The sequence below is a fragment of the Pecten maximus genome, chromosome 15 (genome assembly GCF_902652985.1).
Source record: "Pecten maximus chromosome 15, xPecMax1.1, whole genome shotgun sequence".
NCBI lineage: Eukaryota > Metazoa > Mollusca > Bivalvia > Pectinida > Pectinidae > Pecten > Pecten maximus.
This window is the reverse complement of record NC_047029.1, coordinates 27,121,161-27,391,269: the sequence shown is the minus strand read 5'-3', so window position 1 is coordinate 27,391,269 and position 270,109 is coordinate 27,121,161. Positions and strand designations below refer to the sequence as shown.

At 35.8% G+C, this 270,109-nt stretch overlaps 13 protein-coding genes and 1 non-coding gene across 25 annotated transcripts; 4 read left to right on the top strand and 10 right to left on the bottom strand.

The window, feature by feature from the left end:
• Window positions 1–36,612: 36,612 nt before the first annotated feature.
• LOC117344405 (melanocortin receptor 5-like) lies at window positions 36,613–40,337 on the bottom strand. Its single transcript, XM_033907148.1, has one exon. The coding sequence runs from the start codon at window positions 39,504–39,506 to the stop codon at window positions 38,217–38,219; it is 1,290 nt and encodes a 429-aa protein (XP_033763039.1). The 5' UTR covers window positions 39,507–40,337; the 3' UTR covers window positions 36,613–38,216.
• Window positions 40,338–46,380: 6,043 nt separating this feature from the next.
• LOC117344300 (polypeptide N-acetylgalactosaminyltransferase 1-like) lies at window positions 46,381–60,756 on the bottom strand. The gene is made up of 12 exons (XM_033907005.1): window positions 60,592–60,756; window positions 57,468–58,505; window positions 55,547–55,700; window positions 53,849–54,015; window positions 52,965–53,129; window positions 51,561–51,771; window positions 50,627–50,744; window positions 49,711–49,899; window positions 48,843–48,971; window positions 47,715–47,810; window positions 47,088–47,216; window positions 46,381–46,598 (listed from the first exon to the last, which is right to left on the bottom strand). Exons 2-12 carry the CDS (start codon window positions 57,871–57,873, stop codon window positions 46,407–46,409), a joined length of 1,956 nt encoding a protein of 651 aa, XP_033762896.1. The 5' UTR covers window positions 57,874–58,505; window positions 60,592–60,756; the 3' UTR covers window positions 46,381–46,406.
• Window positions 60,757–69,363: 8,607 nt separating this feature from the next.
• LOC117343089 (general transcription and DNA repair factor IIH helicase subunit XPB-like) lies at window positions 69,364–92,039 on the bottom strand. Of its 2 annotated transcripts, none has more exons than XM_033905380.1 (21): window positions 91,858–92,039; window positions 90,282–90,368; window positions 89,678–89,799; window positions 89,037–89,117; window positions 88,462–88,617; window positions 87,911–87,985; window positions 87,381–87,503; window positions 86,565–86,779; window positions 83,833–83,904; window positions 83,082–83,188; window positions 81,808–81,911; window positions 81,536–81,608; window positions 81,211–81,330; window positions 77,138–77,340; window positions 76,775–76,840; window positions 76,342–76,478; window positions 75,742–75,838; window positions 75,393–75,510; window positions 74,286–74,434; window positions 70,685–70,801; window positions 69,364–70,246 (listed from the first exon to the last, which is right to left on the bottom strand). In XM_033905380.1, the coding sequence occupies exons 1-21, from the start codon at window positions 91,883–91,885 to the stop codon at window positions 70,124–70,126; spliced, it is 2,373 nt and encodes a 790-aa protein (XP_033761271.1). In that variant the 5' UTR covers window positions 91,886–92,039; the 3' UTR covers window positions 69,364–70,123. The 2 variants fall into 2 exon arrangements, with proteins under 2 accessions (XP_033761271.1, XP_033761272.1); XM_033905381.1 differs by lacking the exons at window positions 81,211–81,330; window positions 81,536–81,608 and adding exons at window positions 77,666–77,785; window positions 77,991–78,063.
• A 281-nt stretch (window positions 92,040–92,320) lies between these two features.
• LOC117343088 (UPF0565 protein C2orf69 homolog) lies at window positions 92,321–94,290 on the top strand. The gene is made up of 2 exons (XM_033905379.1): window positions 92,321–92,589; window positions 93,118–94,290. Exons 1-2 carry the CDS (start codon window positions 92,371–92,373, stop codon window positions 93,823–93,825), a joined length of 927 nt encoding a protein of 308 aa, XP_033761270.1. The 5' UTR covers window positions 92,321–92,370; the 3' UTR covers window positions 93,826–94,290.
• A 1,729-nt stretch (window positions 94,291–96,019) lies between these two features.
• Trnat-agu lies at window positions 96,020–96,091 on the bottom strand. The gene has a single exon. It is a non-coding gene; the product is annotated as a tRNA-Thr (tRNA).
• Window positions 96,092–99,119: 3,028 nt separating this feature from the next.
• On the top strand, window positions 99,120–100,196 carry LOC117343352 (glycoprotein 3-alpha-L-fucosyltransferase A-like). The gene has a single exon (XM_033905693.1). It carries the CDS (start codon window positions 99,120–99,122, stop codon window positions 100,194–100,196), a length of 1,077 nt encoding a protein of 358 aa, XP_033761584.1.
• Window positions 100,197–106,553: 6,357 nt separating this feature from the next.
• LOC117343087 lies at window positions 106,554–112,104 on the bottom strand. 4 transcript variants are annotated; one of them, XM_033905376.1, is made up of 5 exons: window positions 111,971–112,104; window positions 110,399–110,749; window positions 109,485–109,562; window positions 108,537–108,623; window positions 106,554–107,603 (listed from the first exon to the last, which is right to left on the bottom strand). In XM_033905376.1, exons 2-5 carry the CDS (start codon window positions 110,736–110,738, stop codon window positions 107,035–107,037), a joined length of 1,074 nt encoding a protein of 357 aa, XP_033761267.1. In that variant the 5' UTR covers window positions 110,739–110,749; window positions 111,971–112,104; the 3' UTR covers window positions 106,554–107,034. The 4 variants fall into 4 exon arrangements, with proteins under 4 accessions (XP_033761267.1, XP_033761266.1, XP_033761268.1 ...); XM_033905375.1 differs by lacking the exon at window positions 111,971–112,104 and adding an exon at window positions 111,764–111,877; XM_033905377.1 differs by lacking the exon at window positions 111,971–112,104 and adding an exon at window positions 111,755–111,857.
• A 6,747-nt stretch (window positions 112,105–118,851) lies between these two features.
• On the bottom strand, window positions 118,852–121,842 carry LOC117343351. The gene has a single exon (XM_033905692.1). The coding sequence runs from the start codon at window positions 121,840–121,842 to the stop codon at window positions 118,852–118,854; it is 2,991 nt and encodes a 996-aa protein (XP_033761583.1).
• A 12,330-nt stretch (window positions 121,843–134,172) lies between these two features.
• Window positions 134,173–166,508, bottom strand: LOC117343149 (zinc finger MYND domain-containing protein 11-like). 5 transcript variants are annotated; one of them, XM_033905468.1, is made up of 15 exons: window positions 165,002–165,029; window positions 160,543–160,851; window positions 160,133–160,276; window positions 159,754–159,765; window positions 151,103–151,183; window positions 149,037–149,220; window positions 148,470–148,531; window positions 146,905–146,982; window positions 145,907–146,025; window positions 145,420–145,493; window positions 144,703–144,959; window positions 144,294–144,395; window positions 143,534–143,770; window positions 142,401–142,586; window positions 134,173–140,784 (listed from the first exon to the last, which is right to left on the bottom strand). In XM_033905468.1, exons 1-15 carry the CDS (start codon window positions 165,002–165,004, stop codon window positions 140,662–140,664), a joined length of 1,971 nt encoding a protein of 656 aa, XP_033761359.1. In that variant the 5' UTR covers window positions 165,005–165,029; the 3' UTR covers window positions 134,173–140,661. The 5 variants fall into 5 exon arrangements, with proteins under 5 accessions (XP_033761359.1, XP_033761362.1, XP_033761364.1 ...); XM_033905471.1 differs by lacking the exon at window positions 165,002–165,029 and adding an exon at window positions 166,388–166,508 and having other exon boundaries at window positions 140,582–140,784; XM_033905473.1 differs by lacking the exon at window positions 165,002–165,029 and adding an exon at window positions 166,388–166,492 and having other exon boundaries at window positions 140,582–140,784; window positions 160,543–160,847.
• Window positions 166,509–166,563: 55 nt separating this feature from the next.
• Window positions 166,564–199,790, top strand: LOC117343548 (formimidoyltransferase-cyclodeaminase-like). Of its 3 annotated transcripts, none has more exons than XM_033905944.1 (14): window positions 166,564–166,749; window positions 175,385–175,568; window positions 176,332–176,460; window positions 176,867–176,955; window positions 177,240–177,419; window positions 178,171–178,176; window positions 184,262–184,399; window positions 185,177–185,370; window positions 187,268–187,394; window positions 188,024–188,185; window positions 188,735–188,778; window positions 192,357–192,495; window positions 194,222–194,317; window positions 195,701–199,790. In XM_033905944.1, the coding sequence occupies exons 1-14, from the start codon at window positions 166,696–166,698 to the stop codon at window positions 195,785–195,787; spliced, it is 1,629 nt and encodes a 542-aa protein (XP_033761835.1). In that variant the 5' UTR covers window positions 166,564–166,695; the 3' UTR covers window positions 195,788–199,790. The 3 variants fall into 3 exon arrangements, with proteins under 3 accessions (XP_033761835.1, XP_033761834.1, XP_033761836.1); XM_033905943.1 differs by lacking the exon at window positions 178,171–178,176 and adding an exon at window positions 177,861–177,890; XM_033905945.1 differs by lacking the exon at window positions 178,171–178,176.
• A 1,417-nt stretch (window positions 199,791–201,207) lies between these two features.
• LOC117343853 (ATP-binding cassette sub-family B member 6, mitochondrial-like) lies at window positions 201,208–228,288 on the bottom strand. Its single transcript, XM_033906391.1, has 19 exons — window positions 227,938–228,288; window positions 223,935–224,465; window positions 223,156–223,288; window positions 221,797–221,989; window positions 220,495–220,617; window positions 220,191–220,293; window positions 219,522–219,611; window positions 218,954–219,075; window positions 218,637–218,746; window positions 217,751–217,816; window positions 216,902–217,116; window positions 215,029–215,092; window positions 214,482–214,567; window positions 208,376–208,433; window positions 208,011–208,115; window positions 205,799–205,973; window positions 205,422–205,534; window positions 204,615–204,778; window positions 201,208–202,997 (listed from the first exon to the last, which is right to left on the bottom strand). The coding sequence occupies exons 2-19, from the start codon at window positions 224,432–224,434 to the stop codon at window positions 202,859–202,861; spliced, it is 2,559 nt and encodes an 852-aa protein (XP_033762282.1). The 5' UTR covers window positions 224,435–224,465; window positions 227,938–228,288; the 3' UTR covers window positions 201,208–202,858.
• A 3,090-nt stretch (window positions 228,289–231,378) lies between these two features.
• On the bottom strand, window positions 231,379–234,328 carry LOC117344308 (60S ribosomal protein L37a). The gene is made up of 4 exons (XM_033907018.1): window positions 234,234–234,328; window positions 233,280–233,408; window positions 232,363–232,445; window positions 231,379–231,474 (listed from the first exon to the last, which is right to left on the bottom strand). The coding sequence occupies exons 1-4, from the start codon at window positions 234,303–234,305 to the stop codon at window positions 231,411–231,413; spliced, it is 348 nt and encodes a 115-aa protein (XP_033762909.1). The 5' UTR covers window positions 234,306–234,328; the 3' UTR covers window positions 231,379–231,410.
• A 166-nt stretch (window positions 234,329–234,494) lies between these two features.
• On the top strand, window positions 234,495–241,140 carry LOC117343573 (zinc finger protein 622-like). 2 transcript variants are annotated; one of them, XM_033905998.1, is made up of 8 exons: window positions 234,495–234,558; window positions 235,220–235,396; window positions 236,117–236,459; window positions 237,178–237,360; window positions 237,870–238,032; window positions 239,083–239,243; window positions 239,779–239,913; window positions 240,270–241,140. In XM_033905998.1, the coding sequence occupies exons 1-8, from the start codon at window positions 234,502–234,504 to the stop codon at window positions 240,395–240,397; spliced, it is 1,347 nt and encodes a 448-aa protein (XP_033761889.1). In that variant the 5' UTR covers window positions 234,495–234,501; the 3' UTR covers window positions 240,398–241,140. The 2 variants fall into 2 exon arrangements, with proteins under 2 accessions (XP_033761889.1, XP_033761888.1); XM_033905997.1 differs by having other exon boundaries at window positions 236,096–236,459.
• A 78-nt stretch (window positions 241,141–241,218) lies between these two features.
• On the bottom strand, window positions 241,219–262,498 carry LOC117343572 (SWI/SNF-related matrix-associated actin-dependent regulator of chromatin subfamily A-like protein 1). Its single transcript, XM_033905996.1, has 16 exons — window positions 262,372–262,498; window positions 255,355–256,044; window positions 254,693–254,743; window positions 254,147–254,330; window positions 253,452–253,764; window positions 252,637–252,702; window positions 249,648–249,785; window positions 249,292–249,371; window positions 247,947–248,079; window positions 247,354–247,424; window positions 246,908–247,007; window positions 245,440–245,625; window positions 244,102–244,202; window positions 243,566–243,653; window positions 242,685–242,862; window positions 241,219–242,139 (listed from the first exon to the last, which is right to left on the bottom strand). Exons 2-16 carry the CDS (start codon window positions 256,028–256,030, stop codon window positions 241,943–241,945), a joined length of 2,562 nt encoding a protein of 853 aa, XP_033761887.1. The 5' UTR covers window positions 256,031–256,044; window positions 262,372–262,498; the 3' UTR covers window positions 241,219–241,942.
• Window positions 262,499–270,109: the final 7,611 nt, after the last annotated feature.

Sequence of the window (270,109 nt, the reverse complement as noted above, 5' to 3'; positions counted from 1 at the left end):
CGGTTAATCTTGCTTGATAGAAGTTAATACAATGTTATTCTACGACTCAAGCTATTAATTGATGCAAAAGGTTTCAGCAATGATAACGCATCTATTCAGGAACATATATATCACCTCGACACAGAATTAACAACGCAATAAAAATCCAAAATCTGATAAAACTGGTGGTAGAATGATTTCACATAATGTACATTTTTATCACATGTATTAGTCTGCGTCATTAACGTAGGTAATGTCCTCAAATGGAGTACATGTGTAAATAGGACATTAGTTTCAATACGTATTTGAAAACATTAACATAAATGAAATTCTGCCATATAAAAACTGTTGGCCTACATCAAGATATTAATAACTTTTGAGTTTTAACTGTAGTTTTGTCCTTTTTCGAAATTTTCCAATTCGAGTGTGAGATTAAGCTTAAATATAAATGTTTATAATTCTTAATCTTATGCCTCCGAGCAGTATATGTTGACAATTAAAAAATACTTATATGTAAGTGAATCTCTAATCCACGGCTGAAACGGATTTGTTATTTGAATCCAATCGTCAAAATGTCAATAAAAAGAAACATAATTTAAACCTAAAAAACTGAATCCCCAATCCGCTGCTGGCAGCGGATTCGTTATTCGATATCCCGAATCACATATAATAAGAAAAATACTTATATGTAAGTGAATCTCTAATCCACGGCTGAAACGGATTTGTTATTTGAATCCAATCGTCAAAATGTCAATAAAAAGAAACATAATTTAAACCTAAAAAACTGAATCCCCAATCCGCTGCTGGCAGCGGATTCGTTATTCGAATCCCCAATAACGAATAACGAATCCGCTGCTAACTTCAGCCCGCTGACAATTTATTGTACGTAATATCGAATGTTAATATCGCTCTAGTGAGGTAACACCTAAAAGGATGTCACAGACGCAATGAAGTGTATAGGACAATAACTCCGTCCATTACAAACACGAGATAATTAGTGTCCGTCTAGAGTTTTGTTTTCGAGTCGTGGTCTGGTCCCTGTAGTTTTCCTCCTGTCCTATTACAAGCTTTAAACAAATCTGATTTGTGTCCGATCAATTGAATATAATTATAAATTGTGTACCGGTTAATTAGCTTGTAATAATAATGACTAGAACACTGACAGGTCTGCAAGGGCCCCAATGTGTGGCAAAAATCATCAAAATCCCAGTTAGATTGAGGTTTGACGTTTGGACATTATACATACATGTGCAATCATGTGACTCGTCTCCATCCACCTTCATATTTGCTAAGCTAACGGAAATGAACTGGTATCAATCTCGTTTGTCAGTTTTGGTTGGTTTGACTTAAATACCTGCCCAACTAAGAGTCAAGGACATAGTCTGAGATCCACTTTGTCCTTAAGCTTTGGACCCAGATGACCTTGACATTTGACGATTTCGTGTATAATTTGTTTAATAATGTCTTTTCAAAATGTTCATCAGTAAAAAAAAATATCTTGACTTATGACCCAGCCACGTTGACCTTTGATCTAGTGACCTTGAGCCAGTTTGTTTCAATTCTGAACGACATTGCTTTATAGTGTCATAACAAAATGTGCATCACTCAAAATCTGACCTTTCGCCTTAGACATAGCGACCTTGATCTCTGACCTGACGACCTTGACCTTGGATCAATTGATGCACCCATTTTAATAGAAATGTAATTAAAGAGTTATGAAAGTCAGAAGCAATGATCCGTAACAAGCTGTCCGTTGATCCCATTTTTAGCTCACCTGGTCCGAAGGACCAAGGTGAGCTTATGCCATACCGTTGCGTCCGTCGTCCGTCGTCCGTCGTCCGTCGTCGTCCGTCCGTCCGGCGTCCGTCCGTCCGTCTGTCGTCCGGCGTCCGTCCGTCAACAATTGACTTCTTCTTCATAACCACACATCAGAATTTGACCAAATTTGGTCAGAAGCATCCCTATGGGTAGGGGACTCAGAATTGTACAAATGATGGGGCTGACCCCCTGGGGGCCTCTGGGGCGGGGCCAAAAGGGGTCATTTTTGCGCTATTGATATAAACGACTTCTTCTCTGAAACCAAGCAATGGCTATCACTCATATTTGCCTGGTAGCATCACTATGAGGTTGGGATTCAAAATTGTACAAATGATGGGGCTGACCCCCCAGGGGCCTGAGGGGCGGGGCCAAATGTGGTCAATCTGGCTATATTGATATAAACGACTTCTTCTCTGAAACCAAGCAATGGCTATCACTCATATTTGCCTGGTAGCATCACTATGGGGTGGGGATTCAAAATTGTACAAATGATGGGGCTGACCCCCCAGGGGCCTGAGGGGCGGGGCCAAATGTGGTCAATCTGGCTATATTGATATAAACGACTTCTTCTCTGAAACCAAGCAATGACTATCGCTCATATTTGCCTGGTAGCATCACTATGGGGTTGGGATTTAAAATTGTACAAATGATGGGACTGACCCCCCAAGGTACTGAGGGGCGGGGCCAAATGTGGTCTATCGGGCTATATTCATATAATTGACTTCTTCTCTGGAACCAAACAATGGGTATCTCTCATATTTTACTGGTAGCATCACCTTGGGGTAGGAATTTGAAATTGTACAAATGATGGGGCTGACCCCCTGGGGTCTGAGGGGCGGGGCCAAAAGGGGTCAGTTTTACAGAATTGATATAAACGACTTCTGCTCTGAAACTAAGCAATGGATATCACTCATATTTACCTGGTAGCATCCCTATGGAGTGGGGATTCAAAACTGTACAAATGGTGGGGCTGACCCCCAAGGGGTCTGAGGGGCGGGGCCAAAAGGGGTCAATTTGGCTCTCTTAATATAAATGACTTCTTCTCTGAAACCAAGCGATGGATATCGCTCATATTTGCCTGGTAGCATCACTATGGGGTGGGGATTAAAAATTGTACAAATGATGGAGCTGACCCCCTCCCGGGGGCCTTAGGGGCGGGGCCAAATGTGGTCAATTGGGCTATATTGATATTAGTGACTTCTTCTCTGAAACCAAGCAACGGATATCACTCACATTTGTGTGGTAGCATCCCTATGGGGTTGTGCCAAAAGTTAATTTTATTTCATGGATTAATGCATTTTTTGACATCAAATCCTTACGTACCAATATAAAATGCCTATGATATATTGACATAGCAATACCAGTGACAAATATACTTAATCATTCTTGTTTCATATCTCATGAAATCCAGGTGAGCGATACAGGCCCTCTGGGCCTCTTGTATTGAAAACCAATTAAAGTTCTTGCTGCAATAAAATAAATTACAACACGCCTTAGTCGTACACTCTATCTAAAATCAATTGAAAATAATCGTTTTACCCAAAATTAAAACCAAATAACACTTCCTTTGAAAGTTTTTAATGGGTACAGGGTGATAACCTGGTAAAATAAAACAGGATTCAGTCTATATTGGTTATGAGATACCCAATTAGTAATTTTAGTTTCGTTATCAAACATTGACTAATTCATTTAACGTTATGCTCATAAACCCGCTGGAGCAAGTTAATCCATTTTAATCATCTTGGATGAAAAATAAGGTGTAAGGAAAGTTAAAGTTTTAAATGGTGTTTTTATGTGGTTAAAGCAAAGCTTAATCAAGCATAATAAAGCACTTTTTGAACGTCTTTTTCTCAATAACCAAGTGTAGCATGCTGGGGTGAATTCTATTCAAATCACAGGCGTAAAATATTCTAACATTTTACAACGACTTCTTCTCGATAACCAAGAGACCTAGAGACCTGATATTCACTATATAGCATGGTGAGGTAAAAGACTACCAATATATGACCTTGGCCTACATTCAATGTCACAGGGGTCAAATACGCTTATATATCTTAAGGTTACATGGTCCTCTAAGTTAAATGGGCATAGCTAGGGATCAAGCGTAACCTACACAAACATATCCTTGTGTTCTTCTCGGGAAGTGGCAATAATGAGGATTGTATATAGACTGACGGACCATCTAAATTGGTCTGATTTGGAAAATAAAATGACCGACAGGATGATTTTGGCAGTTTAAGATTGTTATCTCTATTTCCAGAGAAGTGCTAGAAGGATTATGTAGGTCCTCCTTGGTTCCTGGTAGTGTCCATTCAACTTTGAGTCTGATTGAGAAAACAAAATGGCCAGCACCTGGTTGTGCCCACTCAACTTTGAGTCTTATCGAGAAAACAAAATGGCCGATACCTGGTTGTGCCCACTCTACTTTGAGTCTGATCGAGAAAACAAAATGGCCGACAGGCGGTCGTATCGAATTTTAAGACTATAAGTATAACACGAACACACTTCGAGCTCCCAAAACACAGACATACACTACACACATACATTTCGCACACATTGGATACCGTCCTTAAGTGACGTAGCTGGTGTTAGGACGTTAAACAATGTAAATTAAATCCAACCAAATTTGAATCACTACTTGAGCGTGCTCAGTTTTGAGACTGATAGGGAATATGAAGTTTACAGTTGAAATTTGTTATAGCTATTTTTCTTTTTTCTTAGATTATTCGTTGGTTTCATCATGATGTAGGTTATCTTTTTTCTCCAATTAAGAGGCCAACCCCGAGGATGATCCGAAGGGGGGGGGGGGGGGGGGGGGGGGGGGGGGGGGTGGTCTTGTACAGAAAAGATCAGTCTTCCATAGAACCAATAAAGATATTTCAATGGCGGGCCCCAAAACACCTTTGGAATCTCTTGCTATAGACTGAAGCTGCTATTTCACAACAGATCTTAAGGGTTATTTAAATGTACTTCGTAAGTTCTTTCTCTCTTTTGTATTTCATTTTCAATTTACAAATTGTAGGGACTGATCAGAAGACAAAAAGTACATGCAGCCATATTTTATGATTACTAGTTGGGTGACACCTGAAGGATGTCACAGAAAGAATGAAGCGTAGTGAGGGGCGATAACTCTGTTTCAGCAGTTTTCATAAAAAAATCGCTCAATATCTAAATTTCAACCAATGAGAAGACTGTGTTAAAGGTTGGGCTGCGGGGCCGAGTGGTTAAGGTGTCCCAACATTTTATCACTAGCTGTCCATCTCAGGGATGCGAGTTCGAAACCGACGTGGGGCAGTTACCTGGTACTGACCGTAGGTCAGTGGTTTTCCTCCGGGTACTCCAGCTTTCCTCCACCACCAAAACCAACACGTCCTTACAAATATTGTAAATGACCCTGGCTTTTAATAGGACGTTAAACAAAAATAAGTAAAACTGTCTTATTGCCAAGGAAATGAAACCCATAAAGTTGAATTTGCTGTCCCATAATACCCCTATTTCATTGAAATCGGACAATATCTAAATTTGGACCAATCAGAGGCCAGGAAATGGCGACCATTTTGGTAAAATGTGAAAATGAGGTGACCAGAGGGACCGGTGTCCCATGATGTACCTACATATCAAATTTCATCAAAATTGGACAATATCTTATTTTGGACCAATCAGAGGCTGGGAAATAGCAGTCATTCTGTTTAAAAAAAGTTAAAGTGAGGTTACAAGAGTAACCGGTGTCCAATGATGTACCTATATACTGTACCAAATTTCATTGCAATCAGACAATATCTAAATTTGGACAAATTTCCTCGAAAAAGATAGGATTAACTCTTTCAGATAGGAATATCCAAGATTTTATGGGAATTGGCTCGCCCCAATATTAATCTTGGAGAAAATTGTTAATAAATCACACTTGCACGAGGAAAATCCCATTTTTGTATGAATTCCCCAGTGGAACACAATGATACAAATGAGAGAAGGAAAATTGTTTGTTTGTTTGACATAGCCATTTCTTTAAATTGATATTTCGAGACTTTCCCCATAGTTTAAAGTCAGTATCAGTGTCTTTGTCAGTGGTCCGTGTCGAGCAAATTGGGAGATTACCAGGTATCTATTTTTTTTATTCGAAAATTTTGCAACTTCTTCAGTAGTGTTGGGAATCACTAATAAGTTCATGATCAATCATCATCATATCGATAATTGATCGATCATGAATAGAACTTTAGGGAAATATCTACAAAAGCATTAATATGAATTGTACATTATAATTACCCAGGTAATTTTATATCAAGAACAGGTGAGCAAGTTATCTCCCTTTTTCTATCACAGATGAAAATTAGGTAATTAGCAAGTTTTAAATTGTCTTATGTGAATTTGAACAATAATTCATGTAAAGGAAGCTTAACCATGCATAATAAAACATGTTTTTATTTTTAAATACCTTTTTTCAACCTTTTATCAGGTAGCAGTGTACACCAGTTTGCCAAGTTTCTGAAAATTAAGTGGCAATTATCTCTTACTCTTATATATATTTGCTTTGTTAGCTTTGTTTATCACCCTTTGAATAGCCAGCTGAGTCAGTTTGAGGCAGGGTCTCCTTGTAGAAGTTAGTGACTACCTCTGAACAACATGCAGGAGACCTGTCTGTCCACATGCCATCCAGGAAATGGTGCAATAATTTATGAAAATGAAGCTTACCAAGCAAAATAAATAATATTTTCTTTTCAAATAAATGATTTAAACTTCTTGTAAGGTAGCAGTGTAGACCAGCTTGTCCGGTTTCTGAAAAATAAGTAGCATCTTTAAGTCTGAGGCTGGGTCTCCTTGTAGTAGTTGGTGACTACCTGACTGAACAACATATAAGAGGCCCATTGCATGCCATCCAGAGCAATAAGGGTAAAATGGTTCTGCCCAAAGACACAACCACGACAGCACATACCGGCCTGATTGTCAGCTTCCCTTTTCTTCTGCAGGATAACTGTTCAAACTTTTCTATACTTCTTCTATATATATAATACTAATAAACTTTGTGTATTTGGTTTAACGTCCTATTAACAGCCAAGTTCATTTGAGGACGTGCCAGGTTTAGAGGTGGAGGAAAGCCGGAGTACCAGGAGAAACACTACCGGCCTACGATCAGTACCAGTTAACTTCCCCACGTAGGTTTCGAACTAGCAACCCAGAGGTGGAGGGCTAGTGATAAAGTGTCATGACATATCTTAACCACTCGGCCCCTCAATAATAAATAATTAATAAACTATCTTACAGTAAAAATTGTGGAAAATTTGTTTCTTAATATCTAAATGGCTTGAAATTGAGAGAATAGTTCTACTAAATGAAATGAAAACCATATTTCATACAAAGTCTCAAAAACATTTTAATGAAGTTTTTTTTTAAGTAGAACATAGAGGGTAATTACTTGCGGTCTAAGGCTTGCAATTACAGTAACTGTTTAAAACTTTTTAATTCTTATTTGTCACAGTTGCTATTGTAAAAGATGTGATAATTAAAGAAAATGGTGTCATCCCAATATCAAAATATTTGATATTGAGAGACTAGTTCTACAATATGAAATTAAAATCAGATTTTATGTAAAGTTTCAAAATTCTGAATTTGTTTCTTCAGTAGAATATAGAGGGAAATTAAGTGCGGTCTTTGGCCAACAATTTAGAACACCCCTCCTAATGTAAATATATGCATATGGTGGTGTTGGCCTAAAAAAAGAAACATATAAACTATTTACATGTACACTAGTCCTTGTGTTACAGTATTTTACCTGTGTGGAGATGACATTATGAAGAAGACTATTTTGTAGAATGGTTATAAATTAAAATCCTGGTCATTGTTTGAATTTGTCGAATAATTTTCTATAATACCTTTATATAATTAAAGTTTAGATTCAAAAGATTTTACTAATTGCTACCTGTGTGCAGATGAAATTTGGGAGAAAAACTATTTTGTAAAATAGTGATAACAAAATATTGGTAATTCTTTAATTTTGACAAGTAGTTTTCTATAATATCTTTTGTAATAAGTTGAAACAGATTAAAAATTCAAAAGATAAAACAAAAATACAACATGGTCCCACACCCTAAATTAGTTAATTAAATTAATGTGATATAACAATTGACATAATTTTAGTAAAATTTTGTCAGAACAGGTTTCTCGCACATGGTTTTCTTTGGCACATGTACATGTAAGCAAAGAGTTGAAATATGTTGATATGGAATTGATAATAAAGCAACTTATAGATATTTGAAAATTGACTAATTCATGAAATTTCAAAGTCAACTATTTTGTAAAATTGTGATAGCTAAAACCTGGTAGCTCTTTGATTTTGTCAAATAATTTTCCATCTTATACTTTTTTTTGTAATAAGTTAAGAAATTAATTTAATTTTAAAAGATAAAAAAAAAAAATGCATGACACCCAAAGCAACATAATTTTACTTAATGCAACATAATAATTGACAATATTTTAGCTTAAATTTGTCAGAACAGCTTTCTTGCATATTGTTTTCTTTGGTGCATAAAAGTGAAGGGTTTAAACATATTTGAAAACTTATTTCATATATTTATTAATGCAAAAGATGATATAATTTGACACTGTCCTAAGAACCATCTCAATAAAGGGCAGGTCAGAGACTTTAATTTCAAAATTTAAAGCATTAGAATATAAATATTTCATTAGAAATTTGAAAAAAAAACTTCTATTACTGAAAAAGAATTGTTCAATATACCAGAGACATATATACATGTCTCTGAATATACTGCTAGTGTGTACTGAAGTACGTGTACAGTAGTTCCTTGAAAGTTCGTGTCATCGTAAGCTAATATGTATGAGATATGATTCTCGAAACGTCGTTGCTCCTCAACATAAACAAATATCAGCTGATCAAGACATCAAAGCATCAACTAACGACACAGTAATTTCATTAAACAAACAAACAATAAAAATTAAATATTACATATTTAAACGTCGCCTGTCTCTAAAACGTTAATGAACACGTAACATTTACACTAGGCCTACTGCCAGTACTGGAAGCCTACGACTCGGTAGGCTACGAGTTTAGATTTGTTATCGAAAAGAATTGAACGCTGGTCTGGGTTGACGATGAATACTGATCCTGGAAAGCAACAAATATGGTCATAGTAGAACAACTATAATCTCCAATGTCACTTTTAATATGACATAATATTAAAAAGTCCTGGTCCTGACGGGAAAATGTAATACAACTCACTTAGAATGCAGCTGAAGCCTGGGGTTAAACGAGTAAGCGGCGTGAAGTCCCCGGTGTTGTTCCATCCGGAACTTCTCGGAGAATCATTTCAGGGATAATACCCGATGAGTTCAGGATGGCGTTATCTATAGTTGTCCTTTATATATGCGGTCAAGCCGACCAAACCAAGTGTGTTAATAATTTCTATTAAATATAAACTTCATACGTCAATTTTAACGGACCTGTTGATGTTAATGCAGGCTTTAAAACACATCATCAAGATGACTCGCGCAAAACAAATATAAAACCAGTTGATTCGTAATGAATGTAATGCTGATAACTATGTATGCCGATCCGGTCCATCTGTTCTACCGTGCTAAACGGAAAGGAAACACCCGGTCTTGCGTCATCAAAACAGGCAGGAAAATACCCCAGTCGAATGGAAAAATACTGAGAAGGTCGAAAAAATAGGCCATTTTCAAAACAATCTTGTAACCGTTCTGCTAAAGATATCGAAAAACTAAACAGACTGTTTTCTTCAGGAAACATTTATCTCTTTGTATGTGCATTGTATATATCTCTGGATTTTTTTCTGAATTTTGAGGGCGATTTAAACAGAACCTCTTAGTCAAAGTGACGATTTTGGCATGTTTGACCCAAAATATCTCATAAATACGAATTTCCACAGGGATACCAGATACATCCAGACCTAGATCGAGCCGAGTTTTACAATGGTTCAACAGCCCATCAAAATTGTATGTGCCATTTTTTTCCGCTCCCAAATCGCTACAATAGCCGGCAAAAATCGCGAATTAGCTCATACTATCATTACGTTCCGTAAGGAACGATAACTCTAATGAGTTATCGCCCCTCACTACACTTCATTCTTTATTGATAGCACAGATTGTGAGTGAAGTATAGAAATGTGCGAACTTAGATTGAACCAATCAACATCATTCAATGGGTGACGCCAAGATCTTTCAAGGATTGGCCGGGGCTCGATTCCCTAGTAGGACGTGGAAAGGCGTGGCGTCACCTGCCCGACCACGTGGTTTTCCCCGGTTACATTCCTCCCACAATATACTTCTCGCGTACTTCCATCCGGGCTAACAAGCGTGATTAATATCACGTAAAATAATATTTACATTTAATTAGAAATTTTGGGAAATTTTCCGAATACATTTGAAGCTGAGAAACAGCGTATACTTTCCTGAAAGAACATAGTTTTTTTTCAGTTATTGCTCCCAACGAACTAGCCAGAGTTTCCTCTGGCCCTGATACCAGATATGGTGTCATGGCCAGAGGAAAATCGGGCTACCAACGTACTAAAGCAAACATGTTTTTATGCCATATCACTGAATTCATGTAAACACGTCAAAGATGCCATACCTGTCGATCTCTATTAGATCATTACTCTCCAAGTGAAAACAACACATTAATAGCATCCAAAAATAACCAACCCTAAACAAATACGCACAAACACATTATTTATGTCGTTAGGTGTAATATATAGATATACACTTAACTGGGGTCATCTTGTTTACATCTAATTTACTTGTATATGACAGACAACCGAACGAGAAAGACAAATTCTCCTGGATACTAATATGTATAAAACAGGTAGTATTTATATGATTCAAACATGGGAATGACTTCCGCAGGAGGAAGAAACATTCTCCCAATGCGAATAATACAAAAATGAGAATGAATTCCGTAGGAGGTAAAACAAATCTCCCAATGTGAATATGTAGGAAACAGATAGTATTTACTGGATACACAAATAGGGATGACTTCCGCGGGGGGTAGAAAAAAATCTCTCAAGGCGAAATGTAAGAAACACTTTTATCTAGCACAAAAATGGGGATGACCAACGATTGATTTAGGGAATTTGTAGGAAACATTTAGCATTTACATATGTGTATCAGATACAAAGGGGGTCTAACGAATGAGCTGGATATATCCTCCCAGGGCGACAGCAAATACACGGTTGATCTGGAACAAGGTGCTAAATGTAGCGTATACTCAGAGGAACTGTTTAAAGAATCACTGCTTTGTTGTATAGAATGCATTTAATATATTTTTAATTTGGCAAACAAGTGATTTCAATTTGAAAAAAATTAAAGAACCACTGCAGAGTTGAAAAGAACGCATTTAATAGATTTTTTTCTTTGGAAAGCAAGTTATTTCAATAAAAAAAACATCACTACAGAGCCGAATAGAATGCATTTAACATATTTTTATTTTGGCAAGCAAATTATTTTAATTAGAAAATTTAGAGAATCATTGCAGAGGTGAATAGAATGCATTTAATATACAATGTATTTTTATTTTGGCAAGCAAATTATTTTAATTAGAAAATTTAGAGAATCATTGCAGAGGTGAATAGAATGCAAATAACAAATGACAATTATAAAGCATAGAATCAATTATCGTACTTTGTGCTGATACTAACCTATAGACAATAGCGGATATATACTAGGAAAACCTACGGGTATATCTATATCATAACGGGTTAAATAATGATTAACTAACCTAACAATATTTTTTAGTGCCGATGAAAAGTCGAAAATGGAACCTCGTTGAAAACTGACCCGGGGTCGGTTTTCAACGTTGAATATTGACCCTGAATGCCGTTGGAAAGTGAACCATCAGCGCATTCTTTACTCCGACCCGTGAAATATGGACCCCGTTAAAAACTGACCCCATTGTGTCATCCAGCTCGACACACGACATTCAACATTGAGAAATAGATGTTGTGTAGCGCGTCGTACGAAATATGACATCCAGATTTTGAATGTTGTGTAGCACGACATACGATATTCAGATTTTGAATGTAAGGTAGATTCATCTGAATGTAATCACTGGCCAACGCGAATGTAATCAACGCGGGAACTTTTGAATGCCGTGTAGCTCGACAAACGACACATCGTATTTTGTGACTATGGGGGACATAAATGGCCACAACAATGGGGTCCTTTCTGATATGTCAGTGTTCTAGTTACATTTCGTGAAATATCTCTCGACATTTTTCAATTTGTTTATGTTAATTAAATATTCGTTTTGTGCTGTTGGTGCCAGTCTTTTTTTTGTGACGAGTTGTGTTACGATATTGGTGGTAGAGCATCTTTAAATTCATAATTTTATTCTATTTGTTTATTTGTTTATTTGTTTATTTTCAATGTATTTATATGTTTAGTTTCATTTGGTAGACTAATCTCTGTGTGCGTTTCCATCAGGTGATGTCTACCCATAACAAGCAAAACCGAACCTGAAGTAAATTTTCCCAAGAAGATCCAAATCCTTTTAAAGACAATTTTCCAGGCGTATTAGTGTTTGATGGTGATTTCCCAATAAAAATACGACAATTCTTCTAAAGTGCAATACAATCCAACAGACGAAAAACAGAAAGAAGAATGAGCATACATACATAGTTGTATGTGTTAGTTGCGGCAAATAGGCAAGTTTCGGGACAATGAAAGAGAAAGAGAGGCAATTTCGCTTTTCTTTCACTAGGAATACAAAAGTAATGGTACAACAATCTTTGATGAAGTAAACCTATGAAGCATGCAAACTTTGCAGTGGATTGTAACAAAAACACAAGGTATTTACACTTTTCAATAGAAATTTAGAGTTAGATAAACAGGAATTCATCTGTATTATTCCGTGACGGGTGGTGACTACTGACCGAGAAATTAACAAAATTGCGCGAGGTGCATGTTGATAAAGACCATGTGAACGTGTAATGGTCGACATCTTGATCCCATTGAGAAACATTCTATTTCTGTGTGCGGTATGAAGTCAGACATGTTCGAGATGTTTGTTGATATACGTAGTGGTTCCGTTATCACCACCCTAGTCCTAATTTTGAGAATATGACTTCACCCAGACTTAACTTAAATTTGAATGGCGGGTGTCGTGGCGGGTAAATTTGTATGGCGGGTGTCGTGGTGGGTAAATTTGTATGGCGGGTGTCATGGCGGGTAAATTTGTATGGCGGGTGTCATGGCGGGTAAATTTGTGTGGCGGGTGTCATGGCGGGTACATTTGTGTGGCGGGTGTCATGGCGGGTGTCATCGATGAAGTATAGGACGCTTACTCTCCCCGATAACCTGGTCTTAATCACCTTGTACTTTTACAAGAGTCCATATGTAAATCCTTATTTTTGTTCATATTTTGCACTCGTTCTATTGGTATTGAGTTGGAATTGTGGTTTCGTTAAAGTGTCAGCAGTCTACATTGTTTGTGTATCATACAGCTGTTTAACTCACTGTAGGACTCGTCAGCTATACTAAGGGCCCGAAATGTTGACAACTAGGGAGGCGACGGAAAAAAGCTAAAGCTAGTCCGAACAAAATGTAAAAAACTGGATAGCGAGATGCCATTACCATATAACACACATAGTTAAAGGCAAAAACACATTAAATTTTCTATACAAATTATATTATAGTACTGTGTTTACTGTTTTTTAAATCCACTGCTACCGACAAACAGTTCGACAGAAGTAGCTACTATACTTTATGTCCATGTGTGTGCTCGCTATAAGATATGTTTGCGTGTTTAGTTGAGTACGAGATCTTGATAAATAAATAATAGCCCTCAATCATGAAGGCATATTTACGAGGACCCACGACCGCAACCATGGCAATATTCCACATTTTTAAAGGTTTTTGGACAAAAAAAAAATCTTGAAAATTACCAAACCTTAATCATGCACCAGAGAAAGTTATCGCTATAATTATCATGCCATTACCTAAACCCTGGCAATATTCCATATGTATAAATGTTATGGGACGATGATATTTATAACTTACAAAAATAAAGCGTGATTCACGTGTTAGAGCAATTCATTGTTATATGTATCATGCCACTTTCAGTTAATTTTCTCTGGGCAAACATCACATAATGTGCAATAAGTAATTTGATTGACGCAATAGTAAAACGCATAAACTATACAACATTAGAATGAAATACTCATTTTTTGCGTAGCGAGCGTTTTGTGGTATAATCGTGAAATTTATATTACATAAAATGCATAATTAATGTCAAGATCTACATTTACAATGATAGTCTTAATCCGTCTTATTTGTACTTTCATATCAATGTGATTTATTGTATCCATCATGTTTTGGATAAAAAGATCAATACGCACTTCTGACTTAATGATTATGTATCAAGAAGAAATATGAACGCCATAATATGTCATGCATAACTATATATGATGACTAGTAATGAATTTCCTCAATTTCACACCTATTTGTATCAAGTTTTTTAACTAAAGACACACGAGATATGATAATACCTTGCAATACAAATTGAGAGTTAGAGTAGGACCAACTATGAATTGATCTGTATCATTCGTCCTTCCACGACTCGTCAATGATACTAGGGAATCATATACATGTTTCGTCCTTCTAGGACTCGTCAGTGATGTTAGGGACTTCATGAACATATTTCGTTCTTCCACGACTTGTCGGTGATGTTAGGGACAGGACACGTCAGTGATACTAGTGACATCATAAACATTTTCGTCTTTCAAGGACTCGTCAGTGATACTAGAACTAGTCAGTGTCGAAAATTTGCCCATTCGTGTCATTTTTCGGGAAAAAAATGTAATATAGTCGCATGAACGAAATAAACTTTAAGTTATACGAACACGATTAACATCCGTACGGAAAAATTGAAGGAACGAGTAAAAAGTCGTACGAACGAGTTAAAAAGTCGTACGAACGAGTTAAAAAGTCGTACGAACGAGTTAAAAAGTCATATGAACGAGATAAAAAGCCGCACGGACGAGTTAAAAAGTCGTACGAACGAGTTCAAAAGTCGTACGAACGAGTTCAAAAGTCGTACGAACGCGTTCAAAAGTCGTACGAACGAGTTCAAAAGTCGTATGAACGAGTTCAAAAGTCGTACGAACGAGTTCAAAAGTCATATGAACGAGATAAAAAGCCGCACGGACGAAATAAAAGTTGTACAAACGAGATAAAAAGTTGTACGAACTAGACATGGTTGTATGTTTAGTCATACATGTATAATTATGTTGTTTACACGTCAGTGTGAAAAGATGCACTGTGTAAGACCTAGAAAGGAATTAATGAATTAAGCCACTTTTCATGATGACACGTTTGCGAGGACAATGACCCATGCCTTCAACCCTGACGTCAAAAGAAAAAGTTAATCAAGTCGTTGTCGTTGATAAAGTGAAGAAACAAAATATCATTTTTTTCATGTAGCAAGTGATTTGTAGGCACTATGATTTAAATCTGAACTTAATATTATCATACTGGAAACAATAAATGTCAAAATCTACCTTGATGACAATATGCATACTTTATTCGACCCACGCCACCACAATAAGGTGATTTATTGTATCCAGGAAGTCCAAGGATATGAAGATCGATAGATATCAGTATTAGGTGAATTTCAACAAGCTTACATAATAAGTATTGAATAGAAATAAGAGTGCTACAATGCAAAAACATGTATATAACTCCATAGAGCACGCAGGTGAGCAACGTACTTAGGTGTTTCCTCAAAACAGCGTCTTTACAACAATTTCAACGAGCCAAACCAGAGTATTATTGTCCCTGACTAATCCGGTGGAAATCAACTTCAGTATTCATTCCTTCGTTAATAAAAGCATGTTCAAATGCAAAAGCACATTTGATATTTCTATGGAAAGATAATTATAGAAAATGCTTTTGCTTCGTTAAATAATCAAATTTTGCAAACAAAATGTCCTAGTATACGTATTTATAACATTTTTACCAATGAAATATCAAAAATTATTCATTCTATAAAAGTGATATTTTTCACTAGTGAAAAATATCATATTTATCACTAGTGAAAAATATCACTTTTGCTGATTTGACCAATCAAATTAATGATTAGAAAATACCCAAATAATTGACCAATCAGAAAGCCTGACATATATATCTGCATATGCACAGGGGGAACTACATTTTTTGTTTACAAATTATAGCTGTAGGCCTAGTTAGCATACGGGGTAGGGTTTTCGTTGATAAAATATGTAATAAACAGAATATCTAACAGTGTCTTCAGTAATACCAAATATATTTCACTCGTGTGGCTAATATTTAGATATTTTTTTAGTGCAAGGATTGGAAGACACCAGTAAACTCCATTATAATTGTACTAGAGTTCTGATATTTGGTTTCAGGGTTTGTCTTTGACTTTTGATGTCAAATCTAATATTACGTTTTTGGGTGCATGTTATGAATGGCATCAGTAAACTCATTTTGTAGCCACACAAAGTAACCTATAACACAGGCCACAATGACCCTTCCAAACGTACTTTATTGATTATCTCTTTGACCTTTGACCGTTACAAGTAAACATACAATTGTGGTCAAATTGGTTCGTGGGCAAGTTCTACTGTTTCTCTAACATACATTTTAAATGAAGGGTCTATTCTACCTCAGGATAGCGGATCCTGGTATGGAAAATAGAGATAACGCATTCTAATCCTTCCACAAACACAACTGTCAAAGTGGACACTCATGGAAACAAAGGGAAGAAAATACAGTTAGGCGTTTTTCATCTGAATTCAATCATTTTTGAACCAGAAAATCAAATTTTATATAAATATAAAATGTTGTTATATTAATATGAATACGGATACCATGTTTAATGAGGTCCAGATGTGTGATATTAGATCTATCGATGTTGAAATCAATCCCATATGCTGAAGGAAAGGGTTGATTATTTAAGGTACAGATGATATAATACAATTGACCATATTGTGATTTTAGATCGCAGTTTATGTACATGTTCATTATATTACAATTATTGCGTCAGTTCCGCTATTGCTAGAACACAAACAAAGGTAACAATTCACGTTAGCGAAGTAAGGACCGTTCATTAAAATCTCATTTGTTTTGGTTCGGCGTGTGTTTAATTTGAAATAACTGATTTCCATGGAAACCAATATTATTTCTAAACAAGAAATATCTTTAAAAAAGATAAACGGCATAGTTTTAATGCTGGTGGTTATAATGTAAAACTACTGGTGAAATAAGTTAACGAACTACATTGTAATTAATAAATGCGCAGTTTCAGCACGGATAACAAAATTATATCAGTTTGAATCATTTTTGGTGATAATAAGACTGCAAATGTGTCATTTGAATAGATGCATCCACTTATTCAGCTTGCATTCAACTTAAAAGGGACATCACGGTAAAAACGTTGCAATTTTCACTGAATATACGCGTTTTGTTCCTTTCCAGTTATGTTTCTGTGCTGTCCCAATGTTCACAGTCAATCCCTATGTCTAGCTTGACCACTCGATTTAGTTGGGAATCCCCCTCTAAATTTAGCGCGGAAATTATCTTTAAATCATTACGTGACTGTTTTGAAATCGTGGCAGCACAAACACACGATAGTTTACAAGGCGATATATATTCCATCTGGGTTAGTTGGATAACGATATTATACAGTGGTTTAAATGTTAAATAACACGTTCTGTATATATTACGGCACACATATTTATGTGTAAATAAGTGTAAACATTGTTCATATAGTATAGTGACAGTAGCGATGTACTGGTACAGACTGTATAAATATTACCGAGTTTGTGGAACTATTACAGAGTTTGTGGAAATCTTATCGAGTTTGTGGAAATCTTACCGAGTTTGTGTAAATATTACCGAGATTGTCATGACCTACTATCAAACAATCAAGCAGAATACGAGCGGCGTCCGTATTACTGCTGTTTTCATGTTTGAACTGTTACAGTCTATTGTACTGCTTCCCAAGTTTAATTCTAGGATTGTGTTTGACCCATTTTCCTATTATTCTCTTCATTGCGGAAGCTGTTATCGTTTTCAACCGCAGTCGATTCACATTGGAAGCCATTTTTGTTTCCATGTGTTTTAGTTTGTTGTGCGCATGCGTTTATCGTATATGTCACAAATTTTTTGCATATTCAGATTGTTTGATAACCTTTTAATAATTGATAATTGATGTTTGTATGTACATAGGCCTACATCATCGAATTCGAATGGTTATTGTTCAGAAGGTTATTTTTTTTAAAGATATACCCAATAATATGATAAAATATACAAAATAAATATTGGTTTACCGTGAGGTCCCTTTAACTTTGTTTCGTTTTTAACTGTATATCTGCATTTTGCATTAACCGCTACATTGACCAATCACATACTTCATCTTGACCAGAACGCCACCTGTCGCGTCATATCCGGGGCCAAAACAAAATTAGACGGCTATGCCGAACAATAAAGTGAAAAAATCGCTACATGAAATCGAGATATAACAATTAATGCAACTTGCACCAATATATTATTTCCTTGTACTATACATTATTAAGTTGGACCTGCTCAGTTCTTATTAATGCACATACTGATTCCGTTGGGACTTTTCATTTTAGAAAAGGACTTAACCCGGTTTTGACCTATATTAAGATAACGGTAGTCGTCGATGAAGCAGAGACGCTAACCCTTTCGGAATTCCTGGTGTTATTATCCTTATACTACCTTTGTCTCTAAACCAATGTATATATTTTGTTCTTTTTTTCTCCTCGTTTGATCGATTTTGAGGGTTATTATGTCAGTATTCTCTGTGCGCCTTGATAATAACTTGACATGTTTTTTCGTTTAACAAAAAAACTATAATTTTTGCTTCAAACTTGGGTAAAACTGCAAAAAAAATAACCATATCTCAACAGTATCATATTTTATGTAGAGTGTAATCTTTCGTTGAAATAAGAATATTTCGAAAATGCTTTGAGAGTATGCTATAATCATGATTTTCATTAAATCACGTCGTCCCGACCACTTTTTCATGCCTGCGACATAAGGACAGGCATTATAGGTCTCCGATCAAAACTTTCATAATGTTGAACAGAAAATCTCATCATTTCGATTCAGTTTATTAAAAAAATTATTTATTTTCTAACAGATTTTACGTCCGCTGCTACGGCCGTACGGCCTTTCAGGTGGCAAGTTCGATTAAGCCTCTGATTATGATATTTACAGTATTGATGAGTCTCGAACGACATTATAGCGAACAAGAAAGTGGGTTTTAAAAGTCAAGATAATAATGTCATGATTAATGACATTTTGTAATTCAAACTGTAAAAATCCGTTCTCAACGTCCTGTTTGTAAGTTACCTAAGTTGTAAGCTCCCACCATTAATTGATTGCTTTTAATTATAATTTATTAAAATGCATCATTTAATTAAACCACAAATAGAGATTCTAAATTTGTCATTAAGAGTTTCGATAGCCTGGAGAAAACGTAAACGTACGCATATTAGCTCAACAAGTATTTTTGAAATGTTATTTTAATCGTGACCCATGAAGATTTTAATTTCTATACGTCCTCTGCTTGAAATAAAATTTCGAAAACAATATTTCAAATGACATTTGATGAAAACTTGTGACACCAAGTTCACCAAGTACAATGTTATAACTGTTTTGCTGTTGATACATATATAGTGCATAACTGTTTATCGGGCTAATATGTCGTGGTTGTCTCGGTCGGACCTAAGAACACATTTTCGCGCAACGAAACCATGTAAGAATTTTGCAAAGAACACTTATCTGTATATGTATTTTAGCGCTATATTCAATGACCGCATATATTACCAACTGTCCAGTAACTGGCTGGTCATAGTGCAAATCAATGGTAATAACTTTATAACAATGCACATTGAACATTTAAGATATTGTTGAAGCGGACATTTAATGAATACTTAATGCAAGGAGCAATTCTAACTCTGCCTGGTAATACTGTTAATCGATCTTTAAGATCTTAAGATCTTTAAATATATTAAAAACAACAGAATATCGACACTGATATAACCGTATTTCAAACTCTAGATCAATAAAACAAGACCATAAGACAAATTAATATTTGCCAGGATACCAATGAAATATAACAAGGTAAATAAGACCAGGTGGTACGGAATGGAAAGCGTCCTTTGCTTCATCAACCCTAAAAAATGAGAACTAGGGTGAATTAATTTTAAAGCAAATCCATATTCAGTCGAACTGTGTTATCTCGAAGTAAAAAAAGCGAGATAACTTGATTCAATGCACCCGAGATTTTTCTTCGCGTATAGCAGGGTCTTCGAGTTATCAAAGTTCCAGATAACAAGATTTGACTGTATCTCTTAAATGTAATGGTGCATTATGACTAATTTTAGCATGACCAGTGAAATCGAATATATTCAAGGGTCTCAAATTTGGTGGACTGATGACATCCACGAAGTCCATTAGTAGAATTCATGTCTTCATTACAATATTCTACTTATTCGAGGACATATGAATGCGTGGATTTTAAGTATCCTCAAAAATACATCAATCACGAAAATTAATTATTTCTCAACTCGTTTCCATTACGTAAATTGTAGAGGAAATACGTTACTTTAATATGTGTTGATCAACTGATAAAATGCTTCTATGTTTTAATATCTATGCAAATTTTACGAGTTTGAAGATTTACTACAACTAAATATAGGATTATTTATTCTACATACGTCTTTGCATTTAGATTAGGCTATTTACAACGGGCTATATAATAAATCTCTTTCATCCATCTTTATGCACATTGTACATCTGTGCAGTTTCTAGCTTTTTGAATATATGTACATTACAGTAAGTAATGCTTTCAATGCGAAGAGCTTTTTAATTAAACTGCATATATATCTATTGTTACGCGTGTATGAACAGGAATTCAGCTTTCCCCCATTTTAATTGGATTGATCATTCTCGATAAGAGGAGAAATATAAACTTAACCTTCGTTTCAGTCACGTAGGAAATGTCACCGAGAAGGACGAGAAGGATTTCGAATGTACTTTATCATTCTACTTACACTGACTGATGATGAGACAAAGATAAATTAATTCACAGATTATTCTGAGTGTAAGGCTTTCATAAGTATCTGTACAATCCAAAAGTGAACAGTGTATTGAAGAAATTATAAAAAAGAATATTTATACAAAAAAAATATGAATGAATGAATTCGAAGGTACACATATTTTACATATACAATGTACTAATTTTGAGTTCATCGCTGAATATGTTGATCTTGGTATCTCATGTTGATATTATGTATTCTACATCCATCAAATAATATGTGAAAATAATGACTTTATGAGTTCTGTTGGCTGTAATGGTTGACGACTGTCACAAGTATGCTAAGTCTACCTGTGCACAAGGCTTTACGACTGAGAAATACACGTCGTAGGTGTCGCTTGTAGGTCAGGGCATTCTTTATTGTTATGTTAGTGTCTGACATCGCTGACCCTTCAGCACTGACCAACATGTATCATACTTTGGACAGCTGATGCTAAATTCAACGTGATTTTAACAAAGGAGCAGAAAAAAAACACCAATCAGATCAAAATAAAACACTAATAAAACAACCGATACAAAGATTTCTTTATCCCTATGAAAGTGAAGCTTTCGAATGTTCAATTGCAAAACTATTAAAATCAAGAGAAGTACAAAATTGTTGAGAAAGAAGGAAACTCTTTTTGCTGTCTTCTCTACAAAGAAAATGACCTACATGTCCAAAACAATCGGAAATTTAACATCCATTTCATACTCATTCTTTATTTTTGGCTGAAATTCGGGAAATATACCTGATCTATCTGTGTCGTGTAACAAAGAAAATCAATATTCAAACCATGCGTGTTAAGGTCATACATGATATGACAGCCAAATTGAGGACAGCAGGACTGTCTCCTTATATACATCCTCCCTCGCGTTATGCAAAGTTACAAATTCAAATTTACATTGAATAGGAAAATCGATCCATAGTACTTGTATCTGACAGACACTGATTTCCTTGCCACTTTGGTTGGTATGTAACGTTAGGAAAACTATAGTTATCTACCTATCTACCTATCAACACACATTGAGCAATTTAACATTGATTTCACTGAAGGGCATCGAACATGTATGATATATATGTTTGTGCTACGGCAGCATATACTTCGAATCTCACAAACAAAATGGCATACACAATATAGAAATATATCTAATTAACACCAACAAATTTCACCCACGGTATAATAATATATTTAACTAGATTTGATCAAGATCAAAACACGGGATTTCCATCCAGAAAATGATCGTAGACATGTTATCATTCTGACGAACGCTTTTGTACGATTTACCTACGTTTTCTCTTCGTTTTCCTTCTCCAAACGGTCATTTGATTTTGAACCGTGTCTTTGATCATAAAAATCGATGGTCAGTCAAAGATTTGCATACCTTTTGTAGCCAGTCATTCATGCTATAGATGTGCCAATTATCAAGTCTGTAGGATCAGAGTATCGAAAGAAAAACATTTCAAGTGTAATTTGAGCATAATATTTAATTTTGGCGGTAAATAGTTTTCCAAAGTGCTTTTTCTGAGATATATTTGATGATTTGACCTTGAAACGTTGCAAACAACTCCAAAGGAATGTTCTTTTTCATATATGGTGAAAATAAACCGTTTTAAAGTCAATTTGAAACTTTCAATTTTTTTTTATCATTTATCATCTTTGTATCATGCACTGTGTATACTGTGCAGTGTTTCGTGTATTCCGTACCATGTATCATATACTGTGTATACTGTACCGTTTTTCCTGTATTCCGTACCATGTATCGTGTACTGTTTATACTGTGCAGTGTTTTGCGTATTCCCTACCATGTATCATGTACTGTGTATACAGTGGCGTGTTTCGTGTATCCCATACCATGTATCATGTACTGTGTATACTGTACCGTGTTTCGTGTATTCCGTACCGTGTATCGTGTACTGTGTATACTGTACCGTGTTTCGTGTATTCCGTACCATGTATCGTGTACTGTGTATACTGTACCGTGTTTCGTGTATTCCGTACCGTGTATCGTGTACTGTGTATACTGAACCGTGTTTCCTGTATTCCGTACCGTGTATCGTGTTCTGTGTATACTGTACCGTGTTTCCTGTATTCCGTACCATGTATCGTGTACTGTGTATACTGTACCGTGTTTCGTGTATTCCGTACCATGTATCGTGTACTGTTTATACTGTGCAGTGTTTTGCGTATTCCCTACCATGTATCATGTACTGTGTATACAGTGCCGTGTTTCGTGTATTCCGTACCATGTATCGTGTACTATGTATACTGTGCTGTGTTTTACGTATCTCGTACCTTGTATTGTGTTTGCTGTACCCTGTATCCCATACTATGTATCATGTACTGTGTACAATGTGCAATGTTTCGTGTATATACTGTGTATACTGTACCGTGTTTCGTGTATTCCGTACCATGTATCGTGTACTGTGTATACTGTGCAGTGTTTCGTGTATTCCGTACCATGTATCGTGTACTGTGTATACTGTACCGTGTTTCGTGTATTCCGTACCGTGTATCGTGTTCTGTGTATACTGTACCGTTTTTCGCGTATTCCGTACCATGTATCGTGTACTGTGTATACTGTACCGTGTTTCGTGTATTCCGTACCATGTATCGTGTACTGTGTATACTGTACCGTGTTTCGTGTATTCCGTACCATGTATCGTGTATCTGTGTATACTGTACCGTGTTTCCTGTATTCCGTACCATGTATCGTGTACTGTGTATACTGTACCGTGTTTCGTGTATTCCGTACCATGTATCGTGTACTGTGTATACTGTACCGTGTTTCGTGTATTCCGTACCATGTATCGTGTACTGTGTATACTGTACCGTGTTTCGTGTATTCCGTACCATGTATCATTGTACTGTGTATACTGTACCGTGTTTCGTGTATTCCGTACCATGTATCGTGTACTGTGTATACTGTACCGTGTTTCGTGTATTCCGTACCATGTATCGTGTACTGTGTATACTGTACCGTGTTTCCTGTATTCCGTACCATGTATCGTGTACTGTGTATACTGTACCGTGTTTCGTGTATTCCGTACCATGTATCGTGTACTGTGTATACTGTACCGTGTTTCCTGTATTCCGTACCATGTATCGTGTACTGTGTATACTGTACCGTGTTTCGTGTATTCCGTACCATGTATCGTGTACTGTGTATACTGTACCGTGTTTCGTGTATTCCGTACCATGTATCGTGTACTGTGTATACTGTACCGTGTTTCGTGTATTCCGTACCATGTATCATGTACTGTGTATACTGTACCGTGTTTCGCGTATTCCGTACCATGTATCGTGTACTGTGTATACTGTACCGTGTTTCGTGTATTCCGTACCATGTATCGTGTACTGTGTATACTGTGCAGTGTTTTGCGTATTCCCTACCATGTATCATGTACTGTGTATATAGTGCCGTGTTTCGTGTATTCCGTACAATGTATCGTGTACTATGTATACTGTGCTGTGTTTTACGTATCTCGTACCTTGTATTGTGTTTGCTGTACCCTGTATCCCATACTATGTATCATGTACTGTGTACAATGTGCAATGTTTCGTGTATATACTGTGTATACTGTACCGTGTTTCGTGTATTCCGTACCATGTATCGTGTACTGTGTATACTGTACCGTGTTTCGTGTATTCCGTACCATGTATCGTGTACTGTGTATACTGTGCAGTGTTTCGTGTATTCCGTACCATGTATCGTGTACAGTGTATACTGTACCGTGTTTCGTGTATTCCGTACCATGTATCGTGTATTGTGTATACTGTACCGTGTTTCCTGTATTCCGTACCATGTATCGTGTACTGTGTATACTGTACCGTGTTTCGTGTATTTCGTACCATGTATCGTGTACTGTGTATACTGTGCCGTGTTTCGTGTATTCCGTACCGTGTATCGTGTTCTGTGTATACTGTACCGTGTTTCCTGTATTCCGTACCATGTATCATGTACTGTGTATACTGTACCGTTTTTCGCGTATTCCGTACCATGTATCGTGTACTGTGTATACTGTACCGTGTTTCGTGTATTCCGTACCATGTATCGTGTACTATGTATACTGTACCGTGTTTCGTGTATTCCGTACCATATATCGTGTACTGTGTATACTGTACCGTGTTTCGTGTATTCCGTACCATGTATCGTGTACTGTGTATACTGTACCGTGTTTCGTGTATTCCGTACCATGTATCGTGTACTGTGTATACTGTACCGTGTTTCGTGTATTCCGTACCATGTATCGTGTACTGTGTATACTGTACCGTGTTTCGTGTATTCCGTACCATGTATCGTGTTCTGTGTATACTGTGCAGTGTTTTGCGTATTCCCTACCATGTATCATGTACTGTGTATACTGTGCCGTGTTTCGTGTATTCCGTACAATGTATCGTGTACTATGTATACTGTGCTGTGTTTTTACGTATCTCGTACCTTGTATTGTGTTTGCTGTACCCTGTATCCCATACTATGTATCATGTACTGTGTACAATGTGCAATGTTTCGTGTATATACTGTGTATACTGTACCGTGTTTCGTGTATTCCGTACCATGTATCGTGTACTGTGTATACTGTACAGTGTTTCGTGTATTCCGTACCATGTATCATGTACTGTGTATACTGTACCGTGTTTCCTGTATTCCGTACCATGTATCGTGTACTGTGTATACTGTACCGTGTTTCGCGTATTCCGTACCATGTATCGTGTACTGTGTATACTGTACCGTGTTTCGTGTATTCCGTACCGTGTATCGTGTTCTGTGTATACTGTACCGTGTTTCGTGTATTCCGTACCATATATCGTGTTCTGTGTATACTGTACCGTGTTTCCTGTATTCTGTACCATGTATCATGTACTGTGTATACTGTACCGTTTTTGCGTATTTCGTACCATGTATCGTGTACTGTGTATACTGTACCGTGTTTCGTGTATTCCGTACCATGTATCGTGTACTGTGTATACTGTACCGTGTTTCGTGTATTCCGTACCATGTATCGTGTACTGTGTATACTGTACCGTGTTTCGTGTATTCCGTACCATGTATCGTGTACTGTGTATACTGTACCGTGTTTCGTGTATTCCGTACCATGTATCGTGTACTGTGTATACTGTACCGTGTTTCCTGTATTCCGTACCATGTATCGTGTATAGTGTATACTGTACCATGTGTCGTATATTCCGTACCATGTATCGTGTACCACGTATACTGTACCCTGTTTCGTGTATTCCGTACCAAGTATCATGTACTGTGTATACTGTACCGTGTTTCGTGTATTCCGTACCATGTATCGTGTACTATGTATACTGTGCTGTGTTTTTCGTATCTCGTACCTTGTATTGTGTTTGCTGTACCCTGTATCCCATACTATGTATCATGTACTGTGTACAATGTGCAATGTTTCGTGTATATACTGTGTATACTGTTCCGTGTTTCGTGTATTCCGTACCATATATCGTGTACTGTGTATACTGTTCCGTGTTTCGTGTATTCCGTACCATGTATCATTTACTGTGTATACTGTACCGTGTTTCCTGTATTCCGTACCATGTATCGTGTACTGTGTATACTGTACCGTGTTTCGTGTATTCCGTACCATGTATCGTGTACTGTGTATACTGTACCGTTTTTGTCGTATTCGTACCATGTATCGTGTACTGTGTATTACTGTACCGTGTTTCAGTGTATTCCGACCATGTATCGTGTTACTGTGTATACTGTACCGTGTTTCGTGTATTCCGTACCATGTATCGTGTACTGTGTATACTGTACCGTGTTTCTTGTATTCCGTACCATGTATCGTGGTACTGTGTATACTGTACAGTGTTTCGTATTCCGTACCATGTATCGTGTATAGTGTATACTGTACATGTGTCGTATATTCCGTACCATGTATCGTGTACCGACGTATACTGTACCCTGTTTCGTTATTCCGTACCACGTATCATGTACTGTGTATACTGTACCTGTGTTTCGTGTATCCGTACCTGTATCGTGTATCTTTTTTTTTTACCATGTACCTGTCTTGGGTTTTTTCCGTTTTTGCGTATTTCTCCTTATCTTACTGGTAATTTTCCGTGTTTGTGATTCCCTACCTGTATGGTAAAGGGATACGTCCGTGTTTTGGGATTTTACCTTATGTTTGGGCTGTATTTTAAAATTTTTTTCGTTTCTTTTTTTTGTTATATTTTTTTTTTCCCGGGTTTTTTTCCTTTAACTGTACGTTCGGTTTCCCCTTTGGTTTTTTTTTCCTGTTCGGTTTTTTACTTTGGAGTTTTTTTCCCTACCTTCTGTATGTGTATATGGGCGTTTTTTTTTCGTAAGACGTGTACTTTTGTAAAGGGTGTTTTTTTACCCAATTCTTTGTTTTTTTTTGTTTCCCCTCCCCTTTTTGTTCGTTTAAAAAAACCCCGTTTTTTTTTTTTATTTTGGGGGATACTGTCGTGTTTCGGTATTCCCTACCAGTACGTTATGTGATCTGTACCGTGTTTTCGGGATTCCCCAGTGTATCGTGTTCTGTGTATACTGTGCAGTGTTTCGCGTATTCCCTACCATGTATCATGTACTGTGTATACTGTGCCGTGTTTCGTGTATTCCGTACAATGTATCGTGTACTATGTATACTGTACCGTGTTTCCTGTATTCTGTAACATGTATCATGTACTCTGTATACTGTACCGTTTTTTGCGTATTTCGTACCATGTAATTCATGTCCATGTGTACTTACTGTACCTGTTTTCCTGTATTCCTGTACCATGTATCGTGTACTGTGTATACTGTACCGTGTTTCGGTATTCGTACCATGTATCGTGTACTGTGTATACTGTACCGTGTTTTCGTGTATTCCGTACCATGTATCGTGTACTGTGTATACTGTACCGTGTTTCGTGTATTCCGTACCATGTATCGTGTACTGTGTATACTGTACCGTGTTTCTGGTATTCCGTACCATGTATCGTGTACTGTGTATACTGTACCGTGTTTCGTGTATTCCGTACCATGTATCGTGTACTGTGTATACTGTACCGTGTTTCCTGTATTCCGTACCATGTATCGTGTACTGTGTATACTGTACCGTGTTTCGTGTATTCCGTACCATGTATCGTGTACTGTGTATACTGTACCGTGTTTCGTGTATTCCGTACCATGTATCGTGTACTGTGTATACTGTACCGTGTTTCGTGTATTCCGTACCATGTATCGTGTACTGTGTATACTGTACCGTGTTTCGTGTATTCCGTACCATGTATCGTGTACTGTGTATACTGTACCGTGTTTCGTGTATTCCGTACCATGTATCGTGTACTGTGTATACTGTACCGTGTTTCCTGTATTTCGTACCATGTATCGTGTACTGTGTATACTGTACCGTGTTTCGTGTATTCCGTACCATGTATCGTGTACTGTGTATACTGTACCGTGTTTCGTGTATTCCGTACCATGTATCGTGTACTGTGTATACTGTACCGTGTTTCGTGTATTCCGTACCATGTATCGTGTACTGTGTATACTGTACCGTGTTTCGTGTATTCCGTACCATGTATCGTGTACTGTGTTATTCCGTGTTTTGTATTCCTACATGTATTCTGTTACTGTGTTTTTAGTCCGTTTTTGGTATTCCGGAATGTTCTTTCATGTATACTGTGCTGTTTTTTCTATCTGTACCTGTAGTGTTTCTGTACCTGTTTACATTATCTGTACTGTGTACCATGTTGCAATGTTTTTCGTGTATATAGGGGTATACTGTTTCCGTGTTTCGTGTATTCCGTACCATGTTTCGTGTATGTTTTATACTGTACCCTTGTTTCCTGTATTCCGTACCATGTATCTGTATGTGTATATGTCCGTTGTCTGTATTCCGTACCTTTTTCGTGTTCGTGTATACTGTACCTGTTTTTGTTATTCCCTACCATGTATCTACTGTGTATACTGCCTTTTTTTTTGGTATTCGACCATGTATCGTGTTACTGGGGTATACTGTACCGTGTTTTTGTGTATTCCCGTACCGTGTATCGTGTTTCTGTGTAACTGTACCCTGTTTCGTGTATTCCGTACCTGTATCGTGTACTGTGTATACTGTTCCGTGTTTCTGTATTCCGTACCATGTAAACGTTACTGTGTATACTGTACCGGGGTTTCGCTGTATTCGTACCATGTATCGTGTACGTGTTATTATTTTTCCGTTTCGACCATGTTCTGTACTGTTATCGTCTGTTTCGTGTATTCCTACCATGTATGTTTCTGTAACTTACGTGTTTTCGTGTATTTCCCTACCATGTATCGTGTACTTGTATACTGTCCGTGTTTTCGTGTATTCCTACCTGTATCTGTTCTGTGTATACGTACGTGTTCGTGTATTCCGTACCATGTATCCCTGTACTTGTATACTGCGTTTTTTCGTATTTTCCCTACCTTTATTGGTTTTGTCGACCCCCTGTATCCTACATGTACTTCATTATGTAATTGGTTTTTACTTGGTTATATTGTTCGTACCGTGTTTCTGTAATTCCGTACCTGTATATTACTGTGTATACTGTACCGTGTTTCCTGTATTCCGTACCATGTATCATGTACTGTGTATACTCTACCGTTTTTCGCGTATTTCGTACCATGTATCGTGTACTGTGTATACTGTACCGTGTTTCGTGTATTCCGTACCATGTATCGTGTACAGTGTATACTGTACCGTGTTTCGTGTATTCCGTACCATGTATCGTGTACAGTGTATACTGTACCGTGTTTCGTGTATTCCGTATCATGTATCGTGTACTGTGTATACTGTACCGTGTTTCGTGTATTCCATACCGTGTATCGTGTTCTGTGTATACTGTACCGTGTTTCCCGTATTCTGTACCATGTATCATGTACTGTGTATACTGTACCGTTTTTGCGTATTTCGTACCATGTATCGTGTACTGTGTATACTGTACCGTGTTTCGTGTATTCCGTACCATGTATCGTGTACAGTGTATACTGTACCGTGTTTCGTGTATTCCGTACCATGTATCGTGTATTGTGTATACTGTACCGTGTTTTCTGTATTCCGTACCATGTATCGTGTACTGTGTATACTGAACCGTGTTTCCTGTATTCCGTACCATGTATCGTGTATAGTGTATACTGTACCATGTGTCGTATATTCCGTACCATGTATCGTGTACCACGTATACTGTACCCTGTTTCGTGTATTCCGTACCATGTATCATGTACTGTGTATACTGTGCAGTGTTTTGCGTATTCCCTACCATGTATCGTGTACTGTGTATACTGTACCGTGTTTCGTGTATTCCGTACCATGTATCGTGTACTATGTATACTGTGCTGTGTTTTTCGTATCTCGTACCTTGTATTGTGTTTGCTGTACCCTGTATCCCATACTATGTATCATGTACTGTGTACAATGTTCAATGTTTCGTGTATATACTGTGTATACTGTACCGTGTTTCGTGTATTCCGTACCATGTACCATGTACTGTGTATACTGTACCGTTTTTCGCGTATTTCGTACCATGTATGGTGTACTGTGTATACTGTACCGTGTTTCGTGTATTCCGTACCATGTATCGTGTACTGTGTATACTGTACTGTGTTTCGTGTATTCCGTACCATGTATCGTGTACTGTGTATACTGTACCGTGTTTCCTGTATTCCCTACCATGTATCATGTACTGTGTATATAGTGCCGTGTTTTGTGTATTCCGTACAATGTATCGTGTACTATGTATACTGTGCTGTGTTTTACGTATCTCGTACCTTGTATTGTGTTTGCTGTACCCTGTATCCCATACTATGTATCATGTACTGTGTACAATGTGCAATGTTTCGTGTATATACTGTGTATACTGTACCGTGTTTCGTGTATTCCGTACCATGTATCGTGTACTGTGTATACTGTACCGTGTTTCCTGTATTCCGTACCATGTATCGTGTATAGTGTATACTGTACCATGTGTCGTATATTCCATACCGTGTATCGTGTTCTGTGTATACTGTACCGTGTTTCCTGTATTCTGTACCATGTATCATGTACTGTGTATACTGTACCGTTTTTTGCGTATTTCGTACCATGTATCGTGTACTGTGTATACTGTACCGTGTTTCGTGTATTCCGTACCGTGTATCGTGTTCTGTGTATACTGTACCGTGTTTCGTGTATTCCGTACCATGTATCGTGTACTGTGTGTACTGTACCGTGTTTCCTGTATTCCGTACCATGTATCGTGTACTGTGTATACTGTACCGTGTTTCCTGTATTCCATACCGTGTATCGTGTTCTGTGTATACTGTACCGTGTTTCCTGTATTCTGTAACATGTATCATGTACTGTGTATACTGTACCGTTTTTTGCGTATTTCGTACCATGTATCGTGTACAGTGTATCCTGTACCATGTTTCGTATATTCCGTACCATGTATCGTGTACCACGTATACTGTACCGTGTTTCCTGTATTCCGTACCATGTATCGTGTACTGTGTATACTGTACCGTTTTTTGCGTATTTCGTACCATGTATCGTGTACAGTGTATCCTGTACCGTGTTTCGTGTATTCCGTACCATGTATCGTGTACTGTGTATACTGTACCGTGTTTCCTGTATTCTGTAACATGTATCATGTACTGTGTATACTGTACCGTGTTTCGTGTATTCCGTACCATGTATCATTTACTGTGTATACTGTACCGTGTTTCGTGTATTCCGTACCATGGATCATTTACTGTGTATACTGTACGTGTTTCGTGTATTCCGTACCATGGATCATTTACTGTGTATACTGTACCGTGTTTCCGTATCCGTACCTTGTATTGTGTCAGTGTAACTGTACCGTGTTTCATGTATTCCGTACCATGTATCGTGTACTGTGTATACTGTACCGTGTTTCGTGTATTCCGTACCGTGTATCGTGTACTGTGTATACTGTACCGTGTTTCCTGTATTCCGTACCATGTATCGTGTACTGTGTATACTGTACCGTGTTTCGTGTATTCCGTACCGTGTATTGTGTACAGTGTATACTGTACCGTGTTTCCTGTATTCCGTACCCTGTATCGTGTACTGTGTATACTGTACCGTGTTTCGTGTATTCCGTACCATGTATCGTGTACTGTGTATACTGTACCGTGTTTCCTGTATTCCGTACCATGTATCGTGTATAGTGTATACTGTACCATGTGTCGTATATTCCATACCGTGTATCGTGTTCTGTGTATACTGTACCGTGTTTCCTGTATTCTGTACCATGTATCATGTACTGTGTATACTGTACCGTTTTTTGCGTATTTCGTACCATGTATCGTGTACTGTGTATACTGTACCGTGTTTCGTGTATTCCGTACCGTGTATCGTGTTCTGTGTATACTGTACCGTGTTTCGTGTATTCCGTACCATGTATCGTGTACTGTGTATATTGTACCGTGTTTCGCGTATTCCGTACCATGTATCGTGTACTGTGTATACTGTACCGTGTTTCCTGTATTCCGTACCATGTATCGTGTACAGTGTATACTGTACCATGTGTCGTATATTCCGTACCATGTATCGTGTACCACGTATACTGTACCCTGTTTCGTGTATTCCGTACCATGTATCATGTACTGTGTATACTGTGCAGTGTTTTGCGTATTCCCTACCATGTATCGTGTACTGTGTATATTGTACCGTGTTTCGTGTATTCCGTACCATGTATCGTGTACTATGTATACTGTGCTGTGTTTTTCGTATCTCGTACCTTGTATTGTGTTTGCTGTACCCTGTATCCCATACTATGTATTATGTACTGTGTATACTGTACCGTGTTTCGTGTATTCCGTACCGTGTATCGTGTACTGTGTATACTGTACCGTGTTTCGTGTATTCCGTACCATGTATCGTGTACTGTGTATACTGTACCGTGTTTCGGGTATTCCGTACCATATATCGTGTACTGTGTATACTGTACCGTGTTTCCTGTATTCCGTACCGTGTATTGTGTACAGTGTATACTGTACCGTGTTTCCTGTATTCCGTACCATGTATCGTGTACTGTGTATACTGTACCGTGTTTCGTGTATTCCGTACCGTGTATTGTGTACAGTGTATACTGTACCGTGTTTCCTGTATTCCGTACCCTGTATCGTGTACTGTGTATACTGTACCGTGTTTCCTGTATTCCGTACCATATATCGTGTACTGTGTATACTGTACCGTGTTTCCTGTATTCCGTATCATGTATCGTGTACTGTGTATACTATACCGTGTTTCGTATATGCCGTACCGTGTGTTGTGTACAATGTATACTGTACCATGTGTCGTATATTCCGTACAATGTATCGTATACTGTACCGTGTTTCGTGTATTCCGTACCATGTATCATGTGCTGTGTACACTGTGCAGTGTTTTGCGTATTCCCTACCATGTATCATGTACTGTGTATACTGTGCCGTGTTTCGTATATGCCGTACCATTTATCGTGTACACTGTGCCATGTTTCGTGTATTCCGTATCATGTATTGTGTATACCGTATCGTGCCAGCGGCGCATGCTGTAAATGTCAGAGCAATGAAAACATTTGAAATGCATTTTCCCCCCCAAAGTGTTGTATCTTCGTTATTTTTCAAGTTTGGGCCTTGAAACGTTGCAAACATCTTCCAAAACTTGTTTTCTTTCATATATGATCAAAATGAACCATTTTTATTAGAATTTGAAATTTTCGATTTTTGGTCATATGACCTCTGTGACCTTAAACAAAGGTCAAGGCCAATTAAAAGTAATGGAATTTGTAGGCATGCGTATATGCTATCACTGTGCCAAATATCAAATCTGTATGTGTAAAGATATAGGAGAAGAGGGGAAATAAGTGCATTTTTGGGACAAATTTGAATTTTTGGTGCAGGTAGGGCGTAAGAATTGTACCTGCTGCCCCCATTGCATGATCGTAAGAGGCGACTAAATTCGGGATCTTATCTTTTCTCTTCTTTCTGAAGAACTTTCTTCTTCCTAATGTCTCCCTTGATAATGCCTCACTTTTGGCCTTTAGTTGAGCGTTCGCCCCTGTGAGGAAGGTTTTGGGTTCTGTCCCCTAGCCGAGACATACCAGAGTCTTTAAAAATGGTAGTTGCTACTCCTGCTTAGCGCTCAGCATATTTGGAGTGGGACGACTGGTTCGCCCGTTGTCAGTATAATGTGACCGGGTGGGGTGTGCTGCTGGGTGTCTTCGGCAGTATGCTTCAGTGAGGTAGCACTATAAATCGGCAAAAGTTCCGGCCTATCACAAGGAGACTTAACACGAACATACCGCAGCCTCCCAAAACACACATACGCACTCACCACACGCATACATGTCGCACGCACGGGAGGCCGTCCTTAAATGACCTTAGCTGTTAATAGGACGTTAAACAAAATAAACCAAACCAAACCAAAGGGAAAACGAACATTTTTCAAAGTGCCATTCCTACGTCATTTTTTATCGCACGACCATAAAACTTGCACAGTTCGTATTCATTAATCATGTACTTCGCAATGCAATTAAAAAAATAAATTATTTCGAATTTTAAAATTTTGACCTCGATTTGACCTCGTTCTGGGACCTTGACCTTGACATTTTTTCTGATAACATGCACTGATTGTTTAAGGAAAAAAACTTACAGACAAAGAACCTGATTCAAAATTAAAAAAAATTATTTTAATTTTTTGGATTATTTGACCTTGAATAAGGGTCGAGGTCAATGAAAAGTAACTTCTTTTGTAGCCACTCTTACGTTCTATAGTTGTGCTAAATATCAGATCTGTATGGGTTTAAAGTGCCCTATCTCCGTCATTTTTTATCCGATGATCAAAAAAAATTTCACATTCCGTCTCAGTGCATCATACTCTTTCATTTACGATGGAAAAAGTTCTCAGATCGAGAATTTTTTTTTCGACATTTTCTTTAACCCATACCGAGGTCATTACCTTGACATATTCTCTGATAAGATGGCATAGAGAAAAGTTAGCTCCGTAAATTATCTGCATGACACACTGAACCCGAACGTAATAGAACGATCCCTTATGAAGTTATGGGCGTTCAAAAAACGTTCAAAAAAGTTCTATTTATAGATCTGAGACCTTGACCTTTGAACTTATGAACATAAAATTGTTACGGATCATCAGCTTGATGTTCTCTATCATGTACTAAAACATGAACGTTCTATCTGTTTTGTTTTTGCGAGAGATTGCTCACAAAAAAAGTGTTAAGGATAATAATAATAATAATAATAATAATAAGAAGAAGAAGAATAAGAAGAAAAAACATAACAATAACAATAGTGATTTCCATCCGAAATGGAAATCCCTAATTAACACCAACAAATGTCACCCACGGTATCAAAATATATCTAATTAACATGAAGAAATGTCACTCATGGTATAGAAATATATCTAATTAACACCAACAAATGTCACCCACGGTATAAAAATATATTTAATTAACACCAACAAATTTCACCCACGGTATAGAGATATATCTAATTAACACCAACAAATGTCACTCATGGTATAGAAATATATCTAATTAACACCAACAAATGTCACTCATGGTATAAAAATATATCTAATTAACATCAAGAAATGTCACCCATGGTATAAAAATAAATCGAATTAACACCAAGAAATGTCACCGACGATTATGAGATATATTAAAAGTTCAAACTAACCCATAGTTAAAAGTTAAATTAAATGCTCAAACTTGGGAGGACGGTAATAGTATTTTTATTATCACATATGCAGCCATTTCATGTTTTCAATCAATCTAAACGTTTTGTCTTTTTTACTATTTGTCAGAGGTGTAACATCTGTAAGCAGGCTTGCCGAAGTTCTGAAACTGGCTTGATGGGTATGTATAAGATATCGAGACTATTTATACTAATGGTATGGTTCCTTATCTTACCGCTGGTGATTCTGTACTGTGATATATTACAACAATTGTTGGACAAATCTGCATTGAGATGGAATATCATTAATATATTATCATTATATGAATGTAAAAAAATCTTTAAATCAAGTATTCAATTGTAATATTTAAAGATCTGCAACATAAATCAGTTCACTTGTCAATAACAGTGCAATTAATTCACCAGGTCGAATTAAATAGCATTTATAATTACAATTCATTTTAAAATTCAGAAATTTATGTAAGCGTATAGAACATAAAGTGCAACGAATGATACTCTGTTTTATCCGCCCATCTTACCTTCGTTGACTTAGTGTGATTTGTATAGTTGAACATTGTATTATTCAACTATATACATATTTGATTCTAAACATTTTATGATACTCATTACATGGTAATAGCCAAAGATTAAGAATACAAAGTACATTAAACGTATGCCTTTTAGACACGTGCGCATTATTGTTGATAACAAATATAACTCTAAATTGTATTCATCAAAAGGAAAATCAATGATCAAAGAAATCATTATGTGAATATAAATCACTCCATCTTTCCTTTTTTTCACGATGTGGATTCTCTGCATTAATTTTGTTACTTTAAAATATATATAACAACATATAGCATGTTATGAATAATTGATCTGTTGTACATGTGGCTGTATTGTTACCAGATGATATTCATATTTATGCTGCGAGAAATAACACTTTTTTGTATTCGATCACGCGATGTGCAAAGTTGGTTAATCAATGAAAAGAAGAAGAAAAACATTGAAGAAAAGTGCAAATAAATTTATTTCTTATAAACTTAATATTTTGTTTTATCTAACAAAGCAATATATACACAAAGGGGTCATCAAAAACTTTTACAGTAATGTAAACGTATATATTTTAGTACATAACCAAACTTAAACAGATAATTTGAATTTTGAATTGGTGCACTCAGAATTCTTGATGCTATTGAAAACAATGTATAGAAACTGAAAATAGCGCAACAGTTTAGCGGCATGCCTCCACTGCAAAAAAAAAAAAAAAATCGCTAAATATGTACGTTTACATTATTCAACATACTAGCAACATGATGTACTGTTATATATTTCTGTCTGTGGGACATAACCATTTGTGTTGACTATATAAGATTGTCTGGAGCGTTATGCGACCAACCCAAGAAAGCTAAATTATATATATGCGTGGCTATAACGAAATTATGTCATCTTTGACCTTGACTAGTTTTATTTCCATGTCTTGTAATCTGGCTTTTCATTTCACATTTTATTGAATTAATTCAATGGGTATTGGGTAACAGGCTAATGCCTATATAATTCCTCTCCCTAATTATCGTTGATATCTAATCTCCCACTTCCGGGATCCCTAAAAATAACACCTTTTACATGTCGTTCCAAATTTAACCAATTGATGCTTGGCCTTGTATTTTTATGAAATATTTTGCGTTTTTTCCTGCAGAATTTTTTTCCCGTCTGGGGATTGTTTATCGTTCATGTCTTTAGAGCCCATTTTCGGGTTACATATACGTACATGGTGAACAGTACCAGGGCCAATGTAGAGCTTTTCAGGACTGATATATTTAAAGTAACAAGGGGTCGAATTTGGGGGTTTTCGGGCCTGGTATATTTAGCATGATAAACTATGTGGATAACATTCTTGGGGTATTCTGACCTTGAACGATAAGCATGGCAAACACTGTGGGGTCGTATTTCAGGCTTTTCGGCCCCGGAAAATATACCTTGGTAAACAATTTGGGATCAAATTCGGGGATATTTAGGTCTGGTATATTTAGCACGATGAACAACATGGGATCACATTTGGGGGTTTTGGGACTTTTAGAAAGCACTTTGAAGTCAAGTTTGGGGGTTTCGGGATTTGTCTATTTACATAATTAGCACTTTGAGGTCAAATATAAGGATTTTTGGGACTTATAATTTTATACAGTAAACAATGTGAGGTCAAATGGTGGGGTTCTTGATAATATAATATTTACATATCAATTTGTTTATTGTCGGGACTCAGATTTCAGTAGTAATTACTTATCATCAAGTTTACTTAATGACTGTCTTTGTCCTAGATTTAAGCTCATAAAAGGCACTTAAGGTATCAAAGTGGATGTATTTTACAATAAACGAATGAAACATTTATGCTGTTTATACCTTCATTAATATTGAAAATCTGTATCAGATGTATATATTAACATGAATTAGGAAAATATCTCATCAAATTTATCAACTGAGTTTCCTAAAATCAAAATAGGGGTTACATTGCATTACATTAGGGGTTAAAGTTCAGAGATAGTATAATGACTAGTCGCTTCATGGATCAATGTTGATAAATGGATAATGGAAAGTGTCAATCAGGGAGTTTTCTTAAACTGGTGATTTCACGAACGGATTTAAATGTTCATACTTAATTCTAAAGTCTGTTTTCTGCCTGGAATTCACTATTGATTAGTAACCTTGTTCCAGATGCTGATGGAGTTGTCCTCATTTCTATATCACGGTCCTGCTCAAAACTGTCTGAGATAGGCTCACAAACCTCATCAGTGTCCTCACCTTCCATTTCCACAATGGAAGATTTTATTTTCATGCTCCGACCGTCCAGGTAAGTGTTCTGCCACTCCTCTTTGATCTTAGTCGCGTAACACTTAAAACAGCGAGATAAAAGTCGATAGTAGCCCATTTGTACATCCCGCAGACGCACCGCATAAATTATCGGGTCACACACACAATTCAACAATAATAACGCGTAGAGGTACTTGTTTGCGCGCAGTAATGTTACAAATAACTTTTGTACCATCTGCCGATTCACTTGTATTTGAATCACCATGACAATTTGAAAAATGCAAGTAGGAAGCCAACAGATAATAAATGTGCCAATGATGAGTAGCGTTGTTATCTGTGACTTCTTGTTGTGGAAGCTGTCTTTTTGTAATGGTGTTAATCTGTTATGGATAGCCTTTACTTCACAGTAGATTCGAAGGTAGATGAAAACGATTGATACAAGACAGATGAAGGTGGTTATCATTATGAGGTATTCTCCGTGAAAATCGTTGTACATGATCACCTCACAATAGTTCAGATAACGTGCACGATCTTTGGATGAACCAAGGCCTGTTAGAAAGTTACAGAACCCGCCAATAAAGGCAAGACTCCACAAGAAGGCGATGATGATGTTACACTTGATTCGGCTCAGAATGGTGTTGTAGTATAGTGGTTGTAACACTGCAACATAATGGTCTATAGCCATGGCAAGAAGGTTTAGGAGGGAAATCAGATGAGCCATTGTGTTTAGTCCGTTGATCAAGGCAAACATACATGAGGATGTTAGCCTTTCATTGGGCTTCATCAGGGGAGGTAATTGTGCAGAGTTAAATACTTTGTTCAGTACGTGAACAAAGACGCTTAATGTAATAAGAATGTCAGACAAGGCTAGACTGATGATGAGCTTTGAATGTGTTGTAAATCCACGTGGAATATTCGCTGTTGCACATATGGATAATGTGTTCACCAACAGAGCTAAAAAACTCAGTACCAATATTAGAATTGTCTCGGGCTGTGACAGGATCACCTCAGCTCGCTCGTGTAAGTTTTGAGGCTGGAGATTCGTCAAAGACGTCGCATTGATAACACGAGAGAATTGTCTGAGTAAGCTTAGATCGGTGGAATTCAAAAAAGAAAACAACTGTTGGGCAGTTATATTCATGCTGACAATATTTCATGACAAGATTACATTATCACTTCCATCCTTCTGGTGACGTGTGCAAACATTGCATTAAACTTTGGAGATAAAAGTTATTAACTGATAAGTAATTAACTAAATAGTGTTAAATAAAGATACCTGGTGATGCCTTTGAAGTGTCACACGTACAGATGAATTGCGCAATTCATCACAATTATAGCTGTGCTGCATCCATCCATCCATCTTTCTTTCCAATTCGTAATAACCACCTGTTCCACGGTAGATTCTATTTATCACATATCACTGAAGTTACTTCCAGATATTTATGAGAGCCATATCATGTTATCCAGTTATCTTAAAGAAAAAATTCAAAATATCCAAACATGTAGTAGTATCCAGATGAACTATAAAAATAATTCGCAATATCAGCACATGTCGTAATATCCAAATATATTATGGAAACAATTCGTAATATCGAAACATGTTTCAATATCTTGAGATAGACATAGTGACATCTAAACTGTCGAAATATCAAGATGCAGCAATTTAATATCCTGGTGTATTATGAAACCAATTCGTGGTATCCAAAAGTATCAAAATATCCATGTATATTAAAGAAATATGACGTAATATCCAAACGTATTATTGAGCTGTCATAGCACTGACACTTGACTATGATAAGTGAGCACCGTAATTATGAAATGAAGTTGTTTTTAAAGAAGATTACATTAATAATCCAGCAGCATGACTTTAGTCACCTTACGTATTTTCCGTTGCAAAAACTGCATATTCCAGTACTGAATCATGTATACATATATAAATTGTAAGGATATCAACGATTATCAACTGGTATGAACTTGGATAGAAACCCTTCTGACCTTCTTTTGAACTGTTCCTAAGAAATTGGACCAGTCTATAGTTGTACAAAACATTCTATATATAACATTAAGAGAGAAATGTGTATTTGACGTCACACACGGTTTACAGGTGACACGATAAATCAGTTAAGTGGCTATATAAAGCCATTCTCAAACCCAGAGGCTTTTTTTCTCGAAAAAACTTCAGAATGACACTTGTAGGATATTAACTTGTGTATGAATATTTGTGATATAGATAAAAAATAGTTTTCTGTATGAAAATGGCGTGTAAATATGACATGTCATCACTAGAATCACCTCTCTGTCGATGACAGGCCCATCATTTACCTGTCTACATATAGATCGAGTCACCTGGTGCTGACATTGTCGATTAATACCTTCTCCAGTACACCAGTCCGGACTCCTGTCATCAGTTAAAATCTATTTTCATGACAAGGCCCGACCAACCTCGTCCAGTTATAACGACTTGCAGTGCACTGGCTCAGGACCTCTGTATTCTTTCAAACAAGTTTCAGTTCACTGTTGCATGAACCAAACAAGTTTCAGTTCACTGTAGCATGACACCAATGTTTATAGCAAGATTTATTTACCTTTTATAGGAAATTGTATATATATAGCACGAACAAATTTGTCAATAAGTAGTTTTTATGCTTATTTATTTATAACACGAACGAATCTGTCAATAAGTAGTTTTTGTGCTAATTTAGATAAGGTGTTTTGGTTATATAAATATTTATAACACGAATGAATCTGTCAATCAGTAGTTTTTGTGCTAATTTATATAGGTTGTTTTGGGTAGAGTATGGGACTCCGCGTTGTATTAGCTATGGGGCCTGATAGGAGAAATACGGGGAAAGAAAATGTTTACAATCCTTTTCTTTCTTTTACAAAATGTTGGACAAAACTGATTGAATGTGAAACGTTGTATAAATGCCTGGTCTGGATCCGGTTTACTTTGACACAAATGGAGTAAAGTTCATCAATGTTAACTTCTTGTTTTTTATGCGGATAAAGGTATTTGGACCAAATTTGATCAAAACATCCTTGGTTAAGGGACCCGATATGTTTGAACCGATGTCTGGCTAATTTAGGAGCAGGTGAACTAAGAATAAAAAAGTGATTTGGAATATTTAAAGTTCAGTGTTTCTTTAAAAAGAGAATAGTGACGTGAAAGCTGAAATATCAAGATGGGCAAGCAATGTCCTCGGGTAACATAATTCGCATTGAATTAATTAAACTTGAAAAACGAATGCTGTATACAGAATGAGTTTTTTATTTCTCCGAATCCTGAGTAACATTAATTGCTTTGATTGAGAACACTTTGTCGTGATTGGTTAAACATCAAGTTGTAAAATCAATGTCCTCGGGGTTTCTTGCTTTTTATTTTAACGACTACTTAAAGTACATCCAATGCTCCTCATAAACAATTATTTTTCTGCATCAAATTAATCCCTGTAAGATATACCGGCGACTTGGAGTGAACGCTAATGGCACACGCAGTTAGTTATACCGGCGACTGGGAGTGGCTCTTACATTAGTTATACCGGCGACTAGGAGTAAACGCTACGTTAATTATACCGGCGACTAGGAGTAAACGCTACGTTAATTATACCGGCGACTAGGATTGAACGCTACATTAGTTATACCGGCGACTTGGAGTAAACGCTACGTTAATTATACCGGCGACTAGGAGTAAACGCTACATTAGTTATACCGGCGACTAGGAGTAAACGCCACATTAGTTATACCGGCGACTAGGAATAAACGCTACGTTAATTATACCGGCGACTAGGAGTAAACGCTACGTTAATTATACCGGCGACTAGGAGTAAACGCTACGTTAATTATACCGGCGACTAGGAGTAAACGCTACATTAGTTATACCGGCGACTAGGAGTAAACGCCACATTAGTTATACCGGCGACTAGGAATAAACGCTACGTTAATTATACCCGCGACTAGGAGTGAACGCTACATTAGTTATACCGGCGACGTAAAGCGAACGCTACATTAATTATACCGACGACTAGGAGTGAACGCTATAATAGTTATAGCGGGATCTAGGAGTGAACTGGTGGCTAGGAAGTGGCTAGGAGTGATCGCTACATAGGTTTACCGGAGGTGAACGAAACAACGGTTTGGTGTTTTATACCAATAGTTTTCCTTATGCGACAATAATATTGTATCTATTTGTAAATTCACAAAAATGTCGACCGTTTCAAAATAAAAATAAAAGATTTGAATTTCAGTCTCAATTCTAACACGATTCGTTTGCAACGCGTGTTTTGATTGGTTGCGGACCGACTTCTAATCAGCGATAGAACCATGACATATCGTGTTAAGCTACGCCCCGTTTCTAATCAAAACAATATGGCGTCAAGTTCGACTCGTAGCGAAATTCAACACTCTGCACCATTTATGATTGATGACCCGTGATATCGGAATCGAAAGTGAAGAAATCGAATAGAATGAATTAACTTAATAAATTTAACAAAAATCGTTAACTTCATTCTGACCGTCATTTATTGATTGAAACGTTCATTTCGTCCGTGTGTAAGCATCTAAGGTCAAGTAAAATCCGAAATGAAATGGAACAAGTGCACATAACTTCACATAACGGTTGAGCCTGTAGAAACACATCAACCCTGACTTTGTTAAAATGCACATGTCGTTAAGCATGCTGCGTAAATCCAAATATGTCTTTAAATCTTCGGAAACAGGACTTTCACAACAATCCAAATACCCCGCTTCGTTAACATACTGACCGAGCTCTCGCCAGTATGGGCGTGGCCAATGGACCGACTTTGATAGCTTCTCTCTGATTGGTCAATCCGCCACAGTATGACACGTCACTAGGGGAGGTCACAGAGTACTTAACAGCGTACTTGTAGCGCTGTAAAACAATGTTTCTAAATATATGCGATAGTAAACGTGTTAGAATGGGGATAGTACGTTGTTTTTCGTGGCTATACTGGCGATTAGAATATGAAATTTGGTTTAAACTCTCGACCTATCGGTCTCGAGTTCAAACCAAATTTCATGTTCTAATCGCCAGTATAGCCACGAAAAACAACTTACTATCCCCTAATTATCACTTGGAATTTTACAGATAGTTAATAGCAAGTACATTCATAACATCTGAATGATTTCCTACATTTTGCCCAAAGCAAATGCCATTCAAATTTTGTAAATATATATACTGCTGAAATGAAAATAAAGTGAGCATAAGAAATAAGAATAATATCATGTCATATGTCTTCTGGTTTCGTATCTCAATAAAACGTACTATTGGTCTCATTTTATTGCGCATCAATGAAGGTTGAATGTTATGGATATTTGTGTCGTTGTGATGGCTTGTTTACAAAAACAACAGCTGAAACAGTGAATACATTGTATATCATTAACATACTTTTTGCAGCGTTTAGGTAAAGACAACATTAAAAAAGAAAATGTCAATGTATTTTAATGAAAATCGATGCAGTTAATCACACATGCAGATTTATGTAACAGTATTACACACATTCATTAATACAAATTTACATTAAATCGACAGCCATTTTTCATTTCAAAATATTTCATCAAAACACAAATATCGCGTAGAAAGTTGGCAACAGGCCATGTCTATACACACCATCTCCCTACGATGAGTGTGTTTTTTTCGACACACAATGTTTCTACAAGGGAATGTTTTTAAAACCTTTGATAATCATATTTGAAGATTGTTTTTATGTTTAGAGTAACCAGACAATATCATTATATCTAATAAAGAAATACAGCAATAATACACACGACAGCGAGAGAAACCGAGGCGAAACATACATGTCCTTGTTTTTGTACGCTTTGATAGAACTGAATGCAAAGTACATCCAACTCTTCACGGTAGATATATTTTGGTAAAAAATGACAATTTTACTCTTAGTTAGTTCAAAAAGGATTGTCCATTTCAAAACTCAACATCCTAAAACACGCACTGTATGGTTGGTAATAATCGTGGGTGATTCAATTTTGCTTTTTCGCGGTTATCAAATACCCAGCAAATATTTTTAGTGTTTACTTCAGAATTTTTACATGCGGGACTGCGCGAAATTTAATACTCGCGAACTAGGGACAGTCAGTAAATATTAGCCTCGCTAATTAATCTGATGTATTCTAAAGTCGCACGTGAACGGTATTAATCACCACGTGACTGTAGTTTATTTTCCTCCCTACCCTTTGGGTTCGTCTTCATTATACATTAGTGTTACTCACATGTAGTAAAATAACCTAAGCAACTGTATGATAAAGTTTTTTTTCATTGTTCTTTGCAGTTTATTTTCAATTTGACTCTGCTGTATCTATCTCTCAATATGTTTTAATGGTGCTAATACAATGTGTGTCTTTTGTAACATCATTTGAAATTGAAAGTGGTAGACACTGTTGATGAAATTTTAAAATGGTCCTCGAGGTTTATCAGAACCTGCTTGTCATGTCTGAATTCATTTGAATGGTGACACGAGTTAACTAAATAAATATAAGCTTCATGGTGTTTGAGAAGTCGGTTGAATGGAATAAGACAGACGGGCGATGGGAGCCGTAGTATCAAATAAGCTAACTAGGTAAACTGATTTAAATGCACAAATAAACAAGTGTCACAACAGTTAGTTAAGTTACATATACAGTATACATTATTTCTTGTCATACTGATATCAAACGATGAATCCGGCAACAATTGTATAATGTAATATGGCTTTGATGAGTCACAGTTGTCTATAAAAACGTCAACTACACAGATGCATATTACCAACAAAATAAATGTACTAAGACGTCACAAAAAAATAGATAAATAATTAAATCAAATAAATAATCAATTATGAAACAAGTCATACTAATAGAAAATATCATTCGTATGTTGATCAATATGGATTTCGAATTGGAGAATTGGCAGGATATATTTCATATAATCTGAAATATATTTAGTCAAGTTAAACACAATGGACAATCAACATAAGAATAAGTAAACACGTAATAAAAATCCATTGAGGATTTATGTTTGTTGGGGAAAATAAGGCACTAGAATTTGACAGAAAAATAGTCACAGGCCATTTAGGATTTGATGAAACCATCAATGATATGGTTCTTTCTCTTTTCATGAGAACTTTATAATTCTATTGGCTGTAACGGTCAGACTTGCTGGTTCTACATTGCAATTATCTTTTCTTTGGTGCTACTTCTACGATGTACAATCAAGGTATTACAAATCTCGACGTGATCAAGACCGTTATGGTACAGCACTATCCACAGTGTTAATCGTGAATGATGTGAAGAATATTTCTCTAATACTTCTGTTTAGACAAATGAATTTCATCCATATGCTTTTTATCCTGCAACTGCCACCGCATTGTCGGAATACACCCACCGTATATATTTTTGCTGTATACGGCAGTGACAACTGTATTTTGGAATCTTAGCACGTGCGTCAATTCGACTGATCTACTTCAAAGTGAAACAACATGTAAAAGGCGAACATATTTCTGTCATTTTTGACACCGTTTCACTTCAAAACGATTATTTTTGATGATTATTTTTGTATAGTTGCAGGATAAATAGAATACATGGTCAGTGTCTTTAAATATAAGCTGTATTTTGGCTTGGGACAGAAAGACAAAAGTGGCTCGCCAAGGCTCGCCACTTTTGTCTTTCTTTACCCTCGCCAAAATACAGCTTATATTTTAAGACACTGACCATGTATTCTCTATATACATTTAAGCATTGATGTCATTTTTTTTAGTTTCATAAGGGTAGCGGATTCTTACAAAAGTGTTTTTTTCATACCTCTATGAAACTAAAACATAATTGACATCAACGCTTATAATTAATTTTTGAAATTGATTTTTAAATCAAAGCATGTTTTATATACAATTTAACTGATCTTATAAGGGTTTATTTTTCACAAATCAATACGCAGTGTCATTGGCCGTATTGTGGCGTCACATTTTTCGCGCCATTTGCGGAGGTATGAAAAAAATCTCAACCAATCTGCATTCTGCGTAAAAGAATAGAAATTTAATTATAATTGTATGAATTTGTTTCCGACACCAGTTCCTGCATATGACATTTTCCCGGAAATGAGATCTTTCAGATTTCTAGTCCATGTCCACTTCTGAGTTCTTGAAGATGAACAAGGGTTTAACTGTATTTTCTGCTTTCCTTCCGTCAAATCAAGACAGAGATTTTTTCCTCTTAATACTAGATGGGCATCCTGAAGTAAAAATATATAAGGCAAATTACATCGGAGGTATGGTGCACCTCAAACAAGCTAGTGATCATGTGAACAACTAATGTCGACTGTATATCTCTGGTGCTAGTAATTAGGACCAAACTGGCAATCGAATTGGCCAAGTCCTTATCGCATTTAATCAAGCATGAAGGAAAAAAATGTTAATAACTCTTCCGGGATTTTCACGAAAACCGGCGGAAAACGACGTTTTTAGTTTAGGGGAAAACGCTACCATATAACATTCGGCAAAAATGGCACTCAAACATGGCCTAGCTCCTAGGGTTATTTTAACATTGGTATCAGGTTTGAAGAAAATCTATAAATAACTGTCATAATAATCCAAACAAATAAAATCTTCGAACACTACATTTTCTCATTATACTCTAGCGCCCACTACTTTCTTCACAATAATGTTGAGATTATAACCTTGATGCAGGATTCTACATTTAATTCCGAGATTTGGATACTCACTTCTGTATAGTCCCACAATTGTAAAGGTGTTTCAAAACAGGTGTTCCACGTGACCAGATTCCCCGTCTCTCTCACAACCAGGCAATTTTTATTCATTTTTACATTGCCATTTTGGTAATACCGAAAGTACTGCAAAAGTAAAAGTCGTGTATGTATATCACATACTGTATAGTAACATTCTCGGAGGATTCAACCTCGCCGAAACAAGACAAACACCGCGCGGCTACCTATTATCAATTTTCTTTTTTACAACCCATGCTATGTTTGGTCACCCCTTGGTCTTTCCTGTCTTCCTCTCTCTTTTTGACATGTGACCCCCTCTCAGACATCAAACCCAATAAAACACAAAGCTATGTGTCCAATGACAAGACAGTACAAAGGTTCAGGCTAAAGTGAGGAATTTATTTCGATCTACCACAGTCATCAGTACTGTTCGCTACGGGTTGTGATCTGATAAGAGCAAGCTTTAATCGGACCTCACCTTGGGCTATATCATCATCAGGTAAAACTGGGATGACTTTTACAGTTGACAAACAACCCTTATATGCAACAGATGTTAATTTTGTACATTTATCTTCATGTTTGTTATTTTGTGTAAACTATCAGTCCAGTTTTTATGTCGCTTACCTGGTTTCCACCAAGTCCGTGACACTGTTGTGCCCTGGGAAATGTAGGCGTCACACCCATAGTATCCATACACCGGTCATAAGCTACATTACGGATCTGGAGGATAAACAGTGTACCACCGACAAGTTTAAATAACAATGATTTGATTAAGAACTAGGAATGACGTACGTAATGTATCTTTTTTCATACTTCAAACTCATATAACCTTGGTAAATACTAGCGGCTAGAGAGAAATTCTCTTTTGCTCGATCAGTTGAGCGTAAGACTAGAAATCCTGATGTACCGCGTTCGATCCCTAGCGAAAACAGAGATTTGGATTTGAAAACCATGCGCTCTGGTACACTTGTATTTAATGTTATAAAATCACTCACTGTAATTGACATACTATTGACATTAGCATATCTAGTAGACATACAATAAGAGCTAAATCATCGACACGTCAGCGAGGGCTTCACAAATGGTCCATCTCTAAACTTGAGCTAAACCCGTGTGCTACATCCGCTTAATATGTAAAACTGTTTTAAGAGCAGTTTTTTATCAATTATACAACATATGTGTATTCTTAACTTGATTTGCAGTAGTAGACTATTCCACTTTCTATTTTCAGTTGTGCAAATTATGCTGATTGAAGACTTTTTACAGCTTTCGGAAGAAATGTATTCGCGTATTCAAGATTACTATTGCTAGTATCGGCATCGAAGAGGCCGTGTTAATAATGATTTTCCCGTGGAACTTTCATCGCTGTTTATCATGGCCGAGTCGTACTTAGTGACGTTGTACGTTCAGGTGTTATAAGAGCAGCTCCGCGTTCAATTATTCCTGAAAATCTAGTGATGTTTTCGAGCAACTGCCAACATTTGGTTGTCTTTGGAGACTATGCCAAATAAGGGCTGATTAAGTAAAGATACTAGAAAGTGTCATGCCAAGATGCTAATGAAAAGTATTCTGCAGTCTAGTGCCCATGATATATCTAGACTCAAAAGTTTACTCGAATTATCTACGAACCAAAGATAATCTCTTTAAGTCAAAACCTCATCAAGAAACAACAGCCACTTAAAAGGCAACCAATAGTTGGAACGTATGCCTGAAACTTTTTGTTCACAACACAAAAGATAATATTCCACTCACCTCCCCAGAATAAAGAACAGCTTCCGGAATTTTCGCCTCTGGGTAGACATTTTGAATATACCAGGAGAAAGGTTTACATTGCAGTCTTTGCCTTAAAGCCTTCCGTTCTGACACGTCGCCGAAGTTACCCTAAAGATAGAAAGAATACGGTTTGTTGATAATGTACTGGGTATGTCCGACTAGGACAAGTTGTGCGCATGAAAAATGGCTTAGGATATTTAATAACTAAGACAATAGGATAAAAAGAATGATTTGTACGAAAACAACAAAGAATAATGACATAATAACGAAAGTATAATTCAAACTCAAAATCGATTGAACGATGGCAAAATACAAACAAAATAAAGATTTGTATGGAGACTCATGATAAATAAGACCAGGTGCTACGGAAGAGTTAGCGTCGTATGTTTCTTTGACAATAGCTGATATACAAAGGTCAAATCAAGGACGTAATGTCAAATGAGAGATAAAAGTGGTGACAACAGAACATTGGGCATACCAACAAGCATGAAACACGTATGACATCACATCGCATAAAGAATTAAAATATTTTCAAATAAGATCATGGTGTAGACCATAAAACGAATGTTTCTGTTTAGGCTCATGGTTTTCACAGCTTTTACTCTTGATTTACAGACACTGTTGGCCCTTAACATCACTGGAGAAATATAAAAGGAAGAAAGAGCGATCTGATGCAGATTTATATTCAAGATTCGATATATGCTCTGACTATAGATGGGACAATATCCTTTCCCTATTTTGATTCTATATATCCCTATTCCTACCAACTTTCAGTTTTCAAATTATTTGATATTCACAATAAACAAACTACTAAAACTGGTGCTACTAAATTATTTGTGTCACGTACCAGTCTGTACTGCATCTCCTCATAAAAATGGAACCTATGTTCGTCCAGCCACACCTCCGCCACCCGTAAAGTATTCTTCTTTAGGATCACCTGAGGGTCTCTACCCCAACTGTACGGGCTCTTATACCTGAACACGTGCGCCACGTGCGAGCAAGGATGTAGCTCTATAGAGCCGCCACAAGTCCATAGCTACGAAGAGATGTACTATCAATGTGTTAATGAGTACAAGTATAATTATATAGGGCCATTAAAGGAGTTATCACAATTAAGGTAAAAAATCGGATACGACGTCATGGCGGCCATTTTTTTTTTCTTCACGGAGTCAATTTCATCACTTTAACACTTTAGTCGCTTGTAAAATCACATTGTACAGTTGTATAAATTTAATTTTTGCTTGTCCTTTAAAATATACACGGACCATTCAATACCATACTTGCATTCAGTATTACTCGTATCAGAGTCAAGTAAAACAACATTGTATATATATTGTTATTTCGAAACCTCTCTTTTTACTCATTTTACTCATGCAGATGATAAATGCAGATGTCGTGAATGTCCTTGTGGCCACATTATTGATGACAGATGATGGTAGAGCTGTGTAATAATTTGTCTGGGAAGGCAACGAATCATATCATTTAAGACATGGCACGATTTATTAAACATTTATTCATTTCTTATAAGTATAAACAAATCTAGTGGTAATGATTAATTTAACTTCAGACTTCTAACATTAGTTCGTGTATTCCCAGTAACAGTGACTAAGACCGCTGACGTCAGCAAATTGGTGGTTGTTTGACGTCATCGATTCTGTGGTCGCCTGACGACATTCCCTTTGACATTCCCTTTGACATTCCCTTTACAAGACATCTCATATATAATTGTAGTGAAAATTAAAGATAGATAATTGAAAACTCACCCGAATAGACATCTCCACATTCTCAGCACCCCAAATCTCCATACCAGCATCATATAACCCTATGTGCTCGAAATATGCCTTAGAAATAGCAAATATACCGCCAGCCATTGTAGGGGATCTGCAGTCAAAGAGTACAGTCCATTGTATATTTATTCAACATGATATAATATCGACATTTTATATTTGACAAATTATGAACATTATGAACACATAGTTTATGCTACTTTCTCACATAGGTGCCGCGATAGCTCTGTCGGTTAGAGCGTCATTCACGTTTCCTCGGGCGAAGATCCGAGGTGCGCGGTTCAACGCTCCCTACCAGTGCCGGGTTGTGTTTCTCGGGAAGCTAAGAAACTGATCAGTCTGTGATGCCGTGGTTGTGTCCTTGGGCAAGACACTTAACCCTAATTGCTGTGGATGGCATGCGATGGGCCATCCATATGTTGTTAAATGAGGTAGTCACCAACTACTACAAGGAGACTCCGCCTTAAAATGACCCTGACCGTTCATTGGGCTATAAACCCGGGAAACAAACAAACACACAAAAACAACTTCCTCACAAAAATATCGATAAAAGTGCACTCCCCGTATGAAAATTCATCTATTAACACAACAAAATGTTAAAAGCGTCCTAAACAATGGTCGCCAACAAGAACGACCTTAACGTAATAAATATTGAGATGGAGAAGGATACAATTCTCTGTGTAATTAATAACATCACTTCGAATTTAAACGTTAAAAAGAGAATGTTTAACTATTTGAGAGGCGTGGTATGTATCTTTTGGTTTTATATAAAACTAAACAACAGATTATTCCATTTTTCAATCAGTCCTAATCATTCTTTGTAGGAGACGAAGCGTCCTCAAGACCTCATAAACTTACTACATAATACCAACCAGGGGTATATTTGTATCCGGTTCTTCTAGGTACTCACCTGTATGGGTCGGTGGGGGAAGTCCGCCGCTTTTTTTCCCGCTCAGGAATTCTGTCCCAGTGGAATGAAAGATTTTCAAGATGGAGAATCCCAATGTCGCGAGCCTGATTTTGGTCCACCCCGAACGCATGGAGTCCAATGGAGTTTATAACAGGAGTAACTGCTCGAGTCTGATTCTCTGCTATTCTCGTTAATAGAGGTTCGAGCCAACCTTTGATTGGAGGAAAAATTCGACAAAATTAATTGCATAGACAGGTGTTTTTTTTCTTATTCATGTATTTTTCTTTTTATCACATTACTAAGATAGTTGTTTATTTTTAATTCTGACAAACACCAAGACTTATAATATATGTTATATAAGCGTATTACACTTGATGCCGAAATCCGAAAATAATGGGGCAGATGTTAATATGGATTGAATAGATTTTTTTAATTTTCATTGCGGCTATGAATACCAGTAGCTAGCTACATATCCTCCGAGGCGCGCGGTACCGCGCGCCTCGGAGGATATGTAGCTAGCTACTGGTATTCATAGCCGCAATGAAAATTAAAAAAATCTATTCAATTCATATATTTACATAACCTTGATTTAAAAACTGTATATCGAAAAAAACGAGAAATTTTATTAAAAGAAAAATTTGTCATGTATACGACGAAACGCCAAATTATTAGAACAGCCGGGAGATCCCGCCTATGCACCATCGTTTACCGTGTCCTTCCGCTCCGCAGTTTGCAGTAGTTTATTTATTTATTTTTTGCTTGTTATTTAAAACAAAGAGACATGAAATAACATCGAATACAATAATTTGTGTAAATTAGATTTAATTTATGTAAATAGATTAGAAAGAAAACATAATTTACGGAAATGAAACGAGGACTATTTTTCAAGCGTATTGATATTTTTCTGATGTTATGTGTGGAAAATCAGCACGAGAGACAATGTTTTCATACGGTTTTCATAGTGTATTCATGATCATATGATTGTTGTTTTCACTTGGTATGTTCATATCAGCAAACCACATTAGGAATGTAAATATATGAAAATGACTTTTAATTTCATATGAGCACGAGTATTAAGAAGCTTCTTTTGCTATACTTTTTTATCACATAACTCAGAAAACTGAGTGTAATCGAACGGAGAAAACCATTTGTTGTACGATTCACAATTCATGACGTCACGTCACCGTCCGTATTTTGACGTCACAATCAATATCTGAATGGCATTCACTGAATAACAGGCCGACTATTTGATATGATATAAAAAAATGAAAATTGGTACAGAAAAAGGAAACAAAAACAGTGAGGTGAGAATCAGAAATAAAAGACAATATGGTACAACATAACCGGAAACTTTCCTGATCAGCTAGATCCCAACACACGTCACAACCGCCGTGGTTAACTTACCGTGAAAGCATTCACAATGTGAGTCTAAAAATGTGAGAACATCTCCTGTCGCTACCGAGTAGCCTAATAAGCGGGCCCGAATCAGACCCTCTCTCTTTTTTGTTCGCACGATTTTGACGATTTTTAATTTGGCCATATAATCCTCCAGTGGTTTTTGTAATTCATCTGTAAATATATTAAAATCCAAAGTCTTAAATGTTGAGGGAAATAAAGCACAACGAAAAGACATGAAAACAACATAGATTAAAGCTAAAAGTTTTCGCTCCTTATGGTTGAAAATTAAAACATAGTTTTAACACTTAGATAACATGCATTTCCTTCAACCAATATATAAAATCATTTGTAATAATGGAAATCGAGCTTAGTTTTCAATTAAATTAATTTCCTTGGGCATCTGATTTCGTGGATTATTGGTACCCCCAAAATTCACTAATAGCATTCAAATTTCGCGTGAAATCTAAGCAGTTCATACATAATCAAAACCGCACAATATTACTGGAGCTAAGTTTGCTAAAGAATTCCCAATAAATAAATTGACAATGTTCCTGAACTGATTACCAATAAAATGTAGTAAGACAAAAAAATACTTAGATGATAATGCAACATCATTAATTTTAGAGGTCGTAAAAACTCGAGATAAGTTTGCTAAAGAATTTCCAATGAATGAATTGACAATGCTCCTGAATTCATTATCCATAAAATGTGGTAAGGCGAAAAATATTAGACGATACTGCAAAATCATTAATTTTCGAGCTAGTAAATTTTGGTTTATCCAATTAGTTCACTTAACTACGAATTGATATAACCACAAAATTTGGGCTCCGCTGAAACGTTTGATTTTAAGGTAGATTATCTTTATGACATTGTCAAATGCTCATTCTTACCAGAAGATGAAAAGTCGTCGACAAGAATAATGTCCTTGATCAGATTTAACGGAGATCGGTCCATGATACTCCAAACTGTCCGTAAAAGAACGGACCACGCCTCGTTATGGAAACAGATGATAATGCTTGTACTTGGCAGTGGTTTGTCATAAACCACATCTTTGCAACTGAAATAAACACAGGCACAAGCTTACATTAAACTCTTTATCTAAAATTTCAAGTCGAGATTAATTGCAATGGAAATGATCGGTTTCACTGGATGTCAAATTCGATAAAACAATAAACGTGTTAAATTTATCGTAATTTCCTATATATTGCCAGTAGACTAATCGAATTTTTTTCATGAAACGTCATTTTTGGAAATGTCATTTACGGACAATCTGACGGAGTCCAATGGAATCTATGGGATACTCTACGTAAATTGTTGCGGATAATACGTTGTTTACACACAGATGTAAGACATAAATGTTGACTGCTAAAGGTAATACAATAGATTAAAGATACAGCATCCGAACACTTTACGAACTTAAAATAAAAGTATATAAATATATAGGGATTGGATTTCACTTTTATGTTAACCATGCTTTTATGGAGCAATTCCTCTAAGAATATATTCTAAAGGGGCGCGCTAGCGCCCCATTTAGAATATATTCTTAGAGGAATTGCTCCATAAAAGCATGGTTAACATAAAAGTGAAATCCAATCCCTATATTTACACTTACGGATGTTGTTTCTATAAGTCTTTGTGATTACAATAGTTTTTCCTTGTAAATAAAAAAAGAATCATATAAAAGTCGGACACAGTGGGAGGAGTCAATTATTAGAACAGCCAATGGTGACGCTTCACAACAAATTGAGACTTTTTTTCCGCGGTAAAAAATAGTTCTGTTTTTTATTATGATATTAACATAAATAAAAAAAAACATTTTGATAGATTATCATATTTAATATTGTCAAACATGTTAGATTTCAAATAAAAAATAGCCCTTTGTAACTTAAATTGTAAATGTAAACAAAGCCATGTGCTTGGCGAAAGTAGTTCACGTACCCTGTCATATTTTCATACGCAAGTTCAAAGGTCAATGTTTCCATGCAAGAATGGTAAACAAATCGGTCTGGTATTGTTATATAGTGACAAAACTTTGCAAGTGTAAATATATGGATATAACTTTCGTATAAGCCGCAGGCAATCTGCCGATGCGGGTTACCTGAAATTTATTTACCAAAATGCTTCAAAACGTTTGTTTTTCTTTCTTTTTTTTCCCTTTTTTTTCTCTTTTTTTTCTTTTTTGGTTTTATCTAACATCCTTCTCTCTTTTTTCTTTCTTTTTTTCCTTCTTTTTTTTGTTTTTTTAATACGAAAGAAATTATACGAAGACTTGAAAAAGAGTTTAGCTCTGGACCGGTAAGTGTCGTTCGGATTACCGATGACTACCACGTAAATATGTCATATCTTATGTCAGCCTCTCAAAATGAGAACCAGTATGACAACAAAGGAACTACCAAAGAGCATCGAACAAGTCTAATTTCACAATAGAAATTCCCACTGAGAACACGATGTTTGCCATTTTAATTTTAGACATTGCACGCGGTCTCCGTGAAATTGAGATTAATGAATTCTGCTCTTCATATAGTAAATGTATCTAAATATACAAATAATTTGTTATTGTCATAGTCAGGCTAGTAACATTTCCGTACCTTTGTAATCTTTTATCCGGAAGCCGCCGCCTCACGGATATCATGTCGCTTACGTATTTACTAAACTGATGGTCCTCGAACATCTCTTCATATTTATCTTTCTCAGCTGGAGGTAAATTCTTTTTTTCGATTACATAGGAGTATCCCATTTCACCTGTTTAAAAGAAAATATATATAAAGACCCAAACTTTCCGTGATCTATATGTAGTATAATAAGTAAAAAGTTTTTTTATGAATACTTTCTTCCTACAAAACGACTTGTCTGATGCAAAAATGTAAAATGCTTATATTTGCACAAAGATTATAAATTGAAGCAGTTTATTTCTAAAGTTAATGATGCGGTTTCCCATTAAAGCTGTTTTGATATGATAATACTGACAAGACTATCAATGCACATCGCATCAGATAAAATTCTAATTTTTGTCAAACATTTACATGATCCTGATTAAATGAAGCTCTTCCAGGTAAAAAACACACAAAACAGCTTTTGTAGTATAAAAACAGACTGAAAATATCTGACGGTAATCTGTGAAGTGTAAATTTAACTACGAACAGTAAGTTTATGATGCCCCGTTTGATAAATCAGCTTGGTGTATATATATATACATTTCTAAATGATAATAATATATGCAGTATAAATTTGCATTTACTTTAGTAGATATTATTAAAGTTGATTTATATTCCCAAGCTAGCTAGTATCAGAATATTAATCTATACATGTATATAGCCATTTATTGTAACCAGAAAGTGTGTTTGATGCATGCTTTATATGCCTTTTATAACACGTGTGGTTTTGTATTGTGTATTTATGTATACATTGTGTATATAAGTAATTTGTATATTGTCAACCCGACAAATGTCATGATTTATAACTCAATAATATTCCCAATACTCGACTAGATCACCATGGCCAGTTACTACGATATTCACGTAAAAAATATATCCAGTTTTCAGGGAAACGACTCTCAATTTGAATTCGGGATCAAAAAAAATCAAAAAAATACATTGATTTGTTTTCACTGTCCTAATCGTAATAAGGGAGATATTGGCGACTGTTTTCCGTCATTATCGTATTAATGATAATTACCTACCGATTTTAAACATACAAAAATCAAGTTTCTTTCGTGTAATATCAAAGGTCAAAGGTCAAAAGAAATTTCACACGTTTTTTTTCTTTACAAATTATATAGTTATACCAATTAAAACAGACAAGTATATTGTTATATCAATTAAAACAGACCGTATATAGTTATATCAATTAAAACAGACTGGTATATAGTTATATCAATTAAAACAGACAAGTATATAGTTATATCCGTTAAAACAGACTGGTATATGGTTATATCAATTAAAACAGACAGGTAAATAGTTATATCAATTAATCACACTATCAGTATTTTTTGTACTGAAGTGTGTTGATATCGTAGATCCTATTCGTTTAACCACATGAAAACCGTTAATATAAGACCTCAGTTGCTAACATTTATTGTCAATTCCATTCTGAGAACATCATACATAAAAATACGCCAAGATCATCGTGAACACGTATTCTGGCCATTATACTCAAAAAGGTAAAATGCTAAGAATGTACTCATATGCTTAAGAGAAAGAAAGACTAAACTATCATATTAATACCATGTTTTTAATGAACTACTCGCTGCAATGATATAAATATTCAATATTTCGGACTAGTGTAAACCTATTTATGTTGGCAAACTCTAATAATAGATTATTACAGAATTTACACATATTATTGTAATGATGAATTGGCACAACCACAGTGCCTATTGTAGATAAAAAATCATACAAACCATTATTAGTGAATAATCATTAAGTGAATGGCTTTCAACACGAAAGTCGCCAAAATCATAAAACAACCAAAATAGGTACGGATGCAGTATAACATTTATAAATATCCTACCTGGGGCGCCTGGTGCTGCTCGTGGTTCTATAGAGTCAAAATCTAAGCCCAGGGGGTTGACAAACGTCGGTTTTTTATTCTTCTTCCCTAGATTTACTGGGTTCCCCACATTGACGTCCTTGATAACGTTCTGGATCTGTTTTAAAACCATATCCATCGGATTTACCTCCTCCGCCATCTTGATTGCATTTTCCTGTAGCTGTTCCTGCTGTTGCTGTTCTATAAGTTCTTGCTCATTTTTCTGGTCTTCCCCTGACTGTTTAATCAGTATTTGTTCTTTGATTTTAGGTTCCTGTTTCTGTTCTTTCTCCTGATCATATTGTTGTTCCTTTACTTCTGGTTTCTGTGGACCCTCAGGAACTTTGTTATTGTTGATTTCTGGAACTTCCGGTTTATCAGCCGCCATGTTTTCTTTTCCAACCACTCGTTCTTCCTCTTGGTCATGTTTTGTCTTGTCACTTTTCGTATCCTCGTCGATGTTGGCTTTGTCAACGTCAGGTGGATCTACTTGGACAGCATTTTTTAATTTCTGAATAAACTGCGATTTCTTTCTTGGAAGCTGATTCACTATATCATTATTGAGAGGCTACTTTTTATTTTTGTTAATATTTCCTACAATTAATTTGTGATCTTTTGTTTTATCTGTGTTCATTGTCAGATTTTTCATTTCATTATATTTATTTTCATGTTTAATTTTTAATTGATTTTTATTATCGGGATATATATTAGATTCTTTGCCCAAAATGGTCCCTAAGTTATGTATTTCATCAAGACGATCAAATTCCTGGTTATATTCTCGAAGTCTGCGAGATTTCATCAGTTCCTCGTGGTACATAACAATTAGTATTGTTATTGAAAACCAGACAAAGGAAACAACGACTACTGTGCCCAAAACAGTTTTCTGGTACATCCTTCCCCCCATGTCACGTGCTTAGTGTGTCACTTCCGGTAAATTGTCGTTTCAAAGCCAATCTTCTGATCTGGTCATTTCTTCAAGACTTCAGGGATTGCTGTTTATATTTGAAATATGCATTTTTCCTGCAAACAAGATGAAAATAAAATTAAAGTTAAATGAATCTTGATATAAACGGTAAGATAGAAGGAGCCATTTCACAATCGCTGTGGTTGCAATCCTTTGAAAGTATCTATACCTTATCTCTTACTCAAATTTAGTCATTATTTAAGTGTATATATTATACCTATAATATTTATTCTTATTTCCCGTACTGAGAAAAAGCATGGTCTTTCTTAGACGTCATAGACGACAGATTATCGAAAAATATAGGAATGAATAGTTTTCTTCAAAGAATAACCGTCTTTTGTTCTAAGTACTTGTGAAATTGTACATTAAAAATTCACATTGAAACAAGGTAGGGCATGTGAACCCTTGGAATTTACATAAACCTTAAGAAAGCTCGAATATCAAGATCAAATATCATACTATTTTTATTCTTACACCTTTTTATTCAATAATTGAATTATCAAACCTACACAAACCAAGAAGAAACCAAGTCCAAAAATAAAACTGCTTCAAGAAAATAAGACAAATGTCATGACAAATGGCCTGCTTCTTCAAATTAACCAAGGACGAATTCTAGGACAAAATGGCATGTTTCTTCGAACTAACCAAGGTCGAATGTCAAGACTAAATGGCATGCTTCTTCGAACAAACCAAGGACAACTGTCAAGACAAAATGATATGATACTTCAAATTAACCAGGGACGAAATATTATTATCCTTCAAGCTTAACAAAAATGAAAGTCACGGCCAAATACCATTGTTTAATCTAAACTAAGGACGAATGTAAAGACCAAAATCATACTCTATAAACCTAGACGAAGCCCAAATGTCAATACCAAACATCAGTTTCCCTCACCTAACCAAGGACGAATCACAAGACCAAACACATTTTTTCAGCTAACCAAGGAAGAATAACAATACCAAATACCTTTTTGCAGCTATCCAAAGACGAATTATAAGACCACATACCTTTTTCCAGCTAACCTAGGACGATATTTAAGACCAAATACATTTTTCAGCCCGCCAAAGACGAATTACAAGACCGAATACATTTGTTCAGCTAACTAAGGACAGATTACAATACCAAATACCCTTTTTTCAGCTAACCAAGGACGAATTACAAGACCAAATACCCCCTTTTTTTAGCCAACAAAGGACGAATTTCAAGACCAAATAAAGTTTTCTTTCAAACTAACCGATAGAAAATAACAAGAGTAACATAACTAAGGCAACAAGAAGACAATAATTTTGCTCTGCAAGGTCTTGTTCAATCACAAATATGCTTGTGCTTAATCGATATGCTTTTATTATGAAACGTGATGTGCACATGTATACTATAATCAATGATTTAGTAAAGACGGAGGCACCACGTGCTACAGTCTGTGTATGTGTATTAAAATGACTGGACGGACTTGTGGATCAATTGTATGAGTAATGGAGCATCTGTTTGATTATCTGTGGACTTGGACACATGTGTGTGATCCTGGTAATCGTCTATAAAACACAATGTCGAGATGAAGAACCCCGGGTTATACCTTATAGATCTGTGTGGTCTTAGTAGCAGGTTTGTTTAGCAAATTTGTAATTTCACAAAAATATCACAGGAACCGTCAAAGGTTTCACTAGTTTACAACACGTACTAATTATACAGCTCATTTGAATGAAAACGGTAACGCAAATAACATACTTATATAACAATGTACAAACTGAATGAAATATTCACTACATACATTTGTATATATATACAAATATATTTATACTGTCGCTCAAATCATTTGAAGTTATACAGTAGCTTGTAGCAGTGGTTAAGTACAGGACCCACAGGGTTTACACGGTTTTTGTATCCACTTAGCGTACGTTTGAATATGTACGTGATGTATTAAGCTTTAATAAATAACAAAATATTCTGAGAGATCTAACTGAAAAAAAATACCATAATCCAAATCCAGACAAAATACATCAAACATACAATTAGCACAAAGTTTTTAATTTGTATACAAAGTATATATATAACAATATGTATTCATAATACTTCTAATGGTAATTAAAATTTAATCATTAAAAAATATTGTTAATTTCAAAATGGTAAAGTAGCAGAATTACCTTATATATTTTTTCGGACAATCCAAACTTCAGAATACCTCGCTAGTGGTTATTTGTTCTCCATCAGAAATCATCGACCGGAAGTGACACGTGCAAACCGGGACATCCGCCATGCTTCAAAATGGCGCACGAGTTATCTGAGAGATTAATCTGTGATCAATGGCAGGCGACAGATTGAGAATAGTTGATAAGGAATCAATGAAAAAATAAAGAATGAAATTGTCAATAATACGCTAACTTCTCTCGTTTTTCTGCTGGTTTGTTCAAAACGTTAGATATGTTAAAATGCGTTTGATATGCCTAGATGTTTCAATTTTGTCCTTAAAATTCAGAAGAAATTATTTAAAATGTATATTGTTTGTTTTCAAATATAATAAATCTCATCTAAATAGATCGTTTGGGTTGAGAACAAATACATACACGGTATCTATAATAACCGAGAGAAACGTGCCTTTATTGACAATAAATACCGCTCGTTAAATATATTGTAGCATGCGTTTCCCCGACTCTAATGATCCCTAACGTGGTTTGTATAAATATTGTTTGATTTAAATTGATACCGATATCGATACATTTAGATGTTCTACCTAGATAATGGCCATAGCCGCGGGGGGACGGGACACGTTCACTCACAAATGTACATGGAATATCACCGTCGTGTGTTGCCCTAGGGATTCAAGCTTCTAGTTAAATGGTGCGAAAAATGACAAAAGAAAGGTAAATTTAGGCACGCTGTCCTTATTTGAAAGTTACCTATTACTGAAGAAATAAAAACAATTAATTTACTGAATAGTACGGAAACCTATCATAGTAGGGACATTTAGAAATGGTAAACAATATTTTTATTTCGTTAAAACGCGTTAACTATCTCGTTATAACAAGATAATTACACGAAATCCCAATGTCATCACTGCGCTCATTTTTACCAAATTTTAATCTAGCCCGGCCCCGAAAGCGTCCGAAAGTGTGATAAATTCACTAAGAAAGGTCCAAATACACGTAGACTGTAACAAATTATCATGTCCCTGTGCTATTTACAGGGGAATAGGAGGCAATAGACCAATGGAAGACTTTTAACTTTCGAATTCCAAAGAGACAGCTGAAGCAAGCATGTGAAAAAAAAACATTCGTGATGTGTGATATGTGGGTACAGACAGGCTACAGAATCCAGCAGCTTAGTTTAGGGGTATCTAAACAGCAAATCCAGCAAAAACGGTGATATTTTACAAGCCTATAAATTCCTACTATAGTGCAATTTAACAGAAGTAACTTGATAACCTTTAGAGGGTATTATGGCAAACCATTGGACTTGCTGTTGACCTGTAATTTGTTAAGCTGTTTGTAAATTTCAATACAACATACGAAAATGCATGTTTCATGGGGACAATTGTATGGCATATATTGTACAAACTAGCCATGTCGTTTTCTCACAAGTGTCTAAAGTACAAATTATGAGCATTGGTTTGACCAGATTTTACTTTATTATATTATAAACACTGCTTTTGTTTTGACCTTGAAATGCAAATGGCGGTCGTGAATGATCACACAAATAAAAGGAGGTATTTAAAGCATCAAAAATGCTCTTATTAGACAGTACAAAGGACTCTAGAAATGGCAAGACGGTTTTTAGAAGAAAAAAAATGTTCAACTGCAGTTGAGTTTGGGGTAAAATATATGGCGCGGAAAGGATGTCATAATTAAATATTTTTGCGTAGGCAAAATAAAATATTGCCTAGGCAAAATTATTTCTGCCTAGGCAAAAAATCGAATATTGCTTAGGCAAAAATATCTCAGCCTAGGCAATATTCGATTTATGCCTAGGCAAAAATATTTAATTATGACATCCTTCTCGCGCCATAAAAATATGCCTATTTCTGAAAAAGGCCATAACCTCACAGTTTAACAGTTTGACTTTTAAAGGTCCTTCTTACTATGAACAGATGTCTTAAAAGTATGATATAGGAGAATTTGTATTGATTGAAATAATATTATTCACAGACGCCATTTGCATTTCAAGATCAAAACAAAATAATCCATTTATACGTACATTACGTAAAATCCTGTCAAACAAATACTCCTACCCTGTGCTATAGACTCTTGTGAGCATAACAGCTGGGCTATTTTTCCGGTGTGATCATTTGCTTGACTTTGAATTATTCCACAAAGTAACTATAAAGAAGAAACTGATAGCATCTACGGCTATTGTAAGAAACTACATGTCTGAACAAACATTTTGGTATACTACATGACTATTTTTGTGCAAATCTTTAGATATTTATTCGTGTTTGAAGTTCTACATTATTCTGCTATATAGATGACCCTTAAAGAGTGTTCAGTGTTCAGACCACTGGATATACAAATATCCGGAGCCAGGCTCGAGTTACACAAAGCACGTGTAATGACAGACCTTGGTTTTGGTGGGGAACATGAGATCGTCACCAGTATCGATCTCTTCGTCAATGGATTCTATGATTGTGATCTGTAAGTCATTTACAAAATTAAATTAAGATTTTAAATAAAAATTATTATTTCAGTTTTTAATCAAAATATACCTTACGTTTTAATTGGATAACATTTAATTTGATAACACGTATGTATATGAACTGTCACGACGGAGTAGTAACGCCACACTCAGGTATAGAAAACATGGCAGAGCAAGGGAATACTCTTATCTCACTCTTATCGTCCAGAATATTCTAGAATATAGATCATCTCCTGTAAGTCGTAAGACTGTAAAAAGAGCACCAGAAGGGCCTGTATCGCTCACATGGATATCGCCATGATTATGGCCAATACTCTACATCTCGACAGAAGAAAGATTTCAAAGATTTTCTATATTTTCTTTACTGGTTCCCACTGGACCCCTGGATGGCCGGATATACAGTTTGTACACAATTGGTTCCCCTTCACCAAGGGATCCTTCAGACCAGATTTGGTCAAAATATTACTTTCTGACATTAAAAGTAGATATTGTTCTTCCCAGCATGCTTGTTCTTTAATATCATGACCCACTGCTCTATGGTTATTGAGAAGAAGAAATTTAATATTATACACATTTGTACCTGTTGACCTAGTAAGTAGATCAAGGTCATTAATTTCGAACTTAGGCCTCTTCTTTGTTGGGATGTTTTTATATTTGAACATACTTGACCCCTGTGACTCTGAAAGTAGGTCAATGTCATAAATTTCAACAAACATTGTAGCCCTTTATCCCAACATGCTAATTGTACAAGATCATGACCCTTGACTCCTTGGTTATCGAGTTATTAAGTGTTTTTTTTTTCTTAAATTGAACACATTTGATCCCTCTGATATTGCGAATAGGTCAAGGTCACTAATTTGAATATTTTAACACATTAAATCCATGAGACATTGAAAGTAGGTCATGGTAATTCATTTGAACAAACTTGGTAGCCTTTCATCCTTCCAGTATCATAGCCCTATGCCTTTTAATAATTAACAAAACGTTGTTATTTTAAGATTTTAAGATTTGACATACTAGTATATGACCTTCAAAGTAAGTTAAGGTCCCACATTTGAACAAATTCGGTCGCTCTTTATCCCAGCATTCTAATGACCCTGGGCCTCCACTCTCCAGGGTATTGAGAGGAAGAAAATGTATTTTTTTTACAGACGGATGGTTGGATGGTAAAGGACAAAAGGCTATTAGAATAGGTCCACCGTGTGCAGCCTCACAATTGGGGATGTGGTATTTTGGGATATGGGGTGTCGGCACCGACGCGGCAGGGTGACCAGCAAGGGAAGCAAAATTACTCATATCTTTTTCTAAACGTAACTATTTTACTTCAAATGATGTGCGCGGGTTGAGGGAATGTTTCGGTGACTTACCTGTCTAAATTATTTAGTGCAGTTCCCTGCTGAATGTGCAAACACTCGTGGACAGTGTCAATACCTATGCTGAATTCGCTATGCATGCAAAATATATCTTCAAATATATCTGTATTACATGTTTGCAGAATAGGATTTCCGCATCTTAGGAAGTAATTATACATGTTAATGACGCCTTTAAGTGGTAAAATATTATTTGTATCCAGAAGAATCAGTGAGGGTACTGGGGTTACGGTTTTGGAAAGCAATGTGGTTTCGACATGATACATGTAAAAAAAACAAAGTGAAACGGTTCGGTGGAATGAGTTAATTTTATTTACGGCCATTAGGTCATGCATGACCTTGAAAAATGATGCAAGCCTTGCGTCTTTTCTTCTTTATCATATCTCCAACACTAGAGCATTCTCGGTTTTGCCGATCTCACGAGAGTCTCGTTCTTTATAAGCTATCTTATATATTATATTATATTATATATTATATACGATATCTTATATACTTTATACGGTATCTCATAAAGAAAAGTGTATAAGATGTCACAAGTAGACTGTGCTTTGTCTGATTGTAAACTTTCTATCCAGGTGTTGACTTTATCATTTACTCCAAAGTATCTAAGCTCGAGACAGAGTAGAGAATGATTCACTCTGTCAAACGCCTTAGAGATGATCTCAATTATCAGAAACCGTGTTGGGGTGGGTACAGGATGCTATGGTTGTCAGTTGGATACTATAATGTACTCTAGGATTTTACAGAAAACAAAGGTTAATGGCATTGGCCTATAATTTTCAGGACTGTACTAAGGACCTGTTTTTTTTTTATATATATAATTGACACATAATACGCTAACTTCCTAAATATTTGATGAAATTGATTTTAAGTATGTTTCCGTCACTAGGCTATAGTTTAGCCCCCATCCTGTTTTTTCTTCCCAAATTGCAATATAGACATCTGGAGTTTGACATGAAACAACGTGAAATCCCATTACTCTCCTTAACCGTAACCATACCAACATTGATTTTTCGCCATAAAAATAACACTTTACTACCTAAAAACGACATTAACATAAAACCATTACTTGAATTATATCGCGCAACTCTAAATTACTTTCTAAGATGCGGAAATCCTATTCTACAAACATGTAATACAGATACATATATTTGAAGAAAATGTTCGCATGCATAGCGAATTCAGCATAGTATTGACACTGCCCACGAGTGTTTGCACCTTCAGCAGGGAATTGCACTAAATATTTTAGACAGTTCAGCCACTGAAACATTCCTTCAACCCGTGTAGATCATTTTAAGTAAAATAGATTTGTTTATAAACAGATGCGAGTAATTTTGCTTGCCTTGTCGGTCCCCTTGACGCTTCGGTGCCGACTCCCCATATCTCACAATACCGCATCCCCAATTGTGAGGCTGCACACGGCGAGGTCATTTGAGTCTTTGTCTCAGGTGACCTAAACAAGAGACCCAATAGGCCTGCAGCCATCACCCGGTATTCACTTCTTTGAGGAGTCTCTGCCTTCCAGTTAATAGAAAAGACTTTATTCTACGGGTTTTAGTTCATAAGAAGAAATCCTTTCAGATTTTTTTTTTTTTTTACAAATTTGACATGTGATCTTGAATTTATGTCAAGGTTATTTCTTTTTGTGTCAACTAGGAAATTTCTTTTCAAAAACATTATTGCATGTCATCTAAGGAACCTTCATGCCGAATGGCATGACTCTAGGCCTTTTAAATCAAAAGAAGAAATTGTTTTAATAAATTTGACCCTTGTGCCCTTCAATATGGGCCAAGGTAATTTCTTTTTTAAACTTTGCGGGGTTCTGTTGCAGGAACCTACCAGGCAGATAGCATAAAGGACTTTTGATTTATAAGAAGAAGTCATTTAAAGAAAAAAGTTGACGCCAGACAGATGCCATACAAAAGACACCGCACCATGACGTAGGCGAGCTAAAACCCTAAAACAGTATATTCATTTAGTGCCACTTTGATGATTGATTATGTTAAAAGCTGGTATGGTGGTCTGTAAAAAATTGAAGGTTACCCAGAACAAAGTTTTAAGTATTATTTTCAAAGCTTCATCGCAGAAAAAAAAAATCGTGATTTTCTTTATTTAACAAGAGCTGTGGTAAAAAAAAGCATAGCTCGTCTCGCAAATTTTCGTCAATAAATAATAAAACTAGATCTTTATAATTATTATTTATTTTGCATATTGGATAAACAATATTTAGATTGTGTACTTGACGGAATTCAAATGTCAAATATTAGCACCCAAGTACAATTATAAAGTGATGTGCCAATGCCTTTCAACACTTGCTCCAAAATGTTAATATTGGAAAACCAACGCCGCCGCTGCCGCCGCCGACACCGCCGCCGGGTGACAACATTAGCTCTTCTTCGAAGAGACGATCTACAAATTTATTTTCCTGGTATGCAGTAATGCATGTCTCGGATACAAACTTTGTTAATGGTGACCTCCGATATGATTATACAACATAATTGATGTCAAGATGATGTATCAGTCTTGTAATAGACCTACCTATTTGGAAAATTAAGATTGATGAAACGTCATTACTTTGATATAAATAGACCTGTTATGTATTGGGCCCGTGATAACTCCATATATTACTTCACCTCAGTTGAAGGTCAGAGGTGTGTAGTTCAACGCTTCCAACTCGTGTCTGTTTGAGAAACAGGCCAGTCTGTTATCGTGGTTGTGTCCTTGGGCAAGACACTTTACCCTGATTGCTCTGAATGGCAAGTCACCAACTACTACAAGGAGACCCCGCCTCAACACGACCGTTGCTGTTCATAGGGCAATAAACACGGCAAACAATTAAATTTTTTTTAACTGAATAAGCACTTTAATAAAAAAAATTTAATAAAGTAGCCTGAAATTGCCCCTAAATCAGTGGATAATTCTATTATTTCAATGCCAAAACCTCATCTCTATCAAACTATCTTTTCTATAATTTACCAATCCATGACCTTGTGTTAATACAATAAAACTGTCTCACTGTTTATAAAATAGCAGTTCCCCTTCACCTAAGGATCCTTCAGTAAAAAGATTTTAAAGAAATATTTCCCCCATTCTCTGTTGGGTCTTGGCGGAACAGTCCCAGCATTTATACCAAATTGGTTCCCCATTCACTGAAGGATGCTTCCGACCAAATTCTACGGACTTGTTCATGACTAGCGACATTTTTTTAGAAAAAGTTGACAGTCAGAAGACTTACGTACATCCTGCCATGACAAAAGCTAACCGGCCCTTTGGGCCACATAAGCTAAACTCGGACAGTGTGGTAACATAATGGTAAAACTGATGGTATATGACTATGTATGAATCTTTAAAGGATTTTGTTTTGTTTATTTATTTGTTGGGTTCACTGCCCTGTGAACAGCGAAAGTCATTTTGAGGCGAGTTTCCTTTATAGTAGCTGGTGGCTACCTCAACATAAAGAAATGTATAATACTAGTATTAGCAGTATAATGAATATTGTAGTTGTGTATTTCAAGGATACAAGATATTGTATATTGACATATTGGACTCTAATCTTTGTTACCATACACACTAGCAAAAGTGTCTTAAAGGAACAAGGCTCCCATGGGCCATAAGGGTCAATCGAGTTCCGCTTATTGTTACATTGTTGTGAAAATGGCACAAATTATCATGCAACATAGCAAAAAAAAAAACAAAAACAAAAACTGAAAGTTTATCCATGCCTTCATTTTACTGTCTATAGAAGAACTATGTCGTTGTTATTTCATGGGGCTTAATGACGACTCAGCCCAACCATCTTAGTTCACCGGTATAAAATTTTGTGAAACCATGCCTTGTAATCATTCAGCAGTGAACACTTCTATACATCAGTTAGCATATATAAATATTCCCCAAGTATTTATTTTATATATTAAATAACCGTGGATACAGCAAAACTAAATTTCCTTCAAATATCGCCACCTACACATTATAAGGAATTCAGTGATTTAAAAAAACTTTTTTGTATCAAAGATTTTTATTCATTTATCATACAAATCTTTTTCTGACACATTCAAACAATATCGACCATTACCATACTGAGGAGTATGTTATTCATCCTTATAACTTCCATATCATATATGGCATAGCACACATGCACAACGAACAAAATATCATCAATTTCACATACAATTTTTTAATGTGACTTAACGAGATTATTGCCAAATCTGTCCAACACTGAGTAGACAGGAAACATGAAATTTAAAAGTGGTAGCGGGATAAATTTGCCAAAATGTAATCTTATCATATCTATCCTGTAAAAAGCCCAGGGAACCAACTCAAATTTGGACTCAAAAAAGAGGATGCTTATTGCAGGACAATGAATTAATATTTTTATTGAACTACAAAGGACATGTGAGGTCTTACTCCCGGGCATGTGCATTTTTCCTGATAGATAAAGAGGTTGTTCCAGTTAAAGGATACAAAAAGTAGATCAACATGAATATGACATATAGGGAATTTTTGAAAAGTGATATATGGCACAATCTTATCCTTAAAATAAAATATCAAAATTTTATCAGAAAAATGATCTATTTAATCTTAACAGGTGACCTGTATTGGGCCTCATCCTACAGCTCCCCTGGGTTTCACCCATTTGACTTGGCTTAAACATATTTTACTCATTACTCTCAGAGATATCTCTTTGTCAAGGTAAGGTAACTGAACACAATACAGGGGCGATTCCCTTGATAGTGAATTGGTACTTCGTAGCAAATAACATGCGGGCAAGGTACTGGAGCAGGCTATCTACAGACTTCAGATTTAAAAAGCTATTATTTTGGCTTATGGGGGCAATCTACAGAATCCTTTCATGACCTACTTTCGCTTTCATGACCTAATTTCGCTTTCATGGCCTACTTGCACTTTTACTAACCTACTTACCCTTTTTTTTTTTAAATATCAAAATTTTATCAGAAAAATGATCTATTTAATCTTAACTTATATACATTGGTACAAAAACACTTACACATTTCTTCAAAGACTTTCTGTTTAAACACCTCTACAGCATACATAATCCAAGTTAGGTTTGTGATAACTGAATGACTGAAGTATATCAGCCATATTTTCCCCCAAATAATCCCCCTCACCTGCGCAACAGTTCAGAAAATCTAGGACTTCTTATTTGTGAACCATTTAAGCTTAGGGCTAATCCAGAATTAGCTATGTGGGGTGGGAGGTATGGACATCAGGGTTATTCCAGAATTATCTGTAGGAAGGGTGGGAGGTACCGACATTAGGGCTAGTCCAGAATCATTTGTAGGAGGGGTGGGAGGTACGGACATAAGGGCTGGTCCAAAATTATTTAAAGGAAGGGTAGGAGGTCGGACATTAGGGCTATTCCAGAATTATCTGTAGGAGGGGTGGGCGGACCTCGTATGGGTGGTGGGGTAAAGCCCAATTTTTCTAGCAATCTTTATACGAAAAATGATGGGGTCTCTGAATAAGATGCCTCCCACCCCTCCCATACAGATGGCTTATTTTTGGGTGGGGGCTAATTTACATACAAATATGGTAATATAATTTGATATGGTATCCTCCAACTCTGTGAAAAAAGCACTTCTTGAAAATCTAGTTCCACTGGAATCATTTCCACAATTGTCCTTAAAACAGAAACGTTTCAAGTATTCCGTATAGATTGGATCTATTTTGTCCGGAACTTTTTAAACAGCGGGTGAAGGTTCTGTCCCTTCCTGTTTCTGTATTCCATATACACAGCATCATCAGCACCGGACATAGAACTCATGCTGCCTGCCTTTCTCGCCATCTACAATATCAAAACAGAAGATATGGATATAGATTGATCAAATCAAGATTTTAAAACCAGTATCTTAGATACCATCTTTTAACATAATATTATGACAAATGGTAGTTTTGTCTAAGATTATGAAATGAGACTATAATAACTTGTCAAGCTAATAAGGAAAACAAAATGTCTGACCTCCATAACTTTGATGTTTCGCCTGATAAAATTGACGTCTTATGTCATGTTTTATTCTAAACATTGCTTAAGATCAATTAAGAATATCCAATCAAAATATTCAAAAGTGAGGATAAACATAATTTGACCTCTGTGACTTTAACCTTTAGCCCCATGTTGACCTGGCGAATGTCAGTGTAATTTCCTGTTGGATTTTGACCTATACCTATCTGATAAAATTAAATTGGACAATGGGAAGTAACTCTGGTAGATCAAAGACTGTACCTGAGGTCTAATCCCGTCCCCAGCTCCCTGCTCCTCCTCGGCATCCTGTTCTGTAGCTGCCAACACTTTCTGTAACAGCTGCATCTGTTCATCTTTGGTCCGATAAGCCAAGTTCTCCTGAAGGCAGAATTACAGGATAAGTACAAGTATATCTTCTAGGAACACAATCAGGGAGCTCGGCAATTTCTAGTCAAATCAATCGGGGAAATGTCCATAAAATAATTTCCACTGGGGGCACAAATAGGGTAGATGAACATGGGTTTGAAAGGGGGAACAAAGACTGAGCAAAAGAAATGTCTATCTCGATCAGGCAACGCAGAAGCATTCACATTACAGATGTCTTTAGGACTTCTGAATAGAAATGCATTCTTTGTTGAGCTATATGATCGTTATTGATCAGCTCCAAATGTTTGACAATTCACGTTTCTGTACCTCTATCCCTGAAGAGCTCTTTACATATCAGTGCAGGAGTGGGAATGTATATATAAGTCAATCCATGGAGTTAGAAAAAGTAGCCGTTGGAGAGAAATTCTTCTTATGACACACTGGGAGGAAATATGGTCTTCATAGGTAGGTTTTTGTTATAAACAAATTCCTCTCAGACACACTGGGAGAAAATATACATATGGTCTTCATAGGAAGGTTTTGTTTCAAACAAATTCCTCTCGGACACACTGGGAGAAAATATACATATGGTCTTCATAGGAAGGTTTTGTTTCAAACAAATTCCTCTTGGACACATCACTACTGCATACCCAAGCCCTTAAAACGGCCATTAAAAAACCCATTAAAATTTCCCATCATAAAACCATCAATCATGCTATTAATTTTGTACCTTTAATTGCTATTAATTGAAAAATTTTAATACAAGTTTGATAGTCTTTAAATGTGACAGTTTTCAATTTTAATGATCATCAAAGGGTTGAAACAAATCAATTAGTTCATGGTACTTAATACATTTTAATGGCTATTAACAAAACATTTATAATGATCATTAATTATTTTAATAATGGCTTTTAATTTAACATTAATGACTATTAAAGGTACAAAATTAATGGGTCTGAAAAATAAAAATAAAATTTAAATGCATTTTAAGGATTTTAATGGTTTGACAAAAACATTAATAGTCATTAACTCTTATCACTACTGTCAAATTGCCCATTACAAACCCATTAAAGTTTTCACTAAGTAATTGCCATTACAATGTAATAGGGCCATCAATAATTAGTTTTCAATGTAATGGGCATCAAACCTTATGGTGTAATGGGCATTAAACATTTTGGTGTAATGTAATGGCCATTAGGTTTGGAGCAAAACCATTTTTGTAATGCCCATTAACGGTGTCATTACTTTCTGAAGTGTACTCTGTAATGGCCATTACATTTCGTCAGAAAAGGTGTAATGGCCATTAAAGGTGTACAAAACTAAAAGACCATTACAAGAAAATACACTTTAATGGCCATAATTTTTACAAATATAATGACCATTACTTTTAAAGTACAAAAACTGTTTAAAGATCAACACAATGGTAATGGCCATTACGTTTTTACAAACAAAAGTGTAATGGCCATTATATATATACAGGTATACAAAATTAATGGACCTACATGTGACCATTACATTAGACGCATTCAGAAAATTTAGAAAATGCATTTTACCACTTAATTTCATCAAAGTTCATCATGAACTGTATCACTATGCATGTTTGACAATATCGTTGTACATGTAGTCCTTCCATTAAAAATTGCATTCAAAGTGATCCATCATTTGTTTCAAATTGATAACTGCTTCAAAAATGGATATTCACAGTACACAATCATGTGGACCCAAAATCCTTTTAATATTCTTCAGATACATGTAAGAGTGATTTATGTTCATTATTGCATTAATTCTCAATATACATATGATGTGTGTTTGTACAATTTGGTTGAATAGGCAATACAATTTAAGAAATGCCAAAGCTGTTTGAATATAATGTACACTATGTAAATTTAGGTCACATGCATGGTGATTGGTTTTAAGTTAATTCTTACCTATAAACAGGTTGACATACTTCTAGAGTTGAATATTTCATTTCCTGGTAGTCTTGTATTAATCATGAACCAGGTATTAAAGATAGATACTTCCCTTCATTTGTAAAATAACATGTTGTTCATATGTGTGAGAAAAGCCTCATGGCTGCCATGTATTGGAACTCTCCTGCTTGAAGTTATTGGGCGGGAAAAATTTGGCGGGAAATTTGAAGTTTTTTTATTGTGAAGGGGTTTAGTAAGCCTGTACAGTTTCCTTATTCTTCTTTAAGCCAACAACAAAATTGTAATATAGACATGGAATTCAACAATAACAATATAATGAAAAATAAGATTATACTGAAATAATACATTAATTTAAGGTCAACAATTCATGGTAGTATATTAAACATTGTCATATATATTACAATATGATGTGATGATATTTGTAATATTTGTAATGGCCATTACAAGAAAAAAAATGTTACTTATGAGGAATTGCACATCGGAATAACAAATGTAATGGCATTACATAAAGGTACCATTAAGTAATGGCTATTGCATTATGACCATAATTTGTTATGGTCATTAAATGGAAAATGTAATGGGCATTACATGAAGGTACCAATAAGTAATGGCCATTGCATTGTGATCATAATTTGTTATGGCCATTAAATGGAAAATATAATGGGCATTACATGAAGGTACCAATAAGTAATGGTCATTGCATTGTGATCATAATTTGTTATGGCCATTAAATGGAAAATATAATGGGCATTACATGAAGGTACTTGTCAATAAGTAATGGCCATTGCATTGTGATCATAATTTGTTATGGCCATTAAATGGAAAATGTAATGGGCATTACATGAAGTTACCAATAAATAATTGCCATTACATTGTGATCATAATTTGTTGTGGCCATTAAATGGAAAATGTTATGGGAGTACATAAAATCCACAGTTAGTAATGGCCATAACATTATGATGACTCCACTCTAATGGCCATTACAAACAGAATGAAGGCCATTAAGAAAAATACAAAACATGAAGTAATGGCCATTATTTTGTTAATGACCATTACAAAGAAAATATTAATAGGAAAGTAATTGAAATTTATAAAAATAATGCCCATTACATTACTTAACTCCAGGTTTGTCCCAAAAATGGAAACGAGAAATAATGGCCAATTTTAATGGAATCAGTGTTTTTAATGGTTTTGTAATGGGTTTGTAATAGATTTGTAATGACTTTGCTGGGCAGTAGTGACACTGGGAGAAAATATACATATGATCTTCATAGGCAGGTTTTTGTTTTAAACAAATTCCTCTCAAGACACACTGGGAGAAAATATACATATGGTTTTCATAGGCAGGTTATTGTTTTAAACAAATTCCTCTCAGACACATTAAGAGAAAATATACATATGACCGTAGACAGGTTTTCGATTTATACAAATTCCTCTTTAGACACACTAGGAGGAAATTTGAATAACAATGTGGATTTTTTTCTGAAACAAGCAGCACCAAAAGAGACAAATTAGACTGGACATTACAAAGCTAGAGATGATTTTAACAATTTTTTTTAACACACCTCCTCCAGACCAGCAAATCTTGTGATGACCTTGTAGCTGTAACCTTGGTTGACGAGGAACCTCTGACGCTTCAGTGAGTAATGTACCTCCATAGTATCCTGTGTGACCAGTGAGTAGAAGAAGGCATTGTATTCCTCGGCAACTGCACCTACAACCAACAAGAATCCCCAAAGACCTGATCAATCATCTGAATGAATCTCCTTACAGCTGCATTATGTATGCACCTCTGATTTCCTGAGGGTGGTCAGGTGTTGCAGTGGTAACACACACATGCCTTTGAACAAGTCAGACTGGGTTAGATTCCCCCGATCGATATGTGACCCTAAGAGGAGTTCTATTCAGTCTACTCTGGTGTCCTCCCATAATACGACCCTCACTCACTTCCATCTGGGCCAGCAAGAGTGATTATGACAAGTTGATATAACTTGTTTCACAATTTTTGTAAAATGAATAGTTTTTAGTTCTGATTAAGGCCTTTTTCACCATGATCCTAAAACATGTATGAAGCTACAATGAAAACTGTATATAATACAAGGATGGAAGTGTAAGGGTCATTTTTAAGCAACTTTTTAAATCTGTATTGGATAATTAGATCCCTAATTAGTACTCATCCCAGCAAAAAAAATATCATATCCCTTTTGTTCTCAGTGATTGCCTTTTGGCCCATCCTCCAGTCCCCTCTGGAGTCAGCAACTTGATTCTAATCCCCTCCCTGTAAGGCTAATTTGAGCTAAGCATGCTCAAAATTCAAAGTTTAACATGAGAAAGGTGAAAGAGACAGGAAATACACTTGGTGACCTGTATTGGGCCTCATCCTCATTTTACTCATTACTCTCCGAGATATCTCTTTGTCAAGGTAAGGTAACTGAACACAATACAGGGGGGATTCCCTTGATAGTGAATTGGTACTTCGTAGCAAATAACATGCGGGCAAGGTACTGGAGCAGGCTATCTACAGACTTCAGATTTAAAAAGCTATTATTTTGGCTTATGCGGGCAATCTACAGAATCCTTTCATGACCTAATTTCGCTTTCATGGCCTCCTTACTCTTTCATGACCTACTTACGTTTTCATGGCTTACTTGCACTTTTACGAATCTACTTACCCTTTTTTGCCCTGAGAATCCTGCCCAATCTCTGGGCCTCCTGTCTCCGACTCCCACCGTGGGCTGATATTTGAATAAGGACATTGGCCTCAGGCAAATCGAATGATGTGTCTGCAACCTGAAAATAAAGTATTTCAAATATCATTGTTTCTCTTTCATATCCTGCCCTCATTTCATCAAATTTGAGTTCTAAGTGTGGTTTTTGCTAACAAGTCAGAATTCTCTATTTTTTCTGTATGCTTATCCCTTTCAAAGGAAATAAATATTTTACTCCCTGATCTGAAACTTCTTTGCTGTAATACTGGTTGGGCTTTAGACTGTGTTACGATACAGACGTAAGTGTTTTTACCTTTGACACAAAGATGGTGTTGACTTTCGGATTGTGTTGAAAGTTCTGCAGGATCTGCATCCGTTCCCCCTGTGATGTAGGCCCATACAGGTACGGTCTGTACAGATACAACACCTTCATTTTAATACAGTGTTGATAACAATTAAACAATTCTTAATTGTGATTATGAATCACATATGTTTTCCAAAAAGTGAAATGAGCCAGAAATATAAACTATGAGTATTATGTATACATCTTTTCACACCTAGTATTGGAGCAAGATTTCTTCAATAAAAACACTTTTCTTCCAATACTCCAAGTACACTCAACTACTGAAGGGTTGTCAGATTGTCTTTATTGTCAACATGAATTCAGTCCGTGTGGTCTGTGTTTATTGGAAGATATGCTTTAAAAGTTTAAAAGTTATTCCTGAAAGAAGATTGTATTTAAACAATGATAACACCAAGAACCTGTTTTAATCAATGTCTTCCACTTTTTCATGGAGAGAAATTAAACAATCACTTGTTGATCAATGACAGGAATCCTCAACACAGTTTTCAATCTGTGTATGGTGAAGATAATATATTTCCAAATAAAACAGGGACGTATTCAACCACTTACTTGTTTAGTCTTATGGCATAGTTTTTCAGTGCAAACACGTTGTCGGAGAACACAATGATTTTATCATTACGGCGTTCATGGTAGCGAATAAGAAACTGACAGGACCGGAACTTGTTAGGATTCATAATCGCAAGCAACTGTAATTAGAGTCAGTAAACATATAAACTGATTTATAACATCAGATTTACTTTTCAATATATTTTGAGAAAATTTCCTGTAAAGAACCACAAAAACCTTCCTAAATTCATCCCTACTCTGATGACAAAACCAAAGTCTCACTATCATTTTGATACCCTTTCTTGAGCACAAAATTTCGGACTAAACTGTAGATTTTTTAAAATGAAATACATTTGTATATTGTCTTCACTTATAAAATTTATTTTTTCTTGCCTCAACAAGTAGTTGAATCTGTCAATTAATGGGCATTACTTACCATTTTCTTCATTGATTTTGTGTTTAAGTATTCTCTGTAAAACTCGGGGGTCATAGGGCACCAAACCTTCAATTAATCAAAAGTAAATTAAGCTGAATCATTATTCACTGTCATTAATAGGTTATATAAGCTAAATCTGGTTGGTAGTTTGTTTTGAAATGCTCCGAACAAGACAATTTGATGAATTAAACTAATTTACCAGAAGTGAAATTATATGCCAAGAATACACAGATGATAAATTTGTTGTTAGGTGAACTCATACCTAAGGCATGAAGTTCCAGTGAGAAGTAGGAGATAGACAAGGATGGCAACAACTCTGGACTATAGTCCTTCCCTCCCCCCCTGTTCCCATGGAAACCATACCTCTGCACACTGCACCCTGGCAATGAAGCCTTTGTTTTGTAGCTCCATCCAATTTGCCTCGTAAAGTTTTGGTCCTATCAGGAAGTTAAGGTCGGCAATCTTGTCGTCTTCTCGGACCAGTGTAGCGGTTAGTCCAAGTTTACAGTGGGCATTTACAATTGTCAACACCCTTCTGAACATCTTAGCAGGTATAGTTTGTACTTCTGTAAAACACAAAATTCCAACTTTGATGCAGTTTTATTGATTCTTCAGTGTATACTGAATTTATTACCTAATATAATTTGTGACTTGTGTGCCTTCTGTACAGTCCATTGAAAAACATGTAAAAATAATTTCGACTAATTCAAATATATATATATTTTATTCATGTACTCCCAATTAAGGCTCCACTATGAAGTTTAGCATCTAACCCCCTAAGTCCCCACTTCTGAATCTTGATTTATTACAAAACTTCCATATAGTCTAAGACAACAAGTCCCTATTCCTATGAGTTTAGGGGAGAAATATTTTGCTCTAAAGTTACCATACCATCTAGGACCATGAGTCCCCATTCTTGACTCTGCATCCACTCCATCACTTTCTCAGCCTCCCAGGATCGCTTCTGGCTATGTGCTAACATAGAGTAGGTACTGATGCAGATGGAACAGCCTGGCAACCACAAAATATATACAAAGTCATAGTTAACATTAAAATAGTTCAAATGTATTACTTATATACTTCCATCCTTTATCAAGAGATGACCACTTCTAGTGAATGGATTGACTGAACTGTACGCTTATTTTATTAAATTGTGTAGTATGATTATGTTTTAACTTCAAACCAATAGGTTTGTCCTCAATATGTGGTAACTTACCGATAGGTTTGTCTTTAGCATCTGAGGTGAATCTACAGATTATACTGTCATCTGCTGATGACCACATTTTAAACTGAAAGAAAATTAAGCAATATCATACCAGTGTATCACTTGATTTAAGACAATACAACTTTTAGTGCATTTTTTTTTCGTGTTTCAAATTTTCTTTGGATAAAAATGAAGAGTTGTTTCCCTTGACAGGTGTATTTCCTTTCATGTAAATCCCACAGGTGCTTGCATAGAAAATGAGAATTAAAAAAAAAAAGATATCAGTGGTATGTGTACTGTGTAATACAGAAGGCCGGAAACTCCGCCACGAGCGAAACGGCACCCCATCTCACTTCAATCGACTAAAAAACACATTTATTCAAACTGACACGGTGCACACTATATGCCACCGTAATCAGGAAACATTCATCTTTAAACTACCGTGTCACTCAATACGAATTGTTACATCCAAAACACAATAATCCGTGAAAACATCGCCGAATTCCTCACTCAGAACGCCATTTTTCAAACGGCTCCCTCAGCCTGTCCAGATTCTTCATTTACATACGGGGTTGAAAGGTCATGCGATTATATAATCGACTGTCACCAGGTGCACTTTTTGGGGTCATCTCGGCATACTTTATTTTACAGGTGCATGCACAGGACGTCTTTTGCGATATCACGGACTGATAAGATTAAATGTTTTAATGCCATGCAGTGATGGGATCGTCCTTTCCTTTTCTTCAACTGCATCATTTCAGTAGTTGTTGAACTTCGTTTTCAATCAAAAATATTTCATATAACGGTGCTCAATAACTTGTTCAAGACAGGGCCGTGACATTATACGTATACCATGAACAAGCAGTATCAGTTGAAATTTTTCGAAGTTAAAATTTGGATGGGGTAATAGCTGATAGTTGTTTGATATTTTGATTTTTTTTATTGTACTTGCCATCTATTTAGGGCTATGCCTATCTTCAATTTTAAAAAAATGGACCCCTACATGACTAGTTAAAAATATATAGACCACACACAATACCGGTAAGAATAAGAGGTTGTTCTGGGTATTCTGGCGTTAGCCCTAAAATACTATAAAAGTCTGGTGTTGACACAAAATAACCACTACTGCCCCTCAAGTATTCTCTTTTCTTTCTCATTTCAATTCAGTTTCATAATTCTGTAAGCACTTCAGCCAGCTTGATTATTATTAGAGTAGCGTTTGATGCTTACACACTCCATTAATCAGGTAATTCATCAATAACTTAAATTTTATATATGCGAGCGATGTAAAGTGGAATAAATGGATAATGAGTATTACAAAGAACACATTTTACAATGCGTTAAACTCTTTGACATTGTCACTGGCGGATTTTAAAGCCCCCCCCCCCTAAAATTGTCAAAGTAAGGGTATCTTAAAAAACGAATTCCCGTATCAATCAGCGAAATAATAATATAAAATCGTTAAAAAACATCTCAAATATACTTGTTTTTATAAAACACACCAGGTATGATTCTATCGTAAAATACACTAGAATGCAGGATTTTGCATTTACCTGCTATTTTTTTTCAGGGGGAGTACCCGCGGACACCCCCCCCCCCCCCCACACCCCCCTTTACTTTCGCACGCCCCCTTATTGAAAATCCTGTGTCCGCCCCTGATTGTAGACACTAAGGGGCAAACTGATATCGAGTGTATTAAAATCGAAATCAAGTAAGAAAGTAATTCTGTTTCGAAAATTTGAATAAAAAGGGGTTTAAAACAAAATGACTGATGGAACTCCTCCTCAATATTTCGATAATCATACAGTGATAGATCTATAGGCAAGTCCCGAGTCTTGATTGAACTCATAAAATTTGGATTGAACTCGAAGAACTTCTGGCAAACATTAAATCTAACATTGTGGAAAATGAAAATAAATTGATGATGGATCATCGATCACAACGTACAAATCGTTTGGCAGGTCTGAAGTATGATTTTCGTATTTGACGACGACATGATATTTGTAAAATGTGCAGAAATAAATGAACAGGTCTGAAGTAAGTAGTGTTGGTACACATGTATACGTTCCGGTAACCTGATGACACTCTTGTTCGTGATTCACTTTTCTTTTTGTTCGTCCAGATTTCAGTAAACTGACAAAATTAAATCTATAAATAAGCATTTTGTTCTACCTTTGTGACAAAAGTATGCGAATCCATTTCCCATTTATCTTTTTTTTTTTTTTTTTTTTTTAATTTTCAAGTATAAAATGTCTAGGCCTACTACGTGAATGTGATTGCAGAATAGGCATTCTTGACTTCGTTTCTCCTGTGTACTGTCATTTACGGTGCATGGTACTCTCACGTTCAAAATGATAAATAATTTATGATTATAAATCATCATTCTTTGACAAAACTCTTCAAATAATCGTAAATTAGACAAAACTCTTCAGCGATCCGAAGCGTTTTCCAGACAAAATCCATGCGGAGATGACCCCAAAAGTGCACCTGGCGGCAGCCGATTATACAATAACATGACCTTTCAACTTCGTATGTAAATGAAGAATCTGGACAGGTTGAGGGAGCCGTTTGAAAAATGGCGTTCAGAGCGAGGAATTCGGCGATGTTTCCACGGATTTTTGTGTTTTGGATGTAACAATCCGTATTGAGTGACACGGTAGGTTAAAGATGAATGTTTCCTGATGACGGTAGTATATAGTATGCACCGTGTCAGTTTGAATAAATGTGTTTTTTAGTCGATTGAAGTGAGATGGGGTGCCGTTTCGCTCGTGGCGGAGTTTCCGGCCTTGAGCTTAACAGATTACACATACCATCGTCAAATAAAAAAAATTTGAAAATCACATTTTCTATGCAAGCGCCTGTGGTAAAACACCCTTCTGAACATCTTAGCAGGTATAGTTTGTACTTCTGTAAAACACAAAATTCCAACTTTGATGCAGTTTTATTGATTCTTCAGTGTATACTGAATTTATTACCTAATATAATTTGTGACTTGTGTGCCTTCTGTACAGTCCATTGAAAAACATGTAAAAATAATTTCGACTAATTCAAATATATATATATTTTATTCATGTACTCCCAATTAAGGCTCCACTATGAAGTTTAGCATCTAACCCCCTAAGTCCCCACTTCTGAATCTTGATTTATTACAAAACTTCCATATAGTCTAAGACAACAAGTCCCTATTCCTATGAGTTTTGGGGAGAAATAGTTTGCTCTAAAGTTACCATACCATCTAGGACCATGAGTCCCCATTCTTGACTCTGCATCCACTCCATCACTTTCTCAGCCTCCCAGGATCGCTTCTGGCTATGTGCTAACATAGAGTAGGTACTGATGCAGATGGAACAGCCTGGCAACCACAAAATATATACAAAGTCATAGTTAACATTAAAATAGTTCAAATGTATTACTTATATACTTCCATCCTTTATCAAGAGATGACCACTTCTAGTGAATGGATTGACTGAACTGTACACTTATTTTATTAAATTGTGTAGTATGATTATGTTTTAACTTCAAACCAATAGGTTTGTCCTCAATATGTGGTAACTTACCGATAGGTTTGTCTTTAGCATCTGAGGTGAACCTACAGATTATACTGTCATCTGCTGATGACCACATTTTAAACTGAAAGAAAATTAAGCAATATCATACCAGTGTATCACTTGATTTAAGACAATACAACTTTTAGTGCATTTTTTTTTCGTGTTTCAAATTTTTTTTGGATAAAAATGAAGAGTTGTTTCCCTTGACAGGTGCATTTCCTTTCACGTAAATCCGACTCCACATCAAATTTCCTGGTAAATAGTATAAACAAGATACTCACCTGTGAGCGCCACTGTTCTACAGCTACACCTGATGTGGCCAGACACAGGCATCTCTTTCTAATCGTACACGCAGCTGTCACACCCACAAGGGTCTTACCCGCACCTACAGAGTATAAAAATGACAGAATTACACTCATTTTATTATTAGATTATGGCAAGTTCTGCCAGTAAAAAAAGACTCTCAGAAATTGTTCATTTATTTGGTAAACAACCCAATTCCACTTTTCAGCAATTACAAGACAAAGTTCCCTCTTCTAGCATTTACAGACAAAGTTCCCGCTTTCAGCCTTTACAGGACAAAGTTTCCTTTTTCCACTTTTACAGATGTATCGTTCAGTGATGAGAGCTTTATCAGATGAATTGGTCAGTGATGAGAGTTTTATCAGATGAATTGGTCAGTGATGAAAGCTTTATCAGATGAATCAGTCAGTGATGAGAGTTTTATCAGATGAATTGGTCAGTGATGAGTGTTTTATCAGATGAATTGGTCAGTGATGAGAGTTTTATCAGATGAATTGGTCAGTGATGAGAGTTTTATCGGATGAATTGGTCAGTGATGAGAGTTTTATCAGATGAATTGGTAAGTGATGAGAGTTTTATCAGATGAATCAGTCAGTGATGAGAGTTTTATCGGATGAATTGGTCAGTGATGAGAGTTTTATCAGATGAATCAGTCAGTGATGAGAGTTTTATCAGATGAATTGGTCAGTGATGAGAATTTTATCTAATGAATCGGTCAGTGATGAGAGTTTTATCGGATGAATTGGTCAGTGATGAGAGTTTTATCAAATGAATTGGTCAGTGATGAGAGTTTCATCAGATGAATTGGTCAGTGATGAGAGTTCTATCAAATGAATTGGTCAGTGATGAGAGTTTTATCAGATGAATTGGTCAGTGATGAGAGTTCTATCAGAAGAATTGGTCAGTGATGAGAGTTTTATCAGATGAATTGGTCAGTGATGAGAGTTTTATCAGATGAATTGGTCAGCGATGAGAGTTTAACCAGATGAATTGGTCAGTGATGAGAGTTTAACCAGATGAATTGGTCAGTGATGAGAATTTTATCGGATGAATTGGTCAGTGATGAAAGCTTTATCAGATGAATTGGTCAGTGATGAGAGTTTTATCAGATGAATTGGTCAGTGATGAGAGTTTAACAAGATGAATTGGTCAGTGATGAGAGCTTTATCAGATGAATCAGTCAGTGATGAGAGTTTTATCTAATGAATTGGTCAGTGATGAGAGTTTTATCGGATTTAAGAGTTGTTCTTACCACACGGAAGGACAATAACTCCAGAGCGAGCTCGGCCGTTTCCAAACATCTTCCTGAGACTTTTCTCTTGATAGGGCCGTAACACTGTGGATGGTTTAAGGTCCATGCTGAAATCACAAATAAGATCATATGAAATCTGCAATAATTACATAATATTTCTGTATTAAACTGGATGTGAAATTATATGCCAAGAATATAATTTTTTTTTTTAAATGTAGGTCACAGGTCAAAATGTAAATCAGCATGGCTGACACTGTCATCTACAGAAGATGAACTCATGCACCAAGTATGGAAATCCAGTATCATGTTGTGTAGGAGATAGAGTCTGGACATTATATAAAGTGAAGGATGGAAGGACGGACACAGTGCAAAGCAAAACTGTAATGTCCCCCTCGCCAAGCAAAATGTACTTCATCGTGGCTAGAAAATTTGATCATTTTAAATCACATACACTTGTGGACATTACATCAGTACATTTATAATATACAATTATTACCTTTTGATAAAGTCAATCAATAGAGGATATCTAACAATGTCTTCAGTAATACCAAATATATTTCACGAGTTGGGTTAATATTTTGATTTTTTTCAAGAGTGCAAAGCACGAGTGAAATATATCAAAATATTAAGCCTCACAAGTGATAAACAGCATTACTGTATTTTTGAAGTTATAAAAAAACATTAGTAGCATATCTATGACCAGATCTAATATTCAAGAGTTTCAGAACTATATTACTGAACTACCACTTACTTGATATCAGCATTGTGTGTGTCATTCTTGAAGTCATACTCTGCCAGAAGGGGATACTCCAGCTCTATACACCTGTTAAAATTAAATAGCAGATATAATCAGTTTCCCTGTCTAGGTTAAATGGTGGTCATGTTCTGTATTAACAATATTAATAACAGTAGTCTGGTATATTCTGAACAAATTTAAAAATAATGATGAGTTCTGCAGTGAGCTGTATGGCCTCAATACTGCCTGTCTTCAGGGTTTACTTAAAACAATTCAATCCATGCACATAATAAGCCCTTGATTTCTTTTTTAGGAGATAATTGATTACAATACCAAATATGGTAACGCTGCTACAACTGTGACACTAAATATGCTAGCGTTGCTACATCTGTGACACTAAATATGCTAGCGTTGCTACATCTGTGACACTAAATATGCTAACGTTGCTACATCTGTGACACTAAATATGCTAGCGTTGCTACATCTGTGACACTAAATATGCTAACGTTGCTACATCTGTGACACTAAATATGCTAGCGTTGCTACATCTGTGACACTAAATATGCTAGCGTTGCTACATCTGTGACACTAAATATGCTAGCGTTGCTACATCTGTGACACTAAATATGCTAACGTTGCTACATCTGTGACACTAAATATGCTAGCGTTGCTACATCTGTGACACTAAATATGCTAACGTTGCTACATCTGTGACACTAAATATGCTAGCGTTGCTACATCTGTGACACTAAATATGCTAGCGTTGCTACATCTGTGACACTAAATATGCTAGCGTTGCTACATCTGTGACACTAAATATGCTAACGTTGCTACATCTGTGACACTACATATGCTTGTGTTGCTACATCTGTGACACTAAATATGCTAGTGTTGCTACATCTGTGACACTAAATATGCTAATGTTGCTACATCTGTGACACTAAATATGCTAGCGTTGCTACATCTGTGACACTAAATATGCTAGCGTTGCTACATCTGTGACACTAAATATGCTAGCGTTGCTACATCTGTGACACTAAATATGCTAGCATTGCTACATCTGTGACACTAAATATGCTAGCGTTGCTACGTCTGTGACACTAAATATGCTAGCGTTGCTACATCTGTGACACTAAATATGCTAGCGTTGCTACGTCTGTGACACTAAATATGCTAGCGTTGCTACATCTGTGACACTAAATATGCTAGCGTTGCTACAACTGTGACACTAAATATGCTAGCGTTGCTACATCTGTGACACTAAATATGCCAATGTTGCTACATCTGTGACACTAAATATGCTAGCGTTGCTACATCTGTGACACTAAATATGCTAACGTTGCTACATCTGTGACACTAAATATGCTAGCGTTGCTACATCTGTGACACTAAATATGCCAATGTTGCTACATCTGTGACACTAAATATGCTAGCGTTGCTACATCTGTGACACTAAATATGCTAACGTTGCTACAACTGTGACACTAAATTTGCTAGCGTTGCTACAACTGTGACACTAAATATGCTAACGTTGCTACAACTGTGACACTAAATATGCTAACGTTGCTACAACTGTGACACTAAATTTGCTAGCGTTGCTACATCTGTGACACTAAATATGCTAACGTTGCTACAACTGTGACACTAAATATGCTAGCGTTGCTACATCTGTGACACTAAATATGCTAGCGTTGCTACGTCTGTGACACTAAATATGCTAGCGTTGCTACATCTGTGACACTAAATATGCTAGCGTTGCTACATCTGTGACACTAAATATGCTAGCGTTGCTACAACTGTGACACTAAATATGCTAACGTTGCTACATCTGTGACACTAAATATGCTAGCATTGCTACATCTGTGACACTAAATATGCTAACGTTGCTACATCTGTGACACTAAATATGCTAATGTTGCTACATCTGTGACACTAAATATGCTAGCGTTGCTACATCTGTGACACTAAATATGCTAACGTTGCTACATCTGTGACACTAAATATGCTAATGTTGCTACATCTGTGACACTAAATATGCTAGCATTGCTACAACTGTGACACTAAATATGCTAGCATTGCTACAACTGTGACACTAAATATGCTAACGTTGCTACATCTGTGACACTAAATATGCTAGCGTTGCTACATCTGTGACACTAAATATGCTAGCATTGCTACAACTGTGACACTAAATATGCTAACGTTGCTACAACTGTGACACTAAATATGCTAGCGTTGCTACATCTGTGACACTAAATATGCTAGCGTTGCTACATCTGTGACACTAAATATGCTAACGTTGCTACATCTATTTTAAAGAGTAAAAATGATCTATATTTATCTATTCATAAAACAAGAATACACTGTTGTACATTTTTACACAATACAAAAACTTACATTACACTATTACCTACCACCCTCCAAAAATTACATTACACTATTACCTACCACCCTCCAAAAATTACATTACACTATTACTATACCCTTCAAAAGTTTGAGCTTCTCTTTTGATTTTACAATTTAAATTGAATAAACAGGTACATGTAGTTACATCCTGAGGTACTCTATTTGGTACGGAATGTTTGGTCTAACAAGCAATGATCATAGAACATGAGGTGTGGATTAGTTATATTTTCATATCATAAAATCTATTTTTAGGCATTTTTTTTTATATGTATACGCTGTCAGTAAATACATATGACCTTTTCCATAGTAAGGGCTAGACTACACCTGTGAAATACGAATACCTCTTTTGTATTTCTTCAATATTTTCCTGTTTAACCTCAAATGATACTGTTTTCATGTCTTCAAAGTCATCATCTTCATCCTTGTCAATCTTGTCATAGTAATCGAAGATGTCATTAGGTACAGCAGGCTGTTCGGTTTCCTCTCCTCCCTCCCCTGATGGACCTGGTGTGGGATCTGCTGATGAAACTGCAGCTCCATTTAAAGGTTTGTTCAACTGAAAAAAAACATAATGTTATCATGGGCTCACAAAGACACACCAAAACAACAACATCAATTAATACATAAATCTGTTCAGGAGTTCAGGAAAATATCTTGTACACAACCTTTTTTTATTTTGAAAGTGTTGAAGTGTGACTTTTGACCTTTAGCCTTGACTGATGGTGGCATCTTATGGTGTAAATATTTACATCTCTCCAGGGGTTCATTTGGTTTTGTTTGGTTTATTTTATTTATTGTCGTATTAACAGCCAGGGTCATTTGAAGATGTGCCAGGTTTTGGAAGTGGAGGAAATCCGGAGTACCTGGAGAAAAACCACCAACCTATGGTCAGTACTAGGCAACTGCCCAAAGTCGGGTTTGAACCTGCGACCCAGAGTTGGAGGGCTAGTGAAAGTGTGGGGACAACTTAACCACTCGGCCACTATGGCCCTTACAGGGGTTCAATACCTATCTTATATATTGTACAAACTTTGCTCGAATACATGCACACATGCAGCTACAAATATTCTTATGATCTTTGAGTGTGGACACAAACATATCCATGGTATGACAATTTGTCGAAGAAGGAATTCAGGAGATATATGTTAATGTTTTACCTGAAGTGCTGACTTGGAGGATACCTGGCCCTCGACCAGGTCACCCGAAGGTTCCTGTTGATTTTCATCTCTTAAACGACACTCCTGGATGACAGGGTCCTTCAGGAGCTTCTGTATAACATCCTGTCACCAATACAATGGTATAAAGGTCAACAAAGAATTAAGAAGTTATAAACAGGTTTTTTTTGTTGTATTTTTGTAAAATATAGTCAGCAGTAACTAATTACATGGGATGTCACTGATTGGACAGACATTAAATCTGGCAGTCAATGGCTATCACACATATTACACAAGTGATTCTGAAATATATATGTGATCTCAAAAATTGATTCTAATAAGATTTCTAGCAAACAATGATTCAGTGAGTTTCATGAAACAAAGGAAAGATTTGAGATCATATAATAATATTTTAGAATTAAATAATGTATAAAATGTGGTACAAATATAAAAAGGAAAGCTCAGCCAGCTTTGCATCTGTTCATAAATGAAATACTTTTGACCGAAATTTTCCCAAACAAAGATTTACTTACCGGATGTTGACTTTCCACATAGTAGCGGTTGTGTTTCAGCACAAGCTTCACTTTACCATAACTCAGGGTACACAACTGGAATAAACAAATCATTTCGATACAAGTCGTCAGACATCATTCCTTTCTTAGCCAGGTTTAACATATTTTGAGCTTGTAAATGTAACAGGTGGCTACCTCACAGAACAATATTTAGCAGATGCAACACAAGCAGAAGGATTTATACTCATCTAAAAACAAAGACTAATTTTGTTTTTGTGACATCATCAAATTCATAATGCCACATACATATATATGGGATATTAAAATTTACACAAGTACATTTAGGGGATAATCGTACTGTGTTTTGGAATTTGTGACGAATTACTTTTACTGAGATTAAACTGTCACAAATTGTGTTTTACTGGTGACACACAGCTTTATATTTGAAAAAAAAGTCATTAATGGACATTCCAATACGTGTTGTGTGTATAAACATCTTTATGGCTAAAAGTAAAGTTACCAAGTCGTAAAAAATGTTTTCCTTGTTCAACATGCCTTTTCCACACACTGACCTTTATGAATTCCTCTATACCAGAGGGGAGAGTTGTTTTGCTAAGGCGCCGGAGATATTCGATGATATCCTTTGTCTCTAATCCGACAGATACTGCGGCATACAGAGAGTATGGCGTGAGCTTATATTCGTGGATATTTAGAGGTCGGCAAACAGGCTGTGAGGGAAAATGAGAAAAACATTTTTGAAATACATATACATGTACATGTGTATATAAAAAAAGTTTTATATTGATTATTAAATACTTAGGTGCCATGGATATTTTAGATATAACTTTCCTTTACTTCTCTAAGTGAAAATATATGCATACCTGTCAAGAGGCCACAACTAGGAAATTTTGGTCATTTCAATTATTATTGTTTGTTGCTTTAACCTATAACCTTGTAAGCAACTCAGTCATACGGATAAGCGAAAATAACAGATTTCATTTTCAAAAGTCTCTTATCAGCATCCCAAACTTGCACTGGATACTTTACTGAAACTATCCTGATGGAAGCTCTAGTCCAAATCTGGAGTCTTGGCAGGTTAAGTATATAATTACTGTGGACTTTTTTAAAGAATAATTCAATATCTTACCTCAGATATGGCAATCAGGAAGTCATGTGCATGTTTATACACAGGAGAGAAAGACTCCAGAAAAATGTGTCCATTTGGGCCCTGAAAATAGGAACCTATCTTAATTATTTTGAAAAAAAAAAAAATACAAAAAAACGAAATACGTGATTTTCAAGAGCATTTTTTTCACGGCTGCTTTTTGATAGGAATCTTACTTGACATTTTTTTAAGCAGGCATTGCTGTCAAATATGCCTAAGTAATTTTGCAGTTAGGATTGTGTCTCACAATGCAATGTGGGAAAGTACAGATGTAGGGACATGGTGTGGCAAGGGTCAATTTACATCCCTGATGTAGTTTACAAAATGATAAAGATCGAAAATATATTATATCAATTAAATAAATACAAGGTTCAATTATTTACATTTACCATCTACACAATTTAACACCAAATCCATTTACCATCTACACAATTTAACAACAAATCCATTTAATACAATATTCTTGAACCAGATTTTATGTCAGTCAAAGTACATTTAATAGAAAAAGTAACTATTCAGAAGAAAATACATCACTTAAAATATATTGAAGTACCTAATAGTATATGTTTAAAATATGACAGATACCTGAACAATTGTACTAAAATTCTGTTTTAAATGCTTACCACCCAAAGAGGTCTTGATCCATGATCCAACTTGAGGTCAAGCATTGGGCGGTAGTCTTTTGCCCCAAATTCATCCTCTTTGGTTTCTTCTGTAATGTTTTGTGTGGCTGCCTTAGGGATCCCTTAAAACAGCAACATAATCACATACACATCTCATTCGGTTAACTACCTGGGTATTCAAACAGGAAATAGTTTATAAAGTTAAATCAAATGCTATCATCAGATCCCGAGGGTTTACCACTGGTAAAGGTGAACTAGGAACTTGGATTAAGCTGGGAATTACCATTCTAACAATTTCCTGGTTAAAGGCCAAAAGTGAATCCATCCATAGCTGTAATTCAGGTCAGTTTTATTTTTCTATTTAACTCTTTTTATATAAAAGTAAACTATTTTTCCCACCTACACAATGTGCTGAACAAAGTACAAAGTCATCTATACAACAAGGCCTTAGGGAATATTCTTTTTCTACATAGGAAAGAAGACTTTCCAATATTACAAGAATGATACAAGTATAACTTAAAGTACAGCTTATTGTTATCGTCCTAAGAAATTCGGATGTTTCAGATAGTCAATTCCTGTTGGAATGTATTATCAAAACTTCAACCTTTGTCAGCATCCTTGACATCCTCTTCTTCTTCTTCAACATATTCTGCCTGCTCAAGCCTTGCTCTTTTACTGGCTCTTCGTTCCTCTAAAAAAAATGAAAATAAAAAATTCACAAATTGCACAATATATTAGAAAACAAAAGACCTTGGGACATGCTTCAGAGCAAATATAGTTTGAGTATGATCAATCAATCAGGAAGGTATGGTAAACACCAAAATTATTAAGAGATGCAGTATTTATCAAGAGTTCTTTCTTCCTTACACTTTGTGAAGCCAATCCATAAGTACCAGAATCTGATCTGTGTAATATCACATGTTTTAGCATTGTTCTCTAAATTTACCTTTATTGTGACTATTTCAATGCTAGAGCTATACCACTATGGCCCATGTTCATTCCCTATGTACATTTTTGCTTCTCATTTCAGGGTTTTACTATAGTATATATCTGTCAGGTCATTAACCTATTTCTCCCTATGGCACACATGCCTCACTTCATATAAAATGTGTGTTCAAGGTATTATTAGAAGAATTCTGATTGTCTGAGCATGACATCAATGGCTGTTTACATTTGCATTTGTAAATGTATATATGCAATAGTCAGATTTGATAGGCTTGCTATGTGCTATCTAATATCTGGCCAAATGATTACCATAATCTTGTACAGATTATAAATTAGTTACTATTAAGTAGCGGGAAAACACATGACACTTTTGAATACTTTCCAAAAGTGTCAAATGCTTTTCCACTACAACAGTAGCTAATATTACAATTACAATTGAACTAAAAGCAGAGGATTTTTTTTTTAATTTCTTACAGTCAGAATAAAATCTTTGTATAATATAGTTATGCTTGCTATATATTGCTGAAGTAAACCATATGCATTTTAACATTGACGTCTTACAAAAGATTTGGTTCTGAACTATCAATATAAACCTGTCTGTCAGCTACAAACTGTAACATCCCAGGCAACTGTTAAATAATCTTTTCTCTGTCAATGGACTTATCTGGAGCATATATATATGTACAAGTTCAAGGAATAGTAGTGTGCCGTCAGCCGAGATCAAACCCACGACCCTCGGCTCACTGGTCAGCCGCTCTACCTACTGAGCTAAAGGGAAATTCCCCCTTGCCCGAAGCTAGTAGATGACCATACAACTATGTACAGTATTTACAATTAAAACCCGGCCTGCTACACTAATCATTCCTTCAAACGTATTCACCCCCGAACACACCAACCCAGGTTCTATCTCCAAGGAAACCTCTTGCTTTCACTTGGAGTAGTCTGTGGCACCAATGGCCCAAAGCTAGAAGGCGACCATACAACTATGTACAGTGTTTACAATTAAAACCCGGCCTGCTACATATATACGAATGCAACAGACCATCAACTACAAAGTGTATTTCACATCACAACTTCCCGACCAATGTCAAATTATTTTTTCTCTGTGTGTTGAGTTATCAGCGGCATTTATAACAAACAGTCCTTAGGAAAAGTAAATTGTGATAATTTCCTGTACCGTTCACTGAATTTTTTTTTATAAAATTGGATATATTCAATATCGGTAGGAATAGCACCTTTATCCCTTTTGTCTTTCTTCCCCATTTCAAGTTGCAGTATGTAATGTTGTTTTTTATGTCTTATGATACATGGAAAAGAACCATGTTTCGCTATCAAAAGTTCCCTCGTGCATTCCGTAACTGCCGTTATTTCACAGTCTTATCTGCAACATCTCCCTACAAATTTCGTCGAATCTCCCTCAAGCAGACGCTTACTCAGTATGTTGCATACTCAGACTACAAGAGTCTTTTTGAACAAGACTAATAAATTGATATTTTACGACATCATCTGTATAATTGTAAAAACATATTTTGAAACTCTCTAATGGATCTGATGTAGAGAATAATTGATAATGACACAAATGGATGTAATTTTTAATCCCATATCAGAATAGTACAATTTATCTCATATAAACCAGTTGTTATGACGGAAGCACGTGTAGTATTAAAATTCGCATGCGCACTACATAAACTTTTATTTCCGGCATCAGTATGTAAACAAACTCATGATCATTGCCACCCCCAGTGTATATGCTGTCATTTCTTTTGATTGTATTAACTGATGCTGCTAACGCGGTTGTAGTTAATGGTTTGCGACGAATGACATCAACCATGGCAACAAAACAGCGCCAATGCCAACGACTGATTGGGGTGCAAGGTTCCCGGAACAAATTGAACGACGTGGTGGTCGCTGGACGATCTGTCAAAACAGCCAAGCAGCATATCATTTACTTCGGAGGAGATGTCCAGGTACGGCAGATTAAACAAAACATATCTCTGGAGTGTCATGCTGTTGGCTTCAGTTGTCTGTCAAAGCTGCATACCGTACTAGTTTCTCGACCTTGTCAAGACATCAGACTTTGACATTCTGATAATATTCATGTTGTAGATGTACATGTAGGCATACTGATGTATAGGGCCCTATATAACAGAAATCTATCACGGTGTCTGTCAGATTTTCAAAGTTTAGTGTCAGGGCCAGGTGAACCATGGGCTAAACAACAAAGTACTGTACATGCACATTGTATAGGATATAATTTTAAATTCGTCATTGAGAATAAAAGACACATATTATAAGCCCTTTGCTCTTGATAACTTGTGACAGACCACCCATATGTTATTCAGTGAGGTAGCCACCAACTACTACAAGGAGACTAAATGTCCCTGGCTGTTCATGGTTTGTTCAACCCATGTGCAGACAAACCTTCATGTTACTCCCATATACAATGTAGTTTAATTTAATTAAGTTTCAATAACAGTCTTTTCTTTATTTTACAGGACTATGAAGAGAAAATGCATGTATGTAACACTGAATATATACAGTGGAATCTTGAGAGCACTGCAGAGTTGCTCTCTCAACGATTTCCTGAAGGAATGATAATGGTTGTGAAACCCAAAACTATGTACTTAAACACATTTAGTGTATTTTCAAACTTTGTTGATTTCTCTGAATCTGGATCTGTGCCTACACACAGAGAGGAATGGGGTGGACTCTCCAATTTAGTGAAACTCCATGCAAGCATACTAGACCAACTTCATTCCGGCATTCAGGATTCAAGCAATTCTTGTGATGAAGATGTCTGTGACCCAAAAGTTGATATTATCTTGATTGGATTTAGTAAAGGGTGTGTTGTCCTTAACCAGTTTGTATATGAGCTGTTCTTGGCAGACATTGAGGAGAATGTAAAACTCTTTCTGGAGAAAGTGAAGTCAATGTATTGGTTGGATGGAGGGCACAATGGGGAAAGCAATACTTGGGTCACTGACAGAGTCTTACTTAAACAGCTAGCTTCTCACAAGTTTGAACTGTTTTCACATGTCACTCCATACCAAGTAATGGATCCGATGAGGGCGTGGCTTGGCGAGGAACAGGCCACTTTTGTGAAGGAGTTGAAAGAATTAGGTGCAAACATAAATCATTTTGAACATCATTTTGATAAAAAGCCTTCTATTGAGAACCATTTTGATGTTTTGAAGCAGTTTTAAATTGCTCAATGTGTATATCAATGCAAACTGATTGAATACTACTCATCAGTATGTCATATCAGATATATAATAATTATGATTATATGTAATTTTATTGCTCAGATTGAAAGTCATTAATTATGATGAAGTTTAAATGATTACAGTGTGATATTGGTACGTATACTGTTATGTTAGATTGTGTATCAAAAGAGACTAGTGACTTTTCCTTGTTGTGATTTGTAATTTCTGTTGGAATTAAGACATTTGACTTCATTGAGGAATGTTATGTATTTTATGCTTCATTATGAAAATATTTACCTTTATGTATTTTTTGTTTGTGATTTAATTTGTTTAGTGATTGAAACAATTTGCAACAAAACAAAAAAAAATCCACTGATTTTCTGTTTTTTATGAACCTTTTACTTTTACCATATTGATTTTTAATAAACATAAAATGTTTACTGGGTAACATATTTAATTAAAATGTTATAAGCTGTAATAGTTGTCTTTATATTTATCATTAACAAGGCCCAATGGGCCTGTATTGCTCACCTGGTATTCATTTGTTTGACGATTCTCTACCTTTCATTTAGTCAAAAGAACTATATTCTAGGACTTTCAGGTAATCAAAAGAAGTCCTTCATATGTTTGAAAAATTTGACATCTGTGACCTTGATGATATGGTTCCAGGTTATTTCTTTATTGCAAAATTTGTGGGGCTCCATCATAGGATTATATCAACCAGATATCATGATTCTTTGCCTTTTGGTTAACCAGAAGAAGTTGTTTAAAGGTTTAAAGGAATTTGACCCCTGTAACCTTGATTGTGGGTAAGGTCATTGTTTTCACTAACTTTAGTTGGTCCCCATTTAAAGAACTGACAGTCTTGCTTATTGTGAAGAAGTGGTTTACAGGTTTTAAGAAATTTGACCCCTTTGACCTTGAATATGAGGTCTAAGATCAATTAATCTGGAATTTTTTTCAAATCATATCTAAGGAACATATCTACCAAACATGATGACTCTAAGACTCTTTGTTAGTGAGAAGATGTTTAAAGGAATTTGACCCCTGTGACCTTGGATATGGGTCAAGGTCATTTTTCACAAACTTTGTTTCATCCAGGGAAACCTATCAGCAAACTCTCGGTTAGTGAGAAGACGTCGTTTGAAGGTAAAACTTGACACCGGACCAACGACAAACAATGGACGACAGACAACAGAAATGATTCTGAGATGGTCCTCACCAAGTGTTGTTATTTTTGGAGTTGGTCTGGTATGGTAAATCATATTAAGATCATTTTAGGACTATTTCACAATTAAGCGGATATCGTCGTAAGCTACATGCATGTCACAACAACATCAGAGGGAACCGAACCCAGAGAAAATATACCACTTTATACATATTCTTATATGTCCTACACTAACTTAATAGAAATTTCACACCAGCCAGAGCCTGAAAACTGAAGATGAACTCTAAAATATATTGCCCTCATTTAATATAAATACAAAGAGTTACGCAGCTTGAGTAGACAAATACATGTATACATCTACTAAGGGCAAACAAGCTTACGTCACAGTGGGGCATCCATCATCCAATTTTCCTGCGTCAGTGTTTTCCTTTGACCATATATATGTCTTACAAAAGACAACATGGCGTTACCATGATATCCAGTCCAGTTTATTCAAATAAACAACCTTGATCTGCTTTCAAGGCCACATAGGGGTCAAACGTGTTAAAATCTTTTTGGAAAGAATTCTATAAATATCCAAGGGATCCATATAAGTCATGATGTTGAACCAGTTGTATGGTATTGGAAAGATCGTTAAGATTGTTCAAATTAATGAATTCAACACACTTTGATGGTAACAAGCATCAAACACATGACCATGTTTTTATCCAAAAGGACTAGATTTATGATGACCATGACACACATTTCAATCACATGTAGTAGGAGTGGGAAAATGCACGGCCAGACCGGGGTTGGAACCCGGGACCTCCGAACACTAGCCGGATGCTCTACCGATTGAGCTACCTGGTCGCCGACGATCGACCCGGTCCAGTTCCGCTACACTCTTCCCTCCCTTTTTTTAAAGTCTTCGACCCGAAGACTTCACAACTCACAACCCAGGTTCGGGTATCCCCTTGTCAAGTATTCACCTTACTTGAAACAAGGTTTGGCCACAGGCACCAAATGTAGTAGGAGTGGAAAAATGCACGGCCAGACCGGGGTTCGAACCCGGGACCTCCGAACACTAGCCGGATGCTCTACCGATTGAGCTACCTGGCCGCCGACGATCGACCCGGTCCAGTTCCGCTACACAAAATTTCTTTCCGAATAACAAAATAAAAAGAGGTTTAGACCCATAATATCACATCATTAGCATACTTCAGTGATACTGTGAAAAGTGGCTATATAGATTTGTCCAGATAAAATACATTGACATACTTTCAATGTCGCATATCAAATATCAAATATGTGACTCAAATTCAAATGTCAAATATTTTAAATCTTTTCCCGATGGTAACCAAGTGTAGAGACAGGATACTTGATACTTGACCAGTAGAATAATAGAATGAAGAACTTAACGAAGTTGTTGAAATAAATGACCTAGACTCGCGTTCACGGTGACGGAGATACCCCCCCCCCCCCCCCCCCCCCCCCAAATAACCATTGGCCATTGGTCACGATAATGGGCCTGTAGCTAGCTGGACCGAAACCGAATTTTGTTCAAGTGAATTATCTTTACTAGATCTGTTCTCAAAGTCATGGGGATATAACATCATGATCTCATTTCTGAATAACCAAGAGGCCAGGGTTGTGATCTTAGCGAGGGGCATACTGGGATGAACTATCAAACTCAAAAGTTTTAAAACCTTCAAACAACATCTGAATAGCAAAAGTAAGAAAAAAAGAAAGATTATTTAATACCATCCTGGACCGAAGGACTATCAAGTTTGTTCACCTGAATGACATTGACAGACTTTAAAGGTAACGGAAGTCAAATGTGTTGAAATATTAAGAACCCTCCTCTGGGTACTTAATTAAAACCTGCAATTTCATTGTTTAAGGCTTGTAGCATACTTAGATAAATGACAAGTTTGCTAAAACGAATTAACTTGCATTTAACTTGTCCTACTTTCAATATCTCAGGTGTCAAATGTGTTAAAATCTGTAAACGTTTTCCTTGTAGAGGCACACATGAAGCATACATGCATAAAACATTATAGAAATTGTCCCAGTTTATATCCGACTGTACACGTATAGGCCTGACCAAATCATATCCCTTACAGAAAGCTTTGTTTAAAGTCACTAACAATAGAGTTATCTAAAGTAATGATGTTTTTAATTAGTCTATAGTCGCGCGCGGTTCGTCGGACACGCACAATACATGCGTGACGACAGCATGATTAAGACACATGCACAGTGTACTTTGTATAATGTTTAAACAGTACCAGTTGTGAGTTTTCGACCTCGACTGTAAATTGTTATACGTGTGTTATATATATATTTATATGATCTATTCCCGTGTGTGAAGTTCTGGGACGTGTTAAGATGCTCTGAGAAGTGTAGTGTTATTTTGTCGGATTGCACGAATTTAGGGAGATTGCTGTAGCCTAACCGAATCACTTCAATGGAACCAAACTTCACAACACTCGTATGGAACTCGCCGTAACAGAATGACAACGGTAAAGTCAGAATTCACTTCAATGGAACCAAACTTCACAACACTCGTATGGAACTCGCCGTAACAGAATGACAACGGTAAAGTCAGAATTTATTGTTTGACATTATAATTTATTTCACAGCATATAATTTATATTTTTTGCATCCCGAAAATATTTCCGGGTCTTTCATGAATGCAATGTGTTGTTTTCAAATGTTTGTCACCGTTAAGACCCAATAAGCTCACGAAGTTACATTTATGTAATCTTTTATACAAGGGTTATTTAATAAATTCTGTCAGTATAGTTTCATAAATCAAAAACATTGATTTGCAGCTCCTATTGCACCAGGCAAAGATCTGTAAAAGAAACCACAGGGACAAAGGTCTGGTCAGTTTGGTGGGCGGTTTGGACTACTTTCTCTTGTTTAAGAAAACGCATGTACAATACAATTCAAAGAGTAGAGGAGCCACAAAGACAGCTTAAGAGACATTATTATTGATATCATAAAAAATGATTTAAAAAAGTATTTGAAAACTTAGTTTAAAAGCACACGTATATTCTTGAAATATTGTACAGTATCCATTGCGATGAAGCAATGTCTTGAATAAGTTGTACTTTGTTTTAGAGGGTTTAAGATCACAATGCAAACGCTTGATATCTTCATATGGATGATCCATGAGGAATTAAGTCTTTTTTTTCTAATTTTCTAACAAAGATTTGGTTTGTATGAGGGCGCGGTGTGTACTGTCTGCTCTATTGCTAACCATACGAGCTATCAGTTTAACGACCATTCTTCGCAACCAATGACTTCCCAACAGCGATATTAGTTTTTTGATGCTGAAATAATTGACTTGTCTGGCCGAGATCCTCTTTCATGTAAATGTTACTATTCTTAGATTTACTTTCCCCATCTGTAAAAAGGTTTCAAAGAGACAACAGAAGTGTACTGTACAACTCTACATGTATTCGTTTTGGATTTGTGTAAATAAAAGCTAGATTTAATATATTTGTTGGTGCGTACCGGTTATTTCAAATTTAGTCTCACCCTTCATTTAAACGTTGAAAATAATGTAAATGGACAGTCATGCATACCCTTCATCAACGCCTAACTTGATATATGCACGCTGACACTTGCAGTTATCATAATGTCTTTGCGGTGTGTCAAGGTGCCGTGCTATTACATCATCTGTTCTTGTTAATGGTGAACAGGTACTTGTGGACCAGAAAGTGATTTTTCATTTAATACGATGAGTAAGAAGAGAATACATAGTTTTCACATTCAGATGCTGGATTTTGAAAGTTTATAAGATTTACAATCCACCGTAGTAGGCTCATGGCCTTATATGTATGACTTTTAAAGCAGCTACATAGTTTGTCAATTTGATTAACTTTTGAAATTCAGCATCTATAATCCAATATATGCAGTTCCACATACTCATATGTTACGCTATGTACTTTTTCAGCAAACCAGTACAAAACAGCTTTTGAGGGGATGCTACATCCTGTTGATGGCAACTGTCATTGTGATGACGTATACAGTTTACAACGTACGACAATCCATGGACTCGCACATTGATGTGGGAATTAGACCTATCAAAGTCGAAAACGAGACTCGACACAAAAGCGGATGTACCACGTGTAGGGATACGATGACTGGAACTCCTGCTCCAGGCATGCACACAACCCCTAAATTAATTCTGTTCTATAACCCTCTACATTGGTGGAACGATTGGATGGAGGGTAAAACGGACAGCGATGATGTGTTCCAAGGCTGTTCTGTAAAGAACTGTATCATTACCAAGGATGTGTCAAAATTAAATGCAAGTGATGCAGTATTCTTCAACATGCATACATTACCCAATATACCGAAAAAGCGAAGGGGACAGGTCTGGGTTTTCTCAGAGTTCGAAGCACCTGCTAATTTCGCAGACAGAGACGTCCTCGATAAGTTCAATGGGGCAATTAACTGGACATTTACATACAGACGGGATTCCGACTTTCATATTCCACACGGACGATTTATTAAAAGATCGAAAGACAGTGAAATGAATGACGATGATATGATGTCAAAACTTTCGGGGAAACTGCGGAGCAAAGTCGCGGTCGGTTTTATCAGTCATTGTGAGACGCATGCAAAACGTATGGAGTTTCTTCAAGAAATGAAAAAGAGTGGCGTCCATATTGATGTTTATGGGAAATGTGGCGATCGGCAGTGTTACGGTAAAAACAGACACAAGACTTCCTGGAATATCACTCAAAACCATAAGAACAAATGCTTCTCAGCAACTGTTCCCACTTACAAATTTTATATGTCATTGGAAAATGCCCTCTGTCGTGATTACGTCACAGAGAAATCACTTAACATGGTTCTGCGTCATTACATTGTGCCTGTGGTTCGAGATGGCGCTAATCGTTCGCTGTATCACCCACCAGGCTCGACAGTTGAAACAAAGAACTTCCGGTCAGCATTGCATCTAGGGATATTTTTATCCGGTTTAAATTCAAATAAGTCTGCATATCAGAATTATTTTAAATGGAGGAAGTATTTTTCTACAGAGGGAATATTGAACAGTTGGAACGAAGGTATTTGTGACTTATGTCAGCGTCTTCACAACGAGTCAAAATACCGCCGTGTTTATAGTGATATAGCTTCATGGTATATTAATCCAGGTAACCAACCCGCTTGTTACAAACCAAAAGACTTGTATAAAAAGTCTTATGGTTAACAAATGTCTATGGTGGCCGGTTAGGAACCATGAGGAAACCTCGCATTCGCTCTCCCTTCACCTCGCTCTGGATGTCGACAAAAGTTCAGGGGATAGAGGTTGCCACCATCGATGCCTTGTAGCATCGAATTTGTCATATTTATGATATCAACCCTAAGTTTCAGCAATGTTCATCAAGGATATACGACATGGTCAGGAAATAATGAACCTATTGACAGTATTGTTACGAGTTTGCTTTGTTGGAAAAACATAGCGCCCTGTGTCATTCCATGCCAATTTTCTCGATATCCAGAAAACATGCAGTTTTTCAAAAAGCGATTATTTCAAAATAAGGACGAAAACATGACACAATTCTCTGTAAATGTTTAGAGGTAACAGGGAGAGTCCTATTTTAGTTGAGAAACTTTAACTGCAAGTAAGTATTTTAATTTTGGGGGCATTTTTTTTTTATTTTACCAAAATAACATTTATTTTGCCATGAATCAAATCATATAACATTTCTTGCAATGATAGATTACTATCAATATTAGACTATGGAAGAATAAAACAATTTGTTTATCATGAATATAAAGATAATACAGCACATTTTTGTCGTTTTTTTTCTTCTTATCGCATACAATTGAGTTATCTCCCTTCTAAAGTTCGTCGCGTCTGTCAATACACCCAATATACAGGCACTCGCCTTGACTGTCAATTCAACCCAAACTCACCCAATATACAGGCACTCGCCTCGTCTGTCAATTCACCCCAAATTCACCCAATATACAGGCACTCGCCTCGTCTGTCAATTCACCCAATATACAGGCACTCGCCTCGTCTGTCAATTCACCCAATATACAGGCACTCGACTCGTCTGTCAATACATCCAATATACAGATGGCACTCGACTTGTCTGTCAATACACCTAATGAACAGACACTCGCCTCGTCTGTCAATACACCCAATATACAGATAAAACTCACCTCGTCTGTCAATACACTCAATATACAGATGGCACTCGCCTCGTCTGTCAATACACCCAATATACAGACACTCGTCTCGTCTGTCAATACACCAAATATCCAATGGAAACTCGCCTCGTCTGTCAATACACCCAATATACAGACACTCGTCTCGTCTGTCAATACACCAAATATCCAATGGAAACTCGCCTCGTCTGTCAATACACCCAATATACAGACACTCACCTCGTCTGTCAATTCACCCAATATACAGACACTCACCTCGTCTGTCAATACACTCAATATACAGATGGCACTCGCCTCGTCTGTCAATACACCTAATGAACAGACACTCGCCTCGTCTGTCAATACACCCAATATACAGATAAAACTCACCTCGTCTGTCAATACACTCAATATACAGATGGCACTCGCCTCGTCTGTCAATACACCCAATATACAGACACTCGTCTCGTCTGTCAATACACCAAATATCCAATGGAAACTCGCCTCGTCTGTCAGTACACCCAATATACAGGCACTCGCCTCGTCTGTCAATACACTCAATATACAGATGACACTCGGCTTGTTTGTCAGTACACCCAATATACAGGCACTCACCTCGTCTGTCAATACACCCAATATACAGGCACTCACCTCGTCTGTCAATACACCCAATATACAGACACTCGTCTCGTCTGTCAATACACCAAATGTCCATTGGAAACTCGCCTCGTCTGTCAATACACCCAATATACAGACACTCGCCTCGTCTGTCAATACACCCAATATACAGATGACAATCGGCTTGTTTGTCAGTACACCCAATATACAGGCACTCACCTCGTCTGTCAATACACCAAATGTCCATTGGAAACTCGCCTCGTCTGTCAATACACCCAATATACAGACACTCGCCTCGTCTGTCAATACACCCAATATACAGGCACTCACCTCGTCTGTCAATACACCCAATATACAGATGACAATCGGCTTGTTTGTCAGTACACCCAATATACAGGCACTCACCTCGTCTGTCAATACACCCAATATACAGGCACTCACCTCGTCTGTCAATACACCCAATATACAGATGACAATCGGCTTGTTTGTCAATACACCCAATATACAGGCACTCACCTGGTCTGTCAATACACCCAATATACAGACACTCGTCTCGTCTGTCAATACACCAAACATCCAATGGAAACTCGCCTCGTCTGTCAATACACCCAATATACAGACACTCGCCTCGTCTGTCAATACACCCAATATACAGGCACTCACCTCGTCTGTCAATACACCCAATATACAGATGACACTCGGCTTGTTTGTCAGTACAGTCATGTGTGTGATGCTAAGTGTTGTCCTTAACTTATATTTACATTTTGATGGCAAATCCACAATATAAACTAAGTTAAAAGATTTGCAGTCTATGTGAGCATAATTGACACCAAAAACGTGACATCAATCCGTGCTGCGCATGGATATATTCACCCACCGGAACTACATTTGTACTTGTAACTAATTAACGTGAACAATCAAATGGCTCTATGAAAAAAAAGCCTAGGACTACGTTGTTTTTTTTATGTTAATTGAAAAGTATCAAAAAGAAATTTAATACAATATTGTTACAAATATAATAAAAAAGAATTGAACAGACTGTGTTTTTTTATGGTATTATTTCAATGCAATTTTTTGTTTGCCAAACTGCACATAACAAATGAATTTTGCAAAAATAGGCTGTTCCAATTGTCGAACCCCATTGACGAAGTCGCTGAATATTGGCATTTTTTATGCTAACCCAATTTCAATTTTCAAAAATAACAAAAAAACATGCCGAGAATGTAAATATAAGCATTAAACTGCTTATTTGTTGGTGTTTATGGTCAATATAGATGCCAGTGTGTGCTAGTGCACAATATAACGTTCGTTTGCAAAGCTCTGGCATCTATATCGATCATCAACACCAAATCAAAGTACTGGAAGTACTGTAAACGAACATTATTGTTTAATGCAAAATCAGTAATCTTCTAAGTTTAAAGTCGATAAATTTACTGATATTGGTTTAGGAATTAATTGCAAATTATTTGAAATGTTTGCAGCTGTTCTGATATGATTGAACACATGCATATTTCTGTAAGGTCCTGATTGAAATTGGAAGTTTATTGATCTATCTTGGATGGATGAAAATAAAATATGTCTTCTTTCTTTCGGGAAGCCATCATCAGTTATAATACAGCCAGGACTCTGTGACCTTATTGATGCCAACTTCTAATATGCACTAAATTTAGGCTAGTTCCATCGTTAGTTTAGCATATTTCAACTTAATATGATGAAACACACATAAAGAACTACTGAAAACCAAAACCAGAGCTGCTAATCAAGGCCCGGATTAGGAATGTATCCTATTGAAACTGTACTCAAGCATGTATGGTACTTCCAAACAAAAAACTTGACTCCTTTTGTTCAGGAATCATTTGATGTTAATAAATCTTTATATGAGAAGATATACTTCTGGTATAATTACAGCATTGTACACAATGTGATAAAGAATAACAACCATATAAAGACTATCTTCATCAAATAATTCAGCAAACAGGAAAAGAAAACTTCAAGCCTCATTTTCAACTTCAAACTGATAAAGGTTACAGTCCATTCGATGGGATGACACATTCCCTATTTATTGTCCCTTTCCAATGTTGACCATCCAATCATAGTGAACCACACACAGTTCAGCAATGTAACTGCACAAATCACATCCTTTATGTGGAGAGAACAGTTTTCGGGGTGTTATAAGATTACATAACTGTATGCAAATTTGTGAATCATTCCATATCTATATCTATATATATATACCGTTCGTGTATATATTTACACATATCAAAATTGGAATGACACAGGAGATTTGCAAGTTTAAGTTCACCATCAGTCATGGGAGGTTTACGTAAAATGTTATATTTACCGGGGTAATTAGTAATTTTGATTATATATTTATCAAGCTCTATTCTGTACTTTCTACCAGTGCTTATATTAGAGAATGGACACAATTATATGTTCTCCAATGTCAAAATTAATCATATGTAAAATATTAGGGGTTTATTTGACCGAGACGTATTTAAAATGTTTGTAATCATTCGCCATTCGAGGCCTGATTGCCGTCATATTTGAATTACCAAAATGGACCTGAAAGCAATATTTTAAAAAAGAGAATGATCTGTGACTTGAATATTTCATAAAAAATAATTTAATACATCGTTTATTCACTTCATTCAGATCTTCAGACACCACATAATTTGTGAAGTCATATATAGAAATATATGAACCATTTTGTTATTGATTAATAGTTCACACAAGTAAGCACTAGATGTAAGCAGTAAGTATATGTACCGCTATCTACTGGCATGACTTTGAGTACAGTAGACTACACTCGCTTTGTGGATATTGACAGGATAACATATATTTACATACTAATTCAATTTTAGAATTGTAACTGAAATCTTGTAACAGCATGGCACAAATAGTCATCTGAACATTTGTTGTATATTGAAAAAATATTTAAGGTAAATATTAACTCATTTGCTTGACTTAAATTTTCAGTTTATCAATTCATCGATTACTCTGTGTTTGAAGTATGGTGTAGTGAGAATTTCAAGTCTTGATTATGACTTGATGAAAATTCTAAATTAACAAATTATTAAAATGAATTTGTTTGAAAAATTTCCACAGCAATATTATATAGAGTATCAATCACAATATATCAGAAGTTATCAAACTACAGATAACAATTAACGAATGAATATCAAATTAAGTGAATATCACAAATATTTTTGCATTTGTTTTTAGATAATCCGGATTTCCGTCTTTAAAAAAAATACCTAGTAGACGTAGTGCATAGTAAACGTAGCCATGTAACAGCTGATTTTTAATCAGATATAACTTAACATGAACTTAACACCGTCACAGAAGTTCGTCGCAATCGAAAATTTGGTCGTGAATTCGGTATTTTGCAAATTATTTCAAAATACTTTCAGGTAAAAGAAAACAAAAATTCTCGTAAAAATATCGATTTTGGGTCGACTATCGGCCATTTCGGTAATTCAACTCCAACGACAATCGGGCCGCGATTCGCAAATGAATAATTAATTTAAAATTCGGTCAAATAAACCTCTAATATTTTATATATGATACAATCAGGCATTGCAGAACATAGATTTTGGTCAATCCTCTGAAAATAATGCCAATTTATATTATAATTAAGCCCGATTTTTCTTCGTTTCGGTATTTCCAGGTCTGCTTCACGTGTGGTCCGTTTCAGTAAATATTCTCGTCTTTGCCGAAATAAAAACAAGCTATATAATTGTTCATTTTAAACATGACAACAACTGCCAACCACACGTATCCAAAAATGTTATTGTTGATATCATCTGAATATTGCCGTAGTTATCTGTCACTTCGATTGTAAACCCCATGCCAAAGTGAAGGAAGAATCGACCAATCAAATTGGTTTATTTTTGATTTCCGTAAATCTTGCAGTTACCTCCCTTACAACAGTAAATACGTTCCAAGTATCGCCTACAACAAGCAATCTCGTGCACATAGCAAGATATTATCATTTGCATTTGATTTATTGGGTCATTTTCGTCAAAGGAAAATGGTATATGGAAATCGATGACAATTTTAACGCTATGACCAGTCACCCTGACCACAAATGCCACCTAATTGTAAGCCTATACATATGTACAGTTCTTTCTCGCAAATATGTACAGTAACTACAGTATAGTATGATACAATGTATCGTCTCGTATGCCGTCATTGATATATTTCTTTCTCTAAATTATAGAAATACACACCTAGTTGATAATGATGTAACATTCTAGAATATATATATTACACATTTAAGTAAATCGCGGACAAATTTGCAGACCTATGCTATAATGTCAGCCGTTTTGGAAAGAACACAGAAGAGCAAAACTTTCTAAACATCCGGAGACGAATGCGCCTGCGCAATAGTTGTTTACATAAATATATTGACCTGGACCGGAGTTATTCGCAAAGTTCATGTTCATTTAGTCTTCTCATTTCGCTAGCGTTATGCATTTCTCAAATCGTATGCATCTTGAAAACACCTACTGAATACATTTCAACCTTTTCGGTAAAACTACTATATAAAACGAAGATGTTTTTGCAAGTAAATTATTTGAAGCGTAAGGCAATGGGGGCAGCCATATTTCATTGAAACAGACAGTAGATGGCGTATTGGTGAATGTGGCTACCATATATGGTTATATTTCTCAGTCCAGTTCTTGATCACAATAACCGAACATTAATGTTCGTTTAAAAAACCAGTTTGATCTTTAAATAAACAACAAATCTGGTTTAACTCTTTGGGCTTTGATACAGGAAAAAACCTGGAAAATATAAACTTATTTTTATTAATAAGATCACAAAACATATAAAAATAATCGAAATGGACAGTTACACTTGATGACCACAGCCAGGTGCGTAGCTGCCTGTACACAAGTACGCAGGTGAATCCACTTAATTTTTCATAAAAAAAATTGTTTACTGGGGGAAAAGCCAAACCATCGACTTTGCTTGAACTCCATTTTAATAGTTTCAAAACTTCAAAATTTTCCAAAACTTTCGGACTCAAAGCATACGGCACTCCTGAATCCACTTAAGCAAGGCCCAGCTATGCCCCTGACAGGTAATTAATTAATAACACTGCCTTTATATATTTGTGATTTCATTACTGATTCCACCCATTAATGACTTTGGATGATGCCAAAACTTGTATAAAGGCAAAGTATTTCTTATTCTATAAAATCTTTACCCCAAGCCCCCACGTAAGTACAAGAAAATGAGCTATCAGCATTAAAATGATTGTGTTGCTTTCAAGATGAACTCCATCTCTGAACCAACAAATCAATTATATCTCTGCGGTTTTTATAATGAAGGCCATCACATAGCTGCTGCCGTGTTTGTAGAAGTGTTGATTTGAGACATTTCAGAAGAACGTCCCTTGCTTGAGCCTTTATTTCATCCTTATTATATTTTGAGGCATGTATTTCGCTTTCATTGATTCGGAAGTATCTTGCCAGCGATGGATATTGTGCTCCTATTTCGTTGGACACTTTCAATAAGTCCAATTCAGTCAGAGTTTTGTTTGGGTGTGGAATGCTATTGCTTTGAAACCGGTACATTGCTGGTTGTGGCATTGGGTCTTCCAATATGTCTGCTCTCTCCGCAAACGTTAATGCCTGGTGCAAGTCCTCTACTTTGTCCATATTGTTTTTTCTGCTCCGAAACCATTCCCATAACATGTGAAAGCACTTTTCATGAACGGTATTATTATCTTTTTCAATCCGTTTCTGTTGATCCGATGAGATTGAAAGATGAGTTGCAACAGTGCTTATTTCATCATGAATTTTTTCCGACAACCAATCCAGATAGAATTGCCAATCTGAAACAGACCAATCAAACCATTGTATCAACTGTAATATGTATTTTTCATTATTGTTTTAAAAAAATGTCTATTGCTACTACAAATATACTAGATAAGTGCTACTAGTGAACTAAATGTCCCCGAGGCTAGCCACTACCCTTTATGCCAAGTTCATATCCTGATAAATAGAAGCATCAGTTCAGAATAAACATGGTTATTCATATTCTTTCAAGATGACCCAATGTCCAAAGAAATGAATTGACTGGATTATAATCAAGGTAAGTTAATTAGTCGAGGTTCATTTTGATTGCCTTAACTCATCCTCAGGATTGCCATTTGGTCCGTAGCATCAACTGCTGTATGCATTTGGCAAACCTTGACAGCGGTGCCCTACATCTAACCTCTCCAACGGAACACCTGGTAGATTCACTGCGGTCATCTATTTGACAAAACCACTATAAGTAGCATCTTATCATTGGCGAACTTATTCCATACTGTGGCGTTCGTCGTCTGCCTGTCATCGTCATATGACTTTGACATCTTTTAATCGGGCGAGGTGTTCCGAACATTAGAACATTGGCGTTTATCATATTGTTTTTTTTAAGTCGAGTTCTGACGCCAGGTAACCTTAGTCATAGTGTTAATCAGAGGCAACAAAAATATTACTGTGGCAAATTTGCTCTGATTGTGAAAATTACAGCATCAGAACCCAGGTGTCTCCGTCTGGTTAGTATTTTATAGAGAAAAGAGTTAAGCCCCTAAAAATATATAACTATCGTAGAATAGGGGGCGGGGCTAGTAATTTTATGATCTAAAAGTAATAACCATATATAGATGCCTCTGTTCAGGAATACCTAGATGCATATTATGACTTACTACATTGGATAGGCCAAGTATAATACTTCAATTATACTGCAGAGGTAAAGTAAGATATCTTATATTTATACACACCTCTCTCAGTTCTGAGATTTTGATCTGTGGCCTCAACAACTTGCATATCGTCCTCCTCCTGGCTCCCATGGTACGTGCTGGCACCTTCTGTATGGGGAAATATCATGAAGCGATATTACTGGCAACTGTTCATACTAGACAGAATGTATGTATAATTCTGTAACGATCCCAGGCCCCTATTACTACAGACAATACAATATTCTACTTATATAAATCAAATTTTAAATATGGTAGATTGTCCTTATATAGGGTTGTGACAATGCAAAACAAAAACAATAGGATTCTGAATTTTTTCACAGGGTGAGGGTCATATATAAATACTAATGTATACCATAAATTAATTCATATTACAATCTGTTTAACTACATGGCCCCTGTTTCATCAATATTCCTTACTTAGAATAATACCAAGCCATCGAAAAGCATTACAGAATTCAAGTTCACTATTCAAGATTTTGTCTTAAACAATGCTTTCCTATAGGAAATTTGCTAAATTTCAGTTAAGAAAATGATGAAACCTGGGACAATGTGGTTAGATGTTAAATGTATTTCTTTTTAAATTAGTTCTAATGCATATTAAAATGCAGAATGGATTTGATACATTCTTTGAAAATAAAACATTTATTGACCCAGTTTGTTTCATTTTATTAACCAAATTATCACATGACCACCCTTCCTGATGTTTGTGGTCCCTTTCGTTACTTCGTTACCTTAATTCCCTTTCATGTTACAGACGTTTGGAAACTAAAATACATACTTGTACATGTACACGATTATACTGAACACATCGTTGAAGACACTGACACATATAATTTTTCAAATATCTGATATAACATCAAGACTTTGCAAAAATAACAGTTTTATTTTGCTTCAAAGTTGGGTCAAAATTCAACATAACAAATTTTATATTGTCAACAATTCACAACAGCTTCAATAACATTATACCAACCTGTATCTGGTCTGTCAGGTTGATGATAGGTTTGCATATCAGCTCCTGATCGGATCCTCTTGTAAAACCTTGCTTGGTCTGTAAGGGAAAGATGATATTCAGTTAATACTTTAGTGACACCACAGGTCCCTATTACTATAGAATTATACTCTAGTGACATCACAGGTATCTGTTACTATAGAATTATACTCTAGTGACATCACAGGTCCCTATTACTATAGAATTATACTCTATTGACATCACAGGTCCCTATTACTATAGAATTATACTCAAGTGACATCACAGGTCCCTGTTACTATAGAATTATACTCTAGTGACATCACAGGTATCTGTTACTATAGAATTATACTCTAGTGACATCACAGGTCCCTGTTACTATAGATTTATACTCTAGTGACATCACAGGTATCTGTTACTATAGAATTATACTCTAGTGACATCACAGGTCCCTGTTACTATAGAATTATACTCTAGTGACATCACAGGTCCCTATTACTATATAATTATACTCTAGTGACATCACAGGTCCCTATTACCATAGAATTATACTTAAGTAATATCACAGGCCCCTGAAACTATTATATATTACTGTAATACACAATTACACCCAAGTAATAGCACAGGACCCTGTTACTTTAAGCAATAATATACTTATAGAAATATATACGGTACTGGTAACTCAAGTCTGGTTCTATATGATGAGAATATTATTCAATACAAGGTTTTATCATGAATTATCAGGACTGAATTCCTGAGCCATATGGCAAATTTGACTCAGACAATATCTAGGTTTTAAGGTTTAATGAATTATTACTAAATCAAGTGATTGATCCAAGTAAAGGAACTGGCTAAACTAGATTAAATATATAGAAGTTAACAGGATAATCACGCTATACGAGAAATATCTATGTTACCTGTCCTTTCATGTGCAGTGGGATTCCCTCTTGTTCCTGTTATGGCGGCCATTTTCTCTGTATATTTTTTGACCATTGTCCTCATTTGTTTGTTAACTTTTTCTAGTTTGTCAGTTAATGGCCCATATTGTCCATACTGAATTGTTTCGTACTTCATAAGACAGTCAATGAGGTTAGGCATGTCATCAATACTACTTAAGTCCTTGGGAGTAAAAGGAATTCCATTAAACAAGTATTTTAGCCGATAAACGGCGCCGCTATCCATTTCATTGTCAAGTTTATAGACCATTTCATTGTGTAATTCAATGATTTCTGTGGGGACATTCCAGCTATATGCCATTACGTAATCACCTGCAAAAGAAAAATCAACATGTTTCCCAATAAAGGCGACCACACTTACAAGAGTTAGTCTAAGAGGTTTCTAATGTTTTATCAACCTTTTAAAAATCTGATAGGGGCCAACTACTAAGGAGGAGTAGTCAACCAATATTTATTAGATTTTTAAAATGACGATAAAACATCAGAAACCTTCGGATTAACGAGTATTTGCTGCCCTAGCGAAGTTTAAGCTGTTACTCAACGATACTTAATTGGTTTACAACGTGCACGTGTAACAGGGTCAAAACCTACATGTAACATGCAAATGTACCTATAATACACCAAATGGGTAAATATAACTTTTGTTACTAAAAATCACTTTGAAGTCCACTTTGAAAAAATCAAAGCCACATTAATTTCTTTGTTAAACATCATACAAATGCAAAAAATAAAATGCGCATGGTAAAGTACCACAAATTGATGCAACATACAATATACTTCCGGTAGTACAGTACATGTAGCATAAGCTTTCAGCAAACATTTTTAATCAAAATATTTTGTACTTTGTCATAAATCATGCACCTTTTAATAACATATTTCAAGCGATATTGGGTATTTTTAGTAACAAATCCGTACTGTACTCCATCTGGTGTATAGAGGATAGATACCATTGTTGCCCCAATCTACCCCAACCTGTGCAAGGAACGACAACTCTAGGTACAATTATTTTTTCGACAAAATGAAACCCATTCTGTTCATACTATATACTGAACATCGGAAGGGTGTCTTTTTACTCGAATGTTGATCAGGACTCATAAATCGTCTAAATATATATACACTAATTACCTATAAAAGCCTACATACAGACATACATGTACAATTTTTGTATGATACAGACTTCCACAGACATTGCATGTCTAAGGTCCTGTGCGATTGTTTCAATATTTGTCCTAAACGGTCAATACCAACCAGTGATGTATTGTGTAAAATACATCATCAAACTCATAATACATATATACAACGGAACGCATTTCCTACATTACCAACATTGTATGTTTCTCTTCATGCTACTTCCTGTCTGAGGTCATACACACAACTATGTACACATATGCCTACAACAATGTACAAGTGTCGGTGCCCGGACTTAGGACTTTGTAATAATTTATATGGGTAGCATTTAAACATTTTAGCAGGCGTAAATGTATACATTGATAATATCAACGGTATCATAGCTCAACATATACACATACTTACTTCATTACCGTGTGCACATGTGCAAGTGAAGTCACGTGAGTACGTGGTTTTAGCTAGAAGTTACCACGTGACGGTTTTATCTGGCGTCTACTTCTATATAGGGTAGGGTCCACTCTCTTCTCCACATCGTCAGCTGAAAGGCAGTAAGGCCGTAATAGCGGACGTAAAACCTATAAATAAAAAAACTCTTCTCCACTCATCATTGATAGGGTAGGCGTAAATGCTACTAAACAGTGCCAGGTTAGGACTCATTCGGACTCGGGGAGTCGTCTCAAAATTACCCATAAGTTCTCCAACCGACCCCCTTCTCTTCTTTCCCACTCTCTCCTTTCACTCCATACTGTACCCACTCTACTCAATTTCCTATCTGTTCTCGTCAGCTGAAAGGCCGTAAGGCCGTAATAGCGGACGTAAAACCCATAAATAAATAAATAAATAAATAAAGTAAATTAAATTAAATTAGCCCCTACTCCTACTATATCGGCTAATATATCTATTTTTCTATTAATACTAACCAGATGTAGACGCCAGCTGTAGTCCGATTCACAATTTGTAACTCGCGTCTTAAATTTTATCAGCAGACACTTACATAAATTCCCATCCAACAAATTATAATTACAATGTACAGCAATATGGATCTTGGGCTGACTATTTCAAATAGAGAACAATATCAAGGTTTTGACTTTATGATATACGGGTATACATATTTAATTACCTATATATATATATTCGTAATGTAACCAGAGACATACAAAAATAATGTATATTAATATTAGTATATAGGTCTCTGATGTAACTAATTAATGTCACAGGGGCACGGTTTCAAGATGTTGAGTAACATTTATATGTGACATCATGCAGTGTATACATTCTAAAACCATATGTAACCTCGATATTTTAAGGTTTCAGAATGTCATATGAATACTTAATCTATATTGTGGTTGTTATTAATAGCCTATACTAGCCCGAGTTTCCCCTGGCCAGACATATATTGTGTCAGGGCCAGAGGAAACATATGCATTCTAACACGCAATGTAGCTCAAAATTCCGAAACCGAGCCCCTGTGATTGATACGTCACACACATATATATATAGGTCTTTATATAAATTATAGATTACGTTATAACAGTGTCATATGGATCAACGAATTCGTATGTGGTGAAATATTTTCATTAAAATTAGATCAATATGGATTAATTAAGAATTCTTTGCTAAACACACTAACACTTCAATCGGTGAAATCATAATATAAAATTCATAAATCATGATGGCTAATATCATCTTCGGAATTCAATGGTAACATTATTGAATAGTTATCATACAGATAGCAAGTGTATCATTGTATACTGTATACTGTCAACGTTCTTATTTGGCGGACTTACAATTTTAGCGCAAAACCGCGAATTCTATTCGATCCTGGAACAGTATCCGTTTATCATATCATATATATATAGAAAAAAATACATGGTTATAGTGTCTAAAAATATCAACTGTATTTTGGTGAGGGTAAATAAGGACTGTTATCTTTCTGTCGCGAGCCAAAATACACCTATATTTTTAAGATATTGGCCATGTATTCTATTTATCCTGCAACAGTCATGATCAGCATCCGACATGCTATATCTTACCATAAAGTAACTCTATAGAAGAAACTGTTAGCATATTGGTGAGTTTAAGAAACTACATGTCCAAACAAACATTTCGGTATTTTACATGACTATTGTTGTGCAATTTTGTAGATATTTATTAGTGTTTGAAATCCAACATTATTCTCTTATAAATAACCACTAATTGCCTTTTTGAAGGTAATTGGTTAATAGGCCCCCCTAGTCGAGACCAACCTAAGTCTAAAGATACTATAGTCTCCACCGAGAAAGAGTATGTATGCTCGATTGGAAGCAAGAACATTCTGTTATACATTTTTATGCCATACCATACGGATGTTTGATATTATTTTAAAATCATTTTTTTCATACTTTCTGATTGGCTGAAATAGTGTCGCATGGTTCCCGATAAAGAAGTCATTTTGAGAAATGACAAACAATTTTGATCATTAGAATATTGAATTATCTAATAATTATTGTACTTGATACATTTTTATGCATTAGTTTACATTTGATTGTGTTGTGTTTAAGAGATATATAATTAGATACAGTCTACCCTAGTTATATCGCCACATTTCATCCACGGCAGTTATGGCGGTATATCGAGGGTGGAGATAACATTTGGTTTGGTTTGGTTTGATTTTGTTTAACGTCCTATTAACAGCCAGTGTCATTTAAGGACGTGCCAGGTTTTGGAGGTGGAGGAAAGCCGGAGTACCAGGAGAAAAACCATCGGCCTACGGTCAGTACCTGGCAACTGCCCCACGTAGGTTTCGAACTCGCAACCCAGAGATGGAGGGCTAGTGATAAAGTGTCGGGACACCTTAACCACTCGGCCCCGGGCGAGAGCATCGAATTATGAAAATTACAACCACGAAATTGCATAGAAGTTTGCATTACCAACGTTTTATTAAATAGAAGCTGAATAATAGTTAATATTGTCACTATTTCTAGAAATAGTCATTGCTCTGCTTTTGCCGCATGCAGTAGTATAAAAGTGAGGGTTCTGGCGCAGTACCTCCCCTATATAATCCTTACCACCTCCCTGGCACCCCCCTAGTGGCACCCCCCTTGGCAGGGGAGTACCGATGACGTCACAAATGGAGGGTTATACAGTGCATAAAATGACCTTCAGGGGGGTACCGATGATGTAACGGAGGGTCACGCCGGGGGGGGGGGGGGGGGGGGGTCATTGATGACGTGTTGGGGTTTTCCAATCTATTTCGACTGATTGCATCACGGTATGAAATAAACGAATCATGTTTTGACATGTCGTAACCAGGTCACATAATCCGTGTAATACGGTGAGACATATTTTTAAGTTATTCACCAACTTATAAATATATACAGTTTTAGTACTTGAGCTTCTTAATGGATACACCAGTTAATTCAATAAGTCGAGCTATTTTTATACATATACATGACCTATAGCTAGGGTATATTGTGTTTAAACGCCGATTTAGATCCATTCTCACACTACAATAAATACAATATCTTAAGTCAAAATAATAACAAAATTTGACTTTCAAATGTCCACGACAAATGGTAATAATGAGATTTTAAATTTTACAAAGTTCTTTAAACCAGATCGCAGTCGAATATTTGCCGAGTACAAAGTTATCTATTACAGCTGTGTGAATGTTTACATACAAACGTTGTGTATACGCTTCAATAACGTACAATCGAGAAACAGTGATCACCAGTAAATGTAAACTTTGTATGCACGATTCGAGACAAGACTTAGGAAAGAAAGTAATCGAGAAACACATTATCAATGTCTTTATTACAAACCTATAAAACCCTACACATTTTAACACTGATATATCCATGGAAGCTTAGATTATGTCGGTTACAAATGGCGAACAGGTTAAATATTTAAAGCGCCCCCTAGGACTATTACTGCGTACGTGTCTATACATTTAATACACCTTATACAGTATCGGTCTATACAGTCGAGCGGTTTTGAGCAAAACGTCCCTAGTTCGACTCTCGCCCAAAAACAGTCAGAAACGTAATGTTAAAATTTACTGATTTTTCGGTGTCTAACATACTCGAGAGACGTTAAAAATACGTCCAATCGCTTCAAAAACAAACGAAAAATGAAATAAAATGGACAAAATAAATTTACTAAAATTCGATTAACCAATCAAATTACCCGGTTACTATTGAAGGTGTAAGAGGGTATAAATACAAGTGCGAAATGACCAAAAAGTCATTCTTAGGCTGCCACTTGGAGGGGTAAGTCAGAAGAAAGTAATACAGCAAATACAAGACACATGGACAGTATACTCTGTACGGAACGAAAAGGTAAGTTTCAGTCCAATTATACAAAATTTAATGATGATAATATATCGTCTGAGGTGTTTGTCACACATGAATTAGGTGTACTGGATTAGGGCGATGTCACAAGTCCACAACGGAAAGAGGGCGTTTTAAAGTGACATGTCCCCGCGATATCCGGGAACATCTTTCCGACCAATAATTCATGTGGGCCCTCGGGTGATGCTCCGTTTCTGGTGACAGAAGCGTTGATGTTCTTCGTACAAACACCATAGGGCTTCGGTCCTTTAGTCAGTTCATAGCTACTAAAACACGTCTGCTTGTTTCAAAATCTATGATACATCTGAGATAAAAACACTAATCATATTTCTCAAAATTTGCATCAACCAATCATATGAAGGGAGTGACGTCATTGACAAGAAAGGTTATAAATACAGACGTGAAACCGACTTAACTTCATTCTGCAGCAGATGACTAGAGGAGAGCACATCACTAAAAATTGCTCTGTTATTTTGTAGAAACAATGGAAAAAAGAAAGGCGACCGACCAAGAAGATGTTGTTATTAAGAAGGGAAAATTTTCGTGTCCAAAGTGTGATAAAACTTTCGAACACAACAAGACTCTTACGAGACATATTTCGCAGCACGGAGATACTAAATGGAGATGTGATGTGTGTAACAAAGAGTTCGGGAGGAAAGATCGGCTGACAAGGCATAAAAAGATACACGGGAAACCACTTCAAATATGCTGCGGGAAAGCATTCTGGAGAACTGACAAATATCGCGAACATTTAAATCGCCATAATCAGAGAGGTGGAGGAATAGATGAAAATGTAAACGAGGATAACGTTTCGACGATTCCAGACACTACTCTACAACCAGTTAACAATGACGAACACACAGATACTGAAGATTGCACTGAGGAAGCTATCGGTGGTACCTTCAAAGTAATAACCATCTCTGCTGAAGGTCAAGGCAAATTAGACACTACGACCTTCATACAGCAACAATACAGCAACATAAAGAAGAGACTCGAGAAAGCTATTATTCGCGGAGGTGTGAAATGGTATTTATCTATACAAGTCCAACTTTCAAAACCGAAAGGAGAGACAGTGGAGCGAGTGAAACCCCATTTCCGTGGAAAGTGTCAAATAACTTTAAAGACATCAGACATAGATGAAGGTATGAAGGAATCTATCCGGAAAATGCAAAACTCCTTCATTGAATACCAGCGACAGGGAAGTAACTGGACACTAGACAAAGTGATTCAAATTCAGATACACTTTGCCAGATATAGACCTCTCAAAGGATCCAGTTATATACCCCTACCTATCAAGCTCAGGTCAAAGCATGCTATCATCAACGTTCAAAACGAAGACAAAAAGTGTTGAGAATTGGACAATTCCATGATGTGCACGTGTATATAAGGGACGCTAACAACGAACTGGCATCATTCTTAAAGGGTGAAGTGACGGTCTCGTTACTACTGAGGAAGCTACCATTTCACTAGATAATCATGATGGGTTCACGATACGTATCAGATCCTGGAGTATGGAGTTCATTTTATAAGAACATGATAAATGGAAAATTCGATCCTGCAAGATATAGAGGAAACCAAACTGGTGGAGGTATTGTCTGCTCGGTTGGAGTGTCAGCCTCAAAATGAGCCTTAGTTTGATATCTTTGTCCTTTTAAAGACTGTACAGAAAATATGTCACTGCGCATGCGTAACGATTCTGGAGTGGATGGCTTCAAATCGACGAGAAGATATCCGTATGGTTTACTGGTAGCCTGTTTGAAATGCATCATCAGATGTTGTACATTTTCGGGATACATCTGTCTTGCAAGAGTCATGACCTGCTGTTTGTCGATAGGATTGTTGAACAAAACCAAATAATGGCAATTCCTCCTCTGTGTTGGATCTTTGTTGTAGTATAGGTTTTGATTGATGGCAATGACAGACAGGTTTCTATGGTGGCTCCCTTCCGTAAATAATTCGTTAATACGAGGGTCCTTGCTCGCTGACGACATGAGATCGTCCAATATCACCAAGTTTTTAACACTGGGATTTATGAAAGAATCTTGATCTAAATCCAAAGGAATCCCTTGGATGAACTCTACTGAAGGGTAGACTGTTGCTTTGATGACGTCATAAAGTGGTTGCCACCTTTTATACAGCCATATAATACGCTGTGGTGGTGGTGATACCTTTACTATACAATTTTGAAGCAGTGTTTTGACAAAATAAGTCTTTCCGCACGAGGTTGGTCCGGAAACAGTTGCAGTGAATGGATGTTTAAATACCAACTCTTGCTGCTGCTGTTGTTGTTGTTGTTGCTGCTGCTGCTGTTGTTGTTGCTGCTGCTGCTGCTGCTGCTGCTGCTGGGTAAATTTATGATGTGCTAGCTGTACAAAACCATCTTTATTGGATAGATCGTCCTGCTGCTGCGGCTGCTGCGGCTGCTGCTGCTGCTGCTGGTTAAATCCATTGCGTGTTGGCTGAAGCAAGCTCTCTCTATTGGGAATCTCCTGTTGTTGTGGCGGCGGCGGCGGCGGCGGCGGCTGCTGAGGAATAAAATTCTCCGAATGCTTATGTCTGATGTGACGTTTTAAATCATGTGGCCAGATATATTCACTAAAACAAATACGGCACTGGTGCTTCATGTCGATGTGTTCTCGTCGGTGTTCAGGTATGAAATGACAAAGTTTTAGATTTCAGGTCTTTTTATACTCTATGTAGCAATGCATTATGGGTAAAAATAAATCGACCATTGGTAACATTCAATATTTTATAGTCCCTGTCAATAAGACAGTACACAAGTCAGGGACCCATCTTGTGTCTGACTGTACATAGAGCCTACTCTAAAATGGACAATATTATTTATTTACACTACTGAGAGTCATCTACCACCAGCATAGTGGTACTCGAGTGATCTGTGTCGATTGTACACCCTTTTCCACTAAGCAGGGTCCTGAAATGAGACCTTTCTAGGATAGTTCACTCTCCTGATATTCTCCAGTGTCCGTACGCGTAGCTAGTGATCCCATCGTCTAGCAGATACCGTTTGTCGTCAAATGGCGATAGACCCCGTTTGGTCATGGATATGTTGTAAAGTTGATGTTTATAGCTTCTAATCTGATTCATGTGTGACATGATTACTTTCCTGTCGAGAAGACATTCCTTGTAATGCTCGAAACGAGTGTGGTTTTCTATAACATACTTTTTGATACCTTTTGCCTTCTTCGATTCTACGTGAGTCATTACTTCTGTACCATCTTTTTCTGTCATGGTGTTGTATGTGTAGGAATACATTTTAGCCTTGAGTCCAACAAAAGCGTGAATCGCATTTCCATGAGTTTCGTCCTTCATTTTTCCCAGTGTTTTTTTGTTTTTCAAGCTATAGAGGGGATGAGTTTTGTTATAGTCCGAGGTGTCAAATAAATGCCTGTCTTCTAGCATGTCTTTGTAGATGTCCTCAGTTCGGATGAGGTAGGCTAGAGAGTCGGTGTCTGTAAAAAGTAGAGTTGCTTTCGGTCCAAATTTCTGCTTGATGTAATTGTAATGAACATCATACATCAGAGTTTTGGAGATGTCTAAAATGCTGAACCCGACGTAAATTGGTCGATTCAGATACAACTTCGACTTAAGCATGTGGACACCGACTAAATCGTCAGAGAAAATTCTGAACTCGTGGAATGTTGGTTTGCATGTTAATTTTACAGCCTTCTTCTCACTATTGACTAGTTTGACATCCATTCTTTTTCTTAAGTTCTCCATGGTCTTGCCAAACACGCTGTTGTTCATCAATTTATAGAAATCTTTCTCGAAATTGTTACGAGATTGTTTTCTTTTCTCTGTGTTGTAATCTATATAAGTCTTCAACCATGGTGTCTGCTCGAAGGTCAACACTCTATGAACTTTTGTGAGCTTCATTCCAAGTGAGAGGTATTGTTTCAAATTTCTGTAGTGTACTACATACTTTTCCTTGTTTTTGAGGTTGGGTACTAGTTTTTGTGCGGAATTGTAATGGTCTAAACAGTCATGTGGATTTCCACAATCCGCAAGATCCCGCCATAAGGTCTTGCTGTAGTTAGACAACTCGTCTTTCATCACGTTCATTCGTTCTGGAGCCAAGGGGTATTCATTATGGATGTCGTGCAGTTCTGGAGGGTACTCCAGATCCACTTCCAATATGTATCCTCCTGTCGCATCATTGGGAACTGTCGTGATATCGAGCATATCCTTTTCGTTGTCGTTAAGCCAGGCGAAGCCATGAGTTGGCAAGTATTGAGACATGGCCCAGCCATACAAATTGTTTGCATCTAAGTAAGTGATGTATTCTGTTGGTTTCATTGGGTCATATCCTGGAACGTAGGGATTGTTAGCCTCAGCAAATCGGTGACTAATCATGGATATCCCTCCCCTCAAGCCTTCCTCTATGAACAAGTGCTGGTCGATGTCGGTAAGCAGTTCGAGTCTGACATTTGTCATTTTTAGAGCTGCTTGCCATGCGAGACCGGGAGCGGTGTAAAAATGAGCTGCATCGAGGCCATAGGATTCCATACATAGATCTCGAAAGTTTTCGAATACATCGGCGAGACCTAGAACATCTGTCAAGACGTATATGTCAGAATATTCGCCGAGATTTTGTATGCCGAAAGCCTTCCAGACTTTGCAAGCGTGGTGGTACTTTTCATCCGACACATCATCCTTCGTCAGACTGCTGCGAAAAGCTTCCTTTGGAGGGAGACTAGTCTCCCGAAACCTGTGGGGGCCATCGAAGTAGTCGTAGGGGTACACTTGCTTTTGAAGGAGGAGTTTGATTTTCTCGTCACCAAAATGTTGCATCATGTGTGAGAACTTGTCCTTACCCTCCACAGATAGATTTCCTACTAGTTTTTCAAGTGACGTTCCCATAAATTGATAGCTGTCGATGAAGTCCATACAACCCATGGAAAATGATATGTACTTCTCCATGTTATTTGGTATACATTTGATCTCTTTATCAGACACCTTTCCAATGGCCTGCATGATGAGATGGGAATCATAACCTCTCAGATTGTGAAAGACGACCGGTATGCGTCCCGTAAACTTGTAGTTTATGTTGCACTCATTGTGGGCTGCGCCCCTGAATTTGCCAGTCACATGACAATGATCCCGCACCCTGTCATCCCCTAGCTCCTTTCCACAAATATGACAGTAAACTGCATTATTGAATGACTGCCAATCTTTCCCTGTCATTACCATCTGTTCTACATTTTTGAATTTTTGTTCGATTTCTTCTTGTTCCCTCAACATACATTCTACGAAATGCTCCGCCACATCAGGTCCTCTATAGATTACAGGGGTTTTGGATGTCTCCTGTGTGAGACCAACGATTTTATAGGCAAAACTCGAAGGAACGTGGTGTGTAGTCTTTTCCGTGTGTGATTTATTTGGGTCAACCTCGCATCCGTGTATGGGCACTTGAAATGACTCGAAGTCTGCATAGATGATGTAAGGGACCTTTAATTGTTTTCTCACATCCTTATAAAACAACCACTTATCTTCCTCTGTGGGTAATTTCACCTTTTGTGTTCCGTGCTCGCGACAATAAGAAATATGATCGTTGAGAATTCGTTGCTTGGTGAACCCTTGAAGACAATACATGCAGTGGAAATAGCGGTTTTTATGCGTGTGTTGATCACTCAGAAGTCGGTCTACTTTCCTAATCCAGCAGTAGTGAGACTTACGTCCATCCGATATCAGTAGTAAATCTACGTGCCGATCAAATCTTCGCTTTGTCACGTGGATTGGGAATAACGAACCCTTTTCGTATCCCAAAACGTTGATGCTGATCTTGTTTCCTGTCTCGAACGTACTGACGTCGGCTACTTTGACAGGAAAAGTAATGCCCGTAAAATCTAGTTCATCTTGGTGTTCGATGTATTTAGTTACCCGCTGAGAATCTTTCTTGGCAGGATGTAATGCTGCTAATACAGACCACATGAAACACTTTTTGTCTTCGTTTTGAACGTTGATGATAGCATGCTTTGACCTGAGCTTGATAGGTAGGGGTATATAACTGGATCCTTTGAGAGGTCTATATCTGGCAAAGTGTATCTGAATTTGAATCACTTTGTCTAGTGCCAGTTACTTCCCTGTCGCTGGTATTCAATGAAGGAGTTTTGCATTTTCCGGATAGATTCCTTCATACCTTCATCTATGTCTGATGTCTTTAAAGTTATTTGACACTTTCCACGGAAATGGGGTTTCACTCGCTCCACTGTCTCTCCTTTCGGTTTTGAAAGTTGGACTTGTATAGATAAATACCATTTCACACCTCCGCGAATAATAGCTTTCTCGAGTCTCTTCTTTATGTTGCTGTATTGTTGCTGTATGAAGGTCGTAGTGTCTAATTTGCCTTGACCTTCAGCAGAGATGGTTATTACTTTGAAGGTACCACCGATAGCTTCCTCAGTGCAATCTTCAGTATCTGTGTGTTCGTCATTGTTAACTGGTTGTAGAGTATACTGGGAGACACGAATGTACTAGTTTTTTCATATTTTCTACTAATTCTGAAATTTTCACCAATTTTACCATAAAAGATCTAATTTAACCCAACCCAGTCCATTTTTTCAGCAACGTATCTAATTATGAATTTTCATGGCTAATTTTCGACGGTCAAAGCTAGTTCTGTGAATCATATCCAATTTAACATGACCACCGTCTAATTCTATCGAGCTATCTAGAAATCATGAACTTTACACTATTTATTTCATGACTATCTAAAAGTTTCCCCGACAGTCTAGAAATGTCCGACAGGGTCTATTTTGTTCTCCACTGACGCTAATTCTGCTCCTCGAATCTAGTATTGACGGAGCAATCCAGTTTTCGTGAAAATCGCCTAATATTAAACATCATGACGAATATTGCGAGATTCGCCTCGGGCGGTTCTGTCGCGCGGCAATACCAGCACTGCCAGCCGTAGACTACTTTACCTGGACAGCAGCCATCCGTGACCATCGAGTCCCGCGGCTAGCCTCGACTTGGGAGCGCTCAGCCGTGAAGCGGTCCTACCATAATCACCTATACTTACGATGTCGGTACCGACTCAAATGATACAGACGATTCGTTCTTCCACAATTAACAATATTATCGGAAATAAATACACTACATTTAACTAAATTTCATACGTCTAATTTAAAAATTCGTATAATGACAGGAAGGTGGTATAATATATATATAAAGGAGATTTTTGCAATGAAAGTATTGGAGACGAGTTCCATCATCTATTTATGTTAAAGTGTACCCTGAACGAAAAACGATAATCAAATGTGTTATTCTTTGTAACCACCAAAGAAGAATGTCGAAAACCGCATCAAAATCGGTTGGCCGAGTGCCGAGATATCGCACATCGAAGTACGCGATTTGCACCTGTCGATCGACTGCTAATCAGCGTATCGGTCAGTCACGCTGATTTGGAACTCTTCAGTCTATGACGTCACAGGTTGAACAGAGTGACTGGTATGGTGGCCAGTAGCATAGAGGACAGTGTGAACAGTATCAGTACAAATATGTTCGAATACGATCTGGACATGAGATTTGAGGTTGTTGAATTTGGCGAATATTGCCGACGAGAAGTCGGAATCCAACAATATAAGTTTGAGTTAAAAAAAAAAATAATAACATAGTGAAATTGACTCTGAAAATGACCGCTTGGTTTACACAGACTGGTGTAATAATCGGTCAATCACCAATAAATGTATATTAGTTATGTGTTTACCATTTCTTACTCGTTACCAAAGAAAGCAACACAGCATCAACAAATTAAACTAAAATAATGTGCCATTTCATTCGCAAATTAATATTCAAATAAACATACCAACAATACAACAGTTCTGGATACTCTGGTTTGTGAGAAAAGACGAACACACGTACAGTAAATTCAAGCGTTATATTCTATGCAAAACCCGCTTTAGTCATGAAGGACACTTAATTTAGAAAGTAATATATTATAATCATCATGATCTACCATATACTAAATCTCTCTCCCGTATGAATACCAGTGTTAAAGTCTACAACAAACTTCTACATATACAGATTTTATCCCTTATTTTACATGTCATGGTCTCAGGGATCAAGGACGATTAAATGCTTGAGAAAGACATAATTTATATACGATCGTTGTCAGTGAAATTATATAAAAGTGATTCGCAACAATTATAATATAATTGATACTTTCTGTACAGGTATAAAGCATAGGTACTTATTAAAACCATTATTTTAGCTCCGTTTTTAATGATAAAACACAAACAATTTATTTCATCGTGACTAATCATAATTAATACTAAAATTTATAAACTCGTAATGATTTTCGTGTATGATTTTTTTTCCCTCCAAATTTTATGTATTTTTTTGCTTTTATTTTTGTAATTGTGTCATTATTATGAAGTGATCGAGACCCTGGTGGTTTTGCTTTCAATTCGTGTCGCAAGTCATATCTTCACTTAAAAAAGGACTTTTAAAAGATGTATAAACATGTTCGGAGAATTACGAATTCTCAAGTTTGAATTGGTTAGTATACTGCTAAACAATTACCAGGTGTGAAATTACGGTCCACAAGCTCATCACACCTGGCACTGCACCACAGGTGTCCGTGATTTCTGGTGTTCTAATCAGCACACGCCGTGAGTTCACGCGTTTGGTTTCTGTGCACTTCAAAGGAGTTCCGAAAACATGGTTTTACAGGTTGTTTGTACATAAATTGAGCTTGAATTTTATTAAGAATTGCGTTTATACTATAGGGAATACATTTTGTTGAAATCAAACACATTATTTTTGGAATTCAGTGAGTTTCGTTTTCTATACAAACGAATAAAAAATCATATCTCAAACGTTTGTCTATAGAATAATTAACCTAAATTACCTCATTCATATATGTACCCATGATGTTGAAATTTACTCTATGAATCTTGTCTGGGAGTTACTGAGCTTTCATGGACACGTTTTATCAATTGCGGACAATTACCCAAAAATCACAAATAACGGTATAATTTCTGTTTTGGCTAATAAAAAAACCCCAAAATGATCAGCATTTATTTCACATCTTGAATGAATTGCATTTTAAACTTGTGTTACTAGAAGTATTATAACCGAAATCAATACTGGTACATGTGTATGTAACAAACCTGTCATGCCCCCATAATAAAGGCTATATGATGTAAGTCATTATAAACGGCCGGTTATTCAAATGTCATACATGTTACAACGACCCGTTAAAATAAAAAAAATATGAATAAAATATTTTAATATAAATGTTATATACGACCTGTTATAATAGAAAATAGGTAAGATGATACACGCTGTATTTGGCCCGTTATAATAGAAAATTAGTAAGATGTTACATGTTGTGTATGGCTCGTTATGAGAGAAAATTAGTGAGATGCTACATGTTATATATGGCACCGTTTAAAAAGAAAGTTATATGTCCCTGGTTTCGGTAGCACTTGTTATTAACTAATTCACAAATATAACTCAGAGAGTTTATTCAGCACTTTCCTTTTTTTTTTGTCTTATTCGCATTAATTACAGGCACGTGTTCACGTTTGTTTCTATATATTTCCTATATGGCGGCTCCGATCGTGTTCAACCTGTGACGTCACAGGTCAGAGGTCACCAAAACGAGGTATTCGGCTTTGGGCTTCAGGTGTGTTTTCGAGAAAAATCACAATTACTCGGAAATGGGTCGGCCGATTTTGATGCGGTTTTCTGCATTCTTGTTTATTAATCAATACCAATAACATATTAAAATGTAATTTTTCATTCAGGGTACACTTTAACATATTGAAATGAAAATTATTCGTTCAAAATGCATCCCACAGTATTACTGTATTAACCCAAGTATTCATAAAATGAGAGGTCTAATATCTATATGTCATACATGCAATTACTGAGGGTTTATGTCCCTGTTGTAAACCTATATTATATTACCTAGCAGGAGCTTGATTATCAAAAGGAGAACGATTAAGGAATGAGCATGAAAGGACAATGATAAGATGAAGGAGCGTGCAAACGTAGTTAGTTTGTTCTAGGCAGATATTATGTTATTGTGTGTAAATCAAATATTTTTGTTAGACATAAATTCATTTTTGTATAATTATCTGTATTCCTTTCACTTTCTCTCTTTAGTCTTCCTTTCTAATTTGTCAATCGTAAAATTAATGTAAATGTCCATTGTTTGTGTCACATTGTTGTAAAAATGTTTGGAGGAGGGGGCTTTAATAAGTTGTATAACTTCTGCCCAATCCTCATGCCTACATTTGAAGCAATAAAAATATGTTTTTAAAAAAAAACACCTATATTTGCTTGTATATTTAGGTAAATTACATTTTTACTTTATACATGATTCCAACAAGGAATATGTAAGAAAACATATTTAAATATCTTGCATTTCTATAGCAAGTTTGCCTAAATTGTCTTATTATTTAGAAACAGAACTAATGGAATCCCTATGATGTCGCACACATCGCTCGGCGACTCTCATCAGGCAGAACGTTTATCATTTGTTGACCATTCAGTGTACAGTGGACCCGCGATAATCCGGACGCCGATAGTCCGGAAAACTCGCAGTCCGGACGGAAATGCACGGGAACGGATTTCCGTAACGTTATTTGTACTCACCAGTCAGGAAATTCGGATTCCTATTCTGGAAGCCCATTTTGGGAACGGAACGTACTTTTCATTAGTAAATTTCCCGCAATAATCCGGACGATTTTTTCACCACGAGGAGAAAAAATGTCGGAGCAAGTCACACGTGTCGACAGCTGTACACAGACTATTGCTTGACACTGTGCGTAGTCATAGCGACCGCTGCCAGGTCATAGCCCCGGGTGTTTACCTGTGTTACAAAGTGTAACTTTTGTTTTTATAACGGTACATTACTTTTTCTCTACGACCTTTTTAAACTTTACAGTATTAAAGGATTTTATAGTATAGCCTGGTCTTGCTTTTATGAACTTGACGTACAATATCTATTATAGTTATTTTACAGACGGCAACTTTTATAGGAACACATATTGCTATTTCGTAATTAGCAAGAATTTACGCACAAACATACAGTACGTGATACCATAATTAATCAATCTCAAATACATGTAATAAATTTATGATCGGTAATTAACATCATGAACACTTGTATTGGGTAAACACGGATATCGGCTTTGTAACACCGTTACGTGAAACGACGACTCATTGAAAGATGCACGTTATTAATTACATACACATTTACGTATTAAGCAGTGATCACAAGAACTGGGTTGATTACACACAAATTAGTCAATAGTCGTATGATACTTAATTAAGCGTCACATTGTTAAGTTAATACGGGTTTAATAATTATCGGACTTCTTCGGTAGTTCTCGCTGGTGTAGCGTACTTTTAGATACATAGCTTGGGGTTTCTGGTACGTAAAAATCATAAAAAAACATGGACTGATGGTAAGTTGTAAAATCCGGGTCTTTTATTTAAGGTATTTAACGTTTGTAATTTCTACTTGTTTGTGAACCTCCGGGACGTGACACATGTGTGGTGTTTGTAGGACACATATGCCCGCTATAAATAAAACAACTTTCACTTTACATGTTCTTTTAAAAACAAAGTTTATTTTTTACTTTCTACAAAAGAAATCAAAAATCATATCAGAAACATAAGTATATTTATTGTTAAAAAGTCTGACAATTAGACGTGTTTATGAAACGTCCCGGATTGTATGTAATCAAGGGAGATAACTCTTACACGACAATTTTTTTGACCTGGTAGACGAAATTCGGCAGTCCGGAAAACTCGTAATCCGGACGGTTTGGACTGGGAACGAAGGTGTTCGGATTATCGAGGGTCCACTGTACATCACAAGTTTGAATACAAACGTTTGATTCACGGTATCGGAGACATATGACATATCTGACGGTATTATAAAGATGAACGTGTTTTTGATAATATCAATATAATTGTGCATGTACATTTTTGTATGTGTATATGTATTTAGTGAAAATATTCTATTGTTCTGTGTAGGGGGGGGGGGGGGGGGGATCATATGTATAAATATGTGTAGGTTATTTTCGAATCCCATGAGATCCAAATTGTACATAATATGTATATATCTAACCCGTACTCCACTTTGTGTTTGTATTTCTGTTATATATACCAATACAGCTGACCCGCTAAATCTGGACGCCGATAGTCCGTAAAACTCACAATCCCGACGGAAATGTCGGGGAACGAATTTCCGTAACGTTATATTTGTACTCACAAGTCCGGAAGTTCTGATTCCGAATCCGGAGCTCCATATCGGAAACGAAATGTTAGTTAAGTAAAATTCCAGCAGTAATCCGGACGTTTTTCTCATCACATAGATAAAAAGTCTGAGTTGGTCACCCGTGTCGACAGGTGAACAGGTAGTAGATCGCGGTCGCTTGACACACAGAGTAGTCATAGCAACCGCTGCGAGATCTTAGCCCCCGGCATTAACCCGTACAATTTAGTTTTTGTAACGGTACCTTGGTTTTCTATACAGCGATCGAATCAATTAAAGGATTATAGACCGGTCTTTTTTTGTTTAAAATGTTTATTCAATTCAATCCTTACGACTTATAAGCATGCTGAAAATGACAGAATACAATTCTTTATCTTCACTATTTTTAAAATGCAATTTAACGAAAGATAGACAGCATCAATATACAATGTAATGACGATACAGATGTTATGACATTTCTGAGCGGTAATATCGAATGAATGAGTGGTGTGTGGAGTATACAATAGTGTAGTCATATTGCAAACATAGAAACTGATAAGAGTGAAAACAAAAACAGCTAATTCAGGCGATATCTAGAACGTGCTGTAAAACACAATTTCAAATTCTCTGATATCAATATATGTTATTCCGAAGTTAGCACGTACGAATCCATAAAGCTATATAGGATTATCACTGATCATATATAAGGAAAGAATATCTTTAATAACACGAAACGTTTTATCAAATTTCAAATTCTTTATTGACTTTAGGCCATACGGCCCATAAGTACATATTATAAACATATTATTATTATCAGGTGTTTCACAAATTGAATTAAAAACATCGGCTTGGAACGACGACGCTTTGCTGATAATACTACTGATAAACCGTAAGGTTTAAAGTAATAAATGAATTGAATTGAATTGAAAGATTTTATTATATAACACAGTTGTTTTCTTTATGTCAAACGTAAGACATGATAGTTCAACACATCTTTTTTTTTTTTTTTTTTACAAATCTTCTATTTCATGTTTGATTCATAATGACTATACTGGTCACACTATACACAACAAAATATGCACAGAGAAGTCGGTTTCAACATGTTACATGAAATGCATACATATTATACCCTCGGCGTCATTATAAATGTATGGATAATAAAAAACAGTTCAATATTCAGTAAGAAACATCTATAGAATATCGGAGACACTATATAGGATTTATAGTTTAGTTGTTTTTCTATATCTCATCAGAGACTTGTATATCACAAGTCTCTAATCTCATCGATGTGATACATACAGTTTCAAATTTTCTTATTAGTAAGCTTGTATATATTAGAGCTCGGATAGTGTAACCCATTGCTAATTACAATATTCCTCTATATTTAACCAGGGACGTATATAGTGGATATATAGGTCTCTGATGCAGGCATCTGTTCCAAAGAAGATGTACTTAGAGGTTCGGCAAATAACAAAAATGTTGATACCCGACAATAAACGTAAAAGATAACGTTTGTACCTTCGAAGTCTTATATTGTAGGACTAATATACTTGTCATGTTAAATACAGAACCAGCTTATAGTTCATCCCAAAAAGGGGGCGGGGATTTACCTGTGCTCTCGCCTAAGGCAGGAAGCCAACCAGCAGGTTCAATTTAGAAATGCCCCAGGCCTTGTAATCAACAACTGTCCAGGTGTCCTTGTGAAGTGGATGACAAGAGGTTTTCGATACAATATTCTTTCTTTTATTAATACAATACAATACAAAATATTTTATTAACGTGTCACGTGTCAATATTACAGATATATAAAATACAGTAGAAGTCATAAAAACTTTACAAGTTGCATTAAAATTATATTCACATCCAGACTTATGAGACACAATATAGTAAAAAGTTCTGTTAAATATAGGTAAAACAGGATCTTCTGCGATACATCAGATAGAGTGAAGAAGCTAAAATAGGCTGAAGATCATCACTTGTCATAAGATAATGAAATTGTTCATATGGGTTTAATTCTAAAAAGTTTGGACAATAATTGCTTGCTTCACTAAATAAAATTCGCCTAATATCTGAATAAAACTCACAGTCAATTAAAAAATGGCGCTCGTCTTCTACTAATCCTGACTGACATAAAATACATTTCCTCTCATGTAATGCTAAGGGAGGACGAGAATACCGGCCTGTCTCTATTTTCAATTTCAAATTACCACAACGGAACTTGGCTAACGTTTGCCTATGCTTAAAATTTACAACAGTATATATATATGATTCTGGGGTAAAAACAGATTTAAACGTACGGTAAGTACGCAACTTAATCGTTTATTGATACAAAATTTGCCTCAATTGAATAACAATAAATATGTAATCGTCGTATTGTGAATGTAATACTTTTATTTTTTCAGGTGTCTTATGATATTGATGTACATGCAGCACATTTAATGAAAATTTAACTGGAACAATCTGCAAAAAAAGTGAATGTATCGTATGTGATATCAGAAATATAGATATACATCATGTGATATACATAATGTATGTATCTTATCGTGTATGTATCGCATATTTATAGCTTGAACACTTAATTCGAGTTGGTACCGACACCGTATAGGTGATTATGGTAGGACCGCTTCACGGCTGAGCGCTCCCAAGTCGAGGCTAGCCGCGGGACTCGATGGTCACGGATGGCTGCTGTCCAGGTAAAGTAGTCTACGGCTGGCAGTGCTGGTATTGCCGCGCGACAGAACCGCCCGAGGCGAATCTCGCAATATTCGTCATGATGTTTAATATTAGGCGATTTTCACGAAAACTGGATTGCTCCGTCAATATTAGATTCGAGGAGCAGAATTAGCGTCAGTGGAGAACAAAATAGACCCTGTCGGACATTTCTAGACTGTCGGGGAAACTTTTAGATAGTCATGAAATAAATAGTGTAAAGTTCATGATTTCTAGATAGCTCGATAGAATTAGACGGTGGTCATGTTAAATTGGATATGATTCACAGAACTAGCTTTGACCGTCGAAAATTAGCCATGAAAATTCATAATTAGATACGATGCTGAAAAAATGGACTGGGTTGGGTTAAATTAGATCTTTTTTGGTAAAATTGGTGAAAATTTCAGAATTAGTAGAAAATATGAAAAAACTAGTACATTCGTGTCTCCCAGTGGTAGTGTCTGGAATCGTCGAAACGTTATCCTCGTTTACATTTTCATCTATTCCTCCACCTCTCTGATTATGGCGATTTAAATGTTCGCGATATTTGTCAGTTCTCCAGAATGCTTTCCCGCAGCATATTTGAAGTGGTTTCCCGTGTATCTTTTTATGCCTTGTCAGCCGATCTTTCCTCCCGAACTCTTTGTTACACACATCACATCTCCATTTAGTATCTCCGTGCTGCGAAATATGTCTCGTAAGAGTCTTGTTGTGTTCGAAAGTTTTATCACACTTTGGACACGAAAATTTTCCCTTCTTAATAACAACATCTTCTTGGTCGGTCGCCTTTCTTTTTTCCATTGTTTCTACAAAATAACAGAGCAATTTCCGTACGCGTAGCTAGTGATCCCATCGTCTAGCAGATACCGTTTGTCGTCAAATGGCGATAGACCCCGTTTGGTCATGGATATGTTGTAAAGTTGATGTTTATAGCTTCTAATCTGATTCATGTGTGACATGATTACTTTCCTGTCGAGAAGACATTCCTTGTAATGCTCGAAACGAGTGTGGTTTTCTATAACATACTTTTTGATACCTTTTGCCTTCTTCGATTCTACGTGAGTCATTACTTTTCTTTGTAAGGATGGATGTGGGATGGCTCTCCGACCTACATTCATTCAATCGCGACGGGGAAAATAAAATGTTGTACTTATGAGGTGTCTTGTTATCTTATATAATGTTGTAGAAGTCTGACCGCGATACAATCGGTCGAAATAGATTGGAAAACCCCAACACGTCATCAATGACCCCCCCCCCCCCCCCTGATGGGGAGGGGGGGCGGCGTGACCCTCCGTTACATCATCGGTACCCCCCTGATGGTCATTTTATAGTGGGTGCCACTAGGGGGGGTGCCAGGGAGGTGGTAAGGATTATATAGGGGAGGTACTGCGCCAGAACCCTCACTTTTATACTACTGCATGCCATCCGTTATGATCTGTCGAACTTTATCCGAAAATATTCGGCAGTGGCCAACTCCCACTCAGTAGTTTTATCTGAAGTTTCTAGAAACCTTACAACGATTTCCATGGCGGCTTTGGCCTCAGTCGCAGTGGGATGGGCAGGTAGTGGTTCATTGTCGTCTTAAACAGTTTCTATCATTACATATGCATTAATTACATTGAAAACCAAAACAAGCATTTGATAATAAAATTATTATAGCCTTTTGATTTCGGTGAACACATGATTTTTTTTAAACAGATACATATCAACCTCGGAGAGGAATTCAAAGCGAAGAAAAAGAAAAGTGGTCAAATAACTCTCTCTACAATTAAGGTAGGCGATATTCAGGGTTAACATCCTTCAAACTAAGGCTGTCCTATTCGACTGGAGACTTGCGTGCTCCTGTAAAAAAACTCCATCTTTATGCCATACCAAGCTGATTCACATTTTGTTCTCTCTCTCTGTAATTTTGCTGTGCTTGTATTCTTGGCATTCCTAAAACTGGTGAGAACTTTTGTCCACAAATGTCGTAACCATGCTGTAGATTGCGTGTTTTAATGACAGTGCTCAAAATATAGAATTATGGAATTCATCAAATCTAGATTTTGGCATTTCTTTCCACACGTTTCTCTCGCTAGTCCCTTAGCACCACTGACAAGTTCTAGAAGGACGAAACAGCTGTATGATGTTGCTAACATCACTGACGAGTCCTAGAATGTCGAAATAGCTGTATGATGTCCCTTATATCACTGACGAGGCCTAGAAAAACGAAATAGCTGTATGGTGTCCCTTATATCACTGACAATGCCAAGAAAAACGAAATAGCTGTATTATGTTCCTAATATCGTTGACGAGGCCTAGAAGAACGAAACAGCTGTATGACGTCTCTAACATCACTGACGAGTCAAGTCACAGAACGAAACAGTTGTACGATGCCCCTAGGAACGAAACAGCTGTATGATGTCCCTAACATCACTGGCGAGTCAATTCATAGAATTATGGAACAGCTGCATGACGTCCCTAATATCACTGACAGTGTGTATTAATGTGCGAGTATTTCAAAGACTCAATGGAATGTGTGCCTCGAGTGTAATACATTGTACTGCAGATTGACTAAATGTTTTCACCTGACCTGGAGACATTTTGTAGATTATCGTGGATTCAAAGTTTTTTTTGAAATAAATGCCGACACTACTTTGTTCTATTATTTTATTTCACATTACATTGTCTTTTCCCGATCGTCCCCTTCCCCTGTTCTATCAAAAACAAAAATTGTCTAGAACTTTTTTGTAAGAGTTATTTCCCTTGACTTAGATCTTGCCTATTATCACCTTTCTTGTTGGCGCCCTCAATTCAACATTTATTAATGGACTTCATTGACGATACATTGAAAAGCTCGTAAAAGAGCACTCTCGGGTGATGATTATGGGAATAACTGCCCTTTACTATGTTTACCTATCAACATTTTTAGCACTCTCGATTCAACATTTGATGTGATGTAACCAAATGCTCTACCAATTTCTGGTTAGTGCTCCGATTTCAATATTTCTGGGTGGATAATAACCAAATTTATATGGAAGGTGTATACATTATAATGACACATCTTAATCAGGTTACTCTTCACTTAGTTTGATTTCCTATCAACTTCTTGTAAACTGCTAATACCAGTTAATTTCCTTTATTTTATTGCTTACAAACCAACAGTAGTAGGTCATGATGTGTTGGCTCTGGTTTCAATTCATTAATTTATCTCTATTTTTTGCTTCAATCCTATGGACAATTTAAGGAATTCCTTAATGAAACCGAAATCTGCTCTCATACTGAAATATCAGTCCAGGGACACCTGCAATATGCAAATATTGATTCAAATACCATGAAAGACGAAGATCAAACTCATCTTACATTATGTTAAATCAATTTAATTCCAAGATTTACACCAGCATAATTCATAAAATTCTGAATAATATCATACAAGTAACATAAAGAATTCAGCATAAATGTTATTTTTGCATCTTTGCATATATTCAAATTAAAAAATATCTTACTTAAATTTTTGTCCTTTTCATTACATCAATGCATGATATTTTCTTGTTCATTACAAAAAAAACAAAAAAAAATTAATAAATTGATATCATAGTCATATATACATATACTGCTTCTATTTACGATAGCAAGCTAGAGGAACTAGAAATATAAAATAACAACTCGGACATAAACCAAAATCAAGCTTAGATTTCAATATATCAATCAACTTTTTCAGGGATGATGATGATGATAATTGATATAAGCATACCAAATTTATTTCCAGGAAAATGTTATACTATAACACTTTAATAGTTTTCTTTTTAGCAAGTCTCTGGAATGATTACAATGCACCGTAGGGAGCCAGAAGGCTGTTATTCTGAATGTTTTAATCTTCAGTATTACTGGAATACTGGATGTTTTTATAACTTACTAGTGTTTGATTTTTTATACATGTACAACATAAAATATTCTTATCAAATCAAAGAACATTTGCGCATATATATTAAAAACTATTTTTAAATAAAATATTGTGAAACCTATCTACTGTAAGACTTAATTCATATAATTGTCCACATGATTTGAATGACTTCTCTTGCCCTTATACTCATTACAATATCATTAGTGTTCTACAACATCATGCACAGATGCTGACTTTTTTTTCGTTATTCAAAAAATTATTTTTCAATTTCAAATGACATAGCTACAAAAGCAAGCCAATTAAAATAAATTTGGTAGTGACATACATGTTATTTTTGTAATATGCACCTTCTGTCCATGATAAAATCCATGAATTTTAAAAGAAACAATTATCACCAGAGTCCCAACATTGACAAATTATAGTTTTCACTAATTTGAGAGACCTTTAAATAACTGATAAATGACAGCAAAGATATAAATCAATTAGAAAAGCTAAAATCTCACTGGCGATAGCAATATTGCAGCAATAAGCCCATACTGTGTGATAAGTTAACTGTCATTATCAATAGGATTTAAAATTATAACGGAATCCCATTTGGAAAATATGGCACATTTATAGTCACAGGTACATTATAGGGGACATTATACTCCCTTGCTAATCTACCAGCCAGACTTATTACAAGTGACCGGCCAGACTTATCACAAGTGACCTGTCAGACTTATTACAAGTGACCTGCCAGACTTATTACATGTGACCTGCCAGATTTATTACATGTGACCAGCCAGACTTATGACAAGTGACCTGCCAGACTTATCACATGTGACCAGCCAGACTTATTACAAGTGACCTACCAGACTTATCACATGTGGCCGGCCAGACTTATCACATGTGACCGGCCAGACTTATCACATGTGACCTGCCAGACTTATTACAAGTGACCTGCCAGGCTTATCACATGTGACCAGCCAGACTTATCACAAGTGACCTGCCAGACGTATTACAAGTGACCGGCCAGACTTATTACAAGTGACCTACCAGACTTATTACAAGTGACCGGCCAGACTTATCACATCTTACCGGCCAGACTTATCAAATGTGACCAGCCAGACTTATTACAAGTGCCCGGCCAGACTTATGACAAGTGACCGGCCAGACTTATCACATGTGACCAGCCAGACTTATGACAAGTGACCTGCCAGACTTATTACAAGTGACCTGCCAGACTTATTACAAGCGACCTGCCAGACTTATCACATGTGACCAGCCAGACTTATGACAAGTGACCTGCCAGACTTATCACATGTGACCAGCCAGACTTATTACAAGTGACCTACCAGACTTATCACATGTGGCCGGCCAGACTTATCACATGTGACCAGCCAGACTTATCACATATGACCAGCCAGACTTATTACAAGTGACCGGCCAGACTTATCACATCTTACCGGCCAGGCTTATTACAAGAGACCTACCAGACTTATTACATGTGGCCGGCCAGGCTTATTACAAGTGACCTGCCAGACTTATTACAAGTGACAGGCCAGACTTACATCAAGTTACCCGACAGACTTATTACAAGTGACCTCTAACACAGATGTAATATTTATAGCTGTTTAAGAAGCAAATATCTAAAATACACGATTTTACAAGAGCAAATTTAACTTTTGAATGGAAAATTCAACAATGTAAAATAAATAAAATATCTCTATTATCCAAACACAGGATGTCACTTTTACTCCATTCTAAAAAATGTTATTAAATACAGCGCAATAAACTTTTGACAAGTACTATGAAACAATTTAATATTAAAATATATTCACTTAAACATCATTTTAAGCTTATTGTTGGCTTGTCAGAATATGAAAAAGAGAAATGAAGTAACAAAGAATGAGAACTTAAAAAAAAAGAAAACTTAACAGAACACAGGGTAACTAAACGTCAATAAAACGTCCGATGTAACCACAATCAAATCTAATATCATCTCCATAGCTACTTCCTTTACACACGATATTTACTATTACTGTTACCCAGAAGTTATGAATTATTTCTGGTTTAAAGACAGAGCTTTATTTTAAATATAGCATTTCTTAATACATGTCTTAAACGTGATTTTCAGGAACACTTCATAATTTCAAAGATAAAAGTATTTTCGAATTTGATTATTCTGAAATCTTCATAAATTCTTACATCAGATTTGAGCCTAAACCAAGCAGCTGCATTAAGTTGTCATAGAAAGACATTATATTCTGTTTAAACAGACCATTATGTTAAAATTGTAATGACTGAATATTGTTCTGAAAATATTAAATCAAGATAAAACCTTACAACCCTTGAATTTGACAGTGTTTCTCTATCCTACTCCACACACAAACAAAATATATGCTCTTATTTTAAGCTTGCAGCCCAACTGAATGGGATTATATAAAAATCATTAAGAAAGCTTGATAAGATTGCTTGAAATAACATGTTAAAACTATTTCTATGCATAAACACAATTTGTTATCAATTAAAAAAAAAAAAAATAGATAGTGGGCACCCATTAAAACTATACAATGGGGTAATTTGAAAGTTATTTTTACCGTGAGAATAAGAGCTGATGAATATTTTTCAATCACCAACATGCAATCTCTGAGCATTTGATGGCAATCTATTTTCTCCTGTAGTAGTTGTTACTAAATAAGTTCAAATACATGTATCACCAACATATGGTCGATAACTGCTCATAAAATTTACAAAGTATATGGCTATTTCATTATATGATTTTTTCATTGGAGTTTTAAAACCTATGAATATGAAATTACCAAAATTTGAAGGAAAGCTTAGAAAGATACATCTCAGCAATGCAAAAGGATTAAACTCGGTGTTCCCTGAAATTTTTGGTTGTTAATGTGTCACTTCTAGAAGGAAATTACAACTGTTTAAATATACATGTACACTGCACTCTCCACCAATATTAGTTCATTTTTTTCTTTTAAAGGGTCAACTTCTCATGTGTAAACAATTTAGAAAATTAAAGGCTAAGTATTCAGTATTTGCTCGGAGTCGCATCGGGAATTGAAATTGAACTAGTCTAAGAACACATCACTTAATTTTGTGAACAACACAGGATCTGGTCTGTCTCTTTAACAGTATAACACGACAGAAGCACATAGTCAAATTAATCTGGTTTTGAAATGAATGTTAGCTACCATAGTGTTTGTAACAAGGCATTGCCTCACAACATAATGTGTATCTGGGTAGATGAATGATGAATTCTATAATATGGTTAAAAAATCTTGGTGACTAGATCTGGTTCATCTTCATTATCAACACCGGCAGCATTAAACTAAACGAAAAACAATGCTCAACATCAGTTTTTATATATATATCTATATATTTAATATACCTATAATAATCACACTCATGAAAAAAGTATCAATATCATGTACACACACAACAGGTGATTTCCCTATGGGCCAGTGAATGAAAGAGCATAACATATATACTTTAACACTGACAATGATATTTACTGATAAATTTAAAAATATGAAATAAAATTTATCAAAATTTACACTTAGCTCATAAAATATACAAAGGTGATACTACACTCTAGTTCTGACACGAAATTTGGTTTCCAAAATTTATGAATTTATGAATGATATATCATATTTCAACAAATGTTACCTCTTTTTTATAACTTCACAAAGTTGTTCAAGGAAAATAAAAGAAAACCTTATTGAAACCACAGCCTGTTCTAAAAATCATTTCATATGCATGCCTTGTAAAAATGTTTAGTTCTTTGTAGTTACTGGTATCTAATGAAAGACTTTTTACAGTGAATTAATAAATACACAAATTATGCATTATGGACCGAGAAATATTTTGTGTAAACCATTCAATTTTTTTGGTGTGTTTTCCTGACATAACAGAGGTTATAATTGCAAAAATCACGTATCTTATGTCACAATCTCAAAAAAATTAAATACCAAATCAAGAGTTAAAACAGAAAGTAGAATTATTTTTACAAATATTGTATATATATATACTACAGATGAGATGATTTGCCTGGCTTTACAAACATATACATATACAACTACAGCAGAACCTCTTTAATATGGACATTTTTGGATTCCCAACAAATTTCCAGAAATTACAAATATTGAATTCCAATTAAAAAAAAACACCAAACAATGATTATTTGTCACTCGGACCATTTGAAAGAAAAGCTTGGGAGTCCAGAATCACAAGGTTCCATTGTAGTAGTGTAGGTAACAAATAATTATAAATATTTACACATGACTGATGATGCATCACATACTTGGCCCCTAAATCTAAATATCCTAACACCTCTATGGCCAGGACATTCTTTTTTTAAACATAAAAGACTTAAAATTATGTGTAATTGATTCCTACCCTTTACTTCAAAATGACTTGATGTATTCAGAACACCTGGAATCATACTAGCAGAAAATGGCCTCAGATATTTAGCTAATAGCATAGGATGATATTTCTAAACATTAAAGATACAGTTTTGAAAATGTATCATTTACATGGTAGATTAATTTAAACATGATGCACTCCTTTAGCAATAATCTTCCATTTCCAGAATGACCATCTTTCCCAATAGAAATACATACACAGTTCCCTAGGGACTATTCCAGTAAGATATATAACCAGCAGGAGAAATCAGAAGCAAGGAAATTCTATGAATGGTGGATGCTGGGTAAATGTAGCTGGTCACATGCTACTGTTTGATTTAAATAACTTCTCTCAGTAGTTTCTGTTTGACCAACTTTGTGTGCTTCCATTGGGTAAATATTTTTTTAATATAATATAATATTATATTATAGTATATTATTTCTGATTTTTAATGATTAATCAAAGTGTGCTTCCATTGGGTAAATATTTAACTGGAATTGATCTAAAACCATTATTTATGCCAAACATCTTGTTAAGTTATGCAGGATATACATTCTCAATCAAGTATCAAATACAGCTATTTCTCAGATATTCTTTATAAAGCATTTTTCACAAGTCTGTCACAATCTCAGAATTTTTTATCTTTTTTTTATATATGACAGTGGCATTTTCTCTTTTAGAATTTATGACCAGAAATAGATGTTGTTCAGATTAACGAGATTCGGCCATAGAAAACTATCACAGGAACATGGGCAAATACTTGAAACATAATGAAGCATATGTCAGATCTATAAAACAAATCCTGAATTATTTTGCGATGAACTACAAACAGAAATACATGATATGTTGACTGTTTATTCCATAATGTTATTTGTTTTAGTTTTTTTTTCAATGATAAATCCTGAAAAAAAACTCCAAACAGGAACATTATAAAAAACAGCAGGTCTCAATTTAATGGTACTACAAAAATCTATAATGAGGATGAAAATGATATAACAAATGACTTTGTTGAAAAAGACTGAGACAAAGTGATAAATCTGGTACTTCAAGTACATGTTTTTCTATTATCTAATTTCACAATGAAAACTCATCACTGATGGCTAGTTTCTACTAAAAATAAACAAATCACTTAAGATTTCTTATACAGATATGCATGGCAAATTTGTGTCTTGTCAATTACATTATTAACAGTCAGAATTAATTCTACTATATTAATAATAACTTTAATTGTGATGCAGGAGGGGAGAGTCTGATAAATTATCTAAAAAACTCGCAAATTGACCGGCAATTCTAAATGTGTGAATTCAATGAGAGAAATACTTCACTATATCAACTTTTTGTGGAAAAAAAAAATATATGTATATATATAATTTTCTTTATGAGAAAGAGACAGTTCAATATTTGTTACTATCTCCCAGTTAGTGATAATTTATAATGTCCTGAGATGACCCTGATGTCAGGAGTGAGGATGGCCGTGATGAGTGATGACCGTAGCATGTGATGACTGTACATGTGGAGGTTTTTAGGCCTTAGATGATGGAGTGTGTCAACGTTTCCGTCGACAGACTCGCTTGTGTTCTTTGTGCCAATGGTCTTGTTGACATTTAACACTACAGTAGGACGTATTCCAGCAACAGTGGTACATGGCCTCCTCTTCACAGTTATAACACTGAAAATATACAGCAAATACATGTCACAATGCAAATATACAGCAAATATATGTCACACTGTAAATATACAGCAAATACATGTCACACTGTAAATATACAGCAAATACATGTCACACTGTAAATATACAGCAAATACATGTCACACTGTAAATATACAGCAAATATATGTCACACTGTAAATATACAGCAAATACATGTCACACTGCAAATATACAGCAAATATTGTCACACTGTAAATATACAGCAAATATATGTCACACTGTAAATATACAGCAAATACATGTCACACTGTAAATATACAGCAAGTACATGTCACAATGCAAATATATAGCAAATATATGTCATACTGCATATAAATAGTAAATATATGTCACACTGCATATAAATAGTAAATATATGTCACACTGCATATAAATAGTATACAGTGGATCCTCCGAGTTTCGTCTACCAGGTCTAAAATATTGTCGTGTAAGAGTTATCACCCTTGACTATATACAATGTGGGACGTTTAAATGACATACTTCCATTTCATAAACACGTCTATTTAGCAGTCTTTTTAAATAATAAATATGCTTATGTTTCTGATATGATTTTTGTTTTGTTTTATTTTGTAGAAACTAAAAAATAAACAATATTTTAATATTTTTTGTTACACGTAATGGTGTTACAAGCCGATACCTTTTTTACCAAATACAAATGTAACCGAACCCCCTTAGTGTTCAAAGTGGTAATGATGTTAATTACCGATCATAAATTTATTACATGTATTTGAGATTGATAAATTATCGTATCACGTACTGTATGTTAGTGCAAGAATTCTTGCAAACTATGAAATAGCAATATGTGTTCCTTTTAAAGTTGCCGTATGTAAAACAACTATAATGGATATTGTATGTCAAGTTGATAAAATCAAGACCAGTCTATACTGTGCTTAAAATCCTTTAATAATGTAGCATTTAGGTCGTAAAGAAAAGCAATGTACTGTTATAAAAACAGAGCTACATTGCAACACCGGTAAACACCCGGGGCTATGACCTGGCAGCGGTCGCTATGACTACACACAGTGTCAAGTGATAGTCTGTACAGCTGTCGACACGGGTGACTTGCCCCAATATTTTCCCCTCCATGTGGTGAAAAAAATTGTCTGGATTATTGCGGGAAATTTACTAATGAAAAGTATGTTACGTTCCCTAAATGGGGTTCCAGAATCGGAATCCGAATTTCCGGACTGGTGAGTACAAATAATGTTACGGAAATCTGTTCCTGTGCATTTCCGCCCGGACTGCGAGATTTCCGGACTATCGGCGTCCAGATTATTGCGGGTCCACTGTATGTCACACCGCAAATATACAGCAAATATCTGGTATACGTCACACTGCAAATATACACCAAATATGGTGCACTGCAAATGTACACGAAATGTATGTCCCACTGCAAATATACAGGAAATATATGTCCCACTGCAGTGTGACATATGTTTACAGTGTGACATATATTTGGTGTATATTTGCAGTGTGACATATATTTGGTGTATATTTGCAGTGTGACATATATTTGGTATATATTTGCCGTACGCCATATATTTGGTACACTTGTTATCAGTTCCTGTACATACCCATTGTTTTTTCTTGGTCATTGACGTTGCCTCTTTATGTTTCTGGGCTAATTTCTTCATTTCCTCCATGTACTCTTGCTTACATCTTTCTTCCGTCTGTCGTTTCATACGGTCTACCTCACGCTGCATATTGGTAACTGCCCGGGACACAGCAAGCTGTTTGTCTTCGTTAAAATCTTTCTGTAACTGTGAAATTAAAAGAAGTTAAATACAGTCTTCAAAGACTACAACAATAAAATATTATCATAACTTCTAACTGTTTCTGAGAGTTTGTTCTACAATCACAACATCTCTGCAGATTCTCTCGCAGCCTTGAATTATCAATGGAAATAAGGTGACATCCATCGACACACCAAAGAAAACAATATCAAGAAAATGTGTACACAACTTACACAAGAATGAAACATTTTTTTCTCAGACATAGATATTTATCAAATGGAAATGACACTTGGCAGTCAATGTAGAAATTTTGTTTTTTTCTGAACCCTTCATATGGAAGATCATTCTCAACCTTAAGGGTGTGAGGAAAAAATCTGGACACTTGGAACAATTTTTCCTGAATTTAGTCATTCTATAATTTTATAACTTAGAGAAAGATTGCTCTATCCTGAATGCAGGGAAGACTGCAATCTTTCCCTTCCCTTTCTTTCACTGATTTCTAGAGGACAATGAAAGCTAAGGGAGACCACTGCTACCTCAGGTACATTCTTAGGAAACTGAGATTGTGAACAATCCTAAACTGCTGTAGTTGTGCCATTGAATTAGACAATTTGCCTCAATTATTCAGGATTTCAGTATCTGTAAAATATTCAATATTTGTTCAAAACGTCACTGAGGTGATTAGACTAATCACACTTGAACAAGAATTTTAAAACCCTGATAAAATTATTTCTGGCAAAACTAACCCAACAAACTTTTATGTGACAGTAACACTCACCAGTCTGTTCCTGCCTGCCTATTTTATAGAATACACAAACTCAGCTTTTTAATTAAAGGAGAAATGAGATTTTCACTAATCAAGTGATTAAGCTTATCACATTTTGAACTTCCAGCCTAAAAAAATCTTGGCTGTTCATAGGGCGATAAACCTTATAAACAAACAAAAACATTGACTTCTCTTTATCATTACTTACTCTATCAGACTGTTCTTTCAGTAATTTCTCTTTTTCTTCTTTGTGGTCTTTGTCAAGTCTTTCCTTGAAATCATTGAACACTTTATTGTACTTTTCATCACAGGAGCACTTAGAGGAGCCTTGCGCTTGGGAACACACTATGTTAGCTGTTTTGGGAGTAGGTAAGGGGTCCGACTCTGGAGTGGAAGGCAGGCTTTCCACACGACGGTCTGTTTGACAATGTTGTGATTTTGTGTTCTGAAAAAAAGTACCAGTCATACAATTTCAAAGCTTTTGAAAAGATATTGAATCTCTTTTGAATTAATTTACAGAATTACCTTTGTTTCAGAGATACTGGATTAAGTTGCAGAGTGAGTACAAAGCAACATCATTTAATCAATAAAAATAATAATATTCATGTCTACAATGTCATATTTCTCCTTCTTTCATTAATTTTCTTGATCTGATAGTTCACCAATTTCCATCAGTTCATACAATTAATTCGTTTAATGGAACAATGGTATCATTTGAAATAGACCTAGGATCCAAATTTGAAAAAAAGTCCTCGACAAGACTAAGAATTTTAAAAAATCTCCAAATTCTAGATCGAAACTTGCTCCACCCTCCCAAGCATGTTATGTAATTATTACCTTTTTTTGCAAATAAGTAATTAAAATCTAATGAGGCAAATTGGAAAAAAATGGGCATAATTTAAATTTTCAGTTTCCTTAAATTAAGCCATCATTCTTATCTCTTTGATGATTCCTTCCTTACAACTCACCCTTTTTGTTGTTTGGACAGCGACAGTAGCCGTGGTAACCTTTGGAATGTTAATTTTATCCTCACTGGACGTGACAATGTTAGCATCCTCAGGAGTTGAAGCCTGAAATGTTTTTTTTTACAATTTTTTAATTAAACAAATGAGTGAAACATCTGAAATTATCAATTTGTTAAAAAATTACCTCAAATGTGTTTGTTTCAGAATGCAACACAATCTCCTCATATTACCCATGGGTGTAGCCAGTGGTAAGCCAGTATTTTGTCATGTGATGTACTAATCAATAGAAAATCTTTGACATCGCTCTACCGACTTCATTTAAAACAGATTTTGATCAAACTTCATATAGTAATTAATGTTGGTGAGTGAGAGGTTGGTATACTTAAGGTCTATTTCCAAGGGAAACATTTACCTTGAGACAGAGACGTCTCTTGGGCGGACTAAGACTTGTGGAGCTCACTTCCAAATTACTACTGTCATGTCCATTCACATCCTCTTCTTCCTCCTCTTCTCCTTCTACATCCATCCTTTCATCCATCCTACCATTGCTTGATCGGTCGTCATCCTTTGTATCTTCTTCCTCATCATCATCGTCCTCTGTATTTTCCTGTACCTGCTCAGCTAGACGAACCTGGTGCTTCTTTAACTCTTCACAAGCTTTCATAAATCCTGTGAAAGGAGAGGACATTTTCAGCTGACTCCAGTTTTCTCAATATTTCCTTCCTCAGCTAAATTACATCTTTAATTAATCAAATTAAATATGGTAATAAAATGATTTACTGAAATGTGAATTTGTTTTTTCGCTGAAACAGTGACCAATTGCGGACCTTCACTGGGGTTAATGTGCGGTTATTTGGACCCAAGAAATATCACTCAACTCCATATCCACAAAAGAAACAACCTTAATCATTACAGAAGACCAATTTTTCACCAAAACAATAACAATTTTCGCTAAGAGGAGATAGAATGAGAAATTCATTAAAAAAAAGAAGAAAAAAAAAGCTGATTCAAAAGTAAATCATTAAATAAAGTACTTGTCCAGCATGTCTTCTCTTGGAAAATATGAAATTCAAGTCCTTTTCAAAGCCCTGTCAAATATCAAACCCTGTATGGTGTGTCCAATACTAACCAGCAGTTCTCTTGGTTACGATGCTTTTAACATTAGATGTTATTGGTTTTATTTGGTCTGGTGATAGCAAGGCTCTGAAAAAGATATATCACATGTTACTCTCTTATTTGTTTAATTAAACATTTAAGTGTCCTACAATGTATTGTAAACTTTTTTCTATATTTTTTCCATCTGTATCAAAGGAAACTTATACATTGAAACCTGACTTTACTGACTTAAACAATATCCTGAAATATCCGACCATATCCACCAGCTGAACCGGTAACATTCACTACCTTATCAAAGTAAATTTACCCTGTTTTATCAGGAACCTATCTTCTCCGGAATAAGACATTTTTATTTTGTACAGAAATGCAATGTAGTGTACTATTTTCAGTGATAGAAAATAGTGCTGTATTGTAAAATACTGACTTTACCAACACACTGTCAAATCCGCCACATTGTCTAGGTCCCACAGTGTGTAGGTAAAGTACATTTTTATACTTACCTTTGATGAAACCCCCCAAAGAACCGTACATCATATTTTTCTCCCTCCTTTCTGATGATCTTGGCAGGCCAGTAGCTGTAACCCTTTAACTTTGCATACACCAACTCATGGGGTGGATCCTATGTATATAATTGAAGATGTAATTTACAGATTGAAAGAACCTTTACATTCTCTGATGGTAAAATGGTATGATCTCAAACCACGAAGGGAGATATTTAAGTTGTGGGACCAGGGGTTGTCAAGTTTGGAAGATTTTTAAGTTGTAGGGTCAAGGGTTGTCATGTTTGGAAGATTTTTAAGTTGTAGGGTCAAGGGTTGTCAGGTTTGGAAGATTTTTAAGTTGTAGGGTCAAGGGTTGTTAAGTTTGGAAGATTTTTAAGTTGTAGGGTCAAGGGTTGTCAAGTTTGGAAGATTTTTAAGTTGTAGGGTCAAGGGTCGTCCAGTTTGGAAGATTTTTAAGTTGTAGGGTCAAGGGTTGTCAGGTTTGGAAGATTTTTAAGTTGTAGGGTCAAGGGTTGTTAAGTTTGGAAGATTTTTAAGTTGTAGGGTCATGGGTTGTCCAGTTTGGAAGATTTTTAAGTTGTAGGGTCAAGGGTTGTCAAGTTTGGAAGATTTTTAAGTTGAAGGGTCAAGGGTTGTCATGTTTGGCAAATTAAATCTTCCCCAAAGGGTTGGGAAGAGAATGAAGATGTGATGTTATACACTGATTTTTATGACTGATAAGTCACCTTGTCTTAACCCTTAGGTCAGACAAAATATGAAAATAACTCGCAACAAGAAAAGTGTGGACAAACATGTCCAGTGATCAGGGTAAGAGAAAGCTTCTTGAAAATGTGCATTCATGTTTCATTCAATATAAGCAAAAAAATTCTCACATGAATTGTCCACATAACATCTATAATTCTGAATCAAAATATTTTGGTTTGTTACATTTATTCATGAATTTTCCTCCAATGAACATTTTTGCTGTGAATATACTCCTAATGTTTTATACTCACACAAGGCTCACAGAACCAATCTTTGGGTTTGGCATTTGACATATAGTAACAGTTATGACACTGTTTAATTTCTTCAACCTGAAACAGATCAAAAAACATTTGATTGAGGAGAGTCACAAATTCTTGAAACTTGATTAACATAATTGTTATTACTATATTTTATCCTTTCACTTTTACTATAAGCAAAACTTTTATCTGCAATTTTGACATCAGAAACTGCAAATGTACTTTCTAATATCAAAACTTTTCATCTGAAGGTACTTTTAAATTAGTTAAGATTATATTATGTTAATCATTGAAAATACTGAGCCAACATATTTAGAAAACAATTGTTCTTTGTTTTACAAATTAGTGAGAAAAGCTCAACCCTTTGGGTCTGAGAATCCCTCTCAGCAGACCTCCCCTATTGAAGAACTTAATCCTCTAATCTTTGGAATGACTTTTATAGGAAACTTCATGATGGGGAAGTATTGTCTAAACTTCCTAATTTTTAGATCACAGAGCGACTAAACAGCTGTATATGGTGCAGTTTTAAGTGCATTGTATGTATATTTTACCTATCACTAATTTAAAATTTATTTATATTTCCAGCTCAGGTACTATGCCATCCCTTGACAACACTATCAGACCACAGCGGCCCCTAAAAGAAGGCAGTGATTTTTATAGTACATCACACTACCATTTTACTCTGTTAATTGCAATATTCAATTAAGTATTTCACCACTGGAGGGCCTGTCAGCATCGACCATTTCTGTCGCTTGTATCAATCACACAGTAACAGTGACGTCACAATAGATTCATGTTCAAACTCGCACCAAATTTGATAGTGGCCGAAGGAGCGGCACAATACAATCACCTCACAGGACCCGTTCAGCCAATGGAAAGTCAGTATTTTATTATGTGATGTACTAATCACTCGCAGCTCTTCGTACAATCCTTGTTGTTATTGTCACTAGGCTAGGCACGGCATTTTATACCTTATACCTGAATGTTTGTATTTTAATTTGTTCTGATGACGACATGCCTCAGTGTCGAAACTAGTCAACTACTTGATTAAAGCTGATCCACCCAGCACGACATTGTTATGGTCATCTTTACCCTTTGAATCCTTGTAAGTGTATATGATGTGTTTGTTTGCTGGGATTAATTTATAGCCAATAAATAGCCAGGATCATTTTGAGGCACGGTATATTTGTATTAGCTGATGTCTACTTCACTGCGTCTTGCCCAAGGACACACGACAGCACAAACTAGCCTGTTTCTCAGCTTCCCCCAGAAACACTAACCGACACATTTATGGAGCATCAAACCACACCTCAGATCTTAACTTGAGGTTACATAGCCAGCGCTCTAACAGACTGAGCTATTGTGGCCCCCTCATCACCTTAGGTTACTTGGCTGGTATTCTAGCTGACTGAGCTATCTTGGCCCCCTCAGCTGAGGTTACATAGCCGGCGCTCTCAGACTGAGCTATCGTGGCCCCCTCACCTGAGATTGGGTAGCCGGAACTCTAAGCGACTGAGCTATCGTGGTCCCATGTACATGTTTCTACAAATATTACTTACATCATATTTACAATCTCTGGCCATAATCCTCGCAAGTTCTGTCATTCCACCTTTAACTTCATCTGAAATAAGAGCAAATCTTCTTTATAAATATTGCAACTTTTGGTGTAGATATGTGTAATTCTTTTTTAAATTTTCTCTCGGTTTCTATTTGTTTAAGCTTTGTATCTTTAATTCAGAGATTGTCTGTGTCTCCATCTAACATAAACACTTTTTTGACAGTCAGCATATGAAATATTCCTGTGATGTTTAACTATCATGAAGTTGTGAAAACCCTAAACAAATTTATTTTCAAAATCTGCATGGACTTAAGATTAGGAAAAAGCCTTTTGGTACAATTTTGTAAAGAAAATCAGTTAATTTGGAAGTAATTTTTGACTTGATATGACATAATCAGCCCCAAAATGCTCTCAGAGAAAGTGGCTGTCATTTTGATTATTAGAAATTGAAGTTAAAAAGAAAATATGCATAAAAATGAATCTGTTCATGGCATCAGAGGTTGAATTAACAATTGAACCTTTTCTTCACTACCAAGACCTTGAATGGTAGCAAGTGACATTTGCTTACCCCCATATATGAGGTATATGTTGTGGAATATGAGATGTGTGTCAGAGAGAAACTCCTCCAGACTACGGTACTTGTGACTCTCCACCTTCTGTTCAATACGATTCAGGTCCATCGACTGATACACGAAGTATCGCTCAAACTGGACTTCCTGTTCTCTATGGCCAATCTTATGTAATTCTCGAGTCTGGAAAATATATGTATACAATATACGGGTAAGTATGAATTTAGATTGAATTTCAATAAATACCACTACAGTCACTTAGCTCATGAAAGTATTAGTTGTTGTAAGAAGACAATTCCGGTACTTATCCAGCCATACGACCATGTCTGCTAATACTTCCACCCTTGTCTATTACAGTGAGCGTGAAAAATAAAATACATTTAACTTTATGGAATTCAAAAACCTGGAATGAAGGGATACAAAATACATATCACAAAGAAAATGATATTGAAAGAAATTATGCAAATTATCATGTCCTCATTTACTCTTCTTTGTCATTAACACAACTGTTCAAATGAGAATACCGATGAAAATCTGACACATACGTACAAATGTTAATGAAGGAATTGAGAATTTTCATGTATAATGAAAACTGAAAAGACAATTGAAATACAATGATAGTCAACAAACATTATGTTGAACAATGAATAGTAAACAACAAGTAAAAACAAATGAAGGCAAATAATAAAAGGATGTCGCAGTCAAATATAAACAAGACATGGACATTTTAAAATTAACAAGAGCTGTTGGAGAACAGCATAGCTCGTCTCGCAAATGTTTGTCAATAAATAATTAAAATATATTAATTGGAATGGTTTCGCAAATTGCATTAATAATATTTATATTGTTTACTTGATCAGATTATGTTTTGTGAATTCATGCATTTGGGAGACAAGCTATGCTGTTGTAGATTAAATGAAGATATTAAACACAAATGTAATTGCTTTTGGACATATTTCTTCAATTTTTTGACAACATATCCTAATGAGAGTTGTCTCCCTTGAAAAATGTGACAGGTATAAATTGTCTATTGTGACGTTTTCATATTGTTTTACAGTCAGTTTCACCCCAAGAAAGGATAGTGTAACTCCATAGGGACTCTTTTACCAAATATCAGCACCCTAGTACAATCATAAAGTAATGTGTTAAAAAGCTTTCAACATTTGCACGAAAATTTCAAAAAAATATTTCAGTTTAACTCAGGAAAAGGATAGTTTAACCCCCACAGGGAACCTAATACCATGTATAACTATGCCTTTCAACACTCGCAATATAAAGTTAACACAAAGTCCAAAGATTTAAAAACAAAAACAAAAAAACACAGATTTAAAAAGAAAAAATCCAATTTTTACTCCAAGAAGGGATTGTCTTACTCCATAGGGACTCTATTGCCAAATATAAGCACCCTTGTACAATTATATAGTGATGCATTAAAACCTCTTAACAATTGCACCAAAAACTTAACGCAGAAATATTCTAAGTCCAAAAATTTGAAAAATTCTGGTTATTTCCCAAAAAAATCTTTTAGTTTAACTCCGGCAGGGGATAGTTTAACCCAAGAGGGAGTTTATTACCAACTATCAGCACCCTAGTACAATTATAAAGTGATGTATTAATACCTTTCAACACTTGCACCAAAAACTTAACGCAGAAATATTCCAAGTCCAAAAATTTGAAAATTCTGGTTTTTTTCCCAAAAAAATCTTTTAGTTTAACTCTGGCAGGGGATAGTCTAACCCCAGAGGGACTCTATTGCCAATTATCAGCACCCTAGTACAATTATAAAGTGATGTATTAATACCTTTCAACACTCGCACCAAAAACTTAACGCAAAAATTTTCAAAAATCTGTTTTTTTTTCCAAAAAATCTTTTAGTTTAACTCCGGCAGGGGATAGTTTGACCCCCACAGGGACCATATTACCATAAATTACTATGCCTTTCAACACTTGCACCAAAAATTTAACATTTGGAAAACCAACGCCGACGCCGGAGTGACAACATAAGCTCTCACTCTTCTTCGAAGAGACGAGCTAAAAATCAGCACATCAAGGTATAGAGTTTTACCTTTTCCTTCATCCTCATAATGGTGTAACTTAGGAGTGTGTTCAGTAACTTCCTTTTCATCTTGTTTTTCTTCTTCCCAGCCTATAAAAAATATCAATGGTAACATATAAATATTTCTATAATGATATGCAACACAATGTCAGTTTGTTTGACAATTTTATGTTTTACTGAGGGTAATTAGAAGCAAGTTCAACTGTTGTTACAATATAAGTATGTTTGTACAGATAAACAAATTTTTGCAGCGATTTATTTAAATCCAAATTTCAATTCATAAGGAAATTACTTAACAATTAACACAGGACTGAATTCACAGTCCTTTCGTTAATGAGAAACACAGAAATTAAAAGAGCTAAAAAGATCACAGCAAGAAGGCAAAATAATATATTGAGAATCAAACAAAAGGCCCATGGGTCTGTATCGCTCACATGGTTTGATTTGACCAAATGTCAAAATAATGTTCATGTTCAATTCATTTTATTTGTCAATCTCAAACAATGCTATAGATGGTTAAAGAGTGGGGATCCCAACTGCTTTAAAGAAATAATGAAGTTCAGACTCTCTATGGGTTTGAAAGACCTCAAGGATTGTTTTTACAACATGTATTCATAACTTTATGACAAGTACTGATTTAAAGGAATTACCTCTATTTCCCCTATTGGGCCCCGCCCCTTTGGCCCCTCAGGGATCAGAGTCACCACTTATGCCAATCTGTTCCCCTTCGATTCCCATTTCCCCAAGGATGTTTTTGACTTAATTTATATCAAATGCATTCATAACTTAATAACTAGTAGTGATTTAAAGGAATTACCTCTATTTCCCCTATTGGGCCCAGTGCCTTTGGCCCCTTGGGCCCCTTTGGGGTCAGAGTCACCATTTATGCAAAATCTGTTCCCCTTCCCCCAAGGATGTTTCTGACCAAATTGGGCTCAAATCCATTCATATCTTTATGACTAGTAGCGATTTAAAGGAATTACCTCTATTACCCATATTGGACCTGGCCCCTTTGGCCCCACAGGGGTCAGAGTCACCATTTATGCAAAATCTGTTCTCCTTTCCCCAAGGATGTTTCTGACCAAATTGGGTTAAAATCCATTCATAACTTTATGACTAGTAGCGATTTAAAGGAATTGCCTCAATTTCCCATATTGGGCCCCTTGGGCCCCTTGGGCCCCTTGGGCCCCTTGGGGGTCAGAGTCACCATTTATGCAAAATCTAATCCCCTTCTGCCAAGGATGTTTCTGACCAAATTGGGTTCAAATCCATTCATAACTTTATGACTAGTGCATAAAGGAATTACCTCTATTTCCCCTATTGGGTCCCGCCCCATTTGGCTCCTCAGGGGGTCAGAGTCGCCATTTATGCAAAATCTGTTCTCCTTTCCCCAAGGATGTTTCTGACCAAATTGGGTTCAAATCCATTCATAACTTTATGACTAGTAGCGATTTAAAGGAATTGCCTCAATTTCCCCTATTGGGTCCAGCCCCTTGGGCCCCTTGGGCCCCTTGGGCCCCTTGGGGGTCAGAGTCACCATTTATGCAAAATCTGATCCCCTTCTGCCAAGGATGTTTCTGACTAAATTTAGTCAATATCCAATAATTAAGAACTTTTTGATTAGTAGCGATTTGAAGCAAATGTTGACGGACGGACGACGGACAGACGGATGACTGACTCTGCGCCATAGCATAAGCTCACCGGACCTTCGGTCCAGGTGAGCTAAAATGATAGTAATAAAATATATTGTAATATCAAAGATAAGGTTTCTTGTGTTTAGCATGAGACATTGTTAAACATCAAAAATCTTTTTCTGTGTGTTCAAATTTATCTGTCTACATCAACCTGGGGTGATCATGATCACTGAATTAAATGTGCGACAAACCGGTGGTATGCTGTATTAGGGAAGGTTTCACGGTGTACAATATTAATGGTGACATTCTCAGAATTAAGGTCATAGGAGCTGTCTTCTCTGAGGTAAGGACGGATTAATCTTTTCCAAAGCAAATAGGAATTAATATAATGCACCTGTAGGTGTGGGAGTAAAATGATTTTTCAGCCAATAATGAGTTTTAGGCATACATAGTTATATACTGCTATCATGATCACCTAGTAGGCTATGCATTGCAACTTGGACATAGCTAGCTGGCTGCACAATGTGCACTCAGCCTTCAGACTATGCACTGTGCCCTCAACCTTCTGGCAATACCCTATGCCCTCAACCTTCTGGCTATGCACTGTGCCCTCAACCTTTTGGCTTTCATTGTGCCCTCACCCTTTTTGCTATACCCTATGCCCTCAACCTTCTGGCTTTGCACTGTACCCTCAACCTTCTGACTATGCACTGTGCCATCAACCTTTTGGCTTTCACTGTGCCCTCAACCTTCTGGCTATACCATATGCCCTCAACCTTCTGGCTATGCACTGTGCACTCAACCTTTTGGCTTTTGCTGTGCCCTCAACCTTCTGGCTATACCCTATGCCCTCAACCTTCTGGCTATACCCTATGCCCTCAACCTTCTGGCTATGCACTGTGCCCTCAACCTTCTAGCTATACACTGTGCACTCAACCTTTTGGCTCTCGCTGTGCCCTGAACCTTCTGGTTATACCCTATGTCCTCAACCTTCTGGCTATACCCTATGCCCTCAACCTTCTGGCTATGCACTGTGCCCTCAACCTTTTGGCTTTCGCTGTGCCCTCAACCTTCTGGCTATGCACTGTGCCCTCAACCTTTTGGCTTTCGCTGTGCCTTCAATCTTCTGGCTATACCCTATGCCCTCAATCTTCTGGCTATACCCTATGCCCTCAGCTCTCAGACTATGCACTGTGCCCTCAACCTTCTGGCTATACCCTGTGCTCTCAACCTTCTGGCTCTATGCACTGTGCCCTCAACCTTCAGGCTCTATGCACTGTGCCCTCAACCTTCAGGCTGTCCATGTGCAGTGTGCCTTCACTTTCAGGCTGTGCAATGTGCCTTCAACTCTTGCATATATTTTAATGTATTGCAGCAAAAACCACACATGTATAGTTACACAAAATGTAATTAATTCTAGTCATCATTTCTACTATGTCAGCATTCATGATAAATTGCTATTCATACATGAACTTGTATACTGCATATACTATTTAAAATTGAACCAATCCAGAAAGACATTGTTTTTTATCCAGTCTAACGTTAAGGTTTTAATATTAATTAAAGTTACACTTGTCTGAGGATACCAAATGACTACAAATAGAACATACATGCCTGTGAGTCTACTTCTACAATTCAATTGCATATACCAAGGTATAATTCTAAAACACGACTATTTTAAATTCATTTCCATGCACAACAATACCAACAAGCCAACAAAACAATTTAAATCTGTTAAGGGTTTTGTTCCTAACTAGACTAGAAAATGTCTGTAACACCCTGCTGCCACTTGACACCCCGAAACACAGTTTAGTGAGGATTGCATCAGCAGTTCCCGAGATTAGCTAGCTATATAGTTACATTGCATTGGGACGTGACGAGATGAGACTGGAATCGAGGGACATGGGTAACACTATATGCCCCCCCCCCCCCCCCCTCCCCCCTTCCCTACAAAATTCAATAGAAGTTTTAATTTAGGTCAAGAATTTAAGCCAGAGAACAATTGCTTATCAGGATAAGGTATGAGAAAATTTTTCTATTTATAAATTACTGCTGTTTTCTGAAAATCATTAGAAAGTAGCATCTTACAGAAAAGAAATTATTCTATGAAAGTAGTTCATACAAACAATACATCTGGATTGATATGCATTCTAGTTCTGGCAGTATATATTGAATCTTCTCATTTCTGTCAAATGGCTGTTGTACATATATATAGAGGATCTTGTATGAGTGGCTATATATATAAATCACATGGAATTCATTATAAAAGTCCTTCAATTATCTAGTATGCCACAAGCCTTTATAGCCATGAGTTTAAGATTCTGTTTATCATATATATATCTTGTATAGATGGGAATTAATACATTCTATTATCACATATATTGTATTGATGAGAATCAATACAAGTGAAAACTCAAAATAAATTTCCATACAAGACAGACAAATCTTGACAATTGTGTGAAGTCATGAACTATTAGTGATGTCATATAGCTATAGATAATTTATGTCACAATAGCGTTATTACGCATGTGTCTTAAGAGATTTATGACATAGCCGTATTACATGACAGAACAGCCCAGTTATCACCTAAATATAGTGTAGCCTATACTTTATCAAAACCAAATTTTAATCTTTTGTGCTGTGATGCTTTCATAAACTTCTGAAATGTTTTCACTGATTTCTATAAAATTTCCGTGGACATTTCCTCAAGAAGATTTGTTCAATTTAATCCTATACTCATTACTGACAGTACAAGTAACATATATTCAAAATCTAAATTAAACTTTAAAAAAAAACACTCATCAATTTTATATTGAAACTTTCCTTCTATACACAGTCCATCTTTAAAGCCAGATTTGACTGTTAATATGATTTGTACACACTTTAATTACCAAAATGAATGAGAAACATTTAATGATTCAAAATTTAAGTAGTTGAACTTAAATTTTACTCTTTTTAATTTGAATTTGCATTACCTAGATGTTTTATGGAAAAGGAATGAACACAATACATCTATTGAAAGCAATCTTGATTATACATATATACAATTAAACTATACCAAACATTCACCAAATCATGCTGAATATAGCATACAATGATTGTTCTAAACCCAAAAAAACACCAATGATATAATGAATGTTATCATGGCCAAGTAATTATTAGGAGGATCACAAATGAGGAATAGATGACTTTGATGAAGACGAACCTAGCCAAAATGAAGATGAGATAATGAATGAAGATAGTATATTGATGAGATGACCAAACAGACTTGATGAGATGACGGATGATGATGCTGGATTCCTATGAGATAATGCTACTATATATATCAGTGACTAGTCCACCAAACATTGCAGTGCCTGTAGAAGATGGTACAGCCAGAAGCAGATATACATAGTGAACAAAGCTACGTATACTTGTCCTCTCTATTCTAGGTCTGACCCTGTGTCAGTGTTATCTGGCAAACCACACCCTTAATAAAACTTCATAAAGTTCTAACTTTGTTAATACAATTCACATCAAGGTGTCTCACGATCAATGTATCCTAAAGCATTTCAATATAAATGTACTCTTCTAAAAAATATTATGAAAATACATGTAATAGAGACCGCCCAAATACTGTGTCAACTTGTATTTACTAGGCAATAATTATAAGCCCATACCATGTAATAAGCCCGCCCATTACCATTTTCTGTTCTGACAATCAAATAACAAATATGATTATCATTTCAATGTAAATACTTAAGCTTACTCCCTGACTTCAGTTGATATGTAAAGCAGAGTAAATGATATGGTATACAGTGCGTTTATCAATTAATTCTCCTGTTACAATATATATACATATATATATATATATATGTTTACTTTCCAATGTCATAGACATTTTTTTTCATAATATATATAATAAATAACTGGGAGTCTATATCAAAATATTATCAAACAAAAAATATCTATGGGTATATTATTCACCTCAATCTGTAGAGTATTCATATCATGTAATCAAGTTATCCATGTTTGGTCAAAATTGTTCCAACTTTTATTTTACAGAAATGTGAGAATGAAAACAAAGAGAAAAAGTGAACTATAACAACAGAATAAATTAAAAACAAAGTCTTGCCAGGTAACACTGACACATTGAATACATCAAAATCCAGATAAAATTAAGAGGCCCAGAGGACCTGCATCACTCACTTGGAAATTCAGTTATAATGATTTAACATTTTCATTTACAAACATTTCCCCATATTGAGAATTTTCCTCAGTACAATCTGTGAAGTCAACACTTAATTTTCAGTCATCTAAAATTTGGTATCCTCCATTCTATTTATGGCAAGTATTATATTTGACCCAATGGAATCTGAAGCAACTTATCATTTCCAACAAAACCTTTTTCCTTTTTTCCCCGTGGATGGAATGTATGTTATGTTTACTATAATTAATTAATTAGTATAACAATCAATTGGGAAATGCCCCAAGCCAACCTTTGTTAAGAAAAGAAATCCAGATTCCACATGATATGATTTTACTACTTATGTGTACACAGTTCAAAACATATATTTTCTGGCTACTTAAAGAATTTACATAGACATATGCATTCTTCATTTCCTTTACTTGGTTCTATCTGTATGGGTTCAAAAATAGTTAGATTCTCAACTTACGAAGTACAAGTATGCAGGTCTTTTAAGTTCCCTTTACACATATATTTTATCGAAACACCTTTACTTTAATTTGATTCAAACAAAAGAAGGATTTGAAGAAGAAAATTCCATATTATCCATTCATGAAGAATTCTAAAAATTTATCTCTATTTCCCATATATATTTCCACTCTTTGCCCCTAAAAGGATCAGACCTTTTATTAAAAGAAAAATTATGTCTCTAACTGTTTTGATAAGACTAATTTGGTCAAAATTGATTAAGGCATTCTGAGCTGGTATTAGCATTTTGAAAAAAAAGTTGAGAGACAGACGACCGACACTGTGTCATAGCATGGGCTCTGAATGGTCCTTTAGACCAGATAAACAAGTAAAATGATAACTACATGTACATCTCAATAACAGGGGGAAAATAACCAACAAAAATGCAAAATACTGTAGGGGTAAAAAAGGTAGTTACCTCTATCTCCTTGTCATCATGCAAAAATGAAGGGAAAATTAAATTACACTGACATGTTATATTACAACACACAAATAGAGACAATTACATACCACATATTTATAACAACTTTTCATGAAAATGCCGGTATATAATTAAAATTGTGATTAATAGTGATGACAAAAATGTTGAAGAGTGTCTTTCAAAATAAGTTTCCACTAAATTATCTAGTATTTGACGCAAGGTTGAAATGAACCCAATATCTTTGTTGTAAATGAATGCTTTAATTATTATAATTCAAAATCTGTAATTTAAAAAATTAATCTGAACAATCTGAATTGCATAAGTCAAGGCTTTAAAATACTCCATTTTACCAACTTTCTCAACCAAAACTGATATTCTAAGCTGTCCTGGACACAATTTTCCTTTGCAAAGTTTACTATAATATCAAAACTGATACTATAGCTAGTATGTATTCTATTTATGGCAAGTATTTGACCCAATGGAATCTGAACTGACTTATCATTTCCAACAAAACCTTTTTCCTTTTTTTTCTCGAGGATGGAGTGTATGTTACATTTACTATAATTAATATATATAATATAACAATCAATTTGGAAACGCCCCAAATCAACATTTGTTAAAAAAGAAATCCAGATTACACATGATATGATTTTACTACTTATGTGTACACAGTGTTCAAAAGATATATTTTCTGGATACTTGAAGAATATACATAGACATATATCTAGGCATTGACATTAAAGATGTTTTTTCAACAAAATAAGCTGATTAATATATACAACAATTTGATTCAAACTGCAGTTTTTTCCACAAATGAACAAAATCTGTTTTCCTGATTCATCATGAATATTGATACAAGTGCTTGTTGATTCATCATGACTATACCTTGTAATCTTCACTAATTTGTAATTCAACATTATTTAGAACCAATACTTATACAATATTCACTTTATTCAATTTTAAACAACAGATAACGTACTAGAAGGAATTAATGCTGATTCAACACAAATGTTTTCTCTACTTTAATAAAAATCTTATTAGTTTAAATTCATATAATATCATGCAAAATAACACAGAACTACATATAACGTATATGATGTATTTAAAAAAAATTTCATCATAAATATCAATTTTCTATTTGGTACCTTATAGCACTTCATGAGAAACATTTGCTTTATAGGCCAATAGCGAACTGAATACCTGTATATAAATTGTACTTGGTAGACTTTAACATAGAAAAAGTAAATCAGATTAATACATTGATACACCTAAAATATCAGATACTGTGGTATGTCAAAGACAATATACTGAGGTATGAATATGTATTTAAAAAAAAAGATTCAACAAAAGTTTTTATATTTTAAAATGTTATTTAGGCAATTTTTTTTTTGTAAGAAAACAGAAAAGTAGACAGCCTTCCAATTTGGTGTTCTTTTTTCTCAAATGATGCAATAAAAACAGAATAACATGTTAACATGAAAACTGAGCTTGTTTAAATAAAGTTTAAAATGTAAAATTTAGCTTGAAATTATACATTGTACATACGTAGAATTTTGTGTCTTGATAAATCAAATATCTTACATACCTTGAATGATAGAAATGCTTATTATAAGCATATGCCCAGCTAAATACATCTGAGTTTGCAATTGGGTACCATTATATTGTTGATTAAATAATGTTTCCAAATATTCATTTATACTATAACTATGTATCTGATTGAAGCATGTGTACAGTATCACACTTTTTCCTTTGATAACAGCCATTTCAAGCATATGTGGCCATGGTATAACAGAAAATTTGGCGTGTAATTACTACAAAATGATCTTTGTCCATGCATATATAAACTTGAAAATCTTATAATCAGTCTATAACACAATATCAAGTCAAAAAGGGAAGCAGAAAACCAGCTAACCTGTAAGTTTGACTGTAAATGAAGAGACAAACAGAGTTAGGAGTGAAGTATACAGAGGCTATATATATAGACCAAATTACATCACAGCCTATATTTAGCTATTTGTCCACTTTTTTGGATGAATGTTTTTTTTCCAGTCATGAATATACAACCAAGTCAAACCCATATTTATTTTACTACTTTAAAAAATCCTTGGAAGTTCCAGTGCCACAAATTTTAATATTTTCTATTTTTTTCTCTCTCTCAAAAAACATAATTCCCAACCTTCTTTAGAAATATACATGTATAAGTTAAAAGATTTAGGAAACAGTCACAAGAATAAAAACTGATTTTGACAAGCACAGATATGTTGAGATTGTAGGATCTTATATGTACTTACTTTACAGATGGAGCAGGTGAACTTTGGTCCGGTCCACTCCTCCTCAGTACAGCTGGGATGGAATACTCGCCAACAGTCAGAACACGGCAACATGTCTCCTACAGTGTGACATTCAAAACAATACCAGTCGTGGTCATCTGCCTGCTGGAGGGGTTAAGAAATATAACAATTAATTCTGTGTGATTTTTTTTTCAGTAAAAAAAAGAGAGATCATCTAGATTCATTTGTTTTTGTTTGTGTCCCTTAAGCTTCCACACTCTGACATTTTTTGAACTATCAAAATATTTCCTATTAGATTTTAATATGAATACCGGTACACTAGTACTGAATTTGACTGGGTACTATACTCATATATATGTGCGATCTCACTCAGTCTGGTTGGGTCATTATATTTATTCTAAATTGATTACTTGTTCAGTAAGATCCTCTTCCTCTGGTATTCGAAATCCTTCCTGTTCCACACCCGTCATGTTTCCTTTCTTTCCGACAGTCTGATACGACAAAATCAAATTGTCTTTAACTGCATACTGCATTTGTTTTTCTGTCTCATACTGTGTGTGATTGTGGATGCGCTTCATATAGCGTGCAATCCTCTCAATGTTAGGGATTTGCTTCTGTTGTCTGACGAAGTTGACGGCGTCCAGTAAGTGTTTGGCATGCAACACATTGGTATACCTTCTCTTCATAGGCCGCACCATGGTGAAATATATGGTATCTACCTACAGCAAAAACAAATGACCGCATAAGAAGTGGTATATATATTGTTCAAGCTCTGACAAGGTTATTAACTTAGCTTCATTTTCTACAACATCCTCCGGGATCCCTAGCCACCTTCACAAGAATGCCAGTGTACACCACATTTTTATGTAAATATGGTTTCCAACAAAACACTGCTTCATTGTTTTATTACTTTTTCTTCAGGGAATATTTATGTATAATTAATTACGTCTATGACATGATTTTTTTTGTTTTAAACATTCATGTACAATCAACTTTATAAATAAGTTTGGGAAAACATAAACAAAGCATTATCTAAGACCCCACGTGCACTAGTACTGGTATCACAATGATATCTTACAAATCTAGAATAAGGAATTTTGGAAATAATTTTATAGTTTCTATGGTCCCCACAAATTTGTTAAGCAAACAGAATGCATTATTTCCGGTGAATTACTTAATATGAACTACCTTATATGAAGTTTGAGAAATATCCCTCCAGTACTTTTCAAGAAATAGCAATAACATTCTTCAACTGTCAAAATCCTAGATGAGCAGCCTCAAAATTGAACACATACTAACATGTATATCGCAAATATGGACCACAGGTCACAGGAAACCTATTTATGAAATCTGGAAAGGTCCTTCTGCTACTTACCAATAACAACAGTGTAAGCATTGTTCAGGATCATCATACATCATATTCATTTTGACAGTCATTATCTTGTTTTTATAGTTTTAGCAGTAAATTCCTCAACTAGGAATGATTATGATTATGTATTTAAACTGTAACAACAGGAGACTGAGGAAATATGCAACCATCAGACTGGCCAGGACTTAAACCCAGACCTACTACCTCTAGACAGACGCACAAGCTCTAACCATTTGACCTACTTATATATCTGGCTACTGGCATTCATCTCGGTCTAGATCCACTACATTCTTCCCTCCTTCAACAAAGTCTTCAGGGGTTAATCTAGGATTTGGGGAATACTATATACCCATTATGAAATTTAGGGGAAATGAAGGGCCGCAGTGACAGTATTGAATTATTCTTTAAACTTTAACATTTTACAGCTATTCTTTGCTATAATTCTTACATATATATTTGATCATTTGGAAGATTTCCCCTGTTTTGGAGAATTTTCCTCAGTTTTATGAGATTTTTTTCTAGATGGGGAATTTGTTATTATTCAAAATGGAAAACACCATCAGTGGTCTAGATTAACCTCTGGTCTCCGAACCTGAAGACACACATGAGACTCTATGCGACCTCTAACATTTAGTCGGGCACCAAATATAATGTATAAGAGAGGAAAATTGCAACAACCTGCAGACCAGGACTCGAATCCAGGACCTCTGAACCCTAGACAGATGCTCTAGATCTTCTACCATTTAAGCTATATATATTACAGCTGGCCACCAGCATTCAGTGTAGACCAGTTTTACAAATAAATGTACTTAAATATTTCACAGAAATTAGAAAACAGACATGTTATGTATGAGGAATAATCCTAGATTGTTAATTTGTTATAATGAATATAACATATGTATTCATGATCTGGTAACACATGTTGATGCTGCAGATATCAAGCCTTTATGTATATCATATATGGCCATTCACATCCACCCATGCGTAGAATATGAGTGTTAAACACAAGAATCTCTTGCATATCATATATAGCACAAATACATGACCAAGCATGGCATTATGTAAATATCAACAGCTTGTCTCATGATTAGGAGCTATAGCTAGGATAAGACAAAAAAGTTACCGCTGCATTTTGATCAATGATATTACATAACATTATGCTCAATTCACGTCATGACAAAATTTAGTGCCTTCTAAACCCTATTTTTTCTTAATTTTGTTTGTTGTTTTTAATTTGTAATTTGAAAAGTATTTTTTTTTCATTATAATTTGTGCCCTAAAAAAGCAATTTTAACTACATGTATCAATGCATGTAAACCAAAGTTTTTTGCTTTGAAAAAGATCCCAGATTAATTAGCACGTATACACGTATATACCTACCAATGAATAATCTTTATACCACGATATGTTCTATGTAAGACTGATCTTTTCACTTCTTTTCCTTCTTTCAACCTTCAAGTAAATCTATGAAATCAAAGATCTAAGAACATACTGAAGAACTGAGATAACAAACTAAACCGTCAAAATCCATGATGGCTTCTGGCCATTTTGTTTTCCTGATCAGATTAAAAATTGAATGGGCACAACTAGGGACCAAGAGGAGCTTAAATTAAAGTTTGAGGAATATCATTCCAGTATTTCTTATGAAATAGCACTACCAATCTTCAATTAATAGGATTAGCCAAAATCAAAGATAGCATCCTGTTAGCCATTTTGCTATCCTGATCATAATCAGAGTTAAATTGGCCACGGGAAACCTACATGAGAAGTTTGAGAAATATCCCTCTAATTCTTTTAAAAAAAGAGCGACAACAAACTTCTATTGTCAAAATTCAAGATGGCTGTCTGTCAACCATTTTGATTTCTCAATCAGGCTCAAAAATGGAACAGACACAACTATTCAATAAGTGAAGTTTGGGAAATATTTTAATATAGCCAAACGTCTATGATGGTTAGCTAAAACAAGAGGCCCAAAGGGCCTTAACGGTCACCTGAGATTTGAAATATTTCGGCCAACTAAATTGACCCTTTTTGGCCCCACCCATCAGTCCTAATGGGGTCAGTCTATGAAGAGTATTTGATTCTAACATATAGTAGATAAGAAGATTTTTGAAATTTCAGTCAATTTGACCCTTTTTGGCCCCGCCCACCAGCCCCTGGGGGTCAACCAGGGCCAACATGTACATAACATCAAACTGTAATCCCATGCTGATAATTTGAACCAAGTTAGAATGAATTCCAATACAAATCCAACAAATAATAGTCAAAAATGTGATTTCCCTATATAAACAATAGTAAAGTTTACCCCCTCCCCAGGGGCAAACGTGAGACCCCAGGGTCATGAAATTCACAATTTTGGTAAAGCACCTTAAGACCCTTCCATCTATGAAGAGTATTTGATTCTACCATATATCTGAGAGTAGGGAAGAAGATTTTTTAAATTTTAGTCAATTTGACCCTTTTTGGCCCCACCCACCAGCCCCTGGGGGTCAACTAGGGCCAACATGTACATACCATCAAAGTGTCATCCCATGCTGATAATTTGATAGAAGTTAGAATGAATTCCAATACAAATCCAACAAATGATAGTCAAAAATGTGATTTCCCTATATAAACTATAGTAAAGTTTACCCCCTCCCCAGGGGCAAACGTGAGACCCCAGGGTCATGAAATTCACAATTTTGGTAAAGGACCTTAAGACCCTTCCATCTATGAAGAGTATTTGATTCTGCCATATCTGAGAGTAGAGAAGAAGATTTTTGAAATTTTAGTCAATTTGACCCTTTTTGGCCCCGCCCACCAGCCCCTGGGGGTCAATTAGGGCCAACATGTACATACCATCAAACTGTCATCCCATGCTGATAATTTGATACAAGTTAGAATGAATTCCAATACAAATCCAACAAATGATAGTCAAAAATGTGATTTCCCTATATAAACTATAGTAAAGTTTACCCCCTCCCCAGGGGCAAACGTGAGACCCCAGGGTCATGAAATTCACAATTTTGGTAAAGCACCTTAAGACCCTTCCATCTATGAAGAGTATTTGATTCTGCCATATCTGAGAGTAGAGAAGAAGATTTTTGAAATTTTAGTCAATTTGACCCTTTTTGGCCCCGCCCACCAGCCCCTGGGGGTCAATTAGGGCCAACATGTACATACCATCAAACTGTCATCCCATGCTGATAATTTGATACAAGTTAGAATGAATTCCAATACAAATCCAACAAATAATAGTCAAAAATGTGATTTCCCTATATAAACTATAGTAAAGGTTACCCCCTCCCCAGGGGCAAACGTGAGACCCCAGGGTCATGCAATTCACAATTTTGGTAAAGCACCACAAGAACCTTTCATCTATAAAGAGTGTTTGACTCCACCATATCTGAGAGTAGAGAAGAAGATTTTTGAAGTTTTAGTCAATTTGACCCTTTTTGGCCCCACCCCTCAGGCCCCGCCCACCAGCCCCTGGGGGTCAACCAGGGCCAACATGCACATACCATCAAACTGTCATCCCATGCTGATAATTTGAACCAGGTGACCTAAAAAATCAATATTTAAAGTGTCATCCTGGTCATGTAGTAACCTTTTTTAAAGTAGCCTTGGCACTTCAAATGGGGCATCTTTAAATTGGGTTTTACAGCCATTGGTTTTTATGGTTGTAAAAAAATGATAACTATTATATACCATTAATCAAAATACGTCGACTTTCATCAAAATTAATATGTTTTTTTGATATGATACTATATTTATATAGGAAGAAAGTACTTGTTCCACATATTTAGAAATTAATGATCATGTGGTAAGAACAGCACTATAGTAAATCATAGTTTATAAAACATTGGGTGAATAAATATAACAATGAATGCTAACATTTTTTTTTTTTTTTTTATATAACATTTATTCTGACTTATAAATATAATACTAATTCCGAACTAACAATCGTGATGTAAACAAACCAAAAATTGTGGATAGATGGTAAAGCCCTCCAGTTCTGAGGAGTTTGAATGTCAATAACTTCCTGGTTGGAGGTGAGCTTTGTTATCAGTTCCACTTCCCCCTCTCCCTGAATTTTTTTACTGATAAGCCTTAATTTTCGATTTGTTATATAATTACCTTGAACACATGGGTACCAATCCTACAGTATATATAACCTTCCATTGGTTTAGGTCAAACAATAATTCAATGTACACATGTACAACAGGCCAATTAATTACGTACTTTGTCATTTTAAAGTTACGCTACATATGCAGTATACTCATTTTATCTGTTGTTATTTTTTTCCCGATTAGATCATCAAATATTTATATAGACATTTTAAAATATCAACAGCACTAGTACTACCCAGTGAAGCTGACACAGCTTTTCCTGTCAATCTAATTATAGGCTAGCTTACCAATGCAGCTTTAGCTGTAGTGCTGGTCCTCCATTTATAGGAAATCATTATAAGAAACTAAGAAGCATACAAATGCCTTTGTTAAAGATATACGGTAGCTATAAATCGTCAATATTTTTACAATTAATTCCGTAAGTTATCCAGTGCCATCAATAGTACCACATACACCATGTAAACAATCACTGTGACGCTTACTGAAAATGGGTCAATAAAATAATCACTTTCCACGTATGTGACATATCCATGTAACGATGCTACCAGATATACAGCCACATTTTATATGTCACAACAAACGATATCATTATTTAGCGGACAATTTTATCAGTCTCATCAGCGCGTCAAAAATGTATTTCGCATCGCACGACAACAGCACAGCTCGATATGGGACCTTGCAAATCTGGGGCAACCGGTAACTGATACTTTTTGGCTAATATTCATAACTCAGATGCAGGCTATGCAATTGTATGTATTAAGTAGTAGTTAAACTTACCCAACGTTCTCTTATTTAAGCGATCAAACAGCTGAATGACCTACAGTTTGTCAAATATTGATATTTTTCTACAGATCCACTGCCATCGAAGATGGTACCCTGTGCAAAACGTTGCAACAATAATTGATACGTCATCAAAATTGCCTTGGAAGAGACTCAAAGCATGGTGACGTTTTACACAACAAAATCGGATAGCTGCTCTACTTGACAGGTAGTTGTCGTGATACTATACCGGTGCGAAGACACAGGGCATGAAACGTTACAGTACAACTTTTCTACAGAAGACAGTTGGGAAAAACTAAATCATCATGCCAAGAGTTATAGAATGTGTCCCAAACTTTTCTGAGGGGAGAAACAAAGAGGTAGGTGTCTTCAATTACTGCAACGGTCTTGTTACCATGATACTCAAGTCTCGAGGTCTGCGTGCAGTACAGACGATTTTTTTTTTCAATACAAGAGTCGAGTTTGTTAAGTACCGGCAGGGACTTGTTTTGCGCATATACTATCTTTAGGTCAATTTATTCTTGATATCGGATTATGGTGACAAGCATGTCTGAATGGTAAAATATAGGCATCATGGGACAAATGTAAATTACCGTGCAGTAGGCGATAACGTTAATTGGCTGTAAACCTGTCTAATGTGACCCCGTCTAATGTGACCCCTTGTTTATCGACTAATGTAGAATGTTGCCAATTTCTGTAAACGCGTTTGATGACGTTTAAAAGGTATATGAAGATGAGGTTAAATGCATTAAAAATAAGATAATAGGCCACTTTATTTCTAATCAAATTTTAATCATTAGAAAAATCAGAAGTAAATTATAGTCCCTGTTATAATATAGGCACGCTTTCTATAATTATTTAATAAAAAAGGCATTTTTATAGTTTTCTTCTTAATATAATTATCGACTTTTAAATCCAATTATGTATGAAAAAATACACAGAAGAAAAAGGAAATGGGTCATAATAATGAGAACTCTTTATCTCTCCAATTCCAGATCTTTGCTTTAATCATTATCAATCGACCCTGCCATTCAATAAAGTTCAAAGTTCAAAGCAATCTCACAGGTCAACTAACAAACGTCAATTTGTTTAAAAAATATTTGGGAATATGGCTGTAAAAGTTAAGAATAATTTCTACAACATATTTGAAATCTACAGTACCCAGTACAAAAAATTGGCCCCTAAATGAAAAAAAAAGGTAAAAGAAAAAAACTTAACATTACAATGTGATTCTTTTTTAAAATTGAATCAATATAGATGAGTCAGACAAAGTTATATTTTTTTCATATTGAATAGGCTTTCCAAAGATGAGTCATTTCCAAGTCTTGACTTGCTGTTAAGCTATACAAATATTTAATTGTAAACATGTCAATCTTGCCTAAGTTTGTAAAAAAACCTTTTATCTAAAAGCTCATGTTCTTACCTGGTTATCATACAGGTACTGTACATGCAAGGATTCAATAATACAAGTATTAGAAATTGTGTGATTATCAATGACTATATATACAGAAAACAACTTTTTTTGATAAAAGTATAATACATTTATTTTGCAGCTTTAAAAAAAAAAAAAAAAAAAACTGTTTTCATTTGATATGTAAATATACTTAGATAATCTCACTAACACTATGGTTAAGTAAACTGTACACTTGAGCTGAAATCCTCTCTCCTATAATGAATTTATAGATATAAGTATAATGTTGATCAGACCTATTCAGCTGCATGTATAGTGTATTGACTTCAGATGCATACCTGGTCATATTGATTTAGGTGTAATGTAATAATCAATATCAACTCCAAGGAACGGTTTTAAACCTGGCGACTAAATCATTTGAAAGTGTGAAGTAAATAAATACCTGGTCTGTGGAAAAATTGATCCTGGATATTGCATGAGTTTGGATTTACTCCTGATTTTTTTTTTCTTTGAGAACATTTCCTGTGATACTCAGGTATAATTATGCAACATCAGAAGACTATATTGATTTCAAAGATTAACAACTTGTTTTCAGACACTGTCAGACTTAACCCATTTAGATTTTTTATGTTAATGATTTCAATTTATTGCAAGTCTTTGATTGGTTGAAAATAAAATTGGTTCACTTTACATTAACTTTGTTCTCATGTCCCTAATTTATAGAAAATACAATTTTTCTCAACTCGATACATTTACTTAGTATTTATTTATAACAAAATTATTTCAAGTTGTTCTTGTCTTTCATTGATATTATTATATTGTCTGAAAATCAAGTTATTACATTGTCATCTCAAGGGTTTGTTGTTTTTCTCAGTTTGTTATGTTGGATTTGATTGGCCAAGCATTGAATTATTTTATTTTGATAGTTGGAGTTCAATTGGATGAACATCAAATTGCTCTAGTACTGTATGTGACCAGAAATGAAATGTGGCAAAAAATGTGTAGTCATGTCCATATATGCTTGATTTGAACTAGTTTTGTCATAAATACAAGGACTTGGGTATAATTCATTAATGTACTATCAGGGATCATAGCTCTATTTGATAAACAGTATCAAAATAAAAGTTGATAAATTATAAGTACGATCAATGTTTAAAAATGTCTATATCTTGATTATAAATACCACATTCAACTTAATTTGTGGGATGTCAGAGTCCTATCATATTAATGTTCTTAGCTGTAAATCAAAAGTCCTTGATAGATTTTATTTGATACATGTATACACATGTACATAGTCAGTTAATTTAGACAAAAAATATGCTTAGTCATCCTTGATTGTTTAATTTTGTTATCATATTTCATTAAAGCAGCTCCTTTCCCAAATGCATTTACATCAGCTTTGCCATTTAACAAAAGTTTTGTTCTAAGTATGTTGTTCACAATTTTATCCAAATTTGTCAACTTTGTGCCCTAGGTATTAATTAGGAATTGAGGTAATGTTTTTCTGGATGGATCATTCTTGATTGTAGTTTAAAATTTGGTTTTCTGGGCTCAATATCAACACATATAATTTATGTCTTTATTTGTAATAATGTACACATTTGTAACCAGGAAGCCTGTGATGCCAATTTCTTAATAATTTGAATATGTCAAAATAGGTCATATCTATTGCATAAATTCCTTATAATTGATAGAAGTGTGAGATATGGCAGCCTGTATTCACTGAATTACCAGGCAACCAATGTAAGATGTATTATTTAATAATTTAATAAATTGTACATTTGTATATGAAGTGGCTGCACTTAAGTTTGTGTTGTATATTGTACACATTTCTACTGTTGATGTTAGAGGATTAGTGATAAAATATTGACACTGTTTCCATTGATAAAGCATTGTTTACTATCAATACATTGTAGTAGACAGATAAGAATGTAACTTGACCTTGAATACTTTTAAAGACCAGCATGAAGATAATCACCCAGTTCTCACAGATCACATTGATAATGTTACAAGGCTAAGAAGACTTACCGTATTTTCTTAAACATAGAGTTCGGCTTTCTTTTTCACATGGAGCAAAAACAGAATAGAGATTGATAGTGCTTAGTTACCAAAAATTGGCCAAAAAATGTCCAGACTTGGGCAAAACAATCCATGTCAGTGATATAAGGAGACGGGAAACATATGATCTATTTTTATTGAGGTATCGATAAAAAGAATTATTAACAATATTTTTCACAATTTCAATGTCAAATATATAGAGGTTACACAACGAGTGGTTGTTGGATATGGAATTTATTTCACACGAGTAAGTTATTTTTTAAAAGTTACAAAAGACACGAGCTTTAGCGAGTGTTTTTTGCAACTTTTAAAATATAACTTACGAGTGTGAAATAAATTCCATATCCAACAATTTCGAGTCGTGTGACCTGTTTCTACCACAATAATATCGGCTTGAATCAAAGGGAAACGTGGCCAAGTATAATTTCGCGTATGCAAATAAAGTGTACCGGTGATGTCCGGGACCCGGTGATGTGACGTCATTAGATTATCGATGACGTCAATAACAATTGCAGCTTGGGTCAAAGTTCACCGTGTTAGCCAATCAAAATGTGTACAGAGTTTATACCACGTGTGGTATAAACAGATTGTTAATCAACAGCTGTAATGATTAACTGATGGTCTGAGAGTTGAATAACACAGGGTATTGTGGTAGAAATAGTTTTTACTAGTATGCGTATGATTTAATTATATAATTGAATAGGTTTCAGCAGAGACTTATATAACTAAAGATAGTATATAGATCTCTGGTTTCAGTGTGTCCTAAAATTGGAAAAATTTAACATTTTATGAAAATTGAGAAAGTAGCATCAGTGTTTTGTTATATTTTTAAGCGTTTCCAACTTGTCACCATTCTCAGAATATATAAAATTCATGTATACTTAGTTCAAATTCTTATATGTCACCTTTGATAGTACATTTCTGATTTGGAAAAGTTTTGTCAAATTTGTCAAAATGCAGGGCCGATTTTTCATTGGGAATGAGACCTAAACCCGCATGACCCTTCCAGCTCAATCCTGTCATAAGACCAACATGGTAGCCATTTATTTTCATTTTTAAAGACAGTGCCAAGGAGTTTTCAATTAGACATCACATGCTATTGTGACTTCATGGTATCATTGGTATGTGTATAAGGTTATATACGGTAAATCAACAATAGTCACAGTATGTCGGTGATATAGTAGGGAGTCAATGAAACATTTAACTTTTGGGTTTAAATTGTCCATTGTGTTGGTAGACTATTGGAGTTATCCATTGTTTAAAAACAGGTCAAAGCTGTATATATATATATATATATAAGTACATATATGTACATGTATTTATATGTGTGTGTAATTCCTGCTTGTCTAGCAAAAATTAGTAGACTCATATAATACCTGGAATAAGGCCAAATAGGAGAAATGTTTTGTTACTGATCCTAAGGACTAAATTGACACTCTGATAGAAATAGGGGAATATTTCTGTTTTACTTTCATCAAATTATTGTCTAATATAGAATAGTCATGTTGTGCTTTAAAAAGGTAAGATATCTATAATATCTTACCTTTTTAAAGCACAACATGATTATTATGATTATTATATGAGTTATACTAGTTTTAACAATGGAAGGGCATTGCTGATCAAATTAAGTTAATCATGAAATTGATTGAACTTTGCTGCAGATATGTAAATATATTTGTATACAAGTTTGCATGACCAGGTGTAGACTACATTGGTTGTAGTCACTCACAGCTGAACATCACATTTTGGACAAGCTGTCATAAACACCTCACTTTGAGAAGTCATGCAGCTTGTCGCATACATTCACAACAACACTTTGGCTAAGTTCTCCCCATTTTAATATTGGAATGTGCTTTTAACATCAACAACATCTGCAGCTGAAACAGAACAATTATGTCAACCCCCAACTTCATTGCATAACAACATCAAAAATATATAACCTTCTCCCGCAGCAGGAATTACTAAAGACTCGGCCAATAACATTAGCCATGACTCTGTACCCCCTGAGGACGATTGAACCACATCAATGATGACAATGTAACTCTCCAGCTACTTGCCACTATTCCCCTTCAATATCCCCCAAACCAGTGGTTCATCTCCAATGGCATCGTCTCATCCTCTAGCATCTGCCGGAATCAGAGGAGTCATTGTAACCCTATGGTGGACCCTATCCCTGATAGGCTGGATATGGACTTAGGCGTCAGCAGAGCTACCATCCCGAAGAACATAGATTGCTATTGACACAACCTTGGGAAAAACACAAAGGTGCTTGTTCCACGAGGCGGGAGGATTCAGATTATCGTTCAATGTATCATCTACCTCATACAGTATTCCAAGCGCGCATGGTTTACTCTAGTGGATGTCTGATCAGCTACTAACAACCTCAGGTTTTCATACCCTGAACGCCTCAATCTAAGGGCCACCACTCGTAAAGATTGGGTTAGCAATCTACAATGTTGCTGTTGCAGCCCTGCAAATGGTAATCTATCAGAACGGCACAGAGAATATAGTTCTACGATGGTCAGTATCCATCACATGCAAGACAAACTCAAGGACATCAGGGACTTACAGCTTTGCTGCCGAGCAAGCTGATCGTTGTGACCTCACCCTGAGGGTCCCTGACATTACACAAGACTAATGATGAGAAATGGTGTCTTCCAGGGGTTGTTTCTGTAGTATGGGCCACACACAAGGCTAAAAGTACACTTATCGACTGAGGTAGGCATTGCTTTCATGTTGCAAAAGTAAAGACTGATATCGCTTTCTCCGTTCATGTGACTGACCCAGATACACCCCCGGCTGATGCGTCTTTGCCTTCAGTCCATGGAGCAAGTTGTCACCTCTACCATACCGATCAATGCAACCCAAATCACTCAGGGAACTGGCAACAACACACAGTCCATACCAATGGGCACTTCCGCCAACAGAACCCCAAACATGCCAAAAGACACACTGCAAGACTGCCATATAGGAGGATATCTCACCAGTGTAGCACAGCTTTGACATCTGCACGAACCCGGAAGATATGCCACTGCTGTCTTCCCAACAATCATGGACAAAAACAGCAGGTCCACCATCCCTTCCCCATCATCATTGAGCAAATGTTGGTCCCAAAATGATAAAGTTGCAATAGCCACAAACAGGACTGCAAACTCTGTGACTAGCATCATATCCCATAAGGGATCCAGTGACTCTCCAATCATCTGATTAGATGTGAAACCAATCTGTAACCAGGACAACTAAAAGCATCTTCAACCATGGAGATTGTCTTGCGGAAATTGCTGGCCACCACAACCAACCAGTAATTAGTAACTGCATCAAGGACACATCGAAAAGACACCCACAAAGCACCACAAAGACTGATCTCTGCCCCCTTTCAAGACAACAGCATGATACAACCTTCACCTTCAGCTTCAAACCCTAGGGTTGTCATTTTACTCAGCAGTTGTACAGGCTCTTAGCAACCAGTCTCTTTATCTCGTGCCTAACTCCCCTCACAAACATACTCATGTTCAAATTAAATCCAGCAAAGACTTCATGAGAGGACACAAAAAGCTTGCAAACACACAATGTCATTTCCTCCAGTGTAAGTTCCACACCAGCCCCAGCAAAAGTGTCTCGAGACAGTGTGGAGGGCATTGACCCACTACCCCATCAGGCAGCAATGCTAAATAGCAGAATGCAATAGAGCACTCAAAATCTCCACATGATTGCTTTAACAAGCAAATTTCCCTCAATACCTCAGTCGAATCATTGCCAGTGAACACAGAGGACATTTATAGAGGCATGAACATTTTACTCTCCACATACACTTTCCTCCCTTCATAAGTTGAAGTTGGCCAGTGGATAAGACCCAAAGGCAGGTACCCACTATTCAACCTATGGGCATCATCCGACTCAAGACAAATGATCCCTTTACTCAACTCAGAACCATCTGAACATCTGAACTACCTGTTTACTCATGACAACAATGTTGTAAAATTGGATCAAATGTGACATATATGCAAGTATATTATGCCGACAATGGCAGGTGTAGACGACATTGATTGTAGTCATGCATGGCTGAACATCACATTTTGGACGAGTTGACATAAACACCTGACTTTGTGAAGTCAGCTCGTCATGTTAATTGACAATATTAGTGTTAATTACATGTAGATATATTTCTACACCTGTGTGTGCCATTTTATGCAATTTTGTGAAGAGCACTAGACATGTACCAACTTTTAAAGGGAGATAATTTTCTTGTGCTCATTAGCACACACTTGGATATATCTAAGACCAAGTAATTAGTTAAGTGTTGGACTCCAACTAGAAAATCTTTACTGATACTCATTAGCACAGACTTCAGATATATCTAAGTCAGTGTCATTAGTTAAGTCTCGAACTAGAAAGTGTTTACTGGTTGTTGGTGTTAAAGGCACACATACATTCCTTAGATTACACCTTCCTATTACATACTGAATACATTATGTTTACCATGCTATACATGTATTGTGAATTTCATTTTGAACTTCCTGGATCAAAACACATAATTATGGATAAGCCTATATCATTCATTTCCATTAGAATGCATTTTACAGTTGAACAAATGAAATTGATCCTATAACAGTCAGGTATATATAATCAACCTTCTGTTGTGTTACAGCTCAAGGCCTGCTCGACAATAAACAAGTTTTATCTATAGATAAATATACAGTAGTAGGTATGCTTGACTGGTTTAATGACTTAACACACATACTTTATTACCTAGTCTTACAGTTGGGATAGAAAGACACTTATACACAGGTAGCCAGTTTAAAAAATTACAATATTCCGCCTTCATTATTGGTACCTTTGTACAATCTATTAATATCCTTTCTAATGTAATTTGTAGAAATGTCTACCTTGATACATCCCAATACTGTATTACCTATACATTATTGATCAGCATGATGCCATACAGATTCATAATCAAAGATTGTAGTTCACTACAGTAAAACCAGGTCGGGGGGAGGGGGTCCATTTGTCTGTCTATCTTTCTTTATCTGTTCAATGTTATTTCAGTCAGTTCCACCTGAACTACATCTTCGCTGGCCAAGGCTTCTGATTATGTTACAGTCCACGAACCATTGGCAGATAAAGTCGTCGGTTCTGGCCCTCTAGCAGAGGTTCGAAATTACACCCTTTACGCATGAAATTTTCGACCAATCAAAACGAGCGTTACCAATGTACTTCATCGGTACACATGGAGGCATGTGTCAGTTTGAGGAGATATATGACCTATAAAGTCTATCAATTGATCAAACACTGTAAATCTTTCCCCAAAGGTTGTACTTGACTGTATTTAGATCAAATGCCATGACATAGTCGACAAGGTAGCACTGTGCTGGGCGCCACAATTTATGTTTACTGTGAAACTAAGCCTGAATGTAAATCGAGATTTGATTGGATGCCCTGGGATTCCAGGGCGCAATGGTTCAAACATGACTATATCTGCCATAGTCCATTGATGAAAATATGATACAATTTTTTTTCATTGACAGGTGATTGAGGCCATAGCCAGTGGTATAGCAGGAACAGATGGCTGCACATTATTGGATGTTGACCCTGGAGCGTCAACCAATCGGACAGTGTACACCTTTGTGGGGTCCCCGGAATCTGTAGTTGAGGGAGCTCTGAATGCTGCCAGGGTTGCCTACCATGCTATAGACATGAGAAAACACACAGGTACTGTTTTCCAAAAAATATAATCATCGCCCACTTTCAACGAAATGGGGGATATTAATTTGGGTCCGTCTGTCACGCTGTTTCCTTACAATAGCTGTAACAAATGTAAACAGATTTTCTTCAAACTTGGTAACAAGGTTAAAAGCTTTAAGGATTAGGCCAAGTTATGTTGCAACTTTTGCTGGACTTAATTTGATGGAGTTATATATGCCCCTTGATAAAGCAACACATTATGGCTCAACAGAATTTATCATTCTGTAGAACTATAAATGAAATGTTAACTCCTATCCTCAAAAATGTTTGAAATGTACAATATGTCACTAAAGTGGGGATATCAATTCCACAAATGTACGTGCTTGTTTCAGCGGATGATTTGTTTCCCAGATTCATGGATGAATTAAAAAAAAAATTACTAATTCATTGACGATCAATGAATTTGTGGATTTTGAGTGTCCATAAAATCAACTGAAAAGGTACCTTCGCAAAAATTTATGATTGTACAGCATCACATTTCCAATGGAAAACACTAATTTTTTCAGCTTTTTATATCATTTTTCTATTGGATGGTTTTGGAAACTAAACGGGAAAGTGTCAATGTGAAACATCACTGGTATCTTAGTATATGATTAGTTTTCAGTGTGGTGCATGATCTTGATTTACTCAGATATATGCTTGTTCGCATGACAGCATAATACATGTACATGGTTTCAAAATGTTTAGAATATTTTTCATGTATTTGAATATTGTCTCCCTTTATTTGTAGGCGAGCACCCCCGAATTGGAGCACTGGATGTCTGTCCATTCATCCCAGTACAGAATGTCTCTATGGAGGATTGTATAGATTGTGCTAAGGAATTTTCCGAGAAACTTGCTTTAGAATTAGGAGTACCAGGTAATTTTTTGGACAGAATTCTTGAGTAGTTTTCTTTTAAATGCATAGGATCTACAATATTTCCTCACGAAAAGATTGTTTTAATTTTTTATTACTCTTTATCATGTAATGAAACTTTCTTTTACCTTGCATATTAAGTAAGAAATATGATTTTTGTATGTTGAAAATAGGTAGGTAACTATTACCGGTACACCAATGAATTGATGAAAAATAACCATCAATATCTGCTGAAGATTATATATGGCAGTGAAAACAAAACAATGTAAGGTATTTTCAAATTCATTAATTCAGCTTGAGAGTCATTTCTCTATTACAAAATGAAAAAGTAACAAAGGCTTTACTGTATGAATAAATATCATACCTTTTAATGTAGTATCTGAATACTTGAGATAATAACGTTTTCCAGTTTATCTGTATGGAGAGGCCGCAGACAATGAAGACAGGAAACATCTACCACAGATTCGTGCTGGCGAGTTTGAAGGTCTCCCAGAAAAGGTAACATCAATGTTGCAGATTGTATCATTTGCTGAAACCTTCACTCGGTTTTTATTTTTATCACATTTTGCAAATTTTCAATACTTATGTTGAAAAATTCTGTTGACCTCTATAAATCATACCAGGTTCATCATGTTACAGTAAAACATTGAATTTTAGTAAAATACTAACAAATGCTATTTCATTGTCTTTAATAAGCCCATCCTGTATTTTAAATTCACATTTTGGTCCCCTAGGAATATAACAAGATAAATTATGTTCTATCAACTGACCATGTTTTGTAGCTCTGTAAACCTGAGTGGAAGCCAGACTATGGCCTGGCAGAATTTGTACCCAACTGGGGGGCGACAGTTGTTGGCGCTAGGACCTTCCTCGTTGCCTTCAATATCAATCTACTGGCAACCAAGGAACAGGCTCACCGCATCGCTCTCAACATACGAGAACAGGGACGAGGCAAGGACCAGGTAAGTTTTCATTAGTTTGTGGAAGAATATAGTCATCCAAGAGCCATGGAAATATTTTAAGTTGTGTATATATGATTCTGAAAATTTAAACATTCTTGTTTTGATGATCAGGCCCAGAGCTATTAAAGAAATACTACAGCTCAGACTTAGATGTATCAAAAATGAATTCAGAAATAGAAAAAAAACTCAGATTTATTAAGTACTAATTTATTCTTAGTTATTTAAAAAAAAAATATATATATAAAACATTTTTCAAAATCAAAAAAAAACACATTCTGGACTTCTTTCATCTTAATTCTTTATTTCTCTAATTTCATTTTTATTTTTGAGAAATCATATCATGCAGCTGGGACCAGAGAATACTGTATACAAATGTTACTTTTAGCTCTATGACATACATGTAGCTCTGTATATTTTAGTTTTTAACGTTTGACCTTTTAGCACCATATTCATCGTCGCATGAGACTTCGGGTAGGTGATCTCTGGCCATCCCCAACCCTGGGTCCACCCAAACTAACACTCATTCGTCACACCAAATGTCCTGGCCCACCTTTATATGTCGCTAATACTGACACAGGTTTGAATGAGTTACACATCCTAATATTGCTCACACATTTGTGATCAAGCATGTATAGTCAAAATTCAAGCAGAATTTATTGTTTTGAAGAAAAGGAAACTGTAGGCTATTTAGAATTTTTTGATGAGTTTTTGTTAAGATGACCGTTTTTTTTTTCTCTTATGTTCAATACAGATTTTGGTATGTATGCATATTTCTATTTTGGAAACCATTTAACCTTTTTTTTTAATTTTGTTTTTTTATTATGTTTTTGTTTTTTGTAGATTTTCAATTTTAGATAAAAGGTTAAAAGTTTAGATTAAGATTTCTTAATGTTCATTATATTTAATAAAATGTAAAAACATGATGCTGAAAAATTGAAATCTGAATCTTATCCTGTATCTGTTTTGCTTTACATTATCTAATGGAGATATATTGCACAACTGATTTTGTAATGCTTTGACAACTAACATTGTGCAGTGGACACAAATAATCACACATACAATTATCACATGATAGTGCATCTTGTTCAATGATGGCATTAAGTTCTACACTAATATTGTACAGTCAATAAGATTTTGAAAGGTCATTATTATCATTAATAGTTCCATAGTCTTATATACAGTACAGTGAAACCTACTTGATATCAATAACCATATGTCTGGAGAAAATATGATAAACCATTTTCAGTCCTCAAAACCAGAAAGTGGTCTTTACATAGTAAGTAACCAAGTGATTGATTTGTAAACACGTTGTCTAATAAAGATATATATATAATGATTTGATCTTGCTTGTAACAGGCATTTTCATTGGCTTAAAAAATTACGTTATCTGCCCATGGCATAAAAAATGATGTTGCAGTTTGTAACATAGATCAATCTGGCCCCCTTGGGATGGAGAGGTGGGGCCCTATAGGGGAAAAACAGTTAAGTGATTTAAATCACTACTACCGTAGTCATGAACATGAAATGGATTTGGACCAAATTTGTCAAGCAGCATCCTAAAATTGGAAAAGGGGAACAAATTTTGCTAATAAATGGTGTACTGATGGATTTTGACTAAATTTGGTCAGAAGCATCCTTTAGGAAAGGGGAACATTTTTTGCATAAATGGTGACTCTGGTCCCCCTGGGGCTGGAGTGGCCAGGCCAAATAAGGAAAGTAGAGGTAAGCCCTTTGAATTGCTACTAGTCATGAAGGAATGAATTTGCACCAGAATTTGTGGAGAGCTTCCTTTAGGGAAGGGAAAAGCTTTCCTTTGGGGAAGGGGAACATATTTCGCATCTGTGGTGAGGCCGATTGGGCAAAGCCAAAAAGAGGAATAGAAGTAAGTTCTTTGAATCGCTATTTGTCATAATGGACATAATGGATTTGATCCATATTTGGTCTGAAGCATCCTCGGGTAAAGGGGAACCGATTTTGTAGAGTCTCACCCATAGAGTCTTGAGGGGATGGGGCGAATAGGGCAAATTTTGCAAATTATTTCATATTCTTCTCCTATGAAAATGAAAGGATTTGATCTTATATTTGGTCTGAGGCATCCTTGGGTGAATTAAAGGGGAATCAATTTTGTATAAATTCTTTAATATCCTTTTTCCTCAGTAGGAATGAAAGGTTTTGGTCTATGTTTGGTCTGAAGCATCCTAGATGAAGGGAAACCAATTTTGTGTTGTGCAGGTGGTAATTATATAGGATGCCATTATGTAATGAAAATGCTTGGAACCCTTACAAAGCAGTCGTTATACATAGCATGTTTGAATTTATGTATCAAAGTTGATACCAAAGTTACCAAAGTTTGTTGGTGCTCCAGTGGCTTTATTCCTTGAAGGATTGTGATCAAGCTTCACACAATTACACAGGACCATTGATGATATCTCAGACAAGTTTGAGTTTCAGAGTTGTTTGGTCAAGGTCAAGGTCACAGACAAGTTTGAGTTTCAGAGTTGTTTGGTCAAGGTCAAGGTCACAGTTACTAATTTTTTTTTTAGAAAATCTTGTCAGCCCTCTAGAGGCTTAAAATAAAGGCTTTATTCCTGGAGGGATATTTTTATCGAATTTCATACTCTCATAAAAGACCATAATATCTTGGATTGAGTTTGAGTTTCATGCTTGTAATGTCACAGTCACCATCACTATTTTTGAAAAACCTACTTCCATTTGATATAATTTCTCAAAACAATAACATATATCATTATCATTTTCCCAAATTAACACGGGGTGAAAAACACAGCAAAAAGCTTTTGTATTCTAACATCTGCATATGCCTTGTCCCTTCTGTGGTGTCTATACTTTTAGCCCCTAGCATCAAACTTGGCAGACAAGGACATGATCGAAATGTACAAGATTGTGAACAGAATTTATTAGAGAAGTATGTACATTCATATTGAACTTCGGATTGAGGAATCTGTCAGGAACATATTCCCATATCAGCCAATATCCTTGATGAGAAACTATTTTACATTTTGTTCAGTCAAAACATGCCTGGACAATCTCGCGGAGGACATTCTATAGCAAAATGCCAAAAAATATGTTAATACCTTAAGAACCAAATAAATTAACTTTGGAAAGCATGAAGAACTTTGATTATAATTATAGGGGAAATTTAAATAACAATGAACTCTTAACTGTATTATAATTATAGAGCAAATTTGATTAACAATGAACTTTAACTGCATTCTATTCTAATTGTTCCAGTGTAGAGGAGCTACATTTTTGTATGCCCCCCCCCCCACCCCCCACCAAGTTGGCAAATAATCTAGGAACAGGGGATTGTCTGCAATTAAGCCCCCCCTCCCCCCCTTAAACGATATATTCGTCTATACTGGTCAGCAAACGTTGGATCTCCCACCTTCTGTATATCGCGTATATGTTAACTTGAATAATAATGCTTTCATTTGAACATATTAGCAAAATATTCTCATAATAACTGATCAATATAAACAAACATACAACTAAATACTTAATTCTAAAATATAGCAATATGGATACAACAAAATATCGATAGAATTCAGATCGGTGAAGCTGACAATGTTTGAGAAATACAGAACAAGCTAACCAGCAATCCAATACACGTCTGGCAAAATAGGAATTTGAGTATATTCCCTAGGGTTTTGCCGATTCCAGTCCCTTTTACGAGTCTTTTAAGCAGAGTCTGCAGGGGTCAACATTAAGTTTTTTCTGCACTTGTCCCTAGGACAAGTAACATTTATATTCACTTGTCCGAATGGAATTATCACTTGTCCCACTTGAAAATTTTTAATTAAGTTAAATGATGTTTTTCAACGTCTGTGTGTCATGCAGTAAAATGATAACATTGCAATGACAACCATATTACTGATATTTATTGGTGTTTTGTCCAAGTTACATAATGAGGAAGAAAAAAAATGCTACTGACTGCCTATTTTCGATTTACAGAAACTAAACTAGTCTTATAAGAATAGAAATAAACTGACTAAAACATGAACATAATTGTAGAAATGCAATAGTGCATAAATATCTGAAATACTATATTTGCTAAATCTTGCAATAAATAGCAAACCTGCATCTGTTGCCACTTTAGTCCTTCAAATACACTTACAATTTCCTTGTACGCTTTTATTCATATTCTGTTTTTTCCCAATATGCATATTCAATTCAAAGACACCAATGTCCGGGACTGATTGAATATTTTTGAAAAACACAGAAAGTTTAGTTATCATCTGCATTAGTGTTCTGAATTAAACTATTTTCGTTATGAACAAGTCACTTCCAATGTACACTATCCATGTTTTTGTTTCTTTTTTATCATAGATATAAGGTGAAGACTTGTGAATGTTGATTTCAGAATATAAATAAACAACATGAAGATAATATAGGTTACTTGTTCCGTTGGACAAGTGTTTTGATACTTTCACTTGTCCGACAGCAATTTAGTCTGGTACCGGACCAGCGGACAAGCCTTAATGTCGACCCCTGGTCTGTCTGCATTTTTGCTTTTTACTTGTTTTGACTGACTCTGTTAAGACCACTCTGTAATAATCAATAAATTTCTTTCGTCAAGCACAGGCATATCTCAAAATTCCTTAGAAGTATTTTTGGAAAAAAATCTGCTTCTTTGATCTGTATTGTGTAACCATTCATAAAATTGGAAGGAATGCATTTTGTTCAGTTTTGAACAATAATTTGTATACTGTATGTGAATTTGTACATGTTATACATGCATTCACAAATTAGCAATGTCATGCATTCAGTAAGTAATGATGGGTGTAAATACCTGTAAAGTCTGAATACTATGTCCCTGGATTTTTTTTTATATTTTGTTTAAAGTGACAATTTCTATGCAAATATATGTGCCATAGACAACAGTGTCATAATTTCCAATGGGCATGGGGGAGATTGTGTTCAAATTTCAAATCCCACAAAACGTAACTTAATAGACCTCTTTTTGACAAACTAATATGATACTTACCTTTAAACTGCATACTTACTACTTCTTCTGTCAGTCTATAGCCCTAGCAAAGGAGGACTACTTCTTCTGTCAGTCTATAGCCCTAGCAAAGGAGGGAATTATATGTAGTAATTGCTTTGTTTGTGCATGGAAATTGCCCTAGTTAGTAGTTTATATGAGCACACTGTAGTATCATAACATTTCATATGTACATGTACATGTACTGGGAATTCTATACCTGTTTACATTTTGATGGTCATTGGTCAAGGTTGCTTGGTAAAGGTCAAAGGTCACACTTAATCACTCTGGAAAAATTATTACAGGTAATAAGATACACTGTATTATTAGCTCTCCTGGTCAGAAGGACCAAGGTGAGCTTATGCCATACTATGGCGTCCATTGCCCATTCATTGTCCCTTGTAATTGTTGTCTAGTCATCTATCTGTGAACAATTCTTCAAATGACTTCTTCTTAACAACTGATAAGTTTGGTCAATTCATTAAAAAAATTTCTTTTGTATAATTGTAGATTTTTTCATAATTAGGTCCCTTCAGAGATACAGGTGCCCTATAGGAATCGTCTCTGTTTGTCTGGTCCATCCACATATACATTTTCAGCTATTAACTTAAGTATTTATTGACCAATTTACATGAAATTTGTTTAGTTCATGAAAAATTCATGCTAAGGTCAGTAATGAAGTTCAAAGGTCAAAGTCTTTAGATGAAAAGATCAAATTGTGTATATTTTCACTGATGAATAATCTGTTATGACATTTTGAAGCAAAGTAGGTTGGAAATAAACAAGTAGTCAACTGACCTAATATCAAAGTCCGTTGATCAAAGGTCAAGGCCATTTTGGGTCCAAAGGTCAAGGACAACAACGTTGATCTCTGACAATGACCCTGGAGGTAAAAAAGCTAATATGAGCAGTATTATACAGGCATTTAATCATTTATATTTCAAATATGAAGGTGGAAGGAAACAAGAGTCACATCATATTACAGGTACAATGTATATTTTGCTTCCTTGCTATTGTTTTTGAAGTCAAAATGTCAAACATTTGGAGATTGCAGATTCCAGTCTGGAAAAGTATTTGTTATATAACTATTATATATGGGAGCTAGTATTTTGCCATAATCACTGAAATATCCTGGTGAGCAATACAGGCCCTCTGTTGAATCAAATTATTTTTAGCAATAATTTTAAGCCACAAAAAATTACTTTATTTGCATAAGAAAAAGTAAGAAATTAGGACATCACAATCAATGAATCATTAATTTTCAGCTGGCTGGGACAAAGTCAAGGGAGCTGTTGCTATACCACGGGGTTGGTGTCGTGGTTGGCATCTGTAGACACCTAGCTAGGTTAAAGTTTTTATAAAACAGTGCTATGTCAATACTAATGAGGATATAGCTTAGGTGTTTGACGTGTATGTTCCTTATGACAAGTCCTTTCTATCGGTATTACGTTTGCAGACCTGCATACCTTGACATTGACCATGACGGTGATATATGACCTCCTTTTAAAAAACTAATCCAAATTATATTTCAACCCACTTTGCGGGCTTTGTTGTCTAATCTGACAGTTTTTTTTTTTAATATTTCATGTTAATAAAATTTAGTTATAGCATTAAGTCTTTATTTTGTTGTATTTGAGGAAGATTTCAATTCGATCAATACACAGTCATTAATGATAGTGCAAAAATAAATGCCTAGTGAATATTAATATAAATCTACAAACAAATGTATGAATGTTTACAAGGTCATAGCCCTGTGAAATTAACAGCTATACAGTATTGCTTAGCTTACAACAACACTTATTCTGTTGTTTTCCTGATTTCAAGTTTTAATGTCTTCTCACAGCCAGGAAGAATGAAGAATGTACAAGCTATTGGATGGTACTTAGACGAGGCCAACCTGGCTCAAGTGTCCGTCAACATTACCGACTACAAGTCCACACCCATACATATGGTGTATGAGGAAATCCTTAAAGATGCTCAGGTAAAAGGACACCTGTATATTTATCATGGACAACTTAGAATAAATCTTTTGTAAAAAAAAAAAAAAAAAAAAAGAAAATTGCATGAATTTTGTTTTTATATTATGAAGTTCTGAATTTCATTTACATGTATTCATATTTATTTTGGAAATTAGTTATAAACTTGTTAAACAATACATATTGTATATTCACAATTTATATTGAGATGAAAATCAGAAGTTGAAAAATATTCAAATTCTCACTTAATCATCAAAGGCCCAAGTATTCCCTGTATCAAAGGTTACCATGAAACACCTTCAAAGTCTCTATACTTCCAATGAATGGTGTTTAATATGGTATGTGATTTACATAACTGGCCTGTTCTTCCATGTCATACATATTGTAAGATACATGTGTAATAACACTATTGTGACGTCATGATAAATATGTGACGTCACATGATTGTCCGGGTTGATGGAAACGTCCCATCTTAGCCAGGTTTTGCCTGTCTTATATTGAAACAGTTATATTCTCTAATAAATTCCATATGACATAGCCACTCATGTAAATTCCTCTATATATAATCTGATTTGTGGCTTGTGATTCAAAGAAAACAATTATTCTTGTATAATATGCTTTTCTAAAGTTTTGTTAAAAAATCACACACAACTCGTCCAGGAGGGAGCTACTTTTATACATATTATACATTCAAGTTGTTTATGTTATACCTGGTCTGTGTATTAACACTTGACACTCTAATAAAAGTTAATCTTGAACTTCAAATGATTTGATTATCCTAGGAGTTGAATCTTGCGGTAGTGGGCTCCCAGATTGTTGGACTGGTACCCCTGGAGGCCATCATACAGGTCGCTGACTACTACATGGAGAAGGACAACTTGTTCATACTGGAGGAAGATCAGAAGTTACGTCTCGTTATCAACAGACTCGGACTTAACTCCCTCGGGCCATTCAGTCCTAAGGAGAGGATCATTGAGTAAGTAACCTCTTCATTGTTGCTGTCATTGCCGTCATTGTCATTTTCAATGACCAGTGATGGAGGGATCATTTAAGTGTTAATAGCGTATAAAGATAGAACTGTTCAAGGAGAACCTGGTGCATGGGATATCATGTTTACAAATTATTCTAAACAAAAATTCAATAACCAATCTTTTTTTTATGCCCCGCCATGAAAGGGGGGTGGGGGCATATAGTGTTACCCATGTCCGTCCCATTACATTGCGTCTCATCCCGTCCCATCCCATCCCATCCCGTCCCATCCCGTCCCATCCCGTCCCATCCCATCCCAATGTAATATAGCTAGCTAATCTCTGGAACTGCTGATGCATCCTCACTAAAATGTGTTTCGGGGTGTCACATGGCAGCGGGGGCATTTATATCTTCGACATTTTCTAGTTTGTTCATTACGGTAAACCTCCGATTAATTCGAACACGCGGATAGTTCGACCACACATTTTTTTCTAGAAAAACAGTAATTTTTTAGCTAGTAATAGTTCGAACTCTGGCTGTTTATAACTGACACCATTTCGGATAGTTTGAACTTGTCAAATGAAGAACGTAAAGTAAGGTTTTTTTTATCGGCAAACTCAATTGAAAGCTCGCGACGACCCGGCCCCGATGATCGGCCCAGAAATGCCAAGATTTAAATTTGATCAACAAGCACGTTTAGGTTATAAGATTGTATGCGTGATCATTAGAATGCGTCTGTGATTCAATAAATGCCACATATTTTAGCTTTAATTCAGTTTTTGTTACATTGCAAAATACACCACGCACGAGACAGCTGATTGCAAAATTTAGGCCCCGACAATGTATAAATAACATGCGATATTTGTATTCGCGCTGTGTATGGCAAACTAAGAAATCGTCCGTGTATTTTCACATATAACTAGTGTTAACTTAGCATTATGATTATTTAATTGTAACTGGACAATCTCTTAAGTATTGCAAATTAAGGTATTACCTGAAAAACTGCGACCTCACGCTAGGTAAGCAGGCCACGCGAGGTGTCGCTTGCGGTAAAGTTGAAAGGATCGGCCGCCCGATCGTGCCGAGTGACGTGAAGAGCATTCATATCCAGTCAAAACAATCCACAGGTGTCCCAATTAGTGATGGATAATTTTGCAGGTATTAACTATGTTTTGTAGATAATACGACTGGACATATTTAAAAGCAGACATGTTGATGTTCTGACCTAATTTTACCAACACATATCGCCTATTTTTACAGTAGTGGTTTCGTAAACGCAACAGGTTATAAAGACTGCTTTTGATGTATTTAAGAGACCATTTGTTACAATAATAAAGAGATAGTATAAAAAATATAATCATGCAAAGATTATACTGTACAAATGTTTAACTTTTATGTCACAAATGAAACGTGTACTGTACTGTTTTGGGGCCTACTGTAGCTACGCATTGCCATATCCGCGAGCGGCTTCGCTCAAAAACCATCATAATTATCGCGAAATGAAGAACGTTTAACGATCAATTAATATTGAATTAAATGAAAAACTATCATTTTACTTACTTATAAATGTGCCATTGTTCAGGCCGCCGTTGTTACGTATCAGATTTACGATGGATGTGTTTGTGTCTAATGATTTTACTCTGCCGAGATTTTCGCCGATATTGTCTCGAATAGTTCGAACTCACGCATATTTTCTGAAGCATAATTTCGAATAATTCGAACAGGTTCATCAATATTTATTTAATTTTGTTCAAACTAACCGGAGGTTTACCGTACTTAAATGACTGTAAAAATTATTACACAAAGAAAATATATTCCTGAGTCTGTGTGATCGAAATTCCTCATAACTGATGATTTTCAAATAAATTCTATTTGATATTGATGGTAGATGACTTACATTCCAGGTATATGATTTCTGAAGATAAGGAAGGGCCACTTATCAGTATGGACATACGTGACTTTATCCTTACAGTGGGGTCAAGGTCACCAACTCCAGGAGGTGGCTCTGTGGCAGCATTATCAGCTGCTTTGGTAGGTCCATCTTATCTATAGTACACAGATTATCTATATACCTTAAGGTACAATTAATATCTCTGACAAAGAGTAATTATGATCGATTGAAAACAAGAAAAGGCCTTTGTCTTTTTTTAATACAGCTACATTTTACACATTAATACCTTTTTGAGCTTCTCTTTTACAGTGGATAAATAAACCCCTACCGATGAAGCTGGGGGCACGTTAGGTTTCCTCTGTACATGTCATATGTACGTAAAACCAAAGTTTGTCAACACTCTAGCGGCTTCATTCCTTGAGAGATTTTGATCAAATTCACACAATGATAAAGGACCATTAAATCTTGGACAAGTTTGAGATTCAATGTTTTTGGGTCAAAGTCAAGGTCACTGTTACTATATTTAGCTGGGGCTGGTAGTTATAGGGGACATGTAATGCTTTAGCAATACCCAGTATGTTTGTAATTTTTTCATTTTTTTTCTGTGCTATACATGTATTTCTATACAGTGGGTGCAGGTTTATTCGTTTTTTTTGACAAGCAGTATATATGCTGTCAGTAATGTAGCATCTTTATCTCAACTTTATGTGCAAAGAAAAACCAAATGGTCTGTAAACTATGAACTTTAATTATATGAGTTATTTTTTAGGGAGCTGCCCTTGGTGCTATGGCAGGATTTTTGAGCTATGGAAACAAAAAATTCTATGAGTTGGATGCTAAGATGAGAAAGCTGCTACCACCATTGTACAAAACTATGAAGGACTTGATGTCCTTTGTTGATGCAGATGCAGCAGCCTTCAGTGAATATATGGTAAAAAACCTGTGTAATGAGACCTTCAGTGATCTTATCATGGCAAAAACCTGTGTAATCTGAACTCCAGTGAATGCATTAAATCCTGTATTATCAAACATTTATTGTGACTAAAACCTGTGTAATCAGAACTCCAGTTTAAATATCAAATAAACCTGTATAATCAGAACTTCATTGAATGTATCATAATCAAAACCTGTGTAATCAAAACTTCATTGAATGTATCATAATCAAAACCTGTATAATCAGAACTTCATTGAATGTATCATAATCAAAACCTGTATAATCAGAACTTCATTAAATGTATCATAATCAAAACCTGTGTAATCAGAACTTCATTGAATGTATCATAATCAAAACCTGTATAATCAGAACTTCATTGAATGTATCATAATCAAAACCTGTGTAATCAAAACTTCATTGAATGTATCATAGTTCTTTTCATTGTGGTTTGAATTCAGACTGAGCATAATGCAGTTTAGTTTATCACAAAGTTAGAGATGTGATAATCTGTGACACGAGTTGTTGAAATGTGTTTTATTTCCACAGCTGGCCAGTAAACTACCACAAGATACTGAAGAGGATAAAGCTCTGTAAGTAAAATTTGTGGCCACTGGACTCTTTCTAGACTACCACAGTATCTTTTATCTAATATGTCTGCCCTTTAAACTCAGAACTGTAATTTCTTGTGTATTGCCCGCGGGCTATATGATTTACACCATTAAAAATTGGCTTCTACAGGCTACTGATTAAGTATACCTTCTGACAAGAAGCGGGCTTTATGATTTAAAACATTAAAAAATGCCTTCTGCGGGCTATAAGTATACAATTATATCTAGAAATATGTTGTGAAGGCAATACAACTCTTAACTACAAGACTGAGAGCTAAATACTTAAAGGGAAGGTTGGTACTTATACTTAATTATGTAGCAGATAATCTGCGGGCAATGCTCCAGAGCGGGCTATCTGCAGATTTAACTTATAAAACCATTATTAGCTCACCTGCCCGAAGGGCAAGTGAGCTTATGCCATGGTGCGGCGTCCGTCGTCCGTCCGTCTGTCCGGCCGTCCGGCCCTCCGTCCGTCCGGCCGTCCGGCGTCAACTTTTTCATTTAAACAACTTCTTCTCAATAACCAAGAGGCCCAGGAACTTCATATTGGGCCTGTAGCATACTGGGGTGAAGAGCTTCCAAGTTTGTTCAAATAATTGACCTTGACCTTCATTCAAGGTCACATGGGTCAAATAGGCTATAATCTTCAAACGACTTCTTCTCAATAACCAAGAGGCCCAGGGACTTGATATTGGGCCTGTAGCATGCTGGGATGAAGGGCTACCAAGTTTGTTCAAATAAATGACGTTGACCTTCATTCAAGGTCACATGGGTCAAATAGGCTATAATCTTCAAACGACTTCTTCTCAATAACCAAGAGGCCCAGGGACTTGATATTGGGCCTGTAGCATGCTGTGATGAAGGGCTACTAAGATTGTTAAAATAAATGACTGTGACCTTCATTCAAGGTCACATGGGTCAAATAGGCTATAATCTTCAAACAACTTCTTCTCAATAACCAAGAGGCCAAGGGACTTGATATTGAGCCTGTAGCTTGCTGGGGTGAAGGACTACCAAGTTTGTTCAAATAAATGACCTTGACATTCATTCAAGGTCACATTGGTCAAATAGGCTATAATCTTCAAACAACTTCTTCTCAATAACCAAGAGGCCCAAGAACTTGATATTGGGCCTGTAGCATGCTGGGATGAAGGGCTACCAAGTTTGTTCAAATAAATGACGTTGACCTTCATTCAAGGTCACATGGGTCAAATAGGCTATAATCTTCAAACGACTTCTTCTCAATAACCAAGAGACCCAGGGACTTGATATTGGGCCTGTAGCATGCTGGGGTGAAGGGCAACAAAGTTTGTTCAAATAAATGACCTTGACCTTCATTCAAGGTCGAATGGGTCAAATAGGCTATACTCTTCAAACAACTTCTTCTCAATAACCAAGAGGCCAAGGGACTTGATATTGGGCCTGTAGCATGCTAGGGTAAAGGGCTACAAAGTTTGTTCAAATAAATGACGTTGACCTTCATTCAAGGTCACATTGGTCAAATAGGCTATAATCTTCAAACGTCTTCTTCTCAATAACCAAGAGGCCCAGGGACTTGATATTGGACCTGTAGCATGCTTGGGTGAAGGGCTACAAAGTTTGTTCAAATAAATGACCTTGACCTTCATTCAAGGTCACATTGGTCAAATAGGCTATACTCTTCAAACAACTTCTTCTCAATAACCAAGAGGCCAAGGGACTTGATATTGGGCCTGTAGCATGCTAGGATGAAGGGCTACAAAGTTTGTTCAAATAAATGACCTTGACCTTCATTCAAGGTCGAATGGGTCAAATAGGCTATATTCTTCAAACAACTTCTTCTCAATAACCAAGAGGCCAAGGGACTTGATATTGGGCCTGTAGCATGCTAGGGTAAAGGGCTACAAAGTTTGTTCAAATAAATGACGTTGACCTTCATTCAAGGTCACATTGGTCAAATAGGCTATAATCTTCAAATGTCTTCTTCTCAATAACCAAGAGGCCTAGGGACTTGATATTAGACCTGTAGCATGCTTGGGTGAAGGGCTACAAAGTTTGTTCAAATAAATGACCTTGACCTTCATTCAAGGTCACATTGGTCAAATAGGCTATACTCTTCAAACAACTTCTTCTCAATAACCAAGAGGCCAAGGGACTTGATATTGGGCCTGTAGCATGCTAGGATGAAGGGCTACAAAGTTTGTTCAAATAAATGACCTTGACCTTCATTCAAGGACACATGGGTCAAATGGGCTATATTCTTCAAACAACTTCTTCTCAATAACCAAGAGGCCCAGGGACTTGGTATTGGGTCTGTAGCATGCTTGGGTGAAGGGCTACCAAGTTTGTTCAAATAAAGACCTTGACCTTCATTCAAGGTCATATTGGTCAAATAGGCTATATTCTTCAAATGACTTCTTCTTAATAACCAAAAGGCCCAGGGACTTGATATTGGGTCTGTAGCATGCTGGGGTGAAGGGCTACAAAGTTTGTTCAAATTAATGACCCTTGACCTACATTTAAGGTCACAGGGGTGAAATCGGCTTAAATCTGTAAACAATAATTTTGCGATAGCCAAGAGCCTCGTAGACCAGATATTAGGCCAATAAAATGCTGGAATGAAGGACTAGAAAATTTATTAATATGAATAAACCTAGCTTACTATGATAATCAGCATAGTATCTGTAGAAATGACCTCAATCAACTTCAAAGTTGCTGTAGAGCCAGGTGAGCGATACAGGCCCATTGGGCCTCTTGTTTGGCTTGTGTGGGCAATCTGACGGAGCAGGCAATACACAAGAAATTACAGTATGTAGTGTTTTAAATAGAACAAATAACAGAAAGTTGTGTATATTACAACATTTGATAACATAAAACAATCCATACTCATGAAACATATTAATAATAACATACATCAACATATATGTTGCACCTACAAACATACATATATATACTAAACTTATATACATGTATGTACGTGGCAAAAAGCAACACCTATATAAAAGTTTTTGGCATATTTCGGGTAGACTCATCATAACTCTAATGATACCATTCCCCCCCTCAATTCAGGCAGTGGGTAAGTTTGTTTGGAAAGACCTTAAAATCTGTAGATCTCCAGTTTTCCAGCTTTGACATCTTGTCTGTTATGACGTCAGTTGGAGGTGATTTATATTGAAACATATCAATACATTGTGCATCATTGCCCTTAGTCAATCTTGTCGAATAGCTAGCTATTACAAACATCTGTTTTGCTAATTATTTCATTTCTTCCCCACTAAATTTGATTTTGTTAACTTTGTAACTGAGACTTGTAATGCCAAACCTTACCGCTAGGTAGGACATAATTACATGTACCTGCTTATTAATAAACTAAAGTAAAGAAAGTGGTCAATTGGCAGTGCGCTAACACTTTACCTTTTCATGGTGGTGACCAGGGTTTGATTCCCTTACTGGACGTGAAGTTTCAGTTTCATCCATTGTGTTTCCATCTGGACCAGTAAGAGGGACTAATATACATGTAGTATGATATAACTTGTTTCAAAATTGAATGTAAAATAAATATTCAGTTTATATTTTTAAAGGAGAGAGGAGGCGATGCAGGATGGTTTGATGACTGCAGTACATGTGCCTCTCACTGTGTCGAGGATCACTAACTCCATGTGGCCTACCCTGAAGGAACTAGCGACAGTGGCAAACATCAACTGTAAATCTGACTTACAGGTAAATTAGAAGTCCTGCATCAACATCAAAATTTAAAATAAACAGGGAAAATTTATTTTGTCTACTAAATGTATAATTTTCAGGAGAAATATTCAAATGTAAAATACATTTTGATGAGTCCATGTAATTGATAGATAAATGTATCAAAATGTATTTCATTGTATTCAACTTGGTTGATGTTTTGTGTTTAGCTACAGTCCCTTCAAAGCAGTAACAAGGGGAGATATTCCCTACAATAGCCCATGTCTGGTAATATGAAAGCACACCAATATATAATGCAGTTCTGTGTAAATGCTACCAATGTAATGCTACCTCGTCATCCTGTAATAAATCTGTCTCCTTTGTTGAGTTAAGGTCTATATGTTGACCGCATGGTTTATTGCAGGATAAATACGCTATATATATATTGGAATATTTATTATGAAGGCATGCAATATTTACATATATCAGCATAATTATGTACATGTATATAAATTCACATTTTTGCATGGATGGAGCTTTAAAATTCTTATAGCTTTTTGAAATACAATACCTTGCAGTTAATGTTAACCATAACTTATTGAGGGATTAGTGCTGAAATACAAGCTTCCTACATGAATGAGATTACAAGAAGATGAAAAACAATTTCACAATTAATCTATCGGTACACAATGGTTATTTGATAATTAATCCATTATCCAATATATTCATAAATGCTGCAAACATTTTTTATAGAATAACCAAAATTGGCATTAGTATACATTGATGCTCTCTAAAACTCTTCATCGCAGTCACTATTTCTAACATTTCAACAAATGAGTAAGTCTGTGGACCAGTGGAAGCTGAAAGTCAAGTTGGTTTAGTTTGATTTACATTGCAGTACAGTCCCAGATTAAAAGATATTATTATGCCTAGTGAAATATAAATTTTGGCAAGTGATTACATGAGAATTAAGTGAATTTATTAAATCTAATATTGACAGAGAAAGATGTTGGAATGTATAGCAGAAGGGAGGACACATTTCTACGCCATATAACTGACACGCCAGTCTATTTTTTACTGTGCATATATGTATAATCTTTGTCACTAGGACAAAGAATATTGTTGCAAACACCAGGGACAACATGCTCTAACATTGTTTGATGTCACTGCATGCTACATCAAATAAATTTTAATTCCTAGTGTAATCCTAAGCCAGCCCTTGGCAAGCATTACTCGAAAAGTAAATACGGTTCCAAAAGTTTATTTACAGGGTAAAGAAACCTGCCATTAATTATATGAAACTATCACTGATAATATATATACATAAATAGCGAAATATATATAAATCTGGAGCTTACTACTTAAACGTTCCTTATACATGTACATGGACACATATTATAAGAATATGTATATTACAAATAGGTGGCTACTTACCAGAGACCAAAGAGGGAGGTTGGAACGTTTAGCTCCTTCCTGCTTGAAAGCTTGGCGATAAGTGATGGGGGTAAACAACGCAGACACACTGTTGACATGTGCTGGTGAAATCATGTGCAACTCACTCTCTCACAACACATGATATACCTGTGGTGACACGGGTATATGCAAGACGACACAAACATGTGTAACCTATTGCAATTAGTACACCCTGTTACACTAGTAATCTTCATATTGCAGGTAGCAGAAGAAATGTAATATTGCATTGTGTGTTTTATAAACCGGTCCTGCTTCCTGTCTGCCTATAATTGATAAGTCTGTTGTATTGCAGGTCGGGGTAAGGACACTAGAGACCGCTGTGTGGGGAACATTCTACAACGTAATGACCAACCTTAAAGATCTGAAGGATGATGAGATCAAGGCAAAGGTCAGTGGTTTTGTTAGCTCACCGGTTAATTTATAGTAACCGTGAGGTAATGCTGTACTCCCGGGGTCTGCGACCGCATCGGTGTCGGCGTCGGCGTCGGCGTCCTATCCCACTTTAAAGTTTTTGGGATAATTTTTTTGAAAGCTTGCAATTCCCAAAGTATATATACACCTCACCCATTTCTAATTTGGTTTATATAGTCCAGGAGTGATGTTATGGCAAAATCATGCAGATAAAAAATTGTAATTTTTTCACATTTTACCATTTTGTGGACTTAATTTTTTTGGCACCAAAACCCGCTTAAAGATTTTGGGGTATGTTTTAGAAAGCTTGTAAGGCCACACCCTTCTAATTTGGTTTATACATCTGTTAGAGGTCTAGGAGCGATATTATGTGACATACAATTTCAAAATGACATGCTTATACATACATAAAAAATGAATGCATAGTGTGATTGCTGCCGCCGGTGAGCTTTTGCAATCATTGATTGTACTTGTTGTTATTGTCTTGGTTCTCGCATTGAGAACTTGACATTGCTTGGATTTTTAAAATTTTTATAGCAAGTGTCATTGTTACAGAAAGTTCTTACCCTAGCTAGGCCTTCTGGAGCAAACTTGTCTTAATCTTCTTATATTTCTTTTGCTCATATCTTTCTTTTGGCCAATTGGTTTATTGATTTCATTAGAAATAAGTTTTATCTTCTTCAGTAATGGAGATCTTCCACCACAGTTGTGCACTTGTAATGCCCTGCCCCCACTTAGGCTAGGGAGACCCTGGTTTCCTTGTAGACTTGAGACTTGTAGTCCCCACATTGAATCTGGGATCTCTAGTCTGCACTCCGACTATGGAGCCCATGGTTCCCTTGTAGACTTGAGACTTGTAGTCCCCACATTGAATCTGGGATCTCTGGTCTGCACTCCGGCTATGGAGCCCATGGTTCCCTTGTAGACTTGAGACTTGTAGTCCCCACATTGAATCTGGAATCTTTGGTCTGCACTCGACTATGGAGCCCATGGTTCCCTTGTAGACTTGAGACTTGTAGTCCCCACATTGAATCTGGAATCTTTGGTCTGCACTCCGGCTATGGAGCCCATGGTTCCCTTGTAGACTTGAGAGTTCTGGTCCCCACATTGAATCTGGAACCTCTGGTCTGCACTCCGGCTAGGGAGCCCGTGGTTTCCTTGTAGAATTGTGACTTCTGGTTCCCACATTGAATCTGGAACCTTACTTATACAATGTTAGTCATTTCTATTCTGATTTTATTGTATATAAATCAATAGATATGATATCCAACAGTGTTAGTAAAAATCTCTATTCTGATTTTGTTGTATAGTATTCTGATTTTGTTGTATAGAAATTAATAGATTTAATATCCACTTACAGGTGAAAAAAGAAATTGATGCTGCTGTACATTTAGCTCAAGCCAGCTGTGCAGAAATTCTGTCAATTTTGGACGGAAGAAATGAATGAATGCTCTTCACAGCATAATATCTAGCTTACAGATATCTCTATATTACATTCTTCTTCATTGTGTGTGTGTGTGTACATGGGAAAAGGGGAAAGGTACAAGGGTATTAAATGTGAAGTGGAATCTTGTCCAGGGTGATTTATTTTAGGAAGATAAACAATGGCAGGAATTTCTGCAATAATGGAAGTTGATTTATATCAGAAAAGTATTTTGTTCTTGAATGACTCTAAGAAAGAACATTTTCCAAATATAAGTGCTTGGAAGGTAAATTTTCCTGGTAATTGTTGTTTGGATTGAACAGGTTCCACATACTGTACATATGTTTGACATATGTATGTTGAGACACTGCTTGTGTTTATATTTGTGATAAGTGTTGTATTGTTTGTAAGCATTATGCATTGTATTTTTGTTGTATTATGTAACTTGAATGATCTGGACTTCTTTATGGAGGAAAAATCTAGTGTAATCAAATTATGTTCTTGATCAATGAAACTCGCCACTTTGATCACTAGTAATATTTAAGTAATCTAGAAAATGTTTCGTGTTGAAAAATATCTAAAATAGCAATAATTTTCTAGATTATCAAATATTTCCATTATCATATTATTGTAAGAATTCAAAATCATCCAGAGTGCATGTCATTTAAAGTCCACTCCATATCATACAATATATTTTAGTAATATGTCTGTATTGAACTCTTTTGGAATTAGAGTGCGACCATCTTACAATAAACTAACATACATCCTTAAATATTATTATTTCAGCTTGTAAGTTTTGAATAGAAAGCAATTTGTCCATGTAATTGGAGTTTGATAAAGAGGTTTTTGCTGGGTGTTATTTTTAGCGAGGTCTGTGATTTCATGCCATTGTGATTTATAAACATTCCTATGGAATTTATGTTTAAACTTTTAACTTGTTATTTTTTTATAATTTTATATATGGTAATTTATTATAATACTTTGTATCAACTGGAAATTTCTGTGATTTTGTACTAGATATATAGTATGTACCAAGATTTAAATTTTTTTTTTTTTATAATTCCATAAAGATATTTTTGAGGATAGTGTTTGCCTATGAGAATCTACAAAAATTGTGATTAAGTTTAATTGTTTTCAAATCAACTTGGTTGGTATGTATTTGTTATTGTCATGTGTGACTAGTCATAAACACGGAAAGGATTTGTAAAAGCTGTTATCATACTGATCAGTGGTTGTGATTGCTTATAAATCTGTATAAAACTGCTGAACACATAAACTAAAATTCAATTTCATTATTTTTGAAATATATATAAACAAATTATAAAATTTATTTTTAAAACTGTATCTAAATAAGTCTGATTTGGTGATAGAAAAATAAATATATGAAATTCCGTATTAGGAAAATTGTAACAAGGTTGGTGAGGAGACAACATTTCCATAAGCCTTGTTCCAGAATGTTATATGTATTATGTTATATGTATACAATTTGTTTGTCCGTCCTAATAAACAATAATGCAATCCAAAACATTACTGTATTTATACAACACTAAGCCCATGCTTGGTAATAAGCCCACCTTTGCCTTTTGCAGTCCATTAAAGATGCTGACATACCCCCTGGTATGCTGTTTGAATTATTTTGCATAAGCCCGCCGGTCTTTAATAGCTTGTGTGTTGGTCCTCTGGGCTTTTAACAGGATAAATACAGTAGATACTGCCCAGAAAAATAAGGAAAACTGGTCTCAGTAGACTGAAAATCTTGATAGAAAGGTTGTACAGAAACAAACGTTCTGAAGACTGTGATTATAATGTAGTGATTGTTCAAGAAAAAGCTTTACAATGAACTAAGTGAATGTTACAGAAAACTTTGTCAGTAAACCAGAAAGAGAGAAAAAATCTGTTTTTGGAAATATACCCTATAGTTACCAATAGTTTGGTGATTTGTTTGGTGTTATCATAGGCATCTTAATATTTCCGCAAAAAATTATTCATATCTGTTCTGTGTGAATTTTCATGGTAGAGGTGCAAATTATTCTTTGCAAATCTTTGCAGCAGTTACATCTCGTATGTCTGTCAGTGTTGTTTTAAGTCCATTTCATGATGTACCCATGAATTAACATTTGTATCGCTTTCACTGTGTATGTCACTACAGTATTTTTTAAAACAATTGTTATTGTGATACTTGAATTCACAAACAATGACAGATGCAATAAATTTGCCGAAAATCAATATAATGCAAATATACGTAAATTTATAATGATTTTCAGTACATAATGTTTCACATTTTAAAAAATTATAATATCAACCTTAAAGAAACAAGCATTTAACACCATAAAAATATAGTTTTTATATTGTTGGTAAATAGTTAAATCTGTAATTTCTGTAAAACTTTACCTTACCTTCTTCAACCAAAACCTCACTCTAAAACAGTTTACTTCTGTCTTTATTAAATCATTTCAGGAGAATAACTAACATTCCTAGTCATCAGAAAATATTGAAGAAATCGTCCATTGTTTGTAAACTTTCCTGTTTTCCATTTTAACAAGTTTGTAACCAAATGAATTAAACTAATATACATTGTATTGTGTATAGTTTTATAGTATATTTAAATTATTGTTACATATAATTAACTATGAAAAGTATTTTGTTATTTATCTTACTGTTAAGGTGTTGGAAATATTTGAAAATTAATATATTTGTATGTAGATCTTTCAATGATTTGCTGCTGAGAAAATTGTTTAAAGTATAGTTTGTAAGATATGGTAAAAAATTACATTTCAAATGTATTATTTTCTTACAACATTTGTCCTCAATGTGAAGTGTGATACACAGTGAAGTATGAATTAAAATATTTTTTATACTAGTTTAACTCAGGCTATTGTTGGTAAATTTCGGTATTAAGATGGAAATGTATAATAGTATTTTATATTCAAAGAATTGTTGAAATAATTTGAAAACAATAGAAAGTCCCGTTAAGATATGAATTATTTATTTAATTTATTAGAACCTCGTTACTAGCAGTATTAACGTTTTACAAATAAAAGTTAACTTTTTACAAGCAAGTTCCTGCTAATTTTTTGCAACATTTCGCTAGTGATATACAATTTCAATGTTTTTAGGGGTAAGCCTTGCATAATTATTACCCCCTGTCAAATCGTTAGGTTAGTTTAAGAATAGGACAAAACCGAAAACACCTACACTAATGGGAGATTGGTTAATGTGCAAAGAAATTGTACGGCCCTTGTACAGCCTACCAACCATTGAGATGAGATTTTCAAAACTGAATTCAATTGTCTCCTTTTATTATATCATTGTCAATATTTTTAGTCAACTATCTTTTATATTCAATGAAAAATGTACAGAAAATTAGAAGGAACTTGTATTTATATATGGTTTATATATGGAGCTCTATGTGTGCCTGACTTGTTGTTGTATATACACACCAGTTTACTTCCGAATCATAATTTTAATTCTGTTTTTGTAATTTTTTCTTTTTAATTTCATAATAAAAAAAAATCATTGCCTCCATTTTTACCTGGTACGTCTTGTCAATTAATTAAATACACATTATTATGATATCAATTTTTTCCCTTGTAAGTTGATTAGATTTTATTTTTAATTAATCTAAATTTATTGCTGAAAATATTTTAACCTTTAATTTATCTATATTGAAATAAAGCAGTGTTACCTACATACATTTTAATGTTTTCTGTAATTCTTATCTTCCTTATGACAAATAGCTCTTTTAATTAGATAAAGTCACAGCTTCTATCGTATATTTCACAAAGGAGTTTTTCCTACGATCTTGTTCACTGCCATGAAGTGTAGTTGTGTTGCGTGAATCTAGAGGCTGTGATACTTTGCGTTCTGCCTGTAGATGATGCTTGATTCAGCACAGGTGGATATTTAGATTCGTTGTCGGACACCTAATTCTTAATGATACGCCAATTCCTTAAAAAGTGAAACTATTATAACTTTGATCAATACAAAAATGTAGCCGATAGGTATAAAAAATATTAAAACTTTTAAAGTAAAAATATAATAACGACATCAACAAATATTTGATTTTTAGGGACTTTGAAAATTTCCAACAATATAGACATAACTTAATTTCTTGTTGTACAAAATATGGTTTTTCATTGATTTTGTCATTTTTTTTGTAACTTACATTAAGGTGTGGTATGTTAGCTATTATAATACCATCTTGTTTACATGGTAACCTGCTTTGAAGTAATATCTATTAAAATGGTTTGATATGTAAGAAGAGTTTGTGTTGCTCATTCTCGATGTAGTTTTAAACCCCTTGTTAACAGCATAAAATATCCTCAGAAAAATGACCTGAAGGGGCAGGATAACCTAAAGCCACCGTGCTTCATCCGTCACTGTGCACTTTACGTGAACTTTTCATATTTCGAACTTCTCAAGTTCCACCAGAAGGTTTCGGCTCAAACTTACCTGAAATGGTTTGACCTAAGACTTGTTATGTCGGTCCAAAATCTGCTTGAAAAAAGACATTTCTTAATCTTCTCCAGTTCCATTGGTTGTTATTTTTTGCTCATTCCAAAATCTAAGATGGACACCATGGCAGCCATCTTGAAAAACACATTTTAGACTCCTTCTCCAGTTCCACTGGTGCCATTGAGCTGGAAATTGGTAGGAATGTTAAGGATGGAGAGCCAAAAAAGTATTGTTATTTTTCTGCCTCGTTAAAACTTTGACATGGCAGCCACAGCAGCCATTGTGTAATATGATTGCGCAATACTAGTTTTCCTGAACAACACATTTTGAAGTTATTCTCAAGTTCCACCAGTGGGATTCAGCTTAACTTTAAATGATCTTGAGATTGTCTGGACCAAGTGTTGTTATTTTCTGGGTTGATCCGAAATCTAAGATGGCCACCCTGATCAACAATATCACTTGCTATCGAGTATGTACACTACAACAAGTACCAGGGTCTTTAAAGTCAGATGACTGTTAAGGCCCATGGACCTCTTATCTGGAAAATGTAGTACGATAAAATGTACAGTACTTATCACCTACAGGGGGTCGTACAAGTCCAGTCAAGACAATAACAGATTGCTTTTCACAGCCAGATGATTACCACAAGGTGATTTCATGTGTAAAGTTTGCATGACCTTCACAATTATTAATTAAAGATCAAAAGGTTTTCATCCAATTTTTGGGTAGTGTCCAGATTTGATCATCTTATTCACTGCATGTGGTAAATATGTATTGTCACCCCATACTCTCAAGTGGCCAGTTCTCGGTTAGGGCCAAAGGTCAAGTTTTCATATGATCTGTATAAACAGGACAAATCTTCAATTTCGATCCATACAAACAAATCAAAGACCTCCGATCTGGACAAAATGAAAGTCTGAAAACTTTGTACTGTATAACACATGATGTGGATTGTTGTTCTCCGACAGCATAAAAGAAATTAAAAAGACTTTATATAAATAAACAATTATTATCAAAACATTATGATAGACATAGAATTAATAAATAGGTATCGCATCGCTAGTAATGACTAGAGGTCAATATAATGAATTGATAACCTGATATTAGCTACTCAAGGTGACCAGACCCAAGTGGTCTCTGTGGACTTATTTTAGCTATTAAAAAGAATTATTACAGTAAGCAAAATTATTTCAGAAAAATATAATATCTGCTTGACAGAATCAAGAGTAGGTTTTAACCGATTCAGAACATAATTTTGCAATACGTTGCTTTGGTATCACAGTCTTCTGTTACCACTGTCATAACCCACAAAAATAACAATAACAAATTCAGGATTTTAAACACAAGGTATTTTACGAAAATGAAATACCAGAGTAATCCATTTCATGAAACTTGACTGAAATTAGATAATACATACCTTGTAGCATAAATAATGTCCACCTTGTAAGCAGAGGTTAAAAAAATGGCACTAACAAAGCTAGCTTTTACAGTGTAGGCATACTTTCGGATAGTGACCATGTTTTAAAATCTCCATCTAAATACATCTTTCTTTTATCAGTACCTGTAATACTGTTTACTTCAACAACAGTAATCATAATAATTTAAGTGAAGATTTTGTTTAAACTTTTTTGCTAATTGTGCAAAATTATCACCAACAGCCAGCACATCCTGCTGTGATGTAGATAAGATTCTGAACAATTTTGTGCAGGAAATGGTTGTGTTGAGCCTCATTATTTTACGGATTCAAATTTTAAAATGCAGCTTTGATAAAGAATAAATTGTAGAATTTAAGACGTTTACACTCACTTCACTTAAACACTTTACCTTAAATAAAATTAGGTAAAAACCTAACTATGCTTAGTAAATGGAATATATTTTGTGTCAGGAAATAAGATTTACAAGATATAGGATCAACAGAACAATACTCATACTTAGTTTATAAATTACATGGTCCATAACAAAAAAAAAAAAAAAAAAAACACTTTAAAAAAACATTCACACCTAAATTTACCAACAATAGCAGTAAACACATCTAAAGTGGAACAAGGTGACAATAATATTTCTGATAAAATATTAAACTGACATTGACACACAGACCTGACATATTAATGAAGAATATGTGATAAGTCAACCTACTGATATACATAAAACATGTTGGACCAAAAAAATAAAACTTGCCCTAGGTAAAAATAAAAACGCTTTTGGAGACATATGTTTCTGTAATATCGTCATTTTCCTTGTATGAGGTACTACAACATATGATAATAAGATAAAGTTTAAACTAATATTGATATCTGTCATAATCATATCTCAGGCTGATCATAAAATTCAATATTGAATGAATCGAAGTTGTACAGATTTCAATATTGCACATGATTCAGAACTTCATAAATCACCAGCTTACACAGATGTTGAAATAGAATTTGCTGAAAATGTTAACAATAGAGTAAAAATCATGCACATTTTAATACAATGTAGTGTTCATGTTGATAATGTTAAGATAAAATTCTCAAAGAAATGGAAGAGCTATTAATATCACACACTCAAATCAAGATCAATATTAAATAGGTTCCTAGCTCATTGCTGGAGCAAAATTCAATAGTCAAACATCCAGGAACCATCTTCTTTAATGTATCATTATCAGCTTTTTGTGGGATCCTCTACGATTTCACTTGTATTCCCATCATCGTCACCTTGAATAGAGACCTCCTCTCGCTTTGTTAATTGTTCTTGCCACATGCTGGCATAATGATCTCCCTTAGCAATCAACTCTTCATGTCTGAAAGCAGAAATCACAAACAAAAAATGTTATCTAAATTTCTGTCTAGATATTTCATTCATTTATTTTACATTTTCCTCTTCAAAGTTAGTAAATACTGTATTTTAATGGGTAAATAAGTGAAAGAGCAACCTTTACTTTACATATATGGGTATGTGTAGTATACATCTAGATAAATCCACAGATGAATTTGGTCATCAACTAGTGCTAAATGGAAGTAGCAGAACTTCCGAAATTAATGGGTCAGACAAAACTAGAACTGTCGCCAGGATGGCTGACTAATACCCCCGCAATTTGCACGAGTCAATGGTGAATTGGAACTGTTAATTAGAGGCTAACTAAGGGCGAATTTGTTCTCCTAAAACCAGTTTTAGTTTCGAACCGGTTCTGTAAACTTTCCATTTGTTGAGTAAACCAGATTCAAACCACATTTAAACTGAAACCGGTTCATTCATTTGTTTCTGATAAACCTAAACTAGTTTATTAAACCATTCAAACCACCACCGGTTGTGGTTTGGAAGGTTTCGTTTCTGAAACAAGATGGCGAATGTTGTCAACACACATGCAGAATGTGCTCTTGAAGTGCGCTACGTGCTCCAAACTTGCCAGCTATGGCTTGTAGTGTCATTTGACTGGACAAATAAAATATTAATTATAAATATTAATAATTGTTTTCCCATTGGTATGCCAGTTTTCCCTTGTGTTTGAAAGAAAGTCTGCTAGAACTGCATGCGTTTCCCTGTCATTGAATTGTGGAAGTATGTCTTCAACATAATTTGGGATTCGGGGGATTTTTGTACGTTCAGGAGGTATTAACGTTTCAAATACTGCTCTGAAGCTTTTTCTCCCAAAGACACCATATTGAAAACTAGAATTTCGTATTTGTTTCTCAAGAGCAAACCAGTTTTAGTTTACAAACCGTTTTGAAAACCAGGTTTAAACCCAAACCTAAACCTAAACCAGTTCATTTGCAACAAATTTGCCCTAAGATAACCCAGTAATATAGTTACCAGTTGCCATAGCAACCATAATTTTGAGAAAAAGAAAGTTGCATGCACATCTACACATGGTCCTCTATATTTGTGTGAAGTTTCATTGAAATCGGCCCTTCGATTTAGGAGGAGTTGTCTGTACAAACTTAAAGTTATGGTTCTTATCGGAAAACCTGTTTATAGTGACCAGTTGCCATAGCAACCATAATTTTGAGGAAAAGAAAGTGAGATGCACATCTACACATGGTCGTCTATATTTGTGTGAAGTTTCATTGAAATCGGCCCTTCGGTTTAGGAGTTGTCCGGACAAAATGTGTCTACAGACGGACGGACAGACAACCTGATTCCAGTATACCCCCCTAACTTCATTGCGGGGGTATAAAAACAAAAAAGAACAAATATATCCCTTCCAGCATCAAGCATGTGGCAGGTGTATCCAGCCATAAGCCCATGCATTGTAATAAGGCCACACATACCTATAGCAGTTCAGCCAAATTTAATGCTACACAGGAAGTATTTCATTGTCCTGCAATAAACCCACTCCCTACCTTGAGCTCCCCCTCCCCTCCCACCTTCATTTACTTATGAATAAATATGGTAAATCTAATGAATTGCTTTGACTTACGTCCCCCTCTCTATGATCTGGCCCTCGTTCATAACAAGGATTTGGTCAGCATGAATAATCGTGGACAGACGATGAGCCACGATGATAGTGGTCCTATTTTCACAGACGCGGGCTAAAGATGCCTGGATGTTTCTCTCTGTCTTAGTATCTAATGCCGATGTCGCCTTAAAGATACAGCAGAAAAAAAATTGTAACTTTTATTTAAGCGCTCTGTAAGAATTTAAAACAAATCTGTTTTGTAATCCTTTATATATTCAAAGATTGTTTAAATCCAGATCTGCCAATGTCATTAAACAAAATTTGAAATTCAGAGGTTACAAATACAAATTGTACATGTATGTCAATCTCTTCTTTTCATATTACATGTATATATTATTCTCATAAAGATATACAAGCATGTTACCATTTAAATGTATCTTAAAAGCATCTAAATCGAGAATCAATCAATAATCAATTATTACTTGAAAATGAAGAAAGACTAAATTATGTAACATATTATCTTTTCAGTGGAACTATCTTCTGGAATCTCTGTCATTTTTCAGCTATCAGACAGCCAGTGTTTAAAACACCCCACTGACCATGATTACATAAACATTGCTAAGTAACATGAGCTCTAACATGAAGTGAAGCTTGAACCACAAAATAAATCGATCATCTGACATCTGATAAGAAATACAAACAACAATCACTCAGAATGTATATTTTGAAATTTTAGATACATGTATGTACTTGGTCTTGCACAAATAGTGGATTCATCTATTAAATTGTACTCCTTTTAAAGTTTCAAGCAATCACTGTATGTATTACCTCATCCAGTAAGACAATGGCTGGAGATTTGAGAAGTGTCCTTGCTATGGCAACTCTTTGTTTTTCTCCTCCACTTAGTTTTAGTCCTCGCTCTCCAACAACTGTTTCATATTCTATGGAAAACAGGAAGACATATTGCATGACATTTAAACTCAGCCTGTAACACATGTATTAGTCTTACTCTCGCTCTCCATCAACTTTTCTATGGATAACAAAAAGATGCATTGAATGGCATTTTAATTCTCTGTCTGTAACAATTAGACTCACCTCACTCTCCAACAACTGTTTTGTATTCTATGGGAAATAGAACAAAACAACACATTTTCACTTCAATTCTCTCCCTGTTACAACAAAAACAGGATGTTTATATATCTTACTATTTGGAAATGACAGGATACGGCTGTGTATGTCGGCATTATCTGCAGCATCCTCAACTTCCTGGTCAGATGCTATGAACTTGCCATAACGGATGTTATATCGTATGTCAGAATTGAACAGCACCGTGTCCTGAGGCACAACACCAATACAATGTCGCAATGATTCTTGTTGTACCTATAGTTAAATAAAAAAGATGATGTACCGGGGGTAATTATCTAATATCTGAATTCACAGTAACATACTGATGTACGTCAAAAGGTCAAAATGTCAAAACATAGATCAGAGCCCTCAACTTTTGATACAATGGAACACCCAACCTAGGTGACGTTCTCGTGTAGCCCCCATCCCCCGATCTACACCTCACCTTGGTGAAGTTCCAGTGTAGCCCCCATCCCCCGATCTACACCTCACCTTGGTGACGTTCCAGTGTAACCCCCATCCCCCGATCTACACCTCACCTTGGTGACGTTCCAGTGTAGCCCCCATCCCCCGATCTACACCTCACCTTGGTGAAGTTCCAGTGTAGCCCCCATCCCCCGATCTACACCTCACCTTGGTGACGTTCCATGGTATATAGTCCCCGTCCCCCGATCTACACCTCACCTTGGTGAAGTTCCAGTGTAGCCCCCATCCCCCGATCTACACCTCACCTTGGTGAAGTTCCAGTGTAGCCCCCATCCCCCGATCTACACCTCACCTTGGTAACGTTCCAGTGTAGCCCTCATCCCCCGATCTACACCTCACCTTGGTGACGTTCCAGTGTAACCCCCATCCCCCGATCTACACCTCACCTTGGTGACGTTCCAGTGTAACCCCCATCCCCCGATCTACACCTCACCTTGGTGAAGTTCCAGTGTAGCCCCCATCCCTCGATCTACACCTCACCTTGGTGAAGTTCCAGTGTTGCCCTCATCCCCCGATCTACACCTCACCTTGGTGAAGTTCCAGTGTTGCCCTCATCCCCCGATCTACACCTCACCTTGGTGAAGTTCCAGTGTAGCCCCCATCCCCCGATCTACACCTCACCTTGGTGAAGTTCCAGTGTTGCCCCCATCCCCCGATCTACACCTCACCTTGGTGAAGTTCCAGTGTAACCCCCATCCCCCGATCTACACCTCACCTTGGTGACGTTCCAGTGTTGCCCTCATCCCCCGATCTACACCTCACCTTGGTGAAGTTCCAGTGTAGCCCCCATCCCCCGATCTACACCTCACCTTGGTGAAGTTCCAGTGTTGCCCTCATCCCCCGATCTACACCTCACCTTGGTGAAGTTCCAGTGTAACCCCCATCCCCCGATCTACACCTCACCTTGGTGACGTTCCAGTGTAGCTCCCATTCCCCGATCTACACCTCACCTTGGTGACGTTCCATGGTATATAGTCCCCGTCCCCCGATCTACATCTTACCTTGGTGAAGTTCCAGTGTAGCCCCCATCCTCCGATCTACACCTTACCTTGGTGACGTTCCAGTGTAGCCCCCATCCCCTGATCTACACCTCACCTTGGTGACGTTCCAGTGTAGCCCCCATCCCCCGATCTACACCTCACCTTGGTGAAGTTCCAGTGTAGCCCCCATCCTCCGATCTACACCTTACCTTGGTGACGTTCCATGGTATATAGTCCCCATCCCCCGATCTACACCTTACCTTGGTGACGTTCCATGGTATATAGTCCCCGTCCCCCGATCTACACCTCACCTTGGTGACGTTCCATGGTATATAGTCCCCGTCCCCCGATCTACATCTTACCTTGGTGAAGTTCCAGTGTAGCCCCCATCCTCCGATCTACACCTTACCTTGGTGACGTTCCATGGTATATAGTCCCCATCCCCCGATCTACACCTCACCTTGGTGAAGTTCCAGTGTAACCCCCATCCCCCGATCTACACCTCACCTTGGTGATGTTCCAGTGTAGCCCCCATCCCCTGATCTGGTTGTCCGTAGATATATAATGATGTAGATGACTAGTATCTAGTACAATAAACTTTCAAGACAAACACTAGCTTGATACAAATTTTTGCTTTTTACAAACTAAGTTAAAATTCCCAAATTTGACTCAATCTTAATCATTCTGAAATCATACACCTGGTAACAAAGTTCGGATACAACAAACTATTTCCTCCGGTCCAGTGGAATATGATATAAATTATGATAAAGTTTTACTGTAATTTGTGAAAGGTTCTGTAAGATCATTGTTGTTAGACTTTACTTACAAGGGATATGTCTTTGCCGTCTATAAGTATTTTTCCACTTTGAATGTCATAAAACCGGAATAGCAGACGAAGGATTGTGCTCTTTCCACTTCCTGAGTGACCAACCTTAAATAGCAGTTAATCATTTCACCAGTTAATTTTTCATCACAAAAAATCTTATTTCATCAACTTTGAAGACAAAATCATGAAAATCTTAAATTTCTTGATTTGCAGCTGAATTCAATAAAATTTGTACATATTGCTGATAAAAACAATGTGAGAAACAACTTTTTGTTCCTTACGAAAATATCAAACTGACATGTTCTTGTTTTTTTCATAGTGAGAATTGAAAAGGAAATGATCTAACGCCAATCGTTTATACTTACAATAGCGTATGTCTGACCAGATGGTATATGGAAACTAACATCCTTCAAGATCTGTTTGCTGAAATCATGAAAAAAGAAAAAGTGGTGAATGAGTTCTACTTAGCAATCACTGACTAAAGAATTTGCTTGAAATAGAACTCCTATGAAGGAAAATCTATCTACAGTTCCATGAGGATCATATTTCTTCGATTAACCCAATGCAGGCTGTCCAGCACTTTTTGCCAAAATAAGAGCAAATTTTGGGCTAAAATTAGGAATTTTATAACTGAATTAGGGCAGTTTTAGACATTTAAATGGACTTAAATTCACAAAGGAGGTGGTGCATGGCGGCCCACGGCCGAATCTTATTTTATGCATGATATCATGATAGACTTTTACCAAATACATGTCATTTCAGACACTAAAACGAAAATTGGCAAATGCTGTATACGCAGCGCCACCTAACATGATTTCTGTAAAAAATGTGTACCCTCCCTTTTAAATTCAATATATTTCTCGTACAAAAGTACTTGATAAATTTCATATTGCATTGATAGTCTCATGTGATGTTATATTTTATAAAAACATGTGTGTTTAGTATGAATTTGTATAATAGAAAGTGTAATTACAGCTTTTTTAACAAAATTATCAGTAAAAAAATTACCTTCTTGAAATTTTCTTTTATTTGTTAAGTAGATAAAATGTAATAATCGTTGGAGTACTATCAAATTTTGCTTTTAAAAAACATGTTTGCATATTAATCTTAATACACAACCAAAAAAAATCATCAAAAATTACTGGATAACAAAAGATTTTTGCATACAAAGAAAGGTCATGAAGTAAATTGTATTAAAAAACCAAGGGTTAATCAAAGTACTGGAAGTACTGTAAACGAACATTATTGTTTAATGCAAAATCAGTAATCTTCTTAGTTTTAAGTTGATAAATTTACTGATATCGGTTTAGGAATTAATTGCAAATAATTTGAAATGTTTGCAGCTGTTCTGATTTGATTGTACACATGCATGTTTCTGTAAGGTCCTAATTGAAATTGGAAGTTTGTTGATCTATCTTGGATCGATGAAAATAAAATATGTCTTCTTTCTTTCGGGAAGGCATCATCAGTTATAATACAGCCAGGACTCTGTGACCTTATTGATGCCAACTTCTAATATGAACTAAATTTAGGCTAGTTCCATCGTTAGTTTGGCATACATAGTTGTATTTCAACTTAATATGATGAAACACACATAAAGAATTACTGAAAACCAAAACCAGAGCTGCTAATCAAGGCCCGAATTAGGAATGTATCCTATTGAAACTGTACTCAAGCATTTATGGTACTTCAAAACAAAAAACTTGACTCCTTTTGTTCAGGAATCATTTGATGTTAATAAATCTGTATATGAGAAGATAAACTTCTGGTATAATTACAGGATGGTAAACAATGTGATAAAGAATAACAACCAGATAAAGACTATCTTCATCGAATAATTCAGCAAACAGGAAAAGAAAACTTCAAGATTCATTTTCAACTTCAAACCTGATCACAAAGATTACAGTCCATTCGATGGGACGACACATTCCCTATTTATTGTCCTTTTCCAATGTTGATCATCCAATCATACTGAACCACACAATTCAGCAATGTAATTACACAAATCACACCTATATGTGGTGAGAACATTTTTGGGGGTGTTATAAGATTCCATAACTGTATGCAAATTGTGAAGCATTCCATATCTATAACTATATATATATATATACAGTACGTGTATATATTTACACATATCAAAATTGGAATGACACAGGAGATTTGCAAGTTTAAGTTCACCATCAGTCATGGGAGGTTTATGTAAAATGTTATATTTACCGGGGTAATTAGTAATTTTGAGAATATATTTATGAAGCTCTATTCTGTACATTCTACCAGTGCTTAGAGAATGGACACAATTTTATGTTCTCCAATGTCAAAATTAATCATATGTAAAATATTAGGGGCTTATTCGCCATTCTAGGCCTGATTGCCGTCATAGTAAAATTACCAAAATGGACTTGAAATCAATATTTTTAAGAGAATGATCTATGACTTGAATATTTCATAAAAATAATGTAATACATCGTTTATTCACTTCATTCAGATCTTCAGACACCACATAATTTGTGAAGTCATATATAGAAATATATGAACCATTTTGTTATTGATTTATTCACACAAGTAAGCACTAGATGTAAGCAGTAAGTATATGTACCGCTATCTACTTGCATGACTTTGAGTACAGTAAACTACACTCGCTTTGTGGATATTGACAGGATAACATATATTTACATACTAATTCAATTTTAGAATTGTAACTGAAATCTTGTAACAGCATGGCACAAATAGTCATCTGAACATGTGTTGTATATTGAAAAATTATTTAAGGTAAATTTTCAGTTTATCAATTCATTGATTACTCCGTGTTTGAAGTATGGTGTAGCGAGAATTTCAAGTCTTGAACATGACTTGATGAATGTTCTAAATTAAAAAATTATCAAAAAGAATTTGTTTGAAAAATAACACAAGTTCCACAGCAATATTAATATATAGAGAATCGATCACACTATTTCAGAAGTTATAAAACTACAAATAACAATTAATGGCTGAATGTTAAATTAAGTGAATATCACAAGTCTTTTTGCATTTGTTTTTAGATAATCCGGATTTCCGTTTTCCGTCTTTGAAAAAAAAATACGTAGGCGTATTGCATAGTAAACGTAGCCATGTGTACATATGTAACAGCTGATTTCAATCAGATTGACTTAACATGAACTTAACACCGTCTCAGTAGTTCGTCACAATCGAAAATTTGATCGTGAATTCGGTATTTTGCAAATTCTTTCAAAATACTTCCAGGTAAAGGAAAAAATGCATATGGTCTCTATACACACACCAAAGATTAATAGATCCTATATTGGGTCCATTCTCTCGTAAAAATATCGATTTGGGTCCACTATCGGCCATTTCGGTAATTCAACTCTAACGTTAATCGGGCCGCGATTCGCAAATGAAAAATTAATTTAAAATTCGTAAACCTCTAATATTTTACATATGATACAATTAGGCATTGAAAAACATATATGTGGGTCAATTCTCTGAAAATAATGCCAATTTATATTATAATTGAGCCCCATTTTTCTTCGTTTCGGTATTTCCAAGTCTGCTTCACCTGTGGTCCGTTTCAGTAAATATTCTCGACTTTGCCGAAATAAAAACAAGCTATATAATTGTTCATTTTAAACATGACAACTGCCGACCACACGTATCTAAAAGTGTTATTGTTGATATCATCTGAATATATTGCCGTAGTTATCTGTCACTTCGATTGTAAACCCCCTGCCAAAGTCATGGAAGAATCGACCAATCAAATTGGTTTAACGTTTGATTTCCGTAATCTTGCAGTTACCTCCCTTACAACAGTAAATACGTTCCAAGTATCGCCTACAACAACCAATCCCGTGCACATGGCAAACAAGATATTATCATTTGCATTTGATTTATTGGTCGTTTTCGTCAAAGGAAAATGGAATATGGAAATCGATGACAATGTTAACGCTATGACCAGTCACCCTGACCACAAATGCCACCTAGTATCTACCTTTCTCGCAAACATGTACTGTACGCAGTACAGTAACCTATAGTATGATACAATGTATCGTCTCGTATGCCGTTATTGATATATTTCTTTCTCTAAATTATAGAAATATTCATCTAGTTGATAATGATGTAACATTCTAGAATATATATAATACACATTTAAGTAAATCGCGGACATATTTGCAGACCGATGCTATAATGTCAGCCGTTTTGGAATGAACACGGAAGAGCAAAACTTTCTAAACATCCGGAGATGAATGCGCCTGCGCAATATTTGTTTACATAAATATATTGACCTGGAGTTATTCGTAAAGTTCAGGTTCATTTAGTCTTCACATTTCGCTAGCGTTATGCATTTCTCAAATCGTATGCATCTTGAAAACATCTACTGAATACATTTCAACATTTTCGGTAAAACTACTACATAAAACGAAGATGTTTTTGCAAGTAAATTATTTGAAGCGTAAGGCAATGGGGGCAGCCATATTTCATTGAAACAGACAGTAGATGGCGTATTGGTGAATGTGGCTACCAAATATGGTCATATTTCTCAGTCCAGTTCTTGATGGCAATAACCGAACATTAATGTTCGTTTAAAAAGAGCACCCTGTCTGACACAAGCAGTAAAGTCTGATTGCATTGTTATTTTTGTTGGATTTTTAGCATTTACCTCTATTTTTCAGTACCTTCGGTACTTTGATATGTTGTCCAAAATTTGGGGTGTATGCATTTAACATAATAAAATCTTGTTTCATTAAATGTTTATGAATATCCATAGATTATTTCTAACCGGAAATTTTGATAGTACTCCATTAATAACTTTGTGGTATTAGACTTTAAATGAAAAGTTAAAAACAATGATTTTCACAAAGAAGACATCAAATTAGGCTGAAATTTAATTTTAGTGTCACGGAGCGTGATGATTCATATACAAAATTAAACCTTAAACAAATAGGAAATAAAAATGTGTTCTATAATAATTAGTGGTCAAAACATTAGCTTCTTATGTAGTTTGATGGGGAAATAATGAAATCACCAAAAAAAGAATATATACATTGACGAATGGAAATTAATTCCTCCCACATAATCGGGGATATTATGCTTTTGACAAAAATGTGTTTCCGGGAAAAAAATCGCCATGGGCCGATTTAGCCCTCCTATGCACCACCTCCTTTGACGATAAAGAATCTCACAAAAAAATACTTGAAGTACAGGAAAGAGGTCTTCCAGGGTTCCATTGTCTCAGCTATATTGTTTGGCTATAACTTTAATAGTCACAACCAATTAACAAACTTGACACATGGATCCCCTGGTAAAATGCCTTTCACTGCATTATCTGAAGAACTGCTAAGTACATCAAGACACATAGTCATGTAGTATGAAATACATTTTCAAAATTGCTAGAGTAGAAATATATATATGTATAAAAATTGGAATTGACATGAAAAATAAGGGCTTTTTAGGATATCCTCCTGAATTCTAAATGTTTTAAGAAATTCTAGCAAAACTAAAAAAATATTTTTTTAGGAATTTTAGGGCCGTTGGACAGCCTAAAAATGCTTCATGTTTACACTAGGTTTAATTTTAATTTCCTTCATATATAGGAGGTATATTTTTCGGCATAACTGTATAATATTCTTTTGGCTCCGGAAATGACGTGGTGGTGTTACTGGTCAAGATGCAAAATGCAAAATAGATATGCAGTTAATAACAAAACAAAGTTAGTGTTGAATGCAAGCTGAATAAGTGGATGTATCTTTTAAATGACACATAAATAAAATTATATTCCTGATTCAAATGCAGTCTTATTATCACCAAAAATGATTCAAACTGGTATAATTTTGTTATCCGTGCTGAAGCGTATTAGATCGTGAATTCAAATTACCAGCAGTTTTACATTACAACCACCAGCATTAAACTATGCTGTTTATCTTTTTTAAAGATATTTCTTGTTTAATTTTTCCTATGATTCCTCACTTTAGAGTGGTACATTACTTTAATGTGTCATGCTGGAAGCAAGCTTACCGGTAATTAATTGAACAGACATTTTAAACATTACTTAAGCATTGATGTCATTTTTTTTTTTTACTTTCATTGGGGTATGAAAAAAAAATTGTTTGCAAACTGTATGATCCGCATAGCGGATTCTTACAAAAGTTTGCAAACAATATTTTTTTCATACCCCAATGAAAGTACGCTTGTAATTAATTTTTGAAATTGATTTTCAAAATTAAAACATGTTTTATGTACAATTGAACTGATCTTATAAGGGATTCTTTTTTACAAATCAATATGCAATGTCAATGGCCATATTGTGACGTCACATATTTCGCACCATTTTCAGATTTTTTTTTCATAGAGGCATGAAAAAAAAATCTCAACCAATCAGAAAGCCGCAGGACAATTAATTATATATTGTGCAAAAAAATTCTGTATGTTTCAATCTATCATTGAAATACTAGTATGCAAATATATTTTAGCTATACTCACCTTGGTTCATATGAAAAGTTGACATTTTTCAGCTGAATTTCTCCATTTCTGGTTTCTATTGGTTTGGCACCTGGTATATCTCTCACCTAACAAAAGTAAATATATCACTTATTACATCACCTAACAAAAGTAAATATATCACTTATTACATCTGAATTCTAATTCAAAAATTAACATGACATAATATTCTACCACTTTTAGTTCCGTATAGTACTGATTAACACTAACCTTTGACCCATCACTATCGTTCAAAATAATGATCCAACATTATTATACGATTACCTTTAATCTATCACTATCATTCACAATGACCTTTATTCCATCATTATAATTCATAATGACCTTTGACCTGTCAAAGCCATCCTATCATTCACAATTACCTTTATCATCATTATTAGCTCACCTTTGACCCATCAGTTATGCACACTGCACCGCAAACATTGCAAAAATATTAATTTCATAAAAGTAGTCAGATCTTCAACTAGTGATTAAATAAATCACACACAAAATTATTCTATAAACTTTTGGGTTTCCATATTTGACCTACCTCTTTTTCTTCATCCAAGAGTTCAAACATGTTTTCCATGTCTATGAAAGACTGTTGGATCATTCTAAAATGAAAGAATAAAATGCATGTTAAGTGTCTTGCAATGTCACCCAGTCAGTTTTAACATTGGCAGTAGTACCCCTACACTGTAATCCCGTCATGATTTACTTATTTTGGTACATTCAAATTTTAGCGCATCACTAACTTTAAACAGATTAGCGCAATGATGAATTAGCGCACAACAATACATAGAAAACATTATTAAACAAGAGATCCCAGAGGGATCTTGGCGCCCACCATTGAATGATCTTAATAGGTTCCATGTCAGATTGATCTTTTCTCTACTTTTCCCTTCCTCTAAGTCTTACTAATCTGTGTAAATTCAGAAACAGCCCTCTAGTACTTTTCAAACAAGGGGAACCTATATATAAAATTTAAGATTTAGCGATAATGGCTCTCTGTTGTTTTCGGATTGGTCCCAAGATGCAACACCAGGGACCAAGGGGAACCTACATATGAAATTTGAGAAAGATCCCTTCAGTACCTTCTGTAAAATAGCGATAACAAACTTCAATTGTCAAAATACAAGATGGCTGCCTGTTGGGCAGGTTGTTTTCTGACTGGTCTCAAAATCCAATATGCATAACTAGGCACCGAGGGGAACCTACATATGAAATTTCAGGAAGATCCCTTCATTAGTTTCTGAGAAATGGTGATAACAAACTTCAATTGTCAAAATCCAAGATGGCTGCCTGTCGGCCATGTTGTTTTCCGATTGGTCTCAAAATGCAATATGCATAACTAGGCACCAAGAGGAACCTACATATGAAATTTCAGAAAGATCCCTTCAGTGCTTTCTGATAAATAGCGATAGCAAACTTCAATTGTCAAAATCCAAGATGGCTGCCTGTCGGCCATGTTGTTTCCCGATTGGTCCCAAGATGCAATATGCAGAACTACAGACCAAGGGGAACTTACAAAAATGTTTGAGAGAGATCCCTTCAGTACTTTCTGAAAAATAGCGATAACAAACTTCAATTGTCAAAATCCAAGATGGATGCCTGTCGGCCATGTTGTTTTCCGATTGGTCTCAAAATGCAATATGCATAACAAGGCACCAAGGGGAACCTACATATGAAATTTGAGAAAGATCCCTTCAGTACTTTCTCAGAAATAGCGATAACAAACTTCAATGATCAAAATCCAAGATGGCTGCCTGTCGGCCATGTTGTTTTCCGATTGGTCTCAAAATGCAATATGCATAACTAGGCACCAAGGGGAGCCTACATATGAAATTTGAGAAAGATCCCTTCAGTACTTTCTCAGAAATAGCGATAATAAACTTCAATTTTCAAAATCCAAGATGGCTGCCTGTCGGCCATGTTTTTTTCCGATTGGTCTCAAAATGCAATATGCATAACTAGGCACCAAGGGGAGCCTACATATGAAATCTGAGAAAGATCCCTTCAGTACTTTCTCAGAAATAGCGATAACAAACTTCAACTGTCAAAATCCAAGATGGCTGCCTGTCGGCCATGTTTTTTTCCGATTGGTCTCAAAATGCAATATGCATAACTAGGCACCAAGGGAAACATACATATGAAATTTGAGAAAGATCCCTTCAGTACTTTCTGAGGATTAGCGATAACAAGAATTGTTTACGGACGGACGGACGACGGACCACGGACGCAGGGCGATTTGAACAGCCCACCATCTGATGATGGTGGGCTAAAAAGAACCTGCAATAAATGTAATCATAATTTTGTGAAAACTCACAGCCTCGAAATTTGCTAAAATAAGATTACTGCTAAAATATTACATTTTCAGTATGTTGTCCTACAAAAGTTTTTTCAGCAGCAACACATGTTCTTACCTGTAATAGGTCCCCAGCCAGTTAAGGGGAGCATACAGTTGGTTAATATAGGTTCCGAACAGGACGTAGTCACCAACAGTCAGCTTCAAATCCTTCAAGCTATGGACAACAGCCCAAGCACATAGCAATGACCCAGTCAGAACACCCGCAGTGATGACCACGTTCTGACCAGTGTTCAGTAGATTTAAGGAAGCCGTGGACTTCCACTCGGCTTTCTGAAAACAGTTTGTACATCTTATAAATGTTTTGACAGAAGTATCTACAGAAAGTTCTCATCAATCAGTGTTACTGGTATTTTCATCAACTTTATAAGGAATAAATGCGAGTAAAATATATGGGTGTTACATTGGCACCTGCCAAATTTAGAAATGAAATTTTATAAAAATATGAAATACAGTGAAACATCTGTGAAATGTTATTGAAATGTTCCTTGTTTACTTCCAACTTCAGTTAATGCGCCAGGTATCATATTTATCCTGTAATAACCCCACTGGGCAAAACATTAACTTTCTTTTGAAGAAATAGATGGTCATGGACAATGAAATATTTGTTTGTATTTCCTCTGAACTATAATAGCTAGGGTGGGCTTATTACCAGACATATTGCCAGTCAACTGTCATAGTAAATCAAGATTCTGTATACACATTGTGATTTGCTTACTATATTTGAAAATCTGTTTCCTTTTAATAACCTATTTTCTCTCAATAAGCCTATCTTATACCAAACCCATTTTAATGCCAATGTTTCACTAGACAAAAGTAGCAGTATAATAAGGTTTTACTGTATTAGAAATATAAGTGTTGTAGATGTTTGTTTTGTATCTGCCAGGACACTGGTAGATTTCCTCACCTGGTATTTGGCAATTGCTTCGTCATATCTGTTTGTCTCAAATTCTGATGCTCCATAATACTTTACCTAGTAACAGAAAGAAATCAAAATAATGAATTATGAACTATTTGGTTTGTTTTTGTTTAACGTCCTATTAATAGCCAGGGTCATTTTAGGACGTGCCAGGTTTTGAAGGTGGAGGAAAGCCGGAGTACCCGGAGAAAAACCACTGGCCTATGGTCAGTACCTGGCAACTGCCCCACATAGGTTTCGAACTCGCAACCCAGAGGTGGAGGGCTAGTGTTAAAGTGTCGGTACACCTTAACCACTCGGCCACTGCGGCCCCATTTTGAACTAAGTAGTCTATTTACTCTTTTCATCTGCTGTATCAAGTTTCAATAGTTTCATCTGCTGCATCAAGTTTCAATAGTTCTAAGACGTATCAAGGTACATTTCAATCAGTTTGTACTGGTATCTTCATAGTTATCAAAATCAAATATAAAATTTTGACAAAAATTCAAAATATTAAATGCAGAGGATTAAACAGCCTATTCAAGTTCTGTCCTTTAAGACGCTACATCATTAACAAAAGAGTATGATCAATTGAAATAACAGGCTGTTTATACAACAATAAAAGGTACATACTTTATGCTTTTACCACAATTTTCAGATTTTTTTCTTTTAACTTAAAAAAATAAATAAATAATAATTGCATCCAGGAGAAATTCTATGGTATTCCGACTCTACATCTGATATGTAACTTTTGGTCTATAAAGTGATTATTTTAAGGATGTTATTAGTAAGTTTTTATCTCTTTTTGGTCTTAATAAGAAAGACTATAATTAAAATGAATTCATAATTATTTCAAACTAATATAACCTTCACCGTCTGCTTGGTAACTACAAACCGTTTCAAAGTTGAGGAGAGAGTCGACAGATTTGGAGTTACGTTCATTATCCAGTTTGTTCATATCCCTCCTGTACTTAGTCCTCCACTCTGTTACCCCGATAGTCACCGCTAGGAAAATAATGAACAGTAGAAAATCCTGTATAGTGAAACATATTCACAAGTAGAAATAACGCAATTCAAGCACAGGTATTGGAACTAATCACATCATCAACAATTCTTATATTGTTATACTGCTGACATAAAATACATCCTTACAAATTGAACAAGTAAATGTAACTGTAAAAAGAAAATATTAATAATTTGATAAATACTTACTCAAATACAGGGCCATACACACAAAGACTACCAAACCAAAGAGGTAGTTAAACACCGTGATGAAGTACACTATCGCAATGATGATGTCCACGATAGTGGGTAAGATCTGGAATACCACATAACTGAAAAGGAAAAATACACTGAATTATACTGAAACCTGTTTGAAAATTTAGAAATTGGTCTCCTTAATTTACTTCGTCCTGTACACAGGTTCAGAAATTAACTGCACAGACTAGCTTTCTGAATTTGAGTAGTAAATTGGTGACTGGTTAAAATTATCCACGAAGGTCTTTATGCCAAACCAATTGAAATTTTAATGTTTCCTATGATTCATGGAACATTACAACAATTTAAGACAAGACTATACAATTATACAGTAGTCTAAATCATGACCAAATGAAAAGAAAAAAAAAAAGAAAAAAAACGATGAATGGTTAATTCATATTCCAGTTTTCCATGTATATGGTGGTTTTACCATGACAAAATTGATTAAAAATACTAACTTTGATTATATATTGAATGTATTGACAGATACAGATTACCTGTAGTCTATTATGTGAAGACATACCTGAGTAAACTATTGATACTGTTCGTCCCCCTGTCAACCACACGCAAAACTTCACCAGTCTTTCTCTGGAGATGCCATCGTAAGGATAGGCTGTTCAAAACAGTCAAAAAGTAATTACTTAAACATTCAGAAATCAAAATCAACACTGGAGGTACGTATGATAATAATAGCCTATTTTTTCCCACAGAAATCATTCCAATCCAATTACTGCATATTGAGGTATTGAAATTTTATTGTGAAACTGCAACTCTCAATATTTTAAAGTAATTTAGAGCTTGTAATCACAAAATTAATGAAAAGTATATTTATACTAATTTTTAATATGCATACTATACATTATGAAAAGTTTCTCTATCAGGGCAAAAAGTACATTTTTATTTTAAATACAAATTAAGATCCTCTTGGTATAACAATGAAACTGAAGTTTATAGAATTTCTGTGAACTTCAGAAAAAAAAGGAAAAAAGAAAAAAAATTCCATACAGTACAATATTTAAATGTATTCCAATAGTTTATCCATAGCCTGAACTTTTTATTTTCTTACTTGAACTTCATGTGAAAAAGTACTAGCAATCATGTACTGTTATTTATTTTTTTGTTTTTCTTGTTTAGTTAACTTAGACAAACAGAATCCTTTCCTATAATTATGAGATATGAATATCAATTTTACCTGTGTAGGTGGTTAAAGAGCTTCACCTGTATTTTCCTTGTGGTAAACTGTTGTACAGGTATCCACAGAAAAGTCCTGATATTACTTAGGAATCCTGATGTACCTGTAACCAAATAATACAATGAAGATCCCAGAATTGTCACGATACAAAATGTACTCCCTATTGTATCATATTTACTGTGATGTTAGAGACAAATACTGTATATGCTTATTTAAACACTGTATGGCCGTCCAGAAAATTACGACCAGAAGACAGGAGTAAAATTTATCTCTTCCTGCACATCGTTGAAACACAATATCATACCTGAACCTCCACCCTTGAGGAAAATCAGAACAGAGTAGATGAGGATGTAGTTCCAGCAAAATTCTGGCTTGTGTACATTGTCTTCGACCGTAGTACTGACAGGTCCCTGGGACAGACTGTTCACTAAAAATGAATATTTTATATAAGCTGTGTATCATATTTTCATAAGAATCTCTTATGATGCACTGAATGTTTCATACACTAGGATGAAATATATGAAACTGCATTCATAAATGGTTTTTACTTTCATGTGATTTAAGTTATGACATGTAACTTGATGTGACATGTGACTTTATGTGACATGATACGAAATGTGACTTGATACGAAATGTGACTTGATACGACATGTGACTTGATATGACATGTGACTTTATACAATGTGATTTGATACATGTGACTTAATGTGACATGTTTCTTGTAAGACATGTGACTTGATACGACATGTGACTTGATACGACATGTAGACTTGATGTGACATGTGACTTGATACGAAATGTAGACTTGATACGACATGTATACTTGATACGAAATGTAGACTTGATACGACATGTGACTTGATGTGACATGTTTCTTGTAAGACATGTGACTTGATACGACATGTGACTTGATAAGACATGTAGACTTGATGTGACATGTGACTTGATACGACATGTAGACTTGATGTGACATGTGACTTGATACGAAATGTAGACTTGATATGACATGTATACTTGATGTGACATGTTTCTTGTAAGACATGTGACTTGATACAACATGTGACTTGATAAGACATGTGACTTAATGTGACATGTTTCTTGTAAGACATGTGACTTGATACGACATGTGACTTGATAAGACATGTAGACTTGATACAACATGTGACTTGATAAGACATGTAGACTTGATGTGACATGTATACTTGATAAGACATGTGACTTGATGTGACATGTGACTTGATACGACATGTAGACTTGATGTGACATGTGACTTGATATGACATGTGACTTGATATGACATGTATACTTGATAAGACATGTGACTTGATGTGACATGTGACTTGATACGACATGTAGACTTGATGTGACATGTGACTTGATACGACATGTACTGGTGATAAGATATTCTCCTGGAGAGCAGGTCTCCATATCATGCCCAAATGCACACAGGATGTTTTCCCCATTTCTTTCAATTACAGGTTTGGTATATTTCTTCTCTCAATACATAAGCCATAAGAGGCTTTTTTTTTTTTTAATGGTTTCATCTCCTATAAGTATAATATATGCCTATGTACCAGTACTTGCTGACAGTAGATTTATCTCTTACCTATATACTTGCTGTAGATAGGTACAAGGACATTGATTCCCCGTCCAACACCCAGTACCACAAGACAGGCAATCACAATGAGTTGCCGCCACCAACTGCCCTTAGGCCACACATAAGGTAACATCATCCGTAGTTTCTTCAGTACATTGGACCATGTTGAGCCCTCATGAACTCTTGATCTACTTCCTCCTTGCTGTAAAAGAAATATAGATTGATAACAGAGCCATGGTATCAAAACCTTAATTCATTTAATTTACTTTCTGGATATAGCCATATACAGTGTAGATATATACAATACAGTTTCTGTATGTGTCTCAAACATAACAGGTTTTGGTAAAATCATCTCTTGTCTATGACAAATGAAACTTCTTCAGAACTAAACTGATATACAACCTATGTTGGTTTTGAGTGCTAACTGTATATCTTTTAGACATTACAAAGCTATATAGAAAGTCATGCTAGCCAACTTTGTGATATTCATGTTTTTAACTTTATTTTAAGAAAATACATCTATAGACCTATTTCAGACAACATATAATACTTTGAAGCTATAGCTATACGTCAGAAGAATTCTACACAAACAATGTATGTGTTTAACTTGTTTCAAGACCGACTGAAATGCTGCGACACATTTAACACATACATTGTGTAGAAAGTAACATTTGATATCACAATATTTCCAAACTGATCAATATTATTGAATACATATCAGAATGTAATCTAACTTCTGAATCTTTCTTCTGAACATACTGTGGTTGTTGTATATGGTATTTCTTTCACTCTAGTCAGTTATTTTTCAAAAGTTACAAAAACATTCGCTTTTAAAAGCTCATGTTTTTGTGTTCTAATGACCTAATTTGAAATGCTGCTAATGAACATACAAAACTGACTAATTAGGAAATGTATGTAAATATTACAATTTATTACAAATCAAAACAAAATCAATAAATAAATTGAAAAAAATCTAAATATATTTTCAAGAATATAACAAAACAACTGCAAACTACTTCTTGTTTATCATTTCCAGGACATTGTGAAGCGGCCTTCAAGTGTTAGCCAATAAAATTGCATTGAGCCATATATGTGATCAAAGAACAGTCCTGGTCACCGGGTCAACCAATCAAAACGCATTTAGAGTTTATTCCACGAGGTATAAACTGAATGTTATTCAACAGTTGCAATGATTATTTCATGCCTTAGAATTCGAAGTTGAATAACACCCACCTATTGTGGTAGAAAGAAGTTTAACTGATGGTGCATGTCCAAATTTAGGGTTCAAAATTGGGAATCTTCCTCATAAATATGACTAGTGTGGAATTAAATGCCACTGGGATAAGGAAAAGAGAAATGTACAATAACCTGTTCCTCATCGTTGATCAACATGTAGTATCGACTGCTGGGAACACCTGGAGCACGTAGACCTATAGCTACCACTAGTAGAGTGCATACATATCGTACCACCCACAGGCCAAACTCCATCTTGTCTGAATCCCTACAAAAGAATCAGAAAATCAATCAACAACATTTATCTTAATTTAGTCAAATTTTCTACAAAGTGATGAGCTATCTCACTTTTCAAAGTTAAAAAATTATTTCCTACAAAATTAAATTTCAGCAGAAGTTTGGTTTGTATTGGTTTGTTTGTGTTTAACGTCCTTTTAACAGCCAGGGTCATTTAAGGACATGCCAGGTTTTGAAGGTTGAGGAAATTAAAGCCAGTGTACCCGCAGAAAATCCACCGCACCGGACTACGGTCAGTACCTGGCAACTGCCCCATGCAGGTTTCAAACTCGCAACCCAGAGGTGGAGGGCTAGTGATAGTGTTGGGACACCTTAACCACTCGGCCACCGTGGCGGAACATGTGTACCCTTCCCAGAAACCTGGTCTTATATATTCTACTTGTACTTTTTCAAGGGTCTCCTTGCAAACCTACAGTTTTTTTTCTTATTTTGCCCGTGTTCTATCAGTTTTTGATCAGTATTGCGGTTTTGTTATTATGTCAGTTTTCCCAGTTGTTTCTGTCAGAGCAACTAGCAAGCAATAATTGTAAAAAAAAAAGAAAAAAAAAAGAAAATTCCTTGCAACAGTTTATAGGTCTAATAAAAATTGAAGTGAATATTAAAATTTTGATATTTACGTTTTAAGAGACCACCACCAAGAAGGACTCCACCAGGAAACAAAGGCCAAGTTTTCTTTGATGAATGCCAGACCCCAGATTCCCAGGAGTACCAGACCGTGTCCACGGGTTGGAATAGACGGCAGAGCACTGTTCCTCTCAAGCAGCAGCAGACGGATTGTCGACATCCAGACGATACACATTGCCAGTGCTGTAAGTAGCTGGTATCCTACCACATACTTCGGCTCAATGATCACATCCTGCAAAATGACATGCACAACGGCTTCCAAAGCCAGAATGAAAGTGAATATAATTTGAAAGGAAAATCCACAAGATCCTTCTTTAAATCTCTTTTTGTCCACTGGTATTGAGTACTTCCTGAATATTGAGCACTGGATACATCCGCAAATCAGCAAGAAGGCAAATATTATCGAAGATGCAATCGTTTCAAAGAAGCATGGGTTAATTCCCTTGTCTGACCACACTGTGGTAAAGTTTGTAGTGTTATGACAGTACTCCATGACTACAAATTGATGTCTTCAAAATCAGGATCTGGAAAATAGAAATAGAATGTTGTTAACAGTACATTGAGTATAAATTATAAAAGAATATAAATGCATTAATAAATCAATATAGTCATGAGTTTTACTAGTAATAGGAAATAGAAGAATACCAACCTGTCTAATCCCTAGAGATAATGATGTCATAATAAAGATAATGACTTCATGATAACAGCTATTGGAGCTGCTTTTTTAGTACTTTAAGGGAGAAGAAAATTGAGTTTGTTGCCCTGAAGAAACCCAGGAGGGTGAAACCGGTCGACAAATATCTACTAAATTTAGAAAACATCCCCTCTACATTGTATATGCTGTTGTGATTGATACACATATCTGATTTTCTCTTTTGCTCGATGACCCAGCATACCATTGGATATCCAGTTGAGAAATGAAGGCACTTATTACCTGTCCAACCAGAATAATTAGCATTGGCTCTATTACCCAAACACTTAAATACTTAAATAGAAATAAAAGTAGAATTCAATGGCAAAACTTGACCTTTGACCAACAAAACTTGTACATCTCAGTGTTAGCATTCACATCATTCACTCATGATATCAGACCAACAGAACTTAATTGATATACATTATGTAGAAAAATAAAAGATGATGGGAGTGTGTGCGTGTGTGTGTGGAGGTTATAAATGTATTCTAATTAAACTGTTGGTTTTTTCAGGGTACTCAGGTTTCCGGTTTCCTCCAACAGTAAAACCCCTGAGGCACTTACATCAGGGCCAACAAGTGTGATTAATATAAGTTTTATATATATCAATTTCTTGTTTTGCAATTGTTGTAAAATAAATAAAGTTTACACAAATTTCTGAACTGTTAACCACTTCCCCATCACTGGTAATAATGTGTATGAAACGTATCTACACAACAAAAACAAAATTAATGTAGATGACTTCAGGTTTATTGCAACAATTGCTATTTTAACTACTATAATGTATTAATGATATGTATGATATACAAGCTAAGTACATACTTCATGTACACCAACCTTAAACAGCCTAATCATGAACTACTACTTAAATCAAATTTCTCACTTAAAACAAAATTCTATATTTAGTTATCTTGGTGGCTGCTTATGTAACAAGACTCAACTGAATCATAATTGGAGAAGTCTTGGATCATCTTAACTAGATTTAGCCAAAACTGAGATTTAGCCTATGTTGGGACCAGATGTCTCGGGTGGAACCGGAGGCTCAATAGTCTAGGTGGGGACCAAAGGTCACAGAATTGTAGATTCCCAACCTAAGTGGGGACCAGAGGTCCCAGAGCCTAAGTGGGAAATGCAGATCCTCAACCTAAAAGGGGACCAGCTGAGGTCCCAGAGCCTATGTGAGGATCGAGGTCCCGATGATGAAATGATCCAAGCTGAAGAATCGGAAAAGATGTGGTTAAGTCTATAATAGTTATATGTATCTTTATTTTAATAGTCTGAATGGGAATAAAATGACAAACAAAAGACCTAATGGTTAAAATTGTGGGAGCCTTCAAGATGATGTTTAAGTAGAAATAGTTTTGGTCACACTGCAACTACCTCTCATACTAGTTTGATCATTATCATAATTATAACAACTACCTCTCATACTAGTTTGATCATTATCATAATTATAACAACTACCTCTCATACTAGTTTTATCATTATCATAATTATAACTACCTCTCATACTAGTTTTATCATTATCATAATTATAACAACTACCTCTCATACTAGTTTTATCATTACCATAATTATAACAGCTAGGCAATACTTTTGTACCCTACATATTTTTTATAAAGATTTTTTTTTTAATCTATAAAGGCTTCATAGAATATACCATATACATGTATACACAAAAATTATTGACAAGAAAATTTGCAACTTCATCTTCATTTTAAGAAAGATAAGTACTTTTCAATAAATGGAAGTGATCAACATCAATTGATACAAAGAGTATATTCCAATAACTGAAGGACACAGCTAAGGTATATGCACGATTACTCATACCAGCATGCCATTAAAGTAAATGACAATTAACAAAACCCTCCAAACTTCAACCCATATTCATCATATCTCGTTAAAGCCACTTATTTAGCTGAACTAAATTTAATGCTCTCCAGGCAGATGTCCTACCATTAGGCTTACAAGGGAAAGGTAAATTCCAACTAGCTGGATCTACAATAGCTAGGGTGACCTTGCTTATTTAGTTAGGCTTAATTTTACACCCAACTTTTGCACTCTTCACCTCCTCCATAAAGCCCCCCCCCCCCCCGGCAAATATTTCCAAGATACAATCCAGTTTATTCAGAATTCAGATCCAAGTAAAGATCATTCTCTTAAAACTAATCTGTAATACTAAATAGTAGGTTAATTAGGATTAGGAGTATTTAACTGCATTATCGGAGTACACCCACCGTATATATTTTTGCTGTATGCGGCAGTGATGGAAAACAGCTGTATTTTGGAATCTTAGCACGTGTGTCAATTCGACTAGCCTACTTCAAAGTGAAACAATGCTTAAAAGGCGAACATATTTGGATTATTGTTGACACTGTTTCACTTCAAAATGATTATTTTTGATGATTGTTGCAGGATAAATAGACATGGTCAGTGTCTTAAAATATTTTAAAAGCTATATTTTTGGCTCGGGACAGAAAAACCAAAAGTGGCTTGCATTGCCTTGGTTTGCCACTTTTGTCTTTCTTACCCTTGCCAAATACAGCTTACATTTTAAGACATTGACCATTTATGTATTCTATAAATAATGAAGAATACCCTGCCTGTCTACCAGACTAGTTTGATTATCATTTACTATTTATAAAGAATTAATATATAAGTTTAAATACCTTTAATCTGATATTAGAGATATATTTTTCTAATCTATTATAGATATGATATTGTGTTTATGATTATATGATTTAACTACCTACTTTGACTAGGATTATCTTGATTTTGTTTAAAATTTTAGAGGACAAGACTTTTATAGACTAGGAATTCCTCTAGATCTGTACTGTATCTATACAGAATGAATACTGGTAGTACAGTAACTAGAATGAATATTCATACCCTGCCTACACTACTCTCCGGCACGACCATCAGAAATTGTCCGTCCGTTGTCCAGAGCTTAGTTATCGCACAGGTCCTAGCCTCGTCTGTCAATACATCCAATATATAAAGATTATATATTGGATGTATTGACAGACGAGGCTAGGACCTGTGGTCTAGTTTCTCACATCCTAATGTTTCTGACAATTTGCAAGTTTCACACAATCAAAAGATGCTCCTCTTAAAAGGTGTACTTCGAAGCTTATAATGATAACTTAAAAAACTTGTGGAAAATATGGATAAAACCCGGAACGATAACTATTTATTATTAATCCGCCGTCTGATCAATGGTGTCACTAGTAGCTACTGTACAGTAGTACTAGGACCGTAGGCCTACCTCGGATACGACTTTCTTCGAAATCAGTTAATCAACTTACGTTACGTCGTCTTTGTCAGTCGGAATGTGATTCGCTCTAGAAAACCTGCAACTATATATGCACTGTTGAAAGCATATACAGGAATACTCCAGAATATTCCACCATGACTTTGCAAAATAGCAAGAGATTTTAAGTGTTGCCGCTTCGGCTTTTTCGTAAGCAATGGATCATCTGCACGCTTGTGTAAAGGAAACATAATGCTACTTAACCGTCAAACATTTACCTGATACTGTCAGCCTGGTCTTATAAAAATAAAACCACGTACTTGCCAATATTCCGGAATTAAAATTAGACGACTCCAACATAACCCAATCTATTAAATGCTTCTATGTCTCTAAATATTAACCAACAAAATTAAAATTAACAAGCTGGAAGAAAACAAATATTGAAAGACACAATACATGTGTACTTGGACTTTCTTATTCAAATTTTTCCAAAGTGTCTAAAAATCTACTGTAACTTTTATAATTCCAACCATCAGGCATATATATGGATTAAGAGCCATTTTTTGTGTGAAAAAATGCAAAAAAATCTGTCCATCCTACATGTGTCTCTCTGTCCATCCTACTTGTGTATTTCTGTCCATCATACAAATGTGTGTCTGCCTTTTGTTCCATCACGCTTGCTATAGTCTTTACTGTCCATCATATATATATATACATGCCTATCTGTTCATTATCCTTATGTGCCTTTTCTATCCATCATTTTCGCGTTCCTTTTCTGTCCATCATGCATAGGTGCCTTTCTGTCCATCATACATACATGTCTCTCTGTCCATCCTACTTGCGTCTCTCCGTCCATCCTACTTGTTTTTATGTCCATCATATTAATGCGTATCTGCATGTCCATCATAGTGCATTTTGTTCCAAAATCAAACTAGCTGGTCTTTACTGTCCATCATACATATGTATATACATGCACATCTGTCCATTATTATAAGTCTTTCTCTCATTTTTGCGTTCCTTTTCTGTCCATCGTGCATAGATGCCTCTGTCAATCGTAGTTCTGTGCCTTTCTGTCCATCATACTTTGCAAATCTTTCTCAAACATTCTATCCATCATACCTGTATGCCTTTTTTTCTTTGCTTATACTGGAACAAATTATTTGACGTTTAATATGTAATCCTCCTGAAATTGAATATTTGATGTTAGTCTTGCGAGCCTTTCTGTCCAGGTTTGGTGTAAGCATACCTTTCTGTCCATCACACTTCCATGTCTTTCTGTCCATCTTATTTTCATACATATAACAGACTTTCAATGCTTTTAAATATATATCAAGAGTAAGATACACATATCCACACTTACCTGGGTATATGTTCTGCGATTTTAATGATTCTGATTATATTTAATCATAGATTGGTCTTTTATTATGACTAAATATCCATCCCATTTAGTCTTCCTATCCACGGCCAATGCGTCTCTGTGATTGGCCTTTGATTAGTACGAAAGGATAAGCAATTTATATGTACACTAGGGTGTATATTGATCCGCATAAAAAAAAACCCAATGGTTTTTCAAAGTCCTAATTATAATTTTTGATCCTAAATCATTGACCTTTGCAGTGTCTCTTGCTTTAATGTTTTCTTCAAATATCTCGAGATCTATTAGTTTGAGGCATAATGAAATGCAATTACTCTTGAACTGTCGCCTTCAAAATCAGGCCCAAGATGGAAACTGTCTTCCAATTCAAGACTGGAATTACATTTCCTTATTATGAATCATTTCATTTATCAATCTTAAGTAGAACGTTCAAATTAAAGGCGGTTCAATACTCATATGTATCCTGTGTAGTTTTTGTGCCTTAATATCCATCATAACTGTGTATACATACATAATATATTGTTCTCGTATACTTCACCAGGTTATCCCGCGGCTGCTAAGGAAAATATAAATCAATCTCACACAGGGGAAAAGACAGCTGTATGACGCTGCTCACAACAATAAGTTAATGTCATCATTTTACGTTGAGTAACAATGTCACAAATGATGGCGTCATCAATTTTTATGCACATTCCAAGGAACATTGTAGATGGCGAGATAAAAACTTTCATTTTCTTGCAAGTATGCGAGAAAAATAATCAAACATGGGCCTGTTCTGCGAACAAAGCTATCTCAGCCCTTGTTTACTACATGTAGTAAGAGTTTGGCTAGCTAAACCTTATGCTCTAGTTGAGATATCCCTGACCCATGTTGGATTCTATAATGCCTTGAATATTGTGACATACAATGACAATAATTATAAAGATCCGAAGTATGCATTCCCATACCCAGTTACTACAGGATACAACTGCATTGGTAAAATCATGCTGAAGAGTTCCACCTGAGAATTGTTCTTTTACCTTGTATCTTCGTTAGAGCTGCCTCCTCTAAAAGTAATAGCACTGGTAATAATATATCTGTTCATACATGTAACTGCATTGTCGGTAACCTACGATCCCTCAACACTCACAGAGACTGCGAGATAATTAGTATACTTCAGTTGTTTCCCGAAACATATTTCTTCTGGAATTTTGACCTATCATAAGACTGCTTTCTTGGGGTTTTCAGTTTGTCTATACATGTATACAGTTACCACAGACTCTGCGGATTACATTTAGATAGAACTATCAATAGGTAAAGATGACCATGACAACGCCTTGCTGAGTTAATCGGCTTTAATAAAGAATGTTGACTAGTTTCGACACGTGTTGTGTTGTCATCAGAACTAGTCAACATTCTTTATTAAAGCCGATTAACCCAGCAAGACGTTGTCATGGTCATCTTTACCTATTGATAACTCTACTACTACGACTGGACTCTTGTATTCCTTGTGGAATTCGTCTGCTGGGCCACACAGAACTCTACTGCACCATCTACATGGACGTTGGATCTTCATCTCCTCATATTTAGATAGAACTGTTTTAAATATCAGACATTGATGTATATGTAACAGAGCGCAGGAATTATATAAATTTAAATCACTGCCTCCGCTAGGGATCGAACCCGGGACTTCTGGCTTACTAGTCTCGCGCTCAACAGATCGAGCTAAAGAGAAGATCTCCCTAGCCAAGCGGTATATTGCGGCTAGTGGTTTCACCACTTCTTTCCATAATGAAAGAACAATGTAAATAATTGAACATTAGTAGTACATGTACATATATTACATGGTTTAGTGGAGGCCCCCATGACGGGGATCCCAAAAAGTTGTTCCAAAGCAAAGTTTAGTATGTATGGTGGTATTTGAATTTGATTGCCTGCTGTTAAGAGTCAAAACATGATCTTGAGACTACCATCATGCATATAATGTTCAGATACTTTCCAGAAAAATAATTTGTTAAGAATTGTACAAGAACAGATGACAGACCATTGACCATAGGTGATTTGAGCAACCCGCCACCTGATGAGCAAAATATTCAGCAGCTTTCCACCTGATGGTGATGGGCTAATAATACAAAAACTAAATTTTTGGTGCTGTTTCTTTATTAAACTGGCATTTAGGATTCCTTCATTTCTCTCAGACGACGGACAGCACTCCTGACTGTAGCAGCAGCGTTGGTGCTGAAAAAATAAGAAAAGAGAGAATTTCAGTATATAGTGCAAATAACACATTATTATATGAACAATCTACTGAACAGATCAGGAAAATATTTATGGGACAGGGATGGCACTTCAATAAATAATATGTGATGAGGTGGGCTAAAATTAAAATCGCATCTACGAGTTGATGGGGTTTGAAATAAAATGATTCTGTTGTTGGGTGTGTTTGTACAATTTTTTTTACATTAAAATTGCTTCTATACAGGGACACCGTTCGCAAAAAGTGGATATGTGAGATGGTCATCAAAATTTTCAATCACATCTATAGGTGGGCCCCTTTTAAGTGCCTTCCCTCCGTTTCATATATGTTTGAACAGCCCTTAATTGATTATATCAGAAAAGGTTTCGAAATTTTATATCACAATCAGAGCTATTTTTGGTGCTGGGGAAAATGCACCTTATTATGTTGTACTGTTTGAATTAAATCACTTTTTTTTGATGGCTCCTATTTAATGAACCTGGAGTCCTCTTGTTTGGTACATATCTTAGAGCCACAAGATTGTTATAGGGAAATTTATTAAAAAAATAAAAGGAACTGTAACGGAGAGCATGAATTGAATCATTTCAATGCTTCTCCAAGGGGGTCTTACCAAGGACCCCTGGCTTTCTAGACAAGATGCTCAACTGATGGAGATAAAAAGTCGTTCTCCCTAGCAGAGCAGTTTATTACAGCCAGTATACCAGGGTTTCATAGTAAACTATCACAAAACTAGAGCATAGATCAAAGAACACTAGCATGCACACAAGATGACAACTATGGTTAGCCTGATTAAATGGCATTGTTGTAGTATCTGTAACCTTAACTACTTATTACAAACTGGAATCAACAAACAAGAGGAGGCTAATTACCTGTATACCCAGGCACCACCAGCAACTGTCTTCCTGCAACGTCTGCATGACCAGATACCAACTGCCTTCCTCTTCATGGTCTCCTAAAAGCAAAACAGGTAAGATGTATTCCAGCTCTTTATGTAAAACATTCCAAAGAGAAGTTTTTAACTTGAAATCATTGTTTTTACTGTTCATTCCCTTTCCTATTTGTATGGTAAAGAGATGTAAAATTTAATTTCTTCTGCTTTGATTAATCTAATGTTAACCTCGAAACATACACAGTTGATGTGACCATCTCGGAATCTAGTTGTATTTCCTAAACATGATTCCTAGATAGTTTGTGTTTTTGTTTTTGAATTTTTCACTAATAGAAACTAAACTATTTGGAGGTTATCCTGAAGAAAGTGTCTTCAAAATCACAGAATAGCTTAAAGATCAGGATTGAAAGATGGATGACATAACAAGATGTCCCTTTAAGTAAGATGGGAGTTAGTCTGGTAAGGTTCCAAGGTGTATTAATACTTATTACTACAAAATATGATACATAACAATTTGTAAGCACCTTCAAACTTTTCATTATGCTACAATTTATCAAGCAGGTAGTATCAATGCAATGTGACATTTGAAGATAAGATGCCCTGTGGGCTTTCATAATATGACACTGCTCACCTGTACTCACTATTAAATTTTGATGATTTCTGAGTTTAACTAATCAGGAGAAATCAAGAGTTTCAACAAAGTTAATTCTTGAACTGTAACCTTAAGTAATCACAAGTTTAACATATCTGACCACTGTGACTGTGAATATGGGTGGAGGTAATTTCCCCCCAATATCACGATTCTAGGTGTTTTGGTTTATGAGAAGTTTTTAAAAGGGAAAATCAAGCCGACATTGGATGCTAAACTAAACAATAATAACACTTTTTTCAAGTTACCTTGCCACAGAATTGGCATGTGTATTTACAATGCTGGGAGATTTCCATCTTTTTGACAGTCTTCCTTAGGGAGGCACCATAACGTGTACCATACTTCCCGCAAATCCCAACCTTCTTGGTTCTCTTGGCCTGGAAAAATAAAATAATGGTTCAGATTAGGCCCAGTCTTCTGCTCGGATATTTAATGCAAGCATGTTGAAAGATAAAGAAAATACAAGCTAGCTGATGTCTGTGACTGCAAGACATAAATGGCCCTGCTGCTCGACAACCCGAAAGTTTGGTGAGGATTGCATCTTCCCGAGATTAATTAGTTACATTGCATCAGGATGGGATGTGACGGACCTGGGTAAAACTTTATGCCCTCCCCCCGTTATGATCGGGGTATAAAAAGAGTAACAAGTCCAAGGAAATACATATATGTACACAATAACATGTACACTTGACAGTTTTTAACCAGGTAACTTACAATTGGCATAGTTATTTCTACAGAGATTCAAGGAGAAGTCGTATAACAGGCTGTTCATGTAGTATATATGCATGGGAAAGTGTAATAAATTTGATTGAAATGCAAATTGTACGAAAACTAAAAAATAAATATGCCTCGACACTTCAGACCAGGCAGTGTTTTCTGTACGTTTGTTTCGTCCAATGTGTACATGTGGGAGGTTTCTGGACTGACACATATTTGTCTTTATTTTATTTACACTAGATTTCGGCATTGCAAAAGCTATACACTTCCACCTTTCATCTTTTTACAGTTTATCCCGAGTAACAGTGAACACTTGGACCGTATCAAGCCCTACATCGACTATCGAATTGGGCATTTCTAAATGAAATTGGTTCCTCATAACTACATATCTTCTCGAGAAAAGCACAATAATGGTTTCTATACAATAAATTTATCACAATCTTTATTGATTCCAGTGATGTTTGTGGATTATTTTACGGTCATACCATTTTCAATGCCTGTTTATTTTCCTTACAGGAAGTGGAAAGGATAATGTAAAGGTAGGAACCGAGTAACATTACAATCCGGAACACAAAATCAAATCAAGATATACTCTCATATATTTATTTGTACCATTAAAAATGTGAAAAATATATATACATATAATCTATGCACCATCGTTTATTACAACTTATCACCAAAGCAAAGAGGTTTAAAACAAATTAAATCTATTTTTTTGCAGATCCGTGACAGCTTCCGGTTTAAGTAGCTCACATGTCATTTCCGTTTGTTGATTGCACAAGACGGTCAACTTCGGGAGAAGAAATTCAGGTGTGTATTGAGCTTAGATATTTTTTTCTTCAAAATCTTTTAATTTAGTAGTTACTATGACCTATTAACAACCAAGGTAACACCAATAAACTATCTATTGGTTAATATTTGTGTCGTAGAGCAGTGAGAAATGCAGAGCCACGTGGGGTCATTGATGACAGATTGTTGAAATGTCAAATTTTGATAGTGAGACTATAACATAGTTTTATCGAAGGAACTCAAATATATATTTATCTTCACAAGTTTTTCAAGAAATGAATTCATAATGTGTGTATGATTACTGACATGTTCTTGGTTTGCATTTGAAAGTTTGAAATAACAACACCCTAAACTAGTAAATGACCAGAATATGTATATTTATCTGTGTAGCGTGAAAAATGGGGGCTAGTAGCCCCCAGTTTTCACGACTTTCTCTGTCCTTACAACCAGACAATAGGTGAATTATTGGTTAGACTTTCAGATGACATGCCTTTGTGATTTCATTCAGAAATCAAACAACCCCTATCAGTATAAATATATTGCGCCATGATCAGTAAGACTAGACGCTTATATATATATATGTCACTGAAATATAAGTTGACTCTGATCTAATTAGTGTTTTGTTTAAACGCACTTTTAATTTCAAAACCATCCTATTTGAATTTACTTTTTACTTGATCAGGAAAAGATGTCGCTATACACATGTATAACTTGCCGTGTTGGCTTTCCTGATGGGGAATTACAAAGGAATCATTACAAGACAGACTGGCATCGGTACAACCTAAAACGAAAAGTTGCAGAGCTACCACCTGTGACTGCTGATACATTTCAACAGAAAGTCCTTGCCCAGAGAGCTAAGGTATCTACAGTTTCTATTTTGTCCGTACCTAGGGTTTGCGCTTGACATTTCATAAATGGGGTCCTTTTCAGATATATGGGGTCCTTGTGAATAATTTGAATGATCTTCCAGAAAAAAAATGAGGTCTTTTTAATTTTCTATGCTTAAAAGGCTATTGGGAAGGCTTCAACGCGAACCCTGGTCTGTACCACTTTGATGTCCATTCCAATCAGATTTTCCCTATTGGGAGACAGTGCATAGTGAAATTTTCAAGCTTGAAAAACTGGCTGCCATATTCATCTCCTAAGTTTTTATTACAATATATAATTACCCAGCTGAATTCTAATACAAGATTATCTCCCCCTTCAATATAGTTTGAAATCTAGAATCAAACTATCAAGTTAGAGACAAAAATTATAAATTTCAGTTTTATTTATAACTTCATAATTCTAATTATATAAAGACAAGGAACAGTCTATGGGTGGATTACAGCAGTTGGATTTGTTGAAGATCATGAACAATACAAAAATTTACCGATAATCTATATCTAAAATTAGAAATAAGAAGTTTCTCTCCAAGAAAGGCATAGTTTGTAAGTATGCAGGTGATAATCTAAATAAATTCTGGAAAATCCCTGAGATTTACCAGGTGTTAAACATACATATTTGTTTTCAAATTTGCATGTGAAATCCGTGCATAACTGAGTTTTTTCATCTCCAGCACCATTACTTGTCATCACAGGTTGCAGAGGAGCAAGAAGTCCAATTCACTCAGTGTGCTTTATGTAACAAGCACTTCAACACCAAGAATGCATACGAGAATCATCTCAAGTCAAAGAAACACAAAGAAGCAGTCGTAAAACAGACGATTAAACTCAAGGATGAAGTTCAGAAAAATAATGAAAAAAATTCAGAAAAAAGCACATCTTCAGATTTACCAGAAAATGAGAAAAGGCTTATGAAAGACTGTGTAAATATGGCGCGAAAAACAAAGCTTTCACATTCTCAGTCATCATCGCAGCCAGAGGCATCTGAATCAAAAAAGAGCAAACCTGGAAGCAAGATGGAGGTTTCAGATGATGAAGGTTTGTTAGTCAGCAAAGCCACCTTTTCTCCTTGTAAACCCTACAATATAGACAAAGAACTGCATTGATGATATTTTAAGAAAATGTTTAATTAAAAAAAAAAAAAAAAAAAAAATCCGTCAAAAACGTATTTGGAAATTGTATTAATGAATTTTAGCAAAAATGAGGTACATATTTTTGGACAGATGTGGTCTCTGGTATAGAAAATGTAAATTCAAAATTATTTCTTGAGAGAGCAAATTCCAATTATCTCTGTATGAATTTCAACAGACATTTATAATGAATAAAGGGAGAAAACTCTATTTAATTATTCACACTGAAGGTATTTGTGTATGGCATCAATCAATCGCATATAAATTTTATACATACCAACCTCTCAGACTTGATTGACCCATCACAGTAGAAGTGTAGTTTTAAGCATAATTGAAAATTTGTAAATTGCTATACTTTTATCAATCATATAAGTATATACTTTACAGTAACTGTGAAAGTAATGATACTGTAAATAATAGCATATTCTTGAACAACCTTGCTCTTGCTAGTTCCATTTGACTACCAGTATATTGCAATAGATATTGAATGATCTGGTTGAACAAGTCAACAAAGATAATTTTAAATAATCAATCAATCTTTGGTCTTGAGCGATACTATTCTATCGAATTACACATTTTTGTGGGACTCAAATGTACAGGTTAATGGTTTTACTTGTATTTTTTAGGTTCTGATGCTGAGTCCTGTGAGAGCTGGGATGAAAGCACCTTTGTATTAGAGGAGTGTCTTTTCTGTTCTCATGTGAACAAATCTCTGGAAGACAATGTCAAACACATGACCTCAAAACACAGCTTCTTCGTCCCTGATGTAGAATTTCTGGTCGACCTTGAGGGCCTCGTAACTTACCTAGGTATGTATACAACCATGCACTTTTTTTCTGGTATTTCCCTCCAGATCTTAGGAATAAACTATTCAGATAAACTCTAGTCAGTTAATCACAGAAATGTGGCTCTGCGTGATACATTAACAATATTGCTATCAGGTAAAATACAGATACAGTTATATTGCGCATAGCTTTATCACACCGTTATCAACATTATATCATCTGCTTCATAACATTTTTTGTATAGTTTGTCATTGCTTCATTTTGATAGCAAACTTAATGGTGTCTCAGGCATTATATCAAATGAAGAAACCAGGGAATAATAATAGTTGATTACCATTGTACCGCCTATATGACTCCATTGCTTGGTTTTGTCTCACCACAAGAGTAAAAATAATGCCATTTATTATTTTATACAAAGTGTGAAATTTTTTAAAAATTTATGGTAAACATGATCTTACACAAGTTTCCATGTGTAGCATTATCTCATTCTGCATTACCTATAAGCCATAATATTAACCTTGATCTATCTGCAGGTGAGAAGGTTGGAAGTGGCCACGTTTGTCTGTGGTGTAACGACAAGGGAAAAACCTTCCACTCTTCACAGGCTGTACAGAAACACATGTTGGATAAGGGTCACTGTAAACTGCTACATGAGGGTGATGCTGTGTACGAGTATACAGACTTCTACGATTACAGGTAGACACCAAATTTATACTGTAATAAGCCCAGTGGGAAAACAGACGTTTAGATCAAAATCAGGGAATGGGTTTTTTGCAGGACACTGAAATAGCATTTGTTAACGTTATGTCTGTTTCTTGCACTGCAAAATACTTCAATGTGCTCATTACTAGGCATAGCTTTTATTGCTGGTCGCTTATGGTAAGGTACCAAATTTAATATTATACCGGAAATTGGATCTTTTTGGCAGAATAGCTCTGTCACTTCAGTGAGTGACTGGACACTGGTTACATGTTGTACATATATAGGGAACAATAATGGGAGTTCTACCTCGGTCCGTCGTTGTTTAGAATAGGTCTTTTCTAGATACTCAGCTCTTCTCATGTTGTTATACCTGTTAACAGGGGCATTATCAAGCTTGATGGAATAGCCAAGTGAGGAACCATGTTATTATAGTATAGCATTCGCGAATAATGTTATTTCAACTTATCAGGCATATGTAATAGCAGAGGAAAAATGCACGGCCAGACCGGGGTTCGAACCCGTGACCTGCAAACACTTGTCAGATGTTCTACCAATTGAGCTATCTGGTCACCGACATTCATCTTGGTCCAGTTTCGCTACAGTTGTTCCAGATCCTAAAGTGGGAGGAAACTGGAATACCTGTAGGAAAGAAAACACTAACTTCAAAGGATCACCTGAATGATCACCTGTCACAATCTCATAGGATCACATACAATGTTCTTGTTTAGAGTCCTTGATTCTTGTATCCAGCAGTTTTGCAGTTTCCTCTGTGTAGTAGTCTTGTCGTCCACATTACTTTTTGGATATAATGTATTCGCCCACCTATAATATTTTGGTCAGTAGTCCGCGTTACACAGTTGTTGTCAAAGGTTGATGAAAAGCTTGTGATATGTATCGACTCCACTCGCAAGTTGTTTGTTCTAATGTTCAGGACTCTGTAATAAGACACTGTATAATTATTGGATATGTTTCTTTTTCCATGTCATCATTTCATCCAAAGGCAAGTATTTCTCCTTTTAAAGTCTGTTGTTTTGTGTTGTACAGGACAAGTTATCCAGATTACAAGGAGGAGGAATTTGATGATGACGAAGAGGGTCCAGGCATAGGACTTGAGGATGTGGAGATGGAGGATGCAGAGGAGGAAGAGGAGGAGGTGGAACAGAAAGTCCTGTCTACTGAAAACTTTGAACTGGTGTTACCATCAGGTAGGGGAGTCTGTCCTGTAGGATTTAATGTTGTATATACATTGTACAGTTTATCATGGAACAGGGTCCATTTGAGAAGTTTTATTTTTATTTCTCAAATAGATAAATATATTTCAATAAATACATTACAAATAAATTCTTCTGTCAAGACAAACATATTATTGTATAATAAAAAAAAAAAAGAAGAAAATTCATTGGTAAGAATGTTTTTTTAGTTAATGATAATAATTATGAGCTTACTATACCATTATATTACAACAACATAGCCATCTCAAAGCAGTTCTCAAGTTATATAATATCATAACCGAAGATGAGTGATTGCATGAAAAGCTTTTAATCTATATGAAAGTAATTAACTCATTCAACAAATACAAAGAAAAAAGATCCAACATCCGGTATGGGTAGTTCTTTATGTGCAGTAGTCTCCCAACGGATGTTGTCTTGTCTTTTGTACTTATCATTCAATGAATGTATTATTAATTACATGAACAGTATTGTTACATCGTCTTTATATTTCATTCACCTTGTGTTACAGGAGCAACCATAGGGCATCGTTCCTTACAGAAATATTACAGACAGAATCTACCCCAGCGAGAATCCTCCCGTACCAAAGCCCTCCTTCCTAACATGCTGGCTCATTACAAGGCCCTGGGCTGGACTGGAGCAAAAGGTAATCTTCCATTTATTGTCACAACTCTATATGTCATGTTTCAGTCAATTTAATATTTTCTCTCAATATCATATTTCAGTGGAAATCTAATTTTCTATTAATATCATGTTTCAGATATTAAATATATTTCGTAAGATAAGAGTTTCCTCTTTATATCATGTGTCAGTTAAGTTCATGTTTTCTTGACATAGGCTAATGTAAAGTGTATTATTTGCATAAATTACTGAAAGGAGACAACTGAAATTTCAAAATGTTCCATTAATTCAGTCTATTGAGCTGAACACCCAACTAAATTTATTGACATTTGAAATGTACTATATATTCCTTTTTTCAAGTTCTATAAATTTTTTCCCCAGGAGCTGTTGCCCAGAAGCGAGTGAAAGACTTAGCATTCATGCAGAGATTGAAATTACGACAACACATGCGGCTTGGTATCAAAGCAAATAAGATGCAGCCTCACTTCAGAAGTCAACACCCAATATAAGCTGTAGGGCAGATATCAGATGTATCATATACCGAAGTTTATCCTGTATTGACTTTACTTATCTATTCCTAAGCAGTTTTTTATGAGCTGTTCAGATTCACTGAATCAGAGAACAATTCCACAATCAACTAAGATATATGACAATTTTCTTTTCTCTTTGAGTAAACCTCTGAAAATAGAGTTTAATGATTATGAAATATTTTCATGATTATGATCTTTTACAGTTTTGAAAACAGTAACAGAATAAAATTATTTATTATAAAAAAAAGTGCATGTTTTAGGAAGTGATTTATTGCAGAGATAATAATCCATCTAATTTGATTATCAAATTACCAGTAATTATTTTGAAATGGATACAGTGATACCTGTCTAGTCAGACATGTTGAAGGGCACATCATATTTGTCAGATAAGACAGAATATTGGAAAACATCGGGCTACGTTCAGCTATGTTAGCTTAGACACAATGTCAGTATTCAAGGTCAGATTAGATAAAATGAATTTTTAGGGTCAGATTCTGTAGAGGCAGATTTGACAAAATGTCAGAATCCTTAAAAGTCAAATTGGACAAAATGTTAGAATCCTTAGGGTCAGTTGGACAGGTTTCACTTTATCATTTTATTGTATTTGTTGATTGAATTAATAGGAAAAGAATGTGAAGCCTTGCTTATCCAGTTTGCTTATTTTACTCCATATAATAAGAATGGAATTGAGAATGTGATAAATAAAGTAAATATATATCACACAATGTCTTGTGTTCTTAATAATTGGCAATTTGCAGTTGTTTCTTTAAACTCCCAAACTTATAAAACATAACAGAATATTTATAATCAAATCATTTTAATGAACATTCTCCCAATGCGCTGAACACATAATTTTGTATAATCAAATGGTAACTATACAGATTGCATTGGATATCAATATTACTAAGCTGCTTGTGGTGGTGATTAATACAATACAGAACTACGGAGTCACTACTAGGTAATAATAGTACAATGATCACAGGATCACCAGTAACTAGGAACCACATGTTGGTGATTCTGTAGTGTAGCTAGCATTCTGATTTCAGTACAATACCACACTACTGCACTCCAGTGTAAACAGCATTTGCTCTCAAATTATAAAACAATGTAAGAGAAAAAAAGCCAAATTTTCCTCTTCTTCAAAAACTGAAATTGAATAGCCTTCCTCAATTCAACTTCCCACACAAAGAACACATTTGGGCACATTAATTGACTTACTCAGTAAGTTGCTTTTGAAATGATTCCTTGTATTAGTTGAGTATTGAAACATAGCCTCGTGTTTAGAAATGTAGCCTTGTGTTTAGAAATGTAGCCTCATGTTTAGAAATGTAGCCTTGTGTTCGGAATCTTCATTGAATTTCGCACACAATATTATTATCACATGCATTCAGAGTCAACTAATATCAGTTGGAACACATTCAAATATTTTTCTATTTGTGAACATCACAATATATCACAGATGTATATAGTTAGCAATTTCATATTTGTTTTACTTCCACATGATGAAAAAAAGATGAAAGTTTATCAAATGAGTTTTGGTCGCTTATTTTGTGGCTCGTCAAAGTCATCCTCTTCCCAATCAACTTCTCCTATCATGAGGTCAAGGTCATCGTTAGGAAAATCCTCTTCCTGTTTCACATTACTGTCATTTTCTGATTTAGCTGCCTCTGGCGAATTCTCTCTATCTGATGAATGGAAATAGCTGAACAGGGATGACTGTTCTGTAATGAAATTACAATTCTTATTTTAACACCGACACCTACCATTTGCAGTCGCTTGAATAAAATCAAACAGGAATGATGTTCTTCATTTGTAATATAAACAACACATCACACAACTAGGTTTGGCAGCCTTTGTGTACAATTTAACAAAAGATTACTGTCTGAGAATAGTGATATATGACGATGTTTGATTCATTTTGATACATTACCAGGTCCAAATGAGAACATGTGTACACAATTTGAGAAAGTATTATTTAGTACTTTATGCAGACTACCAATACTTAATAATGTACACTTTGTATGTGTAAAAGTATAGGTGAAAGTGTTAAGATTCTTGAAATACTAAAATAACTGCCTTTTCCGAAATTGAAGGTCGACTCCTTCATTCAGTATTAATGCAGAAGTTAAAGGGAGATAATTCCTTTTATAAGAGGCTGTCTACACAGGTAGGCTATGGCCTAATACAAAAGTAACTTTGGTTGTCAACATTAACTTAAATAACTGTTATTTTTTATGTAAACAAATGCTGGTATTTTTATTCTCACTTTTACTATGTGTCCCAGGCTCCTCCTTGGATTTTGAGTTGGAGATGGATACCCCGTGGTTTGGTCCCCCATCGACACACTCGGACTTGTCCATAACTGATTTATCATCTGCTATCTCCTCTGTCTCTTCCATGAAAGACTCTTCAAAAAATTCTGTAAGGTCCCTCTGTTTACTATCCTGAGAATTATAAAGACATATTCTTTGGTGAAAACAATGACAACAATGTTAATTTTGTACAGGGTAATGAGTGAAACCTAGAATACATGCATTCAATTTCTGAAATATTCAAAAGCAGAACAGAAAGACATACATGTAGACTAATAAGTACAGACTTGATTATTCTTTTTAAGTAAAATATATCCTTTAGGGAGATAACCCTAACACATACCATAGGTATAATATGCAAAAAAAAAAGCATTATTGTATGCTACGATGGGAGACAATTCTAACACTGCATAATTATATGCCCTAGGGGGGAGACAACTCTTACACTTACCATAAGTATAACATGCAAGAGAGCATAATTATATACCCTAAAGAGCAATAACTCTAACACTAACCATATATAAAACATGTAAGAGAGCATAATTACTTGCTCGTAAGGGAGACAACTCTAATACCTTATGTATAACACGTAAAAGAGCAAAATTACATACCCTTAAGGGAGACCACTCTACTAACACTCACTACAGGAAGAACATGCTAGAGAACATAACTATTATATGAAAGAGAACATAAATTCTTTAGGGAGATAAAAGGTGACTAAATGAATGGTCATTGTTTAACTCTTCAGAGGTGTATTCTTTAGAGAGATAACTCTATCCCTAACCATAGGTGTAATATGTAAGGAAGCATATGTCTTAACTCTCATCATATTTACCCTGGCATGGGTTGTGTCAGCCTCAGAGAAATTGTCCTTACTAAGACCAGCTCTGGCCAAGACATCCAGTTTCTTCTGTACCAGAGGCCTACATCAAACAATTATACATATGATCAACAGAAATTTGGGCGATGCTAAATTGTATTAATTGCTAAATTGCAATCATAACAAGAGATCCAAGACCTTGGTGCTCACCTTTGTAGGATCTTTATTAGTTCTTTTTCAGATTGAACTTTTCTCTATTTTATTTTTCCCTACTGATAACTACTTCTTGTATTATAGTCTGAAATTTTATTTCGCAACATATGCCAAGACGGCAATCTATCAGCTAATTGGTTCTTTTGGTCAGTCTCGAAGTTACAATTTGGGACCAATATCAAATTAATCAACCTAATTCAACAGTTTATAATAATTTATATTTTATAATAATTAAATGTCAATGGGTATATTGAAAGTAAGTGATGTTTAAATGTGACACCTTGTTGTTTTCGCTTTATCATCACACCATATGTGGTCATGGTATTAACTGATTTTACCATATATAGTCGTCAGCAGTGCCCTGGGACACAAGATACTGGACAGTGACCATATCCTGCTGACCAATCCGATGGACTCTGTCCTCAGCCTGTACTAGTATCTGGAGACAACAACTTACTGTTAGTGGATTAACAACTCAGCAACACAAAGGGTCATAGGGTCAAACATTCATGGACATTTTAAAATCTTCTGAAGACCCAGATATGGTAGAATCAAATACTCTTCATTGATTGAATGGTCTAAAGGTGTTTTACCAAAATTATGAATTTCTGACCCTGAGGTCTTACATTTGCCCACTTTTTACTATCATTCGATGATTTCGCCATTGAAAATAATTCAAAATTTAAAATGACTTTAATAATAATACATTTGAATTCTGGTGATCATAAATGCCAATGGGTTGCTAGTAAATAAGAGAGAGAAACACATAACTGAAATCATTCTTAATAATTCTTACCTACAAAACCAATAATAATTGATAATCAATTGGTATAACAAATCAGTTACCATCATTCTCAAATGCCCTTGTACATTTTCAAAATTATAAGTATACAATGGATATGGTTACACATGTAGATGAAGCCTGAAAATGTCTAAGACATCAATGTCCTCTCTCCTTTGCAATAAACTTTATACTCTCTTGTAAACATGAACCAAATCTTAAACCCTTTAACCTTGACCAATGACCATCAGAATATGATCAGGTGTAGATTTTGATATTATGAAGCTATCATGGCAATATAATGAACCAAATCTAGCATTCTCAGGATACCCTCAAATCTTGATAATAAGCCGCGGCTTATTTTCTTTTTTGGTAAAGAATCCCAGGCTTATTTTCGAATCAGGCCTAGTTTCAAGGCCTTCTCAATTTTGAAGTCATTTATCCTGTAAGGCAATTAAGGCTTATTTACGAGACTGTCTTATTTTCTGAACCTTTCATCAGTGAAACAAAAATTGATAAAAATTGATAACACACGCCGATACTAATAATAGTTAATGAAATCGTCAGCACTATTCTTGATTACTATAATCTATAACATCTACCCCTTTTATCATCCAGAGGTGGACTATAAGGGGTTTCATTAAAAAAAAAAAAAAAAAAAAAGCAAAGAGTTATGAGAAGTGATAACCTGACAAGTAATGTCGGCTTATTTTTGAGATATATTTCGCTGCCAGGAATCGCTTACTTTCAAGACCAGCCTATTTTCGATTCAGGCTTATTATTTTAGATTTTAGGGTATATTATTAATTTGGGATGGAGCGCAATGTGGCGGATGCTAACACTCTATGCCTTCACCCAGGTGACCCTTCAGATTGCCATTGATTAAGAATCATACCCCTGGGTTCCAAAAGAGTTCTCCAAACACTACCAGGTTTGCAGCTGACAGATTCAGGCCTGCATTGGCTGCCATTATGGACAGGACTGCCACACGATAATCATCATTCTCCTGGAACTTCTTACAAAAAAAGTTTCTCTGCTCCGCTGTTGTTCTGCCGTCTATACGAATGTAGTGCTGCTTCAACTAGGAACAAAGATAACATCATTGTCATTTTAAACATTAAAAGGACATGTAAAACCATAAAGTTCAATTTATTTTACAACCATTGCAAAACAAGTTATGTCAACTTCCATTAGTTACTCATTAACAAGGATAGAAGTGCTCTAGGGGTGTGGGAGGAAGCTGGATGTATATGCTTTTACATGTCAAAACCTTTTGAAGTCTGTTTATGCTTTTACATGTCAAAAACTTTTGAAGTCTGTTGAAAACAATGGTTTGATGCACAATTATGGATTGTTTGTTGGGTTGATCGCCCCATGAAAAGCCAGTGTTGTCTTGAAGGGGCTCTCCTTGTAGTAGCTGGTGGCTACCTCACTGAACAACATACAGAAGGCCTGTTACATTCCATTAGGAGCAATAAAGGTAAAGTGTCTTGCGCAAGGACACAACCTAATTCAGCTAACAAAAGCTACTTTTGGTTCTGACCCAATTGGCCTTTAACAATCGAACCCTATTTTAAGTCCCACCCTGATTTCATGTTGGAAAGAAAGATACAATAATATCAGTATTTATAACTCTGAACTTTATTACAACGGTGTGTACTTACGTTTGTGCTTTATATATCCAAGTTAAAGCGTTCAATTATTAATTCACACTAAGTTAATAATACCAAAAAACACTTTGCTACATCCTTCCATTGCTTCAAGTTACCTATTTTGAACAAGGTGGCATTAGTTGTAGAACAAATATAAAGTATGGAGATAATAGCTTTTATTTGTTTTTGCTTGATATTCCATTATGTATTTTACTATAGACGGCCATTTTTCAATATCTGAGTTGTTACCAGAATGAAGCCTGGAAATATGAATATTAAATAATTGTTATTGTGTGACTTTGATTGCTATTTTTGAGGATTTAAAGATGGATTCATGAAAAAGAGGCAATAACATGACACCATTAAACTTTAAAGGTAATTTAATTCTTTAATATAATCAAAATCCTGACTTTGGAAATTTGGCAGTCTGGCCAGTGTAAATCTGCCTTGGGAAGTTAGCGCGGCGACTGTCGTATGTTTCTCGCTGTGTTATCATCTAACCTTGTTGGAGAAGGACACAACTACGACTACTACCTTCCCCAGAAACACAAACTGCCACAGGTAGGGTGCATCAAACCACACATGTATGAAGGAGCTCTTAACGAATAAGCTATCACAGCCCCCACAATCATTATGTAGATGTATGGCTACTTCATCCATCCATTAAAATTTGGAATACCATAAATATCGACCAACAAGGGTTGACTATACCTTAGCTTTAACCACATCTTCGATAGCGTCTAGCACTTCTTGATGATGGGCAAATATCAAAAACTTCTTGTCAGTTTCTATCAGGTCCACAACATAATCCCTGAAGGTCAAAGGGTAAAGCCTCATTTCTGACATGATACATTTTATACCAGATAGTTCTTTTTATTGAAATTTAGAATAGCTTCATTCAGTCATGCATTTCTAATAAGGTAATTTCTGGTAGAAGTTGAACTTTCTGGACATTTGTATGCATGACTCATAATTCAAAGAATTTCCTTGATATCTAATGGTGAAATTCAGTATAACTTCATAAAGTCATCTTTCAATTTGGTTAAATTTCTGGTGTAATATAAAATAAAAGATCTGGACATATGTGTTCATAAAATCAGAGGTACTATTAAAAAATGGCATTCAATCAATACTTAAGTCTTTCTGTCTTACTTTACCTGATGGCAGGAATCTTTGCAGCTCCAGTATGATGGAAGTATTCCAATAGGACGCCCCTCTTCTCCATTCCCTGGAAAGAACACAGAAATATAACATATAGGTTAATCACTATGACTACAAAGGAAATTGTTCTAAGACAAAAATTCTGAGGTTTCTATGGCACCATTTCTTTAGAATGTTCACATTTCAAAGGATTCTATGGCACCCTGTCATCAAAACATTCACATTCAAAGGTTTTTACAGCATCATGTCATCAAAATGTTCACATTTCAAAGGTTTTTACAGTATCATGTCATCAAAATGTTCACATTTCAAAGGTTTTTACAGCATCATGTCATCAAAATGTTCACATTTCAAAGGTTTTTACAGCATAATGTCATCAAAATGTTCACATTTCAAAGGTTTTTACAGCATCATTTCTTTAGAATGTTCCCATTTCAAAGGATTCTATGGCACCCTGTCATCAAAACGTTCACATTTAAAGGTTTTTACAGCATCATGTCATCAAAATGTTCCCATTTCAAAGGTTTCCATGGCACCATGTCATCAAAATGTATTTAACCTTGACCTCGAGTTTACACTGATGTCTGACCTTTAGCCCTTTGATGTTCATTGCCTTACAGTCCGTCTTCATCTCCTTGTTGATCTTAATAGAACTGGGATCAAGGACAACCATCTGTCTCATCTTGTCTGGAAGCTGTGTCAGTACCTCCTTCTTTAATCGCCTGTACCAAATGCATTAAAGGTTGACTTTAAAAACTGTTTAGAAAAAATTACAGTATTTCCATTATCACACTTCAGCAAAATTCAAATCAAAAGGTAAGAAATATTGAAGAATTGACCAACTGAAACACTCAGTCTAATATGTTTTCAGATGTTATTCAGCTACATGTACTTTACAATTACAATATCGATTGGTGTGTAGAAGTAGGATGGAGTGGAGAGGACAACAAAATCTAATCTAAAGAACTGATCAATTGCTTTGTGGCTGGAAGTGAATAGTTATTGCTGTGTTAACTGTCATGTAGCAATATTGTCAATTAGCTCTCTAATGTGTGAGATCAAATACAAGCTCTCTCATATTTGACACCAAACACAAGCTCCCTTGTGTGTGACATCAAATACAAGCTCATTCATGTATGACATCAAACACAAAATCCCTTGTGTGTGACATCAAATACAAGCTCTCTCATGTTTGACATCAAACACAAGCTCCCTTGTGTGTGACATCAAATACAAGCTCTCTCATGTATGACATCAAACATAAGCTCCCTTGTGTGTGACATCAAATACAAGCTCTCTCATGTTTGACATCAAAAACAAACTCATTGTGTGACATCAAATACAAGCTCTCTCATGTGTGACATCAAATACAAGCTCCCGTGTGTGTGACATTAAATACAAGCTCTCTCATGTTTGATATCAAACACAAACTCATTGTGTGTGACATCAAATACAAGCTCTCTCATGTTTGACATCAAACACAAACTCATTGTGTGTGACATCAAATACAAGCTCCCGTGTGTGTGACATTAAATACAAGCTCTCTCATGTTTGACATCAAACACAAGCTCCCTTGTGTGTGACATCAAACACAAGCTCTCTCATGTTTGACATCAAACACAAGCTCCCGTGTGTGTGACATTAAATACAAGCTCTCTCATGTTTGACATCAAACACAAGCTCATTGTGTGTGACATAAAATACAAGCTCTCTCATGTATGACATCAAACACAAGCTCCCATGTGTGTGACATCAAATACATGCTCTCTCATATTGACATCAAACGAGCTCCCGTGTGTGTGACATCAAATACAAGCTCTCTCATGTTTGACATCAAACACAAGCTCCCTTGTGTGTGACATCAAACACAACCTCTTTCTTGTCCCAGACATCAAATACACACTCTCAAAATATTAGCTTTATTATTTACAAACCGTATCATAATTTTCTCTTCCAAAATTAATTGAAGTTCATTCATGTTTGAAGATCCTGAGAAATCCCATCCAAATGGCAACTGAAATGTTAATTGATTTGTTCAATAATCAAACACATTTGTACAAGTATAATTACACAATAGTTAAATGACAATATTTATTGTTTTCCAAGAAAAAAGAAACATTAAATCATCAAACAAAAAAGAGATTTTTGCCCATTAAATATATTGTGGTTAGTTGTGAGGACTACAGTGCTTTATAACATTTTGTCCCGTGCACTGTTAGGTGAGGGTTTGACTACTGTGACAGGTCTATATTGAGTTTATATTGCCATCTTCTCACTACAAAGTTTTTACCTTCTTCCCATCACAATATCTCACACCAAAATCATGGAACTTGATCAGGAATGGACAGACTGCCTGGATAGATGTGAAGAGTTCAGAAGGTCGTGAGAGGGCAGGAGTTCCGCTCAGCAAGATCACACGATGGGAGCTCTGTAAGTAAAACAGTAGGGAGAGATCACACGATGGGAGCTCTGTAAGTAAAACAGAGAGACAAGTGTATTGTTCATAAACCATACTTTCCAACCTGAAGAAACTGTTCAGCAATATTGGAGTGTGAAAAAGCAGGCATGCATGTAAATATCACAACCAGTATTGGAGTGTGAACAAGCAGGCATGTAAATATCACAACCAGTATTGGAGTGTGAGAAAAGCAGGCATGTAAATATCACAACCAGTATTGGAGTGTGAACAAGCAGGCATGTAAATATCACAACCAGTATTGAAGTGTGAGAAAAGCAGGCATGTAAATATCACAACCAGTATTGGAGTGTGAAAAAGCAGGCATGTAAATATCACAACCAGTATTGGAGTGTGAACAAGCAGGCATGTAAATATCACAACCAGTATTGGAGTGTGAAAAAGCAGGCATGTAAATATCACAACCAGTAATGGAGTGTAAGAAAAGCAGGCATGTAAATATCACAACCAGTATTGGAGTGTGAAACAGCAGGCATGTAAATATCACAACCAGTATTGGAGAGTGAAAAAGAAGGCATGTAAATATCACAACCAGTATTGGAGTGTGAGAAAAGCAGGCATGTAAATATCACAACCAGTATTGGAGAGTGAACAAGCAGGCATGTAAATATCACAACCAGTATTGGAGTGTGAGAAAAGCAGGCACATTTGGTGAATACACACATTAGGTCAGGTCTAATGAAGTTGACAGAATGAGAAATGCCACACTCCAGTATTGGTCGTGGTATACCAAAGTCTATTCCTTGACTTCACTGTAGAACGTCCATGTTTTATAGACAGGTCATAACAACATCAAAGAATGGCATCTGAACACATGTATTAAACAGTTTGTCATTGAAAATAAGCTTCCATTTGGTGACTAAGCTTCTACATATATTTAAAGTTATTTTTGTCATAACAGCATTATTGTTAAGATAATTTTGTCATATGAACATTCCTTGTAAAGGTGATCATTTTTGGTGATGAAGCGAGACTTACCAACTGTAACCTTAGTAGTAGTAGTTAATTACAAGAGATCCCAGAGGGATCTTAGCGCCCACCATTGAATGATCTTCATAGGTTCCATGTCAGATTGATCTTTTCTCTACTTTTCCCTTCATTTTACTAATCTGTGCAAATTGAGACATCCCTCCAGTACTTTTCAAACAAGGGAATCCTTGCTATATAAGAAATTTGAGATTTAACGATAATGGCTGTTTGTTTGCCAGGTTGTTTTCAGGACAGACTGGTCCAAAAATGCAATACAAGGGACCAAGGGGAACCTACTCATGAAATTTGAGAAAGATCCATTCAGTACTTTGAGAAATAGAGATAACAAACTTCAATTGTCAAAATCCAAGATGGCTGCCTGTCGGCCATGTTGTTTTCAGATTGGTCTCAAAACGCAATATGCATAACTAGGCACCAAGGGAAACCTACATATGAAATTTCAGAAAGATCCATTCAGTACATTCTCAGAAATAGTGATAACAAACTTCAATTGTCAAAATCCATGATGGCTGCCTGTCGGCCATGTTGTTTTCGGATTGGTCTCAAATCGCAATATGCATAACTAGGCACCAAGGGGAACCTACATATGAAATTTGAGAAAGATCCCTTAAGTACTTTCTCAGAAATAGTGATAACAAACTTCAATTGTCAAAATCCAAGATGGCTGCCTGTCGGCCATGTTGTTTTCGGATTGGTCTCAAAACGCAATATGCATAACTAGGCACCAAGGGGAACCTTCATATGAAATTTGAGAAAGATCCATTCAGCACTTTCTCAGAAATAGCGATAACAAACTTCAATTGTCAAAATCCAAGATGGCTGCCTGTCGGCCATGTTGTTTTCCGATTGGTCTCAAAATGCAATATGCATAACTAGGCACCAAGGGGAACCTTCATATGAAATTTGAGAAAGATCCCTTCAGTACTTTCTCAGAAATAGCGATAACAATCTTCAATTGTCAAAATCCAAGATGGCTGCCTGTCGGCCATGTTGTTTTCCGATTGATCTCAAATCGCAATATGCATAACTAGGCACCAAGGGGAACCTACATATGAAATTTTAGAAAGATCCCTTAAGTACTTTCTCAGAAATAGTGATAACAAACTTCAATTGTCAAAATCAAAGATGGCTGCCTGTCGGCCATGTTGTTTTCCGATTGGTCTCAAAACGCAATATGCATAACTAGGCACCAAGGGGAACCTTCATATGAAATTTGAGAAAGATCCCTTCAGTACTTTCTCAGAAATAGTGATAACAAACTTCAATTGTCAAAATCCAAGATGGCTGCCTGTCGGCCATGTTGTTTTCCGATTGGTCTCAAAACGCAATATGCATAACTAGGCACCAAGGGGAACCTTCATATGAAATTTGAGAAAGATCCCTTCAGTACTTTCTCAGAAATAGCGATAACAAACTTCAATTGTCAAAATCCAAGATGGCTGCCTGTCGGCCATGTTGTTTTCCGATTGGTCTCAAAACGCAATATGCATAACTAGGCACCAAGGGGAACCTACATATGAAATTTGAGAGAGATCCCTTCAGTACTTTCTGAGAAATAGCGATAACAAGAATTGTTTACGGACGGAGGGACGGACGGACGGAGGGACGGACGGACGGACGGACGACGGACCACGGACCACGGACGCAGGGCGATTTGAATAGCCCACCATCTGATGATGGTGGGCTAAAAATACACATACTGGTATATGGACCATGGGGATTTGTAAAAATTGCCAAAAATATTGTACCTACCAGTAATTGTGACAGAATACCTATGCTTTTGAGAAAATGGATATACTAGTATGTAATTTACCTGCAGAAGTGGCAGAGCGGCTTTGCATCTCGCTGTCTTGAAATTTTTCAATAGATGGCATTCATCCTGAAACAAGTCATTTACATCATGTTGTACCAATGAATATCTGTAATATTGTATTATTTTCTCAAATAATATTCATGTTTAAAGAAGAATTTCCCCAATATTCCACGTCTACAAGTAATACACTCTGGTGATATAAAAACCATGCGTGTTCAACATACTCCATAGAATACTCTGTAGACAGATCTTTTTTTTTTTTACATTTTTATCTACTGTCGAAATTCCAAAAAGTGATCCTTCTCAAAATGGATCACTTCATGATACCAAATGAGACAGCAATGTCTAAAACCGGCTCATTTAAAATAAGAATGTCAATACTTATCGAACAGAAATTAGTATCACAAGAAGATATGTCTAAATACAATCAGGCTCAAAATGTGTCATGCAACGGTATGGTATAAGCACAATCAGAACATGTCCATCTAGTTTCTAGAAACGTCTCCTCCATAATGCTTGAGAAATCCTGATTACACAAAAGTTGTTTTTGTGAAGGACGGGATGACCACAGATGACAGACAATTTGAAAGACTTAATTTCTGACAATATGGTGCCAGGTGGCTAAACTGGTTATACTTAGAAAAAGAAATCAAATGCTTTAGATATCTCAACTATAATATGTCAGGATTTTCAACTACTGGTAGCGGAAGATGAGATGGCATGGATGAGAATTCATTCCACTAGCACGCAAAAAGGTACGGGTCGTTTGTAGATATTATCTTGATCAATGTAATATCCTGAACACAGTAACATACCATAATGATCACTTTGAAATGTTGCTTCTTTAGGTGTTCTACCTTCTTCGCCATCAGATCATAGCTGAATATATTGACGCGGTATGTGGAGGTGATCTCTTTCCCGGTAGTCGGGACGAAGATCTCCTGGGGATCAACACTTGGAAGCCATCTTTGAATTTGCTGTGCCCAGGCAAATCTAACAGAGGATGGCGCCACAACGAGGAGTGGCCATTCATCTCTGTAGTAACTTGATAGACAGATTGCCTGAATGGTTTTCCCTAAACCCATATCATCCGCAATCAGCACACGCCCGTTCATGTGTATCCCAAACCTGTAAAAGAAGTATCATATTTTTTACATCATAATTTTTATCTGAGTATTTTTTGTAAGAAAAAGAATAGGAAGTTACGCATAATTATTTTTTTTATATTGGAATATAAAACGATGAGCTAGATTAATATCAAACACTTTGAGTGAAGCAAAAAAAAAAAACCTTCTTGTTAGCAATATACAATTCTTAAACCTTACATGCTGGGTCTATGCGCATCAAAAAATTAAAGCTGCCATATTACATTACAAATTCTAAATTGTTGCTTTTTCTGAGATACAGATACATTTTAGGAGTGCTTAATATAAACATTATACACATACATATAATTAATTAATTAAATTAAATTAATTAGCTAGGTCATCTTCAGACCTTATGTACATACTCGACTCCTGTTCGTTGGAAAGGCAGTAATGCATCTACTAGTCCCTGGTCAATTTTCGAGAGGTCAGCGGAAGCAATCGTCCTGGTAGAGTACTTTCCCTTGATATGAGAACTAAACACTTGTAGTATGTGTTTAGGGAATGGCTCAATCTCCACTGACGGCCGGAGCTCTTTGACTGCTGCCACTGTCACCAATTAAAAAGTATAAAGTTATGTCTAATTTCATACTGGCCTTGGGATAGTCACACCAATTTCACTTGCCCACAGGAAAGATAGTTAAAAAAATATATATATAACTGCTGACAAAAGTTTCAAATGTCATTTGAAAGAGTTCTTAAAAGTACTCATCAACAAGAAATTTTGCAACTCCTGAGAAATATCCTTTTAATACATTTTAAAAATAAGGAGTCTTTCTTTGAAATAGGGAGAAATGGCAAGTTTGGAGCTGTCTTTGTTCTTGAATGGAAATCCTGCCACAAATTAAGGTACTGAAGAGATTATATTATTTCAAAGCAGGGCCAAGGAGATGGAGATTATCTGTACTTACTAAATCTGTTGTATTCTTCAAGTGCGAAAGACCATTTTTTGGTAACTGCATCTGTAAAAGATCCAGATACACCTAGCAGTTCAATTTCCATGTGAAGACAACAAATTATTGCAACATTCACCCTTGGATTTTGAACTTTTTCAATGTTAAGTCACACAGCTGATGACCTATGTATGAAATAATACTGAAAATTGCCATACCCTTTTAGGCCTTATATCAAATATTGTAAAATTGATTATATTACAAACATGCGATCTTTAAAAGCCAGCAACAGTTTGCATGATCTGGGAAAGGCTGCTTCATTGAAATATTTATTTTCTTTATCTTAAAAATGCTTTAAACATTGATTTAGATTTTTCCTTCAATGTAGCATCAAACTCTATTCTAGCACAAATTTCAGCAAGGTGGCAAATCATCTGTTCATGGCTTATATTACTTAGTACCTGTCATTTAAGGCACTGCAACCAGGGTCAAATTCAGATGACCTTAATTCTGATGAAAAGTCAATAAATATTGACCAATCAATCAGATGCATGCTTTCAAACAGGCCTTTAGTACTACACTATATATAGTGTTATCACAAAGATATCCTTCGAAAAACAGTTTTACATGTCATGTTTTAACTTCAGCTGAATTTATCTGGCACACAGTTCAACACTTACCATAGAGTTTTGAATTCATGGACTTGAAGACTTCCACAAGTGGTGCACTAAATTTAGCATCAACCTCGAACCTGTCTCTGGATATCAGAACACAGTTTCCCTTCACTGACTTGTTACTTCCCATAAAATTGCTCCCAGACATGGCCAATTTTTTAGCAACATCGGTGGCACTGAATTGTTCTTTTCCCTTAAATGCATTGCCCTGTGATGAAAACTGTTTGTTCGCATGAGATTGGCCAAAACTTTTACTGAGCCAGTTCGAAGTTCCTTTTCCTTTTTCAATACCATTTTCATTTTTAGCAACATGTGAAATCACTGTGCTGGAATTTTGATTAAGTTTTGTAGTAGGCCATGAAGGAGTTGTCTTTCCCTGTTGATTTGAATTTTGAACACTACCAGCAGGAGGCACAACTGTACTTGAAGGTTTTTGGTAAAGTTTTGTAGGCCATGTCGGAGTTACTTTTCCCTGTTGGTTTGAACTCTGAAAACATCCACCAGGGGGCACTACTACACCACTTGAATTTACATATTGGCCTGAGGTTTTTGGTTTGTTCCATGAGGTAGAAACTGGTGTTTGTTTGTGAGGGCTTTGATTCTGGGCACGCTTAGCAAGTGCTTTCCTTTTGTTTTCTTCTATCCTTCTTTTTTGTTCTTCTGTCAGTCCTCCAGTTGACATGGTGGCATATCTTCCTAAAATATGTATATATATTTGGTGTCACATTAAAAAAATACTTGTTAAAACTTCACACTGACAAATACAGCAGGCTGAAAGTGAGAAAAAAACAAACGCCCACCATTGAATGATCTTTATAGGTTCCATGTCAGATTGATCTTCTCTCTATTTTTCCCTTCCTCTTACTAATCTGTGTAAATTGAGAAGCATCCCTCCAGTACATATATATGAAATTTGAGAATTAGCGATAATGGCTGTCTGTCGGCCATGTTATTTTTAGATTGGTCCCCAAATGCAATACGAGGGACCAAGGGGAACCTATATATGAAATTTGAGAAAGATCCCTTCAGTACCTTCTGTAAAATAGCAATAACAAACTTCAATTGTTAAAATCCAAGATGGCTGCCTGTCGACCATGTTGTTATGCCGACTAGTCCCAAAATGAAATATGCATATATAATTAAAGATCAAGGGAAACCTACATATGAAATTTCAGAAAGATCCATTCAGTCCTTTCTGAAAAATAGCGATAACAAACTTCAATTGTCAAAATCCAAGATGGCTGCCTGTCGGCGATGTTGTTTTCCGATTGGTCCCAACACGCAAAATGCATAACTAGGGACCAAGGGAAACCTACATATGAAAGATCCCTTCAGTACTTTTTGGGAAATAGCGATAACAAGAATTATTTACAGCCAGACAGACGGCCAGACAGACGGACGGACCACGGATGCATGGCGATTTGAATAGCCCACCATCAGATGATTGTGGGCTAAAAAGAAACAAGAGATCCCAGAGGGATCTTGGCGCCCACCATTGAATGATCTTCATAGATTCCATGTCAGATTGATCTTTTCTCTACTTTTCCCTTCATTTTACTAATCTGTGCAAATTGAGACATCCCTCCAGTACTTTTCAAACAAGAGAATCCTAGCTATATAAGAAATTTGAGATTTAACGATAATGGCTGTTTGTTTGCCAGGTTGTTTTCAGGACAGACTGGTCCAAAAATGCAATACAAGGGACCAAGGGGAACCTACTTATGAAATTTGAGAAAGATCCATTCAGTACTTTGAGAAATAGAGATAACAAACTTCAATTGTCAAAATCCAAGATGGCGGTCTGTCGGCCATATTGTTTTCCAATTGATCTCAAAATGCAATAAGCATAACGAGGCACCAAGGGGAACCTCCATATGAAATTTGAGAAAGATCCCTTCAGTACTTTCTCAAAAATAGCGATAACAAACTTCAATTGTCAAAATCCAAGATGGCTGCCTGTCGGCCATGTTATTTTCAGATTGGTCTCAAAATGCAATATGCATAACAAGGCACCAAGGGAAACTTACATATGAAATTTGGGAAAGATCCCTTAAATGCTTTCTCAGAAATAGTGATAACAAACTTCAATTGTCAAAATCCAAGATGGCTGCCTGTCGGCCATGTTGTTTTCAGATTGGTCTCAAAATGCAATATGCATAACTAGGCACCAAGGGAAACCTACATATGAAATTTGAGAAAGATCCCTTAAATACTTTCTCAGAATTAGCGATAACAAACTTCAATTGTCAAAATCCAAGATGGCTGCCTGTCGGCCATGTTGTTTTCCGATTGGTCTCAAAATGCAATATGCATAACTAGGCACCAAGGGGAGCCTACATATGAAATTTGAGAAAGATCCCTTCAGTACTTTCTCAGAAATAGTGATAACAAACTTCAAATGTCAAAATCCAAGATGGCTGCCTGTCGGCCATGTTGTTTTCCGATTGGTCTCAAAATGCAATATGCATAACTAGGCACCAAGGGGAACCCACATATGAAATTTGAGAAAGATCCCTTCAGTACTTTCTCAGAAATAGCGATAACAAACTTCAATTGTCAAAATCCAAGATGGCTGCCTGTCGGCCATGTTGTTTTCCGATAGGTCTCAAAAAGCAATATGCATAACTAGGCACCAAGGGGAACCTACATGTGAAATTTGAGAAAGATCCCTTCAGCACTTTCTCAGAAATAGCGATAACAAACTTCAATTATCAAAATCCAAGATGGCTGCCTGTCGGCCATGTTGTTTTCCGATTGGTCTCAAAATGCAATATGCATAACAAGGCACCAAGGGGAACCTACATGTGAAATTTGAGAAAGATCCCTTCAGCACTTTCTCAGAAATAGCGATAACAAACTTCAATTGTCAAAATCCAAGATGGCTGCCTGTCGGCCATGTTGTTTTCCGATTGGTCTCAAAATGCAATATGCATAACTAGACACCAAGGGGAGCTTACATATGAAATTTGAGAAAGATCCCTTCAGTACTTTCTCAGGAATAGCGATAACAAACTTCAATTATCAAAATCCAAGATGGCTGCCTGTCGGCCATGTTGTTTTCCGATTGGTCTCAAAATGCAATATGCATAACTAGGCACCAAGGGGAACCTACATGTGAAATTTGAGAAAGATCCCTTCAGCACTTTCTCAGAAATAGTGATAACAAACTTCAATTATCAAAATCCAAGATGGCTGCCTGTCGGCCATGTTGAATTCCGATTAGTCTCAAAATGCAATATGCATAATTAGGCACCAAGGGGAACCTACATGTGAAATTTGAGAAAGATCCCTTCAGCACTTTCTCAGAAATAGCAATAACAAACTTCAATTATCAAAATCCAAGATGGCTGCCTGTCGGCCATGTTGTTTTCCGATTGGTCTCAAAATGCAATATGCATAACAAGGCACCAAGGGGAGCTTACATATGAAATTTGAGAAAGATCCCTTCAGTACTTTCTCAGAAATAGTGATAACAAACTTCAAATGTCAAAATCCAAGATGGCTGCCTGTCGGCCATGTTGTTTTCCGATTGGTCTCAAAATGCAATATGCATAACTAGGCACCAAGGGGAACCCACATATGAAATTTGAGAAAGATCCCTTCAGTACTTTCTCAGAAATAGCGATAACAAACTTCAATTGTCAAAATCCAAGATGGCTGCCTGTCGGCCATGTTGTTTTCCGATAGGTCTCAAAAAGCAATATGCATAACTAGGCACCAAGGGGAACCTACATGTGAAATTTGAGAAAGATCCCTTCAGCACTTTCTCAGAAATAGCGATAACAAACTTCAATTATCAAAATCCAAGATGGCTGCCTGTCGGCCATGTTGTTTTCCGATTGGTCTCAAAATGCAATATGCATAACAAGGCACCAAGGGGAACCTACATGTGAAATTTGAGAAAGATCCCTTCAGCACTTTCTCAGAAATAGCGATAACAAACTTCAATTATCAAAATCCAAGATGGCTGCCTGTCGGCCATGTTGTTTTCCGATTGGTCTCAAAATGCAATATGCATAACTAGACACCAAGGGGAGCTTACATATGAAATTTGAGAAAGATCCCTTCAGTACTTTCTCAGGAATAGCGATAACAAACTTCAATTATCAAAATCCAAGATGGCTGCCTGTCGGCCATGTTGTTTTCCGATTGGTCTCAAAATGCAATATGCATAACTAGGCACCAAGGGGAACCTACATGTGAAATTTGAGAAAGATCCCTTCAGCACTTTCTCAGAAATAGTGATAACAAACTTCAATTATCAAAATCCAAGATGGCTGCCTGTCGGCCATGTTGAATTCCGATTAGTCTCAAAATGCAATATGCATAATTAGGCACCAAGGGGAACCTACATGTGAAATTTGAGAAAGATCCCTTCAGCACTTTCTCAGAAATAGCAATAACAAACTTCAATTATCAAAATCCAAGATGGCTGCCTGTCGGCCATGTTGTTTTCCGATTGGTCTCAAAATGCAATATGCATAACAAGGCACCAAGGGGAGCTTACATATGAAATTTGAGAAAGATCCCTTCAGCACTTTCTCAGAAATAGCGATAACAAACTTCAATTGTCAAAATCCAAGATGGCTGCCTGTCGGCCATGTTGTTTTCTGATTGGTCTCAAAATGCAATATGCATAACTAGACACCAAGGGGAGCTTACATATGAAATTTGAGAAAGATCCCTTCAGTACTTTCTCAGAAATAGCGATAACAAACTTCAATTATCAAAATCCAAGATGGCTGCCTGTCGGCCATGTTGTTTTCCGATTGGTCTCAAAATGCAATATGCATAACTAGGCACCAAGGGGAACCTACATGTGAAATTTGAGAAAGATCCCTTCAGCACTTTCTCAGAAATAGTGATAACAAACTTCAATTATCAAAATCCAAGATGGCTGCCTGTCGGCCATGTTGAATTCCGATTAGTCTCAAAATGCAATATGCATAATGAGGCACCAAGGGGAACCTACATGTGAAATTTGAGAAAGATCCCTTCAGCACTTTCTCAGAAATAGCAATAACAAACTTCAATTGTCAAAATCCAAGATGGCTGCTTGTCGGCCATGTTGTTTTCCGATTGGTCTCAAAATGCAATATGCATAACTAGACACCAAGGGGAGCTTACATATGAAATTTGAGAAAGATCCCTTCAGTACTTTCTCAGAAATAGCGATAACAAACTTCAATTGTCAAAATCCAAGATGGCTGCCTGTCGGCCATGTTGTTTTCCGATTGGTCTCAAAATGCAATATGCATAACTAGGCACCAAGGGGAACGCACATATGAAATTTGAGAAAGATCCCTTCAGTACTTTCTGAGGATTAGCGATAACAAGAATTGTTTACGGACGGAGGGACGGACGGACGGAGGGACGGAGGGACGGACGACGGACCACGGACGCAGGGCGATTTGAATAGCCCACCATCTGATGATGGTGGGCTAAAAAAACAGAATTACAGAATTAATTCAAATACAATGTACAAGTTACAAATTAAATGACTGAGGTTAATTGGCTCAGAGGAACTTGAGTTATTGCAAAGAAACACAATTTCTATTTTTAGCAACAGTGACCTTGACCCTCTACCTTCCGACCTAAAAAGTAATCCCACGCAAGCAAGCACCTTTGGTAAGGAAGCTCTACATGAAGTTTGAGTTTTATCAGCCGAAGGGAACTGGAGTTTTGACATGGAAACTTCTTGGTAGACGCTGCCATAGTTATTTATATATATATGTCACCTGATTTTTGCAGGTGAAACAAAAATGAGCAATCACTTACATATTACCCTGGTATATTGATATCTCATCAAATTGTTAATCAAATTGATCAAATTGATTATAGTACCCTAAGCTACTAGCCTACAATATAGAGAAATTTATGTTAACTAGAAATTTGTTTTAGTGAACATCATGTCTCCCCCTTATTAGCCAATATGTATATTTGCTGCTTCTTGACATTGAGTTCAAGGTTGCAATGATTCCATTACTGTAGCGCAACACACTTTATCAGTGAGCGATAAAGGTATGCAATTTTCATTAAGTCAAAGATATCTTGAACGGATTAGAAGTTCATTATCACACAGACAGAATTTAATTATTGGAACTACACTCACATACAAAAATAACTGTATTTTGACGTAATGATTCAAAGACAGCCCAATACACTTCATCAGTTGGCTTTTAAGAGGTAACACATTGGCTTTAGATGATGCTGGGACAAGAACTTATTAGAATAATCAGATAAATATCCAGAACAGCTACTAACTGGTATCCATAAGAACAGCTACTCGGTATAGGTTTTAGTGTCAGGCCGGATGCTGCTCAGTGATGATGCCAGCATTGTGAAATGAAAAGTGAAATGATATATATGGCATACATTGTATGTTTGAAATCAGTATGAGAACTTATCTAATAAGTATGATTTTATAGTCTCTACATTCTATGACTTCATTAACCTATAATATTAACACTGGCACTTCTAAGATAATAACAAGTTTTTTGTTAAGAATGTCAAGACTCGTCATGTCAAAAGTAGATACATTTGTATCTGTTGATCATCAACCTGGTAGATATATGCTAATGTAATATTGTATGTGTATTAGATACATGTACTTTTTTGCAGGATGCTTTCAATGTAATGATAAAGGCAGGGACCTGAGATCTAGTTTTTTCAGACGTTTTTGAGGGATAGATTAAAATTCAGTAAAAATAACAGGTGTTTATTTTATTATACACACTGAAGGGAAGGTCCACATAGACTAACACATTCTCAGGTCCCTGTGTAGTCCAAATTTTCTGACGATCTTACTTCATAAATCAGCTTTAAAGGCGATATCAACATCAGAACCCTTCGGTTTAGTCCCTGTACATGTGTGGGTGTAACTTAGATGGTCACGTTTCCTGCGTTTGACTAGATTTTTTTTCTACACTATTTCCAAATAATAGTGTTTTCATTGAATCATATAAAGAGCATGACACAACATACCACATACACATATTGGTATATGGAATTAGGATAATTTACCTTTGACAACTGCTAATCTGTCTCTATGTCTCGCGCCATGTTCTCTTCAACAGTTCAAGTTCTCCGTTTCACTTTCGTTTTCGCCGCCATGTTGTGGAGATTATAAACAATTTCATGGTATGACGGAGAGTATCTATCCGGAATTAAGGCAACAATATTCGGGAATATTATTGCTGGGATTTCGTCCATATTTAATATTGAAGAAAAAGATTTTTTTCAAGAAACAGTATATGAATAAATAATTTGATAAATAATTTATTATAAGAAACATGACAAGAGGCCCAATGGGTCCGACATGTACAGTCGTATATATATATATATATATATATATGTATATGTATATGTAATAGGAGTGGAAAAATGCACAGCCAGACCGGGGTCTGAACCAGGGACCTCCGAACACTAGCCGGATGCTCTACCAATTGAGCTACCTGGTCGCCGATGATCGACCCGGTCCAGTTCAGCTACACTCTTCCCTCCTATTTTTTTAAGTCTTCGACCTCGAAGACTTCACAACTCACAACCCAGGTTCGGGTATCCCCTTGTCAAGTATTCACCTCACTTGAAACAAGATTTGGTCACATGCACCAAATGTAATAGGAGTGGAAAAATGCACGGCCAGACCGGGGTTCGAACCCGGGACCTCCGAACACTAGCTGGATGCTCTACCGATTGAGCTACCTGGTCGCCGATGATCAGCCCGGTCCAGTTCCGCTACATATATATATCAGTGTTGTATTGATCACCTCTTCTTCAACGCCAAATTGATTTTAATATTCATGAAAAAATTATGGCATTTAGATAAAATAATTCATTTGAACACATGACTAGGCCATCATGCTTTTGGATGTAGAAACGTCACCATGACCATAAAGTAATTGAAAATTTTGGAAATAGTCCAGGTCATTCACTGCAAAAATTAACGTTTACAAGGATAGCCCTCCATTCTAGCATGATAAATATGAAAAAAAACAACACATTGAACGCTATCTAAGACTTAACTAGAACTGTCGCCAGGATGGCTGACTAATACCCCTGCAATCTGCACGAGTCAATGGTAAATTGGAAATCTTAATTAGAAGCTAACTAAGATAACCCAGTAATATAGTGACCAGTTGCCATAGCAACCATAATTTTGAGGAAAAGAAAGTGAGATGCAAATCTGCATATGGTCCTCTATATTTGTGTGAAGTTCATTGAAATCGGCCCTTCAGTTTAGGAGGAGTTGTCCGGACAAACTTAAAGTTATGGTTCTTATCAGAAAACCTGTTTATAGTGACCAGTTGCCATAGCAACCATAATTTTGAGAAAAAGAAAGTGGCATGCACATCTTCACATGGTCCTCTATAGTTGTGTGAAGTTTCATTGAAATCGGCCCTTCAGTTTAGGAGGAGTTGTCCGGACAAACTTAAAGTTATGGTTCTTATCAGAAAACCTGTTTATAGTGACCAGTTGCCATAGCAACCATAATTTTGAGAAAAAGAAAGTGGCATGCACATCTACACATGGTCCTCTATATTTGTGTGAAGTTTCATTAAAATTGGCCCTTCGGTTTAGGAGGAGTTGTCCGGACAAACTTAAAGTTATGGTTCTTATCGGAAAACCTGTTTATAGTGACCAGTTGCCATAGCAACCATAATTTTGAGAAAAAGAAAGTGGCATGCACATCTACACATGGTCCTCTATATTTGTGTGAAGTTTCATTGGAATCGGCCCATCGGTTTAGGAGGAGCTGTCCGGACAAAATGTACATGTGTCTACAGACAGACGGACGGACGGAGGGACGGACGGAGGGACAGACAACCTGATTTCAGTATACCCCCCCTAACTTCATTGCAGGGGTATAATTATGCCAAGGTCATCAATTTGAACAAACTCAGTAGCCCTTTATTCCCAGCACATAATATACTACTGGCCAAAATATAGTGATCGACCCTCAGAGGCTTTAATTGTCCTTTCAGCTGTAGCAGAACTGGACTCGGCTGCATGAATGACTGTGGCCAGATTGCTAATGTGGTTATATATACAGTTCATTTGTCTAGAGTTCCAAGGTTCTTGGGTCAAATCCTGGTCTGGTCTCTGCATTTTTCCTCCGATACATTTGGGGCCCAGCTATAAATACCCACGGAAATGGTATAGGGTCTCGACATGTGTGTCTTCGGGGTTAAAGACTTTGTTGAAGGAGGAAGGAGTGTACTAGTGGAACTAGACTGGGGTGAATACTGGTGGCCATGCAGGTCAAATGGTGACCCAGGAGTCATTAACCACAATTCAAAATACCATGCTACATCAGGTTAAAGTCCCAGTCTGGTTGCTGATTTTTTCCTCATCGGTTACACTGAGCTAGCAAAGAATCCATTTAAAGTTTTAAAACACTTGACCTGCGACCTTGAATTTGAATTAGGCAAAGATAATTGAATAAATTAACAATTGGTAGTCGTATCCATTTTTAGCTTAATTACTAGTCGTCCCATTATAATGACCCTCATGCCTCTTGGCTTATTGAGAAAATGAATCATTTTAAGCTTAAAACATTTTACCCATGTGACCGTGAAAATAGGTCAAGGTCACAGAGGTAGTACTTCCAATGTTATCAATAACACTATCCAAAAATTAAAACACATTTTCATAAAGACTGAACATTTATGAAAATTAGAGAGAGATTTCCACAAAGAACAGAGGCACATACTATATTTATGAAACGTGAACCCATTTATATATAGTTCCATGGGTTTTTCGCAGGATGATGCATTTTAGAGACTACAGGAAAATTTATGGTCAAGACATCACAATTATATTGGAAAAAATTCTATGTATGTAAATCTTTGTACGATATAAAGTGGGAGAGTTTGATGCTGTCAGACACTCTAAAGACTATACTTCTCTTCCTGAGGAGGAGACTTATCCCGTAGTTTACCTAGATTTATATGGCGGGTGTCATCAGTGGAACAGAAGACACTTAACTACATTCTGGAACATCTGCTTGTCTTATTATCTAATTGTACTTTTTCAATGGTATCCATTCAAATCTATATTTTGATCTTGTTGATTTATATATATATCTATTTTGAGTTAGAATTATGTTTATAATTATTTTTGCTGCAGACCAAATGTGCCCTGTCTGTCAACTTAGAGAAACAACAACATCAGTCATCAATGACAGACTATAATGTAAATTACTCTTGTGTAGTAATTTACTTTTTAGGGGTACCAGGTAGTAGGAATGATTGTGCAATATACATTTAGTGATGTAATTTCTAATTTTAGCAAGATAGCAATTACAGTGGCCATCTTGGATTTTAAACCAGACATTAACTGTACAAAGATCATTCTGGTACCTTTCCTGAATTGTTTCAGCTACAAGATGGCTGCAATAGTAATCACCGAATCCCTTTGGTATAACTTGAAATTTCAAATATATTTTTTCATTATAAAGAATGTTTCAGGAATCATATCTCAGATTTCTGGCATTGCATTACAATGAAGTCAATATTTAGTAAAATTAAATTAAAGTTGGCTTTTTCAATATGATATTCAGGACAGCAACCTTGGACTTTAAATACTTAGCCATCATCATCCAAGGACATTTTCTGGTATAATCAAAAACCCATATTTAGAAATTGATAAACTTGAAATAATTATGTCTTTTTTACATAATTTTTTTTAATGTAAATTCATATGTAAAGAAATAATAACAACATGAAATGATAAAAAAGCACTTTTATTATTGATATTCCTTTCAGTGTTCAAAATGCAAGTTAACAATAACAATCTGCATAATGACAGGAATTTTGTTCTTATCAAATAACAGAATCTTTATAATTATTTGTACCATCTCAAAACATTTTCACACTGTACATGAAAGTGGTCCCTACAGCTCTGCTCTTAACACCTAAAATGTATATACAGTGTACACTGAATTTTTACATGTAATTTCTGAATAAGATTCTCAAATTACTTTTTTCAGTGTAAGGAATAAAATAATACGTTTTTATAAACTATTATTTTCTTACTTTGTAAATTCATTTTCGAAATCCAAATCAATTCAGATTTTTTTCTTCATTATTCCAAACATTGTCTCATTGTCATAATATCATTAACATATCTACTTTAAGATATTTCTTTTTGGTTTTATATCTATAATGAAATATCAAAACGTGCATGATCCACTTGAACAATCAATTCAATTAAAATACATGTAAATATTTATATGTAAATGCCCAGAAAAATACCAGTAATCATACCTTTTGTATTTTTTTTTCTTTTTTTTTTGTACATTGCATGTAGACAATATATGATTTTATAAACATAAGAAAAATCATTATGCTAACTTTTGGCCCTCATCATTTTCCCTTGAACCCAACATGAATCTCAGCAAAAGACAATAAAATAAATCTGGAATGAATATTGAACAGTGTACAAAGTTAAATAGTCAAGGCACATCTGTTTATATGACATATAATGGATCTGTAACAGGTTTTGTTTCCACTTAAGATCTGCAAAATAACATGTCTGCATTATTTTTTCAATTCAGCATGCTAATTAATCTGCCACATTTAATTTTTTCATAAATTTTTTATCTAATGTAAATGTCTTTGATCTTTTTCATGAAATTTATAAGAATATACATGGATATTCATGACACACATATTCATGGATATTCCTGACACATACATGAATATTATAAACCATATGTTTTACTGACCATCTTGTCAAAACATTTTAATTTCAAATCTACTGTTTTCAGTAATATGCTAAATAACATCATGCTTATCTCCCCTGACTTCTGAAGTGACTATATATGGGTGCTTTCACATAAACGGTTGAATTTGTTTGTTTGTTGTGTTTACTGGCCCATCCATGCTGTGCTCATGTACAGGGCCATGGTGATTCATTTACAATATCATTATTAATATAAACAAACATGTGGGAAGCGAAGACAAAATAAGATAAAAATGTTCATTTGTAAAAGCATTATTATGTATGTTTAGAATGTTAAAATAAAAAGGGAGTTAAAATTATACAATAAGATAACAAATATATGATATTGACTGTGTGATACATATAACATCAAAGGGCTAAGATAGATAAGAGTCTTTATATAACGTCAAAGGGCCAAGATAGGTAAGAGTCTATATATAACGTCAAAGGGCCAAGGTAGGTAAGAGTCTATATATAACGTCACAGGGCCAAGGTAGGTAAGGGTCTATATATAACGTCAAACAGGGCCAAGATAGGTAAGAGTCTATATATAACGTCAAAGGGCCAAGGTAGGTTAGAGTCTATATATAACGTCAAACAGGGCCAAGGTAGGTAAGAGTCTATATATAACGTCAAAGGGCCAAGGTAGGTAAGAATCTATATATAACGTCAAAGGGCCAAGGTAGGTAAGAGTCTATATATAACGTCACAGGGCCAAGGTAAGTAAGAGTCTATTTATAACGTCACAGGGCCAAGGTAGGTAAGAGTCTATATATAACGTCACAGGGCCAAGGTAGGTAAGAGTCTATATATAACGTCAAAGGGCCAAGGTAGGTAAGAGTCTATATATAACGTCAAAGGGCCAAGGTAGGTAAGAGTCTATATATAACGTCACAGGGCCAAGGTAGGTAAGAGTCTATATATAACGTCACAGGGCCAAGGTAAGTAAGAGTCCATATATAACGTCACAGGGTCAAGGTAGGTAAGAGTCTATATATAACGTCACAGGGCCAAGGTAGGTAAGAGTCTATATATAACGTCACAGGGCCAAGGTAGGTAAGGGTCTATATATAACGTCACAGGGCCAAGGTAGGTAAGAGTCTATATATAACGTCACAGGGCCAAGGTAGGTAAGGGTCTATATATAACGTCACAGGGCCAAGGTAGGTAAGAGTCTATATATAACGTCACAGGGCCAAGGTAGGTAAGGGTCTATATATAACGTCACAGGGCCAAGGTAGGTAAGAGTCTATATATAACGTCACAGGGCCAAGGTAAGTAAGAGTCTATATATAACGTCACAGGGCCAAGGTAGGTAAGGGTCTATATATAACGTCACAGGGCCAAGGTAGGTAAGAGTCTATATATAACGTCACAGGGCCAAGATAGGTAAGGGTCTATATATAACGTCACAGGGCCAAGGTAGGTAAGGGTCTATATATAACGTCAAAGGGCCAAGATAGGTAAGAGTCTATATATAACATCAAAGGGCTAGGTGGGTAGAGCTTATAGAATAGATCAATGTCTTTCAAATAGTTAAACAGTGCCTTTGAATCCACTAAACTGGAAAAATTTTCATATCCTGAACTCGAAAGTAGTTATCACAAATGAGAGATTTATTGGGCCTGAGCTATGCCTGTTATATATTAAATGTCTGACAATCCCTAGTTTTGAAAGTTTCTATACAAATCAATAGGTTGCATGGTGCACTCATAAAAAAACACATAAGTATTTTATGATAATGTTATAATACTAGTACACATGAAATAAGAACCAGCTTAATTTTCAGTTCATTGTTTTATATATGATAGTATACTACAAAACTGTGCATTTTGATTGTTCATTTTACAGGAAAAAGCATGTAGATTCCAGACCGTTTCAACCGATTATGCAAAAGCAGACTATGGATGATTGTATATGAAATATATATAATAAACAAGATAAATGACACAGAGGTAATTACTGATTAATACTGGCATCATTTTATACATAATACAAGTAAAGGTTTACCAGAATATTGTATATATTTTACATGCAAGAAAAAACAGACAAATTAAACTCCTAAAAGATAAACTTTACAAAATTAATACACATCAAACATTGAATAAGTGTTGAAAAAATCTATAATGAATAAAAACATTCTTCACAACCATATGTTAGTTTGTTTCCTGTGTTTATTGCTACATAAACAGATAAAGTTGTTTAAAGGCATACTGTATACCTGGTAATTTTCGCCCCCGTTTAATTTTCGCCATTTTCGCCCTTTGATGATAGGGCGAATTTAAGATGACGGGGAAATTTTCAAGCTCAATTGCAGGATTTACAAGTTATCGTACATAGGCTAATTGTAGTCGGATCCAAAAAATACCCTCGTACTTTTCAAGTGTGTGTTATCCTATACAATTACAAGCAACATGTGTTATATATTTATACTAAATTTATAAAATAATTTATTGTTTTATTCCTATCTATGCATGTGAAATAAAATCTAGATCTAAATATAGGCCTAATAAATTTGCAATATCACACTGAGTTAAATCGAGAATATGGGCTAAGACAGCGTACTAGGTTTAGTATATTTGATTTAAAAAAACTATAGATACTAAGTAACTTTTAAAATCCATCATTTCTTAAAATGATGCACACAAAATAGCATCAAATTCTTGCCGTTGTGAAGACTGACTTTATGAGTTCACGTCGCTTGTGGCTTCCATCGCTGACAAATGAACAAGAGAAAACACTGGTCAGTAATTAGTCACGGCACGGTGAACTTACCACTCATCGTGTTCGACCATGCATACCTGATACTATTTGAATCAACATAGGCTATAAGTAAATCTGAACACAGGCAAACGTTGTATATTTCACACCTGATTACATTTCACACCTCAGCGGGATATGCAAATAAAAGAGTGTTCCGAGTGCAATTGTATCAAGAATTCTGAACGGAATTTTCCGATTGTAAACGAGGAAAAGACATTTCTTAAAAGTAGTTAAAGCGAAATTAAAACGGGGCGAATATCTTTTGTGTTGCTCG

What these genes read in the sequence shown, in the direction of transcription:
- LOC117344405 (XM_033907148.1), bottom strand. Translation starts at nt 39,506, where the DNA reads ATGAATATAACTGCCCAACAGTTGTTTTCTTTTTTGAATTCCACCGAT.
- LOC117344300 (XM_033907005.1), bottom strand. Translation starts at nt 57,873, where the DNA reads ATGGCGGCTGATAAACCGGAAGTTCCAGAAATCAACAATAACAAAGTT. An exon ending in CCGGATAAAAGATTACAAAG is followed by an intron (nt 54,016 to 55,546) that starts GTACGGAAATGT and finishes TGTTTATTTCAG; the next exon opens with TTGCAAAGATGTGGTTTATG. An exon ending in ATGTGGAGATGTCTATTCGG is followed by an intron (nt 49,900 to 50,626) that starts GTGAGTTTTCAA and finishes ATCTCTTCGTAG; the next exon opens with CTATGGACTTGTGGCGGCTC.
- LOC117344308 (XM_033907018.1), bottom strand. Translation starts at nt 234,305, where the DNA reads ATGTTACTCGGTTCCTACCTTTACATTATCCTTTCCACTTCCTGTAAG. An exon ending in CATGCCAATTCTGTGGCAAG is followed by an intron (nt 232,446 to 233,279) that starts GTAACTTGAAAA and finishes TTTTGCTTTTAG; the next exon opens with GAGACCATGAAGAGGAAGGC. An exon ending in GGTGGTGCCTGGGTATACAG is followed by an intron (nt 231,475 to 232,362) that starts GTAATTAGCCTC and finishes TTATTTTTTCAG; the next exon opens with CACCAACGCTGCTGCTACAG.
- LOC117343572 (XM_033905996.1), bottom strand. Translation starts at nt 256,030, where the DNA reads ATGTCAACTGGAGGACTGACAGAAGAACAAAAAAGAAGGATAGAAGAA. An exon ending in GATATTGTGATGGGAAGAAG is followed by an intron (nt 249,372 to 249,647) that starts GTAAAAACTTTG and finishes TTAACATTTCAG; the next exon opens with TTGCCATTTGGATGGGATTT. An exon ending in GCAAAGATTCCTGCCATCAG is followed by an intron (nt 247,008 to 247,353) that starts GTAAAGTAAGAC and finishes TTTGACCTTCAG; the next exon opens with GGATTATGTTGTGGACCTGA.
- LOC117343548 (XM_033905943.1), top strand. Translation starts at nt 166,696, where the DNA reads ATGCCAAGAGTTATAGAATGTGTCCCAAACTTTTCTGAGGGGAGAAAC. An exon ending in AGGGACGAGGCAAGGACCAG is followed by an intron (nt 177,420 to 177,860) that starts GTAAGTTTTCAT and finishes TTGACCTTTTAG; the next exon opens with CACCATATTCATCGTCGCAT. An exon ending in ACTGTAAATCTGACTTACAG is followed by an intron (nt 192,496 to 194,221) that starts GTAAATTAGAAG and finishes GTTGTATTGCAG; the next exon opens with GTCGGGGTAAGGACACTAGA.
- LOC117343087 (XM_033905375.1), bottom strand. An exon ending in CACTGCACATGAAAGGACAG is followed by an intron (nt 109,563 to 110,398) that starts GTAACATAGATA and finishes TTTCCCTTACAG; the next exon opens with ACCAAGCAAGGTTTTACAAG. An exon ending in ACCTGACAGACCAGATACAG is followed by an intron (nt 108,624 to 109,484) that starts GTTGGTATAATG and finishes TTCCCCATACAG; the next exon opens with AAGGTGCCAGCACGTACCAT.
- LOC117343352 (XM_033905693.1), top strand. Translation starts at nt 99,120, where the DNA reads ATGACTGGAACTCCTGCTCCAGGCATGCACACAACCCCTAAATTAATT.
- LOC117343573 (XM_033905997.1), top strand. Translation starts at nt 234,502, where the DNA reads ATGTCATTTCCGTTTGTTGATTGCACAAGACGGTCAACTTCGGGAGAA. An exon ending in TGAACTGGTGTTACCATCAG is followed by an intron (nt 239,244 to 239,778) that starts GTAGGGGAGTCT and finishes CTTGTGTTACAG; the next exon opens with GAGCAACCATAGGGCATCGT. An exon ending in GGGCTGGACTGGAGCAAAAG is followed by an intron (nt 239,914 to 240,269) that starts GTAATCTTCCAT and finishes TTTTTTCCCCAG; the next exon opens with GAGCTGTTGCCCAGAAGCGA.
- LOC117343089 (XM_033905380.1), bottom strand. Translation starts at nt 91,885, where the DNA reads ATGGGGAAGAAAGACAAAAGGGATAAAG. An exon ending in GGGACTCATGGTCCTAGATG is followed by an intron (nt 77,341 to 81,210) that starts GTATGGTAACTT and finishes TGTGTTTTACAG; the next exon opens with AAGTACAAACTATACCTGCT. An exon ending in TATGCCATAAGACTAAACAA is followed by an intron (nt 75,839 to 76,341) that starts GTAAGTGGTTGA and finishes GTATCTGTACAG; the next exon opens with ACCGTACCTGTATGGGCCTA.
- LOC117343351 (XM_033905692.1), bottom strand. Translation starts at nt 121,842, where the DNA reads ATGTGGTCTGTATTAGCAGCATTACATCCTGCCAAGAAAGATTCTCAG.
- LOC117343149 (XM_033905468.1), bottom strand. An exon ending in TGAAAGAACAGTCTGATAGA is followed by an intron (nt 142,587 to 143,533) that starts GTAAGTAATGAT and finishes TTAATTTCACAG; the next exon opens with TTACAGAAAGATTTTAACGA. An exon ending in TGACCAAGAAAAAACAATGG is followed by an intron (nt 140,785 to 142,400) that starts GTATGTACAGGA and finishes GTATATTTTCAG; the next exon opens with TGTTATAACTGTGAAGAGGA.
- LOC117343853 (XM_033906391.1), bottom strand. Translation starts at nt 224,434, where the DNA reads ATGGAGTACTGTCATAACACTACAAACTTTACCACAGTGTGGTCAGAC. An exon ending in TGGCTGGGGACCTATTACAG is followed by an intron (nt 215,093 to 216,901) that starts GTAAGAACATGT and finishes CTTTCATTTTAG; the next exon opens with AATGATCCAACAGTCTTTCA. An exon ending in CAGATCATAGAGAGGGGGAC is followed by an intron (nt 202,998 to 204,614) that starts GTAAGTCAAAGC and finishes TTCTGCTTTCAG; the next exon opens with ACATGAAGAGTTGATTGCTA.
- LOC117343088 (XM_033905379.1), top strand. Translation starts at nt 92,371, where the DNA reads ATGCTGTCATTTCTTTTGATTGTATTAACTGATGCTGCTAACGCGGTT. An exon ending in ACTTCGGAGGAGATGTCCAG is followed by an intron (nt 92,590 to 93,117) that starts GTACGGCAGATT and finishes TTTATTTTACAG; the next exon opens with GACTATGAAGAGAAAATGCA.